Raw genomic sequence first — 288,358 nt, forward strand, 5'->3', positions numbered from 1 at the left:
GGTGCATGGGATGACACTCAACCAACTGAACCACATTGTCCAGGGCAGTGGTTAGACTTTTATAGAATTTAGACATGATTCCCTGATATGTCTTGTACACACCTGGTACCAAATGTAGTTCTTACAATATTATTGACTATTATCTTTCATTTTTGAATAAATTTTTATTTTATCTAGAATTAATAATTACCTTGTTTATTAGTAAGCTTGCTTTTCTGTTTATCTGTTACTAATTCACCCTCAAATCTCAGACAGAACTGAGATCTCTTATAATACATTTACACACACCAGATATTTCCCTCTGTGTGTTCCCCCTTGGGAGAACCTTCTCTGTCATCCTGCTGTAGTTTGAACTGGTTGCTCTCCAGGGCCACACTAGCTACTGTCTTGCAACTTCTTTTTATAATTATCCTGGAAATTTCTTTTGCTTTATTCACTCTTCAGCTGAGTCTTCAAATTCCCATTTTTGTCTTTTTTGTCTTTCTTCTTCAGTGTTCCCCTCCCCACCCCATGTAAGCCCTCTTTTCTCCACACACCATTCTTTGGTGACAATGTCTTTGTTATATCCTACTACTTGAATAATAGTTTTGATTAGTGATGAAATTTTATGTTCAAATTTATTTTCTCTTGGGGTTTTGAGGACATGTCCCATTGTCTTACAGCTTTCAGTGTTACTATGAATTGTTGCATATCATTCTGTTCCTGATCCACTGTATGTGACTTCTTTTATTCTCTATGGAAGGTTTTTGGATCTCTCTCTCTCTCTCTCTCTCTCTCTCTCTCTCTCTCTCTCTCTCATTTGAAGTTACCAGTATCCTAAAATATCTTTATTATGTGTTTGGATGGGGATCTTTAAAAAATATTAATTTTACTGGGCATCAAAATAGTTTGTTCAAATTCCTATTTAAAACTTTTTTTTGAAATTCCCATTATGTGGACATTGAACATATTACTGTTCACATATGAACAATAGAAAATATGTGTTTCTATTGAACATAGAAAAATGTTTTTTTCCCTAACACTTTCTAGCTCTCCTTTTGATCAATTTTCTGAGAGATTCCTTTACCACTATTTTCTAAACTATTTGTTGTTTTCTTTAAATTTCTCATCAATTTTTGAATTTCCCAAATAATTTTTTCTTCTTTAATTTTTAATTGAATTCAGGTCTTTTTCACAGATGTAATGTGGAAGCAATATTTCCTTTGTATATCTGAAAATTATAATTATTGTTATTATTCAGTTTTCTACTATTCCCCATATTTTCTTTAAGTTTCCTCCTACCCCATTATTTTAGTTTCTGTCTTTTAGTTTAGATAGAGCTTTTCTTCAAGTGCCTGGTGATTTTTAGTTATCTGTTTACATTTTGGAAAAAGACACTAAAATTATGGTTGGGGCTATTGGCTTTTATTCTTAAGCTGACCAGTCTCCTCAGAAAGAAATCCTATAGTCTCCAGCACTGGGAGAAATAATTATTCTGGAAATGAAGTGAGGGAAGTTGACTAGGGTAGAGGAGGAGGTCTTCCCATTCAATATACAGACTTTGACTCAATCTCTCACCTTTTGATACAATGGCTTAACTCCACTCTCCATTGAGGGTCCTTGAGTCCAGATCTTCTCAAGAGAACAAATCCCTTGTTTTCAGGTGGATACTAGACTGAACAATGCCTTAGCTGAATGGAGAAGGTGACACCAGAAGTTCTAACTGCTGCCTCTAAAAGTTTCAGCCTATAACCCCCTTGTCAGCTCCATTTTACACCATTGTCCTCTAGGATTTTTTGCACAATTGAAATCTCTGCTTATTTCTGAGATTCTATGGAACAAATAGGATTCAGGTTAAGGATTTAGCTCATCGCTGGGCCAAGTCTTCTTTAACTGCTTTCTAGCCAAAATTTTGTTAACATCTCTTATTTTTGATTTCTCTTTTCTTGTTCACTTTGTCCTTTTAAGTAATATATCTTTATTTAAGAAAATTAAGTGAGGTTGAGAAGGAAGTGGATGAAATGCTATGTTTGATGTACCGTGTTTCTCTGTTCCCTCAAACAACATGATAGCTAGAAGAGTTAATTCACATATCTTTCTTTCTTTTTTAAAAAAAATATATTTTATTGATTTTGTACAGAGAGGAAGGGAGAGAGATAGAGAGTTAGAAACATCGATGAGAGAGTCATCGATCAGCTGCCTCTTGCACACCCCCTACTGAGGATATGCCCACAACCAAGGTACATGCCCTTGACTGGAATCGAACCCGGGACCCTTCAGTCCCCAAGCCGACGCTCTATCCATTGAGCCAAACCAGTCTCAGCTCACATATCTTTCTTAATTAATTACAGTTGTTATAATTTTTGTTTGTGCCAGTGTTCTGTTTCTTTTCTAACTCCCAGCTAATTGAAACAAGTGTAATAAACAAGTGTAATTCCTCTTTCAAATAATGGTAGCCTTTAAATATTGTCCACAGTACTCATGCTTCTCTTTTCCTTCTTTTTTCCAAGCCAAATATCTTCAGTTCTTTTGACTTTTCTTATGTAGACACACATGACTGCTTAAATTTAAAATAAGGTAATTAACATGAGAAACATTTAAATTTAGTTTCTCAATTTCCAGGTGCACTAGTCATGTGGCTATTGGCTACCATTTTGTACCGCATAGATAACTTTTTATCATTGTAGAAAGTTCTATTGGATATTGTTGAAATCCAGAGCTTATGGTGCACATTGTTCATGTCATGTTGGCCCCAATGGGATTAATTTTTCATATGTTGTAAGAAAGGAGCTCAGATGCATGTAGGCATTGATGATATATGAAGATCAAACACATCAAGACACATAACTGATTCTTCTTTGATAATTTTAATAGAGAAAAGCAATGAATGAACTGATTCCTCACATCATATATGATAATCTAATCATGATTAAACTAAAAAGAATTTGTATTATGGTAGGACATATTTATATCAAAGTGGTGGTTTAGTTTCAGTCTTCTAATATTGCTATCACATAAATTAATACTATTAATTTTAATTTTATTATTTTGCAAATCATGCTCTTACTTGGGTTTTATAGCATGTATATGTATATATGCTTTGTATTATGCTTATATATGTGCTATATACTGTATATTAACTTGTTATGTTTAAGTTGGATCCTCTCCTTCAGTGATCAGATAGAATTAGTTTTTTCTATAACAGAGGTATCCCAATGATTTCTGTTGGGATTCATCAGTATAATCACAATACTGAAATGTTAGTGAGTGCCTATTATACATTAAGTGGTCTTCTAAGTGTTTTGCATGTATTATCTCATTCACTTCTCACAACCCCTCTAAATTTCCTATGAGGTTGTCACTGTTATTGTCCTAGTTCTAGAATGAGGGGACAGGGGCACAGATGGTTAAAATGACTTGTCCAGGGAATGGCTTCAGTTCCTCTGAGGGTGATTTCCTGACAGTGAGTTGAGACCTATGCAGAAACATCTTTAGGGAATGCTTACTCTATCCCCCAATGACTGTTGGCTTTGATTTTTGGGTCTGCTCTTAACTGCTGTTGTTTTAAAAGACAAAATGAAAAGGAAGGCATACCTGACCACTATCAATTGGCATGGTCAGCAAAGGCCTCTGCAGGAGGTTGGAGCATCAGCTGGGCTTTGGGGAGTGGGTTGGTTTTGTGTTGTTTACCTCAAAAGATGTAGGAGGACCTCTTAGGCTGGTAGGAGAAAATGAGTCAAAGTTCTGGGATAAGAATATACATCAGGTATGTAGGGAACAATGAGTCAACCAGTCTGATGCTAATAACTGCATGGTTTGTTTTGTAATAGTTTAGTTAATCTCTCTCTCTTCTTCCCCCTCCCCCCCCCCCCTCTCTCTCTCACACACACACACACACACACACACACACACTCACACTCACACACACACACAAGACTCTTTGGGCTTGGGGCTTCTGAGAATACATGGAGAAACAGGCAGTCAGGATTATTGCAATCCCTCATGGAGATTGGACTCCATGGAACCCTCATGGACTGTGTCACTGAGAGAATGAATGTGTCCAGCAGCTTCAGTTCCCTAGCCGGTTTTCTGATTGGGGAGTGCTCCCTCCTCTATTCAGGATGGCCCCTCCAGGTTGTGAGAGAAACTCTAGGTGTTCTCAGAATTGGTTAGTTCTTGGTCACTATTCTAGTGGTTCTCTCACCATATGGTGAAAGACTGACTACATTATCATGGCTTCTATGAATGCTCTCTACCTCCTGGCTTCTGCTTTTCCTTTGTTTTGCTGCCTTGTGGCCTCTCCTTTGACGACTTCTATCTTTGTCAACAGCTTTCTGCTTCTTCCTAAAATTCCCCAAGAGAAAGAATGTGATACCAAAGTTCAGCTAATCACTGTTGGACAAAGCACTTACCACAAGGCCTTCTCATCAATTAGTCCCATACATTGATAGATGATTACAGTTAGGTGCTCACCCACAGTCAAATTCATTCATTTAACAACATTTATTGAGCACCTGACAGGGTGGTGGGATTGGTGATAAAAGGCAGGCGGTGTATGCATCTGAATTCTCTCTTGAATATTGTGGCACCAAGAGAAACATAATCATGGCTCCAACACATGCTTGTGTGTGTTAACAAATAGAACTCTCAGGACAGAACAAAATGAATTTTAACAGATTAAAATCTGTTCTGTGGGGCTAATTCCTTCAACATTGGAATCTCATAGGTTTTAAGATTTTCCTGGTTATCTCCAGGGGATTTAAAATATCTTAGAAATGTCTCCTGCTGGGGGTCCAGGTGGGGTTGTTAGGACAGCATGAGAATACTAGATGCCTGGGCATGGGGCATGTAGGGACCCAGAATGAGGGAAAGGAGAGCTGAAAGAAAGGGGGGCCTGAGGCTGGTCTCAGGTCTGCAAAGGGTGGAATCAATGAGTGTCTTTGTGTGTGGAAAGTATTGCTCATCGACCTTTGCAGCTTCTCAGATTAGAACAAGAAAATGTTTGCGCTAGAAGGGACTTTAGATACTATCTTCCCTGACCCCTTATTTGGAGTCCCACAAAGATTAAATCACTTGTTCAAGGTTTCATGGTGAACGAGAAGCAGAGCTGTTTCAGAACCAAGGACCCGAACATTTCTAACACTCCACGTTAGTCTTTCCCTTCTCTTAACCTGCTCCCGCTCCCTCGGGACCCTTGTCCATTCTCCTCCTCCTTTTGGTGGGGCGTTTGATAGACATCTGTATGCATTTTCACCTGGAGCAAGGGAAGGAGAAGCAGCCCCTTTCATGTAACTGGAGATCTTTAGACTTTATATTATTTTCAGGATAAGGTATCCTAACATCTGAATTGATACTTCTGAAGACAAGCACCTATTTCCACTGCATTTGATGAGGTTCTCAGGGTTCCTTTCAGCAGCATGTCTATTTAAAAAACAATTACAATAGCTTCAGTCTAGGCATGATAATATTACTGCAAGTCTGTCAGACTGTCAACTTGCCATTATAATTGCCTCAAGGATTCATGCTAAAGATTCATGCTCCCTTGAGGCAATTATAATGGCCCACTGCAATATGTTATTTTCCTCATAAGGCTTCTCAGGTCTGGAAGCTCAGTTCACAGGCATTTGTAGATGACTCTTCATCTAGGCCATTGTGGTGCCCAAAGTGAGAAAAAGAAACAGAAGGTAAACAGAGCAGTCCACGATAGGTGTAGCTTTTACTGGTGGTTAATTTTTCAGGTTTTGACCCCCACAGCAAAGTTAACATGGCTTTCTCCACTTACTCTTTCCCAAGCTCAAGCTCAGATAAATTGCACGCCATCTTCCTGGCTGAGGAGGGGCAATAGCCACTAAACCAGGATAAACAAACTTGTTCTCATATCCTCTTTACTATTCTGAAATGAAGCTATAGGTAAGTAATCTACCCTCATGCAGACTTGCTTGTTTCCTCATTTGAGGGCCTGTTGCTTTGTCTTGGCAAGTTATTTTACCTGGATTTTCCTCTTTGTTTTACCACATTCAAGACTGGTCTGGTTTAGAAGTGCACTGTTCTGGATCTTATTTAAGAAAGGTGAGGTCAGTCCCCAGTAGCCGGGGTGTGAGTGCCAATGAGTGGAAGCCCTGCCTTTAGGACCATGCTCCATCACTTCCATGTTATAACTTGCTCTGCTCTCGAGGGAATCGTGTTGCTAGTCTTGTCTGGCCTGGAAGGAATGGGAAGGCAAGGTGGTCTTGATGTTTTCTCAATGCTGCAGCCTTTGAAAATAGACTGATGTGTGAAGACTACAGGTACAGAGGCTCTGAAGGAGGAGTGAGTGTAGCATTGCAGCTGGACAGTCGCCTATTGTCCTGCCTCTACCGCTGCGCAGTGATGGATAATGAAAGAAGGTGCTGGGAATAGACACTGACTGGACTCTAAGTCTCCTGAGGGAAGTGGTGATGGCTCTTCTGTGCATTGTGAAGTGGGATGGGTTGAGAAGGTGGGGTGGAGGTGCAGAAAAGGAATGTTGATGTTGTAACATGGAGGCAGAGGGGCAATATGTACAGTTTAGTTTCACAAGAGACAGAACTGGGAAAAGCATGCTGCTGAGATCAAAGTTGGAGCTTTGCATTTAGGAAGACCTGGGATCCAATCTGTGATGGCTAATTACTAGCTGTGTGACTTTCGGCTGTAAAATGTGGCAGTGAAATGGGACTATAATTATAATACCTAACTCCCGGGGTGATTGTGTGTATCTACTTTCTTTCTGGTACATATGATGCTTAATAAGTGTTCTTTTTTTTTCTTTTTTTTCTTTTTCTTCTTCTTTTTTTTTTAAGCTTCCCTTTCCTAGACCAAAGCTCTGCCATGGAATGTTTGGAATCTTATCTCACTCTAAATTGTGAGGAAACCATGGTCAGTCTAACAAATTCACTAAAATGTTGAAAACTAGTTGGAGGTCCCCTGTGGCTGATTGGCCAGCCCAGGTGGAATTACATGGTGTAGCCATATATCTTTGTTCTGCTGGGAGGAGTGGGTACTTTCTTTTTTATTTTCCTTAGTGGTGGAAGTGGGGGCCTCTTCTGGGCAGAGAAGGGTTTCTGGGCTCTCTTCAGGCAGAGTCCAGCATTGTGGTCTTCCCATCAAGGAACAGCAGAGAGCTCTTAGTGAATAGTCTGCCTGGACTATAGGGCCTCAGCTCAGACATGGGGAAGGGAGGACAAGGGATTGGGGAAGCCAAGCGCTTGAACTTCAATTTGGCTCAGATACTCTGTCACTCTATCTTCCTGGTCAATGCTTTTCTTCTTTTAGCATCTTCCATGTGTAAAAGCTGATGCCCCAGGGCATTGATGCCTAGGGAGCTATTAGTGCAAAGGGCTTAGAAGAGGCATATGCTCCTCTATTCATTAAATAGAAACACATAAAATGAGCAGCCCTATGAATAAGCATATGGCAAGTTTAATATGTATGGATTACTTACCTCATTATCTTATTATTTTAAAAAGAAAAATTTCCCAGCTTTATTGACAAAATTTTTTCCAGTTTAACTGACAAAAATGACATATATGTATGATACACAACTTGATTTTTAAAAAAAATTCTCACCCAAGGATATGTTTTTATTGATTTGAGAGAGAAAGAGAGAGAGATAGAGGGGGAAACATTGATGGGTTGCCTACTATACAGGCTCTGAGAGGGATTGAGGGGTTGAACCCACAGCCTAGGTATTTGCCCTGATTAACCTGCAACCTTTTGGTCCATGGGACGACTGAGCCACCTGACCAGGTACAACTTGATGTTTTGATCTGTGTATATACATTATGAGATTTTTACCACAATTAAACTAATGAATCTATTCCCTCACATACTTATCTTTTTCTTTGTGGTGAGAATATTTAAGATCTACTCTCAGCCAATTTCAAGTGTATAATACAGTACTGTTAATTGTAGGCACTATACTGTACATTATGTCCCCAGAACTTATTCATTTTGTATAACTGCAACTTTGTACTCTTGACCAGTATCTACTCATTTTCCTCTCCACTGAGTCACTGGCAACCAACATTCTACTGTCTTCTTATAGGAGTGTGATTATCTTAGATTCCACATATAAGTGAGATCATACAGTATTCATCTTTAGCATAATGTTGCAGGTTCATTCCATGTTGTTGCAAACACACACACACACATGCACACACACACTAGGGGTCCAGTGCACGAATTTGTGCACATTGAAAGGAACTGTGGGCTGTGAGGCTGTGGTGGGCACAGGGGCAGGTCTCGCCCATCCTCTGTGCCTCTGCCTGGCCCCTCCCACTGTCACCCCCTGTGCCCTGTCTGCTGGAAGCCCCACTCCCACTGCTGCTGCTCCTACATGCACAGGCCCTGCTTGCATGTGGTGATGGCACCAAGCCATTGGGGCTGGCGCCAGCAGTGGGTGCAAATGTGGCTGGTGCTGTCAGCATGTGCGAGCAGTGGCTGCTACCCTGATCATCCCTCAGGAGCAGGGGGAGGTGGAGAAGCCCTCAGGGGCCATCAGGGCTGGCAGCCACTGCTCGCATTTGCTGACGGCGCCTAGCTATTGGGACTGGCGCTGGGTGCTAACAGTGGGTGTGAGGAGTGGCTTTCAGCGCCGGCTGCAGGTACGAGCGGGGCCAGCACCGGCAGAAGCGTGAGCACCTGGTGCGACTGTGGTGTCCAGGAACAAAGAATTTTCAGTAACCACCAGAGGCTTGCCTTGATGACAACGACTGGTGTGCCACCTTGGTCTGGTGCCCCTGCTCACCTGCTCCACCATCCTGTTGCAGCAGATGCCCACCATGTTCTGTGCGTGTCCCCTGGTGGTCAGCACATGTCATAGTGACTGGTTGTTTGGTTGTTCCACCATTCGATCTATTTGCATATTAATATTTTCTTCATCCATTCATCCATTTATGGGCATTTAGGTTGTTTCCATATCTAAGCCATTGTAAGTAATGCTGCAGTGAGCATAAGGATGCATTTCAAATGCATTGGATTTTTTTTTGGATAAATACCCAGACTGTTTTGGATTTTTTTTGGATAAATACCCAGAAGTGGGGTTATTGGATTATATGGTAGTTCTGTTTTTAATTTTTTGAGGAACCTCCATACTGTTTTCCATAATAGCTGTATTAGTTTACTTGCCCACCAAAGTGCAAGGGTTCCTTTTTCTCAACATCCTTGCCAACACTTATTTCTTGACTTTTTGATAATAGCCATTTTAACAGGTGTGAGGTGATATCTCATTGCTAATGTCCTCCTCCTCTAATGAATAATCCTATATGTAAAAAAATCTGAAGATCTTCCCTCCAGAAAATTTGGTTACAGGTGGGCAGAAAACTTATTTTTATTATTATTATTTTTTTCATTTACACCTCTGGTGCTTAAGCTTTGAGATTTTTGTTATGATTTTTTAAAAACAAATCTTTACCTGAAACCGGTTTGGCTAAGTGGTAGAGCATTGGTCTGTGGACTGAAAGATCCCAGATTCGATTCCAGTCAAGGGCATGTACATTGGTTACAGGCATATCCCTGGTAGGGGGTATGCAAGAGGCAGCTGGTCGATGTTTCTCTCTCATCGATGTTTCTAGCTCTCTATCTCTCTCCCTTCCTCCTCTCTGTAAAAATATCAATAAAATATATAAACAAACAAACAAACAAACAAAAACCCCCCAAATCTTTATTGTTGAAATTATTACAGAGATCCCTCTTTCTCTCCCCCGCCCCCCTTGGTCCTCCTCCATCTGATTCCCACCCCACCCCAGACCCTTGACACCCTATTTTCTGTGTCCATAGGTAATGCATACATGCATATAAGATCTTTGTCTAATCTCTTCCTGCACCCTCCCCCCATCCCCTTCCCTATGAGAATTATCAATCTGCCCATTTCCATGCTCTTGATTCTATTCAATTCACTAGTTTATTTTGTTCATCAGAATTTTTATTCGTTTGATTTTTAGATTCAATTGTTGATAGATATGTATTTGTTGCCACTTTGTTGTTCATATTTTTTGTTACCTCTTCTTCTTCTTCTTCTTCTTCTTCTTCTTCTTCTTCTTCTTCTTCTTCTTCTTCTTCTTCTTCTTCTTCATCGCCTTCTTCTTCTTCTTCTTCTTCTTCTTCTTCTTCTTCTTCTTCTTCTTCATCGCCTTCTTCTTCTTCTTCTTCTTCTTCTTCTTCTTCTTCTTCTTCTTCTTCATCGCCTTCTTCTTCTTCTTCTTCTTCTTCTTCTTCTTCTTCTTCTTCTTCTTCTTCTTCTTCAAGAATACCCTTCAGCATTTCAAATGGTACTAGGTTGGTGATGATAAACTCCTTTATCTTTTTCTTGTCTGTGAAGCTCTTTATCTGACCTTCAATTCTGGATGATAGCTTTGCTGGGTAGAGTAATCTTGGTTGTAGGTTCTTGCTATTCATAACTTTGAATATTTCTTGCCACTCCCTTCTGGCCTGCACAGTTTCTGTTGAGAAATCGGCTGACAGTTGTATGAACACTCCCTTGTAGGTAACTAACTGCTTTTCTCTTGCTGTTTTTAACATTCTGTCTTTGTCTTTTGCCCTTGGCATTTTAATTATGACATGTCTTGGTGTGGTCCTCTTTGGGTTCCTCTTGTTTGGAATTCTCATTGTTGTGTTTTATTGGCATAGTTTCAGTGGCTCCATTGTAACTATGGAATGAAATTCAAACTCTTTATCCAAATATTTGCAGCACTGGAAAGCTGGCTCTAATGGACTTTTCTATTTTTTCTCTTCATAATAATTTCATAAACCAGTCTATTGGTTTGCTTACTGTCCCCTGAAGACCAAGCCCTATGTGTGCAGTGGGAGGTTGTCACTAGGACAAGACCAGTTGATACTGACTCAGACAAATTCATTACCTTGCCTTGAAGACAATAAATGGAAACAGCAAGATTAACCCTAAAGAAGTTCCAATGATATAACTTAAGAAAAAAGTTTTTGGTGTGTGTGGGAGAAATATGTGAATAAAATAATGTTTTTGTCTACTCAAAACATCAGCCAAAGTTTTGTCAAACTTTGGCTGGTGTTTTGAGTAGACTCCTCTTACGTGGACTAAGGAGGAGAGAGGAAAATTTGCAGAGTTCTTTGGGAGATCCTAAAGACAAGCCAGGTACTATAGGTACATAGCAGTAGGTGCACATTAAATATTTATTGAGTAATTTTCTTATTGGAGAGTAAAAAATTGTCTAATGAATAACAGGCTGACTGAATGGTTTTCTGGTCTCTTATTACAATGTTTTAGAAGGAAGCACAAGAGTATGGCCTTTATATAGAATATTAGAATTGTTTTTATTCAGACTATCTTTAGGATCAACTCTAACTTTATGACATCTGCACAGACTCTTTTTCCAAATAAGGTCCCATTCACAGGTGCCTGGTGGACATATATCTTGTGAGGGACTACATTTAAACACTACACAGTGTATTCATTTATTGACTTATTTTCCCTAAATTCTCTTAAACACTAATATACAGAGGAGTTGTGGGAAGTATGAAGATGGATTATACAGAGGATTATAGCTTAGGAAGAGAGGCAAAGCATACTCTTTTACAACTGGATAGAAAATGATGAGTGCCATAAGAAAAGCACAGAGAAATGCAATAAGATGGGACTTTAGAGAATTGAGAGGGAGATACACCAACTCAGGTGGGGGAACAACGAGGAGAGGGGTTGCCTCAAGACAGACCCATTAATTGAATTGGATCTCAAGAGAAAGGAAGATATTTCACGTGGGGATGAGCATTAGAGTCAGGAAAACTAACATCTTGGGGAGGCCCAGAGGTGGGAAACAATGGGTGTAGACAGGCAGTGCTAAGAAATTCAGATTGCCTGGAGCACAGGTGAGTGAAAGGGAGAAATAAGAGATAAAGTTGGAGAGGTTGTCTGGGGATGAACAGAATGGGTTATGGCCAGTGAAGATTACACAGGATTTTGAACATGAGTGTGATGGAATAAAACCTCTGATTTGTGAAGATAACATTTCTATATTTCATAAATAATGATTACTAGTATTTTAACCTAAAGACATTTAAGATTAAACATATACAGAAAAAGGACTTCTTGGGGTTTTTCTTATCAGACTACAAGCCAAAACTTTGGAGAAATGAGGACCACCATAAATTCCTTCTTTGGGTTCCTTCATTGCGGTGAGTATGTACAGGAGTGAGACCAAGAGTAAACCTACTTCCTGTAAACCCTGTCTCCGAGGGAGTGGCCCTGAGGAAGATGAAAAGACCATTCAAACATTATCAAAAACTTTATCTCCTGTTTAACCTTCTGAAATGCCATTTGTCTTTCCTAAAGAAACATATTTGTTCTTCCTATAGGAGTATTTATTTTTTCCCCTTTTTCATGCTAAGCTAGGTATTTTAGCCAATTCTAACCAGTCCGTTGAGTGACTCATCCCTGAGTACACCCACCTGTATGTGCACTGGATAAGTAAATAACATCATGCCTCTTTTGCTGATATGTCTTTTGTCAGTTTAATTTGCAAGCTCCAGGAATGTAATATAAGAGAGTAAAGGAAAAGTTACTTTAACCTTAACGTTTATAATATAAGCTGTGTATGTGAGTTAAAATGAAGAGAGAGAGAGAGACTTAAGATGGGAAGATTGATCCAGGCATGGTTAGTAGGAAAGAAAGTAGAGATGAGTAATGTACTTTGGAGAGATTGCAGAAGCAGAATCATGATAATTTCATTAAAAAAAAAAATGAGAGGGGACAGTCAACTAGTCAGTAAAGACTGAGGTTCTGAGCCTTGATGACTGGGCCTTTGATGGTGCCATTAACAGAAATAGGAAATGCATTAGGGATAAAGGTTGCAAGAACATGAAATAGTTCATGGAGCCTATTTGAAGCCTGGCAGAGAGGTTAGAGCTGGAGATGTGGATTTTAAGATTAATTGGATTGAGTGAGCCTTAAGACAGGAGGTGCAAGGAGAGAACCAAGGGAAGTGAAGGCAAGAAGGGAAGGAGGCATTGGGAGTGATTTGGGGCAGAAGGAGGAAAGGGGCTTGTCAACGAGGTAATCAAAGGTAATGGGGATGGAAGAGGAATGTGCTGTGTCAGAGTGTCCGAGGGGTTGAGATAAAAGAGAGGCTTTTTTTCTGTTGTAAAACACTGTAGAAAGGTTGAGGAGGACCTAGCACACTCCATAAGGGCTGACAAGAAGGTAATCCTTCTAGAAAGCAGTGGCAGGAGAGAGAAGTTCGAGAGAAGAGGCAACTGTGTTTACCACCCCTTCAAGGAATCTTGTGGTGAAGGGAAAAAGGATCAAAATACCAGTGGCTTAAGGGTTATCTGAGTTTCTTCCCCACTTTGGAATTTTTATTGATTCCCCAAATTTAAAATATCAACTCAATTCTAGCTATATCTTTATGATAGCCATGACAGAACCAAGTTCTTATGGGGGCACTAGAAAAACTATTAAGAGGCATCTTTCTTTCTTTCTTTCTTTCTTTCTTTCTTTCTTTCTTTCTTTCTTTCTTTCTTTCTTTCTTTCTTTCTTTTATTCCATGTTTACATATCCACTTCTTTGTCATTAAGTCACAACATTTTATCAAAATATACAAACAGCACAGATACTTAAAAATGTATAGCTAGTATTGTAATTTAACAAGACTGACTGCTACAATTAGCATGCATGTGTCTCTTGAGTGATGCCTAAAGAGAGACTTATGAATCATCAATTGGTATAAGGGACTGCTTTTTTCTCTTGGAAGAATTATATACTTCATCTCTTTACTTGTTATAATAAATGTGAGGATGGCAATGAGTGAAATCAACTAAGAATGGACGGATGGAAAGGTTTTATTGGAAGGAGTACCACGATTCTATTTTTGTTGGACTCTAAATTTAATATCTATGTTGACAAGATTACCAGAGTAGGCATTCTATTAAAACCTTCCATATCAGTGATATGAGCTCTTCCCACTTTCCATTTTCCTGTGTATTTCATGGCTAATTAGAATGATGGATTTGTAAATATCAAGTTACAAGCTATGTTTATTTTGAAGGATACCCTTAAAAACTTATTCAGGGCTTCTCCCCACCCCCTACTACTCACACTTCCACAGATGTACATAGGATAAAATGGGTTAGTGATTACTTGTCTGCAGCTGAATGAAATCCATTACTACACCAGGCAACATGCTGTTTCAGTCTTGAGACATTTGTTCTCACTCTGCTCCTTGAGTCATCAAGTATTTAATTGATCAGCAGTTTGTGCACAACGAAGAGCCATCATTTAGAGCAGAATTAAGTTTCCACATCTTTCACAGTGTGAAGAACCATCTTTCAAGTAAATAACTATGGTTAGTCATGACCTAACTTCAAGAATAGCTGTGAAAGATGAGAGGAACCAAAGGTGGTGTCATTAGTGAAGTTGGTTTGTGCTACAGATGCAAAGTCAGTGAGGAGCCCAAGTTCTCAGCCTTTATTGTTGAGTGTTTCTTTTCCTTCCCAAGTTGAAAAGGAATCCAAGAAGCGTCACTCGAACCAATTCACAGAGAAAAGGCCAATTCCTTCGTGTGACTGAAGAGGGGATTCAGGATATTAGCATCTCCATCCCTGGGTTAATGAAAGAAAAGTTTCTGAACATGTTCTGGTCCATACTGTTGATCAATGCTCTGTCGGCAAATGACAGCCTGGGTTTCTCATTTAAGAATTCCTTGTCAAAATTGCTGCAGTCATATGGTGATTTCTTGATCAGAGTTTAAGGAGGAAGAGGGGGGAAGAAAGGGAAGAAAATTAGCCACTAAATTAATTATCTTTACTTTTGTTATCAAGGCTAAAATCTGTGTATGACAGCATTGGTGTTAGCAGATAAACTAAACTGAAATAATACAGATGATCATATGTGGTTTTTGTGGAACACCTCTAATATTTTGACTCATCAATTTAATAATAGTATAATTAAATTCATATGAAGAATTTGCATAGTAAACATTCAAATAGGATCTAATGTTTCTAGCTAATAGTTTACATGAGGCAGAATTGGCCAACTTTGAAAAAAAGGTGAGCCCAAATTTGACCTCTGTCATTTTAGTCAACAGGGAATAGTGGGTAGGGGCAGGAGCTGGGGCTTGGTGAAAGGTGGGAGAAGGAAGGAATTTTTCAGATTATCTATTCCTGTTCTTTTATCAACTTCCTTCCCTGCTATTGGTTCTCCCACCTATGTTAATTTTATTATTAAACATCTTGGACTATCTTCCAAGACAACCCAGATTGGGACAGGGTCTCCTCAAGCCACCTGGTCCATTTGGTGCCCATAAAAAAGACAATGTAATAATAAACACTTATGGTGTACAATTCGGCTTTCTAAGACTATCAAAAGTCACCCTTATATACAGGAGCATAACTGAGAGTTGGGCCCCTCCCACCCTCAAGGGGACAGGCAGGCAGCTTGGGAGTAGAAGGAGAATGGCTGGTCCCATCCCCGGTGTCTCCTTACCACTTTAGGCCTGAATGGTGGGTCAATCTCCTTTCTTTCGAGCTCTTCCCAATTGATCTCCCGAAACAAAGGGTGCTGGCGGATGTCTCCCCTCACTCCCAGCCTCTGTTCAGGTTCCCTCACAAAAAGCTGAAAAGGAGCAGAAAGGGAGCAGTTACTTCTTGAGGGATGAGCCAAGTAGCCTCAGATGGAGGTAGCATTTCTTAGTGTATGAGTCACATGAATTTGACTCTATAAAGATAAAGGCCTGGCCTTTTGCCACTTGCTTTTCTAACCTTACTAGAGGATGGATGCACGAAACGAGTGCAAGAGAAGGCCTTCACAGGCCTGGCTGCCCAGCCACTGGTCGTTCCACAAGGTTGTTCCGCTGTTTGGCCTAATTAGCATATTAGCTCTTTATTATATAGGATTTTAAAAAACTTACTGTTATCAGCTGTTGACATAAAATAAACTGGTGGCAACACTTTCATTCCAACAAGCAGTCTGAATATTCTAGAGTCTGAGATTGTGCTTTCTTACTCCCTAGAAATGCAATTTTTTTAGATGTATAGACCTAGTTTGAAACAGCTTTATCGTGTGTTATTTACAGGATTTCTGGCAAGTTACAGGTGAGTTAGTTTCCTCACCTGTAAAGTGAGTGAAGTGTCTCTTCCCAGGGCTATTCTGAGGGTTAAATGAAATAGCAGCACCCCCCCAACCCCCCCCACATACATATAACACACACACACACACACACACACACACACACACACACACACACACTGATTCCTGGTCTGTAAAACCCAACAACATAAAGTAAGTGATAAGTTTATTGGATTCCTTGTAAGGTTGTCCTCTGGGGATTAAAGCCTTGCTATGCAGATATAATGTAAACTAGTCCCTGACAGGTGGTTTTGGAGAAGGCAACTGATTATTGAGACTCACTCTTGAATCCTGCAAGTTTGCTGGGCGAGTAATCATTAAAATCATCTTTCATCACCTCTGACCTGTTACATAGACATTTTCCTCTTCTGTCCCCTCTCCAGTTACTTTCCCCTCTGAGGTCGAAATGAACATTGGCCAGGACAGGAAAGAAACCTGGAAACTCTTAAAACTTAAGCAAAACATGTCAAGGGCATTAAGGAACCGGGGAGTCCAGACTTGAAACTAGAAAAGTCACATGTCTTCCTAGTGTCCGGAATAATCATCACTCTCTCTTACATCAACTAGATGTTTATTTATAAAGTAACTGCTAGTTGGAGGGTGTCATAAAGAGCATGTAGGTTTTAAACAGAATCATGGTGAAATGCAGTATTTTCCATGAGGTTCTGGTAGAACTTGACTTCCACTCACACTGAATTGCCAGGATCTCTTGTTTTTACCAATTATAAGAATAGCCAGTCCATATGTTAAAGCACAGCTTTACTTGTGTTACATTACTACTTGAAAAACTTTACAGGCTCTACTCTACCAAATAAAATAAAATAAAATAAAATAAAATAAAATAAAATAAAATAAAATGAAATGAAATTAAATAAATAACAGGCTATAAAAAAGCGGAGATTTCTTCCCCTCACCACCCCCCTCTCTCTCATGAGTAGAGTCTTTTGAGCAATCTAAGTGAAATGCCATGCAATCACCCCTGTGCATGCAGGTGGTCAGTCCTGGGCACGTTCTAGTTTCCTTTCCTCTTGCCATATGATGGCTGCTGAGGCCTCTCAATGGAAACTTGAGTTCCAAAGCATCTCAATAGAAAACCACTACACAGTGGAAATAACATAAAACTGTCATCTGAGAAGCTTACTACCCACAAGGCCTTGGGCAAGTTTTCTGAGTCTCAGTTTCCTTACTTGTAAAATAGAGAGTGAGGCAAGATGATCTATAATCTTGTGATTCCTAATGCCCTCTGAGGCCCCTGGGCAGGCATTCCAGCCTCTCTGTAGCCAAATGCCAACACATATCCTTCAATTCCCATTAGAACTCTCTCTGCTGTTCAGACATGTCTACTTATGAAATATGCAACCTGCCTTTCCAACTTCTGTCTTTTGCTAGTGACATTTCCATCTTGCAAGAAGACACCTCTCCCCACATTCTTTTCCAATTTCCCTTTCCTCATCTTTAAATCCTGACCCACCTTTCAGGGTTCAGTTTTTACCCCACCCCCATTCTTTGTGAAGCTTTTGTTGATCACCTCTACTTATAGTGAGTTCTCCCTCCTTTTCAAGTCATATCCATTGTCATGTGGTTAATTAGAGTCAGGCATTGTTCTAAGTGCCTTAGCTATATTATCCTGATCTTAAAAACAGATTCTAAAAGCAGATATTGTTATGTCAGCAGATATTGCTATGTGAGAAAACTGAGGCTCACAATAGCAAGTAACTTGCTCAAGATCACAGGTCCAGCCAGTGATAGAGCCTAATTATCAACAGCCCATTCCTACTTGTGGTGTCAGATAGTCTTCCTGTATGATCCACAGAATGTCTTCCTGCCATTAGAGGATTAGCTATGCACACACACACACACACACACACACACACACAAAACTATCTTTCCTAGTAGAGTGTAAACTCTGGAGGGCAGATACCATTTATGTTTCTATTTCTTACAGAATCAAACACAGTGCCATGCACAAAGTATATGGTCAGTAAATGCTTATTGAATAAATGAGTAAGCTGTCTTTTCACTTTATTTATTTGCAAATTATGTGTCTCCAGTCCTCATCTGTTAGACTCTTGTCTTCAACATGTCTTCAGCTTATAGAAAAGGTACAAAGTTCACTGTAAAACATATTTTTCTGTAGATTCAAACACCAGTGTGAGTCACCAGATGAAAAAGCAGATTGATTTTTTTTTAAAGCAGAGGGAATAAGTGACTTGGCTTTATATATCTTCCCTTGAAATGATCATAATAAATTATTGACCTCCACTTCTTAAGGACATTTTGATGAAACAAGATTAGAGAGAAGATGCAAGTGCCTTAAGGAAAGGACAAGCACTAGCTCATGTTGTTATAATTAAATGCTTCAGCGAATTAAGTTAGAAGTAACTGCTGGAGGCCACATGTGGACCATACTAGGTTTTCCACTCGATTTTTCTAGTAACATGTGGCATTTGTACCAAGAGGATCATGAGCCTGTTATATGTACCTATGAAATTAAAAAAAATATTTTGAAAGATAAAATGTATAATGAGAATATAATATGATCTCCAGTTTCAAGACTCAAAATTCTGCCCAGCTAGTGTGGTTCAGTGGGTAAGTGTTGACTTATGAAACAGGAGGTCATGGTTTGATCCCTGGTAAGGAGCATGCAGGAGGCAGCTAATCAACGCTTCTCTCTCATCAATGATGTTTCTCTCTCTCTCTCTCTCTCTCTCTCTCTCTCTCTCTCTCTCTCTCTCTCTCTCTCTCCCTCCCTCCCTCCCCCCTCCCTCTTCCTGCCTTTCTGAAATCAATAAAATATTTTTTTAATAACTGTAAAAAAACAACACAAAATTCTTTCTAGTTTTGCACTCAAGAATAAATTACTATCTTTTCTGCCCTCCTCCTCCTCCCTGGTCCTGAAGATGACTGGTGACCTCACGGGTAGTCACTGGGTCTGTGGAAAGGACTTGGAATTGAGGGAATAAATGTTCATGTAGCAATACTTGCTTTTGTTCATAAAAGCTGTCACATTGATAGAAGACAGCACACTGTTTACATAAATGGCCAGGATGTAGCGAGAGTTTGTTTAAATTCAGCTATTTAGGAGAGAAAGCAGTGCTGGGCTGCCAAGGATGGCCCACCCTGTGCTGAGCACCTGTCACTGAAATCTTCTCTTCCTCTTTGTCCATGCCTCAGATATATCTTTTTACAAAAGGGAGAGGCATTTCTGTTTGAGATAATTAGTTTTCCATCATTTTCCAAACAAATGGACCGGACATTCTGGATGAATAAATGGGGAAGAAAGAGGCATGTCTTTGGCAATGGTCAACTGTACTGCAGTGTCCCAGCTGTAGTTCTTTATGGAGTGCAGCTTCCCCTCCCCACTGTGTGCTGTTGCTCCCTGTGCTGCACACACCCATGTGCTATGAGGGCTAAAAGGGAGAGAGTCTGGCATTGACACTGCCAGTGTGACAGATGCCACTAGATGCTGCTTTGTTCAGCTTTTCCCGAAGACCTACTGCTCCTGGGTTTCACAACATTAGGTATAATTCCCTAGAGGAAGTTTCTCAGAAATATTTATTACCTTTGGTTTTTGCAAAAGAAAGAGCTCAAGGATGTGGTGGCTGCTGGATAAAAATTATAGAAAAACTAGAAGCCAGTCTTACTGTCAGAAAATTGCATGATGGAAATTAATTTTTATCAGTCCAATTGCTAAAAGATGGGCAAGAGCTACCTTCCCCATGGAGCAAGGGCATGGCATTTTCATTAACTCCTATGGGAAAGAATAAGCCCAAACTGTAATACATGGATTTAAATACTCTTGCAACAATAGTCCTTTTTATTTCCTTCTTTATCATTGTCTTGGTTTCTGCTCTATTAAACCACATTTACTTTCTACCCTAGCTGCAAATCTTTTTCTTGCTACTGAAACTCTGCAGATTTTTTTTGTATTTGCTGGCATTTAGTCTTAGATTTTGTTTTGCTTTTAAACTTTTTATTTTGAAATAATTATAGTGTCTTAGTATGGTTGGACTACTATAACAAAATGCCATAAACTGTGTGGCTTAAACAACAGACATTTATTTCTCATTAGAGGCTTGGGGCATGATATTCATGCACTCAGGGAGGTCCCTCAGCATGACCTGTGCTCTGTCCCAGTCTGGGAGCCCTCAGGGGATGTCTGACTGATGGCTTAGGCCTAAACAGGCAGTCGGGCCTCCTTAGCACTGCTGTGGTGGGAGAGGCTCCCACCACTGCCTCTGCGCTCGCCAGCTGTAAGCCCAGCATCTGGCTGAGTGGGGCTCCCTATGTGGGACTGCATTAACCACCAGGGGGAAACACCTGCATTGAGCATCTGCCCCCGGTGGTCAGTGAGCGTCATAGTGACTGGTCGTTCCATCATTTGGTGGTTTTGCATATAAGCTTTTTATTATTGTATATAGGATAATTCTGGGGTCTGGAAGTTCAAACTCAAGGTGCCAGCATAGTCAGTTTCTGGTAAGTGCTCTCTTCCTGACTTATAGAAGGCTACCTTCTTGCTGTGTGATAACATGACCTTTCTTTGGTGTATGCACTTGAGGGGGGAAGATCTCCTTTCCTCCTTTTATAAGGGCATTAATGCCATCATGGAGGTCCCTCCCCCATTACATAAGCTATAGGAATTTGCATTGAGGGAATAAATGTTCATGTTATTTACTTACCTCAATGTTATCACATACCTCTTATAACCATCATATTGGGGGATTAGAGCTTAAACTTATGAATTGTGGGGTCACATTAAGTCTATACATATAGATCACAGGGTGTTAAAATAAAGTTTAAAAAGATGTTCTGTGTATACTTCACCTAGTTTCCCCTGATGCTTGCATCTTACATGATTATAGCACAATATCAAGACTAGGAAACAGACATTGATGCAATATGGTACAGTATATCTAGTTCTATGTCATTTTATTACAAGTGTAGATCTTGGTAACCACCACAGCAAACAAGATACAGCACTGGCCCTGACCCATTTGACTCAGTGGATAGAGCGTCGGCCTGCAGACTGAAGGGTCCCAGATTTGATTCCAGTCAAGGGCATGTACCTTGGTTGCGGGCACATCCCCAGTAGGGGGTATGCAGGAGGCAACTGATCGATGTTTCTCTCCCATCGATGTTTCTAGCTCTCTATCCTTTCCCTTCCTCTCTGTAAAAAATCATTAAAATATGTTTTTTTTGTTTTTTTTAAATATACAGAACTGTCCTGTCAATACAAAGTTCTCCCTTGGGATATCCGTGCCTCCACTTACCCCAATACTAATCTTATTTCCATTTCTATAATGTTGCCCTTTCAAGGATGTTACATACATGGACTGATATAGTATGTAAGCTTTTGAGATTGGCTTTTTTTAGTCAGCTTAATGCCCTTGAAATCTATCCAAATTATTTTGTATCTCAATAGTAGTTCATTCTTTCCTTAAAAATATTTTTTATTGATTTCAGAGAAGAAGGAAGAGGGAGAGATAGAAACATCAATGATGAGAGAGAATCATTGATTGGCTGCTTCCTGTATGCCCCCCACTGATATTGAGCCAGATTAAGTCCTTCAAAAAGCCAAATGTAAAATAAATGTAGCAACTGTAATAACATTTAAACTTGTCTTAATGTAAAGAAAATTGTTTGCATTATAATCTTGCTCTTATTTTCACCATATATATTTTTTTAAATTAGTTAATTTTGAAATCAGTTTTCATTTTATATGTGTTTTGTTCAGTCATTAAAAGTAAATTTAATTGGTCATTTGAGGAGCTTTCTAAGTTTACTACTGTTTGGATCTCAGTCAGAAATAGTGAAAGCTGAGTTGCACTGGCTCAGACTTTTAAACACCTCAAGCCTTGGACAGGGTTGGGGATGGGGAGTATGTCATGGAACTTTTCCAGCACTTCAGATTCCACATCTTGATTCCTCAAGGAGAGCCCAGGAGTGGCCTCAACATTTCAAATACCTTAAACAAGCTGTCAGTTGTGTGAGAGAGATAGAAGTGTTGCCCTTTAAATTTAATTCCCAGTAGTTCTTCACGAGGAAAAAAGTAGACTAGTGGAAAAAGATGGGCATGGTAATCCTTTTCTAAGTTTACATTTAAAATTCATTAATAACTTCTAATGTTGAAAGATCTTGTCTTATTTCCATTTTCAATATAGGAAGAACAATGCTAAAATTATTTCCTTAAATGATTTAAAAATATGTATTTTTGTTGATTTCAGAGAGGAAGGAAGAGGGAGAGAGAGATAGAAACATCATTGATGAGAGAGAAGCATTGATTGGCTTCCTCCTGCATACCCCCTAATGGAGATTGTGTCCACAACCCAGGTATATGCCCTTGATTGGAATTGAACCCAGGACCCCTCAGTCTGCAGGCTGACACTATCCACTGAGCCAAACCAGCTAGGGCTTAAATGATTTTTAAAAAGTTAGCTAAGATCTGAGATGCTAGAAATCAAAACACTGTTTTGTTCAAAGCACCTGTATTCTTGGTCCACTTCTTTTATATTTGTTAGCCTCACACTGGAAGGTCTTTCTGATCTACATAGTTCTGAATAGCTCATTAAGTGTAGGTAGTTATTAATGTTATAAGCAATTAGCATGTTGTATTGCCATGATTTAGTTTTAGTTTTTACAACTTGTTGGTCATACACAGTAAATAGTATCTTGTTTCCTCAAAAAAGGTGAACTGGGACTCTGTGTAAAATACAAATCTTTAATGATGGCTTTCAGGTGCTTCTTCTGTTTGTGCATTGGTTTGCCCTGGGAGCTCTTGGTTTATGGCCAGTGATTCTCCAAGTTTATATCTATAGCACTGAACATTGATTCTTTTTTTTAAGTAGTTGTATTTTTTTTAAAAAAATATTTTTTATTGATTTCTTAGGAAAAGAGAGAAGGAGAGATAGAAACATCAATGATGAGAGAGAATTATTGATCGGCTGCCTCCTGCATGCCCCATACTGGGGATCCAGCCCACAACCTGGGCATGTGCCCTGACCGGGAATTGAACCGTTCCCTCCTGGTTCATAGATCGATGCTCAACTACTGAGCTATGCCAGCCGGGTTGTCCACTGATTCTTAATTGATCCTGGGCTATCACGGATGGGGGTCTAACTCCTGTGTTGATGGTGAATTCTGAAGATTGCTGCTAAGATGGTGACAGCTTGCACTCTTAAAAGTTTTAGGGTGGAAAATGCATTAATACTACAATAGTATTTCCAGTGGACACAGGTAGGGGGTGTGGCAGGGAGCTGGTCTGTCTGCTCAGCAGGCACCAGCAATGAGAGTCCCAGGGAGAGGAAGTGCTGCTGAAATAGGGTTTGGTACAAAAACTGGGCTGTGGAATGCATTGAATAGCCTGCATCTCAAAAGCTTCAGCCAGAAATGCCCCCAGTGGTAGGGATTTCCAAAAATCCACTAGAAAGCATCACTTAAGTCTTGGCTTTAACAACCCACCAAACTGGGAGAGCATCAAGCCACTCAGCCATATAAGAACAGTTCTTTCTCCTCATTATCCCTCTGCCTTCTCCCTGCTTTTAACCTGGTGTGGTCTGAAATAGAAATTCCAGAGCTGGAGAGGAAGAGAACAAAGAAACACAAGTATGACCACTCTCCATTCTCCAAAGCGGAGCTGCCAGTCAGGGCCTTGGGCAGAGGAGAGGGAGCAGAAGCCTCCGCTTTCGGGTAACAGTGACGTGAGGACTTCTGTCTTAGACAGAACAGCTTTAACAGCTTTATGCATGACTTTATCAGCTGAGATGGTGCTTTATATCTTTTACCTAAGAATGAGCAGGAAAGTCATGCATCCTGTGCAAGTTTTCCACCAGGAGCGGGGGAAGATGGACTGTACTGAATAGATTTAATAGGGGGAAAAAAGTTGAGTTTTAAGCCACAAATTGTACTTGTTCAATGGACTAATCACAGTTCCAAGTGAGGGCAACCAAGAGTCATGGAACTGGTCCCTGGTAATTTCTTTTTGTAAATTATGCCCATAAGGGTTTATTGTTGTCTAATCTCCAGCACGTTGGTGCCTCAGTTAAGATTTACATTCAGTTCAAGACAATTATTGTTTACTATCAGGTATAAATCTGAGCTTAGAAGTGAATGGGAATACTGATAAGAAAACCCAATACTAACCTTGACTTCATTTCTTACCTTCACTAGAAGGTCCTTAGCCTCCTTCTCCAGCCATCGGGGGTAGAAGGGGTTGTCCATGCGGATGGAGTGGAAGAGCTCTTCTTCATCTTGCCCATGGAAAGGTGACTGACCAATCAGCATTTCATAGAGGAGGACACCAAAGGACCACCAGTCAACAGAATGGTTGTATTTCTGACCCAGCAAGATCTGTGTAGCCAAAAATTAATAAAAGTAAGGTTGATGAGTGAATACCTTGTATTGGCTTTTTCAAGGCCACTCAGTAAATAATTGATGGTGATGACAGTAGTATGTGGTTTAAAGAAAGACCACACTGAAAATGGTATATTTTGGGAAGCTAATGATTGGATACAAATGAGTAGGCAATCTAAAACTGAGCAAACATTTTTTTGAGTTTCAATTTCTACTTTTCCTCTGGCCTTAAGTGAAATAACTAAATTATGTGTGCCATTAGCCTTCATTTCCATCTGCTGGTATCTATCCCAGCTCTAAAGTGCCCCTGAGGTGATTATCTAAACCAAACCTAAGCATTCTACTGTCCTGCATCTTTGCATAAAGTTTCTGTAGGTGACCAAGCATCGAGAGAGGTCATCTGAACAAGTCCATTCCTTAAATCCTAACTAGTCGTGGCTTACAACTAAGAGAGTAAAATTTTGTGACTATGCCAAGAAACAGACTAGGATACCAACTTATTCAAATATAAATATAGATATTGGATGTAAGCACCATGTACACCTTGATATTGGTGCTTTGAGTAGAACTGGTCTGGTCTATTCTTAAAGGTAGTGGATTTAAAGTCTGGAATCCTATCTAATTTTAAAAAAGATTTCACCAGTCCACTTTCTTGTTCAGTTTTCTTTGTACTCAGGCCTTTCAGCAGCTTCCTTTTTTTTTTTTTTAAAAAAATATATTTTATTGATATTTCACAGAGAGGAGGAAGGGAGAGAGATAGAGAGCTAGAAACGTCGACGAGAGAGAAACATCGACCAGCTGCCTTTTGCACACCCACTACCGGGGATGTGCCCACAACCAATGTACATGCCCTCGACCGGAATCGAACCCGGGACCCTTTAGTCCACAGACCGACGCTCTACCACTGAGCCAAACCAGCTTCGGCAGCAGCTTCCTTTTTAATGTTGAAACATAGAGAGTGCACATGTTACTCTACTCAGTGCTTTTCATCCCAACAAACCATGCTGTAACCTCCTCTAAAATAATACATAGGGCCCATCAGTGAGTGAATAAATAAATACAGTGTAGTCTATACACACACTAGAATATTATTCAACCTTACAAAGGAAAGAAATCCTGACACATGATACAACATGGGTGAACCTTGAGGATATTGTGCTAAATGAAATAAGTCAGTAACAAAGGGCAAATATTGTACCATTCCACTTATATGAGGTACTTAGAGTAGTCAACGTCATAGAGACAGAAAATGGAACAATGGTTTCTAAGGGCTGGGGGAAATGGGGAATTGTTGTTTAATGGGTATAGAGTTTCAGTTGTACAAGATGAAAAAGTTCTGGAGATTAGTCGCACAACAATGTGAAGGTACTCAACACTACTGATTGTACTCTTAAAAATGGTTAAGCTGGTATACTTTATGGTACGTGTATTTTACCACAATTGAAATACATAGCACTGGCCGGTGTGGCTCAGTTGGTTGGGCATTGTCCTATGCATGGTGTGTGTGTGTGTGTGTGTGTGTGTGTGTGTGTGTGTGGTGTGCTGGTTTGATTCCCCATCAGGGCACATGCCCCGGTTGCGGGCTCAATCTCTGGTAGGGGGTGTGCAGGAGGCAGTCCATCAATGTCACATTGATGTCTCTCTCTCCCTTCCTCTCTCTCTAATTTTAAATGGGGAAGAGAACATCCTATCTTTCATGACGCAAGCTGCCAGGATGGTTTGGGGGAAGCTGCTTTATTACCCAAAGCAAAATGGAGAAGGGATACTAGTACTAAAGTACTAAATTAAAAAGCAAGACTGGGACCTTCATTTCATACTGCAATGTAAGGCTTAGCTAAGTTGTGGGAGTACACACACAAACACACAGAGGTCATTTTATTATAGCATTCCTCATTTGAAATTTAATTTCCCCCTTTGAAAATGGGCCTTTGGAATGAAAGGTAGAATTGTAGCACTGATGAGCTCAGGAAAGAAAAATGACACTATAGTTCTAGTCATCGCAGTATTTTCTAGGTCAGCTTTATGTCTTGTTGCTGGTGAACTTTTGATGCAGAAAATAATGTGCATAGCACCTATCTCTGAGCCCTACCTGACCCCAGACAGCTGGGAGTGAGGCTCAGGAATACTGTGAAAGTGTCTCTAACATAAGACTTGCTAAACAAACAACAACAAGAAAATAGTTGTGAAGGCCATACTACACACTGCAGGTTCTATTTCTGCCTTAGTCCTCTAGTTTATCATTGTGTTGTTGTGAGGCTCCATGAAAAGTAGAAAAGAAAAAGTGTTTTGTCATGTGTAAATGACTAGATGCTACATGGTAAACATCTGTCTTGATGAACACTTGTGAAAATAAAGATCAAGTTGCAAACAGAAATTTGCAATCTGCTATTGACTTCCAGTATGAAAACGCTATCCACTAGCCTTAACTCAATGTTAAAATGCTAAATTTCACTTTATTTATACATTTAAAAATATACATTTTTATTGATTTCAGAGAGGAAGAGAGAGGGAGAGAGGGATATAAATACCACTGACGAGAGAGAATCATGGAGCAGCTGTCTCCTGTACACACCCCACACTGGGGATCTAGCCCACAACCCTGGTATATGCCCTGACCAGAAATTGAACCGTGACCTGCTGGTTTATAGGTCGATGCTCAACCATTGAGCAAGGATGGATGGGCCTAAATTTTAAAGTTAACTTTAAAAATAAACTTTATCTTAAGGAGAAGTTTAAAAGTAAAGTCATGAGGAATGATAAGGTAAATAAAGACACACACAATCAATTCAGTAGTTTGCCTTCAGTGGAGACCGGTTCACACGCAATTCCTAGGATGTGCCACAAGGGGGAGCCCCAAGCAATCAGAAACTGCTTGAATATCACATTTTTGTAAACAACTTCATTTGGCAGGAAAAATTAAAAGAAATTTGCAGAACAGGAGACAGGTGTGGTGGAAATTAAGTCATTTAAGGCTAGGTGATGCTAATAAAGAATTTCAGTCTTAAGTTAGGAGGAAGAAAAATGTAGATTCATACTCAATTACATACTGTTAAAACAGAATGTCTGCAAATGCTTGCTGATTTGTGTTAGGGTTTTCCACATAGAATGTGTTTTATTTTATTTATAAGAACCTCTGAGGTAGGTCCTGTTATCCCCAACAAGAGAAGTGATTGGATCGAGGGAGGTTACATGTGTTGAAAATTATGATCTGAAGTCTGATCTTTTTGTTATTTAATCCCAATATTTTAATGAAGCATAAATAGGTTTGTACTGTTAATAACTTTAATAAAATTTAGTTATTTTTAAAAATATTTTTTATTGATTTTTCACAGAGAGGAAGGGAGAGGGATAGAGAGCTAGAAACGTCGATGAGAGAGAAACATCGACCAGTTGCCTCTTGCACACCCCCTACTGGGGATGTGCCCGCAACCAAGGTACATGCCCTTGACCGGAATCGAACCTGGGACCTTTTAGTCCGCAGACCGACGCTCTATCCACTGAGCCAAACCAGTTTCGGCAAAATTTAGTTATTTAAAACTATTTCATCTCTGGTGGGTCTGAGCAGAGTGAAGATATTTTAGTACTGGGGTAGGGAGGGGCCATGACTGAAAGGATATGCTGTATCACTCAAGACTTGGAGAGATGACCTAAGAAGCATTAGTACCATCCCTCATCCTATAAAATAAAGAGGAAATATGCTAGTTGACTGCCAAACCCTCACAAAATGGTAGCACTCAAGGCCAATAATGAGGGAATATGTTAATTGACTGCTATGCCCTCAAAGATGGCAGTGCTCATAGCCACAAGATGGTGGTGCCCAGTCCCCTCAGTCCCACCAGGGCAGCAGGTGCACGGCATGGCTGGGCCCACTCCTAGGCAGGTCCAGCTGTTCTGCACTCCTGCCTCCAGAGTCTCCAGTCCCCTCAGCTCCCCAGCCTCCCAGAGCTGGCCTGAAGTGCAGGCAAGCCTTGGATGGCGGCTGCCCAGCCCAGGCCATCTGAGGCTCAAGTAACCAGGGCCAGCTGAGGTTTGTGCTGCTGGCAGTGGCAGCAGCAGAGATGTGGTGGGGACTTTGCATTCCCCTGATTGCCAGATAGCCTCCCACCCCTGAGAGCTCCTGGACTGTAAGAGGGGGCAGGACGGGCTGAGGGACACTCCCCTCCCGTGCATGAATTTTTATGTATCAGGCCTCTAGTAAAAGAATAACAGCAGCCCCTTATGTGCAGCCATAGTCATGCAATAATAAAAACAAATTCCAATCCTCAACCAGAATACTTAAAGTCTTATGATTTTCAGGGAGGAAGAAGCAGTGGTGCTCGGCCTGGTTGTGCTGGGTTGGGAAGGGGCACTGCACATCCCTACCTCTGGGGCGATGTAGTCGGGGGTCCCGCAGAAAGTGTTTGTCTTGGCATCTCCTAGCATGTTCTCCTTGCACATTCCAAAGTCCGCTATCTTGATATGCCCATCTTTGTCTAGCAGGATATTATCTAGCTTCAGGTCCCTGAAAAACAAAAGCATAGCAAAACCTCGTTTCAATTATTACAATGCTCTTAGGATAGAATTGTCCTATGAGGGTGGTCTCATTACTCTAACTAGGGCAGTCCTCTCCTGGCTGCCCCCTTTGAAGATTGTCAGCCTGCCCTATAAGCACCGTAGCTCATTACTGACCATTCCCGAGGGAGAGGGTCTGGACCGGATGACACAGAGCTGCTGTCATCAACAGTCAGTATGGGCTGTCCCTGAACCCTTACAGAGAATTCCTGATCAGGACTGTGCAATTTCCTCAGAAGAGCCCAGGAGCCCACTCTTCTGGGCCCTTTTAGTTGTCCTGCATCTTCTCTTTGTGGCAGGTTCTCAACTGCCCCTTCTCTCTGTGTGGCTGTGCTGGCCTCCAGCTTGTTGGTCGGCTTTCATCTAGCCCCTTTCTTTTTAGTTTTTACTCCCTGCTTAATTTGCAGTGAGTCAGGAAGCAGACAACTGAACTTTTGAAGATTTGTATGCTAAATAAGTGTCAATTATGTTTTGAGAAAGGAAGTAAGGGGATTGAAGTGCAGTAGCTTTAATCCAAGAAGGATGTGAAATGATGGTGTATGATGAAGAAATTTAGGACATCCATTCACAAAAGAGGGTACACGTGATGGTCTGTGCAATTCTACAAGGTGTAGGCTTACAAGTTTCCTTAGGTGTGCTTGAGTGTTCAGGGGAGAGCTCCCTGCCTCCCCCACCCAAAAGGAGGGCATTCAGTCGACATTTCTAGGTGGCCCAAAGCAAATACAGGCAAAGACAAGAGATGCAGGAGACAGAAGTGAGAAAGCAACAAGATAGCAAAGAGAAAGAAAGCAGAGTATGGGAAGGAAACGAGAAAAATGGAGGTGAGAAGAAGAATAAGAGTAAGGACTGGAATAAAGAACAAAATAAGGTCAGAACCTTATTGCTTTGGAGACTGGAATTCCTTACTTGGTTGCTGTTAAATCATCATCTGTGTTATCACCATGAGCAGGAAACTGGGGGTGAAACTTTGGGCCACAAAAACACCCTGGGCATTTCATGACACTGAAGCACATCGACCGCATTAACTGGATCATGAAATACAGATATTTCAGTGTGTCTGAACGGGTAACACTTACCTGTAGACAATGCCTTTGGAATGGAGGAACTGCAGACCAAGAATGATTTCAGCAGCATAAAACCTGAGGGGAGAAAAATCAGTTCACCACCAAGTTATTAACAGAACAAAATAAACTGCATTTTATCCCATGAGTACTCTGTGCAGCCCTCTGCCTAATGTACACACACCTTTGTAGGAACACAATTTATCTGTGTACACACATCATTTTGTTTCATCTGAACAAAAGGAAGATATCCTCCCTGAGAGAATGAAGCAGAGCTGGTTTCCTAAGTTAGCCCTACCTGCAGCTGGTGCTCATTCTTATATTTTGGATGACAATACTCAAACTGTCCCTTTTCCCCCAACAGAACATATACAAACATTAAATGCAATTGTATAGTATGATAGGAAAGTAACTTTCCCTTTTATTATAAATATATTTTTATTGATTTCAGAGAGGAAGGGAGAGGGAGAGATAGAAACATCAAGGATGAGAGAGAATCATTGATGGCTGCCTCCTGCACATCCTCCACCAGGGACATAGCCAGCATCCAGTCATATGCTGAACCGTGACCTTCTGGTTCAAAGGTCGATGCTCAATCATGCTGGATAACATGGGTAGCAGGTGTTTGATGGTTCTCAGGCCTTACAAAACTGGGAAGGGTGCTGGACTGAGTGGATCCTCTCCAGCACGAAAAATGCCTGATGGTTTCTGTGCAGTGGCTATCCCTTACAATGATCTCTGGGCAGTGTGCTGATGGCTCCTGGAGGCCATGAGATCAGTGGTGTGAATCTCAGCAAGGCTTCTGCAGGAGCCGGGAATAAGTCCATATATCAATCTGGTTCACACACCACTGCTCAAAGCACTCATTAGGAGCCAGTGAAAGATTATTGAAGAAATACGGGCAGTCTGCCTGGCCGGCATGGCTCAGTGGTTGAACATCCACCTATGAACCAGGAATTCATGGTTCGATTCCCAGTCAGGGCACATGCCCAGGTTGTGGGCTTGATCCCCAGTCAGGAGGCAGCCAATCAATGATTCTCTTTTATTATTGATATTTCTAGCTCCTTTCTTCCTCTCCCTCCCTCTCTGAAATAAATAAAAATATGTTTTTAAAAAAGAAGAGAAATAAGTCTGTATCCAGCATTTGAAAATGGGCCTGGTGACACTATTAAAAAAAAAAATGGCTCAGTGGTTTGACCATTCAGGAAAGAGGGACCATGGGGGCCGGGGGAGGGGTGGGAGTGGAAGGGGGTCCTCAGCTGCAGTCCCCATGGGTGTAGGCAACCTGTTTGACTTGCTTACATTGAGGGCTGCCCACGAAGGTGAAGGTTTATTCTCAGACTAAGGGCCCCTCCCGGTTTCTGAATTCTCATGCTCAGAGCCACATGCTTTATGGCTTCGCATTGACCTTTCCACGAAAGGCCTCAGCTGAAGCTTCATCCTGTGGTGCCTTTAAAAGCTGTGCTCCACTGGATTGCTTCCCCCCCCCCCCGCCCCCCAAAGGTCAAACGTTTTCTTTCATGCTCACATCATCTCGAAGCCTGAGGAATTGGGGCATCTCCTTAAGAAACCACACAGTTGATTTCAAAACACAGAGAAATGAAACAACACTGACAAGAATGTAAGCTTCACAAACTAGGAACATGGTTGCCTGGTATGATATATTCTTGGGGGTAACTTGTCCCGGGAGTTAAGTGTGATGGGTGAGGAAACAAAAAAGCCACAGAGAAGGAAGGGGGATTCTGTGGGTTCTGTGGGGGCATAGAACCTGCCATGAACAGTGGAAAACCCCAGACCCTTCGAAGGGCTCTTACGTTGCTCTGCAAAGGTCAAACTTGTGGCAGCTCTGGATGTGGTACATCAAGTCTCCTCCATTGAGAAATTCCATCACAAAAAAGAGGTTTTCCTGGGGAAAAACAAAAACAGTCCCAATTTTTGGCTTAAAAAGGAACACAAGCATTACTTTTTAAAGGGATGTAGGTGATTTCACAGGAGCCAATTCTGTCTTCAGATCACTTATAAAAAGATAAAATTCATTTAGATGATCAGTAGCATTTCTATACCCCCAGAAGCCTGGGACCCGTGGAACGCATGCTGGGGATCACCTATGCTGGGACTCAGCAGATGGGGCACAGTACGACTGAGGGTCCCACTGGACCTGCCTGCCCAGCGGGATGGTGTTGGGCCTGTAGTGAGTGCTGATGGTATACCTATGAAACTGACAGTGTGTAGGAGAGTAATCACACATTGCGGCTCTGCCTCCGGGGGCAGGGAGAAAGCATGCATTCATTCAACACTCAGTCAAGAGTTCTGAGCACAATTTGCAGGCGTGGCCTTGTGGGATGACTGAGTGTGAGTTGCTCATTGCTGCCTCATCCATGAGACACAGTCCTGCCTTCAGGGTGCTTACAATCAAATATAGCCTTTTTCTCTCCAGTGCAGACTTTGCTTGGGGCAAGCCCCAGCTTAAGAGTGTGTTGCCCCCAGTGGAAGACTTCATCTGTATTTTTAGAGCTGGGGGTGGGGGGTTGGGGGGAGAGCTTGAGTGGCAGCGTCGAAGGCAAGGCTGAGATCTTCAGGGTGTGGTCAGAGTTTTAGAGGAAGCCTAAGCTCCTCCTACTGCATGAGACAATGTTTTTGATAACTGTATTCATAGCACTCAGCTCACATTCTTTAGAATCTCCATGAACCACAGAATTAGTAATCCATAAAGTGTGGAGACATGTGTCATGACTGTGCATAAATTTGCACCTGAAAACCTCACTTGGTTGATTTTTTAACAGAATTAACCTTTAAGTTTTGATGTGAAACTAACTGGGGCCTCAGGGCATGCCATGTGATGGTAGAAACAGCATTATGGTCTGACAGCGACATATATTGCCTGTTATACACGCTACAGAACCGGGGAAACCCAGTATTGTGGCAATTATCTCAACAATTCAGGCAAAAGTAAGCATTATCTTCCTGTTTTGTTTTTTTCCCCCCCCAAAGTTAGATGGGAGATCCCTTGTACCCCCTCGTCCTCTTGTGGGCAGGCCAAAGTCCTCTGCTGACATAAATCCAAACACTGATACTCCAAACATTCTTGGAGATTGATCATTTGCCTCATTTGCACACACCTGCTTTCTCATTAGCACATCTTCCCTCGAGCTCTTCTTGTCATATGTACCATATGGATAGCTCCTAATCTTTACCTTTTTACCCAAAACTGTGATGGCCTGTACATATAGAGAGGGATCACCTACGTATTCAGGAGAATGGAAGGTATAAAAACTTAAAGTGAGACCATTTATTACAGTGCTCAGATGAAAGATTCCCTTTGATTGTTAGGATGTTTACAACTTTCTATAAAGTCTGAAACTTCAGGATCTACAAATTGTCAGGTAGGACTTGGAGAAAGTGGGGGAAGGCAACTCAAGGGAAAAGGTCGACACCACTTGTATACACCCCTGGCATGGCAGTCCCCTGGGTTCTCACGTCTAACTCAGACTCTCACCGTGGTGGGAGTTTGGGGGCTGAATTTTAGCATCGATAGAGAGTCAGTTTACTGTGGGGCTCAGTCAATTTAGTACCACGGGCATTCCAGGAAGCTCACGCTGATGTAGTGGTTACTAATTAAACAGTAATGGAGATTTATAGCATGCTGCATGTCACATTTAATCCCACTCAAAGACATTATGGCTCCACAATAAATCTCCCAAAAACAATCTGTTCTAATTCTATCTTTATATGAAGCTGGGGGCACCAAACAAAGCCCATTGGTTGTTTTTGGCTATTAATGATGGCATTTGGCTTCAGTTTAAGCATTTGGTTTGGGTGAATACCATTGAAAACATGGGCTGTTTAAAGGGGGATAAGGGCAGTCCATGCTTGGAAGTCCAGCTTGCATGGGCAGGATGGGGAAGCTTGTTCTTCCTGGAGAGGGTGCTGTTTTGAGGACCTTTGCCCTCTTCTAAGGGTTCTGATAGCTGTCTGGAAGTTTCAGGGAACCACTCATCAAGGGAACTGTTATGTCCACTCTGGTCCCAATGAGATAACTCTGTGATGAAATTAGCATGAATGAATGTACATACAAACCACGCAGTTATGGAATTTGGGTTTTGAGTATCACATTTTGAAGGATGGGTAAACCTTTTCAAAGTTGAATCTCAAATTCTATTCATAAAATTTAAATATAAATATAATAGACTCAAATTTTCATAAATGGCTGGAAAGGTTGTGCTCAGAGAGGAAGGTGACCTGCAGCTGACCTGGAACTCTGCAGGAGCACTATAAAAAAGAAAAGTCTGCCCACTGGAGAAACTCCAGAAGTCAACTCAGGGTAATTGTTAAGACCATAGTCTTTGCTCTCATTCAGACCCGAATTCAGAACTTGGAGAAGTTACTTAGCCTAATAGTCTTTACTTGTGAAATTTAGGGAATAATATTCCCACCTCATAGGGGTGTTGTTGAGCATTACATGAGATTATATATGTGGAAAGCTGGCTCAGGGTTGGCACTCAGCATGCACATGATAACTGGTGCTTGTTGTAATTATAGGGAACAATTTATTTATTTATTTATTTATTTAAAAAAATATTTTATTGATTTTTCACAGAAAGGAAGAGAGAGGAATAGAGAGTTAGAAACATCGATGAAAGAGAATCATTGATCAGTTGCCTCTTGCACACCCCCTACTGGGGATGTGCCAGCAACCAAGGTACATACATGCCCTTAACTGGAATCAAACCTGGGACCTTTCAGTCTGCAGGCCGATGCTCTATCCAGTGAGGCAAACGGTTTCAGCCATAGGGAACAATTTAAAAGCCAGTAAAAATAAAAAAGTAAAAAATACAGCAGCTCTTCCCAGAGGAAGGAACTGAACAGTCCTCTAGCTCTTGACACAAAGAAGAAAACGGGGCCTTGGCTCTCCTCCAGTCTGTTCTTCCTGTTCTGGTCCAGCTGAGAGAAAATGCAGACCAGGCTCGAGAGGGGAGCCTTAACTCCTGGGCTGTGACCTTATTTCACTGGTGTGCTAGTAGACCTCTCTTCTTTAGGCCTGGTAATGCTTTAACTAATGCAAATGATTCTTTGGGGCAATGAAAGTTGACATTGTGATGGTGTTGGGGGATCGGATGCTCCACATCTGCCTGAGACTTAGAATTTGTCAACAATGCTGGCACAACATTTGTGGAGTGGAACTCTCGATTCTGATCTATCACTAACTAGCCTATAGCCAGGTAGATAACTCCATCCCTGAGCCTCAGCCTCAGCCTCAGTCTCTGAAAAATGAGAAGTATCAGCTACATTTCCCTTTACTAAACACTCCCTGATTTTCACCATTTATATTTCACATTCATTTCCACTCCCTCCCCCTACTCCATTTTTCTTGGGGGAAGAGGTGAAATTAATAAACTGTGACTGTTGAGCACATTATAAGACTAATGTAACATTTTCCAAATAATACAATATATATCGGTAAAAAGATGTTATGCTTGCAAAATTATTAAGAGAAGTCTGTGTCTAGAAGCAATGCATATTTGAAGTAAAATTATAGAAATAGTGGTGAGTCTTTCCTTTGAACCTTTCTCAAAGGAGGAAAGCTTTATGGCTGGGTTGATGGCCCACCATAACACTCCAAATGAGGTAAAAAAGTAGATGTCAGAGGACTTCCTCCTATTTAAGTAGTCTTCTGGTTATGCTAATCGAGATTGGTTATTCATTGGGGAAAAATTCTTCTGTGTTCCAAGGGTCCTGACTGCTTTAACATTTGAATTAATTCCATCATAGGCCAATGGCTGGAAAGAAGATTGGTAGAACAGATTGTGGTTTAGCACTTTTTTGAATAGACAACAAGAGTAGCAGGAGACTGACTGTGTTTCTGAATCTTGTGTTTTATCCTTTTAGAAGGAATACCGGCCAAACTGCCTGAAATCTGGCTGAATGGAAGTCTTACAACTAGTACATTGAGTCTGGTAGGAGGATCAGAAGAATGGAATGAGCTAGTCTGACACCCATGTATGGCGTTGTTTTATCAGGAGGGATATCTCTGCTATTGAGGCCACTGGTGAGGAGCAAGGGATCCCAGTCCCACCTCAGACTCTCAGCTAGGGTTCTACAGCTGGGAAGAGAATTCCTCATAACTTCAGGCTGTAAAAGCCAGCAGAGATTGTAGCTGAATGAAACAGAGACCGTGGGAGTCCCAGCAGTCCCTTTTAAAGGGCCAGCACATGGACTTACTCGGATTTGATCACTCTGGACTCCAGTGATGGAGGGGGATGGGAGCTTAAAAGGAAACTGGGATATTCATGGAGGAACTGGATTGCCTGGCATCAGGGAAAGAACTCAGGGGCAGCTTTCTTGAAATGGGGATGCTTGCAGGGGTCATGTTCCTGTGCTAGGACCTCCCCTGTTGCAGAGCTGATTGGCAGCCATGTCTGAGTTTTCATCAACTTGGCTCACACTGTTCACTCTGCCCTGGTGACACCCTAAGACCCTACCCTACCCAATTTTCAGGCCCATCCAAATTATTTGCAGTGGCTTTTCTATATAAATGGCCTGTTCTGGTTCAGGCTTCAGACTTTTCTAAAATCTCTGAAACTAGCAACAGCTAGTATCAACATGCCCCCTACCTATCAATAAGAGGCCCAAGACCTGGCATTAGCATCATCTTGCCTTGATTCACAGCTTGGCCTTACCTGGGCATGTCCAAGCTCAATACAAGTAGCAGCCATCTGCAGATGGTTCTGTAGCTTCTGAAGGGTGGCCCCAGGAAGCAGCTTATTGTACCTCCTGGGAGGCCCTAGAGCCAGTGAACCTGGTGGACAGCTTCAGACTTTACCATATTACAACTCTACACATCCACAAGTGACACCAAAGAAGTAGACTTAGTGAGCAACAAAGCCCCACTGAAGCAAGTCCTGCTCCATAGGGGTGTCTCCTGTACAGCAGCTCTTCCATTGTAGACACAGCTGGTCCTCACAGCCAATTAGCCTGGAGGTCATTTCCTCCCAGTGACACCAATAGCAATAAAAGTTCGACTACAATAAGTCTGTTCACATAGCCCATACAAGGACATACCTAGAATGCCTAGTTCAGGTGATTGGGGAGGCTGAGCTACTGAGCCCTATAGGACACCTACTACACAAGGCCACACTACCAATTCCAGGAGATATAACAGCTCTACTTAATACATAGAAAGAAAGACATGGAAGCAGTCAAAATGCAGAGACAAAGAAACATATCACAAATAAAAGAACAGAAAAAGATCTAAATGAAATGGAAGTGAGCAAACTATTAGATACAGAGTTTAAAGCAATGGTTATAAGGTTGCTCAAGAATCTTAATGAGCCCTGGTCGGTTTGGCTCAGTGGATAGAGTGTTGGCCTGCAGACTCAAGGATGCCAGGTTCGATTCCAGTCAAGGGCATGTACCTTGGTTGTGGGCACATCCCCAGTAAGAGGTGTGCAGGAAGCAGCTGAATTGGTGTTTCTCTCATTGATGTTTCTAACTCTCTGTCCCCCTCCCTTCCTCTCTGTAAAAAAATCAATAAAAAATATATTAAGAAAAAAGAATCTTAATGAGAGGTTCAAGGGACTTAATGAGAGCATCAAAGGACTTAAAGAAACTTTCAAGGATCTTAGTGAGAATTTCAAAGACATGAAAAAGGACCAGTCAAAAATTAAACATACACTAACTGAAATAAAGAATAATTTATAGGGATTCAACAGTGCAGTAGAGGATTCTTAGAATCAAAGAAACAAGTTTGAATATGAGGAAGCAAAAAAATCCAATCAGAAGAGCAAAAAAAAAAAAAAAAAGAAAAAGAAAATAGTGTAAGGAGCTTCTGCGAAAACTTCAAGTTTACCAATATTTGCATTATGAGGGTACCCAAAGGAGAAGAAAGAGGGTAAGATAATAAAATCTTATTTGAAGAAATAATGATAGAAAAATTCCCTTGCCTGGTGAAAAAAATACTAGACTTAAAAGTGTAGAAAGTGCAGAGAGTCCCAAGCAAGAGGAATCCAAAGAGACCTACACCAAGACACATCAACATTAAAATGCCAAGGGTTAAAGACATAATCTTAAAAGGAGGAAGAGAAAAGTAGTTACCTACAAGAGAGCACCCATACAACTGTCGACTGATTTCTCAAAAGAAACTTTGCAGGCCAGAAGGGAGGGGCAAGAAATATTCAAAGTGATGACAAGCAAGGACCTGCAACCAAGATTACTCTACTCAGCAAAGCTATCATTTAGAATTGAAGGTCAGATAAAGAGCTTCATAGATAAGAAAAAGCTAAAGGAGTTCACTACCAAATAAGTATTACATTAAATGTTCGGTATTCTTTAAGAAGAGGAAAGGAGCCGGTTTGGCTCAGTGGTAGAGGCATCGGTCTGTGGACTGAAAGGTCCCAGGTTCGATTCCGGTCAAGGGCATGTACCTTGGTTGCGGGCACATCCCAGTAGGGGGTGTGCAAGAGGCAGCTGATTGATGATTCTCTCTCATTGACGTTTCTAGCTCTCTATCCCTCTCTCCTCCTCTCTGTAAAAAATCAATAAAATATATTTTTAAAAAAAAGAAGAGGAAAGGAGAAGAAGGAGGAGGAGGAGGAGGAGAAGAAGAAATATGAACAATAAAATGGCAATAAATACATACCTATCAAGAACCGATTCTAAAAAAAACACACAATAAAACCAAGAAATCTAATGAACAAAATAAACTCATGAATAATATAGAATCAGAGGTTTTTGATTCTTATAAGTATATTTCCAGTAGGACATGATCTCACTCATCTATGGGAAATGGTGAACAACATAGACTGATGAACAAGAACAGACCCAGAGATAAAGAGCCATGGTCAGACTGTTGGACCTCAAAGGGAGTGTGGGGATAAAAGGGAGAGATCAACCAAAGAACTTATGTGCATACATATGAGCCTAACCAGTGGTCAAGGACAATAGAAGGTTAGGGGCATGAGTGGGGAAGGGTGGGGGATTGGAATGGGGGGTTGAGGACAAATATGTGATACCTTAATCAATAAAGAAATGTAAAAAAATAGAATCAGAGGCATGAAAACATGGAACAGACTGATGGATATCAGAGAGAAGGGAAGTGGGGGGCCAGTCAGAGATTAGCCAAAGATCTTAATGCATATATGCATTACCTATAGACACAGACAATAGAGTGATGAAAGCCTGGGATAGGGCAGGAACCATGTAGAGAGGGCAATGGGGGATAAATGGGAGACATTTGAAATAATCTCAACAATAAAGATTAAAAAAGAAAGAAAGAAAGGACATCAGCAGGCCTGCTAGGAGAAGAGTATTATCCTTGATTTTGCAAAAAGAATTAAAACACTCGAGTAGAGCTCAACATTTAGGGTCCTGACCTCAGTTCAAACATTTGATGAGGTTTTTTTTTTTTTCTTTTTTTCTTTCCAGTTTGCCTATCTAGTAGCTCCTAGGAAAAGTGAATTTTAAAATAGGAAGGTTGCCTACTCAGCCAGTTTCCTGCAGGAGGAAACTCACTAGGATTCTTACAACCTCTATTGGAAATGAAAATGGACTGCTCTGTAAAGTGAGTGTTCCTTTTAGGTTTCGTCTTCATGCCATTCATGGTCTTCTGAGTGAGTTCTATGAGTGTTCTTCCTTTATCCACTGGTCTTATTAATGAAACAATAACACATTGAGCATATTTCTATTCTGTTGGTAAAGTGAGTTTTAGTTGGGGTTTGACCGTATGGTTACATTAAAGTCACTGGAGGAAGTGATTCATTAAATAATGCTGAAGAATCTTTGGTTAACAAGAAAGCATTAGGTATATCATTCAATTACCTGTATTTATCCATAAGCTCTCCAGTTTACAAATATATCTATGATACCCATGCTGCTCTCTATGCCAGGCCATAAAAACAAGAGAACTATAGCTTTGTTGTGATTTTCTGACAAGTGAAGGCAATAATCAATACTAGTATTCAGTAAACAAATGGGTATTCAAAGCTCTGTGGTAATATTTTTGAGAGCTTTAAAGTGGTATGTATTATAGTATTGCAAAATCATTTGTATATATTTATATATTATTTATATGTAAGTAAAATCATATGTATGTATATGAGAGAGAGAGAGAAGAAACTTTCAAAATAGTCTAGTGGTTTTTTAAAGAATTCAGTGTACAAAGTACAGAATTTTCCAGTTTCCACAAATATCTTTCATTAATTGGTTAAAAAAAAAAAAGCATAGCTAGTCCTCCCATGTTCTTATAAAAATATGAGATCACTTTCGGGGACTCTAAATTCCTTTGTATTCATTTTTTGTGTAAAATATCTACATCAAATTTCACTGTGGAAGTGATTTATACTGGTAAAATGAAAAAAGGGAGACAATCACTGACTACAAGAATACAAGAAGAGGATATTTAAATAGTTTGCTAATCTAAAAATTAGAAAAAAAATCATTTTTACCATATATATATATATATATATATATATATATATATATGGTGAAATCACTGAAATTAGTATATTTTCAAGGCCAAATCTTTAAAATAATTCTGGTCTAAATGTAACCAATACATTGCCTTGGATTCTCTACCTTTATACTTGCACTAGAGGCCCAATGCATGAAATTCATGCAGGAGTAGCCTTCCTTCCTCAGGCTGCCAGCATCAGCTTTCCTCTGGCACTCAGAACCTGGGTTTCTCTCTGGCCACCAGCTAGCATCTGGACCCGGGTTTCCCTCGCAGCCCCAGTTTTGTCCTGAAGTATGTCTGGTCTAATTAGCATATTACACTTTTATTATTATAAATGGTTGATGCACTGACTCTGAAATAGTGTCAAAAGTAGAGGAGGGTTCCCCTTCATCAAGGTTTACATTTTTAATTTTACTTAGTGCTCCCCCCAAAACAAACTTTTAGTTGAAAATTATAATCTGTAAGAGCTGCCTTTTTTGACATCCTCAGCAATGTGGTCATGAGGACATGGAGGGGCTTCCTGTCTCAAAATAGACCACAGAGCTGGGGTCCGGGCTACCCAAGCTGTGTATTGGAAGAAGTGCCCAGGTGGGGGTGAATTTGCATCTGGCCAGCACTCCTGGTGGGTACACTGGATGCTGGGCTCACCCAAAAGTCCCACTGGCACACTTACACACCTATGTTAGTTTGGTCATGACAGCACTCAGTTTCTTAGGTATGTTTGTAAGTTAGAAGGCTGGAGCAATTCTGGATCTGGAGGACTTTATTTCTTCTAAATTAAGCTATAAATTAGAACAGGTTTCTTGCCTTAGTCATAAGGAATGCACCACTAAAAATCTTAACAGATAGTCATATATGTACTTTTTATATCTAAATATAGTGTGTGTGTGTGTGTGTGTGTGTGTGTGAGAGAGAGAGAGAGAGAGAGAGAGAGAGAGAGAGAGAGAGAGAGAGAGAGGGAGAGAGAGAGAGAGAGAGAGAGAGAGAGAGAGAGAGAGAGAGAGAGAGAGAGAGAGAGAGAGAGGAGAGAGAGAGAGAGAGAGAGGCTCTGTAGACCAACAAACACATTCATTAGGGCCTGTTTATATTTCTACTGTAAACTCTCGTTAGTAAAATTCACTGCCTTCAAATAGATTCATTAGTATATATCAGAAATAATGTGCTCAAGCTTTTAGAAGTTGGTATCTTACAAAAGGAACTCAGAGGAACTCAGGCTCAGTTGTATTTACTGGCTTAATTGTCCCATGGCGTCTCCTTGCAGTACTTTCCTTCATAACAGAAGTACAAACAAGACTCCATTTCATGAATTTTTAAACTGTTTTCCCTGACATGATTAGGTCTCTAATGAGAGGCAATGTAATAGTTAGGCCTATGGACTTCACCACCAAGCTGCCCTAGTTTGAATCCTGACTCCCTATTCATAGCTCTTTGACCTTTGGAGTATTGCTCACCTTCTTTAGAGGGACCACCAGATTCTCCTTATCTATAAAATGGAGAGAGTAATAATAATACCTACTTCATAAGGTTGCTGTGAATATTAAATGCCCTAAAAGGTGTAATGTGCCTAGAACATGGACTGGCACATAGTACTAGTAAATTCTTTATAAATGTCAGCTGCTTTTATATTTATGACTGTAGTTGTTACATATGACATACATGCCATGCATGTTGCAAAATATAGATTCACAAGCACCGAGGGGGTCTCAGGAATAGACCAAGTTTTACAGAATATGATTGTGAGGTGAAAATGACCCTCTACTGAAGATTTCAAAGTTACTAAATTATCACTGCTACAAAGAAAAAAAGATCCTCCCCCAAAAGGAAGAATGAATTACTTAAAAATTTTGAGTGATTTTTCTACCACCTTTGATTATATGCTATATATTCTCAACATTTGTTGAAGGAGTAGGTTATTCCTGCTCAGACTTAGGCTACTGAAGAGCAAATTCATAAGTAAAAGAAATACCTAGGGCTTTGCACTTTGTCAAAACATCAAATTCAAAGAGATCTGGAATAAATCTGAGTCATTGATAGATTCAAACGAGTACTACCATTTGCAGTGTTGACAAGGAGATTTATAATAAGTGTTTGATATCAACTCAGAGGCCCTTTTTCAGCTCACCTGAGTTGAAGCTGGCAGGCTAAACATGAAAAAGTGTAACCAGGCTCAGGGTAGTAGTCATCTGGTTACATACTTTTAAAATCACTTTTAGTCTAAGTAATGCAAATAGAGTAATTATTTTAGAAAAGAACAACAACAAAAAAAAACAAAACAAAACAGAAAGATCTAAAAAGAGAGGCATCATAAAAATAAGAATCTATTTTCACAATATGACAGAAAAATGATTAAATGCAAAATTAAAGTGATAAATTAAACAGAATCTGTTGTATAGTTCTCACAGGACTGTGCACACACAGATATCATTTAGAGAAGTTGAAAGTCAGGGCTGTCAAAATATATCAATATTTAAAACATGATAGTTCTTTAAAAGAACATTTTGCAAATGAATATTCTAGAATAAGGAAAGGGGAAAATGTAATGGTGGACTCAGAAGGTAATATTTTTTTTATAAATTATGATCTAACTTCTACACTACTTTCCTCTTAGAATGATTACATTTCTTTTAAATAAGAGAATGAAAATAAAGAACTTGGAAAATCATTTAGCAATGATGACTATTCAATATAGCTAATGATTGCCAAATGTTCATGTATTATTAAATAAATGAGAACTTTATAACAGTAAAGAAATTAGCTAATAATTTTTATCAAAACAATAACAATTAATTTTGAAAATACACAGAAAACTTGGCAAATGTAATGCAAATGAGGCCAACATATATCAATATATATACTCCTTCTCCAGGAAAAATAAGGTGGGGAAGGAGGAAAAGAATAATTGTAACCATTTTTTTGTGCTATTTTTTTCTTCAATGCCTAGTAAATTAATGTGACAAATTTATACAGAAGATTTGCAATGCCTGAAGAAGAAATAAAATTATAATAAAAATATTTATTATAAATATCTAAGTATAACAGTACCCCTTTAAGTGTATCATATATTAAGCATGTATAATGAATGCTGTAGCATACAAGATTATAGTGTGACTAGTGGCCCAGCGCACAAAATTCATGCACAAGGGGGTGAGGGAGGTGGGGGGTTTGTCCCTCAGCCCAGCCTGCACCCTTTCTAATCTGGGACCTTTCAAAGGATGTCCTACTGCCAGTTTATAGGGATGGGGCCTAAACCGCCAGTCAGACATCCCTCTCGCAATCTGGGACTGCTGGCTCCTAACTGCTCTCCTGCATGCCTGATTGCCCCTAACCACTTTGCCTGCCTGATCACCTCCAATTGACTCCCATTGATGGCCTGGTTGCCCCAAACTAGCCCCCTTGGTGGTCTTCTCACCCCCAACTGCCTCCCTCCCCCACCTGCTGCCTGATCACCCACAACTGTCCTCCCCTCTTGGCTTCTAATCACCTCTCCCTTGGTCCCGCCACCATGGCTTTGTCTAGAAGAACATCTGGAAGGTCTTCCGGAAGGTCTCCTAGTCTAATTAGCATAGTACCCTTTTATTTTTATAGATACAGGCCAGGTGCACGAGTGGGGGCTGGCTGGTTTGCCCTGAAGAGTATCCTAGATCAGGGTGGGGATTCCCTTGAGGTGTGGGGCAGCCTGGACAAGGGGACTTTGGTGGTTTGCAGGCCGGCCACGTCCCCATAGGGTGAAGGTTCCCGCTGGGGTGTCTGGCCAGCCTGGGTGAGGGGCTGATGGCTGTTTGCAGATTGGCCTAGCCCCCCATGGAGGTGAGGCCAGCCTGGGTAAGAAGTGGAGAGCCATTTTCAGGCTGGCCATGCCCCCCAGCAACCCAGGCCCCCAGCCACTCCTTTTTTTTGTTCCAACCACTCCTTGAGTGGAGGCCAGGGCCGGCTGGAAGCCTGGGTCACCCTCCGTGACACAGGCTCCCAGCCACTTTTTCAGCAGCTGCCAGGGTGGGCAGGAAGCTTGGCTTACTCCATTGTCGGTGGCAACCCAAGCCTTCTGCTCACTCCAGCTCTGTGGCCACCATCATCTTTGTTGGGTTTATTTGCATACTCACTCCTGATTGGCTGATGGGCATAGTGGAGAGATGGTCAATTTGCATGTTTCTCTTTTATTAGTGTAGATAATATAAAAATTGGAGAGTAGAATTCATCTCCATTTTTGACATAATCTGTTATAGCCAAGGGAAAATGCTTCCTGAAGGAAAAAGAAGAGCTAGTCCATATCTAAAATTCCAAAATTAAATAAAATAATCCACATAATGTATTTAGTACTGTGCCTACATACAGTAAGAATTCATTAGTTCATGTTGACTTTTGTTATGTGCACTGTTATTTTATCATACAGGGAAGGAAAGCATTTAGTTGTATTATAGTCAGAACTCAAGGATGGTCCCAACATGTACAAAGCCTGAAGCAAAAATACAAATGGATGCCCCACACCATGTCTAAATTTTAGTTTCTCTCTCTCTCCTCCCTCCTCTCTCTCTCTCTCTCTCTCTCTCTCTCTCTCTCTCTCTATATATATATATATATATATATATATATATATATATATATGACCATTGCACAAAATCTGTGCATGGGTGGGGTCCCTAGGCCTGGTCAGTGATCAGGGCCAATTGGGCCAGGTTGATGAGGACCGGGCTGGAGAGGAGGCGATGGTTGCTGGGCCAGGTGTGGAAGAAATGGACACCAGATGCCACCGCTGCCATCATCAGTGCCCATCCACCATGCGGTTCCCTGCCTCCTCCTTCCTCCTTCCCTTGCTGCCATGCTGCCATTGTGGCAGGAAGGTTGTGGGCCAATTGGGGCCTGTGGGCTGGGGGTAGGTACAGGGCATAAGAGGTTGGCCACCAGCCCTGAGGAGGGAGCCAGCCCTTGGCACCTCTGGGAAAGAGGCTACATCCACTGCCACCCACCCCTGGTTCCCCGTCCCAGCCCGGTGGTTGGGGGAGGGACTGTGGAAGGTTGGCTGGACGGGAGAGGTTGGTTATGGGAGTGCACTGACTACCAGGGGGCAGCTCCTGCATTGAGCATCTGCCCCCTGGTGGTCAGTGTGCATCATAGTGACCGATTATTCCAGTTATTCTAGTCATTCTGGTTGCTTAGGCTTTTATATATAGACTAGAGGCCAGTGAACAAAATTTATGCACCAGGGGTCAGGGAGTCCCTCAGCTTGGCTTGCACCTTAGTGCAATCCAGGACGCCTCAGGAGATGTACAACTACTAGTTATCTTGATAGTTGGACATCCTTCTCGCAATCCTGGACTGCTGGCTCTTAACTGCTGGCCTGTCTGCCTGCCTGATCACCCCTAACCACTCGCTTATTTGCCTGAATGCCCCTAATTGCCTCTGCCTGCCTGTTTGATCTCCCCTAACCACTCGCCTGCCTGCCCGATTTCTCCTATGCCTCTGCCTCAGCACCTGCTGCTGATGCTTCATCCGGAAGGACATCTGGAATGACGTCCAGAAGATTGTTCAGTTGTCCAATCTAATTAGTATATTATGCTTTTATAATTATATATATATGTGTGTGTGTGTGTGTGTGTGTGTGTGTGAGTGTGTGTATATATATTAAATATATATGTATCTATATCTATATCTATATCTATATCTATATCTATATCTATATCTATCTATCTATCTATGCACACACAAACACATATACACTAGAAGCCTGATGCACAAAATTTCTGCAAGAGTAGGCCTTCCTTTCCCCACTGCCAGTACTAACTTCCCTCTGGCACCCAGGACCTGAGCTTCCCTTGTAGCCTCGGCTTTGTCCAGAAGGACATCTAGTCTAATTAGCATATTATGCTTTTATTATTATCGATACCTGTATATCTATCTATCTATCTATCTATCTATCTATCTATCTATCTATCTATCTATGTGTGTTTATATCTTGATGAATATGCCTTATCAAGAAGGCTAGTGATAAATTTATAATTCCTCCAAATTCCTATTCCTGCACACCCCTGCCCACCCCTTCCCACAACAGAACCTAGGAAGATGTCACACATGCTTCAAGCTATTTGGGTATGGAATTCTGGGGTCCTGGTTTAGGAATGGGGACAGGGGCTGAGGAGGGCATGACCTCTTGCTCCACAAGGAGATGTGTGGCTTGAGGAAGGCTAAAGGGAGGCTTCTAAAGTAAGGGGCTGGCCAGACCCCTTTTAGTTGGGTCTAAGATTTAGGACATGCAATGGATAATTTTCCAGTTAAATGAGTTGTGAGTTGGATTTTGTGTTTAGGTACCTTGATATTTCACCTTTATTAATAGGTTTATATTGATAGTATGATCTGGAAAAGAGCACTAGACTATGATGGGCTAGGTTGATCTTTGGATCTAAATTTCGTTAGCATCAAAGTGAGGGGATCTGGCCCCTTATTACATATAAAAAATTCTACATCTATTGAGTCTGTCATAAGAAAAACAAATGAGTAAACAAATCCAATTAGAAGCTATACGCAATGAAGATGTCCCCCAAAGGTGAATAGATAAACAAATGGTGGTACATCCAGATAATGGAATATTATTTGAAAAAAACAAAAAGGAAAAGGGCTCTGAAGCCATAGTAAGACTTGGAGAAAACTTAAATGTTTATTACTAAGTGACAGAAGTCATTCTGAAAAGACTACATTTCATATGCGTCCAACTAAATGACATTCTAGAAAAGGCAAAATTATAGAGATACTAAAAAGTGGTGGCCAGGGGTTTGGAGGAGGGAAGAATGAAGAGGCAGAACACAGGATTTTTAGGGCAGTGAGAAACTATTGGGTGTGATACCATAATTGTGGATACATGTCATATGTTTGTCAAAACCTATAGAATATTCAATCTAGAAAGTTAATAGTGATATAAGCTATAGGCTTTAGTGAATAATAATGTATCAATATTGACTCATCAGTTATAATAAATGGACCACACTAAAGCAAGATCTTAAAAATAGCCCTATTTTCCCCCAACTACTGGGGCTGAGGGAGGAAGGATATGTGGGAACTCTGTACTTTCCACTCAATTTTTCTATAACCTAAATCTGCTCTAAAAGTCAAGTCTATTAATTAAGAAAAACAACTAGTAGCTATAGGCTAGCCAATACATTCAAAGCAATGATGATATACATGACTGAAAAGAAAACATCTTAGATTCTTCTTCATATGTAATTTATACGAATATCAATAAAATGGGTGAAGAATATGGAAACTAATAAAGTTCTATTAGATTTTGATGTTTGTTTGCCCTATAAAGGTAGAAATTTATACAAAGAAGGTAGCATTGCAGATTCTATTTAAAATATTTCTTGAAACAATGACTTTTAAAAACATGCTTTTATTTGTGTTGGTTGACAGTGTCCACTTAAAATTTTTATAACTGCTCTTCTAGGAATAGTTTTTTTTTTTTCTTCATAGAGTTTCCTGGAGAATTGCTGCCCTCCCCCCCCCCCCCCCCTATTTTTTGTTGCTATTAAACTTCACCTGAGGATATTTTTTGCCATTGATTTTTAGAGAGAGTGGGAGGGAATAAGGAAGGGGGCAGGGAGTCAGAGACAGAGAGACAGAGACAGAGAGAGAGAGAGATTGGTTACCTTTCACACACAGCTCTACTGGGGCCAGGGTTGGAACCTGCAACCCAGGTACATGACCTTGACCAGAAATCGAACCCAAGACCTTTCGGTGGGCAGGCTAACACTCTAACCACTGAAGACACTGGCCACAGCTTTGGTTTTTTAAGGATTTACTCCCATTCTGGATAAATATAAATGATGAAATGGCTTAGAACTTACACAGTTTTATTCTTTGTCTTGAAGGCTGGTTTCACCTTGCCAGTTTCCATCCCATTCCACTCTTTCTCTTCAAATTTTGGCCCTTAGGTGGTACCTCGCAATGGCTGCTTCTGTCTCTCACTGAATCTTTGCTGGAGCCCCTGTTGCTGACATTTCAGGCCTTTCTGCCCGGGCTCTCAGCCCCATTCCTGCCCCTCTCATTTCCAGCCCGAGGCAGTGTCCTACTTTCCTGGGGCGATTGCAATCACTGCGAGTAGCCTCAGATTTCCTCTCCTTCTGACTTAGCCTCCTCTTTTCATTTCAAATGGTCAGAAGTGACTACTGTCTTTGCCGGAGTTTGCTGTAGTCTTTATCCTAACCCCTTCCTTTTCCAGAATCTTCCTCCCTATTGTCTGGTTTCTTCCTCTGTCTCAAGCATTCCCCATGACTCTTAATCTGTAAACTCTGTGATTATAGACAGCATGCTTCCACCTTCTGAAACACACTTTCTGAGAGACCTCTGCATGACCACCGAGTCTGCCCACCTGCCCCTCACTCCTACACCTCTGTCACCTGACTTATGCTTTCCATCTCCTCCTAGGTGCTCATCCTAAAGGTCAACAGTGGGCCTCCTCACCACTCTGAACATGCAATCCCTTCTTTTTGGAAATTCTTTCCTCTCTACAGACTCTACTCCTCTGGCCCCCCCTTACCTCTTGAGGGATCTCTCTATTACTTCCTTTTCCTCATCTCCCTCCTATGTTTGGAGAAGGGGCTTCTCTTTGTTTTGGTGCTTGAGCCTCTTTATTCCCAAAGTCCCACATGTGTCCCCTCCTCAGGGTGTGTGCCATGACCCTCAGATGCTGTGTGGTCGAGTTTTAACATGGAACTGCATCTCCAAGGGCCCCAATTTAGGAGAAGTTATTGCTAGGAACCATAAATATTCAACAGCTAGGTGCTATTATCACATGTTTCTCTAAGACTGCTAGCTGAGGAAAGGACATTGACCTGACAGAAGTTTTAATGTGGAGAATCGGATAAGAATGATTTGGGGCTCTAGATGGAGAGCTCAGTCGCTGCGGAGGGCACGCGAGCCGGGGTGAAGGGGAGTAACAGGACTGAAGGGCATGCCGAGGCTGGACATCCCTCCCCTGAGGTTGTCCAGGACCAGCCTTTCTGGCGCCTGGGGATTGTGGCAGGTGTGTTATAGTTAGCTAATATAGTTTGCTATGGGATGGTTTCTTTTCCTTTTATTTCTTCCTGCCCTGAACATTACCTAGCATTCTGTGGGGAAATGAAAAAAAAGGACAAGAACAAAACATGCTTCTTGGCATCAAGACAAGTATCATTTACATGGAGAAACCAAGTAAGGGCCCCTGAAAGCAGTCACGGAAACGGCCCAGCCGCGCAGGAACAAACCACCTTTCTGGGTCTTGTAAGCAGAGAAGCGTGAGGGGCAGAAAGATAATGGCCATTAAGTCGGCTTTAGTGGATCTGAAAGCTGCTGTGGAGCAGGGATCTCTGAGCCAGCTTTCAAAGGAGCAGATTCACAGATGAGAGCAGGCCTTTCCTATAATAATACTCTCAAAGCAGATGCTCATATCTTGAGGGAAGCTGGTGACAGAACTTCTGGGGCTTTGAGAGAAAAGCTGATAGAGAAATGGACTGACAGTGTGGCCTCGTACGCCCTGAAGAAACATTATAAGAGCCACATGAATGTGAGAAAATATCTGTGAGCTTACCAAGCAAGTGTGCAGAAAGGACGTGACATCTCAGACTCACCAGGCAGTGCTTATAGTCAAAGGACACCTGAATATTTTGCTCACTAATTGCTGATTATCTCCAATATCTTGGCGGAGGCATGCAACATGAGTTTACCATAATCTACAAATTTACTAATTTTTGTGAATTTACTGTAAATATGACATCTGCCCGATCACAGTTTAATTGCACAGGAAGGGCACTGGGAGTGCATGGGAGTGATGTGCAATTTCTGAAATAACCGGTTCCCAGCATCTCAGCGTCAGGAAACAGCCAGAGCACTTTAAGGGAAACAGACTTAGCCATCACTACAAACGGGGATGATACAAAAGGTTAATTCTTGTCCGAGTCCATGGATATGTGTTTTGGAGGATGTGGTTCATGTGGTTTTTCTTTTTTGTGCTAAGATAGTGTTATTGCCAGCACTCCCAACTCAACTGCAGGGTTTATGGATGAGAAAGTGTCACTGAGAGCTTCAGATGAGGCCGTTTCTGAAGAAAACGCTTGAAAGTAAAAAATTTAGGCCACCTTTGATGGCCTTTTTGCTTTCAAACCATGCAAACATCAGAATGACATTACTTCTTAAAAGACTGCTATGTTGAGGAGTTTATTTTATTTTATTTTATTTTATTTTATTTTATTTTATTTTATTTTATTTTATTTCAAATAATAAAATCTTGCAGTTACTATGGCACTTTCTCCATGAAGGATTGAAAGTCCTCTGCAAGTGCCATTTTTTGGAAACATCTTTTTGGAGGCCAAAAGAGGACAAGATTGCAAATAAATGTTAGGCGACTTGTTGAAAGTCATACAAAGTGTCAGGCATAGATTCATAATCTGAAACCTTAAGCAGATGGATGACCTCGGTGAGGTTGGCCCAAAGTCAAGCTTTGTGCATTCTATAAATGGAAAATGAAAGTCAGTTTTCTTTTTCATGGTGGAGACATTTCAAAGGAACACTAAGAAGGTTGGACCGGTTCACACGGGCCGTGTGGAAGTCCAGGGCAGCGCTGGACATGGGAATCAACACCAGCATCCTGGCTCCTGACGCGTGCTGGGGATCTGCTCACGGAGTTCTGCAAAACCACGGCGCCCCCCATGCAACCTGAGGAGGGACCCGGGTGCTCTCACACCCTCTGAAACTTCCGCTAGGTGTGGAATTGTAACACTGCTTAGATTACTTGAGGGCAGACTGGAGTACAAGACCTTTCAGAATTCAAAGCAGGCACAAAGGTAGGCCATAGTTCACTTTTAATTTTTAAGGAAAATTAGTTCAAATCAAAACAACACAGCCCTAACCAGTTTGGCTCAGTGGATAGAGTGTGGGCCTGTGGACTGAAGGGTCCCAGGTTCGATTCCAGTCAAGGACATGTATCATGGTTGCAGGCACATTCCCAGTAGGGGGTGTGCAGGAGGCAGCTGATCCATGTTTCTTTCATTGATGTTTCTAACTCTTTATCCCTCTCCCTTCCTCTCTGTAAAAAAATCAATAAAACATATTAAAAACAAAAACAACAACAACAACACAACACAAAACAGTGTTCTCACAGTGCCTGAGGTATCTTTCCTTTCCAAACTAATTTTGGAACGAAATCCTCTTATTTTCCCTCCGCTTTATCAGAGATAAATCGGAGAAACTTTGGGTACTTGAATAATATTGATCTTTCTTTTAATCTAGCATAACTAAAAAGGGAGTGTTTTGTCTTCCTGGTAGGTCAACATTTAGTTACTACATGGGTGCCATGCTACTAATATACTTACATGGTCTGAACATACAGGAGGCCAATATCTGGACACAGAGACACAGGGTTAAATTCAACACTGTTCCCAGTGACCAGGTGAATGGTCTTAGAGCAACGTACATTATTCTGGGCCTCAGTTTTCTCATGGGTAAAATAGGAATAATAATATCAGCTTCACTGGGATTAACAGAAATAAATGAGATAACAGATTTAAAGTTCCTAGGAAACTATATGGCACGAAATAGGTTCTTAATAAAGGTAGGCTTTTAAAATCATATTTTCCTGTATTTTAAAACATATTTTGGAGTAAAATGGCTGGTTGCCTACCTTTCTTTCTTAGTAAAGACACTTATTCTGGATGGCAAAGTGCCCAGCTGAAAGATAGTTTTTCAGCTTTCCCTGTAGCTGTAAAGTCAGAGATACATGAGCACAAGTTTTTTTATGGGCCTTATGGAAAAGTGATTCAATAAAGGAAAGAAACATGGCATGGGCTTGTTTTATCCTCTCCCTGTTCCTCCCACTTCCTGGCTGGAAACGGTTTTGAGAGCTGCACTCCAGCAGCTTTACTGGGCTGAGGAGTAGCCTTGAGGATGGAAGCCCAGTGCTCTGGATGATGGAACAGGGAGCAAATGGGGCCGGATCTCTGATGAATGATGCCATGGAACTGTCACACCTGCTCCGAACCGCACATGTCGCACTCCTTTTATATGAAGAGTCATTTAGGCCATTGTTATTTTCTGTCCTCATTACTACCAGCCAATGCACTTTCTAATCGACACACATTATGTCACATTTAGACAATTCTGACATTGGGAGATAGCTTCTAATATAGTTTTAAAAATAATTTTATCAAGAAAAGCAATAATACATCTAACTATTAATGGTATCTTAAAATTCAATATAAAACAGAATATTACTTTTCAAAGTTAGGTAGGATTTAAAAAATTTATTTACTAACTAGAATTAGGAAAAGGACATAGCTTTGCAATGTAATCTCCATGTAGTGTTATAGTCTTGCCTCTTTTGAGGAAACATGGAGTACATATAAACAGTAGGTGCTGAAGAAAAGTTTGTTAAATTAACTTAACAGTGACCTTCTAATTTGTGAAATATATTTTCAAGATTTTATGATTAATCAGTTTCTAGTAGTTTTTATTTTACTTGCTAGTACAGTTAAAATATTTATGACAATTATTTTTACAGAAAAAATTTACCGTAGGCTTTCTCTATTTCTACTTTTTAAAAATGTAAATAATGGAGGATAGGTACTGAACATATGGGTTGACAGTGAGTAGCTGGCATACATGCTGAATCTGATACTAAGAGGGACCACACAATTGAAGACATATGGGCTTTCACGTGACACACAGAAAATAAAATACTAAAAAATAACAAGTGCTAGTACAAAATAGAGAAAAAAATAAAATGCCATTTCCTCCTCCTGCTAAGATGACAACCTCTCACCATGGCGATTTGTACTAGACTCTGATGCCAGCGATTTATGTCACAGCCTAAAGGAAGTACCAAGTTATCTTGATCTGCCACCAAGAAAATTAATTTAAGAGTCTTCCCTTTTGAACTTCATTCAGATTCAGGTTCAGAGCCAACTGATGCTGCCTCACACACCTGAGTCCTAGCCCTGTGCTTCCACACAGCGCCTGGCTCCTACCCACAGCCCCTCTGCGGGGTGACTCCTACTCTCTCTCCAGCGCTGGGGTGGGGGAGCCCTCCGCCCTGCTGAGAGATGGTTGAGCTGGGACTCAAGTTCCTCAGAAGCCCAGTCCACAGGTATTTTCACTCTCCATAGATTCCTAAATGACTTGACTGCATTTTCACACTTCGACAGGTCACATGTCCCTCAGATATAAACCTTAAAAGCCTTTAATGGTTTAACCCACATACACAGACAGATCATAAGGGAATCCTGCCTTGAGAATCTCCTGAATAATCTGGCAACCCATAGGAGGGCTCTTTGCATGCACATGAATACATTTTCCCAAATAATAACAATTCCCTGGAAAAGTAAATAATCATTCATCTTATCTAATGTTTTCACTAGTATGCAAAAGTAACTGTCCCTTCAAAAAGGTCATTTTCAAAATGTTCCGAGAGCAATTCATCATTCATATCAATTGCAGCTTTATACACTTGCCTATGATACTTAATTGGTTATGCTGTTTGACATGCAAGATCTGAATATTAAATCAGGATATCTTAAAAGCAACTCAGAACCATTCAGAGAGTGTAATGCAAGCCCCTCATCCCCCAATTCTTATTTCTAAGAAGACTCAATGCCGTGAAATCTAAGCAGTGAGCCAGTCATGTTTGACATTTGTGCACATTCTCTGCCACTTTTTTCGTGCACTGATTTGCTCGGTCTGGTGAAGCACTACTGCGGCATGGAAGCTACAGCATGCCCCTGGCAGGGAAAGAAGTGAGCCCTGCCTGGAGCCCTGAGAGATAAGCAGAGAAGTGAATATACATGTGTTCTACCAAGTGGGATTCATAGCAGCCTTCCCCAAAGGTACAAAGACAAAACCAAAACCATGCATACAAATATCAAAAACAGAACAAAAACCAGCGGGGAAAAGGTGCCACGCTCCACTTCATCAAATAATGCCCTAGAAACCTGGTCTGAAGTGTATTTAGCATGTATGCAAGCCTCACAATGTTTGAAGAGAAAAGTGAGATTGTAAACAGCGCCAGGATGCCCAGCAAATCCAGAACGCATGCCGGAGAGTGCGGTGAAATTTCTCACTTTCAGAGACATGGCCACACCATCCCAGACCGATGGATATTTATGAACTCCAGGAGGAAATTTCTAGTGGAAAATCTCTTTCACTCAGTATCAGACATGCCAAACTCCTTCCAGCTGCAGAAAATAAGCTGTGTTTCCTTAAACAGCTTCTCATTGCCCCTTCATTCCTTCATGCTTCCTCTCCTGTAGCCCCACGCGTCTGCTGCCCCCAACCCTGCCTGCCTCTTCAAATTCCCAGTGTCTAGGTTTCCAGCTCTGGTGCTTAGAGTCTACCTTCTGCAAAGTAGCATTAGTCACACTCTTGCCTCTTTTATTAGAGTGAAACTCTCTAATTTCTTGAGGTCAGGAACTGTATTATATATTTCCATATCCTCCACAGTGCTTTGAGCACAGTATGTTTATTAAGTCCCTTTTTATGGTTTGCTCTCTCTTTACTTTAGCTAAGTGTATTTATTCATTTATTCCTTCATTAAACATCTGTTGAGTGCCCACTGGGAGCTGGGGAAGTTGCCATCCACATTTTCTGATCAAGTCCCAGTTTCCCAGCCATTACTTTCTACGGCTGGCGGCAGCTTAGATGCCCCCTGCACGCATAATTACAGTAAGATAGTACATTATCATCAAGGCTTGAAATAGAGAGAAAACTCTTCATATTCTTTGGACCTTAACCACATGGTCCCACATGAATCTGCTCACTATTCTAGGCTGGGTATGGGGGTAGGGTGAAAGAGAATAGAAAAATGAAAAGAGAAAATCATGATGCTTGTGCATGAAGATGGATCTAAAAGGATGCTCATTTGGGTGTTATTAGCATCAGAGCAAAAAGTTAGAAATGTTCTAGTTAGGTAACTCATGCTGTAGACAAATATCCACAGATGAGAGGAAATGTGTTAAAAACATGGGTTACAGAATAGTTGATATTTACAATAGGTTGCTATTTTTATTTTTAAAAATCCACCTGGGAGGACATCTAGAAGAATAAACTTCAATGTATTAATGGTGAGTATACCCAAGGGATGGGATTATAAACCATTTTCTTCTTTGAGTGTATATGCATTTTCTAATGTCGCTAAAATCATACTGGATAACTTTTGAGTCAAGAAAAAAAGCAATTAAATTTTCTAAGGGAAAAGGAGACCAGAACGAGAATCCTCCCAGAATAGAAGAGGCTTCGGATAAAATTCACCCTCGCCCTCAGTGCTCAGGTCTTCATGCGTTTATAAAGCCCACTGTACAGGCTGCTCTCCTGCTGGACTCATAAAGGAAGACAGCAGTGCATGTGCATTCTGATCCATTTGTTTCTTCAAATAGATATATGTAGATGAACAAACAGGTGTCACATATCCGCCCCCCCCACCCCCAAAGCACTGCTTTGTCAAACAAGTCACAAACTGCTACAAATTCTAGTTGTTATGTAAGTTAAACCAAATTCTAAAAAACAAACAAACAGATAATCACATACAGAAGTAAAGCCCTTTCCCAACTGACTACATTAAAAAAAAAAAAAATCTGGCTCAGCTACCCAGGAACCAAGAGGTCGCTGGTTTGGTTCCCAGTCAGTGCACATGCCCGGGTTGCGGGCTCTATCCCCAGTAGGGGTGCGTGCAGGAGGCAAACAATCAATGATGTTCCTCTCTCATAATTGATGTTTCTATCTCTCTAGCCCTCTCCCTTCCTCTTTCTCTAAAAATCAATAAAATATTAAAAAATCTAGATCTGGCTGGTATTGCTCAGTGGATAGAGTGTGAGCCCTTGCACCAAAGGGTCATGGGTTTGATTCTCAGTCAAATCAATGGAAAAATATTCTCAGGTGAGGATTAACAACAATAATAAAAAAAAAATCTAAGTAACATTTAGAGGGGAACAAATTTGTTTAGATGGATGGAAGGTGGACTGACAGGTATCAAGGAAAAGAATGGAGATGTACCACCAGGGCACCGTGTGGGCACAGGCAGATTTCCTACAGACAGGTGGACAAACGGTTGTCTGCACAGAAGCCATACCTTAGTCTGGAACGTACAGAACATGTGCGTTAGGAATGGATGCTCCCAGGCCAAGGAGAGAACTCTCTTCTCTACCATTGTACACTCAACATCGTCGTCCATCAAAACCACGTCTTTCTTTAGGGCTTTGATTGCAAAAAATTGGTTGGTGTTCTTGAACTCTGCTAGAAAGACCTAGAAGGAAGAGGTAACTTTATTTTAGAATTTGTAGTAACACTCACAAAGGGACAAGACTGAGAGATGCGTGCTGGGTGAGGAAGAAGGCTTCCTTCTCCAACCCCGTGGTCCTTTTTTGCAAACACAATAGAGCATTTCACTGGTTTAGGGTATCACCTAACAGTTTCATATGCTCTTATTTGCCTTTCAAAGGGTTTCAAAAAAAACTTCCTGCGCAACTGGATGGGTTATTCTCAGTCCCTGAAAAATTCTATTTAAAAAAGTATGCCTTGTCTGCCCAGGGACCTGAGTAAGTTTATAATTAAAAACTACACAGACAAATGGGAAGCAGCAGCAAGTATTGGAGAGGCAGACCTGATGGTACTAGAAACATTACTGCAAATGAGCATAAAACCTTCTCCAAGTTTTACCCAGTTTTTCAAGGCAAAAGAGAATCCATGAAGAGTAGAGCTCTCCTTGAGTGCTCAGAGAAGGCACATCATGTTATCTGATGGCACAGACACCAAACCCATTTTCAGGACCTACTGTGTGTCAGGCATTCTGCTTTGTGCTTTCCATGTACTCTCTCATTTTATAATCTTTTAATTCTTAGCTGAGAACACTCTGCAAGACAGATAAGAATTAAAAAAAAAAAACACCCCAAAACAACAACAAAACCCCCCCCAAAAAACGAGGTTCAAAAAGTAACTAAGTCTCTCAAATTCATGGAGCCACTCAGTGGAAAATGTAATTCCAGAGTTTACTTTTTCCACTTGATTTCATGAATTGCACATGAAAGGACACCAGATGGCACCTAATGGAGAGCTTCAACACCTCTCGCCTTTGCAAATGATGCAGCAACAGATAACTAGCAGTTGCGAGGACATGGCATTTGGAGACAGAAAATTCCAGCTCAAGTCTAATTTCACAGACATTTACTAGCTGTGGGAATGTGGGCACACCAGTTAACCTCTCTGGGCTTTAGTTTCCTAATGTGTAAAAGAGAGAACTGTCACCATATTCTCTAACTTTAGGACCACTGTGAAAATCAAATGAGATACCACATGGGAAAGTGATGTGTGAACTATAAAATCCTCTCTAAATGACAGATACTAAGAATACATGTCATTTGTTTCTTATAATGACTTTTAGGGAGTGAAGTCAATGATGCTAAACCAGTAGGAAAAATGCATTGTGTCTACGTTTAAAATACTATAGTGCAGCATATAACTATGGGATAGCTGGCTTGATAGAGGGGAAAGAGCATAGAAGATAAATCAGGCAAATGAGTAATGTGTAAAACCCTAGAAAACATGCAATTTGTTCTTCTGGGCCTAAAAGTAGATACAGACCAAGGATATAGAGGCTACCATTTTGGTGAGGAAGCATTCTTCCTATGAGAGCACAAAGAAAGAAGAACGAGTTTTGGAGTATTCTCCGTGATGCTCTGTGCTTCGTTCTCCTCTCCACAGGGGGGCCCTGCAGTGCAGTCCTCACAGATGTAGGGACCCCTGGTGCTGATGGGGCAGGGCACAGAGCAGACAGTACCTGAAGCTCTCACCTGTCCCTTGGGATATTACCTAAGGTTTGTAGGTTCAACTTAATGCCTTTTTTTAATGAACCATGTTCAAGCAAAGCAATTCATACAGGAATAAGGAAAGATAAACATTTCATTAACAATTAAAATTACCTTCTTAGTAATTGCTTCTTTCAATAAAACAGTCCAAAACCAGCCATAAAGCAAGAAGCTGGAAAGGTAACAGGTTATGATTACACATTAATTGATGCTAAATTACAGTGAGGACTGGCTGTAAAATTGCCTATTACACTCAGATTAACATCAAATGGGCCTGCTGAGGTTCATATGATTGTGGAAATGAACTAAAAAAATTAATGGATATCAGCTATAGATTTCAGGGCAGAGTAGATTTTGCCAAAGGCGAGGCACTGCTGTTTAAATCCAAACCCCAATCGCAGCACAACATCATTCAGCTGGGATAATAAATCAGTTTCATTTCAGTTTGTTTATCATTAAATAAACTGGGTAAGTCTTCCAGCCAAAGTCTGGTGAGCAGGTGCTTAGCATAATGCTGGCTTTGGATGTATAAATTTATGGGACAGAAGTCTGTGGCTAAAATGTTCATGGGCGCCAAATCTAAGACTATAAAGCAGCTAATACATTAGGTATTCTTAATATTGCAAAGAATTCCAAATTCTATATTTCATGTCATCCCTCTTTACAATCACTGGTTTGTAAATATTCTCACATCACCGATAATAAATTGTAACTTTTAAAATTATGTCTCCTTCCTCTCCTTGTCCCCTCTGACTGGCAGAGACAACCCACAACTCCAGTGTGTGGCAGGAAGAGTTCAGAGGAGGCATTTTCTCCATGAAGCTCTTCCCAGGACTCTCAAGCTACAGCTGTGTTATGGGCTGAATTGTGATTGTATCTCTTCAAAAAATCAATATATTTATTCCTAACCCCCATGACCTCAGAGTGTCCCTGCGGAGGTCATTATAGTGGTGATTAAGTTAAAAGGAGGCCATTGAGGTGGACCCTAATCCAAAGTTACTGCTGTCCTTATAAGAAAAAGGATTAGGACACAGACATGCACAGAGAAACAACCCTGAGAGGACAAAGGGAGAAGAGGCATCTACAAGCTAAGGAGAGAGGCCTTAGGAGAAACAACCCTGCCGACACCTTCATCTGGAATTGCCAGCATTGCGAAAATTGTTAAGTGGCCAGTCTGTGGCATTTTGTTACAGTAGCCCTAGCCAGCTAATATAAGGCTGAGGACATTTGATAGAGAAAATGAACCACATAAGAAGTAAAACCACACTTGAGCAAACAACAACAAAAAACAACAAACAAACAAACAAAAACCCAGTGTGAAATAGGAACTGGCTGAGGCACCTCCTTATTTCTAAGGTGTCCAGAGATGACAAATTCGTAAGCTGGGGATGTCCACCTTCAAAGCAAAATGGCTTGGATACACTCAAGGAGGCAAAGGCTGATTTCACTAGAGGCCCTAGACCCCCATTTGTTCCAACATCTCTACCTGTCACAGAATGCTCAGGAATGTACTCTCTGCATACCCACTCATAGTTCTGACCCCAAGAGCTTAGTTCTCCTAACCTGGAGCTTTACTCTTTGATTTTTGGGCATTAGTCTATGGGATTCCGTAGTATGATACCATACCTTGCCAAAACTTCCTTTCCCCAACATTTTATGCAAGACAAAATCCTCGATTTTTAACTTCATATGAAGAGATGGTCTTTCTATGTTCGGCTCAGGTTCTGGATGATGGCTCATTTTCTCCATCTCATCCAAGGGAGACTCCCAGGAGATTCCCTGAGGCTCTAAGAATGGCAACCAGTGGTTAAAAGGAAACAAAGAACATTAGAGCGTTATTCTAGCTACTTGGAGAACACACATTCTTTTCCAATTTCCCATTCTAGGATCCACCTGCAATAATGCTGAAAGGGGTTTTTGCTGTGCCTGGTGGCACCTCCTGCCTGTGAGCCTGGCTCTGGGGCATGAACTGGGTCTGTTTATCCAAGAGATTGGGAAATTTTTCAAGTTGAGAAACATTCCAATCAGCAAAAGGCCATTTATGCAACCCAAACGAGCACTTTTAGTAAATGTCAAATCATGGACAAATAGAGAGATCTTAACCAAATGCAAGGAAAAATGGTTCTCAATTGCTTTGTGGCTCACAAGAACAGTGGCATCAATTTCTATGACTTACCAGGGGAGGGAAGAGAAAATGGATAGCAGACTGAATTGCATCATTTGTCACAGTCTTCAAGTCAACACGCCACCTCTTTTGATCATCTCTAAGGCCTGGCTTACTTCTCTGCCTGATCCAAACTTTCTTTCAAAAAATTTTAAGTCGATTTATTCCTTACCCCATGCCAGAGGAGGTGTAGAAAAACATTTTTGGAATCTTTCTTCCTCTCCCAAATATAATTTTTATTTTCTTTTTTATTGAAAATATTTGATATCTCACACTGTGTTAAGATGTACAATATGTTGATTTGATACATTTTCGTATTGTGATACGATTGCTATTATAGCGGTAGTACCACTAGCACATCACATAATTATCATTTCTTTGCTTGTGGTTGGAATAATGACATTAATTTTTTAATCTATAAGTTTATCTTCCATATTCTCCCTAAATCCAGGGAAAGTAAGTATTTTGTAATGTATGTTGAAACTATTCAGGTTCAGAGTCAGGTGGTCATATGCTCACATGATTGATCTTCAAACAGAAGGCTGGATAACTTCTGTCATGTCATAAATGTGAAGGACTTTGGGCACTGCTATTCTCCTTTCTTCTCTTCAACATCACAGAATAGTCTGTGAAGGTGCAGAATAAGATGGTCTTCTGTGGTATCCCCACCACTGAGCTTTACTGTGGATCTATTTCTATAAAACCATTTAACAGTGATAGGAAGTAACTGACATTCTAAAATTCTAAGGAAAAACTTACAGTCGTTTTCTCCAGACTTACTCCATTTTCTCCCTCCTTCCCCCAAGCCTCCCACTGTCTTAAAAGGGTTTCCTAATGGGGCATGTTTTAGTTTCACTTCTAAGAAGTAGGAGCATCTTAGTTGTTGGCTATGTCTGTAATATTGAGATAGAAAAGAATCATCTATCAGACCAGGTATATGGAGCATTTATATAAAGAGGACTCAGGTTAAGGTTAATCGAGATAAATTACTGACATTGATTCTGTGGGGATCAAGATAGCTACCTCGTTTCCCTGATGCCAGTACATAGGGCAGCCTTGCTTCATCTTTTATGGAGCTTGGGGGACCAATTTCAACTGGACCTTCTCTGTAGATGTGTTCAGTATCTCTTAAGCAGCGAGCCTAGATTACAAACAAAGAGTTAAACCACACATCACTGATAGACAGCTCAGCCTGTCCTTGGGACAAAAGCCATTTAGATTCCTAAAAGCATAAGGTAATTAAAGCTCTTTCCCTAAGCACTCTTTTTTGGATTCTATATCCTGTGCGAGTCTACTGGATTTTATGCAGCAGCAGAGCATATTCACTTCCTTCATACTTTTCTGGACCTAATTAATTGGTTTCTCCCGTGCTATCCAATCGAAGGGCAAGGGGTAGAAAAACAGCATTGCCAAGTCCTAAGGAGGTTTTGTTCTTGATATGCAAATTAAGCATGCTAGTATATGGCAAGGCAAAAGTTGCCCTGGACTAGGGTTTCTGAGGGCATTCTAGGGTTGATTCTAGCATATCAGCGTTTTGCCTCAGGCTATTAATCAATCCTAATGGGTATAAAGCTGGCAATGAATCCTCAATGATTTTAATGAGTTTGTTTCTGTCCTTGCTCATTCTACACATTTAAGATCTTACAAATGCATTACATAAATATCCCAAAGTATGGGCATGAAGATGAAAGGGGAGAAACAAGTGCTCAGAAATAGATGCCATGTTGTCCCACACAGTTGCTAAAGATCAATGAGCAAAGGGGCTGGAGTAGTCCCTGCTGAGTTGAAACTGCAGGAACTTGTCACATACCTGTTGGGTGCTCTCAATCATTGCCAGTGCTTCGGCCATTAGCTTCTGGTTTATGCCACAGAGGTTGGCCACCTTTGTCTGGCATCGGTGATGCACGTTCATGCCACATGCTAGAGGGGGACAGTGACACATGAACCAGAGCAACAGAACCAACGGCCATGACCTTTGCACATGACCTTCTTTGGGTACACCTGTGGTGAAGGAACAACTGGCAGCCCCCATGCCGTCTTCACAGCAGGAGACACTGAATACAAATACATTTGGACAGTGCTTTTATGATGCCACTAGGCTCCCCTTACTGAAACAGACACACACAGACCAGATGCTCCTGTGTGATTCTGGGAAGTGAGCCCCACTAAAGATGGGACAGAGCTGTGTTGATAGGGGCAGTGGTCTGCTGTCCATATGCATTTAGACTGTGCCATTGCTGAGAGAAAAAGACTGACGTTGGCTCTCACTGGTGGAAATGTGCAATGCTGGAGTTGAAGTTTGTTCATGCTAACCCTACACCCTCTCCCTACACCACAGCCCAAGCCTCCCTTTCCCCACACAGGCTGCAAAGGGCTTCTCTGCCCACCGGGGTTCAGCCCAGTCTGCAGGGCTGAAATGGAGATGGTGGCGGGTGGTCTGTGTGTGGGCTTAGGACTGGGGATGGGAGGAGGGAAAGTGGCTGAGACCACTTTCCCAGCATATGGGAGAGTTGGGCTAAACCATTTACATAGGCTTCTAGCTCTTAAAGCCACGATTCTGCAGGAGTTTTTTTTTGATGAATAGTCCTAGAAACAGCCTGATAAAGGTCTGCCTACACTTTCTGTGGTCATGTGAGCCTCCTTGGTTTGGGGGATGTGCACGCCTGTGTGTCTTTGCGAAGACAACTATTATCTCGTGTCATTAGTTTTAGAAAATTAAAATTCTGCTTGTGAAACATCACTGCTGCAATGAAAAAAAAAAATTCACAAAGGTTTCCAAATCCCAGCTAAAAGAACTCTGATCTCAAGTTCAACTGAATTCTATAACAATATATTAATAGAGATTGTTAAAATGGAATTAGGCAGGAGGAGCTAAAAAACAAACAAACCCCAACACCCCAATTTTAATCTTATCTGCTTATTATTAGCCCATTTGGGTGCAAATCCCCCCCCCCCCCTCCACCACAAACGGCACCATGATTGGCATCAAATAGGCACTCATTAGATATAACTTTTCTTTCACCTTCATTGTATATTACAATGAAATATATATAGAAATATTTAGTTGAAATTTTAGCCACCTTCATCTTTAGTTTTAACTAGCCCCCTCTTCCTCAGATAGTTCATAATAAAACAGCATTTATTATGTAAGTGTAAAGCTGCCCCGGTATAAATGAGTAGATCTAGTCATAAAATCCACTTAAAGTGGAATGTTTACTAAAGATGCTGTTTGCAAAGGCTGGATGCCCTTCTGAATTCTGCATCCTTAGTACAGGGAGGCAGGCAATGTGGATTTAGCACCAGGGGTTGGGAGTTTTCCTTTGCTCCTTAAAATTGTGGCTAGATCTAAGCTTGTCTCTGATGTGTGGTTGTAAAGAAAGGCCTCATTCCCACTATGACAATGCCATAAATCTTTGTTACTAACCTCGTAGGTGAGGAGTCCATCTCTGTGAGTGCAAACAGTCCCTTTTGATGGCTATTTTCATGGGAAGTGTAGCGGAGCAAGAAAGCAGACAGACCAGGGTGAAGGGAGGCCCTACTTAGGAAGGTGGCTTATGAGAAAGCAAGATAAAGAGCGTGTGCAGCAAAGGACCAGGGAAAAAGGGATGTAGGGAAGAGGGTGGGAGGTGACAAAGAGGATGACATGAGGAGGTGAGGAACTTTGGGGTGTTGGTAGCAAGAATAGGGGACACATATGGGGGAGGAGAGGGAAAGGAGATATTGGGAGAGGAGAGGGGACCAGAGAAAGGAGGGAGGAGGCTGCTTGAAGTGCAGGAGATGGGAGAGTGAGGAAGAGAGTGGAATGGAAGAGAAAGAACGTTAGAAAAGGACAGAACAAAGCAGGCGTGTGAGCCGTGAAATAATGCCAAGAATCCTCGTGGGAGTTCTAAGCTCAGAGCATAACCACCCTGCCTGGCCTGGGTGGGGGTGGGGGGTGCCGGGCTCCAGGGAGAGGAAATGTCAACTGTGATACCCACATGAGAACAGGAAGACTTCGGATGGGGCTGTGATGGTTCCTGTGCTGTGTGTACATTTAGGGCAACCAATTACTTCTTGCCTGTGAGCTTGTGACGGTATTCCGTACAGTGCCAGGCCCTCCCAGGCCTCTTGGACAGGCACGGAGAAAAGAGTGTGTCACAGCACTTGTGGGCTATGGAGGGACTGTTCAGGTGAATTTTGACTATAAGCTGGTCTTGCCTTCGGTAATGATTTAAAAACCCAGCCCCTCCTGCCTCCCTTTAAAATGTCACTGCAGGCTCCCCAGACACGTGAACACAACTGTGATGAGGAAGCGGGAGGTTGCTGACAGTGATCTTTAACCACAGGTCCGCCCCTCTGTCGCTTAAGAGATCAGACAGGCATTGGTTAGTGACATAAAAGTTGGGCTGCTCAGAACAGTGGCTTCTCTATTTAATAATTCAGAGCAGAAAGGTCCCTGCTGCAGCCTGAGCCCTCCTTTTTGAATACCTGGGCCCCATCCCCACTCTCACCCCCACTCCAAAGGAAGAAGTGCTTTGTCATCTTCGGTGCAATGTTTTCCTCTCTGCCCCCTGATCTTGATGCAACAGCATCTCAGCTTCTAAAGGTTATTGCCTTGGCAACTTGGAGTTTTAGAGCAGGAAAGCCCTGTTGGCTTTTTCTCGGGATCAGTCTGAATAACTTGACCAGGGAGGCTGCTGGCTCTCTGGCTCTGCTGTACTGGCGGCCTGCGGGGAAAGGTCGGAGTCAGAGCTGCGCTTGGCCTCTCCCTGTGCATTTTGAGTGATAGACTCTCCATCCAGCTTAAGTCAGGAAATTCTTCTGTGCAGGACCTTCCATCGGCCAAGCAGACGCGCCGGGCTTGCTCCTTGACGGGGCCACAGGAAGAATCTCACTGGGTGATACTAAGGAGGGTGGCAGGGGCACGGCAGGAGCTGCCAGAGTTAGGGGCCTGGCCCAGAGAGACACCAGGCCAGGGAGAAGAAAGTGGTCAGAGAAGAAATGCTATCTTCTTCATTTCTCCCCAGGACGAGGCCTACAGAAGGCAATGGACCAGGAGCCTTGGTATTTAACCTGAGTGATTCTGTACTTACAAGCATTAGGGTGTGTGTATGTGGTATAAAAGAAAGATGAGCAGTGGCTTATGGTTTCAGGCCTTTCTAATTCATGATCACAGGCTCCTCCAGGCAGTTTGGAGAGGTCAGCGCTCCATCCCTCCTCCCTCCCTCTCATTCTTCACTGAAGTTGGGAGTCCACCTCCCAGAGGTGTTCTGTCTGGGCCCACACGCATTTCCCACAAGACTCACCGTCACACTTCAGCCCTTGCCTGGCCAGGCCCCACAGCAGGGTTCCACAGTGCTCACAGAACGTTGGGCTTTTGTAATTGTAAACTTTAAATCTATGTGGCATGTCAATTTTGAACCTCTCCTTGTGGAACTGAAAGAAGAGAGATCGCATGACAGTAGGTGACCCTGGGTTCCCAGCTTTTTATATCTTAGCAGATACTTTAGCATAACTAGCAGAATAATAAAAAACATAGGAACGATTTTTACTTGTCAAGTTTTATAGTCATATTCAAACAACTCAGCCAGCCGTTAGCTCTTTCGGGGTGAGGGGCAAGCACGCGATATACCCCTATCAAGTAACCCGCAGACAGCTGCAGTCTGAGGTATTCCACAGTCAGGCTAACATTTCAGGAAGAGGGGACTCAGGCTATTTATTTAGATAGGAGCTAAGTAAACTTTGCACTTCCCTTCCTATTTTAATATAAATATTTCCTTTTCTCTTTCAACCCAGAAGCAGGGCTTTCACCTTTGGAAGATGTTATATATAATGACCCCTCTAGAGGCAGCGCTGCCATTGGCTTATTAGTATGAGAGCCTGAAGTGTGAAGTACTTCACACCTTTTATACATAAACAGAGGAGGCCAGAGGCAGCTGATGGTTCCACTAAGTGCTGTGGACACATATCGCATGTGCATTATCTTTTACAGGTGATATCTCATGTCATCCTCAAAATATCCCATTTGAAGTAGCCTCTGTTAGTATTCTCACTTGACAGATGAGGTGATGAAGCACAGAGAGGGTAAGACACTTGTCTAGGTCACATAGCCAAGTGAGCTGGGATAGCTATAGCCTGGCCATCAATTTGAGAGCCTGTCCTCTTTCACTATTACTCTTCTCTCTTTCAAAACAAACATGATTTAGGGAACGGGGAGAGGGGAGATGAGAAAGGGATGCTGGTGGTAAAGATATTGCAGATTTCCGCCCCCCCCCCCGCCGTTTTCCAGAGTTTTAATCCTCTCCTTTAATCAAACATCCATGAACAACAACAACAACAACAACAACAACAAAATCAGGCAGTTTGAATTCTGGCAAGAATACCAATATTCTTGTACAGTATGAAAAGTTTTATGTACTTAAGACTTATAATCTCTGCCTCAGTTTTTAATTAAACAATTCATTTGGAAACATGCACAGCAACGAAGCCTTATTTATTAAAGCGATGTAGCTAATGTTCCTGTTTTGGCTGCTGGTCAGCACTGGGTCTTTATAATGGCTGTTTAGAATTGCTTAAAAGTTCCCCAGCACTTACTTTATTCATTTTCAATCAAGAAAAAACAACTTTAAAAACTGACTTTGTATAAGCATTTTCGTGTAAATATGAACAATTAACATCAAGGTCCAGGCTAGAAGCTTCCACTTTAATTCATGAGCTGCCCAAATGGCTCAAGGTTCGTTGGGGAAAGATTGTAGATTTATATTTTGCAGCATGACAGTCACTTAGCCACAAGGGCCAAGTGAATATTTGCAAGGTGGTGAAAAGATGTGCTATAAGAGTAAAATACTCTAATTTTTATACTGATTATACATTGAAATGATAATATTTGGGTTGATTGGGTTAAATAAAAATATAGTGTTAAGAGTAATTTCACCTGTTGCTTTTTACTTCATTTAATGTGGCTACTTGAAAATTTATTAAAATTATACTGTGGCTCTCATTCTATTTCTATTGTACATTAGCCTTTGAGGTGAACAGCCATGCTTACAATCTGAGATTTTTCAAGAAAGCTGAGGTATCAAGTAACGGGAGCAGGAGGGTGGGTTGGGAGGTGGCAATTTGATTTAAGCAAACAAAAACATTGTTCTGGGAGATTGAGATCTAAATTTTAGCCCCAGCTTTGTCCCTTAAAGGTGATTGACTATAGACAAATTAATCTCTTAGAGCCTTAGCAGAGTCACTTTAATATGAGATTATTCCCCCGTCTAAATTTTAAAAGTAATTCTATTCTGGAAAACCTAAATCAGGGGTCCTCAAACTTTTTAAAGTGGGGGCCAGATCACGGTCCCTCAGAGAGCTGGAGGGCCGGACTATATGAACTACTAATTCCTACTGTAACACCTTGGCTGCGCTCACTGCCCAAAAAACCTGGCGGGCAGGATCAGACTCCCCTGGGGGCTGCATGTGGCCTGCAGGCCGTAGTTTGAAGACCCCTGACCTAAATCAATTTGCTTTCTCTTTTCCTGCCCCTTTGCTGGAGAAAATCACATACCTGGGCAGGTTGACACCCTCAAATCCAAAGGGACTTTCAACTATGCTTGGCAATCCTACTGCTTTTCTCTAAACCATTGCTTTCCTATCTCAAAATAATCATTTCACAGATATTTTTTTCCTCAAAGCCAGTCATTGCCTTCCTTCTCTCAACCCTCAGACTTCTTCGAAGGTATAAATTGTCTAACAGAACTACTTGCCCTCAAATCTGCAAACCTAACTGTATCTGCAACCAACTTCTCCTCCTCTCCTACAATTGATGAAATGATCATTCATCCACCGGAGACCCATCTCCACATGTGCTTTGGACCTCTTCCCCTCTTGCCAAGACTGAGTGCTTTGGTCATCCCTCTCTCCAACTTCATTCATGTGTCATCACCTACTAGCTATGGGAGTATTTAAACCTCTTGTGTCTCACCTCCTTCTAGCTACTGCTCTACTTCAATGACCTCTTTTACAGTTAATCTTCACGATAACATTAATGCATAGGTTGTTTCCATATTATCATCTTCCAGTGCTGGCCTCTATAAATCTTCTGAATTTCTCTGATCAAGGGCTCAAAAGATCTTCACATGGCCCTCACTTTTCTCATTATCTCAACTGCACTGAATTTAACCAACCCTTTCATACACTCTTAATATACAAAGAACCTTCTCTAAACCTTTGTTCTCATCTCTATCCCAAGCTCCTTCTTTCTAGCTACAACTAATTTTAGATTCCTTTGGGGTCAGTTGAGCTTATACTCCCTTCCTCCTATCCTCTCTCACTAGGTCATCTCTTGGACAGCTTCAAATTCTATCCCAATGATAGTCATTTCCAAATTTATAGATTTATTCAATTGGCTCATATGAATTCTAAGCTTATAAAATTGTCTATTTGATAACTTCACTTGGGTGTCCTTAGGCATCTCAGATTATCTAAAATGGAAATATTAATTTTTCCCTCTAGATCTCTGCTTCCAGTCTTATTCACATTCTCATAATTCTGCTATCTACCCCACTGCTCAAGATAGAAAATCATTTATCACCCATCTCTTTCATTCTCTACATCTTGTCCATTAGCATTAGAGTCATTTGGAATATTGAAATCACCCAAAAATATGCTTATTTTGCTCCATTTCTACTGTTACCACACTTCTGTCCTGGTAGGACCCCATGCTCCCAGATTTTTACTTTCATATCTCAATCCACTGTTTCCCCTATAGCAGTCATTGCAATGGACTTTCCATTGCAAAAACAAAACAAAACAAAAACCCCACACAAACAAAACAAACAAACAAACAAAAACTCCCAAAAAACAAACCCACAAAAAACAAACAAACAAAAAAAACAAAATGAAATACTCAACCATCCCATTGGCATGGCTCAGTGGTTGAGCATCAATCTATAAACAAGGAGGTCATGGTTTGATTCCTGTCAGGGCACATGCCTGGGTTGCAAGCTTGATCCCGTGTGAGGTGTGTAGGAAGCAGCCGATCAATGATTCTCTCTCACCATTGATGTTTCTATCTCTTTCTCTCCCTGAAATCAATAGAAATATATTTTTAAAAAAATCCAACCTCTTTTCCAGGATCTGAAGATCCCTGCCTGATTGAGGAATCATATTCAATTTTTGCCCTTATTCTAGTCACATGGTCTCATTTTAGTTTCTAGAACATGCTGATTCTTTCTGCTCATGGGGCCTTTCAGTCTGTCGGGGGCTCCTTCCCCCCACTGTTCACACAGCTGCCTCCTTTCACCCTTCAGCTCTCAGGTTAAGTACCCCCTCCCTTAGGAGAGTCCCTGGCCTTCAGTCTAAGTGGGCCACTCAGTTGTTTTTCATCATTACACCTTGTTGGCTATTTTCATAGTATCTAATATAAATGAAAAATATACATAGTCATTTGTTAACGATCTCTTTCTCCAGATTTATGGTAAAGTTCAAAAAGGCAGGACTACATCTGTTTTGTGCTCTGCTGTATACTGTGCAGAGCAGTGTACCTTCCATGTACTAGACACCCAATAAATATTTGTCAAACAAAGAAGGAAAGGGTGGGAGAAGGAAGGCTGCTTGACTTTCTAGCTCAGCTTCCCTTCCCTATGGAGTAAAATCTAACTTGTCCTCAAACTATATACCTCAAAGTTCATTCAGAAAGAAATATTTGCCTCTTAATATGAGAATTATACATCTATTATCACCTCTTGTAAATGCTTATATCTGTACTTATTTTCATTTGCCTCTGCTCTTTGTCATTTCTAGCTGTAGATACCATAGGAGTTGTTCTCATATACCATAATTGTTCAAAATCATGCTTTCTGGCCATTTTCTATTATGTTTTTCTGGAAAAGGCAGAGCCTCTAAAATTCTTATTGTGCTTTTTAAAATTCATACCCTAGTCTTGGATCTCAGAAACAATTATTAAAGAGGGAAGGGTATTAGGGAGATCACCAATAAGCTTAAGGATTCAAATTCAGGCATTATTAAGAAGAATTACTGGGCTGTAAAGTTTCATGTTAGGGTAAAGTCATCATATTTCAGACAAAGAGCAAAATCTAACTACATACCATGGTTTCTCGGCTATTGATAGCTGATCCTGTGCACTTGGCTATAACTTTATCGATACACTTCTTGTGAATTGCTGCATTACATTCTGAAAAGAAATGGTTGCAGCTTAACATTTTCAGAAGTTAAGGAACAACTACAAAAGAATGATGGTAATGCAACAGAAATCCTGCTTACTTACGTCGACACTGGTAGCCCTGTTTGTTCAGACCCCTGCAATAAAGCACAAGTATGATTTATATGGGTATTCAAACCAACAGCAGCACCTCAAACATCTGAAAGGTGATGAGATCTCATTTCTCCCTACGATCACAGACCGTTTTCTCATTAGCAGCCCTGGTCTATTATTTGCTAACAGCATTAGCATGTGTTTTTTTCTTATTTTATTTTAAACTGCTTTGCTGAAAGTCTGATGATAAAATGAATGATGAGCTATTGATTGCCCTCTCATTTGTATATTTTCCAAGCAAACATGTAGAGGTTAAAATGCCTGTCTGAAAATGCACCACGGGCTCCTAGTTGCAAATTTCCATGTCTCACTAAGATAGATCAGCAAAGATAGATCTATGCTCAATATAGATCAGCAAAGACATCTGAAAATTTCATTTCATCTTTCTGGGTATCATTCCTGAATATCATTCACTAGGGAAAGGAAGGAGGTTCAGGTCAATAGATGGAAACACGTTGATAGAAATCCACCAAAAGTCTATTTGACCTTGGATACCCTGGTTAAGTTGGGGTTGTGCATGAAAAGATTCTGCAGTTGTCCAAAGAGAAGAACACCCCATTAAGAAGTGAGCAGCTTGAACCCAGAGATAGGAGTCGTTTTAAATCTCTACTCTATCATAGCCTTTACTATGTGGCTACTGAAGCTTGAGCCAATCTCTATTCAAGGGCTGTTAAAACATCAAAGGGCACTGTAAACATCTAAACACGTTAGCTCCAATGGGAAAGTTGTTGCCTTTTGTAGATAGTAGTGCCAGCACAGATGGGTTATCAAGGTGGGGTAAAGTGGTGGGAGTTCCAGCTGTGCTTACAATGCCCCACTCTTTCCCTCCCTTCTTACTACAGGAGCCTCCCATTTAACCAGAAACTAAAGTACTTGGGAGCTGGCTTTCTTGCTCTATAGGAGGAGCCAGATTATGAAATCTTTTCTAGAATCACACCCTTTAAACCTTCTCAATCCAGGTGAGGCCATTGAAAACTATCGTGTAGTATTTATTCTGGCGTGCTCCCCTAAGGAGAGGTACCCTGTTTCCCTGAAAATAAGACAGTGTCTTATATTAATTTTTTCTCCCAAAGTTGCGCTAGGTCTTATTTTCAGGGGATGTCTTATCTTTCCAGGCGCTAGGTCTTATTTTCGGAGGATGTCTTATTTTTGGGGAAACACGGTATGTTGGGCCTGGAGGGTTAAGAGGATGTGACAAAATGTATAACCTAAAGCTAAGAGTGAAAGGTCAGGACACCATACCAGACAAACTCATGGCAGACGGAGCAAAACGTGGGTTGTGGGAAAAAGGTGGCGGTGAACTCATGGCACTTGACATGATGGACTTTGGCCTGTTTGATGGCTCCTCGACGGTGATGCAAAGCAAAGAAGCCTTCAGTCTCGAATTCACTCATGTCCTTTGTGTCTGCAGAAGAGGATAGGGGACAAAGTGAAGTTCTCTGATACAGCTGACATAACTGGAGGGGAAGGATGGGGATATGGGGAAGGGACAGAGATAGACAAAGAATTAGACAAGTGTTGAGACCAATAAAATCCCCAGTACTTATTGAGATTGGTGCACTACTAAGCCTTTTTAAAAAATTGTTTAATACAGGTTTATCATAGGGTATATTATTATAGGATTTGAAACAGTGGGGTTGGATTATTGGCTTAATCCTTCACTATCCTTTGAGTGTGCTGAGTTATTAACATCTTTCAATTTTTAAAACCAGAGGTCAGAACTTTCAAGGTATTTAACAACCTTTCCTATTCATATGTCAATGATGAGTCAGCCAGAAAGACAGGAAGTGGTACTTTTCTGCCTGTAATTCTAGAGAATAATGTGGTTACTGATACCACTTGGAAATGGCTTTTTTTTTTTTTTAGGTCCCAAGATGCTTTACATCTGATTATAAAGTACAGTAGATAGGAAGGAGCTGGCCAGACTTGTGTGTAAGGGCAAACAAACTTGGGAAGTTATTTATATTGGGTTCCTGATATTTACAGTTATAAAACACACTAGCTAGAGACTACATTGGTCAATGTGGAAAGGCTGGGAATTAATGGATAACTGTAGATGTGTGTGTGTGTTTTTTTTTGTAATGTCTAGGTAGTCCTGGATGCAACCTAGTCATCCACATCAAATCATCAGATTCACATTTCTTCAGCTCACCCTGGGCTCTGGATATTGATGAAGGTACTTTAGGAAGTCACCATCTACAATGGCCAATTTCCAGATGACATTTTCTCAAAAGTTTGGTAGAATTTTGAGAATACCAATAATGCCCAGCCTGAAGCCCAGGCCCAAAGAAAACACACAACAACATGATGAAAAGTATAGCATGTAAGAGAATAATGCAGTAAACAAGAAATAACAAAAATCATCATTACTAAAATAAAGATAATGAATTTAATGATTATAACTTTTAGAATCATAATTTGAAATAATTTAAAGATTCTTGGACTACATATTATAAATACAAAAAATGGAGGTTTATGGAGAGTAAGGGGCTCCTATTTTGTAAATATGAATAATTAACCATACTTAAACTAAATTACTTCCATTCTGACTAAGCAGTGGCAGAGGCTTGACAATATAATTGGGGCAAATGTCCCTACTAAGATACTGATAGTGGCCAGCTAGAAACACATTTGAATAGACAAAGGAGGTGCTGTGTAGATGGAGCCCTCTCCTCCAGGAATCCACCAAGTACCAGAATGAATTTTAGTTTAAAGTCTTCTCCACAGTGTTTACTAGTACAGATTTGTTTTATGGCAACTCCAGACTCCCAGATAAAAAGCATCCTCAATGACCATGTAAAGAGTTCCACAGTTGGGGGCCTAATACTTTAAGGTTAGGCCTTTGAGGGCCTTGTGTTTGGAACTGAGCTGGAAATAAATTAGGCTTGAGTCAGAGGAAGATAAATATCACATGATTACACTCATTTGTAGAATATAATGAGCAACATAAACTGATGAACAAAAATAGAACCAGAGTCATAGGAGCATCAAACAGACTATCCAACCTATGAGGGAAAGGGTGGAGATGAAGGGGTAAGAGATCAACCAAAGGACTTGTATGCATGCATATGAGCATAATCAATGGACACAGACAGTATGGGTGATGGTGGTAAGGGCATGTGCTGGAGATGGGGGTGGCTGGGGAGAGGTCAATGGGGGAAAAAGGAGACTCATGTAATACTTTAAACAATAAAGAATTTAAATTAAAAAATAAATTAGGCTTGGAGAATGAGGGTTTAAATTCAGGGTCATGTGATTGTTTTCTTCCACAAGCTTTGGTATAGGTGTGGAGATCTATTTACAACTCAAGACTGGGTAGTAGGATATGTGTCAGTCAGATTTGATTCATTGCTATTTTGGTCCAGATGAAATGATATGAAGTAAAATAAAGTGTAAAATTACTTTTAAATTCATGGGATGAAATGAATTATTTTGGAAATTCTAACCATATGTGTGTGTGTGTGTGTGTGTGTGTGTGTGTGTGTGTGTGTGTATCTTAGAGGCTTGGCGCACAAATATATATATATTAGTGAGGGTGCAGAGGCTGGGCTGAGGGACATCCCCCCACACCCCCCTGCACCAATTTCATGCACCAGACCTCTAGTTTTATTATAAATATTTGAGTATGTATTTTAAAGATAAGGAGCCTTTAAAATATAACTATAATATCATCACATCTAAAAAATTAACAACGGTGTCTCAGTATCATCAAATATCTGCTGAGTGTTCCATTTTACATGGTTATCTCATAATATTTTTTTTGAATCTGGACCCAAAGGAATTGCACATGTGAAGTAAAACCCCCACAAAGCATTACAATTCTGTAAACTAAAACTTGTTTCTTGTTAGTAAACTAATTTAGAAAATAATCAAATCAGTTTATTATCAGTAAGTTCACATATACATTCTGAGGTTTAGGATTTTATGAGAATTAGCATTTAATTAGTTTAAGTAGCACTTTGACCACAGAATATAAATGTAACAGAAGGAACGGACAAGCTGTCACAGGCACCAACCACACACTCGTAAATGTAACGTAAATGTAACTTCCGTGATCAATGTTTGTGTGCTACATGGAACTGAAACTCTTTAGCCACGCATTTTCCTTTCTTGTTCCTAAAAGGATTTGAGGTGACTAACTTAAAGTCATTAAAGTTTTGCTACTAGTGTTATGGAAAGTATTTATTGGTCTCATATTTATTTTGTATTCTACTGATAGTGCAACAGCTTGTTATATCATTTACACAAAGACAGTATCATGACACATAAACAGGCTTTTGAATTTACATTAAATTCCTAAACTAAAATAAAGACAGACTAAAAGCACTGGACATATGTGTCCACACAATTAAAAAACTAATGCTGTAAATGTTTTGTATTTTTATAATTCTCTAACCCAGAGAGTGTGTTTTCAGTTAGTATCTGAGCACCCCTGGGAATTTTAAGAACATTCCTTGGGCTTCCCTTTTGTCCTGATATGCCCTCCTCACCCAACAGGAAGAAGAAATGTTACTTGCCACTCATTTCCAAGAAGTATCTTGCATTCATTAGCATTCGGCCTTGAGGTTTCAGCTCTAACTGGTTGAGAGAAGGAAAGGAATATCAGTCAAAATGTGAAACAAGTGCTGAGGTTAATGATATCATAACTGGTGAGTTTGGTGATGGCAGAATCTAATCATTACTCCCTTTCATTTTACCCATGCACATTATAATAAAGCATAGCATCTGTTCATATACTCTTTCTTTTATTAAGACACCTCAGCAACTCATTAATTTTATTTGGAGATCAAAACTTCCATAAGGAAGAAACAAAATTCCCAAGCAGATTTTATTTGATTTTCTTGGCCTGCACTGCTGCTTATCTGAAGAGCTGTAAGGGGTGATTCAGATCTTAAACATGACAAAAGAATCACAGACCCTGGGACTAGCTCACATGGGGATTGAGTAGGTCTTTGGGAAGAAAGATAAATCCTTTACTTCAGGTGCCTCCACACTGGCACAAGGCTAATCAGGATAGGAGATGGGAGTGGCCTTTTGTTCCACAAGGAAAGACTTTTTCCTTGAGAAAGTGCTGGGTAATCTAAAGGAAATTTTGATTCAATTGGTCTGAGAAGAGATAAAATAACATAGTTCAGTACCATTACTAGGTGTACCACTTAATCATGAGGATTTTTTTCCACAATAGATGGAGTTACACATATGTTGATATATATGTATGCAATTTGATATGTATGCTGTTTTGTTGTATTGCTCCTTCAGAATGCCACTTGTTCAGATAGATGACACACACTTTCTGAGCAGCATTTCAAAATGTGAAAGAAGTGGAAAATTGGGTCTCTGGATGGTCTGCCTCAAAACAGGAAAAGTTCTATTGGAACGGTACCCACAAATTATCTGAAAGATGGGGAAATGTGTAGCTAGTGATGGACATTACTTTGAATAAAGTACTTTTGATGTTTCTCTTGACATTACCGTGTTTTCTTTGATTACAAAATTCGTATTAACCGGTTAATATTGTGGGTTAAATATCAACTGGTTAAAAATGTGGATCAACTATTCATGGGTTAATAATATAGATTAACTATTAACCAGTTAATAATATGGGTTAATTACTAACTGATTAATAATGCATCTTTTGTAATCCAAAGAAAACACAATAATTTCAAGAGAAATATTAAAAGTGCTTTATTCAAAGTAATGTCCATCGCTAGCTACACATTTCCCCCATTTTCAGGTAATTTGTGGATACAGTCCCAATAGAATTTTTTTGTTTTGAGGCAGACCATTCAGAGACCCAATTTTCCACTTCTTTGTTTTGAAGTGCTGCTCAGAATGTGTGTGTGCCATCGATCGGAACAAGTGGTATTCTGAAGGTGCAAGGTCTGGTGAATATGTCAGGTGGGTTAATACTTCCTAGGCAATATCTTGATTTTGTGCATTTGGGATTCTCAAAATAAATCCACTTTTCATTGCCAGTCACAATTCAATGCAAAAAAGACTTGCTTTTGTGCCGTTGAATCAACATTTATTGATGACTTTTCGGTTTTCCATTTGTCTTTTGTTTAGTTGATGTGGCACCCATTTTCCTTCCTTTAAAATTCTTCCTATTGCTTGTAAATAATCAGAAATTGTTTGCTGAGCCACATTTAATCTTTCTGTAAGTTGTTTTTGAGTGTGATATGCATCTTCATGCAATGATGCTTGTAATTTTTTTGGTCTTCAAACTTCTCTGGTTTGTCTTTGTCTTTCACATCAAAATCATCACTTTTAAAGCATTTAAATCAGCATTTACAAGTATTTTGAGATGGAGCATGTTCACCATAAGCTTCTTGAAGTATATGATAACCTTCAGCAGCACTTTTCTTCAAAATAAACTAATGAATTAAAACTTCCCACAAATGCTCTCTTTTTGGCATATATTTGAAAATTTTAAGCATAAAAATATCTATGATGTTAACACCTTCAGAAAATGTGACATATGAAGTTCTGAAGCTTATTCTATAACTAGAATAACTGAGAATAGTTAAGAAAGGACTGGTTAAACCCAGGATTGAATTTGAATTATAGCTAAAAAATAGCATACATGTCAAATTGCATATTTATCAACATATGTTTAACTCCATCTATTGAAAAATATCCTGATTATTAAGTGGTACACCCAGTAATGGTTCTGAAATATGTCATTTTATCTCTTTTCAGATCTAGTATGTAGAAGGAATTAGAACAAAATGTCATTTTAAGAAGTGATGCAGTGATGTGACATTATGGGAAAAACGTCAAAGCCACCATAACCTGGCCATTATTGCTAATACACTAAACCATAACTCTATATTGTTAACATATCAAAAAAATATGAAGAATAATTACATTTATAAGTTAACTAGAATAACAGAATAGTTAAGAAAGGACTGGTTGAACCCAGGATTGAATTTTAATTGTAGCTAAATAATTTACTGGCTGTGTGACCTTGTGCAAGTCACTAATCCTTCAAAGATCTCTGAAAAGACAATATAGTGATACTTCTGGAACAGCATCACTATTATTAGAATTTTATGATAAAATAAGTCTGTACTGTTTGGTCAACTTTAAATTCTCTTGCAAGCTTAAATAGGTTAATGAAAAGAGAAGTGCTTTTGACATCAAGAATATACACTGCTGTTCTCTGATTTGTGGAATATATAATAAAGGTGGACACAACAGTGGAACTAGAGGAGCAGGAGACAATGAAGTGGGGGAGATTGGTAACCATAGTTATCAATAGGCAGGACTTAGTGGTGATGGGGGAAGTTAAACCTCTTAGCTGCTGGCAAAACAGTATCCGCAGAAAGTCATAATTCATCATGTTTCTGAGAGTGAATAGTAGGTATATACAAATGCTAAAAAACTTGGGAAAGCAGGAGGCAAGTTCTGTGGGGTGTTTAGAAATTGGATAATGGTGTTTGCATAACTGAAAGGCAACTGTGAGAAAATATTTTTCTAAAAATAGAGAAGTTAATTTTAAGTAGAACCTTAGGAAAATGTAAGTCCAAAACAAAGTTCCAAACAACCTGTTGGCCCTTAAACACTATAAATAAAAGTCAATAAAAAATAGCCTTTTTAAAATACTAGAAGCATCCACAGGCAGCAAAATCTCAGACGTATGCCAAAAGAACTTCTTCACTGATACTACCCCTAGGGCAATGGAAGCTAAAGAGAAAATAAACAAATGGGACTACATCAAAATAAAAAGCTTTTTTACAGCAAAAGAAACCATCAACAAAACAACAAGAAAGCCCACAGTGTGGGAGAACATATTTGCAAATGATACCACTGATAAAGGTTTAATCTCCAACATCTACAAACAGCTTATACAACTAAATAAAAGGAAGATAAATAATCCAATTAAAAAATGGGCAATGGACCTAAATAGAACATTTTCAAAAGAAGACAGAAGGAAGGCCAAAAGGCACATGAAAACATGCTCAAAGTCACTAATTGTCCAAGAGATGCAAATCAAAACAACAATGCGGTACCATCTCACACCTGTCAGAATGGCCAACATCAACAAATCAACAAAGGACAAGTGTTGGCGAGGTTGCGGAGAAAAAGGAACCCTCGTGCACTGCTGGTGGGAATGCAGACTGGTGCAACCACTGTGGAGAACAGTGTGGAGTTTCCTCAAAAAACTGAAAATGGAACTCCCATTTGACCCAGTAATCCCACTCCTAGGAATATATCCCAAGAAACTAGAAACACCAATCAGAAAGGATATATGCACCCCTATGTTCATAGCAGCACAATCTACAATAGCCAGAATTTGGAAACAGCCTAAGTGTCCGTCAGCAGATGATTGGATCCGAAAACTATGGTACATCTACACAATGGAATACTATGCTGCCATAAAAAAGAAGGAATTCTCATCATTTGCAGCAAACTGGATGGAATTGGAGAACATCATGCTGAGTGAAATAAGCCAATCAATGAAAGAGAAACACCACATGACCTCACTCATTTGTGGATAACAAAGAGCATTATAAACTGATGAACCAAAAGATAGATATAGAGACAGTATATCAACAAGTAGACTGTCAAATTACAGCGGGGAGGGGAGGAAGATCTGGGGGAGATAATAGATCAACCGAAGGACTTTTATACATGCATATAAGTATAACCAATGGACACAAAACTCTGGGGAGGGAGGGGATGTGTGGGAGGGAGGGTGGGGGGCAAAAAAAAAAAAAATCAATAAAATATATTTAAAAAAAAAAATAGCCTTTTTAAAGAAGCTGGAAAATGTAAAAAGGTTGTTAATTAAGTAAGGATCTGAAAGTCCCCAAGGGTTAGGTCTAAATAATAACAGATTGCACAAACAAACAAACAAACAAAAAAGTAAAACGTCTGATAAGAATAAAATCAGAAAAAGCTGAGGCAAGCAATGAAAGGCAACTTTGAGATATAAATAGAAAAGCAACCTGTTTATCAGTGAAGCTTAACAAAAAGATGAAAAAAGTAGTCATTCTTTCATTATTTGCGAAGGAAATGAAATAGCATGTTACTTTTAAAAATTAGGAATTTGGTGATTTTTTTTTTTTTTTTTAATGAGGTAGAAAGCAGAAAGTAAATGGGAAATGATGAAAACTGGGGAAGACTTTCTCTTGTTAATTTCTGCTTTCTCCTACCTTAGCCTAATGCTCCCCTGCTTCAGGCCCAGCTACAGTCTCTCCCCTCACTTACCTGGTTTATGTAAATCTTTCAAGACTATGGTACACATCTGTTACATTATATTACTACTTGCCTAACTAGCTACCTAGGAGGAGTTCTGTTTTCATGAGTCTTCCCCCCAGTGCTCAACAGATACCGCTGAACTAAATTATCTGAGCACATCTAAGCATAGGAGCCATTTAAAAAAAATAAAAATCTTGGCATATGCTTATCTTTAAAGATGACTTTAGTGACACTAGTAAAATATTTATATAAAAATACATTTCCCTAATAAGTACTGAATTATTTTGAGATCAAAAATATAAAACTGACACAAAAATCTAGTTTTTAGGCTTATATCATTCTTTTTCCTATTTTGAATCCTGTGACTTGAAAATCTTTTGGGTGGAATTATTAAACATCTGAGTTTTAGGAAGTAAGAAGCAGAAAGGTAAGATTCTGTCTGTGTAAATGATATAAACATTTGATAATATTTTCTGGGTTCCATCTTATTTAAAAGAAATTTTCACTGGTACTCTGTTTCCCCGAAAATAAGACAGTGTCTTATATTAATTTTTGCTCCCAAAGATGCGCTAGGTCTTATTTTCAGGGGATTCTTATTTTTCCATGAAGAAGAATACGGAACACATTTATTGTTAAATGAAAATAAAGGAAATTTATTACCTGTATACGGTACGGTAGTACGGTAGTTGTCAACACAAACCAGACAAATTGTGAATCCTACAGTATCAAGAATTTACTCATTTATTCAATGACAATCATGTCATCATCTTCTGGAACATCATCATAACAATCCAATTCCTGAATTTCCTGGTGAATTTCTTGTGACTCCATTTCTTTCAGAATCAGTGGACCAAATCTCTCATGTTTAGCCTAGGGGGACCTTATTTTCGGGGGATGCCTTATATTTCACTCAGAAGGAAACCTGTAAGTAGGTCTTATTTTCGGAGGATGTCTTATTTTCGGGGAAACACGGCATAAAAATACTTCTATTTTATGGGCCCCAGCAATTTTCATTGGGAATTTTTTATCTTTTCATATTTTACTAATGGCCCAATGCACGAAATTTGGGTAAGGAACTTGGTCCTTGCAGCCCCAGCTTTGTCCGGAGGTTGTCTGGATTTGTCGTTCTGCTGTTTGGACTAATTAGCATATTAGCTCTTTATTATATAGGATTCTTCCCTTGAACATTTCTAAACATTTGTTAACAAAACACTTAAAAAAGTTTTCAAAAATCTGATGTGGTAACATGGATTGTGTATGATGTAATTTTTAGTACAAAGTGAGTACATTATAGCTAAAACAATTTATAGGGATTGGCAAAATATGGAGAAGACACAACATTAAATAAATCTTCGCTCAATACTCTCACTTATCTATCACCTTATCTGTAAGATACTTATGTGTTATCTTGATAGACAACAGTTGTGCTCCCAAGTTAGGGGGCATTTGTGATATTTCTGAGCTTACTTTTAGTTATAAATCAATTACAGTTGTTCATAGCCTAAGAGTCATTCTTCACCTTGCACAGGAATCAAAGAGATTTGAATATGACAATATGTCCACAAGTAATGATCATTGTCATTATCAAGTCACCAATGACTAAGTGGTAGGGAGTCTGTTTACACAAGGCTACTGTGTCATAATTTTAGGATGACATTAAAATTTTGAGCTAGTCTTTAGCTAATATGGTACTTACCACTTAATAGTATATACAGTTTAAAAAAAGGCTCACAGCTCAGATATTTACCCATATTTCTGTCCTCCCGTTGTTCTTCCTGCATCTCTCAGCCAGAGAGTAGAGCTCAACAGTAGTTTCAGATATTAGGTCCACATTTTTGCCTTTCACAATGATCTGCATTACTCTTCCTTTGTTGATATGGGCATCAAAAGTGCTGTCCCAGGGCGGGTACATGGTTGGCTTTTTCTGGATGTACATCTGCCCATTCTCTAGGAACAGAAAGAGATGGTCTCGTTACTCCTTTAGCCCACTCGGGGGAAAAAAATCAATTCAACTCAGCAATGGCACTCATTCCATCTGCTCTCTAGGATTCGTAATCCTGCTGGGAAGACAAAAATGACACGTAAAACAATTAGAGGCAATGTAGGACAGAATGAGACATTTCCAAGTTTGGCAAGAAAAGTAATGTAATGAAATATAAAGTCAACCTGGATAATCCAGGCAACAAAAATCTGACAATGCCTTGGAGTGGCACTGTTCTTTTTCTATCCAACAGCTTCACTTTGAATGCGAATATCTAAGAAAATAAAAAGAATTAAAGGGCTAAGGTTAGAATATTTGGTAGGGCAGAGTGACTTAAACCCCATTCTTTATGGTAAAGGCAAAACCTGTAAAATATATGAGCCATTATTGCCTTCTCTAATTTTCAAATGTGGATACCTTTTGCCTGAACAAGCCACCATGCACCATAAGCAAAAACTGACAAGTAACTCGGAGAGGTGGTGTACTTCTCCATGGAGTGAGTCAGTGGAGCAGGCCATAGACCTGCAGTGAGGAAGAGCAGTACAGGGAATGGTTCTAATAAGAACCATGGTCAGGATGGTGAAGTTTAAGGGAAACCTCCCCAGAGCCACCAGGCGATTGGGAGAGTTCACTACTGGGAGTATAAATAGTGTTGTCCCATCTTTCATCCAGATGTAAGTAGATGTTCTTTAATCATTCCAGAAGCAGAAAACTACAGTGGTATTTGACTGTTTGATTCTTGTGATAATAAGCACAGTACCTGGCAGATTTAGCAATTTAGAGGTATTGATTAAACCAAAGGTAAAGTCCATTTAAAGCAGGGAAACAAAGCAGTTCTGACTCCCGATGGCCCTTTCTCTCCAATGTACACTGTTAGAACGGAACAGGCTAAATTATTATTTGGGAGGTATACAAGGATGTGAATAAACCGAAACTTCTCTTTTTAGGCAAACCTAGTTATTAGAGGTATGAACTCTGATAATGATAAGGGGAGAATAGGAAGGGGAAGATTTCTATTGCTTGTTTAAAAGAAATTTAACTAGTGGAGTGACATTGATCAGTATGTTACTGGGATGAACCATGGGCAAGGAAGAAGATTTAGTAAAGTGGAAGGTACTGTTTGAGGAAGCCGCTGAATTATTTATTAACTGAGGCCAAGAAGAAGGAATAGTTTGTCACACTTAGTGAAGTTTCGACCAGCACTCTGACACCCCCTTGTCTTTCAGAGAGAACATGGAGAGTTAAAGGAGTGGTGTGGTGAATATTGCTGCTCCCTCTGGTTCTGCTGCTGACAAAGCTGGGATTGAGGCCTGGCTATAGTCCTCGCGTATATGTGCCTTCTGCTCTTTCCTCACTGATTTTATCACACCTTGCTTTAAGGTTTGCTTATAAGTGAGAGAAAAATCGTGTGAGGAATTTTGAAAATATTTTTTAAAAATATTAAATCTGAGTAATAATCTTGAGAAAAAAGAAATTGAATTGGACTTAAAAACAAACAATGGCAAGATTAACAATCATAGTAACATTTTACTTCCATGGACTTTAAACCCCCTCCTTCTCATAATTCTTTTTAACCAAAACCTTTCTCCACCTGACGAAGGACAGATGTTCCCAGGGGGAGGCATTTTTCATACTCTCCATAGTCTCTCTGAAAGACAAGGGGGTGTCAGAGTGCTGGTAAAAACTTCACCAGGTTTGTAACCATCTAAAAAAGAGGACCCAGCACTCAGCATCTATCTAGTTACAGTGAGTTTCATCATTGTTTCAAAGGCTCCCAGACCCTCAGCATTGTGTTCTGTTTGTCTCTGTTCTGTGGATTCACCTGGAAAAAGGCAGCCGCACATCCACAAGGTTGAAGTGTGTTTAAATGCTGTAAAAGTAATACTTGAATGATAATGTTCAGAGAGATTTCTTTTCTGAACAAAACCAAAGCAAAATAAAAAAAACAACAACAAACGACAGGCTAACCTTTGGAAAAACAAAGTTGTCTTCTTTTTTGACAAGGTCTTGATCCACATGGCTGGTTAGACCAAGTTCAAAGGCAAGGCCAACAGGAGAAGGAAAAAAGAAAAAAAAAAAAGCTCCCAGGGAGCAAATGTCAGGGAGACCTGTGGTTGTAAAGAGAACTGGGATGCAGGAGACCCATTAAGTCCAAAGCAGCTTTGAAGAACTCAAGACATTTCACACTTCAAAGATTTCCGTGACATTTGAAAGGTTTTAGATTGGGAGCAAGTGCCATTCTCACTTCAAACTAAGCAGGAGAGAAATCTGGTCAGAGAGGAAATCAGGATGATTCGAATGGTCCCCTCAGTTTGACACACTCACTGTGGCAGGAGGGATGAAGTCAGCTGGGAGCTCAAGTCTTTTAAAGGAGAGAAAAGGCAAGAGAGGAGGACTGGGAACCCCAGGATGCTGAGCCAGCAACATCAAGCTGGAGGTTCTCACCTGCAGAATCAGGTTCCATTTTGTGTCTGTAAATGTTACCACCCCCTTAGAGGTGTTTATAGGACTACCCAGAATAAAATAACATTTCTGTGTCCCCAAACCTTCTCACTCCCTGTTCGCTGATCTATTCTTTTTCCTTCTTCACTCCACATGACTCACCATATAATATTTTTGTTTCCTGCCTATCTTCCTCTGTAAGAATAGAAGCTCTACAACAAAGGCACTTTTTCTATCCAGTGCACAGGAGGCACCCCATAAATACTTCTCATGTAAATGAACTGTAATGGCTCCGATGGTCATTGCAGACCTGCGTGGGGTAATCTTACTTCTCTACAAAGTGTCTGCTGAAACAAAAAGTGTGTGGAGGGAAACAGGGAAGGTAATGGGGCTGGGAAAACCTTGGGATATAAACTTCCTTTATCCTTTCCTTTAGAAAGTCCATAAGACTGAGGGTCCTCAGAGGGAAGGGATAAAAGAGAGGGAAGAGATCAACCAAAAAAACTTGTATGCATATATATGCATAACCCGTGGACACAGAAAATAGTGGGGTGAAGGCCTGGGGAGGGGACAGGAGTGGGGAGGAGGGGGGTCAATGAGGAAAAAAAGAGGAACATCTGTAATACTTTCAACAATAAAGACAAATTAAAAAAAAGAAAGTTCATAAGAATCTTAAAATATAGAGACAGGGAGGAGAATGGAAACCAGTGGAAGTGACTGTCGAGAGGTTCCAGTCAGAACGAGATTATCTTAATTGAATGATCTAAACCCACAAAAGGGCTTTTGGAAGCCTGTCACTCTTCCTCCCTCACCATGAACGGCTGACCTACATTTGAATTTGACATGACCTGGACTATTATTTTACTGATCCAGGGTCTTAATGCAAAAGTAAATTTTCTGAAATTTGGTTTCTAATGGCTAATTCACATGTTCTTTATAGTATTCATCAACTATGTTCAAAGAAACAAAAAGCTGTCTTTAGTAGCCAATTCTAAGCTTATGCAGACTTAACCTACAGTCATTGAAAACAATAAGTTTTAACAATATAGGTCCCATGTTCCACATTAGAGCACTAAATTCCCTCTGACCACCACAGTCCCATTAACTCCTCACCTAAAGTCCTCAAACCCATTTCTCCTTTCCTCTGTTCCCTTTGATTATGTGGGAAAATAGTCCAGTGAAATAGAACACAGGCAGGTGACCTGGGTCTAGTTCAGAGATGATCACTAAGCCCTTTACCCTTGAGGAAGTACTAGGTTTCTCTGGGCATCAGTTTCCTGGAATGGAAAATTAGTTTGAGCCAGATGACCTTGAGGACTTCGAAAGGCCTTGCTTCATAGTTCATAGCAGGATCTTCCTCTCCCGCCCCCTCTTGGAAGACCCACTCAAGCTTACCTGATTCAACATATTCCTTGACAAGCACAGCGCAGTAAGGGTTAATGGCCTCTCCTTGACAAGGCTGGCAGGACCCGCAGTCAAAATTGGACAAACCAATTCGAAGAAATGGTGACATAGTGGCTCCTGTAAAGTGACAAAAGACAAATGCTATTTGAGAGGCTGTAAAATGTATTATTTTTTGGTGACTCCTCTCCACCTAACCAGTGCTTTATTGCCAATAGCCACAGCTTCAAATGGTTTCGCTCTCCATTTGAACAAATGCTTTTACTCCCCCTTCTGCAAAATACATTATTGGGCTCATCCCAAACCACAGACGGACTTGCCAAGGAAGGAGGCTCTCTGGAAGTCTGTGTTACTCAATCTGGTCAGTTGGAATTGTAATCCACTTTTCATTTAATGCAGTTATGTCTGACTAACGTTTGCAGGTAGAGGCAAACGTTTCCCAACATTTTATTTCTTCTGTTATTCAGGTAGGTACTCAGCAAACAATTAACAATAATAGTAAAATGAGTTTATAAAGAGTGAGTCTATTTTAGTCACACCAGTTAAATATGACACCACAAAATTCTTACATGGGCTATTTGTGTGTGTGGTAGAACTGACTCTGGGTATTTAGCAGCTGAGCCCTATGTACTTTAGACATTTCAAAAAGGTTGCTCTGTTCTTGTCATATATATGTGTGAGTATGTAAATATGCATACATATAAAGTAAGTTTTGTACATCATGAAAGACTTAAAAGAAACCCTACATCATTGATTGCCATCAAACAGTGCTTTACTGTTCAAGGATAAACAAAGAACTTTATAAAAGCCGATTAACTCATAATTACGCTTGCCTAGAGATATAGGTGGAAAATCATAGTCTTGGCTACACATTTTAGGATTCTAGTCTGAATCTTCACCTGCTGTTCCTTCCTTTCTTTGTTTACTCTGGCTGCCACTTATCTCAACTAAGCACTCTTTCTCCCCCCACCCCCTTTTTTTAACCTACTTTTCTATGAGGTCACATAACTTTGAAACTATTAACTGGTATTCAGTGAAAAAAAGTTACTTCTTTTGGCTTCTTGAACTGTCTCCTGAATTTAATCAGTTTTTAAAGTAAGCCAAAGTTAAGAAGACGAAGTTAACCGTTAAAGCCTTGGCTTTCTTTTCTACCCTATATAAAGGAAGTAAACTGCTCAGACAAATGGGAATCCAGATGTGAGAATCAATGACTTCGCTAGAAATGTTGTTTCCGGAATCCTGAATCAGGCAGAGTTGTAAAAGTTCACCAGTCCTGGGGAATGCCAGTTGTCTCTGGATCTTTTGGGTTTTCTGAACCCAGCGTGAGACAAATTAGGGGCTCTTGACAACTGTGGTTAATTTCATGGATTTTTAAAAAGTCCCCATTTTTCTGCAGAGTTTAGCAGGTTTAACTAGAGGAGCTGGTTACAGAACTATGATTTGTTGGGGTGTCCTTAGTCTCTGAAACACATGCCGTGTAGGTCACTTTGTTGAATTAGCAGCAGGATAACCCGAATTTGTCTTTAGGGGCCCCTTCACCCTTTGCTTTTAGAATTCTCAGGCAGTAGGCAGGCTGGTAACAGAGAGTTCTCTGGAGAAAACTTCTTTGAGACCCCTCCCTACCTCTCCTGAGCCACATAGGTCTTTTGGAGAAATCTGGGTATCTCCAGTAATCAGGAAAAATCACCAGGAACGATTCTCATTTGAGAATATTTGCCATGTGTGAACTCTTTGAAGATTTCTTTAATACAAGTAAAGGTAAGTCATTCTTTCTTGAGTCAGGAGGGATCACTGACTCATGAAGTGTGAGTTTTAAGCACTTTGACCTTTAGAGAGGGATGTGTTATTCTGCCATTTTCAGTCTGGGGTCACAATTAGGTGACAACAGCTCAGCATGCCCCTGGGAAAATCTGTGTGGGAATAGACAGAAACCTCTAAGGTGACCAGGGTTTCTCTGTATGAAAAAGAGGAGCAGCAAAACCTCCTCGCCTCCCGCAGCGCTTCTGAGACAACGACTGACCTATTTCATTAGCAGTGCAGATTCCTTTGCCATTTCACCAGATCCTCTTGCCTTGTCCACTCACCATGGAGCATTTGACAGTTTGCCTCTTGCATATAACTGTGTGAGAGCCAAGCCACTGCCTCTCTTTCTAAATGTCTAGTCCCAGTGACAGGATCTGACGTTTTGACATCCAGAAGAGCGAATTGACATTTGTGTGTTTAACTTCACACATCTTTTAATAACGTCTCAAGCTCTGGGGTGCATTTTTTAAAGGCCAAAGGTAGCATTTTGTTCCTGAACTCCTCAGAAAAATTTCCCCTCCTCTAACAATAAAGTGGTCCGTATGGAATATGAAGAAAACACACAAAATTGAAACATCACCCCACAGTTCCAGCAATGAAATCAAATCACTATTACTCTTTTGATGTATTTTTTCTCTAGTCTTTTTAAAAAAATAAACAGGTTTTGTGTTTTTTTGTTTTGCGTGTTGTGTTCATATGTATGCATGAAATTATATTTGGCTTTTTCATTTAATATTTTACCATAAAAACAGCCTATGTTACATTGTTTTTGACAGCATCCTTTTCATTCTTGCATGACGTTTCCTGAGAGACAGCACCTGGATGTGCTCTACTAAAGTCTTATAGTTTCACATTTAGACTGTTCCATTCTAGAAATATGCTGTCATAGCATCCTTTTACAATTTAAAAAATATATATTTTATTGATTTTTTTTTTTTTTACAGAGCTTAAGGGAGAAGATAGAGAGTTAGAAACATCCATGAGAGAGAATCATCGATCAGCTGTCTCCTGCACACCCCTTACTGGGGATGTGTCTGCAACCAAGGTACATGCCCTTGACCAGAATTGAACCCTTCAGTCCGAAGGCTGACACACTATCCACTTAGCCAGACCAGTTTTGGCTCCTTTTATAATTTTTTAAAAAATTAGGAATATTGCATCAGACTAGATCACTAGAATATTACAATATTACTAGATCCGATGATATTACTATTTCTAAGGTCTTATATATTTCAAGAAAATAATGAAACATAAACCCAAGAATTTAGCAGGGGCAATATGGATGGAAATTACCACAGGCAATTAGTTAGCATCATCTATATGATGCTAACGGACCGGCCAGTAGGTATAATGAGCACTGACCACTAGGAAGCAGATGCTCAATGCAGAAGCTGCCGAGTGACAGCAACTTTGCAGAGTGCCTTTTTGCACTTCAGGACCCATCAAGGGATGTTAGACTGTTGGTTTAGGCCTGATCCCTGCAGGCCAGGCTAAGGGACCTTCTCTGCTGGAGGGAGCCCACTCACTCTGACACCCTCCAAACAGTGGCATTGCCCAGGTGCAGCCAGCTGGTGAGGGACCACAAGAGGTTGGCTCCAGGGCGTGTCTGGCCCATCTTGCCCAGTCTCACCTGCCGGCCACCTTCTAATTAATTTCCTTTTAATGTGCACGAATCTGTGCACTGGGCTTCTAGTTCTTATGTAATAAGCATAGCAAGTTTGTATAAATGCTACCTATGACCTGAATGAGTAAGTGGCAATGACACAAACTATACAAAATACAGAAAACATAGCTGCAACTAATTGCATGAATAAGTGTTTAGTCTTGTCAGCAATTAAAGAAATGCTAAATAAAACAAGATATTATATAATTGCATTAATATACTATTTTTAGTAAGACAAAGCAATATGGAGAAAAAATATCAATGGTTACCAGTGGTTGGGGAAAGGGGCAAGGTATAGCTTTATAGGGATTGATGAGCAAGTTTTGGGGGAAGATAGAATTATTCTACAGCCTGACTATGATAGAGCTCACAGAAATCTAAACTTAAATTCACAGAATTATGTACCAAAATCAAAATTCAGTTTTGCCATATGATAATTTAAAAATCTAATTTAAATATGCTTTTGGCATTTCAAGGCATGGATAATAAGTCCAGAGAGTATATAGATAAAATGCAAAAATATTCATTCAGAAACTGCGAATTCATATAATAAAATATTGATTTAAAACCCTAAAGTAATTAAGAGTAGCTTCCTCAATTTACTAGATAGAAATGAAATCTAAAAGATAAACAAAACAACTTTTACTGTGCAGTATTTAAGCTTTTTTGAAATTTTGCATTTTGGTTCAAATGGTTGAGAAAAAAGTAATATTAGAATTTGATAATACATTTTCTTTAAGGATCTATAAATATTCAATGCTTACAGATCCTGTAATAATTTTAAAAAAGTTAAAATATTTAAATAAAAAAAACAATAATTTTTTACCCTTGCGATTAGCAAATATTTTGGAAATGTTCTTACCTCACAATGGCAAGGACAACATGTATCATATACTTTTATAGAATGAGGTTTGCAGTGTAAATTTCCACCATTCTCTTGAGCACACACATGCATACACACATCTATGTGTGTGTATGTATATGTATATCTGAAGAGCCCAGAAAAAAATCTGTAATAAGCACAACAAGAAGAATTAACCTGAAGGCTTTTGTGGGCTGCCTTCTTGTGCTCAGAGCTGATGGTGAGAAAGGGGATTTCCCGAGGTGTTAAAATAGAAAGGAGAATTATTTGTGTGCAAAAATACATGCAGGATCTATTAGGTGTCCTCCCCCTGTTTCTCTATGAGTGTAAATTTCATAAATCTCCTCTTTACTTTCCATTGACAACAAACAGCACGTGTGTGAGTACAGTGCTCTACTTATACAACAAACTGCAGTTCTGGCCAGGCTGTACCAGAGCCTAAGGGCCAGTTCCATCTACAGACCTCTCCTCTGAGCAATCAAACCACACACTCAGTTCTCTCCCGGACAGCTCCTGGGGATCCTCCCATCAGAACTCACTGTCCCGCCTTTCAAATCTGCCCTTCACTTATGGTGCCAAACTTTCAGCTTAGCACTCTGCTCTGATGTCACCTTTCTCCTTATGCACCACAAGCAAATTGCTTTTTTCCTTTCCTACCTCCTCCACCCATTTCACTGTTGCCTGAGCTCCATTCTGTACCCTCTCTTGTTTGACTCATCACAGCAGTTTATCTTGAGTCTCTCTCTGTAGTCATGGCAATCTCTCATTCCCAGACAGATCTGCAGCCAGAAGAACTTTCCTTAGGATTGTGCAGAACTATTGCCATTTCTCCAACTGCCATGCTGTTTCATACATTTAGGCATCCTATCTTATCTAATAATAAAGTAATATGCAAATTAAGTATCACTCTGCGACAAAATGTCAGCTCCCAAAGACACAAGATGGCGGTGCCCAGTCCTTTCAGCCCCCTGGAGACCCCCAGTCCCAGGGAGGGCTGCCGATGAGAGCCGGCAGCGCGGCCCAGGCAGTAGGTCTGGGAGGTGCCATCTGCTACTAGCCTCGGCCAGTACAAACCTGCGCCATCTGCTCCCAGCTGTGGCCCTGGCAGTCTGCCTGGGAGGCTCCTGCCCTCCCATCCCCCTCCCGCGATCAGTTTGGGTTTACATTTTTAAAAAAATATATATTTTATTGATTTTCTACAGAGAGGAAGGGAGAGAGATAGAGAGCTAGAAACGTCAATGAGAAAGAAACACCGACCAGCTGCCTCTTGCACACCCCCTACTGGGGATGTGCCCGCAACCAACGTACATGCCCTTGACTGGAATCGAACCTGGGACCTTTCAGTCCGCAGACTGAGGCTCTACCACTGAGCCAAAATGGTTTCAGCTGGGTTTACATTTTTACTGGTTTGTCAAGACCATGGCAGGTACACTGTCCAATATGTTAAAGAAAAAATACTATCTAATAAAGAGGGAATATGCAGAGGAGGGCATTTGGAGGTGACAGGGCTGTCAGGGAAGGGAAGTTGGGGATGATCGGGCCGGCAGGGAAACAGTTAGGCATCAATCAGGCTGGCAGGTGAGTGAATAGTGCAATTAGGCAGTCAGGCAAACAGTTGGGAGCCAGCAGTCCTGAATTATGAAAGGGATTTCCAACTGCCTGTTTAGGCCCCAGGGGTGGGCAGTTGTGGGTGACCAGGCTGCAGGGGAGGGCAGTTGGGGGTTACTGGGCCAGCAGGGGAAGGCAGTTAGGGACCATCAGGCCAGCAGGGGAGAGGAATTGGGGGCAATCAGGCTGGCAGGGGAGTGGTTAGGGGGCAATTGGCAGGCAGGCAGGCAAGCAGTTAGGAGCCAGCAATTCCAGATTGTCCTGTGGGATTGGGCCTAAACCAGCAGTCAGACATCCCCCAGGGGTCCCAGATTGGAGAGGATGCAGGCAGGGCTGAGGGACCCCCTCCACACACGAATTTCGTGTGTTGGGCCTCTAGTTTTACTATATTTATTGGCTCATATTGGTCCCCCACATAAGACTGTGAACTCTGAGAGCAGGGACCATGTCTTAATCATGTATGAATCTCCAGGGCTGATCCCTCTCTCTGACAGGTAACCTAAGCTCAATGCATTTTTATTAAGGAACTTAATTTTCAAAAGTGACATTTTACATAATCTCTTAATCTTTATGCATTTCTTTTACCTGCAGGGGTACACTATGGTTCAATTAGGTGGCAGACAATTACAGAGGAAGTCAATACAAAGGAAGAGTCCCTGGTGTTGTTGTTACAGGCAGAGAATCAATGCCATTCCCAGCTCGGCTGCAGGAGCTATTTAGCCTTTAAGCCTGTTTTCTCATTTGAAAAATGGTGATAACACTATTACTCATCTCACAGGGCTTTGAGGATGAAATGAGCAAATACATGGAGGTGCTTAGAATGGGGTAGCACATCGTAAACTCTCAAAAAGTGTTTGTTGTTGTTGTTATTGTTATTATTATTATTGCAATTCTGATATATTTTCTAGTGGACTTTATCGACTTTACTAGTTGTTACAAAAAAAGGAAGGAAGAGAGGAAAATATATCTGGGCTGCATGATGTGACCACTCCGTGCTCTGCCACTGAGCTCCCATAACACCCACATGTGTCTCTCTTATTGCGCACATAACCCTCTAATAGAACCATGTCGACGCAGCACTTATCATGATGAACTATAAGTAGATCCATGCAATCTTCTGTGCTTTTGATATCCCAGCTGTGAAATATCATTACAATATGTACTTAAAATTTCTAGAGAATTTTTACTCTCACAGCTCAATGTTTTCACCTGTAAGTGTGATCTCATCCATCTTTAGCAGGTAGCTATGATGCAGATAGATGTTCAACTGGCGGCGTGCTTAAGTCATGAGAGATTAAGTACAGAACTGAGAATTCCAGTCTCTTAACTCCCTAGGTGCTGACTCACCTATTTACCTAGATTGACTCACCTGCCACAATTCAAACCTGCCGAATGTTTTCACAATGATATCAAGGATCATGGTCAAATAGCAAAAGGTGACGCCACATAAAAACAGAAAGCAATAGAACTGCTATGTAATCTCATCAGCTAAAAAAGATCCAACCATCTCTTCCTCTGCAGCAAATGAAATAAGAATGAGCATACTTTTTATTTAAAAAATATACTGAGTGGCCAGATTATTATGATCTCTAAATGCATAATAATCTGGCCACTCAGTATATAATCCTATATAATAAAAGGCTAATATGCAAGTTGCCCCCTCAACCAGCAGTTTGACCAGCAAGCAGGCCAGCCAATTGCCCATGTTCCCTCCCCCTGGCCAGCCTGGCAAGACCCCACCCATGCACGAATTCATGCACCAGGCCTCTAATATATATATATTGCATTTAGAGATCATAGTAATCTGACCACTCAGTGTATGTGGACAGCACAAGCATTGTTCTAATTTAGCTGGAGATAACTTGGTGACAAGAGGAATAGTCTCACAGAAATATCAAAACCTCTAATATGAAGCAAAGAGAACACAAATAAATCAATAATAAATTGAGAAATAAGGAAAAAAGCATTCAGTAATTAACATATGCTTCAGTTCAGCCAAAATTTGGTAAATTAAACATCAGGTAAACTTTGACAAATTAAGCTCTGTCTACAACTTTTAGTTTTCTTTATGAGATGGTAAAAGGTTTCTTAGGTAAAGAAGACTGCTGAATGAAATGACCTACTGCTGTAGAAAACAACCTATAATAATAAAAAAATAATTTGCCTTGCCATATGCACAGAATAAAGACGGTAACTCCTGAACAATCATAATACACAATTGGGAAGTGTGTTATCCTGTGGCTGAGCCTTCTACCAAGTAGTACAATAAAAAGAGTCAGCTTAAATATTAGTCTCTCGTCCACAAATATGGTCTCAAAGTGAATTAAAATAAGTATGAACTGAAGGCAGTAGTTTAAAATAATCGCTAAAGTATGTGCTGTAAAGACAAAACAAGCCTAACCTTAGAACTAGCAAGGAAGGGGGATTTATCAACAGAGGTACCTACTACCTGCAAATGCCAGCAAGACCCCTCCATTATGAACTGAAGTGTATCCCCCCAAATTCATATGCTGAGACCCTAAGGCCCTATGAGGCTATATTTGGAGACAGGGTCTTTAGGGAGGTAATTAAAGTTAAATGAAGTTGTAAGGGTGGGCTCTCATCAAAATAGGACTATTGTCCTTATATGGAGAAGAGTCCAGACAACCTCCACCTCCACTTCACAGTGTGAAGGCTCCATAAATAAGCCAGGAAGAGAGCTCTCATCAGAAACTAACTGTGAGGGAACTTGATCTTGGACTTCCCAGTCTCCAGAACAGTGAGAAAAGAAATTTCTATTGTGTAAGCCTGTTGTTTAATATCAGTTTGTGGTATTCTGTTATGACAGCCCAAGCCCACTAATATAACCCCCTCCCCTCCTCCACCAAAAACACAGCAGAGAAACAAAACAAATATTGAAATATAAAAAATAAAACACCTATACAATAATATTCTTATATTAGTTTTAATGTGACAGGATAATAGTCCTACTAAAGCATAGCTCTGATCAAAGTACCCAAATACTAAAAATAACAACAAAAAAAAAAACCTGTCCCAGTCTGCACTGAATTAAATCAGGATTTCTTAACCTGTTATTTAAAAACCTTCATGAGTTGGCTTCCTCTTGCCCTGTCCACACAACACCCCTTACTCAGCTTATTTAAACTTCTCTGTTTGCTGAATACACACAACTCTCCACCTCAGTGGCTCTGTTTTTACATCTTTCCTTCTGCTGTGAATGCTCTGTGCACCTCCACCGGGTGTGCATAACTGCCACCTTGCAGTCTTCCTCAGCCTACAAGAATCTCATTTATGTACTGCCACATTCAGAAATTCTTTCCTGCTCCCCATGGGAGGAGGAGTGATTTATCTGATGGATGAGTTTTAGAAGAATAAACTGTGCCTGCCCAGTCCAGAATCCTCTCTGTTGAGGGGACCTGCTAACTTTCAGAGAGTATGCATTTTCACTCTTCTCTGGCATGCCATAAGCATGGTGGGGCCTATCTGCTTCAGTCCTGGCCATTGTCCAGCATTGCCTAGGACTCTGGACGATGACCAACCAATTTGCTTAAAACACTTTGGACATATCCACCAATCCAGCCTTTATTATTCATCAAGTTAACATTTTTTTTTTCTCTCTCTCTCTCTCCATTCTCCTGACTCCTGATCTGTCTCTCCATTTGTTTTAAGCACAAGCACAGTCCAGAGGGGTTATTTATTGGGTCCCCTACAATTCACAAAACTTTGCAAAGAGCATTAGAAAATGTATAGTATTCAATCTTCTCATCAAAACCACAAGGTAGGTACAATTGGCTCCATCCCACAGACAAGAAACCCGAGGCTTGAGTAGGTAAGCAGCTTGCTGAAGGTCATACCACTAGTACTGGCACAACCTCAATTCCAGCCTTGGTTGCTAAGTGTCCCATCCAAACTAGTCAATGATTTTTTGCTAGAAAAGGCCTGTTAAGGTCAGGTCAGAGCGGAAGTGAAAGCCTTGAGATTTCCCCATAAATAATTTCCATCTGCTCCACCAGTCCCTCACTAGAAAGGACCTGTTACAACTGGTGGCACAGGCTTTCTCAGCACCCTCTGTGCTGACTACTTGCTTAATTACCTGAGGTACTAACTCATTGTCAATACATATGATTTAATCTCTCTATCCCATATCTGTAATCTGAAGAGTTCAAAAGTGGGTAATATAAGCAGAATTGAAGTTTCTTAGAATAACTCAACTTCTCTTCTGGAAGTGAGGTCACCACTGCTGACCTTGGTAATTTTCCCAAGATGTCACCAGTGTGGGCTATCTCACCTCTATGCTCTCTCCACTCATGCCATTGCTGGTGGCTGACTATATTAGTGAGAATTTCTGTGGCCAGACTTGAGAATAAAAATAACTGCTTCTATACAGTTGGAGCAAATCAGTCTCTTTGGAAGCATTTTCTAAGCATAGTGTGGGTAATAACTTACTGGGTTCAAAGACGCTGTCTCCTATAGGCAGCAAATTTGATTCTGACTGTTTATTGTGTCAAAATTTACTCTTAAAAGACAATCTTTACCATACATACACAAGAAAAAAAAAAGAAAAGAAATAAAGAACTGTATGTGGTGAAAGATATATTAATTAGCTTGGTTGTCATGGATATTTCACAATGTATATGTATATCAAATCATCAAGTTGTATACCTTAAGTATAATCAGTTTTTAAGTGGCAATTATCCTATATAATAAAAGCCTAATATGCAAATTGACCAAATGGTGGAACAACTGGTTATGATGTGCACTGACCACCAAGGGCAGACGCTCAACTCAGGAGTCCCCCCTGGTGGTCACTGAACTCGCACAGGGGGAGCACCACTCAGCCAGAAGCAGGTTCATGTTGGCAAGTACAAAAGCAATAGTGGAAGCCTCTCCAGCCTCTGCTGCAAGTGGGCAGTAAGGAGCAAGGGGTCCTGGACTGTGAGAGCCTGGAATTCTGAGAGAGTTCTGACTGCCGGCTTAGGCCTGATCTCCCCAGGGATCAAGCCTAAGCCAGCAGGTGGACATCCCCTGAGGGGTCCCCGACTGTGAGAGGGTGCAGGCTGGGCTGAGGGACACCCTCCTCCCCACACTGTACCAATCTCTCGCACCGGGCCTCTATTATCTCAATAAAGTCTGGGGGAAAAGGGACAGTTTTCTCTGGGACTCTACCATCTTATCAACCCAGTAGGTCAAATCAGACTCAGTGTACATTATAATCTTCCTAATACATCAGGGGGATAGTTCTTCCTGCCAGTTAGGTGCTCAGAGAGAAATACATCACCCGAACCAGGGATGTCAAACCAGAGCCAGCACCCCCCAGGTGCTCTGATTATGGAGCATACTGACTGGGAAGGTGAGGCTGACATACATGGTCCATTGTCCTCTAGCCTTTACATTGCAGTGTGCAAAGAGGCATGGGGATACAGGAGCTAGTGGGCACATGGACAAGCTCACAGGTATGTAAATGAGACTACTGTGGTAGAAAAGCCAGCTTTTACCAACTGAAAAGTCTTAGTCAAGTGACATAAGCTTTCTGTGACTATGTGTCTGCATCTGCAACCTGGGGAAAATACTAGACCCATTTCATAGAGTTATCATGAGGAGTTAATGAATTAATTCTTGAGACATGCTTACAATAGAGTTTAGTGAAAAGGTAGCTATCATTATCATATAGGACTTTTCCAATGTATCCTTAGGAATTCTCCTGGTGAAATTTAGTTACTGATGATGGTAACTTGCTTAGTGGATTATCTGGCATGGCCTAGAATTCACATAAAGCACTAACTAAGTAAATGAAGCAACATACACACCTATTTTTTTTTTTTTTTTTTTTTTTTTTTGCCAATGCTCAATAAGCATTTCTAAACCCACCTATTATGTATAAACCACTGTACTAAATACAAAAGTGTGACATGAGTCCTTTTCTCAATAAGTTTGGGGACCTGTCCTGTCAGGAGGGATCAGGCAGGAGAGTTTGAGAGCCTGGATGCCACTTTCTTGTCCTCTTATCCTATGAATAAAGGGACACGGCCAGTTAACCAGGGTGGACTTCCTGTTAGAGTCAGAGAAGACAAGACATGCAAAGGGGGCTGTCACTCCTGTATGCACCAGTAACAAACACTCTTGTCCTCCCAACGCTGCTCTAACCCCACACCCCACTTCCTCCTGAGGGTGTATGACACTTTTTCAAAGAAAATACAGTATTTAGTAGTATCACCACAGCAAGCGGAAATAGCAATGTTCAGTCGGTAGATGAGTAATGGTTTTGTACAGAATAATATACTCAGAATCCTTCCTGTGCTTGCCATGACAGCAGCACTGGTGGCACTTCCCATCACATGTAGGGTGCTATAGCTGCTGAGACAGGGTGATCAGGGATGAGGGCCAGGAGAAGGAAAAGAAAGAGGCAGAGTGAGGGTCCAACAATCTAGGGTGGATGTGTGCATGTATGTCAAGGCAAGTGGCCCACATCTTGCTGCACACAGAAATATCCCCAACTTAGAAATGAGTTGATTGTATTTGTAATTGGAGCTTAGAAGTCATGGGAATTGTGAGATTAGATACTATTTAGGTTCCTAGATTAGCCCATTAACTATTAACCTGTTAATTCAGAATGAATTTATAAAACTGACAACCATTTGTCATAGTTCTAGCTCAGTGATATTCAACTGGTGTGCTACAGAACACTGGTGTGCTGCAAGAATTTTTAAAACATGCAATATCACCACATTTAGAGGTACTGACCTCTTTTCTCTTAAGTTGTCACATAAAAGATGATAGCAGCCACCACAACAATAGTTATCCAGTGTGACTAAATCAAAACTATACCTATTTTTTTTTGTCAAATTGGCAAAAAATATAACATATTTTTGGTGTGCCTTAGAATTTTAGTAATTAGTTTATGCATGCCATAAGATGAAAAAGGTTAAAAATCACTGTTATAGCCACTGTTACAGCTTATTAGATCCTCTGTTGTTTTTTTCCTGAGACAGTTTAGATTTATTATGAGTTTAATAGCCCATTTTGGATCTAATTTCTCAATATAAAAGCCACAAATGACTATGATTGTCAGGGAACACTAGTTCTGTTTTGTTTTTTTAGAGAAGAGAGGAAGGGAGAAGGATGGAGAGTTGGAAACATAGATGAGAAACATTGATAGGCTGCCTCCCCTATACCTTCTATTGGGGATTGAGCCTGCAATCCAGGCATATGCTCTGACTGGGAATCAAACCTGGGACCTCTTGGTTCATGGGATTGATGCTCAACCACTGAGCAACACTGGCTGGGCAGGGAATACTAGTTTTACTGTGTGAGAAGAGAACATTGGTACTTTTGGCCACAGCAGCAGTGGACACCACCCCCACACAAGATGGAAACCCACTAGCTCAGCTCCTGGGACCAGCAGCACCAACAGCAGCCAGAAACTCCTTAGAAAGAAAAATCCTCTAGTTCCACCCAGACCCAATGAGTCAGAAACCAAGGGGTGGGGCTCAACAATCTGAGTATTTATTTATATTTTTCAATTAAAGTTGAAATATAATATTATTTTCAGGTGTACAGCATAGTGATTAGACATTTATATGTGTATGAAGTGATCCCCCTGATAATTGTAGTATCCATCTGACACCATACATAGTTATTACTATACTAGGGGCCCAGTGCACAAAATTCATGCACAGTGGGGGTTCCCTCAGCCAGCCTGTACCATCTCCAATAGGAGACCCTCTCCTGCAGGCCTGATTGCTCCTAACTGCCTCTGCCTCAGCCCCCACCACCATGGCTTTGTCTGGAAGGAAGTCGGACATCCAGAAGATGGCCTGTTGACCCAGTCTAATTAGCATATTACCCTTTTATTAGTATAGATAGATTATATAGAATAGCTTTGCTTAAATGTGGGGGGAAAAACCTTTTTCAGCAGGAGGAGATATTCTTAACCGACAAAAATACATAATCCCTATTTCTGGACTGATAGCCAACCATATGCACTGTATTGCCAAATCAGTCATTAAAAAATTGAACCTCTTTCTTACACCTTACACCAAATAGCCGTGGCCCTTAAAACCTCTCCTTAGCCCCCACCTTAGGTTCTGCCTTTGCAATTCACCCAGATTAGGTTCTGATTGGTCAGTTTCTATGCCAGTCAGCGTCAAAAACTCCACCTCGTAGGCAGCCATTGGCAACTCGCACTTCACCCAGATTTGGTTCTGACTGGTTGGTTTCTATGCCATCAGTGTCTCTGGGCCTATTTCTGGGCCTGATCAAAGAGGAAGGGCTGATCAGCAGCCTCCACTAGGAGGCCCAGAGAGAAACAGAGGCATGGCTGCTGGACAAGCTGGGAGAGAAAGAGAGAGGCAACAGCTGCAATGGAGGCTGGGGATCAGACCCTGTCTCTCTCTCTGGGCCTGATCCACAGCCCCCTCAGCAGTCAGTGCTGGGTCACTGAGCAGGCACAGGCTGCAGTCAGTGCTGGGTTGCCATGGCTTCTGGTGTTTGGTTGAGCCTTGGTTTAGGGACCCTGGCTCTTTATATATATAGATTACTGACTATATTCCCTATGAGTAGTCAGCAATCTCAGTTTTAACAGACCCTCGCTGTACCATAAAGTTCAAGAAGCACAGCACTGAACTTCAAGAAGCACAGAGAGAACCCATAAGACCGGGCCTTGGTATTTTTCATATTTATTGGCAACAGAGACTCCAAGGTGGGGATGGAGGCACAGGAGAGGGAGGACTGACACCCAGGGAAGGTGAACTAAGAGGGTGAGAAAAAGGAGGTTGAGGGGAAGAAGAGGGGAAGAAGAGGTCTCCAACAAAGGGCATTTGAAGGTCGGACAGTCTATGGTATAAACCTTCCCACTGGCACAGAATCTCAGAGCTGAACCCAGACCTGTTCCCTTCAGTTTCCTGGCAGCTGGATGTGGCCAACAGCAAGGGAGCCAAGCTATGTGCAACTTCCAGGTTGGGCCCCCAGCTACAATATGAAGGTGAAGGTGCTGAATAACTTTGGCAGTGACCTTGGTGATGCCCGAGCCTGGGTTCTCAGCTATCTTGTTTAGGCCACAGCAGCCAAACATAGAGTATCAAATACCACACTTCACAAGACTTTAATACGAAATAATATGACTGAAAGAGTTTTCTGACTGATAGAAAATCATCTTAATAACAATAATAGAATTTTATCATTTTACTCTAAAGATTCTCTTCTTTCTCCCTCTCCCTCTTTTCCTCCTGACCAGCCAATTCTCCCTGTCCCACTCACCAAAAAAAAAAAAAAAAAAAAAGGAGGACATGACAATGGTAACCAAATGGGCATTGGCTTCAATGTTCTGTTTCCTCCCAACAACTGACAGCACAAAACAAATCCGAACCATCTTCAAGTTTAAGAATTTGAAATTCAAATTTGTTTGCCCAGAGTAATAATTCTGGGAGAGAAAGCAGAAGGAAATACATGGAGTATCTAGCACATCTGTCCTGTGCTTGGGCTGTAGGAACAAAGAAGATGAGCTCTAGGGGCACAAACTCTTTCTCCTTGAAACAAAACAAAAACCTGTCTAGCAAATAGAAATACCCTGTCCCTAATCCTCAACGTCTGCCAACCTCCAAGCTCAGAGTGAAGTAAACATACTGGTCTGGTTGTCACCAGAACAAACTTGTCATTCTATAGGGATAGAGAGAAGCAGGCAATGAAACACATGGGGGTGGGTGGGGCTCCGGTGGTGGAGGTGGTGGTGGAATGGGGACACATAGATTGCTGGATGTGGAAGAGAAGGAATGGAGTCGTCTTGGTTCTTCACTATGGGCATTTGTGAATAGCTATAGGGAAGGCGGACATTCTTTTCCTTACTTTTGTTTGTTTTTCAAACTAACATTTCATCTTCTAAAAAGAATTGAAATCAATAACCTAGTTTCTTAGCCTATACTTCAGAGAAGTACATGAGAATGAGGAGTAACAAATCTGACATGTATTCTAAATACTTTCAAATATGTTTCCTCCAATTTAATGCTGTAGACATTCTCAAGTTGATACTTTTACCATATTGTACAGAGAGAAAAACAGGCTCTGAGAGGTGAAGACATTTGTCCAAAGTCATGCAGTTATGGCGGAGTGGGGATTGGAACTCCAGTGCGCAGATGCTGTCCTGGGGGCTCTCAACGGTAAATGTTCTCCTCCTTTCTCAGAGTTTGTTCAGAGAGCACACACAGTTCTTTGATTTCTAATAAGCTAAGTGCTATTTTGTTAGTGATTATTTTTAATTACATCTGACTGAGTGAGTTATGCTGACATCTTTGTCAAGAAACCTTTGGGTTCCCACTGAGTTCTCAGCGGCTGGTCTTGACTGCAGAGATGGGATTAAGAGGTATTATTCATCTAGGGCTCTCAAAAGACATGGTAGCCTCTGTTGCTCCCAATAATGAAGCCACACTTCTTATCTTGGCAAACTTGGTTTAGGGAGGGCAGAATCAGTGCTGCCTTTTTCTGCTTCCTCTTCCACAGTGGGTGCCACCCTTCCCCACACTTCCGCCTCTGGACCCTCTGCATGTCAGTGCTTCCTCCCTGGTGATGGAATGGGAGTAAAAAGACAAGTGACAGACACAGAACATCTAGCCTTCAGGCAAACGGGAAGGAAAAGAGGAAGGAGTGGGCTTTGCTTCCCTGTCCCATGGCTCTCTAGGGGGAATGAGAGCATGCTCTCCAGGAGTAGTGAGAACGGGACTGAGGCTCCTGACAGCTTCCCCTGCATCTGTCTGAAACACCTCTCATCTGAGCCTCTGAAGAAGGAGTAGTTGTTCTAGGTGTCCAACCACTGGGGCTGGGGTTTAGGGGTGGTTGACTCTGGGGAAGCAGGAAATGGCCTGACTGACTGCAACCAATTCCAGTTATTTGTTTTTATTTTTATTTTTTTGCTGGGCCTCTGGGAAGCTAAGGAAGCAGGGCTGGTATCTGATTGGAGGTAAAGGCATTTTAATAGGAGTGACCTCTTATCAGAGAGAGAAGAAACATCTTACAGAAGCTGTTCCATTGGGAAGTGCTAAATATAGATCTAATTGTTTAGAGACTTTTCTGTACTGAAATTTACCTCCCTGGATATCAGTTCTCTCATTGATCCTAGTTCTATCCCCAAGGTTTCCCTCCGTAAGTTGAATAAGTGTGCAGCCTCTGCCACAGATCCTTGCAGCTAGTCAAGGACAGCTGACATGCTCCTCTGCCTTTTCTTCTTGGAAGGAAATACCCTCAGATCCTTTAGATATCTTTTCTTTGTCAGAGCTTCTAGACCCTTGGTCTTGATCACCTTTACAGGGACACAGTGAAGTTTGTCAATATGCTTTGTTGTTGGCAGAATAATTAATCCATATTTAATAACATTTTTATTATGGTGAACTATATAGGTTATCCCCCCAAAATGTATATACAAACTTTGAATAATTATTAAGGCAGTGTTTTCTAAAATACATTTTATTTTCAAGATTTAGCTATCAGCTGTTACATTTAATTAAGCTATCAGCTGTTACAGCTCCAAAATGATAATTTTTTGGGGGGGGACACCCTGCATATAAAATTTACCATCTTAATCATTTTAAATTTACAGTTCAGTGACATTAAATACATTCATAATGTTGTACAATGATCACCATCATCCATCTCCAGAATTTTCTATCTTCCAAAAAAATCTGTACCCATTAACTAATAAGACTTCATCCCTTCCTCTTCCTAGATTTTGGTAGTCACCATTCAACAGTCTGTCTCTTAAGAAGTTGATCAGGATCGGAGAATCCAAGATGGCTGCTCGGGTAGGCAACTAGCCGCAGCCGCACACAACAATTTTAATAAAATACAACTAAAATATAAAATGGACATTACCCAGAACTACAGGAAAGTCGACTGACTGGAAATCCTACAACAAGAAGCAAGGAGAAAACCAGAAGGAAGCACGGAGGAGCTGTAAAAGCCTAAGGTACGGAGACACGCGGCGCACGCGAAGAGGACAGAGCCGGAGAGGAGGGAGGCCGAGTGCCTGGCGGGCGTTCCCTAGCGGAAAGGAGATAAAACTCCGACTGTGCTGGGCCCCCAACTGCTCTGAACCCCAGTTCTGGGCCAGACCCCGGGGACTCAGGCTCAGCCACAGGGAGCTGGGCTGTAAGTCGGAACCCCGGGGTAGCGGAGAAAGGAGGTCCCGGAGGCGCGCACACTGCCCCCAGAGAAGGGACGGTCGGCTGTGCCGCGGGATTGCCCTGACGGGAAGGAGACTGGGGCTCCAGACTGCTGTGAACGCCACCTCCAACTCCACTTCCAAATGAACTGAACCCCAATACCGGGCTCATTGTGGGAGAGCATAGACTGTTTGGTAGCAGGCGAAAATCGAGGGCACCTTTCTCTCAGAGGCGCCGGCAGCGAGCACTGAAGGACCCGCATAGGGCGGGGCTGACGGAAGCCAAAGCTGCAGGCTCCACCCTGAAACCCCATCCCATCTGTAACTGCGAAATGCGACAACAAAATAGATCACAAACGAAAGAAATGGAGGACAAAAAGCGTCTGGATATAGAGTTCAAATCTACGCTTATAAGGTTTTTCAAGAATTTCCTAGAAAAGATGGATAAGGCCTATGAGGATATGAAAAGAGATCAACTAGAATTAATAAGGAGTCAACAAGAAATGATAAGGGATCAACAAGAAATAAAGAATACATTGTCTGAAATAAAAAATATTCTACAGAGTCCTAAAAACAGAAGGGAAGATCGCAAGAATCAAGTCAAAGATTTGGAACATAAAGAGCCAGAAGACACTCCTCCACAGAAGCTAGAAGGCAAGAGAATCCAGAAAATTGAAGATAATGTAAGAAACCTCTGGGACAACTTCAAGCGAACCAACATCAGAATTATGGGGGTCCCAGAAGATGAGAGAGAGCAAGATATCGAAAACATACTGAAAGAAATAGTGACAGAAAACTTCCCCCACCTGGTGAAAGAATTAGACTTACAAGTCCAGGAAGCGCACAGAACTCCAAACAAAAGGAATCCAAAGAGGACCACACCGAGACACATCATTATTAAAATTCCAAGAGCAAAAGATAAAGAGAGAATATTAAAAGAAGCAAGAGCAAAGAAGGTAGTAACTTATAAAGGAGCACCTATACGATTGTCAGCTGATTTCTCAACAGAAACCATGCAGGCCAGAAGGGAATGGCAAGAAATATTCAAGGTGATGAATAGCAAGAACCTACAGCCAAAAATACTCTACCCAGCAAAGCTATCACTCAGAATCGAAGGCCAGATAAAGAGCTTCACTAATAAAAAAAAGCTAAAGGAGTTCATCACCACCAAACCAGAATTATATGAATTGCTGAAGGGGGTTCTTTCAGAAGAGAAAGTAAACAAAGATAAAAATTATGAACAACAAATACGTAATTATCAACAAGTGAATCTAAAAACCAAGGAAATTTAAAAAATCTGATGAACAATATTAACTGTTGAATATAATAGAATCAGAGGTATGGAAGGGGAGTGAACTGACGATTCTTGGGGAAAAGGGGAGAGGGGGGCGTGGGAAGAGACTGAACATAAACTGTGCACCTATGGATGAGGACAATGGGGAGAGGGGAAAGGGCAGAGGGTGGGGTGGGAACCTGGTGGAGGAGAGCAATGGTGGGGGTGGGGGGGAAAGGAACATTTGTAATAATATGAAAAATAAAAACTTATTAAAAAAAAAAAAAAAAAAAAAAGAAGTTGATCAGTCTAGATATCTCACTTCAGTGGAATAACACAATTGTTCTTTTGTGTGTTGCTTATTTTATATAACATTATCAAAGTTCATCCATACTGTAGTCAGAATTACACTCCATTTTTATGGCTGAATAATAACCCATTGCATCTATAGACCCCATTTGTTTACCATTCATCTATTGATAGATAGTTGGGCTGTTTCCATCTTTCGGCTGTTCTGAATAACACTGTCATGAACCTTGGTGTATAAGTATCTGAGTCTCTGCTTTCAATTCTTTGAGTATATGTCTAGGAGTAGAATTGCTGGATTACATGGTAATTCTATGTTTTACTTTTGGAGGAGCCATCATACTGCTTTCCACAACAATTGTACCATTTTACATTTAACCAGTAATATTTCTCCACATGCTTATTTCCTGCTTTCTGCATCCCAATGGACATCTCTTTGTACATGTTCATGTGCTTTTAAAGTATGTCTGTAATAATCCATACTCTTCAGATATTGTCAGGTTGATCCAATGAAGACCCATCAATGCAGGCTGAGAATAAAATGACTTTTTTGTGGAAGCTATGTTCTACTGTTATCTCCTACATAAGTCTTAACTTCTTCATCAGAATGTTCCCATATTTTCTCATCCTGTCCTTGACCAGTTAGGTTGCTGTATCTAAATGAAGGCTTTTACAAAGTTAGATCTCAGTTTGGTGTTGGCCTGGCTTCCCTGTCATGTGATCATTTTGGAGCTGTCTTTTCCAGACCCTTCTAGTTTTGTGTGGTCAGATGTTAGTTTGGTCTGAATTTTAAGTCTTCACTCAGGATAATTCCTACAAATGCTGATGATTAGGGCAGAATCAAATACAGCCTCCTATGACCTGCCACTAAAAACCTCTCTATCTTGAATTTGAAACGAATTATCCTTAGGCAGCAGCTAGTTATTTTTTAAGTTTAAAAAATATATATATATTTTATTGATTTTCCACAGAGAGGAAGGAAAAGGGATAGAGAACTAGAAATGTCGATGAGAGAGAAACATCAATCAGCCGCCTCCTGCACACCCCTTACTGGGAATGTGCCCACAACCAATGTACATGCCCTTGACCGGAATCGAACCTGGGACCCTTCAGTCCACAGATCGACGCTCTATCCACTGAGCCAAACCGGTTTTGGCTTATTTTTTAAGTTTTTAACAGGAATGTTATGAGACATTGTGTTAAATATCTTATTGAAATAAAATGCTTTTTCACTAGCATTTCACTAGTCTGGTAACTCCACAGAAATGGAAATTAGGTGCATTTGGTATGAGTCGTGCTGATTATAACCTTTTTCTTTTCTTTTCTTTTCTTTTACAAATATACAAAAAATTTCCTGCTATATTACGAGTCTATTTCTCTCTTTTAAGTGAAGATTGGAAAATTGCTACTTTGGCTCTTTTCAATTATCCTTCTTATATTGATACTATATAGTAAACTCATCTCCAACTTTCTCTTTTCAATACAAAGTAGTATCTGCTCTTTACTCTTTTCTCCAAAAGGTATTCATATTCAAAATTCAAATTATTTCCCCCTATTCTCTGGATGCTATCTGATTTCTATATGGACTTGTTAAAATGCCAAGCTGCTGGGCATTTCTATACTATTGGCTTCAAGGTCCAGGAAAGCAACCACACCTTTTCAACATGCTCTTTGATTCTCTGGCAGAGGCAGAAGCTGGGGCTGTGAATGGTTTTAATTGTTCTCATTAAGAATGAGGAGGCCAACTCAAAGCTCAAGGAGGAACTGAGTAAAATTGAGAAAATTATTTCATCTCTGTGGGTCTCATCATCTTTGCTTATAAAATGAGGGAGTAGAGGTTAATCTCTCCAGTCTAGTTTAATCTCAACACCCTAGTGTGTGATAGCTTCCAGACTTGCTATTTGTGCTATTTTGCTAATCATTTACAGACAGAAATCTGCCATCTTGGTGAAATATCTTTGCATTCTGATATTCTTGGAATTATATATATATATATATATATATATATATATATATATATATATATATATATGCATGCCTGACTGGCCAACTAGCTGGCCAGTAGCTATGATGCACACTGACCACTAGGGGGCAGAAGCTCAATGCGGGAAAGGAAACCACAAGCATTGAAATACAGAACAGACTGGTGAACTTCCGGGGTTCAGGGTCGGGGGGAGTGGAGGATGAGGATGAGAAGAGATTAACCAAAGATCTTATATGCATACTAGAGTCCTGGTGCATGGATTCGCCCACCAGTCGGGTCCCTTGGCTTGGCCTATGGGAATAAGGCCAAAAGCCGACTCTCTGACATCCTGAAGGGGTCCTGGATTGTGAGGCCAGGTCAAGGGACCCCACTGGTGCATGAATCCATGCCCCCGGCCTCTAGTGTGTATATCTATACTAATAAAAGGGTAATATGGAAATTGGTTGGAACGGGTCACAGTAATGACAGGCACGGGTACATGGGAGCTTGCAGTGTTGGGAATGAAATGGCAGCAGGGACAGGGGTGTGGGTGGCAGGCCTGGTGGAGGGCAGCCTGTATTCCCCACATGGCTGCGGGAGTGCTCCCAATGGCCACTGTGGCTTGCCCAAAAGGACCCAGGTTCCTTCTGCCAAGTGGCAGCAGAGCCACACTGCTGGGAAAGCTCTGTACCAGCAGTGAAGGCAGGTGCGTGAGGGACAGCCCATCAGTGAAGAGAGGTGAGGGAAAGTCCGAGCTCCATAGCTAAGAGCTCCCAACCCAGCCACGGCACACCTTGGCCTCCAGCACTGCAGGTCAGGGGTTCTGAGAAAGGCAGCCCCTTCCTATAGCTCCTCAAACTCCCAGGCCACCTCCATTACCCCTCAACACCCCTCGGGTCAGGTCAGTAATTGGTGGAGGATACCAGGTGTCTAGGTAACCAATGTAGGGAGTTTCCTCTAGTAGCCGGACCCAGTGACCCAGGGCCGGAGGGAGACCTGCACTCTCCCCCACAGCCAGGAGAACCCTGGAAGATGCGGTCTGCTCATCAATGGATGAGTGAACCCGATTAGTTAAGCACTGGAAGCTTGCGGCCGATGGCTGCTGCCGCTTGCCCAGGGCTGGCTGCTGTGAGGCTGAGGTTCAGGCAATGAGGGCCAGGTGAGGCTCAGGCAAGCTGCAGTGACTGCAATGGCTGAGACTCAAGCAGCCTCACAGTCGGCAGTGGCAGCAGCAAAAATGTGATATGGGTATTGTCTTAACCTGATTGCAGGGTCACCTCCTACAGAGGGAGGCCAGAGGCAGCAGCAGTGAGGGAGTGATGGGGGCAATACCTTCCCCTGATTGGCCGGTCACCTTCCACAGAAGGAGGCCAGTCTGTGGCTGAGTGGGCCTAAGCTGTCAGTAGGACAACCCCTGAGGGCTCCTGGGCTGTGAGAAGGAGCAGGCCAGACTGAGGGACCCCCTTCGGTGCACAAACTTTGTGCACCAGGCTTCTAGTATATATATAAACATGTACACAATGAATATTCATTGAGCATGGATCATTGAACACTTGCATTTTAGTGAAGGGAGTAAGAAGTGAATACAGCAGCATTTATGGAAGTCATGATGTGAATAACAGAACATATATAATTTCAGAGTTAACAGTTCTCATTCTAAGAGCAGAATTCAGCATCTGGATTGCAGGTGCACTTGGCCACTCATCTTGTGATGTTAGGTAGTAGCACATAGGGGAAGCCAGAAGATCAGCTTAAAGTTGAATTAGATGGTAAAGGTCACTCACCTCCTTTGTGCTTCAAATTCCTTATCTAAAAGGAATGGAGGTAATAAAGGTTACCTACATTATAGCTTCATTAGGTATTCCTAGGAATGAATATATATATATATATATATATATATATATATATATATATATATATATATATTCCTATATATACTCACTGGGAAAATATGTAATTCATAAGGTATAAGGTATTTCCAAGTCAAGTTCATATTCTTTTCATTGTTTCTGTCAAATAAAAATGAAGGTTTCCTTTTTTTTTTTTTTTTAAGTAAAGGTTTATTTTTCTGCTTGTGTTCAGAAAGTCTCAAAGCTAAAGCAAAACCCCACTGCCAATCTGTCCTTTCCCTACGCAGAGCTCCTTCTGTGAGGCTCTAAAAAAAGTCCAGGGCTAGGAAGTCAACTCCCCTTCCAATGCCCCGCAGGGAGGCAGCCAGCTCCCGCCACTGTCCTTTAAAGCTGGTTCTCAGCCAGCACTTCCCCTATTTCTATGTGCTCAGTACTTGGTGTGCGCACATCCTGCTGTGTTTACTTTTAAAAAGAAAAGAAGCAAAAGTCACACAGGTGGAGCCCACACATTTGAAATACTGTCAGTGTGGCACGTGGTTCCTAACACTTTCTGCTGAGCTTGTCTGGTTTCTTTCTCTCTCCAAATGAAGGAGAAAAACGAAAAGGGGAAGGAAAGGTGCTGGTGAGAAAAAGGTGAGAAAGGAAAAAGTAAGCGCTAGGCCTGTCATGACATGGTAAATGTACCAAGTTCATTCTCAGAATAAGAGTTCATACATCATCTTAAAGCCAACAGCGACTCTGCCACCCATATCTATTAGAGAGAAACTAACCGCCACTTTGTGGTTACATCAGAAAAGCAAACACACACCCCCAGACACCTAAACACTGTCATGGATGATGAAATAAACTCACCCCTTACAATGATCTTATTTGACTTAGGCTTTGTGTAGGCAGCTGTCAGAATGGAAACCACAAAGCCTGATGGGAAGGGAAGAAGCCTGCTTAATGCTCAAGGGTTATACATTTTTCAGATAGCTTGCATGTAGCTTCCAAGGAGAGTGCCATTTCCCCTTCAGGTAAGCAAAATTGATTATACCATTTATCTTACTACAGTAAATAAAAAAAAATCATTAATTTAATCTACCTCTCATCCCTGATTAATTTGGAATATGTGTTAAACTTCACGAGAAAGTGATAGATTAAAATTTAACTGTGGAAAACATGTTTTGGGGAAGATTTTGCTAAGTCCTTTACCAAGACTATTTTATGTCTTAAAGGGGTGTGTTTAGTGTGTAAGTTGCAGGTATTTATAATGAAAATGCAAGTTAGAAATATTATTAGCTACTGTTAACTGAGCTTTATACCCATCTTTAAAAACATGCCCATGGTAGCTCTGCAAGATAGAATTTGTCACAAATGAAGAAACTGAGCAAAGAATTCAAACATATTGTACAAAGATTTGCAGCTGAAAAGAAAAGGATTCAGCATTTGAGGCCCTTTCTATTACCCTGGCAGTCAGTTTCTTTTCGCTTTTTATCCTCACTGAGGCTATTTCATTGATCTTAGAGAAAGAGAGAGAGGGAGGGAGAGAGGAGAGGGGGAGGAGGAAGAAGAAGAGAGGAGAAAGAGGAAGAGAAGGAGGAGAAGGAGGAGGAGGAGGAGCAGGAAGAGGAGAAGGAAGAGGAGAAGAGAAACATTGATGGAAAAGAGAAACCAATTCTCACATTGAACTGTGGCCTCCCATACACACCCTGACTGGGAATGATACCTGCAACCTAGATATGTGCCCTGACCAGGAATTAAACTCACATCCTTTTAACGTATAGGATGATGATCCAACCAACTGAGTCATCCGGCCAGGGCCAGTTTCTATTTTTAAAGGTGGGTGCTACTAGACAACCTATTTTGTTTAAAAAATATTTTTTAAATTGATTTTAGAGAGGAAAGGAGAGGGAGAAAGAGATAGAAACATCAATGTTGACAAAGAATCATCCATTGGCTGCCTCCTGCACGCCCCACATTGGAGATTGAGCCTGCAACCCGGGCATGTGCCCTGATCTGGAATCAAACCATGACCTCCTGGTTCACAGGTCAATGTTTAACAACTGGGCCATGCTGGCCAGGCAGACAACCTATTTTTAACTATTTAAATTACTTTATATATCATAAAATTAATCAAACATAATTAAAACATGTTTGATTCCATTAACTTTTCTTTTAATTTATTGATATCTGAAATACAAAGAAGTCATAGTATTCTGTATATTTTGAGACAAACTCAAAGAATAAAAATATCAGTGCCACATTAATTTTTATTTTATTGTTATGTGCAGGACTAATGGAAAAATTTGAGTCATTTTTGCACCCCCACCCTGCCCCTGCCCCTGCCCAGGGGCCTAACCTGCTGTATTTGTCTCCAAAGCACTGTTGCCTAATTGCTAAGCCATTCTGCTCTTTGGGAAGGCCCTGTGTAACTCTTACAGATGAGATCCTGGCAAGAAAAGGAGGGTATGATATTTGTTTGTAAAATATTATGTTTTGCCTTTTCTTTATTTTTAGACAAACTCCCAACTCTGTAAGATATACAGATTGCTTTCTGGGTTTGGTATAACATAAATAAAGCATTTCTTTATTTTCCAAGCAATTATGGGCTTGGCCTCCCTGAGATATGTAGCATATGTTTCTAAAACATTCCTATTTTTTTTTTAAGGAATATGACACATTTACTTTCAGCAGATTAGGAAAGCTATATTATTTTCAGTGCCTGATATACACAAACTTGCACCAGTTTAATTTATCCTAAGCGATAATAAAACAAATAAACGACATTATTTTCTACATAGTAAACTTCAGCTCATTGTTTTCTCAATTTATATAGGCAAGATTCATTTAGTACAATGTAGGATTTCAAAAAGTTGGCTTTTCTCACTGAGCATGCTTCTACTACATTCTTTCATATTAAAGAAAAAAGAACTTCTCAAGGCAAACAATTTATGTATTAAATTACCACCTTTTGAGGAGCTCCAGAGAGAGAGGTTTGGGAAAAACAAATGTTTCAAGAAAAAAAGAGAGTGCGCAGTAAATTTTTTCACAGAAATTTTTCTGGTGGGGAAAACCAATCTGATGGAAGTTAAACTCTGTCACAGAGTCATTTTTGAGTTCAATTCCTGCCACTTTATATCCATTCTAGAAAGTTCATGAATGGCTTTATGTTTCCACTAACATTAACATCACTCAAGGTTCTTCATCAGATTTTCCTCTCTGAGGACCCAGGCACACTGTCAGCTGAAGTAGCAACTTGCCCATTTTAATAACACAGTGTGCATGGGAGGAGTGGGACTATTAAATCCACAGTGATCACCTCACATTGATTTAGGCGAAAGGATGATTACAAATTAAAAAAAATAAAACTGGGACTTTACTTGTGGTTTGGCTCATTTAATCTGTTCTCAATATCTGAGTTTATCGGATAGCTGTTCAACCTTCTGTCTTACCCAGTTACACAGTGAGTTATATTAACTTTGTTTTCCTGAGTGGCAGAGGTCTGAAATTTTATTATTTTATTTTAGTAAATTCTCACCTGGAGATATTTTTCCACTCATTTTTAGAGAGAGTGGAAGGGAGAGAGAGTCACACACACAGAGAGATACATTGACATGAGAAAGATACATCTATTACCCGTGCCAACAAGGGCCAGGGATTGAGATACATGCCCTTGACCAGAATCACACCTGACCCCTTCAGTCCACAAGCCAATGCTCTTTCCACTGGCTAGGGCAGAGGATCTATTTCCCCCTCTTACATTATTAATCAATGGGGGAAGGGAGAATCAGGAACTTTGAGACAAATGACTACTTTTATAATGCTTGGACCCTGGGAGTAGATCTTTAATTTACTAAATCAAGAGATTCTTTTCCATTCAATTAAACATAATAATTATTGCATACTCACTAATATGTAAATCAGGAACTAGGGAAATGAGAAAGGAATATTTATTTCACCTGGTCCTCATGAAATTTAGGATTTAGACAGGAAAGAGAAGGAAACTGAATTAGTATCTTTCATGGCATCATTTTTCATGGCCTCCTTAAGTCTTCACAGCAGAATTTGAAGAATGGGTTACACACCCCATTTTATGGAAGAGGAAACTGAGGTCTAAACGGTTAAAGTAGAGTAGTAACTAGCCCCCAAAGAAACAACATTCTGACACATGCTATAACATGGATAAACTATGAAGACATATGCTGAGTGAAAAAAGCCAGTCATGTCCTGGCTGGCGTTGCTCAGTTGGTTGGGGATTGTTCTGTGTACCCAAAGGTAGCTGGTTCAATTCCAGGTCAGGGCACATGCTAGAGTTTTGGGCTCAATCCCCATTAAGGGACATGCAGGAGGCAGCCAACCAATGTTTCTCTCTCTCATTGGTGTTTTTCTCTCTCCCTCTCCCTTCATCTCTCTATCAAATCAATTAAAATTTTTTTTCAAAAAAAGAAATGTTATCACAAAAGGACAAATACCATATGATTCCACTTATATGAGGCTCCTAGAATACTCGAATCCATAGATACAGAAAGTGGGATACATAGATGTTACTAAGGGTTGGGGGAAGGGGAGTTATTATTTAGTGGGCACAGAGTTTCTGTTTGGGAAGGTGAAAAAGTTCTGGAGATAGATGGTTGTGATTATAGCACAACAATGTGGATGTATTTAATGCCACTTCACTGTACACTAAAAAATTGTTAAAATGGTCAATTTTATGCTATGTATATTTTACACAGTTTGAAAAAGGGTTAAGATAAATTGTCAAAGGACTCAACAGTTAGTTAGTAGAGTGAGGAATTGAGCTCAGAGGTATCTAACACCAAATACCAAATGCTGTTGTTCAAGTCCTGATGCTTATTATTTTTGTTACTTGGTGTCTGTTTTTAAGTATCATTAATAGTAAACCCATTAAAACAAAAGGATGGTAAAATGGAGTGGCAGTGTGAGCAAGGCAGGGGAGTAAGGACTGCCTCACTCGGTCTCCATCCCCTCCTGGGGTAGATGTGCCTCTTCAGATAAAGCAAGATGAGGCTGTTGAGAGGAAATAGGGGGCTTGGTGCAAGAAATCGAAGTAAAGCATAGGGAAGCCAGAGGTACACTAGCTCTGAAAAGTTGTTCTATTTAATTCTTATCACATTCAGCTCAGCTACATCTTAAAGATCTTACTGATCCATCCATTTATTTATCTGTTCATTCATTCATTCACTCACACTTATAGTGTTCCAGCTATATGCAAAGCTTACTTATAGGCATGCATAAACAACTGTTATTAATCCTGCTTTCCAAAAGTCTAAATTCCATTTAGGGTGATCAAATACCTTTGAAAAATTAAGAAGTAATACATGGGACTAATGTGTATGGACAAAGGTTGTATAAAAAATAAGTGTACCAGGTCCTCAAGGCAAGAGGGATCCAAGTGGCTTAGGGTGGTTCCTGGCTGTATCAGGGAGAATGCAGAGCTTAGTAGGCATCCTCCAGTGGGAGTCATCAGAATTCCTGCATGTAGGACTTAGGTAGGTGAGAGGGAACTGAGGGCATTCTGGAAGGGCAGAATGCTCAGTATGACCAATGTCAAAGACTAGACTGAAGTAGGAGTCTGAGCAGGAGTTTCAACTAGATAAGTCAGATATAGTTAACTTATTATTTTTATGATAACTGGAGTGAAAGCAAGGAACCTGCAAATCTCTAGCTCAGAAAAAAAAATATTGTTAAAGCTATTAGTTTTTATATTGTTTTTAACTGTGGTAAAAAAACAAACAAAAACAAAAACAGAAACAAAAAAAAACACCATAAAACTTATCCTCTTAACCATTTTTAAGTGTGGAGTTCTGTGGTGTTAGGTATAGTCCACATTATTGGGCAACTGTTCTTCAACTTTTCATTTAGCAAAACTGAAACTCTATACTCATTAACAATTCCCCATTTTTTGCCTCCCTGTAGCCCCTGGTGGCCACCATTTTGTTTTCTATTTTTATGAATTTGACTACTTTGATACCTCATGTAAATGAGATCAACTTGTTTATTTATTTATTTATTTATTTAGTGTGTATGACTGGCTTATTTCACTTACCATAGCATATGTCAGAATTTATTTCCTTTTAAAAGATGAATAATATTCCATTAATTGGTTATACCACATTTTGTTTACCTATTATATTTATCTATCAATAGATATTTGGGTTGTTCTCATCTATTGGCTATTAGAAATAATGCTGCTATGAATATAGGTATGCAAATATCTCTTTGAGACAGTTTTCTTTATTTTTTTTATTGAATTTATTGGGTTTACATTTGTCAATAAAAATTACATAGGTTTAAAGTGTACCATTCTACCATACATTTTCTGCACATTGTGCAATCATCATCCAAAGTTTAGTCTTTTTCATTTACAATTTATCCCCTGTATATCCTCTTCTATCTGCCTCTTACTCTCCCTTCCTTCTGGTAATCACCATACTGTTGTGAGACTTTTTTTTCCCCAATTATTTTCAATGTATACCCACTAGTGGGACTATTGGATCATACTATAATTCTATTTTTAATTTTCTTTTGAGGAATTTCCATATTGTTTTCCATAGTTGCTGTACCATTTTACATTCCTGACAATTGTTCACAGGGTTCCAATTTCTTTATATGCTCACCAAAAATTATTTTGTTTTTTTTATAGTACCCACCTTAATGGATATCAGGTCATAGCTCATGTGGTATTAATTTGCATTTTTCTAATGCTTAGTGATGTTGAACACCATTTCATATATTTTTTGGCATCTGTATATCATCTCTGGAAACATGTCTATTTAAGTCCTTTGATTACTTTTTAAATCATTTTTTATTTCGCTTTGTTGTTGAGTTATATATAGATATTAGTTTTACAAATTAACTTGTATTAAAAACACTTCAGGTGTACAAAAATACAAAAAACAACTTAATATACACCTTTACACCAATAGTCCAACCTAAAAAAAGAACACATTACCAACATATTTGAATTTGCCAATACCCTACCACTGATTTTATTTCCTTTCATATACCCAGTACCCACCAACAGAATTACTATCCAGATTTTGAAGTATATCATTTCCACCACGTTTATACATGAAATATATACATGAAACATATATATATGAAATATATATACATATATATGAAATATATACTCAGTGTATATCCTATATAATAAAAGGCTAATATGCAAATTGTCCCCTCGACCCAGAGTTCGACCAGCAGGCAGACCGATCAATCACCTATGTTCCCTCCCCTTGGCCAGGCTGGCCAGACCCCACCCATGCATGAATTCATGCACCAGGACTCATATATATATATATATATATATATATATATATATATATATATATGAGTGCATGAATATATATACACACATGCTGAGTGGCCAGATTATTATGTGTTCAGAGATCATAATAATATGGCCACTCATTGTATACACACACACACACACACACACACACACACTCATATATATATATATAGCTATATATCTATATATGCAGTATATTTTTCTGGCTTTAAAATTCAATATAAAAATTGCTTATATTTTTCCACAACTGCATTTATCATGTTTGTGAAATTAATTCTTGTTCATACATGTAGCTTCAATTTACTCATTTTCATTGCTCTATAGTAGTGGTTCTCAAACTTTTTTGGTCTTAGGATTCCATTTTCTTCTAAAAAATTATTGAAAATGTTGAAAAGCTTTGGTTTATGTAGATTAAATCTATCAATATTTGCCATATTGGAAAAAACACTGAGAAAATTTTAAAACACTTCTTTATTAATTAAAAATAACAATAAAATCCATTGTATGTAATACTATATTTTATGATAACTAATATTTTTCTTTTTAAAAAAATATATTTTATTGATTTTTTTTACAGAGAGGAAGGGAGAAGGATAGAGAGCTAGAAACACTGATGAGAGGAAAACATCGATCAACTGCCTCCTGCACACCCCCCACCGGGGATGTGCCCACAACCAAGATACATACCCTTGACCTAATTGAACCCTGGACCTCTCAGTCCACACGCCGATGCTCTATCCACTGAGCCATACCGACTTGGGTGATAACTAATATTTTTCAAAGCAAAAGAATTAATGAGAAAAGTGTCTTTTTTTTTTTTTTTTTTTTTTTACATTTTTTGCAAATCTCTTTAATGTCTGGACTAACAGAAGACAGCTGGCTTCTCATCATCTATTCTACACTCAGTCTGTTGCTCATAATATGCGGTCTCTGGAAAACTCCACAGTACAGGATGAGAGTGAAAGGTCAAGATGGACAGAATAGTACTATCAAATTAGTTTTGATCTGAGTCCTGAGAATCTCCAGGGTTCCCTGGACCCCACTTTGAGAACTGCTCCTTAGTAGTCCATTGAAATAAATATATTACAATTTAAAAAATATCTATTCATCTGTTGTTCTCATTTTTTTTCTTTTATAAACCATGCTGTTTGAACATTCTTGTAGAGTTTTTTAGAATAGGTGCACAGTAGTTTTGGTGTATACATGTCTTCACTTTCGTACTCATTGACAAATTGCTCTCTAAAATTTAAGATCTGTAAAAGCACCAATAAATAGTTTTCCAGCACCTAAAACTTCAATGAAGATTATCTCTGGAAGGCAGGGAATGTGATTATAATTTTTAAAACAGAACTGTAATTAACAGTGTGAAATTACATCTTGTGTGGAGAAAGCTCTCCCAAATAAAAAGGTGCTGATTAGCCATGGCAATGGCAAAAACAGAGTCTCAGAGACAGACTCTGGCAGAGCTCCTTCAAGCATTTCTAGGGAAAAACACACCCATCTCCCTCCTCATCCTCTTAAATGCCAGTTCAACCAGCTATCTGCTGAATTAATCTTAGTGACCTTAAGTAGTTACTTCACTTACAGTGTGCTCATCTGTAAAATGTTAATATTTCATGATTGTATGGATTAAAACACACTATTTACAAAGATATAGTCTTGCCCTGGCTGGGTAGCTCAGTTGGCTAGAGCATCATTTGGATACACCAAGGTTGCAGGTTAGATCCCAGGACAGGACACAGGACTCACTCAAAAAGCAACAAAGCTCAGTGGGTGCTAACATCCACACTGATTTCTGAAGGAATTACAGCTCTGAAGACAGAAAACTCTGTAGCAGTTGCTTTAAGAGCAAAATGAGGTTCATGGGAATCAATGAATGGGCACTGGAATTGGATGAGGGGGATTAAGTTGGGGAAGAAAAAAACAGTATGAAAAATAGTCCCCTATTTTGATAGCTTGGTCAGTAGCATGTAGAGGTCAGTAGCTAGCTAGCTTCAGGATTCCAGAAAATACTGTGGCTGTTGACATTTCTATTAAGAGCCCTCCATTTGGAAGACACCTGGTAAGGCCACATCCACTATATATTGCTCTGAGATGAGGCAAATATCTTACTCATCTCTACGGCAGGAATTGTCAACTCTTTCCCCCAAAAATGAAAATGAAAGTTATATTTTTAAAAAAATTATTGTAATATTAGATATCTCTTCCAACAAGTCTTTTTTTATAACTTACTTTTATCTGGAAAAATTACTTCTATTCAAAATAACCGAGTCCAATCCTATGGTGACTCATTTGAATCTCCTCATGAGAAGTAAGGATTTGTTAGTGTCATCGTTAATTGATATGAAAGCAGAGTAGTTATTTGTTTGCAGAGCTTAGTAGTAAAACCTTTCATATTTCTAAATGGTGCATATACAAGCCATTTTTAGGAATTTACATTTCAGACAGTAAAAATTCAGATGAATAAAGCAATTCTTTGGAACAAACTGCTAAACAAAAATATTTGCTGAACTGTGATTCTGTGCTATCATTGGAGGTGGGGGGAAAGACATCCATTGCTGTGTATATATATTTTAAATAAGTATCAAAGTAGAATGTAAGGGGATTCAAAGGCGGCCACTAATTTGAATTACTTTAAGGATAATGAAATATACCATTTTTCTAATGTTATAGTGAGTTTTTAAAAGTGGATATCATAAGGTGGATTGAAAAATAGGAATGACCTTTTCATCTATAGACCATTATAGTAAGAACTAGAGGCCCGGTGCATGAAATTCATGCACTGGGGGTGGTTCCCTCAGCCTAGACTGCACACTCTCTCAGTCCAGGACCCCTTGTTCCTTACTGCCTGCCTGCTCACTGCTCCTTAGCACTCAGCTCACTGCTCCTTAGGGCTGCCACAGAGGCAGGAGAGGCTCCAGCCACTGCCATTGCACTCGCCAGCTGTGAGCCCTATCTTTCTTTGTAGTTGTCTGTGGGCCAACTGCTCTCTTCCTTCTCGCTTAGGGCGAGCAGCATGTGAGGGCAGAGTGCACTGTCATGGAACGCAGAAGGCTGCCCAGAACTGAGGGGACTGGCCGGGCCCACAGGGTGAGAGGTGGACACAGAGGATGCTATCTCACCCAACTGTGGGGTGGGATGGCTGGCCTTCATCTGCCTGATCCCACTCAGGAAGGGACCCAGCAAGGTGTTCGCCTCTCCATTCTCCATCTTCCATCTGTGACACCTGTCACACTTGCGAGGCCTCCCCCAAAGTGAGTTCCGCTCAATCCCTGAATATAAAAGGTGCTCCACTTCCAGTGCCCCCTGGCTCCCAGCGACAGTGGCCACAGCTGCAGAACATAGATCTGTTTCAAGAAAAGTTGGGAATGCAGACTTTCATATGAGTCCCTATTCCAAAAGGTGGCAGTTTGTTCACATTGTGGCAAAGACACCTTCAAGAGTAACACAAGTGGGTAAAGTCAGCCAAACCGGGCCATTTCCTCATCCAATCTCTGTGGGGCACGTGGACAGAACCAAGTCTCAGCTCTTCGCAGGACACCCCTGGGGTTTCTTTAAGCCTAAAGGACAGTAGTCTGTCTCCATCCTTGTTTTCTGGGATTTTTTTTCATTGTTGGATAAAAGGATACATACATTGGGGCAGTCCTCTGGAGATTCAATATTCCAGTTGCACCCACATGATAACAACCTTGCCCCTCAGAGGGAGGGAGCCGACAGATGGGGAACAGGGAATTCTGAAAACCAAAGTGATGACAGAGATGCTAAGTCTTTCCTTCATGTGTCTGACACCCTCTTCAGGCAGCCTGTAGGCCGGGCATCTGCTGGGCCTTTACCACTTGATGCCATGGAAGGCTATCCTGGGCCCTGCTGTAGGCAGTGTGCAGGGCCGCCTGGGCCAGGGAGGAGTCCCCCACCCACCCCAGTCACTCCTGGTACAGCTCCTGCACGTGGGTGCTGGTCTTTGGAGCCACACCGGATGGCAGCGTAGATGCCTTCCATCTGCTGCAGCAGTGCCCTGTCTGCACGCCTGTCCTCGCCTGGGCCTGACCCCTGCCGCTTAGGCATCCCCTTCCTGGTGCAGGTTAGGACCTCCACAAAGTGGCAGGGACACTTGTCCCTCTACAGCTGCAGGACCACTTCTGGATGTTCCGAAAGCCGAAAGCAGCCTCAAAGCATAACAGAACTGCTCCGTCCCTTTTAAGGGTGACCCCCTGGAAGTCTTTGTTCCTCAGGGTGCAGTAGTTGAGCACTCCCACATCATCGCTGAACAGCTCCTTGGCCATGTGCCTGAAGATGTGAGCCAGGTACCCGTCAGAGCTGGCACCTCATGGAGCCTCACCTCCTCCTCCTCCTTCATGTCTCCAAACAGAGTGTCCATGGCAGCATCATTCGAGGCGAGGTCACTTTGCTCCATTATCTGGACAATTTCACCTGAAGTTAACATGCAGTCAGCACCCTGGGAACTATGTAAAGCTGTGGGAACATCTTCTCAAAGGGCCTCCAGTTTCTTATCATAACATGGGGCCACAATGATGTAGAAAACCTTGTCTGGGAACAGGCTCTGATGTCTGGTGAAGTACTCCTTCACCAGAGAGCCCATGATCTGCTGGGGACACTTGGCTGTGCAGAGGTGGGGGTGATGGGGTGACCCAGCACACGCTCTGCATATCGGTCCCAGTTTGGGCAGGTGGAGGTCAGCATGGGTAGCCGGGGCTCTTCCTTACAATGCTGGCTGTACTGATGCACAAATACCTTCTGACTCTCCAGGATGCTGAATTCCACAGCTATCTACATGTCAAAGACAGTGCGCCCCAAGGCTTTTGAGAAAGCCACAGAGCCTTCTGGATGCATCAGTGACACTGAGGCTGAATTCAGCAGCAAAATAAGGCAGAGACTGAGGACACACGGACACTGCCAGCACCTTGTGCTGTGAGGTCCATTACATTTCTTATTAAGGTTCAGATCACAGAAGGAGTCCTTGGTGTTCTGTTGAGAAACTTGGACTCCTTCCTTTCTAGTTACACAACTGTCACACACCAGGCAGTCACTCAGAAATCTCTTGGCATTGGCCAGCTTATGGGATTCTCCCTGCTCTCTGTTCTCCTGAGCTGGACTCCAGACATTGACTGCAGCATTTTCTTGGTCATCGGTTTTTTTTTTTTTTTTTTACTACATTCCTTCCGTGTGCAGTGATCACACTTCATCTGGAGGGGGGCGGATGGGGGCCTGCGTGAGTGACATGGAGGAAGCACAGGGAGAGCAATTAGTCACTGCTGATTGCCCCTGGCTGCTGGCGATATCCTTGCTTCCTTGTGGAGTGTCTAGGGAGGGGAAGTGGCTGCAGTGCCTGAGGCTGAGTTCCAGGAGGTTGGCAGCACTGTCAGCATCCTGCTGGCGGCGCTGGTCCTTTGGTTCCTGGCTTGTTTTCTGGAGATTGTACCTGCAGGACTACTAAGGAAGCCAGTCCCCAGTTCTGCCCTGCCTCTGTCACCGATTGATTAGAGTCTGAGGGTGGAGAGGAGGGACCAAGAGACCTGCCTTCCAGCTGCTCGCCAGTCCCTGCCACACCATTCACTCCGGTTCCCTATTAGCCATCCCCTGATCAAAGGGAGCCTGCAAGCCAGGGGAGGGACCAAGCTGTCTACTTTCCACCCACTCACCAGTCATTGCTGCCACAGATTCATTGGAGCCTGAGGGACCTGGTTCCCCCATTAGCCATCCTCTGATTGATGGAGCCTGGCCATTATGGACCCTGGCTCTTTTTATATATAGATTATTACCTTCTCATTATTCCATTTGTTCTAACTTTATGGATCATGTTTTAAAAGCAACAAATGATAGGGGGTATCTAGAAAGGCCAAATGTACCAATGATGCCATTTTTTGTTTCTTTTCCTGAAGTTGTGGTTCCATCACCTTTCCTTCTACTTCCTCCGCCTTCTGGTGTCTGCTGCCCACCACCCCACCAATCTTGATCTCTCAGAAATCACTGGTGATGCCAATTTCCAGATCCACTGGTTCATTTTTGGTCTTTTTCCTTGATGACTCCTCTTCTCTCCTGCTGAACTTCCACATCTTTGGTCACTCTTTAGTCTTTTTGTTCAGCTTTTTAAATCTAAATGGATATGGAATATGTCTAGGTTTTAAGTTGACTCCTTTCTGGCCAATCCCATCCATACTGATTTCTTCAAGGATCCTCTACTTAGTGATAACTTTTAAAAAGTACACTGTTCTTGACTTATAGTTGCATTTCCATCAGTGCTATATTTTCAACTGCATATCAGACCTTTCCAAGTGGTATTCTACCAGCTCCTCAAGCACAACCAAAACAACTAAGAATTCTACCTTTTTCTCAATGCCCATGCCTCTCTTCTTTTTCCTGTCTTGAACAATGGGATTACCATCTACTGGGTCTTCCAAGCTACAAATATTGGAGTCAACTGAGAGTACTCCTTTATTTTTATCCCTTACATCCAATTATTCAAAAAGTTTTATGGATTTTATGTGGTTATTTCTTTTGTATTGATCTCTAATATTCAGTCTTTTGGCTTGAGAACTTAAGATATCTTCTCTAGGTTATTACAATGAATACCTAATTAGTGTAGGCCCCTTGTCTTGAATGCTGCCTATTTCTTCTCCTCATTACACATAAGAGCTGCCTTTTCATATCTCTTCCATGTTGAAAACAAATGAAACCTTCTTTTTGCCTAAAGTAGAAAGTCTTCGTTATGGACAAACTTCAAAACTTTAAGAAAACTCAATTATGGCTAAAGATATATTGTAGCTTAAACAGGCATTTAAAAAAGTATTTTGGTTTCTTAAAATGTGTTCTTTTCAGTAGTCTTTAATTTGTTTAAAAGAACTGTAAGCAAGACAAATCTCCCCTCACACAACTATAAAGATGAAAAACAGACATATAATGAAAAAAAGAAACAGCTTTATAAACACATGGAGGAGAAATATGCAGAAACCCACATCTGATTTAAACTTGCAAAACCGCAGCTTTAGCTCAAATAAAGTAAAGATGACTTAGATAAAATACAACCAGAAAACTGAGATTAAAGATATGGGGTAAATAACTTCAGCTGATGGTTTAGCAAGCAAACCATCATGAAGATGTAGGAAATTGCTTTGGACTAGGAAGCTGATGGATTGACTCCACAGAGCGGCTGGCAACATATTGTTCTTAGGAGAATCCCTGCCTGCCGGAATAGTGTCACCTATTGGACCATGTCCCATTCACTTGTAAGGATCTGTCCATCTTAATACAGGAGGAGAGATAAGACTTTTAGGTTGAAGTTGAATTTTTGAAGCTGATGTGGAAGAGTATTGGTGTTTATCAGGTTGTTTTAGAGCCAGAGTTAAATAGCAGATGCCAAGAGGCTTTCAGACTTCACTACCAAACCAGCTGTGATATCTCGCTCAGCTTCTTGAGCCCGGGATTTCTTCTACTCATGTCAACAACAGGCAATACAAAGTTAAGGATTTTTAAATAAAAGATATTGATCCTCATTACTAATAGGAATAATCATAATAATAATCAGATTCCATATATTTATCATCATGTATTTACTGACCACCTACTAAGTGCCAAGTATGTACTAGCAAAGGAACATTATGGTGATAAAGAAGCCATGGCTCTGGGCCTCATTCTCATGGAGGAATGGAGAAGACAAGGGTTATGCATTATTTGGGACCAGGGAAGGACAGAATATGCCTTTTCTCTATCACCCGGTAACTTGTCTGCATGCTCCTTTTTTTTTTTTTTTTTTTTTTGTAATTGTGATTTTGAAGCAGTGAGTACATATCAGATATTTTACCTCATCTTCACAATCCATAAAGAGAACATTTAGAAATGTAAGCACAGACTGGGTTCCAGAAATTTGACTCTTCAGTTCTTCTCTTCCATTGCTGCTATTTTATAGCTGTTGCCATGATCTAAATTATCTTATTTGTAATCTGTTTAAATTTTATTGTCTTCATCCTCTGAAAGAAAGTAGCTTCATGAGGGCCGGGACATTGCCCTCTTTTCTCCCTTGTACTTGCAATCTTCAGATCAATCACTGACCAATAATCAATGCTGTAATTGATCAATAAATATTTGTGTAATGAATCAATCCCAGCCTTTCCCTTTTCTATAAAATGTCCTATTTTCGGTAAGCTATTAATTAAGCCACTCTAACAAGTGAAGGAAATCTTAGCAGTGCTTGCATTTTTAAGAGGATCTGTGTTCCTTAAACTTCTGGTTGGCAGAGTTTCTGGTACGGGAATAAAGTGAAGTAAGAACTTTCTGGCAGCATAATGGAGGGTATTTTGAGATCAGGTGGGAAGTAGCATTCCAAAGGCGGCCACCCTTTGATTTGCTGGGAAGTCTACTCCAAGAAAAGAGACTGCCTCTGTATTGCTCTGGTTTTTCACACCTTCATTCCTTCATCTTTGGCTGAATTCAAACATCCTCTAAAGGTGCTGGCCAAGGGGCAGAAGCCATCGGCATACAAGGGACAGAAGGACAAGGTTAAAATGGAAGTGTAGATGCTTTGTTTTTGTCTCTGAGTGAGTGCATCATGGATGTTCTGTGCCTTGGTGGTTATTATTGTTTTCCAATTTATTCATTTTCAGGGCTAACATTTATATATTCAATAAATTGCTCAAACTCTGAAAATTGTCCATTTGCTCAAATGTGAAGCATCTATTGTATTTTAAATGTTATTTTGCAAACCAATAAAAAATAATAAAGTAAAGACTTCTTGAGATTTTAAAAAATAATTCTCTGGAAAATATTGGCAAAAGAAATGTTTTCTTGACTAAGAATGCCTCTTTGAATTTACTGGAATTGTGATTCAGAAAGTTGTTAAATAATAACAATGAATAAATAATAGACATAAAAATGAACAGAAATTAATGTGAACCTTGTTTGTGAGTCACAAATATAAAAACATATGGACTATTCTGCAACTTATAAAATTATATCAGACATATATATTTAAAAACAATATATCTCACAGTTTAACAATATATTACTCTTATAATTTCCAGAACAACTGCATAAAGTTGAATTTTAAACTTCAAAGTTATTGCTAAAGAATGTTAATCGGGCTGCATTTCTCACTCATTTTTAATTAAACCAACTTTCTTCTTAGTAGCTCTTTGCAACTTACAACAGTCCGTGTGTGTGTGTGTGTGTGTGTGTGTGTGTGTCCATATATGATAGAATTTCCATTTCTAATCTGTTTAGTGTATTGTTAAACATGTGAAAGAACTGATGAAAAAAGAATAAAGATATAAGAGGAAAATCCAAGTATGGTGCCATGAAAATTTGAGATTGAGATTAATAAAAGACCAGAAGAATAAATGAATAAATTAGAATTCTAAAATACATTTTTCACATTTATTAAAATGTATTGTTCCATTATAGTATTGTAGGTTTGAAGTATAGCTGGCAGGAAGGAAATACAACACAATAAATTTAGTATCTGACTTTACTGGAAAGGAAACATGCAGGCAGGGAAGAAATGGGAATCCAGGTAGATGTTCAAGGTTGAGGAAGAAAGGAGGACCAGGCACAGGAGTTTAGCTATCTGTGGGCCTCATCTATGTGCTGCTGTCTCTGTGGGAACTTGGGAGTGGCCAGGTCAGTGATGGGAGCCAAAGCAAAGCACTGGGCAGTCTCCTCCCTCACCATTTACCGAGAAGCAGAAACTGTCAGAGTTCCATGCAGCTTTTTTGACATTTTAAAACATCTCTCTAAACACATTTTAAAACATATCTCCAAAAGGAATTGCAAGCTGTGTGGGGTACAGAGATCCACCCTCCAGGGCCAGTGGCAAAAGCCTGGGAAGGATCTAGAAAAGCAGTATAGGTCTAAGCAGGGCTCGTGGTGTGACGTATGAAGCAGAACTTGAGTATTTTCTCTGTTACTAAAATGAGTAATGTATTACATAGCAAAACAAGGAAATATGCCTAAACAATAATTGAGATATAAAGAGGGAAGGAAGTGTCAAAACTCACTTCTTAGAATTAGTGCCAATGTCAGGTAGTAGTTTTGTTTTTTTTTTGGTTTTTTTTGTCAGTAGACACAGTATACTGTGAATTTCAGACTTAGGAGAGTGTTAAGAACATGAGCTACAGCATAACGCTGCTGGTGCTCAAACCCCAGCCCTGTCATTTTGTTTAGTAACTCTGTGCCTTTGAACAAGCTACATCTGTAAAATCAGGACAATAAGAGGATCTACCTGAAATGAGTTAATGGATGTGAAGTGATCAGAGCAGCACCTGGTACACAGAAAAGAAAAAAAAAAGCCCAATATCAGCTATAATAACTAGTACTTAGTTTATATACTCAGTAGAGTCAAAAGAATGATGGTCATGTTCTTCCACCTTTTAGCAGGAAAACTATTTCCTCACTATGAATACCACCTTTACAGTGCATTGTGAAAAGAAGGCTACATGTTCTTTTAAGGTGGGTGTTCCCTATTGGTGTCCAGCTACCACCCCTCGTCTCCCCAGTCGCACCATTTGCCCTGTCCCTGTCACCATAGTCAAGAGCATCACAGTCAGTTTCACTTTCGTGTTATTCAGTCAATTTGGGTCAGGAGTAAAGATAGCCAGCTAAGTGACATGAGCAACCTCTCAGATTTGGGAATGACAGTGACTTGGCATTTTCCTGAAGCATCAGGTTCCCTGCACTTGGCCCAGCTCCTCTCCTGCCCTCTTGTGTTGGGCAGTCAGTCCTCTGGTGAGAGCTGCTCAGTGTCTGGAGGAGGGAGGGTCTGTCTTGTTCAGATTCTGGGTGTCCCTCCTTGTCATTTCCAGTCAGGGGTGCCCTTAGGGTGTGCTTTTCCTGTATCTCTGTGGCTGGGTCTGATGTGAGGCAGTCATTTCTTCTCACCGATTCTTTTTCCTTAACCACGACACATACTCTCTCTCTTCTCTAATTGAATTTTCTGTTTGACTTACTCTGCTGGTTTCTTGTTGTTTGTTAATCCAGTGCCTTCCCTTTCTACACTTTTGCAGCTTTGCACCCACACCGTTGGTTCCCTCACGCAACTTACTCTCCTGAGCTCTGAGCCTTCTCTTCTTCATACCTGCCTTCTTCCTTCCCCCAGGCACTCCTCCACTCTGTCATCTGCCTTTACTAAGTTGACATTTAAGAAACATTTACGGGCACTGTGTGGGGGACTCTGTGGGGAAGGGCAGACTGGAGAGAAAGGGGCACAGATCCCTGCTCTGGAGGAGCTCCTGATGCACTGGTGATGAGAAGAGGGGTATTATTACTCCTGAGACAGTTTCCCCCAGGATGCCCTTTGGGGGTTGGAGGAATGAGCTTCACAGAGGAGGTGATTTCTGAGGGCTCAGCTAAGTGGGGACAGGAAGAGGTGGGTCTCAAGCCTGTGGTCCCACATGGAGCTGTGCTAACCAGGAGGAGATAAGAGCTACAGGTGCTCAGGGCCTCCAAAAATGAGAGGCTGGAGAGGCAGTCAGTGGACCAGCTGGGAAGTGCCCAGCAAGCCATGTAAGGGGCTGGATTTCATTTTGCAGTGGATGGAGAAAACAAAGAGTTCTCAAAGTAGAGAGTGATGGTCAGATTTTTTGTTTTAGGCAGAACCTTCTGTCAGCAGAGTGAAGAGTTGGTGAGAAGAGCGAGACTAGAGGCTCCATTTCAGAAAATAAACTTGAGATTGCCTTTATGACCTATTATCATATCAACAGCTTACATGTTTGTGCTAGACCATGTTTCCAAAGATGGCTGTCACAGCATCCGCCACTTCCTACTTTTTCTACTCTTCTGGAATACCACTCGGCCACTCCCCATGGAAGGGTGCCATCTACTGCCCTCCTCACGAGCTTAGCATGTTTTGACCAGCAGAACATGACAGAAGGGCTGCTCTGTGACTTCCTCGTTTAGGCCTTAGAGACCTGAGTTTTTGCCTTTTTGTGTTTGAAACACTCACTTTTTGGATTTAATCACCATGAAAAGAAGCCCAAGATATATAGAGAAAGAGGGGACATGAGGTGGTCTTAGTGTTCTAGCCATACCCACCAAGCAACATGCTAGTGTCTGTGAGTGATCCCATCTCAGATGTGACTGCAACGTCATGAGAGACCCCAGGTGACATCATGAGGAGCAGAATCAGCCCAAATTCCTGATCTTTAAAATAGTGTCATTTTAAGTCACTAAACTTTGGGGCAGTTTATGGCAATTCATATGCAAAGCAATACTCTGGGTCAAATTAATGCATGTAAAATAAATAATAAACTGCAGCCTTGACAATTTCAGGGCAATAGCATTGCTCTACTACCAGTATGTGTCAAGGTGTATTTCATCCTTGATTACTTATTAGCAAATTTTATTTTGAGCGTATGTCATACTTCACTGATTAGCACTTAAGTTTTTTTAAAAGGGGTTCTCAGAAAATGTAATCCTCTGATTCTGTCTTGCAAAAGGCTAAGAAAATGTGGTGTGTGGATTAAAATTCCCCAGAGTTCAGACTGAACTTTCATGTTGGTAGTTTTAAGACAAATATCCTAACAAATACATGTTTCACTTTTTGGAGCTGCAGAATGTTTGCCAATTCTCCATAATTGGCTATTTTTGCTGTATAGCTGTGTTTTGAGATAGAACAGTACTTCAATCAGTAGTGTGATCTCTGAGGTCTAGCTTTTTACATCCAGAGGTCTAGGTTATTTTTCCATGAGAAAATACCTACAATATTTTTCAGGAGAAAATTAATTTTTGCATATTTAAATAAACATATGTTCTCTCTGTTCTGAATATTTGTAATCTTTTTGCAAAGAGAAGGGATTCTTCTTCCTGTCATTTCTTTTGAAATAAATAACATTCAAATATGTGTTAGTATTTCTTTCTACCAGCTACAACTATGGAAAACTGTTAACAGATGAGTTTTGCTTCATTAATTTCTAAAAATATGTGCTAATTTATGTTTAGCAACATTGGCAAATTTATTTTGGTCAAATATGTTGTATTTATTTGATTTTAATAAGTAACAAGAAGCATTTTCCTATTGCTTATATGCCTTACTAAAGTGCCATTAGTCACAGATTTCAAGTGTACTATAAATATTAACAAACCTCAATACACAGTAACTAGGAAAGAGTTCCAGTAGAAAATCCTTCTTTTTTATTGGAATGGAGGAAAGGTTACAGAACCTTGTTCTGTGCCTTTGGCTAATACTTAAGATGTCTCTGTTTCAGAACATGGAATTATGCAAGTTATATCTGATTGGATTATTTCATCAACATTAAAAGGATTTCATCAAACTCTAGGATGAGCTCAGTTGTATAATATATAAGGGGTAGAGTAATTCAAGTTCCTTTTAAGAAAGAGTTTATTTATGGCTACTGTTACTATCACCCTTTTTGTACAGCCTGGATATGGCCTGGAAAATAAATACATGCCAATTTATTTTTATTTTTGAATGACTAATGAAAAAGAACTGAAAGAGTCCCAACCCTAGAGGAGAGAAGATCCCATCTGGCTATTATTCATCATTATCTTATCTTCCAGAAACAAAGTTCACTGAGGAAATCAAGTTGCTCTTTTGGGAGAACCAGCATTTTGATAAAACTTGGTTGTTATAATATTCTGTGTTATCACCAACAACAACACAGTAGAGGAAAATATTTTGTTATGATATGAAATTTTGTTTTTGCAAAATCAAGATAATGTAGTTAAAGCATGTCAAACTTGAGGTCTGCGGGCCACATTTGGCTTGTAATGAATATTTTTGCGGCCCAGCCCATAAAGCAGTATATAAGAAACATTTTAATAAACATTTCATAACTTAATTTTTACAATATTCTGTTATACATAATTATGAATAACGAACTACAACATTCGCTAATGACTGATTATTATAATGGTGCTGCATTCATTTCCCTTATGTGCCTTACACGCAGGTGCACCATTTATCTCCACTAATACTAGCAGCGAATATTTTAGCAACTGATTGCCATGTCATTAGTCTTGGACTGACTTGTTTGGTGCATGCAACAGGGATTACTTCACTTTTGGAGAACAAGAAAAAAAGGTTTACTTGCATTATGCTTATTAATTTGTGCAGTTATTCAGTGTCTGGTAAGTTAATGTTCAAGCAAAAATATTAATTTTCATTAAAATGTTCTATTATCTTCTGTTAACAATTACTCATTTATTTCAGCCCTTTGTATTCAGCATGCCTCTATCAAAATAAACCTGCATTTCTATGAGAATTGAAGCTTTTGTTTTTTTGCAGCCCTCATCAATTTAAACCTTGTTTATTTGGCCCATGTTAGCCTTTGGGTTTGACATGCTTGATGTAGTTGAATGACTTCAGTGACTGGGTGACTGCACTTCAGTTTATTGCTGAAGGGATACCCATTCCACTATTGATTATATTCTATAATCTATATGGGTTATTCACAAACATTTATGAAGGTGCTATTGTCTGGAATCCTTAAAATTTATCCAGTACTGTACCACCCAGGTACCCAGGAACATGTGGATACCAAAAGACTATCTGAGAAACAGCTACAAAATGATAGGATGAGGAGGAGTCTGAGAGATCCCTCATCCAACTCACTCATACTATGGTCAATAATGGCAAAAGTGGAATGAGAACCTTGGTCTCCTGGCTCCCACTTCTATGACCATTCTTCCCACCATCACTGTTGATTGGCTCTGCAAGACTGGCAGGGCCATCAAAGAGCAGGACTAAGGCAGGGGAATGATGCTATAAGATCTATAGCCTCTCTCCAGTCCCTTCTGCTGAGAGGTACTACCGTGTTTCTCCAAAAATAAAACATCCTCCGAAAATAAGACCTACTTACAGGTTTTCTTCGGAGTGATATATAAGGCATCCCCCCGAAAATAAGGCACCCCCAGGCTCTGTCTCAGAATGAAAATTAATTTACCATAAACTGGTCGCTAGGGCTGCCCCAACTGGCATCTAGCAACCAGTGACATTAGGCGGAGTCCTGATGTCACTGCTGTGTGGAGGCAGAGCAGAGGTCGGAGTGAGCAGTGAGTGCGGGGCTGGAGAGAGGAGGAGACTTTCGCAGATGCGTGTAAAAGAACAGGAGGATTAGAGCTGACGGACACTGCAAAGGTGGTGAGTGCTGGTCTGTCTCTGGTGACACTACCTGATGCTCATGGCCGCCCTCATGATGACTGAAGGTTCTCAGTCAGTGGCAGACCCTGCTCTAGCCCAGATCCAGGCCCCAGCAAGCCCAGTGACAGTCCCCAGGCAGGCCCCAGGGGGTAAATGTCTGATAAAGGGGTAGGGGGGATGTCTGGTGAAGGTGTTCAGTGGCACAGGGGTGGGGGGAGGGAAATCACTTAAAATGACACAGGAGGATCAAAAGGGGTTACTAAAATGGTAATCCCCCCTCTGATTCTCCTGTGCCATTTTGATTCCCCCCTCTGATCCCCGCTATGTCATTTTAAGTGATCCCCTCCCCCCACCTTGATACCCCAATTCTTTTTTTTTTTTTACCCCTAGAAATGAGTGCAAAAAGAAAAAGCTACTTTGTGGAGTACAAGAAAGGAGTCTTGGGGCCAAAATCTTACTGCTTTCTGCAAAGAGAAGATGTTGAGAATATGATTGGTCCGAAAATGCCAGCAGAGTATGGTAACCTCATTGAACAAGTGGACAAGGGAAATGCTAAAAAGCGCAAGTGTGGATCAGGTCGGCAATCATTATTTTCCGAGCTGGAAGACCTGATCTGTGAATGGGTTGTTGACAGGAGAGCACAGGCTTTGGTTGTGAATAGGGCTCAGATTCAAGAATTTGCCCTTGCAATGGCACCACAGTTTTACATAGCCCCCGAAGACTTCAAAGCATCACAACACTGGCTGGATAATTTCCTTCAGCAAAGTCAACTGTCTTTAAGAAGATCTACAACATTGTTTAGGTTGGAAGATATTCAAGTTATTAAGTGAGCACTTGCATTCAAGTCCTTTATTGATGATGCTGACTTCTCTAAATACAATCTCTCCAACATGATTGTTATGGATGAAACTGCAGTGTTTATGGGCCAATCATCTCAAACAACAATTGAATAGCGGGGTACCTCCTTAGTGTACATTACCTCCACTGCTTACGAAAGTGCACATGTTTCCTGTATTTTGGCAATTCATCTGGATGGCACTAAAATCCCACCTTTAATCATTTCTAAGGGCAAGAAGGAAAAGATTGAACGTGTCTTGAAACTGAAAAAGCCTGGGCCACACAAGCAGTTATAAGGAAGTGGGTCGATTTAATGCTGCCGCTTGTTATGCAAGGGAGCCAAAGAGGTCTGCTAGTCTGGGATGCAGCCAGTACTCACCGCTCTAAAGACATGAAGACATTTCTTCACAAGAGAAAAATTGATCAGATAATGATTCCCGCAGGAATGACTGCCTATCTCCACACTCTTGATATTGCAATAAACAAGCCATTCAAAGACAATTTGTGCATGGAAATTAATGACTACATTAAAAATAGAATGGAGAGAAATCAGTGTGGAAACTTTGTGAAACCTAAACTGCCAGAAGTTGTGACTTGGGTGAAGAATTCATGGGAGAAAATCACTGACAGTTGCACTGCAAATGCACCACGAGCAGGCTACCTTGATAAGAAGTACTCATTTAAAGACAGTGCTATTGCTAAATATGAGAGATTTGGTTCATTGATTCTGAAAGAAACGGAGTCACAAGAAATTCACCAGGAAATTCAGGAATTGGATTGTTATGATGATGTTCCAGAAGATGATGACATGATTATCATTGAATAAATGAGTAAATTCTTGATACTGTAGGATTCACAGTTTGTCTGGTTTGTGTTGACAGCTACTGTACTACCGTACCATATACAGGTAATAAATTTCCTTTATTTTCATTTAACAATAAATGTGTACCGTATTCTTCTTTATGGAAAAATAAGACATCCCCTGAAAATAAGACCTAGTGCATCTTTGGGAGCAAAACTTAATATAAGACACTGTCTTATTTTCGGGGAAACAGGGTATCTATTTTGCATTCTCAATTCCCTTGTGTGCCAACTCCCATAGTTCCCTGTTTACTGTAGGGAAATTGGAGAGCAGTGAGGTGGAGAAACTGGCACCTTAGAACCTGGAAGCAGTGGGTGATATAGTATAGAGACTGGCCTATCTGAAGTCAACACACCAAAGGGTAACGGTGTACATGGCCCTATAAACACTCAGTAAGACCCCTAAAATTCACCTTAAGGATGTGGACAAACATTGGAGTGCTTAGGGCTCTTATAACCAATTATAGGGTCTGACAAATGTACATCACACTCAGAATCCTTCACGTTGGTATAAATGGAGGAAAATCAAACATTTCCCTTCACTCTGAGAGGCTTCACTTCCTCAAGTCTGCAGTCTGAGCTTTGTGCCAAAAGTTAAAGGAAAGGAAGGAAATAGAAAACTTGGCACATGTCCTTAGGCTAGCTTACTCAGGAGATAATAATTGAATAAAATATCATTACTGAGCTTCAGTCATGAGCTGAATAGAAACTTCAAGTCCTTAGAGATATGAAAACATAAGAGGGAGGGTAAACACATGACAAACTACATGGAGAAGGTATAACACAGAAGAACACTTTCTCCCCCTAATTGCTAAAAGGGGCCTTGGTTGACAAGAGCTTTTCCTGAACAAAAGGGAGAAATACATTTAAGATTTAGGGGCCACCTGAGTTTCTTATTTGCTAAAGGAGAACAAGGTACCTTGGATGGAGAACCCAGCAAGGGTTGGAATGCAGAGGATGCAAGAAGTATCTCCCTTATTTGCAGGCAAAGGTGAGCATATAACTACCTGAGCCTATGCTGACACTCCCCGGGAGGGAAGTATCAGTGGAATTCACAGTTCATTTCCCTTGAAATGCAAAGCCATTCATGAAGTAAAGTGCACGCTGAAAACTCTGAAATCCCACAGGGGTTATGTGAGCTTTTGTGGTACAAGCCAGATATCCAAGCTCCTATTTTAACATAATTTTAGCTCTGGCTTTCTTGATAGGAACCCATACTGGTATCCATTTTATTTGATTATTGCTGGTATTTATTTTTAATATCAATTAAAAGATTGTGTTTTTTCCCCTTTGGTTTCATATTTTTTTGTTATTCTATCTTCAAGTGAATCTCCTAAATAATTCATTACTCTTTATTTTTAAAACATTTTTCTTTAAATACTTTCAATTATTTTATCTTTTGGTATTCTTTTATTACCCAAATTATTGAATCTAGTCTTTTCCTTTCTACCTATCCTGCTCTTTCTGCTTTAATGACTTTTAAGATAATTATAGTTTTGTTTTAAAAAAAATCCTGAACTCTGTTGTCATTTCATTAAAATTTTCTTCTTTTAATATCTAATATTTTCTTTTTATTAAAATAATTAATTTTAATAAAATTATATAATTATTTTCTCAGTATATCTACATTTAATGTATACCTTTTACCTCATTCTTTTGCTTGTGAGATATTTGAGAGTATTTGAATATTGCCTTTTATTTCCTGATCATTCGTAGGTTGGTCTTTTTTTTATTACTGGAATTATAATAGTCAGCAAAATAAAAAACTGAGGATGATAGAGGGAGAAAATCACATCATAGGCAGGGGGAGATTGAGTTTTCCCCTTATAGCAAGTTGTCTCTTAGCATTTAAAAATGTTTCCCATTTTCTTCAACTTTGACTGCCTAGTAAAATTTTTCTAGATAATTCTAGAGAACCAGAGGCAAAAACTGCCCAAGACGATAATGATTCTACTTGTATAAACATTTAAATGACTAGATTGGGATTCTTTTCTTCTACAGCACACAGTTTCTTAAAAATTACAGGTTGTAAAATTCATGGTTTATTTATTTATTCCACTAATATTTATTGAACACCTAATATAAATATGTCAGATATGGTGATAAATGTTAGGGATTCAACAGATAATAAGGAAGAATGTGGCTTCTACCCCCAAGGAATTTATAATGTTCTGGGGAAATAAAAAAGTAAACAAACAATGGCAATATATTCTAAGTGTAGTGGTAGCTAACAGTTATTGATTGATTACTATATGCCACACATGGTGCTAAGTACTTTATATAGATGATCTCATATGTATTTTAAGAACATGTGGAAGGAGATAAATTCCTAATTTGGAGGATCAGGAAAAAATTTCCAGAGGATGACATGTAAGGTTGGGACTGAAGATACGCAGAACTAGCCAAAGGAAAGAAAAGTTTAGAAGTTGGGCAGAAAGTTGATGAGGAAGGGGACCCATGGGACTGTTAAGAAGCCCAAAGAGGCTGGACTTGGAGGAGCATGATGTGTGTGAGGTGGAAGAGGACAGGGGAATGTAGATCAGCTAGCACTTATACTTCATGTCACAGAGTCTGAGTTTCATTCCAAGGGCATTGGGTAGCCACTGGAGAACTTAGAACAAGGGAATGACACACTAAGGTCTGGAATTCAGAAAGATCCTTTCAACTGTGGCATAGAGAATAATCCATAGTAACAGAGACCAGTTAGGAGGTCCTGGCAGTAATCTAAAATAAAACTAGTGGTGGCCTCTAATCAGAGCAGAGGCAGAAATGGTGGATGGAATAGGGAGATATTCAGGGGGTGGAACTAAAAAACTTGGTTTGGGGTAAGCCTGGAAGTGAGACACCAGGCAAAAACATCCAGATTTCTGGTTATACAAGAATAGATGATCCCAAAGTCAGGGACGGAAAGAATGAGAGGGAAAATTTATAGAAAGAGGAAGGAGGAAGATAATACACTCAGTTTGGGACGTTTGTGGTACTGGATGTGCCTACCAGCTATTGTGGAATAGGATCAGTAAGACTTTGCATAGGTAATGGTTGGTTAGTGGTTAATGAGGAGATGGCTCTTGAGGGCAATGAGGAATGAGGTTGCTTATGGCACAAGAAAATTGAGGAATATTATCTTCCAAGGGACAGAAAGCAGAGGAGGAGCTTGAGAAGGAAGCAAGGCAAAGTGCTAAGAGTGCAGGGATGGTGGCGACAAGAGAAAGTCTGAAATACTGCTATAGGAAGCAAAAGAGGCTGACCAGGGAAAGTCCAAGGGCCTGGCTGGAGTTGAAAATTATGGAATTATATCATCGTGAATTGGCATAGTTCCTTTTTTCCCCAGCAGAGAACTCATAAACCTCTGTATAAACACTGGAAAAAGCAGGTAGTTGGATTCAGCTCTGATCCCAGGGATTCCAGCGTTAAAAAGGATAGCACATTATCTCACATGGTACCACCGATGCTTATCTTCTCCTAGCAACAAGGGGAAAGCTTTGCAAGAGGAAAGAGAGGCCATTTTCATCTTTGTCAACTTCTGATTGAATCAGGCCTAGTCTGTATCATCAGTACTATTTCTCCTTAAACAATCATTTCTATCATGTATGTAGGGGCTACCCTGTCTAGAGGGATATTTTTAATTTATTTTATTATTATTATTATTATTATTATTATTATTTTTACCTTTTAGGAGCCCTCCTATCCATGGTTTCCTTAGTCCTTCAGGGAATGCTTGGGTAGTAATTACAATGATTCTGTACTATAGAAAGGTATATACCTAAGCACAAGGTGAGATAGGAAAAGCAAAGAATTCAGGAGTACCATAAACCCAGAGACTCCTGTTGGAATAACTTGGTAAAGAACTCATTGGTTACCCCCTCACACTTGTTAGGATGGCCACTGTCCTAAAAATACAAGTGTTGGTGAGGATGTGGAGAAACTGGAACCCTTGTGCACTGTTGGTGGGAATGTAAAATGGTGAAGCTGCTATGGAAAATAGTATGATGGTTCCTTAAAAATTAAACATTTAACCAAGCAATTCCATTTCTGGGTATATGGCCAAAAGGCTTTGAAGAGATATTTGTACACCCATGTTCATAGCAGCATTATTCATAATAGTCAAAATGTGGAAGTAATCCACGTATCCATCAACAGATGAATAAACAAAATGTGGTATATACATACAATGGATTATTATTCAGCCTTAAACAGGAAGAAAATTCTGATTCATATTCCAATGTGAACCTTGAGGAACCTTAAGGGCATTATGCTAAGTGAAATAAGACAAATACTGTATGGTTCAACTTAAATGAGATGAGGTACCAAAGTAGTCAGACTCACATAATAGTAACAGAAAGTAGAATGCCGGTTTCTAGGAGCAGGGGGAAATAAGGAATTGGAAGTTATTATGTAATGGACATAGAGTTTCAGTTTTGCAAGTCAAAAGAGTTCTGTTGGGTGGATGGTAGTGCTGGTTGGACAACATTGTGAATGACAGAGTGGAGGCAAAAGTAGGTTTATAGTTGTGAGTACACAAAACATAGTTTATTCCTGTATTATTATTTATTAATTCTTGCATTTTTCCATTAGAACAACTGTAAAACTAATTTTTTCCATCCTTTATTTAATGCCAATGATCTGTACACTTAAATGTTATGTATATTTTACCACCATTAAAAATTTAATTTGTGGGTTGTTCAGCTCTGTGGTTTATGGCAAGTGCTTGGTGGTCAGATAAACCTGACACTACTATCACTTACCAGCTATAAAAGCTGGACAAGTGATTTAACCTCCCTTAAGTCATTTCAAACACAAAAATACCCCAAAACAATAAATAACTTCAATTTCCTCATCTGTAAAATGAGGATGGTTATGGTAATAATAATAACTAATTTATGAAAACTTTGCAAAGGTTAAATGAGATAGGAATGTTTGTCAAATATAAATAAAGTTGGGAGTATAAGATCTGGTACATAAATTATAAATAATAATGACTCAATAAAACTATGTTTTACTGTTTTGTTGGCTCTGATTATTATCATCATCAATATTATCAGCTTAATTCAAAGTTAACATTACCCTATATCAACCTGTAAAGTATGTGCTGCCAAAATGAATGCCTTTAAACATCTGCTAGTTTAATCCCAGAGCAGAAATCTAAGGTTCTGGGCTTGCATTGAGCTATCCTAATTCCTGAGACCTCTGATTCTCATTTGCCCGAAGGATAATTTTAGATGAGAGGACAATATGAAATTTGTGTATGAATGTTTTACATGTTAAAATTTGTTCCCATTACTGCAAAGAAATACCTTTTAATTCACCTTTTTGCCCCAGCATTATGTTTTTCAATGGGTGTTTCATAGTTTCTGCCCTAACAGCCAGAATAGGTATGGAAAAGCAAAGTTAGATGTGTTGCTTCTTGAAAATGAGATGGTTAAGATTTCAAAGTAATGGACAGAAACAGAAAGAATGAGTTTAATGCTATGCATGCTATCACAACACTAATTTCTCCACTTTTAATGTCACATTTGACTTGGAGCAATGCAATTATATAAATATGGAATTACATGATAGACATGTATTCTCTGGGATATTTCATCACGTAACAACTTTTTATCTTACATTATTTGTGGAAATTACTTGAAAAAAATAAAAGATTGAATTCTATTAAAAGAAAATCACCTGAAATCAAATATACTCTTATTAAAAGTCACATTAGATTAATACCGCAGCAACAGTTTTAGGGAAAAACAACATAATCAATAACTCTAAAACATAAAATGCATTAAAAAGGGAAGTATTAATTCTAATTCCTATTTTAAAAGAAGGCCAGTGTCTTACCATTAAGCCGGGTTATGGAGATTTGTGGAGCTTTACTCCTGAGTGCCAGTCACAGATTGTACTGTAAACCTTCTCAAAACAAAATCCTAGACTCAACTCACAAGGAATTTTAGATGAAACACCAAATTCATTCTAGAGGAGAATCCTGTCATTTCCATAGAGAGAGAGAATATGTTACAATGGAACGAGGGACCTTTATAGAAATGATCAAAGACAAATGAAGTATTCAAGGGAGCCTCCAGTACCTGCCATGAGCAAGAGAAATAAAATACTAGTGTGGAAGGGGATCTGTGAGATCATAAGAACGACTGAGCTGTGAATAATTGAGCAATGTCCCTGCATAACTAAAAGAGAAGAGGCATATCAGCAAAAGGAATCAAAGTTCCAGTTGTCAACCCATGTGTTTTCCAAGCAGACTCAACAAAGGGAAGGGAGCGGAGCTGTGGGAGAGAAGGTAAAGAAGTCACAAAAGAGCTCCTTGCCATCCTGAGCCACCACAGTACAAGACAGTGACGGAAGTGAACATGACAAAGCAGAGGGTGGTGACAAGAGTTTCTCCTGGAAGTTTACATTTGACAAGTTTACAGAAAATCACAGGAGGCTGAAACAAAGGCTAGTGATGCGGAACTGGTTACTCTTGACATCAGAAATAAGAGTTGATGAGCCCAGGCGGGGGTGGATGGGCGGAAAGAGATCAACCAAAGAACTTGTATGCATATATGCATGACCCATGGACACAGACAATAGGGAGGTGAAGGTCTGGGGTGGGGGGTGGGGAAGGGAGGGAGAAAGCTAGAGGGGTCAGTGGGGGGAAAAGGAGTACATATGCAATACTTTTAACAATAAAGATATATATATATATAATATGTTCCTCTAAAAAACAAAACAAAACAAAAAAAAAAACACCAAACGCTCCTAAAACCAAAACCAAACCACAAACACTTAAATTACATTTCATTTATAAGTTGGGAGTTTTACAAATGACGCTTTGAAGATTTTAAAAGCTCTTCCAATGCTGTGCCTTTAAATGTATGTACATTCATTTTTATTTTTTTGGCTAAAAACAAAACACAAAAATACCCCAAAACAATAAATGACTATATGTAGTCACAATCAGCAGAAGAAAGAGATAACAAGAGCATTCGGAGGCAGACACCTGCCTCAAACAATGGCAACAATCTCAGAGGATTTTAAACAGCTGTGCATAAACTTCAAAAGTAATTGCAACCAAATTAGCAAATGTCACCCTTCTTCCCACTAGACACAGCATTTTTTAAGAGAGATCAGGCATCTGCGGGTAAGCCTGCCATTTTACGAGTGGCCTACGATAAGTTAAGGGGCGAAATGAAGATGGTGATTCAGAAGGTTGGGGTGTGTGCTGGGAGTGGGGCACCCCAGGGCCTTACAAATAGGGCTTGTCTATGCAGCATCCCAGCCAAGAAAGGGCCTTAGTGATCACAGCTCTAGAAAACAACGCGAGGGGGGCAGCAGCCGGGGCTGCCAGGCTTGTGTTCAGAAAAGGGTGCTGGCCCTCAGGACCTGCACACGCCCCAGGGATGGTGGTTCTCACCCCGGACCGACCCGGAGAAGCAGTGGGTGCTCATTCTTCCCTCCTGTCACCACCCCTCCTGTCACCCATTCCTGAATCATCTTTTATTAGCAACTCGGAGCAGGACAGCCCTCAAGGACAAGACAGCTCGGTGACATTCGCTTTGCAGACACCACCCAGAGGAGCCAGTCTTGGGCTCTTTCTCTCCTCATGCCACCGCAATGCCCGAGCCTTTAGTGTGAACAGCCCATTTCACAAGGATAACGGGGTCTCTTACACATCCAGGGACATAAAGACATTCAATTCTCTATACTTGTGACCCTCCAAGCTAAACAAAAACAAACAAACAAACAAATAAACAAACACAAACAAGGATCCCTCCAGGCTACCGAATGAAGCACCAGACATGTTTGTTGTTTTTTTTTTTTTTTTCTCTCTTTAGTTTCTTTTTGCATCTAGCAGAGACATGCCTCACCCTAACCCCATTCCAGTGAAAAGAAACTTGGTTTGTTTAGAGGAGCCCTTCCTGCTGCGCTAGCGATGGATTTCAGAAACACAAGTTGCTCTCTGTGACAGGTTGCCATCTGCATCAAAACGTATCTCCTTACAAATGTTTGCCAAGAACATAAAACTTTCCACCTTCTTCCCTTCCTCCCTCCTCCCTTCACTAGTTCAGGTGATAGTTAAAAAAAAAAAAAAAAAAAAAAAAAAGCGAGAAGGAAGGAGGAGGTGCAGCCAGCCCGGGGGCCTCCTTGCGACCCAGCCACCCAAAGTTTGCTGCGCTCCCTTCTCTCCTATGTCTCTGTCCTCCTGCACCCCCCTTCCTGGACCCTGTCACCACGGGAGCTGGGTGAGCCGCTTCCGCTGGACCGGGGTCCTGGGCCCGCGCAGACACACCCCTTGTCCCCCCTCCCCCGGCCGGCGACCAGCGGCCCCGCAGGGACCTACCTGCTGGGTGGGCAGCCGGTCCGAGCGCAGCAGTCCCCGGCGGCGCGGGCTCTAGCAGGGCCGGCGCGGAGGGTGCGCCCGCAGGCAGTGCCGGCCAGGGGGCGCTCGTCACCCCGCGCTCGGGCTGCAGAAGCGGGTCCTGGAAGCCCGTCTGCCCAGGAACCAGCCCAGAGCACAGCTGCCTGCGCCTCCCCTTCTTCTGCTGGGCCCGCCCCTCCCTCCTGCCACGCGCCTTACACATTCTCATCTCCCCGCTGTGTGAACAGAAGAAGGGGGTGGGACACGCTTGGGGTGCGATGTTCAGGGAGGAAGGGGCGCTGAGCACTGGCTGATGCGAGGAAAGGATTGGGGCGGGGGGGCACTGAAACCTCAAGATTCTATAGCTAGACAAACTGAAAAGCGAAAACGATCCTGCAGTGGGAAGGATCAAGGTCACCCTGTAAAAAAGAACTTCACCTGTTTTGTCTGTTTTTACACTAGGGAGGACTTGTGAGCATTTTTTTGTTTGTTTGTTTTATAATTACCTGTCTGGGAAGGTTTGGGTACAATTCTGTGCCTTGGATCGTCTTTCCTACGTTGTGTCTGACCTGGGATTTTGATTTTCTATCCGCACGCTGTTGTTTTATTTATAATGTCCGAAGGTGCCCTCTCTAAACTGAGCCCTTGAGGTTGAATGGAATGTCGCGACAGTGCATTTGTCAGTTTAAGACTTTTGTGCTTCGCGGACATGAATGATGATCATAATGAAGATAATTAGGGTGTTCCCCCCTATACTTAATAGAATTTTTTTTCCATTCAGGTTAGAAATGACATGTCTGGTTACCAATACTACATTACTATTACTAAATGATTAAAATGTGCTTGGTTAAGGCTTTTGTTGCTTTAACAAACTAGGACCAGTGAGCAATAAAACAGAAATAACTTTTAAAAATGAGAGAGAGAGAAGAGAGAGAGAGAGAGAGAGAGAGAGAGAGAGAGAGAGAGAGAGAGAGAGAGAGAGAGATTAAAAAGGTAGGGGGGAAAAAGGTCCAAGCCTTGGATCAGCAGACTTCTGATCATAGAAGGATAGAGTGTCAGCTGAAAAGGACCTCAGATTCTTGCTAGTTCCAAAATTTTATTTATTATTTAAAAAAAAAAACATTTAAAATATTCTCATCTGAGGATATTTTATATTGATTCTACAGAGGGGGAGAGAGACAGAGAGAGATATGTATTGATTGGTTGCCTGCCTCTCAAATATGCAAAAATGGAAACCTGAAACCTTGGTTTGCGCCCTGACCAGGAATCCAGCAGGTGACATATGGGAGGATACTCTAACCAACTGAGCCACACCAACCAGCCCTCCAACTTTTTCTTTCCCTTTCTTCCTTCCTTTCTTTCTTTCTCTTTCTTTCTTTCTTCCTTCCTTTCTTTCTTTCTTTCTTTCTTTCTTTCTTTCTTTCTTTCTTTTTTCTTTTAAATTTAAATTCTTTATTGTTGAAAGTATTACATGCGTCTTCTTCCCCCCACCCCTCCATTGACCTCTTTCTGGCCTCTCCCATCCCAAGCACATGCCTCAACCTCCTACTATCTGTGTCCATGGGTTATGCTTATATGCATGCATATAAGTCCTTTGGTTGACATCTTAAACCCCCCCCCCCCCCGCACAAAAAACAAACAAACAAAAAACAACAAAAACCGAGGCCCAGCTAAGTTTGGTGACTTGATTAATTCACATTGCTGCTTGTGCTGGGAAACCAGATATAGTGATTCTTTCTCTTAATCTATATGAACTCATCAAAGCAAACACACACCTTATAACAGTAAAATATAGTCCATTAAAATGAGCCCCTTCCCCCTATTGCTAATATCTAAAAGCATTGAACTGGCCCTCAGGCCAGGCTCATCCAACAGAGATGCTGCCACATCTTGGAAGAGTCTAGCCAGGAGTATTGAGGGTGGATGGAACTTCAGAAGTGCTGGCTCACCTTGTCATCACCACTCACACCGTAGTAGCCACTCATTGCATATTTGCTATTAAAATTTGGAGGAAAAATGTGTTTATGGCTGTGAACAAGCCGTCAGCGCTGGATCAATGACCATCCTCCTACCCATCAGCTCCTCTCTGCAGACTGCCAAAGAGAAACCTCCTGGTTCAAAATGCCTTTCTCCTGGCTCGTCTCCAGCCATTCTCACACAGCCTATCACATCGAGGAGAGATGGCAGACTGCCAACGGCTTCAGTGCCTAGGAGATAGCAAACCCATTCATTCTCCCTTGCTGGGTTTTCATTGACTTTTGAGAAGGAGGCTAAGTAGGTATTGGGGCTCAAGGGAAATTCACATGCCATTTTAATTTCATCAATACTAGTCAGTGGCTTTAAAAAGAAATTTCAAATAATGAAGATTATGTGCTGAGTACCTATATACCAGTCATTGTATGAGTACTTTGGATGCACTGTTCATTTAATCCTCATAACAATCTTAGGAGTTAGATGTTATATCATTATCCTCATCTCCTCTATTTTGGAGATGAGAATAACCAGGTTTAGAAGGATCATGCATCTTACTCAAAATGCCACAACTGATAAAGTACCGGAACTGACATTCATCTCAAGCCGGTGTGAAATAGCCCCTAAGCACTGTTGAATACTGCTTCCATTCCACAGACATGCCCTCCCTGTTCTGCTTCTCTCTCTTGGGGTAGCTGGTCTCAGAGACCATTGCTACTCTACTATTTTATAACCATGTAGTCCTGCAATTGCAAACTCATTATTGGAAGACGAGGTTTTTTAAAACAATATTCATCACGTGTCTGAAACCTTTTTTTTTTTTAATCTCATCTGAAAGAAAAAATTCCAAATCTATTCTTGATACATGCTAGGTATGAGGGATACCTCTGGGCCTTTTTGACTCCGGCATCCTGTCTAGCCAGCCTTCTCCTTTCCCACATTACAAAGCATTTTACATCAGACATTATCTCTATTTTATAAACACGGCTGCTGCTCAGAAGTTCTCCACACCTTTGTTTCCTGGAAGAGGAAATGGCATTTCCTGGAGCAGACTGCCTGTGGGTGGTGAGGTTCCACTATTACGTTAAACACACCGCACTTTCAGTCGGGTGCTTCTTTGCCTCCTTCTGTTTCTGCCCAAATTTCCTGGAATCCGGTTGAGCACAGACCATCGGGCAGCTGTGCCAGCTCACTGCTGTCAGGAAGACATGGTTCCTGCTTTGGATCCAGAGCTAAGGAATAAGGGACTCCCAGGAATCAGGTCTCTGGAGATACCAAAATCCATCTTTCTTCAACTTGGGATTTGCAAAAGGAAGCCTCAGACATCACATGGCCTTTATTTTAGACCTAATGGACGATTGTGCCCTGGCTCCCCGAGAGACCATGTGGCTCTTGCATTCTTCTATGAATTGACTTTTTATGAAGGATTTAGGATGGAAATTAAAAAGCAAATGTTCTTATTATGAGCCTCAATTTGGAGAAAGATGATACTTGGAGAGAAGTAAGATATGACAGATCATTTAAGCACTGGATTACAGTATTTATAAGGACATTTCTCTCTCTGCAGAAAGTCACCACTCGGAGGAAATCAGATTGGACTGTTTCATAAGGAGTTTGGGTCTCTGACTGTCCACTTTTCCAAAGACCAAGCAGAAATCGTTTTTAAAATGGGCCACCTGAAGCCTTAGAAGAATCGGCATGGCAAAAGAAGACAGCCATCTACCTTAACCAAATACTAGAGAAACATGGGGAGTCTGGTGTAAAATGGTTCAGAAATTGTCAAAATTAAGCTAGAAACTATGGGTCAAAGTGACAGAGGTTCAGACAAAACACAGGTATTTTAAATTCAGAGCTTGGATAAGGGAAAGGGAGTTTTTGTTTTTCCCTTCTTCAGTCCAGTTTAGGCTTTCAAGTCGGGGGGGTGGGGGGAGGGGATAATTAAAAAGTTAGAAATTGTTAATGCCAGGAGATAGCTCTAAACCTGAAGCAAAAATTGGCCCTCCCTTAGGGAGTAAATAAACCTGGATGATTATTGATAGTGTCAACTCTTCCAAGCCTTGAGAGGGGATGGTAAAAGGTGAATATAAACCTCACTCTGAGGTGAAAAAGAAAAATGTTCATAATATGGTGTTTTTAAAAGTTCTGTTGTTATTATACATGCTTAGTAATATTAAGCTAATTTAAAAATCTTAGGCAAGGTAAGGGAGGTAGACACTATATTTTCATTTAATAAAGAGATAATGAGTGAGCCTGATACTGGCTAATATTTATTGTGTATTTAGGATGTGCATCAGGGCATGGCGTTAAACACTTAACTTTGATTATCTCATTTGATCCTTAAACAAATCCCTTGAGATGGGTAATATTCTCTTCATTTTATAGATGCAATAGCTGAGTCTAGAGGTCAAACAAATAACTTCACCAGGCTCATAGAGTTAGTAAGTGGTGGACTTCCAGTCTGTTGACTCCTAGGTCTGTGACTTTTGTCATCATACACACAGACAAATGATAAGAGCTGAAATTATAGCCTGACTCTTGAAACAGTAAAATAATTTTGTGTTTGTCAATGTTCTGATTAATAAGGTATTCTAAGAAGAGTTAACCGATGTATAGAAAGCCAATTTATGAAGTATAATGTATCAAAATGTCCATTTTCTAATATAACCATAGAATATAAAACAAAATTTAATCTTTAATGATGCTGAACATTTAGAAATTATTTTTTCCTGAGTACCAATTATTATTACATTATTAAAGAATGAAATTGAGCATGAAAGTCTTACTTTTATTATTTTTTAAAGGAATTATAAAAACACAGTATTGTTACTTTGTGGTTTCTGCCATCCTAAAGATGTTGATTATTTTTTCAAGTCATGGCTAGCAATTAAAGAGATATTAATTAAAACATACGCATCTGAATCAGATAGTGAATAACATTTTCAGTGTTGTTTTAACAAAGAGACAAGTTAACATAAACATGTGGTATGTTTATAAGTTTTAAGGGTAGATAAAATCAGAACAAAAGAGGACGGCCCAATATTTCTAAGGATTGGCAGGTATAGTGCAGAATTGGGTGAGTTTGGTGATATTAGCATAATGAGTATGGCCCAACTGGATATAAAATCTTGTCTGAAATTAAAGAGATATGATTAGATAGTTACATTTTTTAGTGATTCTCTTCTACCAGTGGAAAAGCAAGAAAACCTGAAAAAGACTGAATATTTTGATGAGAAATCCTCCGAAGGATTTGATCTGAGCATCCAGGAGGAAGGAATCAAGACAAAATGTTCTTTCATATTTATAAATTTTATTATTGCAATTGCCCATGGATTTTGAAATCTACCAATGAAGGCGCATTACTTTAGAGTTAACTACTATATATCTCAATCTTTTTTTGAAATGGCAAATATCACACCTGCTCCTCATTATTCCCTTCTCCTTCAATCCATGCTCTTCAAACATATACTATTTATGATTTTTTAAAATTAAAATTATTATATGTGTACATATCTTATCATTGACCCTCCACTCCCATACATGCCCTCCTTCCCCAACTATTTATGATTTTATTCTGCCATACACACACACACACACACACACACACACACACCCAAACACACACATGGAGGGAGAGGATTTTTTTCATTTTACAAATGGATGGTGGACTACAGGGGATATTCTATCAGATTTCTTCCAGCTATAAAATTCTAAGAAGAAATGTAAATTAAAAGAAGGTCCTAACTGTCTATAATGAGGAATGTAACATAATTTGCTTCTATTTGTATTCATTGATAATTTTATATGTTCTCTGGTATGCAAATTTCAAATACTCTCAAGGAAGCCATATGCTGATGAACTAGGAAAACACTGAAAATCATTACTCTCTTCTTTGTGTACAGTTTTCCTGACTGCATCATAGTTCCAGCCATGCACTCTATTATTATTCTTTTTTGGTAATCCTCACCTGAGGATATTTTTCCATTGATTTTTTAGAGAGAATGTGGAAGGGAGTGGGAGAGACACATCGTTTGGTTGTCTCCCACATTCTCCCAACGAGGGCTGGATCAAGCTTGCAACTGAGGTTCATGCCCATGACTAGAATAAAACCTGGGACCCTTCAGTTGTGGGCTGATGCCTTATCCAATGAGCCAAAAACTGCTAGGGCCAGCTATTCATATTAAAGTAAAAAGTTTCTGGAACAAAAATATAAGGATTTCTTTTTCTCTCAGTTGTGAGAACAATGGCCTAATGAGACTCCATTAACCATACTTGGCTGGTGGGTGAATAGTTAGGGGAACTATATTGCAAATTCTGGTTTTATTCCTCATCTCAAGCATTTTACCCCTGAAATGTTAGTTTTTAGCTCCAAATGGTAATCCCTGAGACTGGATACTTCCTCAAACTTATATTGACTTATATGTTGTAAGTAGATTCAAGCTATTTTTTGTTTTGTTTTGCTTTGCTATCATTAGGCAGAGTCAAAATTAAAAGAAGTAATACTCTATATCATTTGGAGAGCAGATGTTTTATCTACATCATACACCATCACACACACACACACACACACACACACACCTGGATTATCCAGTACATGACTAAAATGTACTCTGATGATTAAAGAAAATATGTAATATTTACATAATCACATTAATAGCTTATATTTATACATTTATGCAACATTTAAAATAATGAAAAACAAGTTAATCTTTTCATACCTCATATTAGAACTCGATGGAGATGATATGCTCTAAAACATCAAAGGTATGTGGTATATTTTTCTAAATAGATTACAGATGTCATGTATTGTTTCACGAATTTTTTCCTCTTTAAAATTAATAAAAGGGGAGCTGTTCTTGTTCTTATTACATCTTGGCATCTTCATAGGGAAGACTGAGTAGATAAAACCTCTAGATTTCTTTTTTTCTATAAGCTTTATGCTGTATTTTGAATAATCAACTACCCTTTATGGAACATTTGTATCATGTTTTTTGTTGTTGTTTTACTTATATAATCTTATTTATCCTCATAACACTCCTGGCAATATGGGAGGTATTATTCACACTTTACAGATGAGAAAGTGGAGGCCCAGAATGGAAAAGTAACTTTGAGATCACATAGCATGTGAGTGGTGGAGCCAGAACCAAAAGCCAGGTGGATCTTATTTGGACGTACATAGAAGTGTATTTAGAGAATTCTGGTAACCAAATACAGAGGCTAAAAATAGGTGTCATATTCTGTATGCAGATTGTGAAAGATAATGTTTATTATTGCTTCTATGTTAAAAGTTATGCATTCACTTGTACTCATGCACTCACACATGCACAGTCACATCTAGAAATTAGAGAAAAGTAAAAAGAGAAGAAAGATTACCTATAATTCCATAACTCAAAGACAAGTAACATTTGGTATATTTCCTTACATTCTTTTATCTATACATAACTTTTGGAATTATTTTAAAAATAGATTTTTTTTGTTGCCTGATTGTAAAGTAATGAGGAGTCATCATAAAAAATTTGAAAAATATAAAAATGTGTATAAGAGAAAATTTAAATCACTCATAATCTCAAAATATAAAGAGACCTTTAATACTTTGCTTTCTTATCTTGGTCATGGCTAAGAGCACATGTCTTGAGACTGAAGCTGAAATTAACTATTCACTCAATTTGTACTTTACAGCCCTTAACATCATTAAAAATAAAAAAGTTTGACTTTTATTTGATTTCTTGATGTTCTGTTATTTTAAAGAAAATACAAATTTGATTTTTTGAATGTTCTGATTGCTCTGAATAGGACTAGTTTGCTTTTTCACAAAAACACAAAAATTACTTCTACACAAAAAACCTTAAAAATGAATAATGATATTGTTCAAGATAATTTCCCAGAATGGCTTATTTCTTCTTCTTCAAATATAACTTGTTTTAAGCAGTTACCTTTGTGCAGTGAAAGAAAACCACCAACTCTCTGTTTACACACTTTTAATGAGAGGAAAAGCCTTTGGTCAGACTGAAGCAATTGACACTGACTTGTCAGATTAAATAAATATATTTGTGTGCTCCATACATTTGGGAGGGTTGTTGAAATGCAGATTAAACTTTAACCACACTAAGAAAGTTTATTTGTGAGCAAAAGATAAGAAAGCTGTTGCTTGGGAACCTTTATGTCATGTGACCTGCCCTGCCCAGGGAACCTAACAAGACTTCAAAATGTTAAGAATTTTGAAAAGGCTTCTGGGTAGAACCTTCAAGGTGCAACAGCTTCATTACCAAGCTTCCACTTTTCCCAGGCATGTGGTGAGGAGCAGAGCTAAAGAAACTGAACAATAAATAAAAAAGTGTTCAAATGTAGGTTCTTAAGGTTATTAAGGCCTTTTACACGTTCTGTAGTGTAAAAGCATTACAAATAAATCTTTAAAAAACACATCTGTTGTATATGTATTTACTTACTTTTTACAGATTCACATTTCTCTTACCGTGTAATTTCATTTGAATAGAATGGAGATCTCTTCCATGGTTCTGAACTTAAATTTTTCCTTTTACTTCTTATTGAAGAAAGTAAGTTTCAAAAGTTTCATGATCTTCTTTGTAACACCCTGGCCATAGTGAGTCCATTATATACATTAAGGGGAGAATGTGAAGAAAGTAGAATTCTCATGCAAATCACTACAACTTTGGGAAACTGATTGGCAGTACTTACTAAAGTTGAGCAGATGAATACCTTGGCAGCCAGGTGTCCTGTGCATACATTATCCACAGACACGTATACATACGTGTGCTAAAAGACAGGTGCCACATACTCATGAGCACCCTACACTGGATACAGCTGGACTGTCTAGCCACTGTAGATGCAGAATTAAACTGTGGTCCGTCATCCATGGATATGAAGTGGAAATGAAGGTGAGCAAAGTGCAGCCACAACATGAACAAACCTCAAAATCATAATGCAGAGTGAATAAAGCAGGTCTAAAAGAATACAAACTGTGTGGTTTCATTGAGGTAAAGTTCAAAATGAATTTATGAATTTATGAAAAGTCAGGATAGTATTGATTATATCTAAGGAGGCAGGTGGCATAGTGTCTGGGTCAGGGCATTCAGAAGGTTTATGTTGAGTTGGTGATAGTCACTTGACAGATGTGGTTATATCAGGGTGTCCACTTTGTAAAAATTCATCCAGCTGCACCTTTGTGGCTTGTGTACCTTTCTGTATAGGTCATCTCCTAGAAAGAGGTTATTTGAAAGTGGAACATAGTATAATCCTATTTATGGAGCCCTTTCTGTGTAGCCAGAAACAGGGTTGGTGAACTAGGTGATAGAGACATCTTTAGTTCAGAGAGTGCAGGCTATGTCGCAGACACGTCAATTCTTTCCCTCTCTTTGTCTGTCTGCCCATATGTATCTGTCTCTGTCTCTGTTTCTCTTTCTGTGTCTGTCTCTCTCCTGTCTCTGTCTCTCTCCGTTTCTCTGCCTCTTCCTCTCTCTGTCTTTTTATGTGTTACTCAACATGTCAAAAAGTTAATCTTAATATAGTGTGGCCTCAAACAAGTCATTAGTACTTTTGGAGTTCCTTTTTCTTGTTTGGGGAATGAAGGAGTTGGACAGGTGGTGTGTCCAGGATCCAATCCTAGCACACACCCTGCTGCTCCTGCTCTGAGTGATGGCCCATTGACATCTCCTAAGACATGATTTGTGCTTGCTCTTCTTTCCTGAACTTCCCTGCTTTCTTAACACAATGCCTTGGGCAGAGTAGATAGGAGAGAATATCTGTACTATAAGGAAAGGTTTCATAAATAAGAGCTCAAATTATACATTATAGTCTGTGGTTAAATGTTGCAAAAATAAATAAATAAATAAATAAATAAATAAATAACCCAACTTTAGCAAAGTGCACTTCATGCCAATTTCTAGATAGGATCTAATGAAGAATCCACCAAGTACAAATGGAGTAGTTTTGACCCACTCAGCTGTTCTTAGTGGTAACATGTCTATGAAATTAAAGTGTCATGAAGTAATTGTTATAGGATATAAATAAAAACAATAAAGTATCAGCTGGAAAATTTAATAAGGCAATTAAAGATAAGTTTTTTAAAATTTCTTTATTGATTAAGGTATCACATATTTGTCCTTATCCCCCCATTCCCATCCTAAACCCCTCCCCACGCGTGCCCCATCCCTCTGTTGTCTGTGACCACTAGTTAGGCTCATATGCATGCATACAAGTCCTTTGGTTGATCTCTCCCCCTTTCCCCCACCCCTGTACCTGCCCTCTGAGGTCCAACAGTCTGATCCATGCTCCTTGTCTCTGGGTCTGTTCTTGTTCATCAGTCTATGTTGTTCATCATTTCCCCTAGATGAGTGAGATCATGTGATACTAGAAATACACTTATAAAAACCAAAAATGAGACAAGCAATAATAGTTATGTTGAGAGGCAAATGAATTTGTCTGTAGTGAGTTTCTTTCTGGTCCAACAGTTTTCAGTCCCAATTTCAATGTCAAACAGTTCCTTATGTGTACATGTCATCAATGATATTTCAGTTCTGGATAGTGGACAAATGGTGGTAATGCAGGTCCCACCCTCTCTGGTTTGGTCTTGGACAACCTTCAGCGACACACAGCTGCTGACTGCTAATATGCCAAGACGTCATCAGTGTCTTCCATCTCTGGACTGTTTCTCTTCTGTCTTCATGGCTGGAGCAGTCAATTCCTCTCTGTAGCAGAAATCCTCAACATGTTCTCAGAGTTGTTTTCTGAAAATATACAAACATATTTTCAACCAAAAGTTAATCTTTTCTATAAATTTGACTTTTTCATTTTTAATTTTTTGCCCAAACAATTTTCCTTTGGCTTGTTTTTACACTGTGTATGCTTTTCATGGATGTTTTGCTGTTAGCATTACAAATGAAAATTAATTTTCTACATGTAATTTACTTATAGGATATTTTTCCTTACATAATATTTTTCTACTATGCCCCCTTTTTTATTTAAATATTAGAAGGATTTTTGAATTTATGATACAGTCTTGATGACTTTTAAATTTTAATTTTTTGCACTCATATTTTAGTGCTTTAGGTTCATTACATGTCACACAATTTTACCATGAGATGAATTACCAATAAAAATTTTAGTTAACACTTTTTGGAACAGCTTTTTGTCCAATACAATTAATTTTTCTAGAATATTTGCTTATTTTAATTAGCTAATTTAAATTAGCCTCAAAACTTGACTATTATTTTACTGTCAAATTTAATACTCTAACAATAATCTTATTTTACCCTGTAAATATTAGTGGAAAGGATTATTTGCTTTCTTGAGTAGGCCTTGAGCATTACTGGTCCTAGGCTGGATTTAGATATCAAAAATTCATTTCCCCACACCATGGATACAAGACAACTCAAACAAGTCTTGTTGCAGTGAGAGGGCAGCTGCTATCAACCAAGTTTCTGTCTGTTACCTGGGTCTCGGTTTGAGCTGGGCATGGGACGCTAAACAGTGATGGGACAGTAGACCTCCCTCAGAAGGGGTGAGGGTACAGGCCCCTGCAAAGTTGGGGGGAGTGAGGTTTTGTGCCCCACCTCTGTTGACTCTTAAGTTTTCTCGTGATGGCCCCTCTGCAACTGTGCCTGTCTTAGGTTGTTCCTTCCCTGAGGAATCTTACCTGTCTCTGGCTAACCAGCCATCCTCTGGGGCCAAGCAGGGTGATGTGAGGTTTAGTTCTGTCTCCTTGGTATCCTATGTCCCCCTGGCCACCACACCTAGCATCTGCCTTCAGATCCCCTTACCTGCTGGCAGGGCCTCAGCACTGATAACATATCTTAGGGAACCCAGATTTCTTATTCAGGGAGGGCCCAGCTCGCCCCACTGGGTGAGAGACAGATCCATGGTACCAGCCATTACGAGGCTTCAACCGCAGCATGAACAGAAAGCTCAGGCAGCAGCTGTGGGCAATTGGATTGTGACAAGAGGGTCCCTCTTGGCCAAAAGGGAAAGAGGGGCCAATATAGAATGTTCAAGTGCCTTCCCAGGGGGCTCTCTATACAGTGTAAGGGATTAAATCCTTTCATGTTCTTTTTAAATTACATTTAAAGAATTAGTTTGTAAATTTGTTTGGGATAATTGTACATTATGCTGTTATCGATATAATTCTAAAATATCAAGAGATGTGTTACCTTTGTCTCCAAGCACCAAAAATATGATTTTTTATTGATTTCCAATGGTGTGAGGTACTATTATAGATAATGGGGGTAACACAAATCTGGGAAAAATTATAATGACATTGTAGAATAATATCATGTTAGGATATTCTTTGCTCTAGGCCATGGCAATTCCAATTTAAACTGGCTGTCAATTTCTTTTCATATAGACAAGGTCTTAGTTACATATTTTGCATCTCTCCCAGGAGCAAGTAGTGATAGTCCCTTCCTTTGGTATCCACACAAGCCAGAAACCTCTCTTTAATTTTACACACAAAGAAGCTGTGGTTTGATTTTGTGTCATACAAAATGGAAGCTGGGTGGAGACCGCTGTGTAATTATACTTCTTTGCCCCACCCATGGTCCTCCTGGATGACCAAGGTGTTTAGTATTATTGGTGACTACATTAGGAGGGGATCAGCCCATGTAAGGGCTCTTACCCATTAAGGGTCAGGAACATAAGTCCAACATAAGTCCATTTGCCCCAGGTAATATTACCGTACAGCTGATGACTGCTAGCTGGCAAGAAAGATGTTCTCAGGCATTCTTGGGGTTCTAGTTACCTCACACTTTCTTTTTTATTTTTTTATTTTATTATTATTTTTTTTACATATGACCTTATTCCTCCATTATCCCCTACCCACCCCTTATGTCTCACCCCCCTGTTGAAATATAAGGTTTTGATGATAGAGATTCTGAGGATTGATTGAAGAGTATTCAAAAGGAGGGCTGCAGGATAAGAATTAGCTGTCTTTGAATTGTTCAGTTGTACTTAATTGTACTTCCTTAAGGCATTGAAAATGTTTATTTCAAAAGATATATTGCTAACCTATAAAAGGATAAACATCTATTAGCTTGATATAAATATCCTTTTGAAAACATGACTTTCCTCTATTTTCATTTTTTCAAAATTTATTTTGCTCATGAAGAACTGATTTAATCTGGGGTTTGGTGTCCTGAGTGACTGAACAACACTGGTTATGTCATGGGGTGGACCGTCCATGATGAATATTGCACACTCTTCCATTGAGTGCAGATTACCCAGACAAAACTGTGTCCCTGAAACTTCCATACCAAGCTCAGTGCTGGAATTGGAACTTCAAGGAGCAGCCACCACAAGGGGCCAGCTATATTGGAAATAGAGACAGACATAGTATGAGAAAGTTGCCTGAACAGAAGGAAGGACCCTGTGGTCCACATTCAGATGGACTGTGAGCTCCTGGCTGATCTGTGTTCAGCTTTCCCTCAGCCTTCAGCCCTTATGCACACCTGGGAATGCTATATATTCTATTGCAATAAGTCAGCGCCAGTTCATACTATGATCTATTTTTTTTTCTTTCATTTTTTTCTGGCATTGTTGAGGAAGTCAGAGAAATAGAGGGAATTTCGAAGCTATGATTTTAGAAAAGTATAAATGTTAATTTATTTGGTATTTGACTTTCAGCTCAAAGAAACACTATCACCTTCTTTATCTTCAAGGGCAGTGAAATCCTGATGATGAGTCTCCCTATGGCATTTAAAGTGCCTGCTTACATAATAAGTGCTCAATGCACTTTACAACACTTTTCTGCTTCAATTTGCCTACCTTCCAGGTAAGAATGAGTTTAATAAAACGTGGAGGTTTCTAAGTAAGCACTCACTTTATCTCCCTCCACCTTTTTCTAATATTATCTGCTGTGGGAAGAGTAGAGGCACAGTGGTCTGGTGGAAGCTTACGGACTTCAGAGTATCAGAACTCCAAATTTATGACTGGACTTCCCTACTGACAAGACATGTGGGTGTGGTTGTGGGGGAGGGGCATCATCTCTCTGGGCCTCAGTTTCCTCAGTTGTAGAATGAGGTGATGACTGGACAATGCTTGTTTCAATTCTAAAAATCTGCAAGGTACAAAATAACCTAAGTCTGACATATGTTTGTACTCTTTTTTTATACTGTGGAAAATGAGAGATGATTTGTATTAGCTGAGATTGATAACTAACAGTTACATTTTCAACTTACTAGAATTTATGGCTACTGAAAGAGTGGTAAGACATTTCCATTTCCAGTGATAGGTACCTAGTATTTTAAAGTCTTCCATTTCATTTTTCACTTTAATGTTTTCACTAAAACACATGTGGTTTTCAAACACAGGAAAGAAAACAAGGTAACCTGTGGTTATAATTTCCACTAGAAAATAGAAAAAGTGTAGCTCAGAAAGAGCGTTTGTGGGGAGTTCCTTTAAACATGAAAACCCATGTTAGAAGTTTTTCTTGAGAAGAACACAGTTAATTGTTGCAAGTTTCCAAAGTTGTTGGAAAGTAGGGCCTAACTGCATCTGTTGTCACAATTCGGATAGCATTGTGGGCCCATGATTGTGAAGCCTTCAGTATCTTGGACATTTTCAACCTTCTGCTATGTTTTCAAGCCACTCTTTTCTTCTTTTAATGCAAATTCTGGAAAATTTGGAGAAAGTGTCTTTCTTGGTGACCCCTCCCATTTCCCAGGTAGTTAGCTCTAAATACCCTTTATCAGATCCCATTTTGAAGCAACTGGCCTGCTCAAAATAACTCTTCCTCTAACATTTCACTTTTAGAGTTATTTTCAAAGCTCTGTCATCCACTGTGATCATTCACTCTATATCTGAAATTAATTAATTCTTCAATAAATATTTAGAGAGTGCCATCTGATCTCATGATGTGAGCACATGTCTGAATTTTCCAGTGAATCAGAAGGAAATGCAAACAAAACAAAACAAAATCCTTTGAATTTTCTGAGATGTAACCACCTTAAACTATTAGCAAGTTTTATGTAAGTCTTCTTTTCACAAGATACTGTTATTATAACTCTGAAGGTCCTCTTTCAGATGGTTGGTTACTTAATAGTGAGGGAAAAATCACTCCTGACTAAATTTCTTACATTGGTTTGGGAAGCTATCTGCTCAAGCTGCCAAAGAAAAATGCACAAGTGGAAGAATACACAGTAGTTTAAGTTTTTTCATCCGGTTGCCTTACTAATTACCATCAAATGTGACTACAGTATGTGAAGGTCTTGAGTGCATCAAGAGGAACAGATACAAGTGCTCTTCACACGTGGGTTCTGCTTTAGAGGGAACAACAACACAGGTATAATGAGAAAGCAGGAGTGAGCTGTTCTACATCTGTCAAGCTCTTATCTGCCACAGAGATGTTATCAGTGGGTTGTGTTTATACATAAGCACAGATGCCTGGGGTAAAACTAGCATTTGTATCCTCCTCACTGGTGCTCTCGTTCTGCTCTTGGTCCTCATGTCACATGTGCCACATCCCTGTCCCAGCCATCGCTGGGCTCCTTTCTCACTGAAGATGTGTTCCAGCCCTGCTCCCCAAGATCCCCTCTGACTCTTCTTCCTCATCAGGTCCAACCACACTGACCTCCTTGTGCTCCTAAACATGCCAAACAAGCCTCAGCTAAATATCTGTACAGGACCAAGTAGGGGTCTTGGCCTGGATATTAATTTCTCATCCCTGACCCCTCTATTTAAAATTGCAGCTCCTGAGACCCTATCCATGCATGCTGTGTCCTATGTGTCTCCCTTCCTAGGGCCCCTCCCTATTCCCCTTCCCAATCTGTTTCTCCTTTCTGGAACTGAGCACCATGTGAGCAGGGATATGTTTCCTATTGGTTCTCCAACAACCTGGCACATAACAGTCCTTCAAACAATATTTGTTAAATGGATGAATTAATTAAAGGCAGCTAATCACAATATGTTTATATATATAACATACATTCACTTATATTTATGTGAGAACATTGAACAGCTATAGATGTAGTGTCTTTTCATATCATACGAAGTAATTAGTAAATTTACAAGTAAAAACAAAGGGCAAATGCTTTATTTTTATTTACTTATTTACTTCCCCCCCCCCAACTTTATTGAGGTATAGTTGACAATTAAAATTGTATATATTTAAGACATATATGATATGCATATATAATATTTTATTACTAAGTAATAAAAATATTACTAATTATAGCACGTTGTTGAACATTAGATCTTGAACAACTGAATTTAATTAGTCCCATCACATCATAAGAAGTACTTAATATATTTACAAATAAAAACAGCAAATTCTTTACTTTAAATGCAATGTCTTTCAATATACAGATCTTGTAATAGGAACCACCCATGGAGCTTATATGTTCATGTTGACCAATGTCACCCCCATCAATTTATGGAAATCAAATGATCTCCATAAAAATCAGTAATAAGTCAATGAAAATATTTATTCATTTTAACAATAGTGTTGAATTAAGGAATCATTATTTTCAAATAGGGTATCATATTTGTTTTCTGTTGCTGCTATAACAAATTACCATAAACTTAGCAGCTTCAAACAGAACAAATTCATTATCTCACAGTTTGTAGGCAGAAGTCAAGTTGACTCGGCTGTTTTTCCTGCTTGAGCTTTCATAGGCTGAGATTAGGGTGTCGACTCGCTGGGCTCCTACTGGGTGGCTCCAGTGGACTCTACTTTCAGGCTTATTCAGATTGGGGCAAGAGTCCATTTTGAAACTGTAGAACTGAAGTTACCATTTATTTCTGGCTATCAGATGGGAGCTGCCACTATTCTCAGAAGCCTTTCCTAGTTGTTGCATGTGGCCCCCACATCGAAGATCAAGCAAGGGCATGTCCAGTCCTTCCCACTTTTGGAATCTCTCTGACTCCACTTCCACCACATCTTCTATCTACATACTGAGAAAGTTCTCTGGCTCCTCCGGTCAGATTAGGCCCAGACAGATGATCCAGGATAAGATCCCTATTTTAAGACCTGCAAATTTGGTTACATGTTGGAATGGACATCATTGGGAGAGGTTATTCTGCCTGCCATAAGTGCACATTTTAATTAAGAAATAGGTTCATGCCCTAACTGGTTTAGCTCAGTGGATAGAGAGTCGGTCTAAGGACTGAAGGGTTGCAGGTTCGATTCTGGTCAAGGGCATGTACCTTGGTTGCAGGCACATCCCCGGTATGGAGTGTGCAGGAGGCAGCTGATCGATGTTTTTCTTTCATCGATGTTTCTAACTCTCTATCCCTCAATAAAATATACTTAAAAAAAGAAATAGGTTTATAAAAATGCTATCTCCTAAAATTAAAGGTTTAGTTACACAGAAAAGTAACTGTCAATGAAGGATCTTCAAAATAGATTGCTGCTGAGACTAGAGTGCTTTTCAATTTTCATCAGGTTACAGTGTGGATTGAAAGAGAATCAGAGAGACAAACTGGCCGCTTTTTAGACTAGATATTGCAATGCACCGAGGTCCCCTTGACTTCATATATTCATGGTTTTGATTGAATCAAAATCTATCAAGAAAGACCAGTTCCTGAGAGACCATTCCCCACCCCCCACCCCCATAAGTTGGTAAACATCACGCCTGTCTGGGAGGCAAAAGTACCAGGTCAGGGCATTATGTCTAGAAGCAACAGTACTTAGAGAAGTGTATAACAAAGTTGGAGTTTGAGACATGTACCAAGCTTAGGAATATGCAGATACAACTGAGGCATTTAAGACAATGTCCAAGTGAATTCCAGAAGATTGAATTCTCCTCACCTGGAGTTTCTTTTATTTTATTTTTATTTAAAAATATTTTTATTGATTTCAGAGAGGAAAGGAGAGGGAGAGAGAGATAGAAACATCGACAATGAAAGAGAATCATTGATCAGCTGCCTTCTGCATGTCCCCTACTGGGGATTGAGCCCACAATCCAGGCATATGCCCTTGACAGGAATCAAACTTTAGACCCTTCAGTCCGCAGGTTGATACTCTATCCACTGAGCCAAGCCAGCTAGGGCCTGGAGCACCTTTTAAAGGCACATGACCCAATCTTCCTGAGTGCTCACTGGCTGTCTTAAAGGTTCCACCAGACTTGTTCTACCTGGTCTCTAGTCAACTTTAGTTATGATCTACTAGTTATGAATTTCCTTTTTTAAAGGTATTTTTTATTTTCAACTAGAGGCCCAGTGCATAAAACTTGTGCACCAGTAGGATCCCTAGCAGCTGCTGGCTGCTGGCCAGGGCCTTCCTTCATTTCACACCATCCCTCTGGTGGTCAACGCACATCATAGTGAGCAATTGAACTCCCAGTCAGTTGAACTCCTGAGGGAACACTTTTCATATTTAGCTTTTATATATATTAATTATGGTTGACATTTAATATTATTTTAGTTTTAGGTGTATAGCATAGTGGTTAGATAATCACATAATTTATAAAGTGATCCTGCCAATAATTCAAGTACCCACCTGGCACTATATATAGTTATAATACTATTGACTGTATTCCCTATGCTCTATGTTACATCCCCATGACTATTTGGTTACTACCAATTTTTTTTTTTTATTAATCCTCTTCACCTTTTCCACTCATTCCCCACCCCCCTGCCTCTCTGGCAACCATCAATTTGATCCCTGTATCTATAGTCTGTTTCTGTTTTGTTTGTTCCTTTATTTTGTTCTTTAGATATCTCATATAAGTGAAATCATATGACATTTACCTTTCTATGTTTGACTTATTTCACTTAGCCTAATACCCTCTAGATTGATCCATGTTTTTGCAAATAGTCAGATTTTATTTTTTTATGATTAATATCATTGGTAATTGCCTAGAAACTGCAGTTAACTAGTGGTGCATATATATTTTCAAATTAATGTTTGGGATATATGGTGTCCCAAAACATTAATATATATATCTCCAGAAGTGGTATTGCTGGGTCATAAGGCAGTTCCATATTTAATTTTTTAATAAACTCCACCCTGTTTTCCATAGTGGTTGTACCAATATGCATCCCCACAAGCAGTGCAAGAGGGTTCCCTTTTCTCTATATCCTATCCAACACTTGTTTGTTGATTTATTGATGATAGCAATTCTGACAGGTGTGAGGTGATATCTCATTGTGATTTTAATTTGCATTTCTCTTATGATGACTGACAGTGAGCATTTTTTTTTCATATCTATTGGCCATCTGTATGTCCTCTTTGAAAAAGTGTGTATTTAGGTCCTTTACCAATTTTTAAAATTGGATTGTTTGAATCTTTTTTAGTGCAGAGTTGTATGAGTTCTTTATAAATTTTGGATATTAACTCCTTATCAGCTGTATCATTGATGAATATGTTCTCCTATTCAATAGATTGTCTTTTTGTATTTATTTTTTTATTTATTATTTAAAGCATTACATATGTCTCCTTTCCCCCCCATTAACCCCTCATTGGCCATTCCTACCCTCAGGACAAGCCCCAAAGCCCCAGTGTCCATCTCCAGTGGTTATGCTAATATGCATGCTTACAAGTCCTTTGGTTGATCTCTTACTTCTCCCCCCATCCCTACCTTCTCTTTGAGGTTTCTCTGTCTCTGGATCTATTTTTGTTCATCAGTTTATTTATTTTTTCATTATATTCCACATATGAGGGAGGTCCTTTGATATTTATCTTTCTCTGACTGGCTTATTTCACTTAACATAATGCTCTCCAGATCCATCCATGCTGTTGCAAATGGTAAAAGTTCTTTTTATAGCAGCATAGTATTCCATTGTGTAGATGTACCACAATTTTTTAATCCATCATCTGTTGATGGGCACTTAGGTTGTTTGCATATCTTAGCTATTGTAAATTGTGCTGCTAAGAACATAGGGGTGCATATATCTTTTCTGATTGGTGTTTCTGGTTTTTTTTTTTTTTTTTTTTTTTTTTTTTTCCCTGTCTTACATTTTAGTCCTTTATCCATTTTGAGTTTATTTTTGTGTATGGTGTAAGTTGGAAATCTAGTATCATTTTTTTTGCATGTATCTGACCAATTTTCCCAACACCATTTATTGAAGAGATTGTCTTGAGTCCATTATATCCTCTTGCTTCCCTTGTCAAATATTAATTAAGCATAATGGCTTGGGTCAATTTCTGTGTTCTCTGTTCTGTTCCATTGCTCTATACAGTATGTCTCTTCTTGTGCCAGTATCAGGCAGTTTTGAGAACAGTGGCTTTGTAGAATAGCTTGATATCTGGTATTGTGATCCCTCCAACTTTCTCAAGATTGTTCTTATTTCTCAAGATTGCTGTGACTACTGGTTCTATTTTTTATTCCATATGAATTTTTGGAACGTTTTTTTCCCTAAGTCTGTGAAATACAGTATATTGTATTTTAATGAGGATTGCAATAAATCTATAGATTGCTTTGGATAGTATGGACATTTTAATGATGTTGATTCCACCAATCCATGAACACAGTATATTCTTTATTTTGTTTATGTCTTCCTCTATTTCTCTCTCTCTCTTTTTCAAATGTCCTGTAGTTTTCCTAGTATAGGTCTTTAACCTCTTTAGTTAAACTTATTCCTAGGTATCTTAATTTTTTTGTGCAATGATATATGGAATTGTTTTTTTGTGAGTTCATCATTAGTGTATAAAAAAGCCAGAGGGTGTTACTTTTGTATCCTGTTACATTGCTGGATTCATTTATTAGATCTAGTAGTTTTATGATGGAGTCTTTAGAGTTTTATATGTACAATATCATGTCATCTGTGAATAATTCTTTTTCAATTTGGATTCCTTTTATTTCTTCTTCTTGTCTGATCACTATGGCTAACATTTCCAGTATTATGTGGAACAGGAATGGTGAAAGTGGGCATCCCTGTCTTGTTCCTATTCTTAGAGGAAATGTTTTTAGTTTTTTCCCATTGAGTATGATGTTGTTGTAGGTTTGTCATATATGGCTTTTATTATGGTGAGGTATGATCCTTCTATTCCCACTTTGCTGAGAGTTTCCATCAAGAAAGTGTGTTGGATTTTGTCAAATGCTTTTTCTGTATCAATTGATATGATTCTATGGTTTTTATATCTCTGTGTTTATATGATGTATCACTTTTGTTGATATTCAGATATTGTACCATTCTTGCATCCCTAGAATAAATCCCACATGAAATGGTGTCTAATCTTTCTAATGTAATGATGAATATAATTTGCTAGGATTTTGCTGAGGATTTTAGCATCTATATTCATCGGAGATATTGGGCTGTAATTCTCTTTCTTTGTAGTATCTTTATCTGGTTTTGGGATTAGGGTAATGCTGGCTTTATAGAAAGAGGTTGGAAGTGTTCCTTCCTCTTGATTTTTTGGAATAGTCAGAAGAATAGGTTTTAGTTCTTCTTTGAATGTTTGGTAAAATTCCCCATGAAGCTATCTGGCCAGGACTTTTGTTTGCTGGAAGTTTTTGATTATTGTTTCAATTTCCTCCAAAGCTATTGGCCTATTCAGATTTTTTAATTCTTCCTGGAAAGTCCTGTTTTTCTAGGAATATGTCCATTTTTTTCTAAGTTGACCAGTTTGTTGAAATAGAGTTGTTCATAGTGTGTATGTGTTTTTTATTTTATTTTTATTTTTTTTATAATCCTTTGTATTTTTGTGGAATCTGTTGTTATTTTGCCTCCTTTATTTCTGATTTTGTTTATTTGGGTCCTCTCTTTTTGTTTCTTGGTGAGCCCAGATGAAAGTTCATCATTGTTTTTTATCCTTTCAAAGAACCAGCTCTTGGATTTTTATATATATATAATTTTTTTTTGTCCCTAGTCATTTATTCCTGCTCTGATCTTCATTATTTCCCTTCTTCTGCTCACTCTGGGCTTTTATTGTTGCTCTCTTTCTAATTCTTTAACTTGTAGAATAAGATAATTTATTACCATTTTTTCTTGCTTTTTGAGGTAGGCCTATAATGCTATCAACTTCCCTCTCAGAACTGCTTTCATTGTGTCCTATAGATTTTATGTTGTTGTGTTTTCATTGTCATTTGTTGCCAAGTTGTCTTTTATTTCCTCTTTGACTTCTTTGGGTAACCCAATTATTGTTTAATAACATGCTATTTAGCCTCCACATGTTTCAATTTCTGTGATTTTTTTTATTGTAATTGATTTCTAATTTTATGCTATTGTGATTTGAGAAAATGCTTGATATGATTTCAATCTTCTTGAATTTGGACTTTGATCTATCTTTGAAAATGTCACATGTGCACTTGAGAAGAATGTATATTCTGTAGGTTTGGGGTGGAATGCTCTAAAAATGTCGACTAAGTCCATCTGATCTAGGGAGTCATTTATGATTGCTGTTTTTTGCTGATTTATTTATTTATTTATTTATTTATTTATTTATTTATCTAGAGAATTTATTCAGTGATGGCAATGGGTTATTAAAGTCTCCTATTATGATTGTATTGCCTCAGACCTCTCCCTTGATATATTTCAGAGGTTTTTAAAAAATGTATTTGGGTGCTCCTGCATTGGGTGCATATATGTTTACCAGAGTTATATCTTCTTGTTGTTTCCATCTCTTTAGAATTATGAAGTGGCTTTCTTTGGCTCTTGTTATGGCCTTCATTTTGAGGTATATTTTGTCAGATAAAATTATTGGTACTCCAGCTATTTTTTTTTCATTTCCATTTGCCTGAAAGATATTTTTTTTTTCCATCCCTTCACTTTCAGTGTGTTTGAGTCCCTTGTTCTGAGGTGGATCTCTTATAGACAGTGTATATATGGGTTATGTTTTCTTATCCATTCAGCCATTGTATGTCTTTTGATTGGAGCATTTAATCCATTATGTTTAAAGTTATGGTTAGGTACTTGTTTGCCACCATTTTTATTCTTAATGCCTGTGTTCCTTCTTTTTTTTCTATTTCTTCTTTTTGCAACAGTTCCTTTAGCATTTCTTGCATTGCTGGCCTGGTAGTGATAAACTTTCTTAGCCTTTTTTTTGTCTGTGAAACTCCTGACTTCCCCTTCAATTTTGAATGATAGCTTTGCTGGATATAGTATTCTTGCATTCAGTCTCTTGCTTTGCATTACTTTGTATATTTCATTCCATTCTCTTCTGGCCTGATGTGTTTCTGTCTCTCTTTCTTTCAGCCTTTAAGATTCTCTCTTTGTCATTAACATTTGCCCTTATAATTACAGCTTGTTTATTTATGGGTATTTTTGGGTTCATTTTGTGTGAGAATCTGCATTTGTATGACATTTTCTTCCCCAAATCAGGGAAGTTTTCTGTCATTATTTCTTTAAATAGTTTTTCTAATCCTTGCTCCTCTTCTTGTCCTTCTGGCACCCCTATGATATATAGATAGTTCAAATTAATTACATAATTTATATGTATATTACTTCATTTCATGTTGTCTCAAAGCTCCCTAAGGCTCTCCTCCTATTTTCTAATTTTTTTTCTCCTGTTGCTGTTCAGATTGGGCTCTTTGGTCTATCTTCTAACTCACTAATTTGATCCTCTGCTTCCCCTAGTCTACTGTTGAAACCTTCCATTGTGTTTTTTTTTTTTATTGTAACTATATCACTTTTTATTTTCTCTTGATTCTTACATAGGTTGTTGATTTTCTCATCCATCGGGTTTATGAACCATAAGACTATTAGTCTGAATTCTTTTTCTGACATACTGCATGCCTCCATTTCATTCAGTTTTTTTTTTTTTTTTTTTTTTTTTTTTCTCCAGGTGATTCCTCTTTTTCTTTCCTTTAGGAGTTGTTTCTTTGTCTTCCCATTTTTGGTGTCACCAAATGTCCAGAAGCCAAGTTGCACCAGTCTTATGGCTGAGGTGTAGGGCTTGGTAGGAGAGTCACAGGAGAGCCCAGGAACTAGGATGTGTGGGGCCTGTGCCACTGTAACAGATAAGCTGGAGGGGAACATTCTATTGGACTCACAGGATTCTGTGGCCAGGTTGTCTGGAGTCTTAGTGTCCGTGGGTTTGCAACTGTGATAGCAGGTCCTTTGGCCAGAGTTTCTGTATGGTCCCCGTTTGCATCTGAGGCCAGTCTATATGGTGGTGTAGCTGAGCTCCTAATAACAGCAGCTCAGCCCTTCAAGGTGGCATGGTTTCTGTGCCAGCACTGGCTGCCCAGGAGTGCTTGCAGTGGCAGCAGAAGTTCTACATCTAAGAGAGCCCGGACTGCCAGCCCCTGAAAGTCCTGTAGTATCTAACTGCCCCTCAGTCACACACACACATGCCACACATGTATACACATTCCCCTTTTGCTCCCTCACTCTCTCAAACTCTCTTCCTCACTGCCATCCTGCTGGCCACCATCTTGAATCCCAGGCACAGGAATTTTATTGTATGGATAATTCCTACTAGCCTGTAGCATGGCCTTTTTAAATATCACAAATGCCTTCTACATTTATCTAGTCCAGGAAGAACCCCTTCATCATTATGCTGAGTGGAAGATGCTGAACACAAAACAAGAGTGCATACTCTATGACTCCATTTATATGAACTATTGGAACAAGTAAACATACCAATGGGGTAGAAATTAGATTAGTGATTTCCTGGGGTAGGAGCTGGAAATGGAGATTGTCTTACATAGAGACACAAGAGACCTTTCTGAAGAGATAGAAATTCTTTATATATTGATAGTTGATAGTTATATTGGGCACAAGTCATTGACTTTTACTGCAAGTAAAATACATTTAACATTTGTATTTTAACAAGTGCATTTTATTTAATAAAATAATTTTTCTTATACCTATTTTTATATCCATTAATAAAATAATTTGTCTTATCTCTATTCTTATACCCATTCTTAACCAGAAAAAGTGGTGAGATATATTATCCCAATATATTTTAGTAGGCTAGTGCAGCTTTCTCTTTTTAAGTATTTTTATTGTGGTAAGAATACTTAATATGAACTTTATTCTTACAACACATTTTAAAAATACAAACATAGTATTGTTAATTATAGGCACAATGTTATACAACAGATTTTTAAAACTTATTTATCTTGCGTAATTGAAGTTTTAAGATGAACAGCAACATCCTGTCTTCCCCTCTCCCCATCCGCTATGCCTGGCAACCACCATTTTATTCGCTGTTTCTATGATTTTAACTATTTTAGATTCTTCATATAAGAAGGATCATGCAGTATTTGCACTTCTGTGACTGGCTTATTTATTTATTTATTTTTTTTAGCATGATGTGCTCAGGTTTCTCCATGTTGTTACATATGGCAGAATTTTCTAGTTTTTCAAGGCTAAATAATATCGCCTTATATAAATATTCCACTTTTTTTTTTATCAATTCATTTGTCAACTTTGAGAAAATATACTGAAAATTATAATGTAATTTTACTCATAGGTGCAAAGTCTCAGCAAAATATTTCAGTAATATTTTACAACTATAATCCATCGTAATTTATTTGGTTTATCTAAAACAGTGAGATTAGTTTAAAATTAGAAAGCCAATCAATGTAAATCATCAAAATAAATGATTAGGAGAGAAAAATTACCCTCATTTTAAGAAATGCAGGAAAAAACATTTGATATAATTTGACATCCATCCATGATAAAGATCTATCATATTAAAGAATACTTATTTAATATGATAAAGATATCTAGAAAAGAACAACAACAACACAAAATCTAGAGTCAATTTAATGGCCAAACAGTGAAACCTTTCTCCCTTGATATAAGGAATAAGGCAAAAATGTTTACTTTCACCCTATTTCTCCAATATGCTAGAAGTTATAGCCAGCAGAGTAAAATAAGGAAAGAAATAAACCTGTAAGGATTGGACAGGGAAAAACATCTGCCATTATTTGTAGATGAGATGATTGTGTACTTAGAAAATAAAAAATGATTTATAATTAGTGTTAAGGTTGAGACTTTAGAATCTTATTATATATAAAATTTGTATATAACAATTGATGGATTTTAATATAGCAATAAATAGCTCTAGCTAAAAGTGTTATTAAAATGGTAGATGGGGCAAAGACTGAAAATAATTTTTTTTCCAGCTTCATTGAGGTATTATTGACAAATAAAATTGTCATATATTTAAAATGTATAATATGATGCATTTATGTTCATATGCATTGTGAATTGATTCCCATAATAGTTATCTAACACATCTATAATCTTTCATAGTTGTTTTGTGTGCCTGTGAGAATGTTTAATAAATATTTACTCTCTTAGCCAATTTCAAATATAAAATAAGGTATTTTTTTAACTGTGCAGTGTATTAGATCCTCAGAACTTACTCATCTTGTAACTGAATCTATCCTTTGACCAACCTGTTGCCTTTTTCCTATCCCCAGCCCTGGGAAACAATTTTCTACTCTCTGTTTATATTAATTTGTTTTCTTCTTCTTCTTCTTCTTCTTCTTCTTCTTCTTCTTCTTCTTCTTCTTCTTCTTCTTCTTCTTCTTCTTCTTCTTCTTCTTCTTCTTCTTTGAGATTCCACTTATAAGTGGATCATACAGTGTATGTCTTTCTTTGTCTGACTTATTTCACTTAGCATGTTGCCCTCCAGGTTCATCTATGATGTCACAAATGGCAGTGTTTCCTTTTCTAAATTTGAATAATATTTCACTATGTATATACAACACATTTTTTAAAATCCACTCCCATCAACAAACTCTTAGATACAAAATAATGTTGCAGTGAGAGAACAGATATCTCTCCTAGTTAGAAATTTTGTTTCCTTTGGATATACAGAGTGGGGCAAAAGTAGTTTGTATAGAAAATAATACAATAATTAATAAATAATACAAGAATAAAGTCTGTTTCCTGTACTCACACTGTAAACCTACTTTTGCCCACCCCATATAGTTAGAAGTGGGATTATTGGGTCATATAGTAGTTCTATTTTTAATTTCTTGAGGAACCTCCATACTGTTTTTTATAATGGCTGTGCCAATTCACATTGCCACAGTGTACAAGAGTTCCCTTTCTCTACATCCTTGCCAACATTTGTTATCTCTTTTTGATAATAGATGTCTTAACAATAGATGTGAGGTGTGAGGTGATACTTCATTTTGGTTTTGATTTCTATCCCTGATGATTAGTAATGCTTAGCATCTTTTCATATGCAACTGGACATGTGTATATTTTCTTTGGAAATATGTCTATTAAGATTATTTGCCTATTTTTTGATACTGAGTTGTAAGAGATCTTTATATATTTTTTGATATTAATCCATTATTAGACACAAGACTAGCAAATATTCTCTACCATTCATTTTGTTGATTTTTTGTTGTTGTTGTGCAGGAAACTTTTAGTTTGATGTAGTCACACTTGTTTACACTTGGTTTTTTGCCTTTACTTTTGGTGTCAAGTAAAAAAAAAATATTGCCAAACCAATGTCAAGAAACTTACCCTCTATATTTTCTTTTAGGAGTTTTATGGCAGGTCTTACATTTAACTCTTTATTACATTTTTTGTACACTATCCATACAAAAAATTGATTTTTTTGTATGGATAGTGTAAACTAAGAGTCTAGTTTCATTCTTTTGCATATGGATATCCAGCTTTCCCACTGCCATTTATTGATGAAATTATAATTTCTCATTGTGTGTTCTTGGTCCCTTTGTTGAAAATTAATTTAACAGGTATACTTAGTTTTATTGCTGGCTCTCTATTCTGTCTTATAGGCTGATTTTATTTATTCTGTGTCTGTTTTTATGCCAGCACTATACTGATTTGATTACTATAGTTTTATAATACAGTTTGAATTAGGAAGTGTGTTGCCTTCAGATTTGCTCTTCTTGATCAAGATTACTTTAGCTATTTGGGGCATGAAGTAGTAAGTAGGATTCATGTCTCTGATACATTTGGAGCCCTGAGTTGCCATTTTCTCTTCCCTTCCAATCCCTCAGTTATGCAGCTCACCTCAGTATTCTGGATGGGATGAGAAAGAGGTGGGCCTCTTTGGCAGCATCCCACACAACGGGGAAGCTGGGTGGTCAATCACAGGCTATCACTTTCCCCCACGGGAGAAATCTCGAATGGTGAAGGTCTCTTGTAATTGAACTGTGGCACTTTTGGGGAAGAGGGATACAGGTAAAGTGAAACTGTTCTTACCCTTTTCAGTGTGTCCAAACTTAGATTGTTTTGCTCTAAAGGTGTTCTGGATCTTTCCACTGGACTTGCAGATTTCCACTCTTGTCAATGGGTGATTGCCAAAATTGGTGTTCTTGGGAGAAGGAGAAGGGGAAGATGATAGAAAACATCAATTATGCCATCATTTTCCAGAGGCTGACAATTATTATTCAAAATCTTCCTGTCTTTTAGAGCACATAGCAAGGCTATCTTCCCCAGGTTCTCTTAAAGTTAGGTTTGGCCACTTGGCTAAGTGACTAAAGGGGAGCAGTATCAGGAATTCAGTTTAAAGCACAAGTTTAAGTGTTTCATGTGGGTTCTTGTACCATTTATCATGAGAATGGTATTTTCTAGATGGGGGTTGTTCCTTCAACCCAGATCCTGGTATTAAAGAATAGAGCAGAGCTATAGCTCACCTACAGCCAGTATGTAATATAAAAGAGAAAGAAACCTTTGTTGATATAAGTCCCTAAAATTTGAAGATTTCTTATTACCATTGAATAACGTAGTGAAATTATTATGGAACATCAGTATTTGACACACTTAATCACTCTCTTATTACTGAAATATCTCTTCACTTAGATATCAGGACTCCAAACACACAGGCTTTCCTTACCTCTAAGGACTTGCTTTTCAGTATATTTTTTCTGACTCCACCAGCCCTAAACTGTTGGGGTGCCCAAGGCTTTCTCCTTGGAGACTTTGGATAACTCATTCATTTATGAGCGATTTCTTCTAGTCTTGTGATTTTTAAAACCATCTAGATGCTAATGAATCCTAAATTTATTTCTTCATCTAATATCTTTCCTTGAACTTCAAAGTTGAATAATCAAGTAGTCAACACATCTACTGACATGTCAACTACCTAAAATGTACCTGTCCAACACTAAGTTTTGGAATACTACTTACCCATATTTGTTTTTCTCCCTGACTTCCCTATTACTGAAACTGTCAACTCCGTTCTTGAGTTTCTCAGGCCACAATCATGGAATCATCTTTGACTCTCTTTCTTGCATCTCATATTCTTTCAAAATGTATCTCCAAACCACTGCTTCCCACATTCAGTATTGAGGCTTAGACAAAATAATTCAATATAGCAAAAGATGCATGAAGGACCCAAGAGTTAATGTAAGAAAGTACATATAATGGTTTATTGAGAAATTTAAGCATGGCAAAGAAATAAGTGAGGATGTGAGAGGAAGAGGGACAATAAAAGATGATGGTATGAGGAAAAAAAAAGATGGTGCTATGAAAGATGAAGATCCTATGTTGGAATGTTGGAGCAAGAATACTAGAAAGGGTGACCTAGAAATACAGAAGGTTATGGACAACGAATGGAAGACTTCAGTGATTTGTAATGACAAGTTCAAGAGTAGGGTTATGAGAGTGATTCTGGGAATCAGGGTGTCTTAGAGAGCCTTCCAGAGAGAGATAATGTTATGTAAAGGATCTGGAAGAATGAGTAGACTATCTCCATGGGAAGAAGTAAACAAAAGTCATTCCAGGAAGAAGTACCAGCGTGAGCAAATAAGAATCTGTGAAAGTTCTCAATGTATTTGGGAAACATGGAGATGTCATACTTGAATGGAATAGCAGATGGGCCTTTAGAAGTTTGGGACATTCAGACCTAGGTGGTGATAACAACAGTAACAATAGTTGGCACTGTATTTGAAGAACTGCAAGCTCAGTGGGAGAGCCTGAGTTATTTGATTGCATCAACCGCCAACCCCTATCCTGTAGAAAAGAGTTCTCTGTAGAGTCATTTACTTCACTTATTTGGTTGTTAAATTACTAACTGTTCCTGCTGATGGGTTTGTAAGGAAACTCACAGCTGTTGCTGATATTTTAAACCTAGCCATGTTGTTTTTGAACAATGACTGTTTTTTGTGAAAAAGAACTTGCTTGCACAGCATCCTTGGAAGGAGACATTATAAGGTCAAAACATTTCTGTTGGATGCCTCATGCAACTGATTAAAATCACGTTTTGCTAGTACCTTATTTTCTAACTGATGGAGACATGTCAACTATGGGTAAATATGGTAGATCTTTTTCTATTTCTAGACAAAAACAGCTCTTGAAAGTAAGCTATAAAGTTTCTGATGTGTTATTTTTCTGTAGGTAAAAAAATGACACCTGGCAATGTCGCTCTTAAGTATTTTTCCAACTTGCACAAAGCTTTTTACTCAGTAGAAACATCACCCCAATACTATCAAAGACAGCAGGCTTTTTAATGAATATTTTATATTTAGCTAATTTCTTGAATGTTTATCAATTGTATTATATCTGTCTAAAGAAATCTAAGTATTAATATGCTTTTTTAAATATATATATTTTTTGCCCCAGCTGGTTTGGCTCAGTGGATAGAGCATTGGTCTGCAGATTGAAGGGTCCCAGGTTTGATTCCGGGTCAGGGGCACATACCTGGGTTGCACACTTAATCTTTGGGGGCATGCAAAAGGTAGCCAATCAATGATTCTCTCATCATTGATGTTTCTATCTCTCTCTCCCTCTCCTTCCATCAATGATGAGAGAGAATCATTGATTGGCTGCCTGCTGAATACCCCCTACTGGGGACCGAGCCCTCATCTGGGCATGTACCCTTGACCAGAATCGAACCCCAGACTCTTAAGTCTGCAGGCCGACACTCTATCCACTGAGCCAAACTGACTAGGGCATGAGATTTTTTAAAAAGTGTTTATTTGTAAAAAATTTTAGGTTGAGTTGCTGATGTAATAGAATCATAATAATCAGTTACTAAAAGCTTAAATAACTGAATCTTGAACAATTAAACTCAAACAGAATGGGAAGAGCAAGAGAAAAGTTATTATATATTTCATGATTGCTTGAAGAATTTTTAAATGCTTGAGAAAATAGGAGGCATATATCCCAAATGTTTGAGTAGAATCATGTAAAACAAATAAATAGCTTTTAGCTTGTTATTTTCTTTTCAATTAGAGGAGAAGCAGTGAAAACTAAATCTTGGAAATTGACTTCACCATTCCTAAATAACAAATATAAATATAATTTATATTTCTTACAGAAATTTAAAGATTTAATGAAGACATTTAAATTCAAACCAAAGCTATTTCTATAGGCAGAGCCTATAATTAGAAAAGTAGCTAATGCCCTAACTCACAGTAGTAAATATTTTAATATTTTTTGATGATATAGAAAATGAAACTTTGAAAATGTTAAGCTTTCTGTAATTGTTGATTTATTATTGGCGTTTCATAAACCAAAATATTTTAACAGATTTTGAGATTGGTATCATTTTTTTGTAAAAAAAAAAAAGGTAACTGAGGGTCACAGATCATACACAATTTGCCAAAATTCCATGGCCAGAAAATGGCAGTGTTGACTTAGAGGCAACCATGACACCAAGTCTGTGCTCTGATAGCCTTCTGATGGCACACAGTAGCATTCAAAGAATTTTTATTGTGCAAATGAATTTTTTATAGAATTAAAAATATAAAATAAAAAGGGAGAAATAAATAAAATAAAGAAAATTAAAATGAATAGAGGCCATTCTCCTACAGCAGATTTTGAAGCCTTTTTCTGCTCTATCCCTGCTCACCCAATTATTTTTATCATTTCAACTCTTTGACATATTAGTTGGTTAAGTCTTTATTGCTTTGTAAATATCTTAGAAGCACCTTGAAAATCTTAGAATCTATGGGTCATGATTATGTCAAAATCAGTGACTTTGTTCATAAAAACCACCTGTATCTAAGCAGGAGACTTCAGGCTCAAACTATAAGGTCTGACTTTTTTTTGTGTGTTCAAGCCTTATTTTAAAGTTTCCACATCTACTTTTTTACTCTTCCTAAGATTTGGGGTCAGCAGTTGTATGGTTCAGAGCAGAGGGTGCTCTCCTCTCTATTTTCCTGCATGACCTGCCATATTTTTTAATGACTTCTGGTCCATGGGGTTCAAGGCTTATTGATAACAGTTTGAATCAATAGTCAATATGATCCTCCTGCTTGCGACATAAACATCCAGATTTCATATCCTGATCTTTACCTTTCTCCAATGTCTAGTCTCCCCTAATTTATCTACCTCTATTTCTGTAAATGTCCTCTCTTCTAAACTAGTTGACTGGTTACTTCTTGACTGAGCCATGTCCATTCTCCAGGCTGCACTTTCTTTTCCCCCTAGAAAAAGTCTGATGTCAGTCACTCAAGGCTTAAGACCCAGAGGAACAATATGATTAATTTCTGGTTGGACCAGCATAGTTGTGAGAAAAGTTGGATATTTTTTCTTTACTGAATTATCTATATTGAATTTCTATAAATGCTCAAGTTAACTTCTAAATCACACTTTATTTCTACTAGTAGATCAAGTATTTGTGGAAGAGGGGGAAGATTTCTTACCATGGATTGGTTTGGGGGTTAGAGACAGCCTATCTTTTAATATAAAAAACTTCTTATACACATCCAATAAATGAGACCAAGCCAGTCTTCCTTGGTGTGAGTGCAGAGAACAGCAAAAGGTTTCTGGTTGCAGGAAGTGTGGGAGATAGTAAAACAACCTCCCCACCTATTATTGCTGTGATTAATTAATGGTCTTCCTTTTGCTTTACTGTAAAATTCTGAGATAATTTGATGATTTCAGTGTAGAAAACAGCACACAGTTTAAAAATGCTTCTGGGAAAGTGGAAAAAGGTATAGAGAAAACAAGACCAGGCTTAGTCACTGGAGAACTGCTTGGAGGTTCTCAGGATTATTGCTCTTATATGAATCAACAGGTTCCATATGTTTGATTTGTCAGACTCACACTCATTTGCAAGCCTGTACATCCGAGTTTAAATGTTTTATTATTTGATTTCATGTTAAATGATTATTCTTTACAAGTTCTCTTAGAGATTAATGTACCATGCTAGGAGTTAAAGATAGATGTAAATGAAAGTCACATTTTTAATTTCGAGAATGCTAATTAATTCTGCATAACTAGGCTTTATCATGTGAAGATTGATGGAAACTTTATAAACCAGACAGTTTTTCATGCAGCTGTGATCAGAGAGTTTCCAGTAGCAGAGAAAAGCACAATTTGCATATGCAAACCAATACAGCTTGAACAATGGCTTAATTGTTGTTATTTAAATGAGGAGTAATTAATTAGCATTTATATAGCATCTTAGTTTTCCCTTAGTTAATTGTATAAATCCAAATTTCAAAATTCAAACTATGCATATTTAGCTCCCATTTGCCAGATTCCACATAAGCTGAGCAATCTTAAATTGAGAAGCTTGTCAGAGGGAAGTCCCCTCTGGTAGGACCCATTTCTCTTTCAGTATTGCTTCAACTATACATCTTGAATATAGTAGGGAAGTCTTTACCTTCCTGAAATAAAATTGGAGAACATAAAAACAAGAGAAAGTAGCTATAAAGATAAATTCAAAATACAAAAAGATAACAATGGAATACCATTCAGAGTTCAGATCTCGGAGCCAAGTGATAGATGTGCTGAGGTTGAATTGCCTTCTTCACTGGTAGGAGACTGGTCTTGCCTTTCTCCCCACTTGTGCTCTGATTCCCAGCTCATCTGTGGAGAAGAGATGTCTGGCAGATCCCTGACTCATCAATGCAGCTGGTTAGCTCAGGGCCTCAATGTACCTCATTTAGGAGTACTCAGGGACAGTGAGCCAACACTGTGGATTGGTTCCTATACCTGCCTGCCTAGAGGAGAAGATGCAACATTCAAGTTGTTAGGAAAATTGGACAGTTACATGCAAAATCATGAAACTAGACCACTAACTTATACCATATACAGAAATAAAATCAAAATGGAAAAAATGCTTAAATGTAAGTTGTAAAACCATAAAAATCCTAGAAGCAACTATAGGCAGCAAAATCTCAGACATCTCTTGTAGTAATACTAGTATGTTTAACAATACATCTCCTAGGGCAAAGGAAACAAAGGAGAAAATAAGCAAATGGGACTACATCTAAACAAAAAAACTTCTGCACAACAAAAGAAATCATTAACAAAATGAAAAGGGAGCCCTAAGTATGGGAGAACATATTTGGCAATAAACATCTGATAAAGGGTTAATCTCCAAAATACACAAGGAACTCATACAATTTAACAAAAGTCAGAAAATCCAATAAAAAATGGTCAAAGGACCTAAATAAACACTTATTCAAAGCAGACACACAGAAAGCCAAGAGACATGAAAAAAATGCTCAAAGTCACTGATTATCAGAGAGATACAAATTAAAAACCGGTTTGGCTCAGTAGATAGAGCATCAGCCTGTGGACTAAAAGGTCCCGGGTTCGATTCCGATCAAGGGCATGTACCTTGGTTGCGGGCACATCCCCAGTAGGGGGTGTGCAAGAGGCAGCTGGTCGATGTTTCTCTCTCATCGACGTTTCTAACTCTCTATTCCTCTCAATTCCTCTCTATGTAAAATCAATAAAATATATTTTAAAAAAAAACCAAATTAAAATGGCAATGAAGTATCACTCACACTTTGCCACCATAAACAAATCAACAAATGACACGTGCTGGCTAGGATGTGGACAAAAGGGAACCCCAGTACACTGCTGGTGGGAATGCAGACTGCTGCAGCCATTATGGAAAATAGTATGGAGTTTCCTAAAAAAATTAAATTTGAAGTTGCCATTTGACTCAGTGATCCCTCTTCTAGGAATACATCCGAAGAAACCAGAAACACCAATCAGAAAGAATGTATGTTTAAAGCAGCACAATTTACAATAGCTAATATCTGGCAATAGCCCAAGTGCCCATAAGTAGATGAATAGATAAAGAAGCTGCAGTACATTTTCACCATGGAATACTCTGCAGCAGTAAAAAAGAAGGACCTCTTACCCTTTGAGTCAGCATAGAGGAACCTGGAGAGTATTATGCTAAGAGAAATAAGCCAGTCAGAGAAAGTCAGGTTTCACATGATCTCACTTATATATGGAATCTAATGGACAAAATAGATCCAGAGACATAGAAACATAGAACAGACTATGGAATCATAGAGGGAAGGTAGGGGAGGTTGGGAACTTGTATGCACATACTAGTATGCATAACCTATGGACACAGACAAAAGGGTGGTGAGGGCATGGGGGGTGTTGGGGGGACGTTAGAGAGGTAAAAAGAGGAAAGAAGGGGACGTGGGTAATATTTTCAATAATAAATATTTAAAAAATTACATCTAGAACTCCCTTTCAGTTAGTTTTTTTGAATATGAATCAGGTTCTGCTGAACAGAAGCATTTGCTTGGGACTTGAATGTGAGGTGGGCAATGAGCCTCCTTTCTGTTTGTGTGGCTCCCAGCAGGGCCAGGGTAGTTCTGGAACCAGCAAGTGTGAAAATAGCTTTTATCCCTTGGTTGGCAGCCTCCTGATATTGGATCGCGAGGCTTTCAGGCACTGCAATGTAATTTCAAAGTTGTCCTTAGAAGCACAGCTCAGAGTTTGTTTCTGCAGCCTTCCTAATGATTCGGGAATGTGTTTAACAGTCTGTGATAAGACTCTTTTCTTAAAACAGCCAGCATGGCATCTGTTTCCAGCAACTGAACTGTTGCTCTATGGTAATCAGTATCATTATTCCCAAGAAAATGGGGGAACCTGGGGATGGTAGTCTTATCTGTTAGGATGTGAGAGCAACAAGGATACACTACCTTCAGAATATGGGTTACATGTTTTTATTAGTGCTAGAAGTCTAATGAAAAACAAACAAACAAACAAACAAAAAACACATGATAAATGCAGGGATTAAATTATATTTTTAAGAAACAGTCAGAGAAGCAAGGAATGTCTGTGTTGCCCGTAAAACATCTTTCATGTTTTGTAGAAATACAAATGAGACAGGGTCAGCCTTTGTGGGTTGCTGAATTGCAGCAGAGGTTGTGGGTTTCTAGCCTTACATTGTGTGTGTGTGTGTGTGTGTGTGTGTGTGTGTGTGTGTGTGTGTGTGTGAAGATAGGGCATTTCTGGAAAATAGGATTGGAAGGAAGATGCTGGGCAGATTCAAACCTAAACGAAGCTTCCTCCCCAGAAGGAGCAGCCCCTCCTCCCTTGTTGCTTCATGTAAAAATATCACCTGGTGACCTAACAAGGGGGTGCCTTTCTCCTCACAGGATTATTCTTTTGCCACCTTAAGATTCTCCATTTCTCTATTCCTGACAACTCCAGAGTCAGGCTCCCCAGTAAGACCCAGGAAGAAAGTACAGAGTCTTACATTGGAGGAGAAGGCTCACAGACTTAATGAATTGCAAGATTTTGCTAATTGCTACCAGCAGAAACCAGGGAAGAATAGGTGGGAGTGGATTTTAAAGGCCATACACCAGGAAGAAAAGAACATAATTTTAGATTAGGCTGAATTTATCAACTAGAGGCAGATCCTGGAGATTCTGCATTCAAACACCCATGAATGTTTTTCAACATTTGCTTGTAGGGCTGATTGAAATGTACACTCAGGAAATTGTATCGACAATCAAGGACTTTGAGTTGCCAGAAATGCCTTGGCTTAAGGCAGAAGGAATCAAAAGTCTTAAGGAGATAGAAACATTGGAATGGATTTATCCGTCCAATTTACTCACCTATAGTGGTTACATATTGCTGCTCTGACAAATTGCCAAAAACAAATAGTTGAAAACAACACAGTTATATCATGTTAGTGTTCTGGAAATCAGAAGTTCTGAAATCAAGGTGTTGGCATGGCTACATTCCTTCTGTAAGCTGTGGGCACAATCTGTTCCTTGCCTTTTACAGCTCATAGAGGCCACTGCATTCCTGGACTCCTTCCTTCATGTTAAAAGCAGTAGGGCAGCACCTTCAAATCTATCTCACACACATACCATTTCAGTCTCACATCTCCTTCTCCAACTCTGACTGTCCTGCTTTCCTCTTATAAGGACCCTCACAATTACATTGGGCCCAATTGGTAATCCAGGATAGTCTCTCATCTCAAGACCCTAATTTATTCACACCTGGAAGTCCTTTTTGCCAAACAAGGTGACATATTCACCTTCAGGGGGTCAGGATGTGAACATTTTTGGGGCAATTATTCTCTCTACACACCCCTCACTGTTCTCCGAGAGGGGCCAGAGAGTTTGCCTTTCCCCAAGACTTGAAAGGTATGCTAACTAAGGAGAGGTAAGGATCTTTAACAAGTACTGAAGGAGAGATATCTGAGCCTGAAAGGCATTGAGAAGGGGTCCCAGGAATCCTGGAACATAAGTATGTTCCAAACTACCCTTAGTTGTTGGGAGACTCAGGCAGTTCTGTCACTGCAACTTGTTTCTGGCCCAATTTCCACAAGTGCTTGGAAAAAAAGGGTTGCAAATAAACATCAACAATCAAGATGAAACACACACACACACACACACACACACAAAATAAAACAATGAGACTGAGAGAAATATCTTTTTAATTCTGGGAAATGTGCTGGGGAAGGAAGTGCATGTCACCACCTGTGGTGGTTGGAACCAGCATAGCTCCTGCTGTGGAGGTGGGCGCCTCAGTGCCCTCATGGTGACACTGCTAGTTGTAGGGACTTCATTGATAGCAGTGGTTGGCAAAATACCCTCTAAAGACTCAGAGAAATAGCTATAGGACAGACTTTTAGGAGGACTGAGATTACACAAAAGAATAGGAAAAAGTTATCACCAGAGAAATATTACTACTTACTCCCAGCTAACATCGATCACTTTTTTATGTGCCAGTCTTGCACTGAGCACTTTACATACGTCACATAATTTAATCATTATGTTCTCAGTTTGTGGGGAGAAGGTAAGCGAGATTTAGGAAAGCTCAGTGATATGCCTGATTATCTCCAGTTGGGAAGTGGGGGAGCAGAGACTATGATTGGGTCCTTCAGAGCACAATTGAACAATGTCACCACATTTGACCCAATTAGTGTGTCTCACATTTCCCTAAGACTGTGCAGCTTGTGGGAATCAAGCTACATTCTATGTGCATTCCAAGGCTTGGGAAGGTGAAAGTAACTTGGCAGAGGACATGTGGGCTCTTATTACAGAACTGGGACAAGAATCTAGGTTTCTGACTTCCAGCCTAGTATTCTTCAGCAACAAGGGACTATCTGATTATAGACTCACTCAAAGAGCAAACAAAGCTCAGGAAATGAGATCAGCTTAGTCTACATAGTAAAACAGACCACAGATACCCCCATCTCTGTGACATCCCGGATGCAGGATACACGCTTACCCCCAGATGAGAAGAGGCAAGGACGTGTGTGTGTGTGTCCTCTGCTTCCCACGCACCAGTCTCACATACCACATGTAACACACCTGGAGCTGGCGGCTGTCAAATTTGATGTCACCCAAGGGAATGCCACTACAAATATCTACATGGATAAACTTAACAATGTCATATTGAGAGGACACAGTAAGTTTAAATAAATTAAAGCTGAATGAATAATATAACATGACATAACATATGAAGTTTAGAAAATGTAAAACGATGTGATATAGCTTTAAGAATATATGCCTGTGTAGTTTGAGTATAAAGAAATGCTTATGGATGATAATCCTCAAATTGGAGGGAGTGGTTTCCCTGAGTGGAAGATGGGTGGGGAAATGGAAGCATACAGGACAGGAAGGCTATGATGAGAGAGACTCAAATTCATGGCTGCAAATCTGAAGAGTTTTTCTCTTTCCAGGCAATGTTATTCAGTTCTCAGCGGCATTTTCAGTGTTGAGATCATTAGGGGTGGAAGATCTTGGCTCTGACTCAGCTGTGTCTAGATAAACTGGAAATTTGCCATGACAGTTTTTTCTCTCTATTGTACAAGGCAGGGCCAAGTGATGTCATTGGGAGATGCAGATGTCTCTGTCCTCTTCTTTGACGAATGCCAAGAAAAACGATTTTTGTAATCAAGTGATACTCTTCAACCCAGACCCAGCAGGCTATCACTTCCATACCTGTGGCTACAGGCCAGACTCCTGGAAACTCAACAAGCCCTTTTATTTAGAGAAGTCATGTTTGGCTGCTTTTAGCTGCAAAAGGGAGTGCTGGCTTCTCTCCAGGAGAATGGCAATCCTCGTTTTCATCTCAATTTGTTACCAGGGGGCACAAACACAAAGCAAATTAAGTCATTCCTTTTTACCTTCGTTTATTCATTTGTGTGTTTACTCATTTAAGGAGTAAATATTCATTGAATCACTACCCAGGGACTGCAGAAGCAGAATAAAGACACAGTCCTACCTCACAGGTAAGTACAGACAACAAAGGACACCAACAAAGGGAATAGACAGCCATAACACAAAATTGTGCAACCAGAGCAATCAGAGAGGAGAATGGGAGCCTACTCTCCTCACAGGATGAGGAAAGGCTTTTCGGGAAAGGTTTCAGAAAAAGGGCCACATGAAATAAGTCCTAAAGGATAAGTGGGATTAGCCAGATGGAAAATGGCGGCAGTGATTTTGGAGAGAGCAGCAGATGAAAAAAAGCCAAAGAGCCATGAGGGAACATGATGCTTTCTGGGAACTACCGGGACCAGGTATCTTGACAGTGAGGATGTGGGACATGGGTTCTAATCAGGATGGTGCTTGTCCTCAACTCCCTAGAAAGGATGCCCATGACAACAAAAGCTCCTGCCTATGGAGCACCTATTACATGCTTAGCATTGTACTTGGAGTTTTATACATATTCTCATTTAATCTCTATTAAAAAATCCATTAAACACACCAGGAAGTGGTCTAGACAAGATCTGACCTTGAATTGTCTGCCTTCTGATATCTGCCCTTTATGCAATTGCCGTGCAGGATTATAAGATCCACTTTGCCTGTCGCACAGTTATTGTAGTGATCAAATGATGCAAAGTAGGTAAAAGCACTTGGAGAACTAGAAAATGCTTTTTATATAAAGCTTTGTTTTTACAAGACAAACCTTTAAGAAGAAAACTAAAATCCCAGTAATATGCACTGATAATTCCCACTGTTTTTCCAGCTGGTGTGAGGCCAGGGATGTGAGGGAGTATAGAAAGAGTAGAATAGCTTAAATTAAAGTACATGTACTTTAACATTCACCAAGAAGACAATATGCCCATGCTCTCATTCACTTATGTGCAAGATCACCGTTAGAGGATCCATGAATTGTAAGCTTTATCTGAATTCTCATCTGTGCTTATTATGTAGCAGTACTGATGTGGTAGCCAAGAGCATGGGTAGAAATTTCAGGAATTGGTACAGGCAATTGGACATAGCACCTTCTAAATTTACATTAATAAAATAGTTTTTCAAATAAAATCCAATGCTGGGCAGGACATATATATGGCTATGCTTTTAGTGTGATATGGCCCGAACTTAATAATGTAAGCAAGACTGGTTTTATAATTTGTGAAATCTAGTGCAAAATAAAAATGCAAGATCACTTGTTTAAAAGTTATTTAATTTCATGATAGTAGCAGAATATTAGAGTTGCCCTTCTGAGCATAGGGTCCTGTGCAGGTGCAGGTGGTATGTCCACGAAGCCGGCCCCAATGACAAGTTTTGTATTTCCTATGTGATCTAGTGGAAGGGTATTGGTGGAGACTAAATCTTGTAGTAAAAATGATTTGTTTTAGGCGAGTGAAAAAACTAAAAGAAAAGGACAAAGTATAAGTGGATTTGGAAGACTACATTTCCTGAGTTCTTTTATTTTCAGGTCCCACATTTTCCCTCTATTGAGTTGATATGTTACCAGCCGCTTTATTAATCTATTTCAGTGACACTTAGCTTTCAGATACTTTCCTAATGGCTAAACTAGACTAGTGCTACTGCAAAGAAAGTGAACCCTTTTTGCCAGTTTTAAGAGGAAATAGAACAGCTGTGTATCCCATGGTTAATTTGCAGTGTCCATAATCTGAATTTACCTTACTTATTTTCCAATTTTTCTAAATATCCATTTTCTATGATTTTTTCCTCCCCTCACCCCCAGATGATTAGCTCTATTTCTTAAATTCTTATAGACTGGTAATGTAAGTCTGATCTTGGTGACTGGGCTGACTTCTAGGACAAGAAAGCTGTCTTTCCAGAAGGCTTCTCACACTTACTGATCCAACACTTCCCCAGCCTAAAGTGAATTTCTTTTGGGGATGACAATGACCCTCCTGCCAACACAGTCAGTTGGTCAGTACGGCACCCATTCAGCCCATATATATTCAGCAGTATTAAATGTCAGGAGCTGTGCTAGGTGTTATATATAAAATGATAAACTAAATATGGAGCTCACATTCTATGGATGGAGACAGGCATAAAACAGATAGTCATGTCAGTAAACACAATGAATATACATCATCTGAACAAGGTTTGGTTGCTATTTTGGTTGCATGGCCAAGGAAGCCCTCTTTGTGGAAGAGATGATTTAGTTAAGACTTAAAGATGAAAATTAACCCCTTAGGTAAACAACTTGTATGGGGGTAGGGAGTGGTCCAGGCAAAGTGTGATGATCCTAAGGCAAGAGTTGCTTTTGCAGTTGTAAGGGTCTGAAAGAAAGCTAGAATGGCCAAAGCACTGTGAGTCAGGGATTGAATTTATAGCATAGACAGAGACCAGAGTGCATAGGTAGAAACAACAGGATGATTGAGTGCTGAGTAATCAGGAGTGGCCTGTGCTGGTTATTGAACTATTGTTTCTTAGCTTCAAAGCCTTCCTTCCACTCACACTGTTTTTGCAAAGTGTTATTTAAAATCACTTCTTAAGCTATATTTTTATTCATTTTGCTTTGGCTTATGATTTTGGAAGCTTTGATGTTTATTGATTATCAATATAATTTCATGCTAGAAATAACATTGATAAAAGCAAATTCATAACCTTTCTTTGAATTGACTTTATTGAGCCAAATTTAGAAATATGAAATTCTCTTTTGGTTTAATCTAGTTTATTTAGCAGAAATTCATTATATTAGCTTTATGAGTGTTTAAAAAATTTTGAAGGAAGAAAAGAGTTTAATTTTGAGAAAGGTAAACTTAGCTTAACTACCTGTTTTTACATTTTTCCAGAAAAGATTATTCTAAAAATCATTTTGTTTTTGTTTTTGTTTAAACAAGGAAATGAAATTTCCACTTGAATATAACATGCCACATTTATCATTCTTCTTTAAACTTTTGTATCCTAAAAATCATCTAAAGGGCTCCTCTAGATGAAAAACATTGAGCAAATCTGCTCTGGGGGAGCAGTCAGTTGTCACCTTAGAAATTCAGGCTTCAGGGTGTCAGAAAGACCATACTTCATAGGCAATTACTATAAAACCAATAGCTCTTTTTAATCCCTGATAAACATCAGGCTCTTTCTCTAATTAGCATAAAGATTGTTAAGAATACATTTTTATTTGTGAAATCAGAAGCTCATAAATTAATGCAGTTGTGGGAAATGGACTATCAGTGGTGGAAATTGGTATATTCAAGATATGTGAGTGGCCTAATATATTTTAGAGACATTACTAATACTTACAGGAGAGAAGTATATACCTAAATGAACCTGTGTCTAGACATTGGTCAAAGGTTTTCTGTTTATCTGATGACAAATGTAAGGGTAACAGAATCCTGTGTCTGCAGTGTCGTGTCTGCTTCAAATTAGGTTCGTGCAAGATGTGACAGGTCTCTAAAAGGTCAGAGAAGCTGGACTTACAGAACCTTTCCCACCTGCTTGCTAATAAATGATTGTATACAAAATGTCTATATCTGGGGCAGTATTTGATTTGTGACTTGATTTCATTATAACCAAATGGTGGATTTACCAAAAAACTTCAAAATTTTCACACTACTGTTATCTAAAATAACCAAGAATTTTGCATGGGCAAGAATAAGTGAATATGGATTCAGATCTACTATAACCAGGTTCATCAATGAATGGCATTTTGCAAGATAAGTGGGACCTAGGAAGGGGCAAGAGATTTGAAGTGTTAGCAATGTGAGTGATTGTGCTGTTGACCTATAGAATATAAATTCATAAGGAGGGTTGTGAAGTGCTTAAATGCTAAGAAAATATGGTAGAATCAGAGATTGATAAGGAGAAAGAATTGTCATGCTCTTTAATTTTTTTCCCCTTTACCTCCAAAAATTTTTTTTAAAAAAGGAAAGGAAAAAGGTTACAGTAGTCTGATTCCAAATTCATCTTCAAGAACCTCCTAAAAAAGAACCTCCTAAATAAAGAAATCAGACCCTTGATATAATGCTTTATTGTTAATTATAGTATGATGCTTCTTAATTCTGCAAATATGGGTTCTCTTAAGAGAAAATGTAATATGAGAACAACTTTTTCCTTCATGGTTCCTTTTCATCTATGCAGATATAGGAAATCCTAAATGAAACAAAAATATTTAGCAGCACTTTTTACAAAATGAAATTTAGAATTGATGTTTGTGGCACAGAACTATCATAAAAAAGGAAATTAATTTTAGATTGACCACTATTTCATTTTACATTGAAAATGGGAAATTCAAACAGCTTATTGTCCAAATTAGTGTTACTTTATTATTTTAATGTGTTCATTAACATAATTTTGCTATTATCTCCCTCAGGAAAATAAAAATTGCAATAACCTTATTGCTCATTTAAAGAATTTCATGAAAGACCTATTAACACTCCTTAGAAAATATAAAGCCATAGTTTATACCCCAAGACTATTCAAACTTCCTGCCTGGGAACCCTTGCATTGCTGTAATCACCATTCTTGAAATATTATATCTTTGTCTTTATCCATTCCTAATCAAATCTCATATTGAAAGACATTCCTTAAATCAGATTTCAAAATCGCAGAAATATTCTCAGTTCCTCTTTGAAGGCTACTAAAACTGCAGTAAGAATAAATAAAATTTGAAACATTTGTATTAATATTAATTTTCTACATTAGATTATTATTCTCTTCTTTGTAAAACAATAAGCTAAATTTATTGACTATTAGTAAGCAATGTGGCTGAAAACTTTATAAGCACTGAGTTCTCAAAACAGAATTATGTGATAGGTACTATTTGCTATTATATTACTAGAGGCCCAATGCACGAAATTCATGCAAGAGTAGGCCTTCCTTCCCCCAGCTGTGGGTACCAGCTTCCCTCTGGCACCCAGGACCCCAGCTTTCCTTGCAGAGGGAATTCCCACCCACTAGTCACAGTCCGCTGGTCAGTGGCCTGAGCATCCTTCTTTGGGTTGATGGTGGAGCCCTCTGATTGATCACCCCAGCAGCCGGTGGTCTGAGCTTCCCTCTGCAGGGTGATAGCTGGCCCCCGACCAATAGCATCGAACCTACCTTAGCATGGTCCCAGATGGTCGTCCCAAAAAAGCCATCTGGACAGTTGTTCTGCTGTTTTGCTATGCAGTCTAATTAGCATATTATGCTTTTATTATTATAGATATTTTACAGAATGGGAAAATGAGGCTTAATGAGATCAAATAATTTCTCTATGTTTATAACAACTAAGAAGGAGAAGGACCAGGACCTGAATCCTGGTGATTTATTCCCCGAGAGTCCACCATTTAAATAAACTATGACTCCCTTCCAATCCTTTTAGACATGAATGGTTATCAACAATGTCAGGTATATTTTGTAGTCCTTTCTTCTTATTCCTTTCCTAATCTATATGAGGAGAAGATCTAATATAATATGTAGTATCCTGACCCAGACCAAATTCTTGCTGCTTTAAAGCTGAAAACGCATAGTTTCAGAAAGTTAATTCCCAATAGTTATAAATCATCCATTCTTACTTTGGAGCCTGCACTGACTATCCAGAAAAGAGAGGCACTGGCATTTAAAGCAATCAAGCCTATCAACAAAAATGAAGTTGCTTTTATTTAAAGCAATTTACAAAGGAATTTGTACATCTCATTTCAACTGTTCCGCCAAGGTCTTGACTCATTGCTGTAGGTCACATTAATTTAGCAAATGATGGGAAAATGCTTAGTAATGATGTCTAACTGGGGCATTTCTAGGGAACCTTTTTTTTTATTGGGAAATAATGAGAGTGTAGGGAGCACAGGGGCATATAAGGCACTTGCATGTCAATGCACTTATGCCAAGTTCATAACAGTGGCCTTCTAAGCCAACTATTCAAATAATTGACATCCTTATGGTACATGAATTTAAAAGGGGTCATTATGCACTAACTAATTTTATTTTTAACATGTACTTAGTAGCAACCAATTCTTTCAGGGGATAATAAAAACTGCCTAGTGAACAAAAGTGCCCTAATACAAAGGAAGATGTTTTGGATCATTCTTAGGCCTCCACTTACTCACCACCTTCCCCTATGGAACAATAAGTTTGAAGATCTCCCTCATCTTATATATGAAGCACCAAACCATTAAATTGCAAAACACATCTTTGTTTATCATTTCTGGTCTGATTTTGTTTGTACTGTTTCTTTTGCAAAAGGTAAAATTAAAATTTACATTTAACTTTGGACTCTTTTAATTGATAAAAAGGGATAAAAAAATAAACCTAGACAATATTAAACAAAAAGGGAGATTTATTGGCTAAGGGCAGAGTAAGCTTAAATGTTTGTTCAGAGGTCTGATTCTAGTCCCAGATGTTTCTCTTTACTTTGCCTTCCTTTGTATATAAGTTTATCCTCAGATGCTTTCTCTCACTGTAGAGGGATGGCTAACTTTTATAACTGGGCCATATGACTCCTAAAAAGAGAGTGGTGACTTCTCATTGTCATGTTGCATAAATAGTGAGTTTTTCACAAATTAGCGCACATCTATGAACCCATGTGGGTGTGGGAATGATATGTGTCAACTGGCTAAGACCTGGAGCATCTGAACCAAGAGGAAGGGACAATCCTGATTAGCTCAGACCCATCAACCTCCCCACCACCCTCTGTCTGCACAAGCTGAGCACAGTATCAGACACACTCAAACTGTACGGATGCTACACACAGAGAGAGGGTAATGTGGATGTTGTGGAGACTTTAAGGGCTATCACAGTCTACACCAGTAACCTCGCTACCATACTGGCAGAAGAAATATACAATGTTGTATTGGGTCTCTGAGCTCCAGGTTGCCTGGTCAATCTTACCATTGACAAAGACCCTTTTCTTGATCAAACGCAGGCTCTTCTAAGCCCTTTTCTTGATTAAGCCCCAAACTTGGCCAATAAGGACTGAAGCTTTTAGCACAAATAATTTCATCCAAACCCTCACAGGAGACTTGAACAAACATTAGCATAGTTTTTAACAGCTCAAGGTTCCTAGAATGACTATAGCCCACCTTAAGTTCTGGGAATGCTCAAGGCTGGCAAAAGAATTTGCTGTTTGCTCTCATCAGTTTCTGAAGATAGGACCCTTGTCCCAAATTTTCCTAAAAGGGTAGGAGCCTAACTTGGATGAGCACCAGTTAACAAATCCAGACAACCTTTTCACATTGACTAACCCTTTAACCTCTTTTTCTACATTTCTACTTTCTCTGACTCTGCTTCAGTCCCCATTCTTACTCCTGCATTCTACCTTTAAAATGTCCAGTCAGCTCTGCACAGATGTTGGTTTGTGCTGAATTCTCTTCCCTATTGCAACAAAATCTGTTTTCATTGCCTTTAACTAGTGTCCAGGCACTGTTTATCTTGGACATCATGCTCTTTCAGAACAATTTCCAAACCCCATTTATTCCCTATCCATCCTTTATTGTAATTTATCTGGGTTTATCTAACACAGATTTTATAACAATACTTATTACTTTGTACTTCCAAGAACTGCTGAACCCTATGATGTATTAATACCTTGAAAGAGTAACAGGCTGCAGATCACAGATGCAATTTGAATTAGATTTTTAAAAAAATAAATGATGACACATGGTTGTGAATAAATACACAATATATGCATAATGGAGCTGGTTTTATATAATTTAAAAATGATTCATAAGGCTTTCACATCTCTCATCCCTGATTTATAGATTTATTTTTAGAAGACTAAATCCTACTGAAATAAGTCTCCTGCGGTTTTCCAGGAGATGGGATAGTGTCTCCTTTGCTGAAGAAGCAGGGAGGTAAAATTGTTTTCATTCTAATGACTTTGGGAAGTTGTAAAGTTCAAGATGTTAAGAAATCTCTAGGGAGACAATTTATAAAATGCTTGATAATTAAGTAATTTATTTGTTCTGTCAATGCTAGTCAGCCAAATGCCATGAAAAAATACAAAAGTAAAAAAGTTAAACTTATTTTTTAAATTGCATTTATTGGGGTGACATTGGTTCACAAAACCCTACAGGTTTCAAGTGTACACTCAACCAAGTATCTGCACACTGCATCCTGTGCCCATAGGCTAAAGCAAAGTCTCTCTCCCTTCCCAATTATACCCCCCTTGCCCACCTTCACCTACCCTCAACCTCTTTCCCTCTATAACCATACTGTTATTGTGTTTATGTGTTGTATACACACATTTTTTTTGCTTATTCCTTTCATTTTTTTTCACCCATTCCCCCAAACCCTCCCCACTCTGATTACTGTCAATCTGTTCCATATACCCGTGCCTCTGGTTCTATTTTGTACATTTTGTTCATTATATCCCATATATGAATGAGATCATATGGTATCTGTCTTTCTCGGACTAGCTTATTTCACTTAGCATAATAATTTCCAGGTCTATTCGTGCTCTTGCAAAGGTAAGAGATCCCTCTTTTTACAGCTGCATAGTATTCTGTTGTGTAAATTTACCACAGCTTTTTTATCCACTCATCTACTGATAGGCAGGGACCCTGGCTGTTTCCAGATCTTAGTTATTGCAAATAATGCTGCAATGAATGTAAGGGTACATATATTCTTTTGAATTGCTGTTTTGTATTTCTTTGGATATATTCCCAGAAGTGGAATCACTGGGTTGAAAGGCAGTTCCACTTTTAGCTTTTTTTTTTTTTTTAAAGGAAAGTTCATACTGTTTTCCACAGTGGCTGCATCGGTCTGCATTCCCAACAACAGTGCATGGGTTCCCTTTTCTTCACATCCTCACCAGCACTTGTTATTTGATTTATCAATGATAGCCATTATGAAGTAATATCTCATTGTGGTTTTAATTTGCATCTCCCTGATGCTTAGTGACTTTGAACATTTTTTCATGTGTCTATTGGTCATTTGTATGTCCTCTCTTTTAATGCTTCATTTGTTAAAATTTTTTATTTATTTAGAGCGAGAGAGAAGAAGGGAGAGAGAGAAACATTGATGTGAAAGAGAAACATTGATTGTTTGCCTCCCCTAATAGGATCAAACCTATGCCCTGGCCAGGAATGGAACCAATGACCTTTTGGTGCATGAGATGATACTCAACAAACTTAGTCACATTAGCCAGGGATGTATGTCCTCTTTAGATAAGTGTCTGTTCAGATCCTTTGCAAATATTTTAATTGGGTTCTTTGTTTTCTTGGTGTTGAATAGTATAAGTTTTTATATATTTTAGAAATTAACCCCTTATTAGATGTATGTTCTCCCATTTATTGGGTTCTCTTTTCATTTTGCTGATGGTTTCTTTTGCTAAGCAAAAGCTTTTTTAATAGATGCAGAAAAAGCATTTGATAAAATCAAGGATAAAAACTCTAATCAAAGTGAGAATAGAAGGATCATACCTCAACATAATAAAGGCCATATATGACAACCCCACAGCCAACATCATATTCAATGGGCAGAAACTGCAAGTGTTCTCCTTAAGATCAGGAACAAGACAGGGATGCTTCCTTTCACCACTCTTATTCGAACAAAATAGAAACAGAAGCATAGATACCTAGAATAGATTGACAGCTGTCAGAGAGGAGTGGAGTAGGGTGGCTGGGTGAAAAAGCTGAAGGGATTAAGCTAGACACAGATTACAGTATGGTGATAATAAGAGAGAGAGAAGCATTAAGGGACATGGAAATGGACAAAGGAGGGATAAATAAAGATGGAAAGAGACTTTACTTTGGGCGATGAGTGCATGATGCAGAATGCAGATATTGTTTTACTGAGTTGTACACTTGAAACCTGTATGGTTTTATTAACCAATGTCACCCTAATAAAATAATATAAAAACACATAGTACTGGAAGTACTAGCCACAGCAATCAGACATGCTATCAGTTTAATCCTTGCTTTTTTTCCTCCCATTTTTCCTCCCATTTCAGTTGTAAAGGAGCTTTCTTGGGGATAACAACTACTTGTTTTTTCCCAACTCTCTGCTGGTCGGTGCCTCTTATGTCTTTGAGATACTGCATACTTTTCGGATTTTATCACAAACAGATCTAGTCCTGGAGAAATAGTGACTGAATGAAGTCTATCTTATGTCTTCCTAACTTCAATGCTTTTCCCTGAAAAGACAGATAATCTCAGCATAAGAAGAGCCGTAAGGATCTTCTGGTTTATCTACCCTACACTTAAGATCTTCTGATCTTCTGGTTTACCCTACTCTCAAAGCCTAAAGCAGTCATGGAATTCCATGTTAAAATAGTCATGATAAAGGGAAATAAATTTCTACATTTCCCATTCTACAATTGTGTGTGTGTGTGTGTGTGTGTGTGTGTGTGTGTGTGTGTGTGTAGCTTTCACTCATTAATTATAACTCTAGCAATTGGGATCATGAAGAAAAATATATAACCATTGAAGACTCTTCTTATGTATTTCCTTATTTCTCTATCTTCAACTTCTTCCCTCCAAGATAAGCATCATTAGTTCTTACTTTTATCTTCTTATAGCATCAAAGATACTCCAGTGCTTCAGAAACTTGAGAAAATGCAGATTCCATGAAATAAAACACAATACATTATATGTTGTTGGCTTAAATCAGTTGTTATTGTTTAAACTTATGTAAATATAAATAGTACATGAAATCCTCATATTTATGGTTCTTAAGTATGCAACTTAGTAATAATAAGTAAGAGTGTAAAACTGATAAAATTAGCAACATTAATATAATGTGACATATTAAACTTGTGTTTTTTTTTAAACCAATTTGTTTTCAATTTGAAGATAATACTGGTATGATGCAAATTCTTTTTATTTCAGCATGCTGCCTTGTGATACCCAGTTCTCCTACTATTTGTTCTGTATATAAAATGAAATAATACAAAAAATGTATCTCATAGATTTATTATGAGAATTTCACAAAATCATGTATGTTAAGAACAGTCTTTGGTACAGAAAAAATAGTAAAAATGGAAGCTATTAGTATAAATGTTATTGCTGGTGCCAAGTATAAACTGGTGTGCAATAGCCACTTATATATTTGTGGCTATTAAACATTAAAAAACCTAGCTGACAAACATCTTCCAAGTTTAAGGCTAGATTCCATTCCCCAACATGGCATTTGAAATTAGCTAAAAATTTCCTGGTCATGGCATTTTTCTAAAGTAAATAGACTTGCCACTTGCATACTAGAAGTGGGTCATCCCATGCAAGCAGGGTAGAGTCACAATAACATATAAAAGATAGTCCTTGCTGCACTCCACTCAGCCAACTATGCTACTTTTATCAAGAGATGAAATATTATGTTCAGAATCAAGAGAATATTATTGACCTGTCTTCATCACAGTGTCTGCTCCTAAGATAGATTGAGTTGACATTTTCTTTGTCTTTGGATGTATTAAGTGGCAGCTCCCTGAAGGTTGAATGAATTTTTGTCTAGTGAAATTCCATAGACACTTTTTTGCACTTATAGCACCTCTAAGGGCTGACTTATAACTTCACTTTGGCTAGTAGAAAGATGTTACTTCCTACTGTCAGTCACCAAAACTTGACTTTAATCATACTATAAGTCACAATGAAAGGGCACAATGAAATGGAAAAAAGATGTTATTACTTTTAAAGATCTTATCAAAATAGAGGTCATCTCCTTGGATTCATTTGATTTTTTTGAATTATGACATTTTGAGTCCTAAATTAATATGAAACCTTATGCTTAGGTTCTTACTTATAAGGCAATTTGACTGAACACCATCCCTGAGCTGGGTCCTTGTGCTCAAAAGCACCATCAGACCTGAATAATGCAAAATTACTCAAAGTTGTATTATAAGTTCAGTTCAAGTTGCTAGTTTTCTTTCTTATTCAGAATATTTGTATAAAGACACACTGAAGAACACACACACACACACACACACACACACACACACACACACTCCATGGCTTTCTGGTGTGTAGCTAAATGAAAGTAAAAAACCTTGCTTGTTTTGAATCAAGTTCTCTCATAGTAATTTCCAGTAATTGTTTTTTTTTAATGTCTACTTCAAGTTAAGAGAACTGGAGAAGATATGTTTGCCCTGACCCACATTTTTAAAAGTTATATTTCTAGAATTTTTATTCAGGACTATTTCAATTTGCAATTTCTAAACTGAGGAATGTGGGCTACATGAAGACTTTGCAGGTGGTATATAAACCAGGTAGTTTTTTAAGAATCCATTGCCAGATTCTTGACTTCCATATATCCTTTTTTCCTAAAAGTGATCTGTCTGAAAATGGAGTTGGGTAAACATTTTGTGCTGTTTTCCTTGGCCATTTCCCCTTCAAAATTATCTCTTTCTTACTTTCTCAAAGAAAAGTAGGCTTTTCACTCATCTGGGATGTGTTGCAGTAGGGTCCAAAATCTTCCGTGTCTTCACTGACCAGAAGCAATAAAAAAATATTGGTGTCTGGAATCACCAACAAACCCATGGGAGTGACCCCTGTGGTGAAGCATGGCATTAGAATAACAGTATTTTTGACCTGAAGGATATTTTGAACCCAGGTATATCATAGATAATGGGGTTGCCACAGTGATGATACTTTTTAAACATTATTATAACTTCATCTTGCCATTTCTCGAGTGTTGTCAAATAATGCATCACTTATGGGGGAAAATAAAAAATAAAAAAAGAGAATAAAGTAGAGAATTTGATAAGTTTAAAGTAGAGAACAACCATAAAAATATCTATCTATCTATCTATCTATCTATCTATCTATCTATCTATCTATCTATCATCTTCATCTATCTCTTTACTTAGAGAGTTTTCTCCCAATATACAATGGTGGGACAGGCATAATGTAACAGTTGCAGATATTGTGGTTAAAAAAAATAGAAAAAGGGTTATGGTTATGGCTAGAAAATTTTTTAAAAAGAGAAATGGGAAGTTAAGAAACCTACCAACATAAACTGAATAGACATTTCTCCAAAGAGGATATACAGATTGCCTAATAGACATATGAAAGGATGCTGAAAGTCACTAATCGTCAGAGAAATGCAAATTAAAACCACAATGGGATATCACCTCATACCTGTTAGAATGGCTACTATCTATAAATCAACAAACAATTGTTGGCAAGGATGTGGAGAAAAGGGAAACCTCCTGCTCTGTTGATGGGAATGCAGCCTCGTGCAGTCACTGTGGAAAGCAGTATGGAGTTTCCTCAAAAAATTAAAAATGAAACTACCTTACTACACAGTGATTCTGGGAATTTATCCAAAGAAACTGAACCACTAATTTAAAAAAATGCACATGTTTATTAATTGCATTTCTATTTACAATAGCCAAGATTTGGAAACAGCTCAAGTGTCCATGAGTAGATGAGTGGATAAAAAAGCTGTAGTATATTTATATAGTGGAATATGATGCTCCTGTAAAAAGGAAGAACATTTTATCCTTTGCAACAACATGGATGGGTCTGGAGAACATTATGTTAAGTAAAATAAGCCAGTCAGAGAAAGACAAGTACCACATGATTTCACTCCTATATGGAATTTAATGAACAAACTGAGCTACCAAGCAAAATAGAGACAGACTCATGGACAGAGAGCAGGCTTGGGGTAGGGTGAGGGATTATGGGTAGTGGTGGAGGGATTGAGCAAAAAGGAAAAAAAAAGAGGACTAATGGACATGGACAACAGTGCGATAATTATGAGAGTGAAGGCATGGGTGGAAGTGGACGACGGCATAGAGGGGATAAATGGTGATGGGAAAATAAAATAAAATAAAGGCAGTTCCCAAATTCAGCTGAGGAATGGGAATTTCCTGATTGGATTTCAAGGACAGGGAATAATTCTCTCTGGCTCATAGATCTTTATCCTGGGCTCTTGGCTCTATCATCCTTTTTTTTTTTTTTTTTTTCATGAAAGGTAGCTCATGTTTACAGTTTAGTAGTTTCATTGGGTTGCTTATGCTAGAGAATTTTGGGAGTCCTTTAGTCTATTTTTATTCCCTATACCTTTGGCCCTTTTAGTCAAGTTGAGAGTGTTTTTGCTGAAACAATTTTCTTAAGAAGTTTGTGGATATTAGGGAATTTTACTGATTTCACTCCATTTGATAAAAGCCACACCTTCAAATGTTTTCAAGAAAACCATTTCCCTACCTTAGGCACTGGTCAGATGGCTGAAGGAGAATCCTCCCTCCCCCTGCTCTCACTGAGCTTCCCAGAGGCTCTCTGCTTTGATTGAAGCACATCTCTGTGTGATTGAATACTCCAACTTTTCATCTTTTTGAAGTTAATTCATTCATCAGTTGTCTCCAATTTGGGACTATCTATCTATCTATCTATCCATCTATCTATCTATCTAATCATCTATCTATCTAAAAGCCTAAGAACCAACCAACTGGCTGACCATTCTACCAGTAACTATAATGCTCATTGACCACCAGGGGGCAGATGCTCAACTCAGGAGCTGCCAAGCTGTGGTGACTTGGCAGCTGTGTTTTCCAGTGGCATTTGGAACCAGAGAGGAGGCAGCCCCTTTCTGGGGTGCATCACCTGAGAACCATCCTCTCACAATCTGGGACCCCTTGGGGAATGTTGGAGAGCCTTAGCCTGATCCCTGCAGGCCAGGCTGAGGGACCCCTTCCCCCCTCCCCCATCCCGCAGTGCACAAATCCATGCACCGGGCCTCTAGTTGTGAATAATATTCTTATAAACTCTTGTTTGCCCATGTTTTCATGTCTCTCACGTACCTACTTAGGACTGGAATTGCTAGGTAATGGGGAAAAAAAAACATGATTAAAAATCTGCTAAACTTTTTCCAAAGCAGGTGTGCCATTTACTCTCCTACCAGCAGTAGATGCAATTTCCGATTGCTCAGTATTTTGAATTTTAGCCATTTTAGTGGGTATGTAGTAATAACTCTTTGTGATTTTAATTTGTATTTCCCACTGACAATAACATACTGGGCATTTTCCTATGCTTATTGGTTATTAATGAATATTCCTTTGTGGAGTGTCCATCAAGTTGCTTTGTCCATGTTTTTAAAAGTTTGTCTTTTTATTATTGAATTGGATGGATTTCTAAAAATATGTTCTGGATACAGGTTTATTTTTTTTTCAGAAATAGGTATTACAGATCATGTGGGTACTTTGATGAACAAGATTTACCATTTATAGATCCTGGAAGATATAGGGCACATGTGAGAGATCACATAGCAAGGTCTTCGGTGGGGTGGGGAGAGAGAGAGAATGGACCTGGGGTTCTGCCTTTATTAGGGGCTGATGGTAGGGTGTCTAGGGTTTTATGGTTCACTCTTTATTGGGTAATTTAAAGCATAAAGGTGGAAATTAGGGTGCAGGAAGGGACACTAATATAAGCAGAAATGTTAAAAAAAATACACTTTCATTTTGGACGCTATAAAGAAACAACTATGTTTTGTTTTGTTTTGTGACTATGTGTTCTATAACCTTGTTCTATAACTATAACTCCCATTAGTTCTAGTTGTTGCATTGGATATTCCTTAAGATTTTTTAATTGATTTAATTTTTAGAGTAGTTTTATGTTTACAACAAAATTGAGCAGAAGGTATAGAGATTTCCCATATATTCCCTGCCCTAATACACACACAGCCTCCCCCATCCTATCTAATAAAGAAGGAATATGCAAATTGATGGTCACACCATCACAAAGATAGTGGCTCCCAGTCCCCTCAGCCCTGCCAGAGTCCCCCAGTCCCAGGAGGTGGCAGGCTGCACTGCTTGCCTGCTGCCAGAGTCCCCCGTCATCACCAGAAAGGAGATGCCAGGTGCACAGAGCAGCCAGACCCGCCCTTTCAGCCATTCCACTGGGGACTGCCGCCCAAGTCCCCAGTCCTTTCAGCCCAGCCTGGGGGTGGAAGTCCCCTAGTCCTTTCACAGAAAATGGGTTGCCTCAAAAGTTGGTTAAGCTTCTTAGGACAAAAAGCATTAAAAAATTTTGAAAAGGGAATTCCAATATTTATAAAAGTTTGAACTAGACAATTCAAGGTTATTTCCACTACAACATTCTATGATTTTATAATATTAACATTCTGAATTCACACAGTACCAGCTGTATGTAAGCAGATATTATTTAAAGAAATGGCCATCATTATTAAAACAACTCATAAAACCACTCTGTATGTCATGGATATTCTCTGTGATTTTCCTAATGGCTGGAGTTATTGCCCCTAAACCAGCATTCAGACAACCCCAAGGGGTCCCAGATTGGAGAGGGTGCAGGCTGGGCTGAGGGACACCTCCCCCCATGCACAAATTTCATGCACTGGGTCCCTAGTTAAAAACAATTACTTTAAATTGAGTGATGCATCTGTTATAATTGATGAACCTACATTGACAGATCACTATCATCCAGAGTTGATGGTTTACATTATTATTCACTCTTGGTGTTGCATATTCTGTTGGTTTGGACATATGTGTAATACAACCATTGTTATAGTATCATACTGAGTATTTTCATTGCCCTAAAAATCCTCTGTGCTCCACATATTCATATTTTCTTTTGTCCAAACCCTGACAACTGCTGATTTTTCTACTGCCTCTATTGTTTTGCCTTTCCTAGAATGTTATATATTATAGTTGGAACCAACAAAATGAGGCCTTTTCAGATAGACTGCTATTATTTAGTAATTTGCATTGTAGGGTCCTTTTATGTCTTTTTATGGCTTCATAGATGATTTCTTTCTAGCAATGGATAATATAATCATTTTCTAGATGCACCACAGTTTATTATGCTGTTGTAAATGGAATTATTTTATTATTCTTTCAGATAGATCATCATTAGAGTAAAGAAATACAACTGATTTTTTATATTGATTGTGTATCATGCAACCTTCTTGAATTTGTTTATTAGCTCTAATAGTTTTTTGGTAATCTTAGGGTTTTCTAGATATGACTGTGACATCTGCAAACAAAACTTCTTTCCAATTTGGATGACTCTTTTCCCCCTTGCTTATAGCTCTGGCTAAGACTTTCAGTACTATGTTGAATAGGAATGGTACCTTGTCTTATTCCTGCTCTTAGTGAGAAAACTTTCATCTTTTCATTGTGGAGTATGATTTTAGCTGTGAGCTTGTCATATAGGTTCTTTATTATTTTGAGGTCTATTCCTTCGATAATCAACTTGTTGATGGTTTATTTTTTACCATGAATAGATTTTGAATTTTGTCATATTCTTTTTCTGCATATATTGAGCTGACCATATGGTTTTTAGATGCATCATATTGTATTTATTGCTTTGCATACATTGAACCAATCTGGCATCTCAGGGGTAAATCCCACTTGGTCATGGTGAATCATCATTTTAATGTACTGGAATTGGTTTGCTAGTATTTCGCTGAGAATTTTTGTATCTATATTCATCAGGGATATTGGCCTGTAGTTTTCTTTTCTTATAATATACTTATTTGGCTTACATATAAACATAATGTTTGCCTTGTAAAAGGAATTTGGGGTGTTCAATCTTCAATTTATTTGGAAGAGTTTGAGAAAGATTGGTATTCATTCTTTAAATGTTTGATAGATTTTACCTGTGAAACCATCTAGTCCTGATCTGGGCTTGTCTTTGGTGGGAGATTTTTTTATTATTGATTCAATCTCCTTGCTAGTAATTGGTCTGTTTATATATTCCATTTCTTTATGACCAATCTTGGTAGGTTTTATGCTTCTAGGAATTTGTCCATTCCTTATAGATTATCTAATTTGTTGATATATAATTGTTCATAGTAGTTTTTAAAGTTTTTTTTTAAATTTTATTTCTGTGGTATCAAATGTATACTTTCCTTCAATTTATAATTTTACTTATTTTGATCTTCCCTCTTTTTTTTCTTGGTTAGTCAAACTAAATATTTGTCAGGTTTGTTAAGTTTTCTTTGAACAGTCATATATGTCTTTTTTTAAAAAGTTACTTATATTTACCCACATATTTAACATTTCTGGTGCCTTTCTTTCTTTCTTGCAGATTTGTGATGTTATATGATGTCAGCTCTTCAGTCTTTGTAACTTCCTTTAGCATTTCTTTTAGTGCAGGTCAGCTGGTGACAATTCTGTCAGATTTCTTTTATTTGCAATGTCTTTATTTTGCCTTCACTTTGAAAAACAACATTTTCTCTGGATACTATATTCTGGTTTGACAGTTTTTCCCCCCTGCAATTTTAAATATGACATTTCATTATCATTTTTTTTTTGTTTTTTTTTTGTTTTTACTGCTTCTTTTGAAAAGTTAGTCATGGTGGGGGGATAACAGGTGGAGAACAGAAGATGATTAGGATAGTAAGAATACTCTGTATCCTCCTATCTAATAAAAGAGTAATATGCAAAGTAACCATTACTCTGCTACACCCACAAGCCACACCCACCATGCAACCAGGAGTGAGTATGCAAATTAACTAAACCAAGATGGCTACCGCCACAGAGAGCAGGAGGGAGGCTTGGGTTTCCCTGGCAATGGACGAAGCCAAGCTTTCCACACATCCTGGCCAGCCCAGGCCTCCATTTAAGGCTACAAAGTTTCAATTATAGAAGATAAATAAATCTCAGATACTAGGACCTCTGCTTGGGTCACCAGGAGGCGTGGCTGGCCTGCAAAACACCACAGGCCCCTAGCCCAGGCCACCCCACACCCAAGGGAACCCTACCCTGATCTGGGACACCCTTCAGGGCGAACCAGCTGGTCCCCAACCATGCACCAGGCCTCTATCCTACCTAATAAAAGAGTAATATACAGATTGACCATCAGTCCAACACGAAGGATGGCTGCCCCATGTGTTCAAAGATCCTGCCCCCATGTGGACACAAGATGGCCACTACAAGATGGCCAGCAGGTGAGGGCAGTTGGGAGGGATCAGGCCTGCAATGGAGGGCAGTTGAGGGTGATCAAGCCTGCAGGGGAGGGCAGTTAAGGGTGACCAAGCTGGCAGAGGAGAGAAGTTGGGGGCAAACAGGCTGGAAGGGGAGCAGTTAGACATCAATCAGGATGGCAGGGGAATGGTTAAGGGGTGATTAGGCTGGCAGGCAGAAGCGGTTAAGGGCAATCAGGAGAGCAGTTGGGAGCCAGTAGTTTTGGAGCTAGTAGTCCTGGTGGGATTGGGTCTAAACGGGCAGTGGGACATCCCTTGAGGAGTCAGATTGGAAAGGGTGCAAGCTGGGCTGAGGAACACCACCCCCCCCCCCCCATGCACGAATTTTATGAACTGGGCCTCTAGTGATACTATTGTATAATGATACATATCATTATACATTTGTCCAAACTTATAGAACATAAAACACAAGAATGTACTCCAATGTAAAATATGGACTCTGGATTGTAATGATGTGTCAATGTAGATCATTAATTGTAACAAAAGACCACTCTGTGGGGAATATTGATAACTGGAAGGCTATACGTGTGTGGGGGCAGAGGGTATTTAGGAAATCTTTGTAGCTTCTCAACTTTGCTGTGAACCTAAAATTGATTTTTAAAAAATCTTTAAAAAATAAACAACAACAAAAAAGTTAGTCGTAATTCTTGTCTTCCATTTCTGGTGTGTCATTTTTCTCTGTCTGCTTTCAAGGTTTTTTTTGTTTTTGTTTTTACTATTTTTTCTATGATTTGTTTACATCCAAGTTTGTTTTGTTTTTATCATTTGGGATCACCACTAAGTCGAACCTATTTAAGAAACTATTGGCTTAGTGGTTTTTAAAATATTTTAAGGTTTTGAGCATGTTTTCATGTGTCTCTTGGCCTTCCTTCTGTCTTCTTTGAAAAGATTCTATTTAGGTATGTTGCCTATTTTTTATTGGATCATTTATCTTCCTTTTATTAAGTTGTATAAGCTGCCCGTAGATGTTGGAGATTAAACCTTTAAAGTCACTAATTATCCAAGAGATGCAAATCAAAATGATAATGCGGTATCATCTCACACCTGTCAGAATGGCTATCATCAACAAATCGACAAACGATAAGTGTTGGCGAGGATGCAGAGAAAAAGGATCCCTTGTGCACTGCTAGTGGGAATGCAGATTGGTGCAGCCACTTTGGAGAACAGTATGGAGTTTCCTCAAAAAACTGAAAATGGAACTCCCATTTGACCCAGTGATCCCACTTCTAGGAATATATCCCAAGAAACTAGAAACACCAATTAGAAAGGATATATGCACCCCTATGTTCATAGCAGCTAGTATTTGGAAATAGCCTAGGTGCCCGTCAGCAGATGACTGGATCAGAAAACTATAGTACATCTATACAATGGAATACTATGCTGCCATAAAAAAGAAGGCATTCTTACCATTTACAGCAACCTGAATGGAACTGAAGAACATTATGCTAAGTGAAATAAGCCAGTCAATGAAAAAAAAATACCACATGATCTCACTCATTTATGGATAATAAAGAACATTATAAACTGTTGAACACAAAGATAGATACAGAGACAGTAAAGCATCAAACAGAATGTCAAATTACAGTGGGAAGGTTAGGGAGAGGTGGGGGAGATAAGAGATCAACTGAAGGACGTGTATGCATGCATATAAGCATAACCAATGAACGCAAAACTCTGGGAGTTGAGGGCATGTATGGGAGTGGGGTGGGGGCAATGGTAAGATATGTACACATATAATACCTTTATAAAAAATGAAAAACTATTTTATGGGGAAAAAGTTGTAGAACTAAAACTGTGAAAGTACTAAGATATTATTGCAAGTAGGGATAAAGGTAAAAACAGAATATATTCTATCTGATACAAAGTATAATTTATAAAGTAAAAAAAAATCAATATAGAAAAGGGTAAGCCAATGACTTGAAAAGTAAAAACATCTTTGAAATGAATTATAAATGTATTCTTACTGTAGCTATTACTTACATGCATTTCACTCAATAAATTGTAAGATTATTCAGATTCTTGCTCTTACAACTTTCCCCCCTTCTCTTCTTTTCACTTCTGTTTTCTTCTTTTTCTCCTTTCTTTTCTTCATATACTAGCCTTCCAGAACCTGGAATTTCTAATATGTCATAGCTATTAATTTAGAAAGAATAAAAATGAAAGTTCTAACTCTGAACATTTAAATGAAGCTTGGGAATTGAAACTAATATATTTTAACTCCAAATTGAGTTTTATAAAACATAGAATTTATTGAAGTTATGTTTTGCATATTAAAAAACTCAAAGAGTAAGTAAATAAAATTGATTATATATCAGAGATATTGTTCATTAAAATTTGCTATAACAAATAAGAGAAAACATTGATATTAATGAGCAAAAGTTTATTATATATAAGAAAAATTATTCATATGAAATCAAGCTCTTAAAAAAATAATTCCAAGAAAATCACATTTTTTTTTAATCTTTCTTTTCTCTAGTCTGTATAAGTTACCTCAGATTAATTCATATTTCTGAAACCTGACAATCATGAGATGTTTATAAACAAAGAATGGTTTGTAATAAGGATGAAATCAATATGACTTGGTATATGCTGTATCCTTACATAATGCATTGCACTTTCCCAGTACTTTTTTAGATTTAGGAGTTTAATTTATACCAGAAGCAGAAAGTCTGATTTCTGTACCTGTGGTTCCATTTTGAACTTAATCAAAATTCTTGGAATAGGTGGGACCTATCCATTGCTGTGAAATGTAATCAAGCATTTTTTCTTGGCCTATAATTAATCATTGGTAATCTTCTTCATTTTGAATCATCTCCCCCCTCACTCCTGTCACATCCTTAATCACCAGTGTATTATCCTCACAGCATCTTTAAGTTTGCTGCTCTTCCACCTGGTGCCTGAAGATCCATTCCTCACCCTGCCCCTTCTCTGCTTAGTATTTGACCTCTGCATGATGTGTTGCTCAGACTTTCCTGTAAACTGGATTTCCATTGGGTACAGCTAATTGATGAGAGATTGAGGGTGAGGAAAGGGAGAAGACATGGCATTGCTTTTCTCCCCCACAGTTTTAGGTGACCAGTCTGGGAGCAGCAACACCTGTGACACTCCAGCTCCCAGTAGGAAGGCCTGAGGCGGTTCCAGCTTCATCAGGTGGTGCTGGTCCCAGGTCTCAAATGGCACTGCCTCTTCCTTTTGTCCCCAGCCTCAGTAGTGGCTTCCTGCTTTGGTAACCTCTGGGTTACTGGATACCTCAGTTTGGCTTCTCAGCTCTCCACCCCTACAACCAAGTCCCTGCGGTAAATTTCCATGGTTGGAAATACGTGAAGAACTTTTGTTTTCCTGGTTAAACATTAGTGGATGCAATCACTTACAAATTGCCTCATTCCCTGATTGTCTATAACAGAATCTATTGCTATAACCATGATTCTCAATAGTGGGCCGCTGACCAATACAAAAATTCAAAGTTTCCCTTTAGTTCTTACAGAAAATGAAATGCAACTCTATAGACTATATTTTATGTATAATAAGAGCTGCTTACTAGTAATCCAGTAGGTAAGTTATTAAAGATTACAATAATTTAATATCCATATATCAAAATGCTTTTAATAGCCGAAACCGGTTTGGCTCAGTGGATAGAGCGTCGGTCTGGGGCATGTACATTGGTTTGATTCCGGTCAAGGGCATGTAAATTGGTTGCGGGCACATCCCCAGCAGGGGGTGTGCAGGAGGCAGCTGGTCGATGTTTCTCTCTCATCGACGTTTCTGGCTCTCTATCCCTCTTCCTTCCTCTCTATGAAAAAATCAATAAAATATATTAAAAAATGGTTTTAATAACATTGGTGAAAATATTTCTAAATATAATAATATTATTCATAGTGGTTTACCTATCTATGTTGATTTATCAATATAATTATATATAACATGGGATAATATCTCCCTGCTTAGCTTGTAAACTTCAAATCTATAAATTAAAATTTAAATTTAACAAGTGGAATTAAACAATTTTAAAGTTTTTAAAAAAATACAGGCTCCTGGAATCGAATCCAGGCTTATTGGAGACTCATTGGAGAAGTGGGAGCAGGCCTCTGTGCTTTTAACAACCTTTCCTGGTGACTCTTCAGAGCTAGCTTCTCATTTTCATAATGGGTGTTTGGAAAGATAGCATACAAATAGAAGGCTGAGCACAAATACCATTTCCCAGAGTCCCAGTTGACTATTTGATTATTGCCTTTTGCTTCTGAGAAGATTACAGGGACTGAAAAGAAATGATGGACCTGGCATTTGAAGCATCCAAATCCACTTCAGACACTTATGGTATAATCACTTCCTTGAAGCTAGTATCTTTTGAGGTTGATTGCAAAACACTTAGTCATTCTGAGGTGTGACTATTTCTGTCTGAAGGACAGGAAAGGGGGAAATTTTTACTCATGTCAATTAATAAAGAAGTTCTGGAAAGATCTTATATTTCCAGAAAGTAAGTCAACCTAGTAACAACTCTAGTCTTCTTTGTACTTGTTTTGACTTATCTGCAACTCAGATTTAGTCTGGGTGAGAAACAAAGGTCCAAAACCAATGTTTTCTGAACATGAATCCACCTTCAAGTTCCCATAAACCCTTCCTTGGGGTTTTTCACATAAGTCACTGTGGGAGAGACCGCTAGCAGTCCTTCATTTCCATTCTCCCATTTACACTGGTGTTAGGATTTTCAGAGGGGCACATAGCTGCCAGAACAAGTTTGCATTTCCCAGTCTTGCTTTCAGCTGGGTGCAGCATGTGCTTTAGCTCTGGCCAGAGGTTAAGTGTGGGAGTGATATGTCTGGGAATATAAGGGAAAGGTCCATGCTTCCCACTCACTTTCTCCTTCCTCTTCCTTAGGGGCTGGGATGCAGATGTGGTGGTAAGGAAGCGGGGCACGGTGAGGATGAGGGTAAAAGAGCAACTGGAAAGGAGGGGTCAGGGATTTGAGATGTCCATGAAGCACAGCCACTGTGTTAGCTAGGATTTTGCAAGAAAGAGAAATAAACACTTAGTACTCAGAGGCAGTGTTACTGGTCAGTGTTGTATACCACTACACTCATCCTCTAACATGTGGGTGGAGTTATTTTAGTTTCCATTTACCATCTACTCCAGCAGTTTCTAGACCATGGAGAGTGGCATTTGAGGCAGCTTGACAGGCACTGAATGTTGGAGAGACCTATATGTTGTTGTGAAAGCAATTCCCACAGAGGCCAAAGTAGCCAAAGTCTGCTGCCCCCAAAGCTCACTAGAGGCTGCCTCTCGGTGACTTATAGGCCTTTCTGGGTCGCTGCTGCAACCACTGGAACTATCAGCAGCCTCTTGCACATGGTTAGCTACGTCACAATCCCAGGGTGAACATAGTTTAAGCTTATTTCAAGTTGCTCAATTAGCAGGTAATTATTGAACAACTATTATATTGGGATGTCTGTTAGGTTCTACTGATAGAAATATCTGAAAGAGAGCATTGTGTCAAATGAGGATCTTATTTAGATTATAGAATATGGAAGTGTTAAGTCAATGGCACATTAGAAATCTTCTAGTTCAGCCTCTCAATTTGTAAATTTAGAGCAATCAAGGCTCAGAGAAAATGTGATGGGCCCAATTGCATATCCTATTCATGTGATATTGTCTCCTAGTATTGTCTTCATCATACTATGTCATCTATCCATCTTTCAGAGTGGGGCTCCTCAAACTTTCCCATGCATATGAAGCACTGGGATCTGCTAAAACAGATTCTGATTCAGTCTGTCTGGGGTGGAGCCTGGAAGTAAGCATTTCTAAGCAGCACCTAGGAGATGCCAGTACTGCTATCCTTTGCACCTGACTTTGAGTAGCAAAGGCTCAGGGAAAGTAAAGGTAAAGGTATAGCAAGAAATGTTATAAATAGTAATCTTGGAGGAGATCCTAGTGAGCTTCCTACCTTTAGCAGGGGTGAGGAATGTCCTGCTGGAGAAATCATTTGGTCTGGCCCTGCCAAGGCATTAGGGGTGAGTTAAATATTTGACCAAAATATAACATGCTAACTTTTAAGTTGTTAATTTTATAAGGCCTGCAAATGATATTATAAACATTCAAATGGCCCTTTGGCAGAAAAATGTTCCCCAACCCTGTAGTGAGTTGGGGGATAGAGAGGCATGGAGGAGGGTCCATGTATGACCAGAGAATGGGACATTTTGAGTATAGGACAGATGGCCTGCCTGCCACTCACTAGTTGCATCCTTTGTACTGTATGATCAGTGAACGTCAGGCCCCGCCCTCCTCTATTGAGAGGAAGCTCCACCCTGGAATGACTACTTACCTAAGAAGATTGGACTTGAACCACATTACACAGAAGCTGAAGGAAAGTGTATAGGGTGGGTCCTCTGAGAATCCAAACAGCTAATAATCTTGATGAGGGGTTACATTGTTCTCATTAATTTTAATGTGTCCCAACTACTGATTTCCAAGTCTACTGGAAAGGTTTGTAAATGTTTAGACTCCAGAAATTAGCTATAACACAGGATGGGTGTGGCCACTGTGAGTTGTCATAACAAAATACCACAAAGTCCGGGGTGAGACAACAGACACTTATTTTCCCACAGTTCTGGAACCTGGAAGTGCAAGATCAAGGTTCCAACAGAGTTTGATTTCTCCTTTTGGTCTTACATGCAGCTACCTTCTCCCTGTGTCCTCACAGGGAGAGAGAGAGAGAGAGAGAGAGAGAGAGAGAGAGAGAGAGAGAGAGAGAGAGAGAGAGAGAGAGAGAGAGAGAGAGCTCTCTGGTGTCTCTTTAATAATGATATTAATCATGTCATATCTAGTAGGCTCTTATGATCTCATTTAACCTTAATTGCTTCCTTACTCCAAATACAGATACATTGGGTTATGCCTTTAGCATATAAATTTTGGGGCACAAAATTCAACTTGCAGCAACTACCCGTGTTTCTCCAAAAATAAGACATCCTCCTAAAATAAGACCTAGCACAAGGAAAGATGACATTCCCTGAAAATAAGACCTAGCGCAACTTTGGGAGAAAAATTTAATATAAGACACTGTCTTATTTTCGGGGAAACAGGTTACCTTAGTTGGAGGACAATCTTCCCCTGACCAGTTTTCCTTGTAGGGATCATTGGAAATGAAAAAAGTGAGCAGATGAGTATGAAGTAATGCTGTTTGAAAATGTGATTTTTGCGAAACCCAGTATGTGCTTGGGATTGATGTCTTCTTCACAATGACCCCTCTACCATGGAAGGACACTCCTTCTTGGTTTGTCTGTGGAGACAATCAATCTCCAGATGCTGCTTGTTAAGGTTTTGGGGCCTTTTCTTTCCTTGCTCCAGAGTCTGAAGCAAATTATACTGTGTTTTAGGTCAGCCCAATGACCAAAGAAAATGTCATCCTCAGATTTCCTTAAAGACAGTCAGGGGAACGGAAGGTGTGTGGGGAGGAGCGCTTATCCTGGGCTGTTTGGGCAGCAGAGGAGAAAGGCAACCCATGGTTACTGGATCCAGCGTCCACACAGCTGGTGTCACTTCCCTCGGTCCATCAGAGCAGAGATGTCGACTGTACTATGGGATAAAGAAGTGATCCTCGTCTTTGAAAAGGAAACAGGGGAGCTTTTACAACCTAAAAGAGAGGCCATTCTGGATGTTTAGTTAATGCATGAATAATGGATTGAATTAATGTGTATAAAAATCATCTGAATTTCAGAGATTTTAATGAAGTAACTGATTCATAGTATGACTTCCCCGACATTTTACTGGTAATGTTGAAACACATAACACATAACCACTATCCACATCACCTGGCTTGCCCATGCGGGTTTGAAATGTGGCAGTAGTGGGGCTGGTAGGAAGGACTATCACTGGTCTGAGAGCAGCCAACAGACTAAGTTGCACTAAGACTTTCTACCTCAAGTTTTATTTGCCTGTCTGCTGTTGGTTTGCAATAGGATTTCAAGTCATCATTGCCTCTAGAATCTCAGAAGCCCCTCTCCCCTGACACTTTGTCTGTGATGGGCTCTCAGCAGGAACTTTGATTACCAATAGCTGCAAATTATTGTGCCAGGATGGCTGTAGTGTTTTACATATATTAGATTAATACTTGCCAATAAGCTGTGAGACTTGATAATTATTGCTATTCTATAGAGAGGAAAACTGAGGCTTGAAGACAGACAGTAAGTCGCTGCCTGATTCCACAGCTAGTAAGTCATGCTGGCATCTGTCGGAGTCTGAGCCTCTGCTCATGACCGTGGTCTGTGTTGCAGGTGCCGCTGCTGGATGGGCTCACATGTTATTGGCAGGCCGAGTCAGAGAGGACCGCCAGCCTCCCAGAGAGTCATCTGAGGAGCAAGTCTGTGTTGACTAGTTTGTTATAGGTTTTGCTGAAGGATAACGGTGACAGCACTAGTTTAAGAACAAATGGCAGTGCCGATCCAATTCCTGTTCTTTAGACAGAGTGTCTTAAAGCTGGATGCATTTGGGGAGCTTTAAAAATCCTTCTTTTTCTGGTCTACATGGAGCAAGTCTGATTTAATCAATTTCACTGGGACTCAGTTATCTGTACCAACTCGTCAGGTGATTCTAAGGTGCATCCTTGTTCTAGGCTCTTCTGTGATTCAGAACTTTAATTGTTGAAGAAAGTACCAATGTGTCCTGTTCAAGAACATTTTGCATTATGTAAATTAATTTCACAACCTTTACAAGAATCTGAAAGGATATAGCAGTTGTTAAAGAGATAGAGGAACACTGACATTTATGTGTATCTGTTCTGAGGCCCAAGGGGCGTGGCCCAGCACTCATCTGCACCACAACTTTGTAGGGAGAAGTGGAGAAAAGTCTCTCCAGGGCTCAGGCTTCCAGCTCACCCTGGAATCTCCCTTAGCAATGACACCGACAGAGTCCAGTCTGAAATCTTGAAAGTCATGAATGAAGTCACTGCCACCTAGTGTTGCTGCTTTTTTTTTTCTTCCTTCTTTTCTTTACCTCCCTTCCCTCCCCTTCCATCTTTCCTTCCTTCTGCTCACTCTCCTTCCTTCCTTTCTTTTCTGAGATGAACTAATGTTTAACCAATGTTAGAATATTTGCTTTGGCCTTGATAGAGTGACAATGTAAGCTAATATTCTCAGATCCATTGTCAGGGCTTCTGCTGGTGAGAGTTTCCTCAGTGAGATCCCAAGCGTCTAAATTGCTATTCTTTCATTGTATAGGAGTCACTTCCAGTTTGAAATAAGGCAGTATGAAGAATTCCTATGAAGAATTTATTTTATATCATCCATTAATTTCCCTAGAAGGAAAATGTTGTTTAGCATATATTTCTAGAGATTGTCAGGTTTGGATTATTTGGGTTCTCCTTTATCTGTTGTTAACCGAACCAAACAACCTTGCAGAGAGACATGTAGAATGTATGGCATTCTGGACAATAACTAATTTGTAGCTAAAAGCTGACTCTAATACCTGGGAGTTTTGACTTATCCTCTCCACTTTCCATTCCCCATATCAAGTATACCCGCTAGTCCTTTCAACCCCAATTACAAAATATATCCCTAACCTATCACCTCTCTTAGTCCCCATTATTATCACTTTGGTTCCATCCACTATAATCTTTTGCCTGGCCTACAGAAATAGTCACTTATCTGTTCTTTTTGCATTTACTCGTGCACATCAACATACTTTTCTTTACATTATACCCAGAAATGCCATTAGAAGTAGGAATCTAGTTATGTTTCTTCCTTATAGAAACTCACCAATTGTTTTTCCTTAATTGTGACCAAGGGGTCTCTTTGTCATCTGCCCTACCTCCACCCCCGTCTTTACGTAGACCTCATCTCCTTCCAAGCAACAATGCTGGCTGCTGGCCTCCTCAAGGCTTTTGTACTTGCTGTCTCCTCTCCCCAAACCACACAGCTGTCACATAGGTGTCAGGGTAGGTCTGGATCACCCAAATTACTCCTTTTCATGTTATCCTTTTTTATTTTTTTTCAAAGTGTTTATAATTATCTGGAAATATTTTGCATATTTATTTACTTCTCTCTCTCTTTTTTTTTTCCATCACACTCCACCAGGACCTAGACTATGAAAGCAAGAGCTCTGTGCTTTACTCACACAGAGTTCTAGATGAATATTCTAGATTAATGCAATAGAAGGCGCTCAATAACCATATGTAGAATAAATAAATATATATGATAGAATGAATTTAAGCTTCTAAGTGTTTCCTAAGTGTAACTGTGTACTCTAGACTGTGATCAAGGGAAGTAAACAAGTGTGAGGCAGGGCTCTTCTCGTGAGGGGGTATATTAATGTGTGTAAAGGAAATACACAAAGCAATAGCTTTCAAAATTTATGAAACCTGTGTTTTCAGACAATATCACCAATTATGATGCTCAGATTTTCTTTGCAGAAATTTTATCTCTGCCCAGATTCCTCCCAAATTGTTCTGGGCATTTCTAGGAGGTTATCTCAGATATGTTCTATGAATTAGATTTCTTGCTACCAAATAACATTTGTCTTCTTTTTCTTTTCTTTTTTTTTCCTGTCTAACCGTGGGAACATTCCTCTAGATTGTGAGTCCCTAAAATCTGATTTATTTAATTTTGTACTTGTACAGATCTAATGTAGTGTCAGGTACACTGCAGGTGCCCAACAAATGTCTACTGAATACATGAGTGAGTGAATGAATGAGTACCAATAACAAATGTTTCCATTACACCTCTGCCACTGTGTATGACAGAGGAAACTCCAGACACCAGTGCCCTGTGTGTAAATTGAGGCCTGAGTGCCTGATAGCTCTAAAGTCATAGGCACAAGGCTGAGATACCCTATACATGAATATTGATTTTTACAACAGTCCATCCCTCACTCTAACTCCAAGTTGAGAATGAACAGAGGCTGGGCCAGAAATGATTCCCTGTTTGTCTCCAATCCCCCTCCCATCCCCTCCCACCCTGGTTCCCTGTCATTGCCCTAACTTGCTCTACCAGTGACTCTTCTCTTATATTGAGTTCTTCAGGTTTCTTTATTTTTCTTATGTTAATGAACTTCTGGTAGCCTATTTCTTGAATCCTCTAGTTTTACTAAATGCTAGGATAAAGGCTCCAATCCAGATTTACTATTGCCTCTATAATTTTGGCAGATTCAGTATCTGGTGAGGGCCAGTTTCCTGGCTGCAGAAGCCATCTTTGTACCCTCACATGGCAAAGATCAGAGAGAAAGAAAAAGCAAGCCTTCTCATCTCTTTTCTAACGAGGGCACTAATCCCATTTGAGAGAGTTCCATTACTTCTAGAGGCCCACCTCTAATAGCATCACTTTGGGATGGGGGAAGTGAGGTTTCAACATGAGTTTTTATGAGTCCAGAGCAGATATAGCAGAGAATCTGAGACTTTCCAAGCCCCTTATGTTACAAATGAAGAACCTGAGTGCCACAGCAGTAAATACATTATATAAGCAAAAGCATAGAGTGGTATGATATAATGTTTTCTTCAATGAAGGGAAAACAATTTAGTGATGCTGAATGGGAACCTGTAAGGATTGATCTAAAACAGGGTCGTAATGAGCAAAGAGGGAAAGGGGACTAGTGAGAGGGGAGATGTAAGGCAGGGTTGAGATTATGCAGTCCCTTGTATGACATACAGAATTTAGATTTTACTCTGTTATTCCTGGTATTTAATTCTGTATGCTGTATGTGCTAAGAATTCAACAAATAAGAAGAGCCTAAGAATTCACTCGATATGCAAGCTAACAAATTAGTGTGATACAATTTCACTGATGCTGGTAGAAGGCATAAGACCCATAAGTCAGCAATAACTATACACTAGTGATAACCATGTGTGAACATTTTAGATACCATTCTCCAAATCCATTCCTAAGGGTTAACTCAGAGCCAGGTGGTAGGTTCTTGGAAGTAAACTGGGTTGCATTAGAAGAAAGGAGAGCTGAGTTTAAGGAACTGAATCTTTACTTTTAAAATATTTTTATTTATTTCAAAGAGGAAGGGAGAGGGAGAGAAAGATAGAACATCAATGATAAGAGAGAATCATTGATTGGCTGCTTCTGGCATGCCTCCCACTTTGGATCAAGCTGGCAACGTGGCAATGTACTCTTGACAGGGAATTGAACAATGACCTCCTGGTTCATAGATCGATGCTCAACCACTGAGCAATGCTGTCTGGGAAAGGGAACCGAATCTTTTATAATGGGCAGTCAGCATGTCTGCTCTTTGCTTGGAGGGAAACGCTCTCTCTATCTTCCTAGTTTGTGTGCTATAAAAAGATGCTTGAAGAGAGAGAGAGAGAGAGAGAGAAAGAGAGAGAGAGAGAGAGAGAGAGAGAGAGAGAGAGAGAGAGAGAGAGAGAGAGAGAGAGAGAGACACTGGTTGCTTCTCTCATATACCCCAACCGGAGCCGGGGATTGAACCTATAATTCAGGTACATGCCCTTGATCAGAAAGCAAACCCAAGACCCTGCAGTGTGTAGATTGATTCTCTAACCACTGTAAAACACTGGTCAGGGCAAGATAACAAGGGTGATTTATTTAGCTAAAGAAAGTTGATAGGGTATGGACAATATTTTCTGCATTTTATTTTTAATAGATTTTTATATATTTTTATTTTTACCTAAGGAACATTACTGATTTTTATAAATACCATCTAAGTAAATAAATATTATTTTAAACAATATAGTTACATAAATTATATATATATTAACTTTATCATTTAGAATTTGTTTTAGGCCAAGGCCTGAAATAGTATACTGACTAGCTCTGACCTTGAACAAGACACCCAACTTAAAACATTTTTAAAAATAACATGTAACTTTTTATGTGTCTTAGTTTTTTCTTTTTTTCTTTATTGAGGTATTACATAAGTGTCCTTATCACCCCATTGCCCCTCTACCCCCGCACTCATGCCCTCAACCCCCTGTTATCTCTGTTAAATTTATAACTGGAACTAAGTAATTTAAAAAATCTATTTCTTTGTAATTTCTTAAAAATTCTAGATTTCAGGAAGAGAAACTCAGTTACCATATTAAGCATACTTTTGGGGCTATAATAATTAACAATGAACTTTCAATGTTGGGAGTTTGTTAGTTTTTTTCAAGTATTTTTAAGCAAAGGTAGCCTGCAGTCCTACAGTAGTTTAAGTATAGTTCAATGAAATGTCGGGTAATTGTGTATTGATTTTTTGGTTCTCTGTGTCTATAACACATAAAGATCTTTCTCTAAGCTAACGATCAGATTTTTAAAAAAGGGCTTAGATATGGATTTTAGGTTTTGATCTACTTCTTTCCATTTTTTTAATGCATCTACTAAAAATGGAGGGTGGGGCAGTAGCAACCCCAGCCACTTGCCAGTTACATGAGAAGAAATGTGTTTGTGTAAGTGAGAATTACATGTTAGCAAAAGCGGAGACTAGCAGTGGAGGGCTCTGCAAACTTCCAGGCTCTCACCAGGCACAGCTGCCTTCCAGTTACTTCTGTGTAGCCATAGAGGCTCTGGCAACTAGCTTTCTGAGAGAAGTCAAGGAAAGGAGATAAAAACCCCTTGGATGGACTGTGGGGTGATAAAGGGAGGGAGATAAGGGTGATTCATGTTCAATGGTGAACCTCATATGTTTTTGAATGGGTATGTATGCTTGTGCCTGAATGGATTCTACAATGATCCACTATTCAGCTTGGCGATTCTCTCAAAATTCAACTGGCTATACTTTTCATCCATTTCCCCTAATTCAGCAGGTTACATCCTCTTCGGCTCTTTGAGTAATTTTTGCTAGTTCACTAATCATCATCCCCATGTCTGTGAATTAATAACCTATTCTGCATAAATTTTAGTGGCTTGTGAGCATGGGCCATATTCTCATGTGAGTTCAAAGTGAATTATTTTCTGTTATTGATTTATATGAATAAGAATTCTGGGAAAAAGTGATAGTTTATTTATGGTATAACTATGAACATGGTATTAATTATTACTATAATTGCTAACATTTGTGATTAATCACTATGTTCATGGCACAAAACTAACCATACCACGTGTATTAATTAAAGTGCAAAATCCTCTAAGAACATACTACTGTTGTCCCTGTATTATAGACAACAAAACTAAATACTAAGTAGTTAAGTAATATTGTGAAATAGGAAATAACAAGTCCACACTGGTGATGATTCTGCAGACAACCATTACCAGTGTAGACTTGTTAAATGTGGCAAAAATGGAACAGTTTTACACTAGATCCAAGGAGAGGCAATCTCAGTAAAGGTACCTGTAGGCTGCATTACATGTCATTGGAATCCTACAGGACACCTGGGCACACCACTTAATTGCAAAAAATGGCACAAATATTTCTATTTTATATCATTGTCTCCTGCTGAAAAGGAAACAGTGCCATTTGCTGGATTTGTTAGTTGAACTTTTACTAGCAAAAAGAACTTTGCAAGAGTTCAAATCCCAAGCCAAAGTGCGTAGAATTGAATCCCAATTCTACTACCTCTTAACTTGTTAGAGGTAAATTTTTAATCTTTAGTAAATAAGTTTTTTATCATCTGTAAAATAGAGATGCTAATGGGATCTACTCCACATGTTTTCTCCTACCCTTTAAAGTGTATAGTACAGTAGTTTTTAGTATATTCTTGCAGTGTGAAATATCACCATTTTGTAGGCCAATACAGGGTCATCATCCCCAAAAGAACCCCCAGATTCATTAGTAACCATTCCATATTTCTCCCTTCTGCCCCAGCTTTTGGAAACAACTAATATACTTTGTGTATCTTTGGATTTACCTATGGACATTTCACATAAAAGGAATCAGACAATATGTGATCCTTTGTATCTGGATTTATTCACTAAGCATAAAGTTTTCAAGGTTTATCCTTGTATTGATAGTATGTTTCAGTACTTCCTTCTTATGTCTGGATCATATTCCACTGTGTGGACATATCACATTTTGTTTATGCATTCATCAATTGATGGACATTTCGGTTATTTTCACTATTTGGCTATTATTAGTTCTGCTACAAACATTGTTTTCACATTTTTATGTGAGCATACGTTTTTAATTCTCTTGGGTATATATGTAGGTGTGAAATTATGGACTGAACTCTGTGTTTAACTTCTTGAGGAACTGCAAGAATATTTTCCAAAGAAGGTGCGCCATTTTATATTTCTACTAGTAACAAATGAGAGGTCCACTTTCTCCACATCTTTGTCAATATGTGTTATTTTTTGTCTTTTTTATTATAGTTATTTTATGATTGAACTAGACACCCAGTGTGCGGGTACAGTCCCTAGGCCTCCCCTGCAATCAGGGCCATCTTTCCTAGCTTCTTGCAGCTGCCGCCCCCTCCCTCCCCCGCCATCACATACCCCTGGTTCTCCATTCGCCATCAGGCGATCAGAGCCTGATGGCTCTGGGGGAAGGGACCAAGAGGTCGGCTATTCCCACCTACTCCCCAGCCATGTCCCTGCCGTGGGTTGACCTCTGTGTGTGGGGCAACTGGTGGGGTGGGCACCTTGGCCTGGTGCTGCCCGTGTCCCCACCATCCCCCCCCTGTTTCCTGCTCACCATCTGGCGATTGGAACATGCTGGCATGGGGTAAAGAGATGATCAGCGCCTCTCACAGTGACTGGCTGAGTGGTCATTCTGGTTGTTCTGCTGTTAGGGTCAATTTGCATATTACCCTTTTATTATATAGGATGTGAAGTGGCATATCAAGGTGGTTCTGATTTGCATTTTTAAAAGACTAATTATGAGAACATATTTTCATGTGCTTATTGAACATACATATATCTTCTTTTGTGAAATCTCTATTCAGACCCTTTGTCAATTTTGTAAGGTGGGTAATATTTGTCTTTTATTGCTGAGTTGTAAAATCTTTATATATTCTGGAAGCTAAACCCTTATCAATTTATGATTTGCAATTATTTGCTCTCATTCTCTGGGCTGTCTTCACATTTTCTTGATACTGTAGTTTGAAGCCCAGTAGTTTTTTACTTTGATTAAGCCAAATTTATCTATTTATCTTTTGTTGCTTGTGCTTTCAGTGTTATACCTAGGAAACCATCACCTCATCTAAAGTCATGACAATTTTGTCTATGTTTTCTTTAAAAGTTTTTTAGCTTTAGATACTACATTTATATCTTTGATTCACTTTAAGTTGATTTTGTTTATAGTATACCTCGGTATCCAATTTCATTCTTTTGCATGTGGCTATCTAATTGTCCCAGCACAATTTGTTGAAAATACTGTTCTTTCAACCTTGAATTGTCTTAACACCTTTGTTGAAAATCAAATGGCCATAAATTCGATGGCTTATTTCTAGACTTAATTCTATTCTATATATTTATTTTTATGCCAGTATCATACTGTTATGTAGCTACATGGTAAGTTTGACATAGGGAGATATGAATAATCCAACATTGCTATTCTTTTCAAAGATTGTTTTGGCTATTCTGAGTCTCTTTTGTTAATTCTGTGAAGAAAATTGGCACCTGGGATTTTGATAGAAATTGCATTGAACCTGTAGATCAATTTGGGAGATATTGCTATTTTTATAATATTAAGTATTTTAATCCATAAATAGAGGATGTCTTTGTATTTATTTAGGTATTCTTCCATTTCTTTCATAATCCTTTTGTAGTTTTTAGTGTGGAAGTCTTTTCTTAGGATGATGACAATTATTATTTTGTTATAACAAATACAATTTTAAAACATAGAATATAAGAAATGGAAGAAATATCCTATTTTACCATTGGATATTTAAAAATCATAACTAAAAACATAGTGTTCTAATATTGCACTAAATGTGAACATTTTATCACTTTTTATATTATAAGTGAAATCATTTTCTTCATTTCATTTTTAGATTGCTCATTGTTTTTCAACCTTTCTAAACTTGTATTTTTCAACCTTGCTAAACTTGTTTATAAGTTCCAATAGGTTTACTTTTGTGCATGTTTTGAGGATTTTCTATAGTCTATTTTCTAAGATCATGCCAGCTGCCAATCTGGATATCCCTTGTTTCATTTTCTTGGTTAATTGTCCTATCTAGGACTTCAAGACAGTATTAAATAGAACTGGTGAGACTTAGCATCCAGGTTTTGTTCCTGATATATGGGAAAACATCCAGTCTTTCACCAATAAGTAATAGATTAGCTGTGAGATTTTATAATTGCCCTTTATTAGTTTGAAGGAGTTCCCTTCTATTCCAGTTAGTGTTTTTATGGTGAAGGGGTGTTTGAGTTTTTGCATCTATTGTTATGACTACATGCTTTTTATCCTTTATTCTGTTAATATGTTGAATTAACATAGGTTGCTGGTTTTTAAGATTACAGTGGAGCTGGGGAGAGGAGGATGGAAATAGGGAAAGGTAAAATGACACAAAGCTTACTGTTTGTGATTTAGGTGCTGGTCATGTTGGGGTTTATATTTGTCTAAACTTATCAAATTGTATCATTAACATCAATGCATATCATTGTCTATAAATTTTCTTCAATAATAAAACATATCTTTTACTGCACCTATTTGAAATATTTGGTACTTATAAAACCTCAGGATGCCAAAATGACTTCAGAATCATAAGTATCTTCATGTTGGATCCAGAATAGAAGTGGGGTCTTTGGACTCCTATTTCATGGATTTCATGTTTCTATTTCCCAAAATTATATACCGAACTTATTTTCCATGAAATTGAAAATAGTTCTGTGCAACTATTTACCAAATCAACTTTCATTATTATTTGAAGTAATTACCTTGCTATCTGATGAATAAGAATATTGGCAGTTTGAGAGGGGAAAGGCGAACATACTTATGAATATGTTTAGGATAAATATTAATAATAGCTAATGTTAGTGGCCCTGAGGAGCAGTAAACAAATAAATTTATTAGAGCTCTACTTATACATTATATGTCATCTTAATATTCATTTGTTTAGAGATCATTTCTTGTTTTCATTCTTAGTTCTTTCTCTTTTTTGCTTATTTTAGTTTACAATGTGCTTACATTGCCATGTTACCTTTCAATCTTCCCTACTGCTATAAATAATCATTGAAAATATCTATTATTTTGCTCTTATCAAATTGCTAGATCCTTCTTTTATTAACAAGTGATCATATTTAGAATAAAAATATAAATAGGGACACAGTGTCTATGAGTAGACAGCTAAAGTTTTGGCTAAATTAGCAATTAATGATGTAGTTAATATTTTCCTTTTCATAATGCTTAAGGCATTACATTATTTTTTAGGTGATATAAATATTATGAATCCATAATATCTTGTTTAGTATTCTAAACTATGCTTTCATAACAAAAATATATTTGAGAAGGAGATCAACTTCCATTTAATTCCATAATTCAAAATATATTCTATCCATTTGATGCTATTATCTGGATGCTTAATCAACCTAGCAACTTATGAAAAATTATAAGTGTTTTGTTAAAAAGTTAAAAAAAGGTGTTGATATAATTTAAAGTAAATACTTAAATATGAAGTTATTTTATTCCTAGTCTTCCAGGTAAATAAATAAATTCATTAGTGTTATTTTGAGATCTGACTCTAAAGACAAAATACAGACTGGGGAGAACCAAGATGGTGGCATAAGTAAGTACCTAAACTGCTGCCTCATACAACAATTTCAAAACTACAACTAAAAGACAGTATGGACATCATCCATAACCACAGGAAAGCTGGCTGAGTGGATATTCTACAACTAGAAGTAAAGAGAAAAGCTCATGAATAATCAGAGGAGCTGCAAAGGGCTGAGGTACAGAGACACACATGCAGCTGAGTGCCTGAGTGGCTTTCTCTTACGGGAGGGAGAAGGAAGCTCCTGACTGCACTGAACCCCACTTATGGGCGAAACCCTCTGGACCCAGGCTCATATAGGGAGAGTCTGGACTGTCAGGTAGAGAGAAAGGCACATAGAGACTCAGAGACTTGGGGGAGCTGTAGTGGGCAGGGGTCTGGAGGCCCATATGCAAGTGCATGCAGAGAGGACTGACTGCTGAGTGTGCCTCAAGCTTTCTCTAGCTGGAGGGAACCAGAAGCTCCCAACTGTTCCGAACTCCAGTTCCAGAAGAGAATCTGGGAATCCAGATTCATTGGGGAAAGAAACTGGACTGTCTGGCAGCTGGCGAAACTCAAGGGTGGCTTTCTCTCAGAGATGCTTGCAGAGATTACAGAGGGACACTGAGACCCAGGGGCCTCATAGGGCAGGGCTGACAAAAGCCAAGAATGTCTGCTCAGTCCTGAGACTCCATCCCATCCAAGGTGAACACAGAGGCTTTTGCAATTTTGCAAGTCTGGTCCCACAAGACTGTCTCCAGCACAGAAGTTCTCCTGGCATAGACACAGCTGATACTCACAGCCAATCGGCCTGGAGGTCAATTCCTCCCAGAGATACCAACAACAATCAAGACTTCAACTATAGCAAGTCTGTATACACAGTCCACAAAGGGGTTCACCAAGAGTGTCCACCTCAGGTAACTGGGAGGCTGACCCACTGGGCCATATAGAACACCTAGCACACAAAGCTACCCTACCAACTCAGGGAAGCAGCTAAAATATGGAAACAAAGAAACAGATCACAAACAAAAGAAAAAGAGGAAAAGAAATGACTGGATATAGAGTTCAAAACTCCAGTTATAAGGCTTTTCAAGAATTTCTGAGAAAAGGCCAATAAATTTAGTGAGACCCTTGAGGATATGAAAAAGGACTAACTAGAAATTAAGCATACACTGGCAGAAAAAAAAACTATACAGAGACCCAACAGCAAAATAGAGGAACACAAGAATCAAGTCAAAGATTTGAAATACAAAGAAGCAAAAAACACTCAACTGGAAAAGAAAAAAGAATCCAAAAATTTGAAGATAGTGTAAGATGCCTCTGGGACAACTTCAAGTGTACCAAACATCAGAATAATGGGGGTGCCAGAAGAAGAGAGAGCGAGAGCAAGATACTTAATACCTATTTGAAGAAATAATGACTGAAAACTTCCCCTACCTGGTGAAAGAAATAAACTTACAAGTCCAGGAAGCACACAGAACCCAAAACAAAAGGAATACAAAGAGGACCACACCAAGACACATCATAATTAAAATGCCAAGAGCAAAGACAAAGAGAGAATATTAAAAGCAGTAAGAGAAAACAGTTAATTACCTACAAGGGAGCATCCATACGAATGTCAGCTGATTTCTCAACAGAAACTATGCATGCCAGATGGGAATGGCAAGAAATATTCAAAGTGATGAATAGCAAGAACCTACAACCAAGATTACTCTACCCAGCAAAGTTATTATTCAGAATTGAAGGTCAGATAAAGAGCTTCACAGAAAAAAAAAAATAGAGGAGTTCATCACCACCAAACCAGTATTATATGAAATGCTAAAAGGTATTCTTTAAGAAGAGGAAGAAGAAAAAAGTAAAGATAAAAATTATGAACAACAAATACATATCTATCAACAAGTGAACCTAAAAATCAAGTGAATTAAAAATCTGATGAACAGAATAAACTGGTGAATATAATAGAATCAGAGGCATAGAAAAGGAGTGGACTGATAATTCTCAGTGGAATAAGGGTATGGGAGTTGTGGGAGGAGACAGGACAAAAATTGTACACCTATGGCTGAGGACAGTGAGGGGGAGGTAAGGGCAGAGGGTGGGGAGGGAAACTAAGGGGGGGGGGAAGGAGAAACAATTTTAATAATCTGAACAATAAAGATTTATTAAATTTAAAAAAAGACAGACTAGGAAAATCACTAGTAATAATTGCTTTAAACAAGCTTATACACCCATACCCCTCACAGTTATACACTCATTGCTGTAAATAACACAATCCTGAGTCACATCCAGAGTTGATTTGTGCCAAGATGGAATCTATTCCAAGCTGGTAAATGTATCTCTTACTTGGATATTCAGTGTGACACCGGGAGAGAATGAGCTTGTTATCTGTCTTGGGCTAAAGCTGAAAGATGGAAAACTCAAAAGATGTTGGTAGCTATATTTCCTGTTATGTGTTTCTGAAGAATGAGAGATAAAAAAATCAGATATGCAGATATGAGCCAAGAGGTTAGTCAGAAAAAGAGGTCTGACCTCATTCAGGCTCCTGGTTATAGTGTTTCCTGAGGTCCAATTGCATTTCCATGTTCAGGATCTGAAAGACATACTGACATTCTCATAATACTTTTTTCCTTAAGTCAGTTTGAGAGTTTATTTTTGTAAGACAAAAATTTTTGGAAACTTGTTAGTATGTGTTTGCACATATTTTAGTATATTCAAAATATCTGCTCCAACTGGGAAGACTTGGAAACAAATGAAAACAAATGAAATGCCAGCTCATTTAGTAGGTAGTAACTTTGGAATGGAAATATGAAATTACCCTGTTTTTTTGATAAGCCCAATAAACAGTAAAATGCATTAGAGACACTTGTCAGAGCTTGGCTTTGGAAAAAAAGACAGAAGATACACAGAGGCAGTTAAAATAGCTCTCAGATGGTTTAGGAATTTTCTAGTGTGTGGTATTTTCAAATAAAAGCAAAAGAAACCCAAACAAACATAGATACCTGACATTTGGTAGAGAAAATTCACAAAAGATGTATTTAGAAACCCTACAAATGCCCCATTCCTGAAGCTCTACTGTAAAATGCAATATTCTTAGCTTCTTCATCAGAATAATGGAGTTGGTAACATTCACTCCCTGAGTTTATTGTGTGGGCAAATGAGGCTGTAGTAAACGGGACCTCTGAAGACCCAACAGACTCCTGCCCTAACCTGAAGCTTTTGCAAAAGTGTTGCCAGTGGAAATGGGATACTTTCATGGAGTCACAAGAAAAGCATTTCTGGGGAGGTTGAAGTGTTATAGGAACATTTATTGAGATAGAAATAGAAGCCTGCCCCAGGTTTATGAGGTCTCATCACCATTTTACCCGCTGTGGGAAAAGTCCAGCCTTATCTTGATCAGCCTGGAAATAGGGCCAGTGTCCAGAAATTCTGTGTCATGCCAAGGCTTAGTCCAGTTTAATTTTTGCCTTCCTCTGGCTAGCTTAGTCTGTTTCCAGTTACACTTAGAAGGACACTCAAAATTTCCTCCACATATGGCCCACAAATAGCTGAAGCATGACTGTTAACTACATTATTTCAAATCTGCCCTATGATTTCAGAATTTAGAAGGGCTCTCAATGTTTCTAAATGTGTGGTCCTGACGCATTGGTGCTGTGTAATGCCTATCTTTAAGTGGACAATTTCCCATGTATGGGGCCTAATGCACGCAGACCACATGAGCCTGGCCCCTATTTTTCTCTGACAATAGGATGTTGGGTACATTGGAGAGGGCATTAGTCATATCAGGGCACTGGTAAACACTTAGAGAACTGCCATGCAATTTACTAAATGGAACCACTGTGGTCAGATATGTGAGTGGGAAAATCTGCTTTGTAATGGGCTTTCTACTCATACACCTGCTTTGATTATTTTTTTATTCATCATTGTGTGACTGGGTTCCCCTCTACTTTTGCATTTTGAGTTCCAGACAAGAATTCATCTTCTGAAGTACACTTTTATAATTGTAGTCCTAACTCTTTTCTATGTATTGATTGTCTGACTTTCAAACCTATCCTGTAATTTTACTTAGAGATGTTCATAACCTTGAGAACGATACAGTGTGATTTTATGGATGTTTTATGTAAAACTGTGCATAGGCTTTAAAATTAAACAGTGTGATTCTGCGTGTATTTTGCTACAAATATTCCACTGTGGGATTTCCCCCCCTTCTTAACATTCTCAGGTTAAGGATATTATCAAGAAGTTTGAGTTGTGAGACAGTCTATAGTTACAACAAAACCAGATTTCTATTTTGGTACCTTAATCCTGCCACAGCTGTGCAGGATCCCATTTCCAGTAGGGGAAAGTCAGCCTTAATTTCAAAGTATTGTAGCTCCCCCTCCTGGCATTTTTAAAAAAATCTTGCTTCTCTACCCCTCTCCCTCCCCCCCTCCCCCCACCACTTCTTTCCTTTCTAGTCCCTTTTAACCATAAGGGGAAACCCTCCATGTATTCTCAGTTTCCACTCTTTGGGCATTGATTTTGAACCCATCATAGCTAAGAAATATCATGTGAAATGCGATCATCTAGCTATATTGCCTCACAATGTTCTGTGATGACAGAAATGTCTTCTATCTGTGCTATCCAATAGAGTAACTACTGAGCATTTAACATGTGTCTAATGCAACCGAGAAACTGAATTTTTAGCATTTTACTTAATTTAATTAATCATATGTGGTAAGTGATTACCATATTAAGCAGTACAGTTTAGACATTAATGACTCCATAAATGCCTCTGATCTGCTAGAATGCTGCTCATTTAATCAAACTTACCAATTTCCCTAACAGTGGGGAAGGATAGTTGCCCCACAGAATGCAGAAGTACCATTTGTTTGTCCTTTTTGCTCTTTTACTTCATGGCACCTGCGTCTCTAGATTTCAGGCCATGCCAGGCAGCACCTACAGCAGTAATCTGTAGAAAGCTTTGGACACTGGTTTGGGAGCCACATTTAGTCCTAGAAGGGTTCAGAGCGAAGGAAAAACAGAAAACATGTAAAGGAAGACATTTTGGCTTTACTATGGTCTTAGCAAGTTTTGTAGTGGGAATGAGATATTTCATGAGAGTTTCAGCAGTTGAAATGTGACTGGAAATGGGGAAATCCTTGAGTATCCCTGCCAATAGCCTCTGTATAATGTGTGCAGGGGGTATATTTCCAACCATAGCACCCTGGAGAAATATACAATCTAAGAAAAAACAGTGGCTAAGTTTTCAGCCTCTATTTCCAACCAGACTTTTTTACCCATAAGGTCCCTTTATATGAAAAATCTAGATCTTCCTCCAAAGCAAACCTAATCTGTGTAAAAAGTGGATTTGTGAAGCAGCTTATATTGAGGAGTCATGATTTGTGTTAGAAAAATGAATCACTAAAGGTTTTCTTAAATAGGAAGTTCCTATACAGCATTTAATGATGCAATAAATAGAACGACTTTTCAGAGACATAATAACATGGATAGCAAGGCTACACTTGTATTTTATAAACCAGTATCTAATGTTCTAAAATAGACCCAAAGCCCATCATGGCATGGTATTCCTTCAGGTTCCTTAAGTGAGGTACTTACAACTTGGTAACAGCATTACTTAATATTGAAAATTGTTTTTGAGACAGTTTGTATGGAAGACAGGAGACAAAGAAGATTTATTGTATTGTGTTGTATTGATTTAATCTTATTCTAACATACACTGAAATTGTTGTTTGTAAAGAAATACATTTTACTGAGAGTTTCAAGGGAGCTGAGGAATACTTGTGAACAGATCAAATTCAACTTTTCTTCACTCAGATGGAGAAGAAATGGAATAATTTATAGATGAATGAGAGATAAAGGAGATAGAAGGCAATGTGCAGCTCTTGCAATTGTCATTACTGGTCTCAGACACAAGAGGGAAGCAAAAATTAACTGAAGATTCCTTCCTATTTGTTATCCAAGTTATCCACAAGTAGATCTTTATATTGTAAAATGGACAAACATTTAAATAAAGTGGTTTAATGCTGCCCTTATGAAACACTTTAATATTATTTTAATATTAGAAGGAGAACCCACAATACCTGTTTAAATTACCACAGGGAGGTCACAGAAGACAATGTGCACATTATATTTAAGAGATTAGGATTAGCAGTCAAACAAAATCAAAATCAAGTTATGGCTCAAATTCATACTAACTGGGTGACCTTAGACAAATTCCTTAGGCTCTCTGAAGCCCAGTATTTTTTTTTAATCTGTAAAACTGATTATATGTGTTCATATCCATGACTTGTTGCAAGAACACATGATATAATGTGTGCAGGGGGTATATTTCCAACCATAGTCAAGTCCCCAATACATGGTAGTTGCTATAATTTCTTTTAAAAATTATTGGCACAAGCTTTGTGCCATTTGTCACTCTTGTGAGAATTAAAGAAAAGGCTTTAATTTTGTGTTGTGTGCAAGATCGCATTGTTACTTCCTGTCATGGTGTGTGTGTGTGTGTGTGTGTGTGTGTGTGTGTGTGTGTGTGTGTTTGGGAGACATGTCCTGTCTGTGGGGAAATAAACTTTCAACTCTCTCACTGTATGATGCCACTGTCATTTTTTCTTTTGTCTTCTCTCCTCAAATTCTGATAAACCAGAAGAAATCTCCTTTCATTTTCAGCTATGGTTATTCATATGAAATCTGGGTAGGTAAGATTGGGGCATCTGTCTCTTAAAGATATAAGCTGTGGTTTGCATTCTCAAGGAGGGAGTTTGGAAAATATGGAGCTAGTGACTAGAGGAGTTACTTTGCATAAAAGAAAGATAATTGAATTATATATAGCTTAATCAAGTTGCAAATGCACTTAGAAATTAAATAAAATGACCAATCAATACAAATTTTAATGTGAATTTTATATGTGTAAAACTTCATGCTAAAATAAAATTTAGTCAGGCAGGCCTTTTATAATTATTAATGATAATGCTTTTTTTTAAAAGAAAATTCTCTTTTTACTATATAATATTAATGAAAAGTGCAAACAAACCTCTATAGGGGATGTTTAACATATTACCAAGTTATTTAAGAATACATTAGAGCATTAATCAAACAAAAGATTAATATGAGTAACCATTTTTCTAATCATCAGAAGAGATTCTAGAGGGAGTCTTTGTTGGCACAACATGACTGTATATGCCTGCAAAGAGGCACTATCTACTTTATATAATCACAACAAATTTTACTCAATTTCTTTAAGTTTTCTTTAAAACTCTACCAAGTCTCCTGACATTTATCAAGAATAAGTGAGATTTTATTTATTCTCATTTTTCATATTCAGTCATAAATCGTATCATTTTACCCCTTTCAAAATGCTTTGGTTTTTTTCTTTTTTTAATATATGTATATTTTTTATTGATTATGGTATCACATAATTGTCCTCATCCCCCGAATCCCATCCCAAATCCCTCCCTACATATGCCTTCACCCCCACCCCCTCGTTGTCCATGGTCACTGGCCAGGCCTATATGCATGCACACAAGTCCTTTGGTTGATTTATTCCCCTTACCCCCACCCTCCCCTACTTTCCCTCTGAGGTTTGAGTCTGATCGCTGTTTCTCTTTCTCTGGGTCTGTTTTTGTTCATCAGTTTATGTTGTTCATTATTTCCTCTAGATGTGTGAGATCATGTGATCTAAGAAATACCCTTGTAAGAACCTAAACTGAGACAAGCCATAATGGTTATGCTGAGAGGCAAATAAATCAGTCTGTAGTGAGTTCCTTTCTGGGCCAACAGTTCTTTGAGTCCCAATTTCAATGTCAAATAGTTTCTTATGTGTACATGTCAGCCATGCTATTTCAGATCTGGTTGGTGGGCAAACGGTGGTGATGCAAGTCCAACCGTCTCTGGTTTGGTCCTGGGCATCCTTCAGCAACACAGCTGCTGTCTACTGGTATGGCGAGGTGTTGTCAGCATCTTCCATCTTTGAATTGTTTCTCTTCTGTCTTTATGGCTGGAGCACTTCTGTCTATTCCTCTCTGTTACAGGATTCCAGATGGTCTCGGAGTTGTTTTCTGAAAATATACAAAAATATTCTCGACCAAAAGTTAATAAAGGGATATTTTCTATAAATTTGACTTAGGATCCTTTTTCATTTTTTTTTTTTTCTCAAATGATTTTCCTCTGGCTTGTTTTGACACCATGTGTGTATTTTCATGGGTATCTTTCTGTTAGCGTTTTGAATGAAGGTTAATTTTCTAAAGTACAAATTTTTTAGATGTAAATTATTCACAGGATATTTTTCCTTACATGATATTTTTCCACTGTCACCTTTTAATTTAAATAATAGGAGACTTTTGGAAATTTTATAATGTAGTCTTGATAGGTTTTACAAGCCACCCATTGGCTCCTAATTTTTATCACTTTTATCAGATAACTTGCAACAGCCACCTCCCTAATACATCAAGTTGCAGGCTCTTGAATATTCAAAATTCCCTTCATATTTTATCAAATTAAGCTCTTGAACTCATTTTAATTGTCTTATTTCTCTTTAAAAAAATCTTTATAACTTATTTTAATATTGCCAATTCTTGAGCTAGGTACAGTGCCTAGCTAGGATGTTTATACCTATTGTCTCTCATCTTATAATTCTTTAAAAGATTATGGACATTTTAGAGATGAAAATACTTGGGAAGTTAAGTAATAACATGTGAGTGGTATATAAATACCAGGCTTATCCAAAGCCTACTTGTGTCTCAAGGCACACTTCATCTCATGTGACACATATGTAGGTTATACTTCTGCTTGCCTTTCAATACCTACTGAAGACTAGTTCAGTGCTACCTATCTATAATTTTTCATCCTTAAAGGTCTTCTCAGCCTTTTCAGACCATTCTTATATTGCTGTTCAAATGAACCATGTCCAGTCCATGAACCATGGGTAAGCTTATAATAAATGATCTTTCATTTTTCTGAAGAATTCTTTCTTGTGCCCTTGCCAGTTTGGCTCAGTGGATAGAGTGTCAGCCTTCAGACTGAAGGGTCCCAGGTTCGATTCTGGCCAAGAGCACATGCCTGGGTTGCAAGCTTGATCTCCAGTAGGGGGTATGCAGGAAGCAACCAATCAATTATTCTTTTCTATTATTGATGTTTCTATCTCTGCTCCTCTCCTTTCCTCTCTGAAATCAATAAAAATATATATTTTAAAATTCTTCCTTGTTTTTCTCAGGTTAATTATGGTTAAATATTTTCATACTATTTATAAAACTGCTTGCCTTACTTTCCAAATTTAATGTAAAAACCGCAAGCAAGATGGAGTAGACACCTTTGTCCCTGTTACTCCTGCTGAGTGCAGCCAAAAGTCCTGAACATTATGTATAAAACAAAATAAGAGGACTGTGAGGTGGGGAGAAGGCAGACCAGTTCTGCAAACCTCAGGACACCAGGAGTGGAGTGGTAGAGACGTCCCTGTGTCTTCGTTTTGCTTCACATGTCCCAGGCTGGGCCTGGAGAAGCTGGCCACTTGGAAACATTAATGAGCACAGAGAAAACAAGCCCCAAGGAACACTTGTTCTCTCTAGTCAAAGGAACAAATAGTCAATGTGCCATGGTAGTTCATATCCTTTTGGGGTGGAGCACTCCTCCTAACAAGGCAGAAAACTCTTAGACAAGAATGACAGTTGTCAAAACAAACTCCACAGGGAGCACTGCTGTAGGTTGCTGAGCTGCCTTTCTTGTTTCTCTGCATCTATGTGAACTGTGACCTCAGCTCCATACCTGTCAGTGAAGGTTGAAAGGGGACCTTAGACTTCCATCCTGGACAGGGATAAATCCCTTAGACTTAAGTACCCTGTAGTTTCTGCTGGAGTGTTGTGAGAGAAGGCTGAGTGGGGACTGCTGTCAGTTATTCTCTTTCTTAGAAAGCAGACTGTCAGGTATCAGTGTGTCAGCATCTCAGGACACTGAAAATCTATACTTCAAACAAGTGGGAGATCAGTCTGGATCCAGAAGGCAAATAAGGTAGAATGAACCCTTGGGGGTTGTCTTTATGGGGGGATAGGGCAATGTTCCCTGAGCCTTCTTTAGCGATTTATCCTAGAGAGAGTAGAAACTGGAGCCTACTGGGCACTCCAACTCCAAGGAGTGCCTGTGCTTCTGGGTGCTTTGACTGGTAATCACGTTGCTTTTGAGGTAAACAAATGAGAGGGAGGGGAACCGAGGCCAGGCAAGAAACTTAGGAAGCTCTATATGTGAGAAGATTCTTTACTTAGACCCATTCTGTTTAGGTATTTGTACCAGAAGGGTCCAGCCTAAAATATGGAAGGTGCCCAGGGCGATGACTGTGTCTGCTGAATGGCCTGTCATAACAGCGCTATAACCTATAAGAAGGCAAGAGTTCAGAAACTTAGAGCACTGCTCTGCTCCTGAGCTTGCATTCAATCACTATCTAGGGAAACTGAGGCAGAAGCCCAATCCTATGGACTGCTTTAAAATAACAAGAAAGGAGGTACATTTTGTGGGTACTGAGTTTTTCTTGGGCCCACTGGTTATAAATCCGTGAACAGCAAGATGAGCATTTGCTTCTTCTTCTTGCCTCTGTTGGGACTGGCCCAGGAACCCACAGACAGATCCAACTGTGAGCAGTTGGGGAAAACAAATGGGGAAAATATGAAAAAGGCCAACCCATGTGCCATGGTAGTTCACACTCTCAAGAAGATTTCAGGAGGTGTGACCGGGCCTAAATTAGAACTCAAAATGTCACTCTTTAGTATCTGATGAAACAGTTAAAGAGGTCAGAATTCATAGTATAGGTTAGCATTTGTAGATTTATTCATTTATAAAGAGACCTGAGTGGTGACAATTAGTTTTAAGTGGAACAGATACAACCCATGCCCTGTTGATGTACTACCCACTATTTCTCAGTATGTAACTAAAGTCCTCTTAGTTATAGAAAATTCTGACTGAAATCTTGTGAATTATAAACCATAGTTTTCCCATTCATAGCAATATCTATAGAGTAAGGGATTTTCTGCCAATGTTATTATCTTTTCTCTGAAAGTGAGATATAGGAGAATTAATAATTTCCCTGGAGATAACCTGAGATGCTGGAGGGAAAATTGTTTTAAGAACCCAGCTTTTCAGAGCCGTTGGCTACTCTCAGAGGGCTAAACCTAGATTTAGGTACCTCATTTTGCCTATCTGTACAATATAAGAAGCACTTATTTCTCTTTGCTATTTTAAGGAATAGCTCAGCCAAATATATTTGTAGTATAGAGAAAACATACAGTAGGGTGTCAGAGGAGAAGAATTCAGATATAATTAGGCCAGCCTTGTACAAATATACGAAAATTCAATTCCTGGGGCCTCCAAGTAGATGTAATAGAGATGCTGAATCTGGTGGGATTCTCAAATTCCTCCCAGATCCTGATTCCCAGACATCTGGGCATGGACCTAAGATGAGCAGGGAATTCTCTTGCCTCTCCTCCTCACTTTAGGGCATCTTATACCAAGTTAGCAGGCTTTTGGCCTCAGCCCTGAGAAATTTAACACTTTTATCTCTTTCTTTATTATTACTTTTCTTTTCCCTCAGTTTTTCAGGTATGTTTACAAGCTAGTAGTTATAGTTGGATTTACCAATCTTAGAAATTTCTCTTTCACTATTTCTATAGTCTCCCCAACCCCAACCCTTACTATTCATTGTCTTTTGAGTAAACCCTGAGTTCTAAGGTGTATAAAACACTCAAAAGAGGAACAGGGTTTGTTAATGAAAAAAAAAAAAAGAATGAAAACCATGTTTTTTAGTGATAGTCATATTGAAACAATGGTGGATATCACCACATAATTACACTGGAAGCCTATTTGGCCTACATCAACTTTCTATTAAACCTTCTATTTTTCTTCCTAAAATAATTTGCTTCCTATTGGACCTCTCTATAAATTTATATTTTTAGTTTTGTTCCCATGTATATACCAGTTTATTGGCAGAGCAAAGACAGTGGACATGGGTGGAGTCTGAAAGACAATCAAGCCTTAACTGACTTTGGTCACCACTATCAATTACTTTGGTTCTCAGTCATGATTAAGTTTCCCTATCTTCTTTGGGAGTGGCTTTACAATATCAAATATATAGAAACATTAACAGTCAAAATTTCTATCACACATTGAGACTGATAGGAAGGGCAGAGATAAGAAAGAATTTGCCTTCCTACTATGCACCAAAATTGGAAATGAAGAATTAAAACTGTTATTATTTGCAGATGACATGATACTGTATATAGAGAACCCTAAAGATTCCACCAAAAAACTACTAGAACTGATAAATGAATCCAACAAAGCAAGAGGATACAAAATAAATATCCAGAAATAAGTTGCATTTATATACACCAATAATGAACTATAAAAATTAAAAACTAAGAAAACAATCCCATTTACAACAGGATCAATAAAATAAATTACCAGCTTAGCCAGTGTGGCTCAGTTGGTGGGAGCATCATCGTATACACCAGAAGGTAGCAAGTTCAATTCCCAGTCAAGGCACATACCCAGATTGTGGGTTCTATCCCAGATGGGAGTGCATATAGGAAGCAACCAATCTATATTTCTCATATAGATATTTTTCTCTTTCTCTCTCCCCCTTCCTTTCTCTCTTTTGAATCAATTTAAAAAAATTGTTAAAAAAATAAATTACCTAGGTAATTTTCTGTTCTTAGAAAAGTAGAAGACACTAAAGAAAGAAATTGAAGATGATACAAATAAGTTGAAGCATATACTGTATTCATGGATAGGAAAAATTAAAATAATTAAAATGTCTATATTATGCAGAGCAAGCTATAGATTCAATGCAATTCCTACCAAGATGCCAATGACAGTTCACAGAATGAGAACTAATATCCAAAAATGTTATATAGAATCACAAAATAACCTGAATATCCCCAACAATCTTGAGAAAGAAGAACAAAGTTGAAGTAATCATGCTACCTGATATCAAACTGTACTAGAAGGCCTTAGTATCAAAACAGCATGGTACTGGAGTAAAAACAGAGATAAAGATCAGTGGAACACAACTAAACCCATACCTTTATGGTCAAGTAATATTTGACAAAGAATGCAAGAATATATAATGGGGTAGAAATAATCTATTCAATAAGAGGTGTTGGGAAAATTGGACAGATATGTGCAATAACATGAAATTAGACCACATTATTACACTATCCACAAGAATATACTCAAATGGGTTAAAGATATAAATGTTAGACTTAAAACCATAAAAATCTTAGAAGAAAACATAAGCAGTAAAATTTCAGACATTTCTTAAAACAAAACAAAACTATAGTAAATTTACCCAATGGAATAATGCTCAGCCATAAAAAAAGAAGGAAACCTAACCCTTTGCAACAGCATGGATAGACCTGGAGAATATTATTCTAGGTGAAATAAGCCTGTCAGTAAAATATCAGTGCCATGTCGTTTCACTTATATGTGGTATCTAATGAACAAAATAAACAAATAAACAAAATAGAAACAGATTACTAGATACAGAGAACAGACTGACAGCTGTCAGAGGGGAGGGGATTCATAAAAAAGGTGAAGAGTGTAAATAAAAAAGGTAATAGTATAGTTATTACCAGAGGGAAGTGGGTGGGGAGAGGTAGGAGAAGGTAAAGGGAGCATAAATGGTGTTGGAAGGAGACTTGATTTGGGTGGTGAACATGCAATGCAATATACAGATAATGTATCACAGAATTGTACACCTGAAACCTATATAATTGTATTAACCAATGCCAGCCTGATAAATTCAGTCAAAAATAATTGGCATCAAAGAGACAAAATAGAGCCATTTTCCCTTCACTCAGTCAAACTCTCCATTGTCACCCATTATAAAAATTATGCTGTTCCTGCAGTTCTTGCTAATCACCTGTTACTGCTGCTGCCTCTGCTCTAAAAATGAGAAGGGAACTATTCTGGGAGCTATAATTGGATAGTAGGTTATGTCCAATTGAGTCCAGCGGTAATCATTAGTTTTAGTAACTGGTCAGTCAATAAAAACTATCTTTAACAATGCAATAGGAAGTTTTCTTTTAGTGAACACAATTATGTTTAATTCAATTACTGTTCTTCCTTTAAATAGCATGTGGATAGAAATAATAACAAAGTTCTGAAGCAAAAAAATGGTGGATATACAAAAAATTTTGTATGGAGATTTTTGTCTCAACTCATTTTGCTTAGTTGACATAAACCCTATTGAGGCAAAATGGGACGAGTGCCTCAGAGGAACAGTGGAATCAAATCTCTAATTACCTTGTGCTTGACTTGTGCACCATTTAAAGGTTCATTCCAAAAATATAGCCACTTTGAGAGAATAGATATACTTAAAACTCCCTCCTTTTCTGTGTGTGGCATCGAGACTCATGGTTATCTTAGTTTGGATGCCTGGGAATAGTCAGGAGCTCTTTTGTGCTGCAGGAGGAAAAACAGCATAGAATTAGAGGGATGGTAGGATTGGTTGTTCCTGACCTTCGAAGTAGGTTTAACAGGAAACAAAGCAAGCAAAAACTGAACATTTAGCAGGAAATGTCACCAAATTTTGAAGGGAAGGAAAATATCTAAAAGGCCATTTGCTTGAGCAGTCACAACCTTGACAACACAGCTCCACCAACCAAGCAGTCACCTGGCCAGTTCTGACAAAGAGCCTCTACCTGCCCATTCCAGCTCAGTGTCAATTGGATCCGATGTGAGTATTTTTTTACTTTCTGATTTTCAAAGGTGATTTATAAAACAAAAACAAAGAAAACTCCTGTCTTCCCTTTTTCCTACTTCTTGAACAACACCTGCTTCCTTTTCTACTTTTGTCAACTTTGCAATTCCTGGCACATACGTGCTATGTGAATAACATTTTAGGTCAGCAGATGTTGTCATGAAAAACAAGAACTAGAAAATTAGAAAATATCACTGCTTTGCAGCACTTGTTAGAACAAAAATGCAACAATAAAAAATGTATATATATATATATATATATTAAATTTATTTATTGATTAAGGTATCACATATTTGTCCTCATCCCCTCATTCTCATCCCAAACCCCTCCCCACATATGCCCCCACCCCCCTGTTGTCCATGACCACTGGTTAGGTTTATATGCATGCATACAAGTTCTTTAGTAGATCTCTCCCCCTTCCCCACCCTCCCCAACCTTCCCTCTGAGGTATGACAGTCTGATCAATGCTTCTATTAATCAGATTATGTTGTTCATTATTTCCCCTAGATAAGTGAGATCATGTGATACAAGAAATACACTTATAAGAACCGAAAATGAGACAAGCAATATTGGTTATGCTGAGAGGCAAGCAAAGAGTTCCTTGTAGGCATTTTGCTCATTGGCTTGTTGACTTATTTTTATTAAGAAATGGATCCTGCCGAAACCGGTTTGGCTCAGTGGATAGAGCGTCGGCCTGCAGCCTGAAGGGTCCCAGGTTTGATTCTGGTCAAGGGCATGTACCTTGGTTGCAGGCATATCCCCAGTAGGGGGTGCGCAAGAGGCAGCTGATCGATGATTGTCTCTCATCGATGTTTCTAACTCTCTATCCCTCTCTCTTCCTCTCTCTCTGTAAAAAATCAATTAAAGTATATATATATATATAAATAAAAATAAAAAAGAAATGGATCCTTTTGTGTAGATTGCCTAATTAATTAAGAGATGTGTTTATGTCACTTAACCAAGAAAAGGCTGAGATTCTGGGATATGATTCCTGTCAAAATGATCAGAACGTAGAGGATGGCAGGAATTGATTCACCTGGTGTGGAAATCCTTTTAGCAACATCACATTATTCCTGAGTTTTGTAGTTGAGGAGAGATGTTAGATAACAGTACAACCCTCCAGAATCTACAACTTAGTGTAGAAGTTCTCTTAAGAATATTCTAGCTAGATGGTCATGTAACAATTGCACATTAAACTTTCCAGGATGGAAATGTGGACAAGACATTTGAAATCTTAATACTAAGAAACAAATTAATTTTCAGAACCAATTTCTAGCTTCTTGAGGAATTCACATATGGGTTCTGGAGATGTCCCTTTAGCATGCTGTTTTTCAGAGCTGAATTCTACTGGTATGTCTCCTAAGAGTTTCTCTACCTCCAAGTAAAACACTTCTGTTCATTTATCCACCATGCCTGTACCAAAACAGCATAGTACTGACATACAAACAGAAATATAGATAATTGGAACAGAATAAAGAGCCCAGAACTAAATTCATACCTTGATGGTCAAGTAATATTTGACAAAGGATGCAAGAATATACAATGGGGTAGAAATAGTCTATTCAATAAGTGGTGTTGAGAAAATTGGACAGGTAATAATTATTAATTGTTCTGTTTCTTTGTTCTTTACAGATAGGACAGATTTCTGAGCCACACTTATAATCATTCTTTTTTTTCCTTATATTTCTTTCTTTTATTTATTCATGGTTTATACTCTTTATCCTATTTTTTAATTTTTTGTTTTCTTTCTTTCTGTTTTATCTATTATGGTCTCCTACTTGAAATCTTATAAAATTCGTTGTCCTTTGGATGGGATAAACACCATGAAAGTACTGGCATTCTTTAGTTTCAAAAAGAACATTATTTTTCACAGCACTAAATTATAACCAGTTCAGTGGTGAATCTGCACCATCTCCTGTTCATTTAACTAAAGTGCCATCCTAATTGGACTAGGTCACCATGCCTTCCTTCCTTCCTGCTCACCTTCACACTTATTTTACAGTTATTTTCCCTTAAAAACCTCCTCTCACAAATAGATCTGACATTTTGTGAACATTCCATTCTATTATACTTAAGGCCTGATATTTACACTACCAATGTGTTGCTTGAAGCAAAGTTTCTTGGATTTTAAAATTATTTTATTATTTACATAGTCAGATCGAGATCACACAGGGGAAAGTAGTCCAGGTAGCCCTGGGATTGGGAAACATGGACCTTTCCTCTTGCTCTCCATCCCCTTACGTCAAAGGATTATTGGGCCATTAGAATAGGTTTGCATTTCCTGAATATCTGCCTGTCTCCAGAGTCAGGAAGGTAGACATGCTGAGGGGGAAAGATAGCTTAAATGTCTTCTAGGTGACCTTGGGAAAAAGAGCTTGAGCTTAAAAAAATGTCATACTCTCTGAGTGAAAAGTTTAATAAGTAATTCTGTCAGTCTAATGGAATAGGCCATCCATCAGAAAGTAACAAACAAAGAAAAATGACTGATTCGATGACCTTTTTATTTTTGTAGTTCAATACTAAATATAGGGTCACAATATGTAGATTAATTTTTATCAGGATAAAATAGCAAGAAATTTTGATATTCAGAAAAAATCATAAAGTCTCTCCAGAATAATTTATAATTTATGTCTAAACTAGTATATCTCTCTTCCATTTATGTATACCTCATTACTGAAAGGAATTTCTCAACTAGAAATACATAGAAAAATTTCTCTGAAATACCCTTTATAGGAGTAATGATGGATGAATAGGGACAATAACAGTGAAAGTTTAATAAAAATATACTCATCTGATCTTCCTTTTAAAAAACACAGTTTTACCTTTTACCTACCAAGAAGGTATTTTTAATGCCTAGCAATAGTTACTTTTGATTTCAAATGTCAAATTGGCATATGCTCCTTGTGATTTATATCACCAGACTAGACTAGTGCCATGATCACATTGAAAAAGAAAAATGTCTTTGAAATAACACGTTTAAGATGTCCTTATGCTGTCATCCCCCCACTTCCCAAGATACTCAATATTGTTTTAGAAAGCGTAGAGGGATTCTGATTAAAAAAGAAGAAGAAGGCATAATTTTCTGGGGAGAAGTGCCACTTATATTTTAACCATGAGTACAAAGCATATTTTAAAAGTTGACATGCATATATGATATACATTTAATAGGTCCTGGAACTATTGGAAAATCTCCAAGTTGGTATTAGCCAGGGTGATTACAGAATCCCTGGTGATTTCAGGCTCCTTGAACGCACTTCAGGAGCTATTTTAACAGTGGACACTGCGGCTTGTGCTGTACTAAACTACCCTGGCAGCCATTCAGTTGTCATTCAGAAATTAAGGCTGTACTTTGTGGCTCTGAAAAACCCAGGTTTCCATGCCCCATTATCAACTGAGATCAACTGCTGCTTAAAGGTAATAACAAATGATGGAAGAGCTTTTTTTGACCAATATGTTTGTCAACTTGGGCTTCTATTCTGTCAGTGTTATACAGAACGGTTCCAGAATGTGTTGCCTGCTGGCAGGCATTTTGTGCTTGTGAATTTAGCATCATTCAGAACTATGCCCTGCATCTCCCTTCATTCTCCAAAGAAAGGTAGAATCCTGGGTCCTCCGAGTTTACAGCTTTATTGCAGTAAGAGGATAAGGGGGGTTGGCGAAGGGGAGTGTCTCTGGGGGATTCTTGTGTTATTCAATCGTGAATTGAGAGCAGTTGCCTGGGAAACAAAACCTAAAAAAAAAAAAAAAAAATCTCATTTTTGCATGCACCTTCAGATCTTCAAATGGCAGGATGTGCTTCTGTGTTGAAAGGAAGTCCTAAGTTTAAAGGCCCAATAAGGTGAGGTTTATTATTTGCCCAATTCACCTCACAATACCACAGATACTTTCTGCCACACTGCTAATCAAATAGAGTGTGAAAATGTTAAAAAAAAAAAAAAAAAAAAAAAGGTTTAACTATTCTCCTCTGCTGACCTGAGTTTTGAGGCACCTGGGAGCAGCAGAAAACATGCTGCAATGCCATCAGAAGACTCATTTTCAAACATACCTCTACTGGTAAGTTACATTTTAACTGACGGTGCAAGCATGGGTTTGTGTCACAAATAAACCTCCCAGCCTCTGCTTCCTCATAGGTAAAAGAGAGGGCTGGTCTGGTTTCCTGGATACCACCTCTCCCCACCCTAAACCTAGTTCTAATGATTTCCTGTGCCCAAGAGATTATATCTTAAGGTTGTTGGCCAGTGTCTTTCAATTAACCTTTATTGAGTACTGAGGATGTCACTAGTGTAGGGGTGGTAAAACTTTTTCTTGACACTCCTGAGATTTTATAAGTGGTAAAACTCTTTCTTGACACTCCTGTGAATTAAAGGGAGAAAGGATAGAATAATAGAAGGAAGTGTTTATTTAGTTAGTACATGAAGTTAATTAAGTAGAACTTCACAGAAAAGAATTGAAATCTGAAAGAAGCAGTTAGGTTTGAGAGATTATATACCATTTAACAAAGGGTAATAAACTATGGAGAAGTGATTTTTAGGGGTAATACATTTTGAGAAGGTAACTGTATGAAGGAAACAAATGGAAGACACATGTTATTTAGTAAAATTTGTTATGCAGATTTAAGTCGGTGTGTGTCTCCAGTGGTAAGAGCCATCTCTAGTGATTGAGAGTCATTCCCTCCTGGTACAGGAGAGAGAGACACCTTGACAAATGGAAATGTATACCCTGCTTTTAGAAAGAGAGGAGGACAGAGTGTTCCTCTTGCATCTGCTATTTCTCAGTTGCCTTCAGCTCAAAATAATCTAACACCAAAGTAAACTATTTTGGGGTGGCATATTCTGAAACCCTCATTAGTTGATTTTTTTCTGGCACTCCTTTTAATAGGTTAACTTATTTCTCCATTACTTATTAAATGAGAGCATTAATTATAATATATATATATATATATATATATATATATATATATATGCATTTAAATAATCAAAGAAAGGCACTAATTTTTCAGAGATAATGCCAGCTTAAGTATGTATATTTTTTCGGATTTTTTTTTCCTTCAGAAATTCATTCAGTAGAAATGTTGCTGTATCCATGTGTGTGTCTGCTACCAAGTAAATGAACACACACACAAAAAAATGTTTGGGATGGAAATTATGCTTTCCTTCTAAAGAGTATATTGTGTTTTATTCTTAAAAAGCATAATGTAGCAATAAGAAGCCTTGTTCTCATTCTATGTTTTATTGTTATTTGAGTTATAAAGACAAAAACCAGTTTTTCTGGGAAATGGCCTCAATAATTATTTCATTAGTAAACTAGAAGTCCAGTGCATGAATTCATACACAGGTGGGGTCCCTCGGCCTGGCTGATGATCAGGGCTGGCTAGGGGAGGGACTGTGGGATGTTGGCAGGCCACAGGAGGTTGGCTGTGGGAGCTCACTAACCACCAGGGGGTAGCTCCTGCATTGAGCATCCACCCCCTGGTGGTCATGTGTCATAATAGTGATCAGTCAACCAGTTGAGTGGTTGACTGGTTGTAATGGTTGCTTAGGCTTTTACATACAGAGATAGGTAACAATTCGCATTTTGTGAGCAACACACCTTTTCTATCATGTTCCAGAATCAGTGGCACACAAACAGGACAAATGGCAAATTAACACCTGTTATGCAGTTTCTTCAGGACCAGGTAAGTTACTTTCAAAAGAAGCCAGCTTCCTCTGCCTGGCAATTATTTACTTCTTTCAAATGCCCAAATCCAGCCCACTAGTTCGGGCCTATTTAAATCCTCCCTTGCCGCAGGCGCGGTGGCCAAGTGGTAAGGCGTCGGTCTCATAAATCCTCCCTTGCCCATAATCTCCTCTAATGCTTCTCTCCTTTCTTTGAACTGTCATGGCAGACAATTTTGTCTATGACTGTCTTACAAAACTAGCACTCTCTACCATGTGTACCTGTCACTTAGCTGCACGACTTATATCTTCTACTAAAGTGTGGGCTCCTGAAGACAGTCTCAGAGAAACCAGCACGGTGCCTTGCCCAAAGCAGTCCTCAGTAAACATTTCACCAAAAATGAAGGAAACAGTCCTGGCTGGTGTAGCTCCGTTGGTTGGGTGTTGTCCTTTCCACCAAAATGTTTCTGATTCGCTTTCCAGTGAGGGCACATGCCTGGGTTTTGAGCTTATTCCTAGTAGGGGGCAAATGGGAGGCAGGCAATGGATATTACCCTCTCACATCACTGTTTCTTTTTCCCTCTCCTTTCCTCTCTCTAAATATCAGTAAACTATTCTAAAATTAAAAAAAGGAGATGAGACAGTGAGCTCTTACAATTCTTAGATAGATTAATGACCCTGTTGGTTACATTTGGAAAATATTTTATTCACTTATTTTCAATTGGTAGATACTCAAGGAACATGATTTAATATTAATAAAAAAAACCTGAGTAAAAAAAAAAAAAACAACAAACACACACACAAACAAAAAACAAGCAGCACAGTAAATCTTAGGCAACATGACAAATGGCAAATCCAAACACATATTTTGGTCCAACATGAAATATATGTAGTTTAAGTTGGTTCGAAGGTTGTGGGTTATTGTTAAGCTGAAATATATGTAGTTTAGAGATCATTCTCTGTTTTTGGATGACTTATTGACTGATCTCTCTATTAGTATGGAAGCGTAGACATTGACTGTGACATATGAATGTGTTGGGGTGCAGAATAATCATCTTGGAACTAAGTAGATTAGACCTTTTTCAAAGAACTGCTTGCATTCAGTTGATACCAATAGTTCTGACCTACCAACATCAATAGTATAATCAGGGTTTACCCAAATGGCACATTTCCAGAGAAAGCTGGAGAAGAAAGGATATAGAAGGACAGCTGGTTGTCTAGGCATCTTCACAAGTAAACTTTGGTCTCCAAAAAATAACTGCAGGGAGCACTGCTGGCATAGAGGGAAATAAAAACTTCATATGAATTTGAGTGAAAAGAACACATTTTCTGATCATCTTATAGTCACTCAGATGGTGTACCTTGGCTTAAAGGAAAGACTGACACATTTTTAGACAATAAAGAAGATCTCCATTATGGGGATTTGAAATGAAATCTAATAAAAATAATAAAAGCTGCTAAGTGAAATAACAAGAAAAAAAATGCGCAGAGCATGAAACATATTTCTTAGATTTGCACTCAGTATTCCAATACAATGAAAATTCACTTGGCGCAGAGAGCAAAGTTTCATTGCTCCTGTCAGTCAAAGAAAGTAACCAAAATATTGACCTTTACCAGATCCCTCTAGATTAGGAAAGCTTTTTCTTGTAATAAAGAGTCTGGCCCTGAGAAGTTGAATTTACTGAAAACCTGCAAATATTCTTGTCCTGAGGCTGGAGAACTAAGTAATTAAAGAAGCTGTGCTCTTAAACCCAGTGTCCTTTCAGTTGTAAAACAGGCAAGTCAACACAATGATCTCTGCTTAGCAGTGAAAAGTAATGGGAATTTCCAACTATACCCCATGTAGGCTGCTGTGATGTAGAGGATAATAGTTTTACTTGTTGCCTTGTGTACCTCTGGTGGGTTTCATAACTCTACAATAAGTTTTGTCACTTCAAGATTTGAGCTATATTTTCAGAAGGGACTCCCTGGGGGCTTGGAAGAGCCCCACTGAGTATAAACCAGAAGTATTTACTATGACAGCATTGGCTGTGTGTGACTACTGAGCACTTGAAATGTGACCAGCCTGCATTAGGGTGTGCTATGCGTACAAAACACAAGACACCTTTGAAGACTTAATATGGGCAGAAAAGTAAAATATTTTAATCGTTTTTATATTAATTACATGTTGAAAACACAGTATGTTGGATATATTGGATTACATAAAATATATTGTTAAAATTAATTTCACCTGCTTCTTTTTCCAGAAGCATGGCTTTAATATGTGTGGCTTAATTTAATGCGGTTATTAGAAGATTTAAAGTTACATTTGTGACTGGCATTCATGGCTTCTATTGGATGACTCTGGTATAGGGAAAAAGCCTTCTTATTACTTTTTTTAAAAAGGCCGTGGCCATGTACAGGTTCCAGCCTGTGATGTTTAAAATGCCTTGGGCTAGAACCAAGAAGCTTTGGGAGATTCTATCATCTTTTGGGAATGTGTGTGAGACAGAAGCCAGTGATAAAATAGTAATAACTGGTTTGGAGAAATATGTTCCTTCTATTTCATCAAGCCTACAACTTAAACTCCTTAAAACAATACCACAGGAACATATTTATGTTTTAAACAACTCTAGTCATTTAAAACCAATTCCTTTTGGCTGGAGGCTTTTGGGCTTGAGATGTGGCTTTCCACTCATGCAGTAGATTTAATGTCTTAAGAATTAGGCTCCAATGTATATTCATTAGAATAAATTTGACACTGTTGATGTTAAATAAACCTTATACTGATGATGCTAAATATTATGAAATTATTAGTGAATCCAATGGCTATTGCCAAATCAGCAACAAGGAAAAAATTATATGTATCATTAGAGATTCTTTCATTATCTTTCTTTCATCATATTTTTCCTCTGATAAAATTCATTGTGAGAACCCAAATGTATTCATTAGGTGTTGTCTTAGTTCATTCAAGTCACTATAAAAAAGTGCTCAAATCTGGGTGGCTTATAAATAACAGCCCTTGATATCTCAGTTCTGTAGGTTAGAAGTCCAAGGTCAGGGTGGCAGCATGGTCAGGTTTTGGTGAGGGCCTTCTTCCAGATGACAGACTTCTCACTGTGTCCTCACATGCTGGAGAGAGTGAGCTAGCTCTCTGACCTCCTTTTATAAGGCCACTGATTCCTTTTCTGAGGGACCCATCCTCATATCCTCATCACCTCCCAGAGATCCCAGCTCTTAACACTATCACATTAGGGATTAGATTTCAGCATATGAATTTGGGGGTGTGTGCATAGGGGGACAAACATTTAGATCATAATGTGTCTACTCATTATTTAAAGCAATTGGTTAGCTGTAAAGTATTTTCATATAAATTATCTAATTTGAATATTGTTAAAATCCTAAGAAGTAGACATGGCAGATGTTATTGGCCATATTTTTATAGATGAGGATACTTAGGATTTGATTAATTTCCCCTAATCAAACTGAGAGGGCAGGGCGGGGCGAGGATGGGCTCCTGACTCCACTGTGGGGCAGGGCGGAGTTATCCTCCATTCTGTAATTGAACCCTAGCCCTCACCCAACCAATCAGGGTTAGCCAAGGCAGTGACATCACCGCCGATCAAAGTAAAACCCCTGGACTGGGCGAAATTCGCTCTCTCTTCCGACATGCTGCCAGCGTGAGTGGGACAAAGCCCATGCTAGCATGGAAAAGGCTCTTTTGTTTATTGCATCCGACTCGGCTCCCTGGTGGTCCTTGGGGATCACGAAGTCTGGGCGTAACACAAACATCTGGTAAAGGTGGAAGTAGGACTTTGGCCTCAGTGTTCTGACTTAAGTCCTGTTCCCCTGCTATATAATTTGAAGGGAAATGTTCCATAATGTGGCACTGCCTAGTGTGGATCCCAGCTACCACCTACTAGTCCACAGACTAAGAGGTCAACTGTACTCAGCTTCTCTGTGCACAACCTCTTTATCAGTAGAATAATAATTATTATACTTTTCTGAGAAAACCATGGGGATTAAATAATTTAACACTTATTTCATAGATGCAGAAACTGAGACTCAGAGATGATTAAATGATTGAAAATCCAGGGTTTGAAACAACAATTTTAAAAGCTGGAATCTTTTTTTTAAAGGAATTGTCAAAGTTTTGCTTTAATTTCCAAGTTTTGGAAAGCATAATTTGTTCATTGAGATGGACTCAATGGGGTATAATCATAAAGCCACCTATTTTCTTTCCCTCACTATACCATGTGTGGGCCAATTCTTGATCTGTGTTAACAGACATCTTGTATAGCTTTTTTTTTTTCTTTATTGAGGTTTAGTTGACAAAATTGTAAGAAATTTAAGGTGTATAAATACATTGTGAAAGAATTCCTCCCATCAGAATTAATTAATATACTCATCACCTCACATGTTTATATTTTGTGTGTACAAGAATGTTTAAATTCTACTCTCCCAAAATTTCAGTGATACAATAATGTGTTACCAACTATTGTTACCACATTATACATATGATCCTCAAATCTTAATTATTCATCTTATAGTTGAAAGTTTATGCCCTTTTACCAGCCTCTCCCCCTTTCCCCCAACTCCTAGCCCCTGGCAACCACTTTTCTACTCTGTTTCTATGAGTGTGACTCTTTTTAGACTCTACATATAAGTGATGTAATACAGTATTTGTCATTCTCTGTCTGAATTATCTCAATTAGCATAATGCCATCAAGGCCCATTCACATTGTCACAAATGGCAGGATTTCCTTCTTTCTCACACCTGAGCAATATTGCATTGTATGCATATCACTTCTTCTTTACCCATTCATCCATTGACAGATGCTTCAGTTGTTTCCATATCTTGGCTGTTGTGAAGAATGATGTAATGAAGATGAGGGTGCAGATATCTCTTTGAGATCCTGTTTTCATTTCATTTGGATATTTACCCAGAAGTGGGATTACTAGATTATTTGGTAGTTCTATTTTAATTTTATTTTTTAGGAACTTTCATGCTGATTTCCATTGTGTCTGCACCAATTTAGATTCCTATCTGGTCCATTTCAGTCACAAGACTGTCCCAATTTCAGTAATAAAATGTCCAGCTCAGTGTAATAACACATACTCAGCACTATTATTCCATTCAGAGCTTCTCCTTCCATCAGTGTTACTAGACCTGGAAGCCCAAGGTGGAGAGAGCATGACCTCTTTACTTTGTTAGTGCCCTCCCACCCACCCTACAATATGCCCTGTTCCTTCAGGGTAGGGAGAGAGGATTGAGAGATGAAGTGGTTGGTCCTGTCTTAACCTAGTGTCATACTCTCTGGTTTGCTGCTGTCCAAGCAGATGTTGTTCCTTGGGAGTTGTGTGGATCGTGGAGACACCTGGTTCATCTGGGATCATCCTTAGCTTCCTCCCTTCCCTTTGACTTCTGCAGTCTACTCTTTTCTGTATCACTTTCCCCAGGTCCTCTTTGACAGAGTTCACCAGCTCACAAGACCCTTGTGCTTCATATTACTTTCTCACGCATCCCTGGACATGCAGAACTCTCTGTGGGTCTTTCTAGCCTGAGTGTCTTAGACATCACCATCACCTTTATATTCTGTAGGCACACATCAGACACCATTCTCTGTGTTTCCCAACCTCCAAAAGATATATATATATATATATATATATATATATATATATATATATATATATATATAGGTGTCCCCTTAGCCCTAGCTGGTTTGGCTCAGTGGACAGAGCATCGGCCTGTGGACTAAAGGGTCATAGCTTTGATTCTGGTCAGGGGAACATACCCAGGTTGCAGGCTCAATCCCCAATAGGGGCATGCAGGAGGTAGTCTGTCAGTGATTCTCTCTCACCATTGATGTTTCCATTGATCTCTCCCTCTCCCTTCCTCTCTGAAATCAATAAAAATATTTTTTAAAATGAATAAAGGTGTCCCCTTGAAGCACCTCATAGTAGTCAGGTGAGGAAAAGTAGTTACCTTCCTTAGGAAATGCCTCTGTCCTTCTCTTTGACTTCTAATCAGTTTCCCACAAACTCTTTAAGATAGCAGATGAACAAAGCATCCTAAAATCGGTCCTTCTTTTTTTTACACACACTGGTCCTTTTTACATATTCTTATAACTGTGTCTGGCATATAATAAGTACTCAATTAATATTTGATATTGTTATTTCTCAAGGTTTAGAGTGTGCCATGGGACAGGTTGTCTAAAGTTTACTCCACTTCAGTTTATCAGGTCCTGGTCAGGTGTTTCCAGTGAGCACTCTTACTCTCGCCCAGAGTGGGCAATGACAAAGCATTCCCCTGCCTGTCCCGAGGCCATTTGAGGCCCTTTCCAGGTAGACCTGAGGGGTGCAGTCCCCTGAGGGATACACCTGGTGAAAAGGCAATTTTAATACTCCAGATGAATGCTATGGTAACTGAACTATGGAAATACTATGGCAGGACATGAAAGGATGCTCATATAGTCTTGATGGGGAGAGGATGGCCAGTAGGTGCAGGAAAGGGAAGCAGAGTCAAGGGTTTCTGCAGAGATCCTAGCCAGTGGGAAGAGCACAGACTTGGGGAAGGAGCTATACCACCTTCAGAAGACGGAAGCAGTTCTGCGACTTTGGAGTAAAGGGTGAGAAAAATGCCTTATGACAGTGGAGGAAAAATGTCACAAATTTGTACTTTCTTGAGTTTTTGTGTCATTGAGCTGATGGTGAGTTATTCCTTCATATTGGACCTTTGAAGACCATCAGATGATGTTTGCTGAGCTCTGTGAATTTCTTGGTAAAAGATACAAGAGAAACACCTTAGGCTATACTTCACATGTGCAGTAATTGGCCAGCAGGTAGGTTTCTGTCTCTGTACCAGATCATTTCCACAGGAATCTGAGAGAAGTAATATAGTTTACTTGGCAGCATTTTTGTTTTTTAACAAGCTGGTATGGAAGCCAGAGCCTAGAATATTTATACTGATCTGAGATGTATGAAAACAACAATTAGAAAGTACTTTTTTTGGTGTAGATGGAGAGGAGTCTTTATTAAAGCATCTACTTGCATCTGATTTCTATTTATACCTGTTTTATTTAATTACTCAGCCTCAGAGTAATACCACTGAAAATCTAGTAGAGATGTATATTGCTTGGTGAGCCTTCATGCTGCAATGAAGCCTCTATTCTTATAATAGAGACAGGAACTTGTTGTAGTCAGTCCAGGCCCATAACAAGAAATTACAGACAGGTAGCTTAAAAGGCAGACATTTACTTTTTTCAGAGTTCTGGAGGCTGGGAGTTCCAGACCAAGGTGCCGGCAGGGTTGGTTTCTGCTGAGATCTTTATTCCTGGCTTGGCGAGGGCAGTGCTCTCCCTGTGTCCTTACATGACCTTTCCCCTGTGTGTGTGCATAGCTGGTGTCTCTTCATGTTCTTATGAGGACATCAAGGCCCCATCCTTATGACCTTATTTAATCTTTATTACCTCTTGAAGGACTTGTGGTTTCAGATTGAGAGAGGGATGTCCGACTGCTGGTTTAGGCCTGATCCTGCAGAAATTCTTGTGGGATTAAGCCTAAACTGGCAGTTGGACACCCCCTAAGGGGTCCCAGATTGCAAGAGGGCAGGGTGGGCTTAGGGAACCTCCTCATTCCCCTGATGCACAAATTACATGCACCAGACCTCTAGTGATATATAGTTGTCTCCTTCTGAGATATTAGCAGCTATGGCTGATTATTGTCTAGGCCAGAGTCTCTCAGTCTGGAATGTGTGCAGGAATCATCTGGAGGGCTTTTTAAAATACAGACTGTTGAGCCCCAACCTGAGTTTCTGATTCCATAGGTTTGGGTTAGACCTAATAATTTGCATTATTAGCAAGCGCCCCATAATGCTGATGCTGCTAGTCCAGGGGCCATACTTTGAGAATCACTAACAGGGAGCTATTATTTCATTAACATTGTAAAATAATATATTCTATTCTATCTTTCCATCTTAATTCATTAGTTGGAATACTTACATAAAAGGGAAAATTTCCAAATTATCTATTTGGTTACCTTAAGGTAGAATTTGTATAAGAAAGGCACTATAGTTGTTTGTTTCTTTTGCTTTATTTACCAGCTTTTGTTAAAATAGTAAATTGATTAACTAATAGCCCCCAAAGATAATTAGTGGAGCCTGCGTGTGTAAGTCCACCACAGTGATTATTTTATTTTATCTTTAATGCTGAAAGTATTACATATGTCCCATTTACAGTGATTATTTTTATTGATGTTCAAATTGTGCTATCTTTAGCAATGGGAACCTTAGAGATAATGAGCCTATTTCTTCCTTGCCAACTACTGTGTCATTCATTAGGCAGGCACATACTTGTGTTCCATTCTCATCATCTTTTAGTCCCATCTTCCCAATTTCAGTTCATTTTACATACAAGTAGCTGTCCTATTAACATGAGTTTTGTGAACCTCCAGTCATCTCATTACTTATTTAAGAAATCCTTAGTGACTTACCAAATTGAATATAAACCCTTGACACTGGCATTTAAATCCTTCCCAGACATTCCAATCTGCCTTCTGATTTTATCTCTGATTCTCCTACTCCGACCCTGAAGAAACACAGTTAAGTCCTATCCTTGGTACTTTGTTTACCCCTACAGTCTGCCTAGGGTTGGCTCTCCCTATCCTCTATGCCAGTACTTCTTTCATTTCCTACCATGCATCCTAAACACTCTCCTTCTAATAAACCTCTTCCCGAGTTCTTCAGTTATGAAACCAAGCTCTTCTGCAGCCTTTCCCTGAAGTTTTCCCATTGATTTTTAGAGAGAGTAGAGGAGATATATAGAGAGAAACATCGATGTGAGAGAGACACATCAATTGGTTGTTTCCTGCATGTACCCTGACCCAGGGGCCTGGGATTGAGCCTGCAATAGGGGTATGTACCCTTGACTGAAAATCAAATTTGGGACCCTTCAGTCCATGGGCTCATGCTCTAATCACTGAGTAAAAATGACCAGAGCCTTTACCTGAAATTTACCCTTCTCTCCAAAGTATTTGTTTTTATGTTCCTTATTATGGTCACTACCATGCTTGTCTACTATTCTTTTTAGGACAAATGGTCTCCTTGGTTGTTTTATTCAACTTAATACCTTATGTTTCTAACTTGTAGGTGCTAAATACATACTGTAGAATTATATTGAAAATGAAGTATTAGCCATAACTTCATTGTTGAAATAGATATGGATTTATAGATTATATTATCTATGTACATGTATATATGTAAATAGTTATACTTATATATATCTTATGCCTATGAATTCTAAGGCACTAAAAATGTCCATGTTTTTCTGGATCATTCAAAGCAACAACATAATTTTGCAGAGAGACAGTTTACAGAGCCAGTGCCCTCTATGTTTCCACTGATTAAGCTTGGAGGACAAATTTTCTTCTTCTTGCTCTAGCTGTAGCTTCCTCTTATGTGAAGTTCTTTCTCTCACTCCACTCCATCAAGATCTGACCCTCTGTTAGCAAATCTGAGTGACATGGTACATTGACTGCTCTTTCTAGTTAGTTGTTATTCAAATATGTCTGTTCTGACTCATCCACCAGGCTACAATTTGAAAGATGGGATTTTTGAAAATCAGCTTTTAGGGGTGATAAGTGAGAAAAGTCACCTACTTTCTTTGTGAACACATTGGAGAGAAGGTTTCCCACTCCTCACCGTGCTGTACCCTGAAGAAAGAAAAATCAGGTGAATAATTTTGGTCTGTTGCTATGACAACTAGCCAGCCACTTCTGAGAGGATGTGGACAATTATACCAAAGCAGGGATTCTCAGCCTCAAGTCCCCAAACTACACTGCCAAGTAAACCCTCCAAATCCCCCTTTGACAGCATGAGAAACAAAGTCAACTGCACCAGAATCCCCATTCTGCTCTGGAGAAACACCTGTGCCAGATGCCTTGGATGGCTCACCAGATGGAAGCCAGAATACATTTTCTTGGTGCATTATGATGCAGGACCCATTGGGAGGGGCTGTAAGATTCACAAGTTGGGCTTATATCCACAAAGAAAATGACCATTTTCTCACTATCTCACAATCAAAGAGCTTTAAGTGGCATCCAATAGTTCGCTGCAATTGCTGAGTTTAATTTCAGGTGTTGAATAGATACAAGTCTCCATTTTATCCTCCATATTATAAGCTGGAAGCCTGAGCATACCTATGTTTGTGATTCTAATTGTACTGGTATCTTAAAATTATTATTGGAGTGTTCTCTCAAGATCTTGAGATTATTCATAGCTTTCTTTTGAAAATCTGTTTGTGGTTCAAATTTAATCCATCCACTGGTCCTTCATGGGTCTAAAAGAATGCCATAATTTTGTTTTATGAAAACTAGACAAATAATCTTTATCCTCTTAAGCGAGGAAAATGATATCTGTAGGAGGAACAAAAGTCAGAAAATAAATGCAAATAAATTACTTTCACTTTTATTTTGAAAATAATATTAAGTTTAAAATGAAAAGGTAAAAATATATCTAAAAATTATTTCAGAGTGTGTGTATATGAGTGTGTGTGTGTGTGTGTGTGTGTGTGTGTGTGGTGTGTAGAGAGTTAGAAGATATAGTTGGAGACCATTGATAGGTGTAGAGTACAAGAAATTTGGAATTGATTTTTTCTTCTACCTTCCCTTCCTGCCCCACCCTGGGTGTTAAATTTTAGCACAGCACTGCTGTTCCTTAATTAATGATTAAACAAATTCAATTCATGATTTAACTTAATTAAACAACTAACGAATTTGTGTATGCAGGAATCATTAATGTAGTGTCTGAGGTAAGCCTCTAGGGCATGGTTAACTCAGTTCTTAACAGCTCAGTAGATAATATCTAGAGCTATGTAATGTCTCTGCCATATATGCCACACACACCCTATGTATTACTCACTCTATTTGGGGTCAGCTATATATACATAAATGCTCTATGCATAGATCACCCTTTATCTATGGATACAATTTTTTCCTGCTGCTTTCCAAGGGATATACATTAAGAAATGTATTTCCAAGAGTGGCAATCAGTTTATGGTTCCTTTTTAAAGCTATTTAGGCCCATCATAGAAATGTTCATGGTTAACTCATTTTAGGAGGACAAAACATAATCTTGTTATATTTTTAGATATTCTCATTTTATTTTGAAAGTACAATCACATCTCACAAATCAAATGTAAAAGCCACTATGTGAAATGGAAAATTTGAAAAAGGAATAGTTTTTATCATTTTCCCCTTATATTGAGATAACTAAGTGCGAATATATCTCCTGGGTGGAGGGACAATTTTGGAATAAATGGAAGAGAGAAAAAGGGAAAGGCAATCAACATATATTGAAACAAGATTTCTCTGATGCTTTAGCTACATTAGCTCATTGAGACATTTTCACTTTGATTTTCAAGGAGGAAAGCAGGGATTGGAGAAATGAAGTAACTTGTCTAAAGTCACCCAGCTCATATGCAGTGGAGTGGAAATTACATCCTAAGTCTCAGTCTGCGCTACACCATTTGTTTAAACAGTGTCTGTTGTGCACCTAATTGATAGCTTGAGGTTCTAATGTACTTGACAACAGTTTGTCTTCTAAAGTAGGCAAACATTTCCCTAGGAATCTCATTGACACTATTAATTTGCTTAGCAAACCATTTTATCCCTGAGCAGTGCCAAGGAAAACTTGAGCGATCCCCTGTCTAATTATCACTGACTTCAAATTAGTGAAGTCCTATTTAATGAGGTCATACTGTGGATCTATACAAAACACATGGAGGCTTCATAACCAGCTTATTCTTGTAGCACAGAGCCAGACTTAGAATAAAGCAGGGAATGGGTACACAGAGCAATTGGTGATGTCTCTATAGGAAAACAAAGCTGGAAGTTATTTATACACTTGTCTTTTTAATTTGGGGAATATATTTAAACAACCAACCTGGATGCTTTAGGCCCCTTTCTATGTTTGTATATTTTGGAGGTGCCATTATTCTTTGCTCTTAGTAGAATCAGTTTGACTTCATTGAAGAGCTTAGACAATCTCTAAGAGGAAAGGTACCTGCGTTGGAGCTTCTAGAAAGTAATATTTTGGCGTGAATTAAATCTTGTTATGAGAAGGGCAGGCCAAAGTTAGGATAGAAATAGACCTCAGTTACTGTCTCTTTCTCTCCTCAACTTCCAAACTCTCTGGCCAAGGAAAATGGCTAATGTCAAGTGTTCTGAAGTAATCCAATTCTGAATTAGGACAGGAAATAAATTCTAACGAACACTGATTTGTCCTAGCTCTTCAACATGGCAAATGTTCTGTTTTGCATTCAAATATATAGTTTGTATAATTTGTTACTATTCAACCAATTTTTTCTGAGCATCTCTAGAGAACTTTCAGATCTTAGGACCCGGAAAATGTATACAGCTGAATAAAGACTGGTTTGTTTTTATTTCACGTATACCACCACTCTGAAATCTCATCACACCTTTCTCATTGCTTTGTCTTTTAAGGAGCTTAGAGAAAAATTTGTGTCCAACTCTTAGCAATGGCATATAGATTTCATACAAACTTCTACCTAGCTAAATCCTATTTTCCTATCCTCTTTCAATTTCTATGGAAATGTTTTCACCTGTATTTCAAAAATTTTGTCATAAGTACAGGACAACTGAGAAAAGAATCCTTAGACCATTTAAATTTGAATTTGTATTTAGTAAGCTACTCAAATTCCTTTTTATATGAGCAGGGTTTGCACATAAAGTCAGCCCCCCACACACATATCCTATCCTATGTAATAAAAGCCTAATATGCAAAGTGTCTGGTCATTAAGTCAGCTGTTCAACCAATCAAAGCATAATATGCTAATGATATGCTAAGGCTGCTCAACTGCTCACTATGATGAGCACTGACCACCAAGGGGAAAATGCTCTGACTGGTAGATAAGTTTGCTGCTGGGGCCCAGCCGATCAGGACTGAGTGAGAGGGGCCAGACATGCCCTGGAGCCTTTCCATGGTCCCTCCCTGGCTGGCCAATCTCCTGTGTCCCTCCTCAACCTCAATTGTGCACCAGTGGGGTTCCTTGGCCTGGCCTGCACCCTTTCTCACTCCAGGACCCCTCTTAGGTTGTCAGAAAGCTGGTTTCAGCCCTCTCCCACAGGCCAGGCCAAGGGACCCCTCAACTCCCAAAGAGAGTTCGGAAGTCGAGGAGAGAAAGAGACTGGTGCATGAATTCTTGCACCAGGCCTCTAGTAAATATGTAAAGGTCCATATGTATCATTTGGGCCTTTAACTCCATAAATGGAACATATTGTGAGTATGCTTGATGGTTCTTGTTTTTAAGACTTTTTAAAAACAGCTTTAGGTTCACAGAAAAATGGAGAATAAATTACAGATTTTCCATATGCTCCCTGCTGTTGAATATCCCATAATCAATATCTCCCATCAGAGTCATTTAGTATACTAGATGAACCTACATTGACACTTCATCATCACCCAAAATCCATAGTTTACCTGAAGGCTCACTCTTGGTGGTATGTTCTGTGTGCTTGGATATGTATCATAGAGAGTAGTTTCACTTGCCCTAAAAATCTGTGTTCTGCCTAATCCCTCTTTGCCTTCCCCATGTGTGACTCTTTGATCTGTGAATTCATAATCATTTCCTTTTGCTTCTAGATGAATATCTCAGCAGGCTTAACACAGAGGGAACATTTTCTTTGCTATCCCAGGTCTGCCTCACTCTATTGCATCCTAAGATTTCCATGGGATGACCAACTGAATACAAACAATAACAATGGCTATAATTGCTTAGCATCCACTGTGAGCCATGTGCTTGACTGATAGGAGGTTAATTCATTCCCTCATAGCACTCCTGCAAGATATAATTTAGTCATTATTTACAAATGAGAAACAAACATTTAGAGAGGTTAGATAACTCACCCAAGGCTACTTATAAGTGGTGGGCTAGGATTTCAAACTCATCATGGCATGGTTAAAAATTCCTTCATTCTCATTTTTTTCTACTCTTCACAAAATACACCCCATTTGTCCCTTTAATAAGAACTCCTGTGTGCTCAAGCCCTGTCCTGAGATTTTTAGGACATGTCCACACTGTGACTAAAGACCAGTATAACCTGTGTATCTTTTCAGGTTGTGTGCTATATAATTCTAAGAAATATCATTCATCTAGACTACAATCTGACCACAATGTGAACGGTGCCCCAGCAGAATATATGTCATATTGCCAACATCACACACATGTTGGTCCCAAAATATAATCTTGAAGTTTCTTTTAAAGTTTCCTTGTTTATTAAGCTAAAGCACGTCCCTGTCATTCATATGATCAAAAAGCATAGTGTAGTCCACACCTAATCTATCTGCTTTTATGATCCTTCTCTGTTCACAATAAGCAATCAATCCAAACCAAAACACATAGTAATAGAATATGCAGGGACAAGAGAGAATTCAGCAGCAAAATGTTGATATTGCATAGTGGCCCAAAGTGAATAAATTTGGAGTATCAGGATTTAAAAGTAGATATATAATTAGAATGCATCTTAGAGAGGGTAGTATGGTGAGTTCATGTGTATGTAGGAAATATGATGATGCTAGCTGCATTTCCCTTCTCTATCTATACAGATTTTAGGGTAGAAGATGAAAAATAGTCTCCAATTGAGCAAGGAACCAGTCTAGTTTCAGAGATGGTAGAAGTACTAGCAATACAACACAGAAAGTGAGAAGGAAGCATTAGGTTGGAGTTCAAGGTCTATGACCAAGTTTCTCCTTAGTAACATGGAGACAGCTGCCTTGCTGTGTTGTAGAGGGGCTGAAGAGAGGGAAATACATTAAATCATCATGTGGGACACTTCCTGGCAGGATGACATTCTTCTGTAACTACTGTGGGCCCTGTCATGTTGATTATAATATTGTGATAAAATGCCCATAGGGATTAAAGATGTTCAGGAAGAGTTGTTAACAATTAGTGGATTAAAAGAAATGGAATGTAAACTCTGTTTATTTTCCTTTGCAATTTACTCAAGCATAAATGAATATTGCTCTGTGGAGTGATAGTATCTATTTCCATTTCCACTTCACTAAGCAACTAGTTAAAAAGATTTCTTAAAGAAGAGAAAAGGAGAGGAAAATAAATGGAAAACTCCTAGGAGGGTGTATCTAGGAATAATCTTTGTTCTGGTCTGATTTTCTGCTCCTTTTGTGTTGACCAAGTTGTGCTGATCCTTTGGTGTCTGCCCATGCTATTCTCGGCCCTTCCTGTCTGTGCTCGGGTACAATGTGGTAATATCAATATTTCCACTCTCAACCCATGCTCAAAGTGACATCAGATATAATCTGTATCAGTTGTATTTTTAAGTAAGTTCACTTCCTCCAGCATGCTCTGCAAAACAACACCTGCTGCAAATTACTTGTTCCAAGGAAAGCCTCACTCTGAGTCACAGTGTGTTGTGATTCTGCCATTTCCCTGACTGCTCTGAACAGTCCATGTTCTGTATCCGGTTTATGAGAAGAACAGGTGCTGGCCATTACCTGTGGGTGGATAAATGTGCAGAGTGCTTACTTGGATTCTCATTCAGGTCTCACAACCACCCTCTGGAATGGCCATTATTACTCCCATCTTCAGACAGGCTCCAGAGATACAGAGAAGAAAGTGGCAGGTCCATGGCAGAGCTGGGATTGAGACTCTGGCAACCTGGTGACGACCCCAGCCTTCTATAATAGATTGCTTTCTCTCCTTGCACTTGGCTTCTCCACTATGATCACAGAGAGGGTCACATGCTAGACTTTATGTTGGACAAGTAGCTTCCTTTATAAAGTCTGAATTGAAAACAGATCCTCCATTTGGAATGAACAATGGTGCCAAGATTTGCCTGTGTAACTCCCAAGACATTTGCTGATTAAACTCCTCACAAGGTCCAAAAGCATGGATGCCTCAAAGTACCCAGCCCAGGGTCCAATTAGTGGGGATAACCGTACATGACAGTGTGTTCTCTTTCTCTCGGCTCTCTTTCAGCTGGCAGGGATAATGTCATGTTTCATGTGATGCATATCCAAGCACCTTTGTTTTTTCTAGGGCTTTTGATTCATTTCAGGAGTCTGATGAATATAATAGAAATGATGATGATGGTCCCCATAATGCTGCTGCAATCATTTCCACGTTGCCCTCCGTGAGAGCGGACCACCATGTGAGGTGTATGCTGAGACAACAAAATGTTACGAGGCTCAGCAGCCCCTAAGTGCCACAGCTGCCTGCATCCACAGGCAGACGACAGGGAGACATCTGTTCATGTGAACTTACAAATATCGAGGTTGATGCTTAACACAGATGCCTCTGAAGCTGTTTTGTACTCGTGTCAGAGGGCAGCATCCAGCAGTGAGGTCAGGCAATAAGTATTTCCAGGGAAGAACATGTATTCCTGGGAGAGCTCTGGGCACATTAGAGATCATTTTCCCTGGCAATGCAGCCATCATAGTTAAGAATATATTCAGAGAAGATGATGTCTTTCTCTGAGTGAGTTCAGCTCAGAATGAGCAAACCAGATTGAGAAGACCCAGTGAGTGCCACACACCTCCTTAAATTCTATATTCAATTCACTTTAACCTTGATATCAAAGAAATCAATTATGATTAAGAAAACCTGCATTCACACTGTGTAATAAAACTATGCAACTGGAAAAGGTTGTCTATAACTCTGTACCTTACCCTAACCTCACTGGGGCTGCTTACATTATCCGCATTTATTTTATTAAAAGGAGAGTAGGTTCAGACATCATCAGCATTGAAAGCTACAGACAGCAGCAACAGGAACCAGACAGGCAGACTTCCTTTCTCATTAAAGTGTAGTCAATTTCCCCAGGCTCAAGGAGGCAAGTCTGACAGACATGCCCTGTATCCAGCATTTAAATGTGGCCAATGTGTCTGCAAAAACAAATGTTCTGGAAACAATTCAAAATCTCTTATTTAACCTCAGAAGGTGCTTAGATATGATTCACCTCAACATGGTAGTCTAGAATGATAATGAAAACCCTGTCTTTCAAAGGGAATAGAAAAGTCTACAGATGGAGAGGATATTTTAATGGTTACCTATATTTTTTCTAAAGTTTTACATATGTCCCCTTTTTCCCTTGATTGATCATAGGCCCCCCCCCCCCCCGCCCACCTCCACTACCCCAGTGTCTGTGTGCATTGGTTATGCTAATATGCAGGCATACAAGTCCTTTGGTTGATTTCTAACCTCCCCTATCATTTGTCACTGGATTTATTTTTGTTCATCAGTTTATATTGGTAATTATATCCCAATTATGAGTGAGATCATATGATATTTATCTTTCTTCAACTGTCTTATTTCACTTAGCATAATACTTTCCAGTTCCATCCATGCTGTTGCAAATGGTAAAAGTTCCTTCTTTTTTATAGTGGCATAGTAGTCCGTTTTGTAGATATACCATAATTTGTTAATCTACTCATCTGTTGATGGGCACTTGGACTGTTTCTAAATCTAAGCTGTTATAAATTGTGCTGCTAAAAATAAGGAATGCATATATTCTTTCTGATTGGTGTTTCTGGTTTCGTGAGATAGAGTCCTAGAAGTGGTATTACTGGGTCAAATGGGAATTCTATTTTTAACTTTTTGAGGAAACTCTATGCTGTCTTCCACAGTGGCTGCACTGGCCTGCATTCCCACCAGCAGTGCACGAGGATTCTCTTTTCCTCCACATCCTCACCAGCACTCGTCATTTGTTAATTTGTTGATAATAGCCATTTTGACAGATAAAAGATGGTACCTCTTATTGTTTTAATTTGCATCTGTCAGATGATTAGTGACTTTGAACATGTTTTCTTATGTCTCTTGGCCTTCAGTATGTCTTCTTTTGAAAAGTGTCTATTTAGGTCCTTTGCCCATTTTTTTTTATTGGATTGTTTATCTTCCTTTTAAGTTATATGAATTCTCTGTAAATTTTGTAGATTAAATCCTTATCTGCAACAGCATTGGCAAATATGTTCTTCCACGCAGTGGGCTTTCTTGTTGTTTTGTTGATGATTTCTTTTGCTGTGCAGAAGGATTTTATTTTGATGTAGTCTCATTTGTTTATTTTCTCCTTAGTCTCCATTGTCCTAGGAGCTATATCAGTAAAGAAATTATTGTACTACAAAATATGTCTGATATTTTGTTACTTATGGAGTCTTATAAGATTTTTATGATTTCCCATCTTACATTTAAGTTTTTAGCCATTTTGAGTTTGTTTTTGTGTATGGTGTAACTTGGTGATCTAGTTTCATTTTTTTTGCCTTTATCTGAGCAAATTTCCCAGCACCATTTATTGAAGAGACTGTCTTGACTCCATGGTATGCTCTTGCCTCCTTTGTCAAATACTACTTGAGCATAATGACTTGGATCGATTTCTGGGTTCTCTGTTCTGTTCCCTTGGTCCATATGTCTATTCTTGTGCCAGTACCAGACTGTTTTGAGAACTGTGGCTTGGTAATATAGCTTGACAACTAGTATTGTGATCCCTCCAACTTTGTTCTGCTTTCTCAGGATTGCTGTGGTTATTCAGGGTCTTTTTTTATTCCAGATGAAATTTTGGAGAGCTTGTTCTAGGCCTTTGAAAAATGCCATTGGTATTTTAATGGGGATTGTACTGAATTTATAGATTGATTTGGGTAATATGGACATTTTAATGAGGTCGATTCTAACAATCCATGAGTATGGTATGTTCTTCCATTTGTTTATGTCTTCCTCTATCTCTTTTTTTCAATGTCCTGTAGTTTTCCTCATATATGTCTTTAACCTCCTAAGTTAAGTTTATTCCTAGGTATCTTAATTTCTTTGGTGCAATGGTAAAAGGGATTTTTTTAAAAAAAATTCTCTTTGTGAGAGTTCATTATTGGCATATAAAAAGGCCATAGATTTCTGAGTATTAATTTTGTATCCTGCTACATTGCCAAGTTCTTTTATTAAGTCTAGTAGTTTTTTGATGGAGTCTTTGGGGTTTTTCTATGTATAATATCATGTCATCTGCAAATAAGAACAGTTTTACTTCTTCTTTTCCAATTTGGATGCTTTTTATTTCTTCTTGATGATAACAATGCACTTGTTATCTTAATGATAACATAGCACTTCCTGTAATATGTCCGACAGGAGTGATGAAAGTGGGCATCCCTGTTTTGTTCCTGTTCTTAGGGGAAATGGATTTAGTGTTTGCCTGTTGAATATGATGTTGGATTTTGGTTTGCCCTATAAGGCTTTTATTATATTGAAGTATGATCCCTCTATTCCCACTTTCTGAGAGTTTTTATCAAGAAATGGTATTGGATTTTGTCCAATGTTTTTTTTTTCTGCATCAATTGATATGATTATGTGATTTTGGTCTCTCAATTTGTTTATGTGATGTATTACATTTATTGATTTGTGGGTATTGTATTATTCTTGCATCCCCAGAATAAACCTAACTTGGTCATGGTGTATGATCTTTCTAATGTAATGCTGGATCCAATTTGCTAGAATTTTGTTGAGGATTTTAGCATCTATGTTCATCAAGGTTATGGGCCTGCAGTTCTCTTTTTTTGTGGTGTCTTTATCTGATTTTGGAATTAGGGTAATGATGTCTTCATAGAAAGAGCTTGGAAGTGTGCCTTTCCCTTGAATTTTTTGGAATAGTCTGAGGAGGATAGGTTTTAGTTCTTATTTGAATGCTTGGTAGAACTCTCCTGTAAAGCCATCTGGACCAGGACTTTCGTTTGCTGGAAGATTTTTGATTACTGCTTCAATTTCTTCAGTAGTTTCTGGACTATTAGGTTTTTTGCTTCTTCTTGATTGAGATTTGGGAGGTTGTATTTTTTAAGAATATGTCCATTTTGTCTAGATTGTCTAGTTTGTTGAAATAGAGTTGTTCAAAGTATTTTTTCATAATTCTTTGTATTTCTATAGGATCTGTTGTTACTTCACTGCTTTCATTTCTGATTTTATTTGGGTCCTCTCTATTTTTTTTCTTAGTGAGCTTGCATAGAGGTTAATGAATTTTGTTTATCCTTTAAAAGAACCAGCTCTTGGTTTTGTTGCTCTTATATATTATTTTTTTTTGTCTCTATGTCATTTATTTCCATTATGACCTTTATTATTTCCTCCCTTCTGCTTCCACTAGGCTTTTATTGTTTCTCTCTTTCTAACACTTTGAGTTGTAGGGTTAGATAATTTTTTACCATTATTTCTTGTTTTTTGAGGTAAGCCCATAGCACTGGACTTCTCTCCCAAGACTGCTTTCACTGAGTCCCATAGATTTTGGATTATTGTGTTTCCATTGTTGTTTATTGCCAGGATATATTTTATTTATTTTTTGATCTTGTTGGTAACCCAATCATTGGTTAATATTGTAGCATGCTAGTTAGTCTCCAAGTATTTGTTTTTCCCCCATTATTTTTATTGTAGTTGATTTCTAATTTTATGCCATTGTGATCTGAGAAGATTCTTGATATAATTTCTACCTTCTTGAATTTGAAGAGACTTTGTCTTTTTCCCAATATGAAAATGACCTGTGTGCATTTGAGAAGAATATATTCTGTGGCTTTGGGGTGAAATGTTCTGACGATGTCAATTAATTCCATCTGATTTACTGAGTCATTTAGGATTGATGTTTCTTTGCTGATTTTTTGTTTAGAGGATTTTTTCAGTGGTGTTAGTAGGGTATTAAAGTCCTCTACTGTCATTCTCTCCCTTGATATCTTCCAGAAGCTTTTTTTTTTTTTTAATGTATTTGGATGCTCCTGTATTGGGTGCATGCATGTTTACCAGAGTTATACCTTATCTCTTATTATGGCCTTCACTTTGAAGCCTATTTTGTTAGATATACTAGTAAGTATTGCTACCTCAGCTTTTTTTAAATTTTTTATTTCCATTTGCCTGAAAAATTTTTTCATCCCTTCACTATCAGTCTGTTTGAGTCCCTTGTTCTGAGGTGGGTCTCCTTATGGTTACTATTAATAAAGTAGACCATAAGGAACCATGCTGAAGTCAGAAGTTCACACCATACACTGTTTATAAGGGTCCCATAATATTTACTCAACATTTATGTATATTACAGGAAACATATTTTCCCCTGAAATATAGCACTGGAATTCTCTGCCTGCTTAGAAGCCTAGTTTATAAATATTGGGTTTTGGTGATGCATTTTCTTTTTTAAACACTCAGCAAGGTACTCTAACCTGTGCACTGATTTTTACCAGTAGAAGAAAAGGAAATGCAATTAACTCAAAGGGAAAAACTGAACAATGCTTTAAGCGGAGCTCAACTTAAATTAAGTTGGGACAATGAAGCCATCTATATTTTGAAAAATTAAGATTTAGCAGACCAAATGCGTATGTTTTTCCTTCTCTTCATCTGATGTAGTTTCTATTCAGTGTTTGAGAACAGATGTTGACAAACAGATCAGAGTACATCCTGAAGCAAAGGTATCTGGGCCTCAGCATCCCTCCTGGAAAGCCCAGACTGTCTTAGGCATTTGATTATGTGAAATGCACCAGGACAATGTTCTTGTTAGCTTTTCAGCACCTTCTGAGAGACAACACCTATATCCACTGTTTATTTTATATTAGAAAAATGAGCGTCCCCCTGACCCATGAGAAAAACAATAAGGGCACCTCATCTGCCTGAGTTGTGTGAATTAGAGGTACAGGGAGGACATGAGCTCACTGACATCCTCCTCTTCTTTAGTATTTTTATTTTAATGAATTATTTTTTTTAATTACAGCAAAAGCCCTGTTTTTTAAACAAACCACCTAGCCCTCCCCTCTTACTTTATATTTTAAGATTAAATTTTTATTGTTAAAAGTATTACATATGTCCCCTTTTTCTCCTCATTAACCCCTTCTAACCATCCTCACCTCCTGCCCCAGGTCTTCACCACTCTATTGCATATATGCATACAAGTTCTGTGGTTGATCTCTTCCCACCCACTGACCCTCTCCTGCCTTCCCTCTGAGATTCCACAGTCTGTTCCATGCTTCTGTGTCTCTGGATCTATTTTGTTCATCAGTTTATTTTGTTAATTAAATTCTCTCTTTTTGATAAACCAGCAAGTGACCTTTTGTATGAGACGAGAGTCAACCAACTGAGCCACACTGACCAGGGCACTTTTGTTTTGATTTTCCATTTTCAAACAGTGCAAAAGGAAAGTAAAATGATTGTGAAGACTAGCTTGGTAATTGTACTGATAAAGGTCAAATGGTGGCTTCAGATCTTACCAACTCAGTAATTCAGGGCAAGGAAGATTAATATTAGCCTGCAGGATTGGGTGAAGAAGGAAAGGTGGCATGGTCAATGCATTTCTTTGGGTAGACAGTTTGTGAGCAAAAATAAAAATCTCCTTGGTCTCTTCCTTTATAGAATTTAGGCTTCCTATTTATTTTTATTTCATTGCATTGGCTATCATTCGTGGGACAATGTTGAGTAGCAATAGTTATGGCAAGCAGATAATTGCTTTTTAAAATTTTAGTGGGAATATGATTTTAAATATTTTCCTTTCAAATATTAGGTAAGGAAGATTTCCATTTATTCTTAGTTTGCTGAGCATTTTATCATTGATGGGCACCTGAATTTTATCAAATGCTTTTTCTGCATTAATTGAAAGGATCATATGAATTTTCTTTCTCCTTTAATTTGTTAATTTGCATCAATTACATTATTAATGTGGCACAGTGCTTGCATTGCTAGGAGAAACTTGACTTGATCACAAAGAGGATTGACTTGGTAATTTTTTTAATATGCCATTAGATTTAATCATTTAATAGCTTATTTGGGATTTTAGCATTTGCTAAAATTTGTTAAATAAGAGGCCCATTAAGAATACCAAAAGCAGGTTGGGTAGTAGCACATAGGTAATTGCTGCACAAAAAGGTTAATGGGTTTTAAAAAATAAATTCCTAAAGGATTTGATTGTATTAGTAGAAAATTATTTTCTCATTCTCAGAAGACGTGGACTTGATTCACTGCTTGTCTGGAATCACTAGGGGACTAGAATATCTTGGTATAAGAAACATTCTCCTTTTGACATAAATTTTCTAGGCAGGTCAGTTCCAGAGAAAATCCAGAACAATTTGTGGGTAATGAAGGAACTCTCCTATGAGGTAGACAATAGCCAAATTTCAGCTATTGAAAATTTAAAATATTAAGGAAAGACATCAAAAAACATTAATAAACAGATAAAGATCAAGTGAACATGGACTTAGATATTGTGACATTGTGGGATAGGGCAGGTATGCTGGACTTAGATCTGGAAGAACTGAGTTCAAATCCTAGGTCTTTCACTTATCCTAGGGATTCTTAAACTGGAGTTCATGAATGGGCTATGGAGGTGACTACAATTCCAGATATAAGTGGAAAGGTATGTGTCTCTGTGTTCTGGGATCAGACTCTCCATAACTTTCATCTTAAAAATGAAGTATCACTGATTTATTCATTATTGAACTTTGGGGTGTAACTTTAATTTTCTGACCCTTTTTCTGTAAATTGTGAATAATAAGCCCTAATTATTTCAAACATTAGATATGTACTTAAATTATAAAAAGTCAATTGTAAGTATAAATGGACTAAAAATGATTCTTTGAGAATAAATAAATACAGTGGCACTAAAATCTTATGAACCATGTACCTTAAAAGAAGGTTTATAAAATGTTTAATAAATATTTAGATAAATGAAGACACCCGACTGCAAAAATGTAATGTTATATACTAGGGGCTCAGTGCACGAAATCATGAGAGACCCAGGACCCAGAGTCTGTGGTTCAGTGGGACGCAGAAAGAGTCCCACAGCCACATCTGCTGTCACAGCCTTGGGAGGTGGGACCCAGAAACCTCCAGGCCTCAGGTCAGGTCCTCCAGAGTCAAGTCCCACTCACCCACAAGCACCTGCCAAACATGCAGCCTCTTGCTGATTGGTCATTATAGCATGATGGCATGATGACCACAGGCTTTTTGTATAATAAATATGCTTTCCATTGAAACCCCACTAGTACTGTCATCATAATAGAAAGAGGACTGGCTGGAGTGACCTTATCTACCAACCACCGTGTTTTTAGGCTAAAGAAAATAATTGAACAAGGCCTCCGGACTTACAAAAAGCAGAATAAACACACATTCTTCCTTTCATGGAGACAGTGTAGAGGCTACTGGAATTGTGGTAATAAGAGCCATGAGAAGATAAAAGGGGAATTTAGCCGGCAGTCTCCTTTGTTCTGTCTCCTTCAGACTCTTCACTGCATCTTCCATTTGACCCTGGTGGATTGGTTGCTTCAGGCTTTTAACTCAGAACCCCCATATTTTGAATGACCAACCTTGCTTTTTATTTGTCTAATTTCTGGATTTTCTACTGGAGCATTTAAGGACTAATCATTCCACCCTATGATTTGGGAATATCAAATAAGGCATCCCCATAATATGTTTCTTAGCTGAAATAAATTGCAAAATGCCAAATAATCAAAAGGAATTGGAGTAATGGAAACTGTTCACTAATTTTACATTGTAACTTTGCAGTTCTCTGCATGAAATTTCATCTTATGAAATAGTTTCAATACAACCCCCTAAATAAAATTTATCATAGAGCCGAAATTGGTTTGGCTCAGTGGTTAGAGTATCAGCCTGCAGACTGAAAGGTCCCAGGTTCAATTCCGGTCAAGGGCATGTACCTTGGTTGCGGGCACATCCTTAGTAGCAGGTGTGCAGGAGGCAACTGGTCTATGTTTCTCTCTCATCAATGTTTCTAACTCTCTCTCCCTCTCCCTTCCTTTCTGTAAAAAAATCAATAAAATATATTTTAAAAATTATCGTAGATTTGCTAAAAAAGTAGAATCAGATCTGTCCAATGTGTCTCAGTAGTTAGAGCATGGGCCTTCACACCAAAGGGTCAAAGTTTGCTTCCCAATCAAACCTTGGTTACAGTTCGCTCCCTGCCCCCAGTTGGGACATGGGAGAGGCAACCAATCTATGTGTCTCTCACAGCAATGTTTATCTCTCTCTCCTCCCACCACTTTTACTCTCTTTAAAAAGCAATGGAAAAAATAACCTCATGAGAGTATTAACAAAAACAATTAGAATAATTTAGAACTATTATGGATCAAAATTTTCTTTTATATATTTGTATGACTGAACAATAGCAAAATGTATACTATGAAAATTCTAAATGAAGTGAATATTGAGGCCTAGAGCAGAGGAAATCACTTATATTAAAAGAAAAGTAAATTATAGAGTAAAAAAGAATAAGCTAATTAGCTATCAAGTCAGCAGAAAACATTTTATTAGAGGGGGCACAAAAAATGTAATTGTATTTCTTTAGGATGAAAAGACAAATTTTTAAAAGTTAAATATGTGATCTTTGTATATTTGAGTTTTGTATGTGTGTGGGGGGGAGGAGGAGAAGGGAGGAATGTGAGTATAGAGGGAGACAGAGAGAGTTACAGCATTAATATTTGTTAAATGCTTTATATGTTCCAGGCGCTAGGCTGATGATTTCATATATGTATGTATTTCAATTAATCTTTTATTATTCCTCTGCTGTTTTTTAAAAAAAGGAAACTGAGACTTAAAAGAGAGATTTAACAAATTGTCTGCAGTTTCCACAATACAGGACTAACATTTGAAAGCCAAGGAAGCTTGACTCAAGATTTTAAATTCTAAGAATTTTTTATGCACATCTTGTGAATATAAAACCAGGTAGTAAGACCCTCAAGATGTCTGAGAGGCACTGAAATGGAAACTTTGGCTTAGAAACCACAGATAAGGCCTGACTAAATCCTGGTCTGTTTTCTTGAAATAGAGCTCTTTGTCTTTAGGGACTCAAGTTCTTATGTCTTTTCTTGCTCTTGCTTCTGGATGAGTGGAAATAGCCAGCAAGACTTCACTATAGTGCAATCATAAACAAACAAACAAAAAAAATATAAAAGACTAAAGAATCACCTGATCCACGGGAGTGTCCCCTCATTCAGAAACATTTATTTCTACATGAAGCCATCTAAATGCTATTGCCATGTGTATGCATTGTTCAAGTACAAAAACACGTGACCTTGTTAGGGGCAGGAATAGAATACTAGAGACTAGCTATAATTATAGGAAAACTTAATAATGCTCTGTAAACTGTGATCGTTCTGTTCTGATTAGAGAAAGCACATTTTAACCTGGCTGAGAGTTGAATGCCCAGGGACATGGGAGCTAACATTGATTGGAATGCAGTCCATTCTCCTTTTCTGAGGACTTCCTTTCATCATGAAAAGATTAACAACCCTATTGTGGAAACATTCTGGTCCCAGAAGTGTCCACCCTTTAGGACCCTAGCCCACATGGCCTGTAATCTGGTCCAGGAGGTGCCCACCCTTTGCAACTCCCACAACCCGCATTGCCTGTAACCTGTAACTATTATACCTCGCCTACTTCCCCATGCCTGTAATTCCTACTTTCCCATGTAATCTGTGTCCTTCTACATAATATAAGCAGCTGGCTTATGGGGAGGGGTAGAGAAGATTTTCATGGATGACCTGCTGCTCTTCCATACTGCTGGCATTATTGTAATAAATGCTCATATGTGTTTCAACTCTGTCTCTGCTTAATTGGTTCAAGTAGTGATAGGCAGCCAGGACCCATTGGTTGTCTGGTTTCATCATGGCCCCAGTTTTAGAAGATTTGCATTGCTATCTAAGAAAATTTTATTTGGAAAATATGTACATAAAATGTGACAGTATTAATTTCTGGCTAGTAAGATTCAGGTAATTTATTTATTTATATTTTCTATTTTTCTAAAATGTAAGTTATACCATGTAATAAAACTGGACACTTAAAAAACAATTCAACAAACAAATATTAAGTGCCTACTATGAACCAGACATTTTGCTAAGCCCTAGGCAAATGAGAAATTCAAGCCTTGGAGGGAAACTTCTTCAGGAGCCAGCTGATTTTATTCATCTCTGCTCATCCACTGGCTTAGATTGATACAGAGTAGGACCCAAAAATATGTGTTTGGTAAATGATTGGAGTCAGACTAATCAACAACTCAGAAATTAATGTCCTATAGGTGCTGTGATAGAAACATATACAGGGTAGAGGGCCTAAGTGGAACCAGGAAGGGAAAATTCAGCAGGTTGGTGGATGGTGAGGAATGTTGTGAAGTGGTGACTTTATTCAGGATTTGATGCCTGAACTGAGCTTACATTAAGAGATGAGAGGGGTAGGTCATGATGCCCAGAGAGTGAGAGAGGAAGAGGAGGGAAGACTATGGCAGACAAAGGAGCTGTGTTTGAAAGTAGCTGGTGCTGGCCTGGTCAGAGTCCTTAGAAACAGCAAAAAGGAAAAGGAGAGAGTGGCCTATTGGAGGGAAATGAAGCCTCCAGAATAATAGGAAAAGTCAAGTTGGAGTTTTTGCAGATGCAAAGACTGACTAAAAAAAATAAAATAAATAAGAATGCTGAAATAAAGTGCCATGTCAACATAGAACAGGAGAGACTCAACAAAAGAAGCAATACTGGAAGAAAGGAGTTACAGATCCAATCAGAATAAGAGGCAGTCTTTTACAAATTCTTTTTTTTCCCCACATTTGTAATCTCCATTTATTTCTTTTCTTTTTTTTTAAATATATTTTATTGATTTTTTTGCCCCCCTTCCTCCCTTCCATACATACCCTCCCTCCCCAAAGTTTTATGTCCATTGGTTGTACTTATATGCATGTACACAAGTCCTTTGGTTGATCTATTATCTCCCCCAGATCTTCCTCCCCTCCCCACTGTACTTTGACAGTCTGCCTGTTGCTTTACTGTCTCTATATCTGTCTCTTGGTTCATCAATTTATAATGTTCTTTATCATCCACAAATGAGTGAAGGTCATGTGGTGTTTTTCTTTCATTGATTGGCTTATTTCACTCAGCATGATGTTCTCCAATTCCATCCAGTTTGCTGCAAATGATGAGAATTCCTTCTTTTTTATGGCAGCATAGTATTCCATTGTGTAGATGTACCATGGTTTTTGGATCCAATCATCTGCTGACGGGCACCTAGGCTGTTTCCAAATTCTGGCTATTGTAGATTGTGCTGCTATGAACATAGGGGTGCATATATCCTTTCTGATTGGTGTTTCTAGTTTCTTGGGATATATTCCTAGAAGTGGGATTACTGGGTCAAATGGGAGTTCCATTTTCAGTTCTTTGAGGAAACTCCACACTGTTCTCCACAGTGGTTGCACCAGTCTGCATTCCCACCAGCAGTGCACCAGGGTTCCTTTTTCTCCGCAACCTCGCCAACACTTGTCATTTGTTGATTTGTTGATGTTGGCCATTCTGACAGGAGTGAGATGGTACCGCATTGTTGTTTTGATTTGCACCTCTCGGACAATTAGTGACTTTGAGAATGTTTTCATGTGCCTTTTGGCCTTCCTTCTGTCTTCTTTTGAAAACAAATTCTAATGAAGCACTATTCTATTTGTATAAAAATGGCACAAATCATTATTTTTGGAAGATGGAAGTTTTGAGTGGTTTTATTTATCTATTTATTTATTGAATGGTTTTAATGGACTTTTAGCTTATCTTTCTTTTTATCTAAAATAACTATGCACATTATCTTTGTGTCTTTAATAAGAACATACTTAAGACATATCAGAAACTCACTGAATAGATTATATAGTTATGCAAATATTTAGTAAGTATTTTTGAAAAGCCAAACTATGAATTCAATTCATTTCTCCATAAATTCTTTTAACATCTATTTAAATATTTTTTAAACACAGACAGAAAGGAAGGTAGAAAGAAAGAAAGAGAGAGGGGGAGAGGGAGGGAATTGGAGAGGGAGGGGATGAGTAGGAAGAAGAGAATAAATTTCTCCAGATCTTGCAAAGTATAGACAGTAGATCCACCGATAGGAAAAGGCAATTTTCAATTTCTTGAAAGAACTTTTCTCACAAGCATTTTTATGTCTTGGTGTTGTATCCATTATTGCCACTCATTGGGAAATAACCCAAAGTGTGTACTAAAATGAACTGAAGAGGAATAAAGGGATTGCCTCATGCCACAACTAACATGGTTTTGAAAATTTGATTGTCAGTTATGGTCTCTCAAATACCATGTAAATAGCTAATAACCCTCTCACAGAGCCCACTACTAACATGGGAAATAATGTTCTTAACCGGAACATGAATTTTAATAGCAAACATTTTTACAGACTTCCCAAGAGTCAGAACTGTCTTCTTCCCTTTGGGAAAAAAGAGAAGGTTTAAAACTATCATAATTTCACCTTAAATATTTCTACTCTAGTTTCTAACTTCAGATCTTTTTAATCTTAATTCCTTTGATCCATAAGCATGTATGTGTCAACAGTGCCGGAACCTCTTCCCACAAGTTCAGGTGCACAGTCTGGCAGATACCAAGCCTGTCATTTTCTGGATGAGTAACAGGCACATAGCTTTTGTTCATTAGATGATTTTATGCTGTGCCCCGTGTTTAATCAAATCAAAACATATATGGTTGATTACATGGACAAAAAGCTATTGAATAAACACATTTGTTCAGGAGTAACTAAACATTAGATAATATTATGTAATGTGAAAATAACTGCCTGGCTTAATGTTATGGTTTCCATGGCAACTACATCAGTGAAGGGTACAGGGGTTCAGAGATACTGGTTTCTTTCGGCGCACAAATGGAACCTCTGCATCACATGATGTTCTTTTAAAAAGTAATCCACTTCTTAGAGTTATTGATAAGTAAAAATGTTGGGACTATATTCTTAGAAAAAATGCAGGTTGGCTTTGCATTTCCTAAGTTATTTAGGAATAGAAATGATGTTCAAATTAATAGAGGGGAAGAGCGACATGAATTTTACATATGAAGTGGTGGATTCAAAGTGTGGCTGCCTTCTCTTGTGGGGTCTCTGTGCCATGGATGTTTCTTTCTCCTTTTTCAAAAACAAAGAAAGCGATGGCGATAACAAAAGGGAAAGTCTCAGCCAAAGGATGAGCGCCGCAGAGGATGGTTCCTGCGGAAAGCAGAAAAGATTAATTATGGGAGGGAGGCGGTGGGAAGCTTCGGTTTGTATTTAGCCACGCTCTGCAGCTCTCGGGTCCCTTTATCTGCTGCAGAGGCGCAATTACAGCGCCCGGAGGAGGCAGGCTGCACTGAAGGCCGTCGGAGCCCAGTTCCAGCATTGTTCTGGTTTTATTTATTTCATTTTACTCCCCTCTGGGTCAGATGAGGATGCAGTTACACATACAGATCCTTCTGAATTGCAAGTTACACCTTCCTACGACTTAGAGAAATCCAATTAGTATTTTGTTTATTCTGTGGTGGAAGAGAGAACTCGTTTCCGTGGTCAGAAGGAAGGGCTGAAAGGCAGGAGAGCTGAATTCAGCTCCTGTCTCATTTTTACCTACCCTCTTCACTTCATGGCTCAGCTGTCGTTTTTCCCATGGGCTGGAATTTTAATTATAGGAGCTTTAGAGGTTCCAGCTAATCTGAAGATTTTCGTTTACTATGGACTTTAACTTTTTGATTCATTTTCAGTTGTACTTTGCTGCCCTCTTCCAAGACAATGTAGAAGAGACTATCTTTCTAAGGTGTGCTTAGGGGATACAAAGGGGTTTTAACTGGGATTTATTCCACACTCACAGCCAATCTCTGTGTCAGTTATCCCACATATGATGTTCTTCTCACGGGTGCAGACCCTCCTCCTTTTATCCTAGATAGACAACCCCTCAGAGGGCTCTGCCTTGATTGCTGGTGGTCACACATTTATGAGGCCACCATAAAATGTGAAGGGAAGAGGCCATCTCTATTGTTCTGCCCTAAAAGTGGGCACATAGTCAGAGAGTAAGATGTCAGAGGCACCCCATGAGTTTCAAGGAGTTGAAAAATGCATGCAGGGAGGCAAATACAAGCAGTGACTTTCTTCCAACTTTATTGGAAGTTTTTCCTCATTGGGTCTATGAGAGGATCCCTGGCTCTTGAATGTATCCTTTTACACACAGAGATAATAATATGTGGGATCATTTTGCCAAGGTAGTAGCTACAGCAGGATGTTTGCCCTCTCCTTTTCCTCTTCCTTTTAACATGTAAAATTAGAATATTTACCAGGTGCTTGGTATGGATCAATACCTTCACTTATCTCTCACAACAACCTTTCAACATAGGTATCATCGTCTGCTTCAGTCAGGGTTCTCCAGAGAAACAAAGCCAATAGGATGCATATATATCAATATATGAAGAGATTTTTGACCAGAAAGGGAAAGATTTTACTGACATTTTGGTTGCAGATAATATTCCTTGGTTTCCACAATACATTTTGTTCTCACAATAGCTCTGCTGGTAGACATTACAATCTTCATTTTTCTGGTGTGAAAACTTAGGCCTGAAACAAGTTAAGTTGATAAATCCTCCCTTCCTCCAACTGATGGACAGACGTAAACTCCACCTATAGCCAGACATTTCTGAGCACTGAACTACCAATCAGCACCTGCCAAATACCCTAAGCCCCTGATTCCTAAGTCCCTAGGTCCCTAATCATAGGCCTTACATGAAACTACCAATTAGCGTGTGCTGAGTGCCCTAAGCCTTGTCCCCTATCCTCTCCTTAAAAGTACATGGACTCCTCGCTCTCTTCCACTCCTCTCTCTGGAAGCAGCCAGCAGTGGTACTCTTCTCTTCAATAAAGCCTGTGTCCTGGCATCCCGGCCTCCGGCCCCTTCTCTATTTCATCTTTCATAAGTAAATACCCACACTTAAGGAGCTAGTAAATTAAAGAGCTAAGTCTACACTTTAGTCTGGTGTTCTTCTACTGAAAACTGTGAATACTGTGAACCTCCTGGTCTGCTCTCTGATGGGCCACGGTGTGGAAACCAAGATGATACCTTCCCCCCTCTGCTTCATTAACTAGAGTAAATTTATACTCTCTTTCATGAATGAGAGAGAATAATTTTACTCTAGTTAATTGTTTCTAGCATGTTATAGGCTAAGTAAATAAATAATAGATCTAGTTTATTATTTTTTTATGAAATAGTCATTTACTAAATTCTTCTGTTAGAATTTTTCCAGAAAATTCAAAGACTTATCTGGCAACCAAAGACAAATAACCCAGATATAAGAGTTTGACTCCTGAGAATTCTGAAGCAACATCGGCTTGCTTAGCCTTTCTGTATTGCTACAGCTCCTTTGTCTAGACTGAGTGGGCAAGGATAAAGGTGTGCCATACATAATTATAGTAAGATATCAAGTTGGCCATGATGAGGCTTTCCTGACATGAGATGTTCCTTAAGTGCTTAGTCTGAAGAGAGTCTACTTGCAGAACCTGGCTGCTCCATCTTTGCTGCACGCTGATTTGTCTGATTCTGTGAGGGAACTTGTTTCTAGGGTTTTATGAACTGAAACCTGCAACTCAATTATCCTGTCTATCTCCTCCCAAAGAGTAAAAGGCATTAAGTAAGATGTAGTGTGATAAGCTGGTAATTAGTACCAATGTATTCTTTAAAGAAGCTCGGTTATTAGCATTTTCTAAAATAAGTATTGAAGTCATCTCTGCAGTTTACAAAGGCAGGCCACCAATTGCTTGCTGCTTAGGGGAAGGCAAATATACCCTACAAAAGGTTAAAAATCACAGCCTATTTTATTCTAGCTATTGAATGAAAGTTTGTTGTCTGAGCACTCAAAGTGAAAAACTTGCAATCTTCCTGCCAAAACAGCTTATTTTAATCAGGTCTCAAAAGTGAGTAAAGGCTGTGGTTTCCTTAGTATTCTATGTTTTTTTTCCAAATGGAACCTTTTGAAGAGACTAGTCATTTCAAGGATTTTTGTTTATACATGATTTTTCCTTGAGGGGTCTTGTAGTCAGAATGGGCTGCCATAATAAAATATCATAGACTGGCTGGCTGAAACTACAGGAATTGATTCCCTATAGTTTTGGAGATTGTAAGTCCAGGATCAAGGTATCAGCAGGTTTCATGTCTCCATGTTTGGTGGGAGTTTTCTCCTTGGGTTGTAGACAGTTGCCTTCTCACTATATTTACATAAAGCCTTCCCTGCGTGTGTAATTTTATTCCAAACTTTCCAAGAGGCTCCATCTCCAGGTACCATCATATTGGGGGTTAAGGATTCAACATATGAATTTTGGGGGAGGACACAATTCAGTCCATAGCAAGGGGGTTTTGAGGTATTAAGCCCAATACATTTAGGATCAGAATCTCTTCAATGTACCAACTTGTGACATTTTGTCTATCCTTGTGTCCTGTTGATTAGCTGGGACTCTTGTTGCTGATTTCCTATTGACTGACCCAGCTGATAGATTTCTGCTTTAGCTGTTCTGAGTTATGTTTGTAATAGGTTCTAGTTGATTCTTATTGGTTCCTGGAAAAATGCTGTCAGGAGGCTCTTTGAGTGGGAAATCAGTGGCTGGCCATTATAAAGAGAAATAGATGGGCAAAGGAGAGTGGAATTGCTTAAATTATTAAAGGATATATTTGAGAAAGTCAGGTTTGGAGTTTGGAGTAAGATTGACTTGGTTTTGCATCTTGGTGCCACCACTGAACAGTATAATGACTCTGAGAAAGATGCATAATTACACTAGAGTTCTGATTTTCCTACAAATAAAATAGGCATTTAAATGCCTACCTGACAGTGTTGTGAGGACTTGCCATTTTACATAAAGTATTGATCAGTGTTCATACCAAATATTTGTTAACTTTCATGGTCCTTCATCATTACCATTGATCAGGAATATGTCTTTCCAGGGACTCTCAAAGCTCTTTAGAGTTTAGTCTTCCTTCTCTAGGTGCTCAAGAAATACACTTAGTGGCTAGATTATTTTGATCTCTGAACGCATAATAATCTGGCCACTCAGTATATATATATATATTAGGTGCTCAGTGTCCTAGACTGATGAGCTTAAGACCACTAGGCACAAACCAGCAGCCTGTCAAGCGTGGGTTTACTGATTCAATGCAAGGAGGGAGAAGGTCCTCCAGAGGGTGTCTCTCCAAATGAAGAAGAAAATAGAGGCATTCTATGTCTCTGGGAGTTTAGATGAAATTTGAATGAAGCAGTGTTTTGACAAGCTCAAAGCAAAGAACCCCCAGGGTCAGGAAATGTAGCTTGATCTACAGGTCAATATCAGATCTAGACTGAAAAAATGGATCCAGGATCCTGTTCCTGTGTGTGTGTGTGGGGGGGGGGGGGGGAAGTTAAGAGAGATATGGACTATTCTGCACCAAAACTTCTCTCTAGTTTCTGCACCTGGTTGGCAAATCACAACTGCTTCTCTGTGGCCACAGTGACTAGGTCCTCCAGGCAGAAGTTGGGGGTTTCACTCTTATTGATTAAATTTCAAACAGTAGAGGTTCCTCCAGTTTATGATTTTAGAGAACAAAGCTTCTAAGTGAGTAAAAAAGCCGTTGACTCAAAGAAGGGGCTGCTATGGCACATTCCAGGTGCAGTATGTTCTTGGGAGAAATACTATTTCCTGTTAGCTTTGCAGCTTCCTGTATCTGTATTTCAGCCTGTTGAATGGCCATGCAGGATTTTACTTTCAGAATGAGAGTGAATTTTTACTTTTTAATCAGGAAGGTGATTATGGTAGGTGTGGAAAGTAAGGTAGTACAGAAAGGAGAGCAAGAGGGAGATGGGTGAAACAGAGACAGTAGAGAGATGAATTCAAGGCAGCTAATAGAAAAGTGGAATAGAGACAGTAGAGAAGTGAATTCAAGGCAGATAATGGAAGGGTGGAATAGAAACAGTAGAGAGGTAAATTCAAGAGTGAATATGAGCTTTCCTACAGCCTAATATGCCACCTGATGGACAAATAGTCCCCAACTTGATAAATATGTTCCGAATAAAGGAATGGATAGTAGCTGAGTGGTTGTGAAGAGTCTCAATCATAAAGGAGTAGTGATATTTTAATGATAATAATATTATTAGTTACACTCTCACATAGAATTTCATGATGCTCATTTTAACATTTAACAAGAAAAATGTAATGGGAGTGCTGATAGCCAACCATCAAATATGTTATGAAATTTGTCCTTAGACACTCACAGAATAATGTCAGGGTTGCTTTTCACATTAATGCTGTCATTCAGAAACCACTGTTCAGAGTAGGGAAAGTCTCTTCTTTGGTTTTAAAGAACACATGTTAGAAACTAAGAAGGATTCAATTTCTATAGGGATGATGTTTCTTTCCCAGCATGTTTGCTAAATACTGCATTAGCAATGGGCCAGGAAATGAACCCTGGAACTCCAGGGATTGAAATGTAGTAGAACTCAAACATGTATCCTCTGTGATCCTCTTACTTCCTCATGTCACCCTTGAGGAAATGTAGGAAGCAAAGCTGGGAGTGGCAGTGGCATCATCTCCAAGCTTCCAGACTGTCATTGTCTATAAGCAATGGTTGGGGTGCTCCCTGTCCCCTTTAAGCTCAGAGGGTAAGATTAGTGAAAAGAAAGAAGCTTAAAAACTTTCAGTGTTCAGAGTGCATCCATCTTTCAGTTCAGAAGATTCTTGCTACCATCACAGACTCTTTTTAGAGGATCGTCATTTCTCTGAAGCCCTGACCTTTACGTGTGCACCTTATACAATCTCTATTTTTTCCAATTTTCCTTCATTGCCCCTCCCCCCACAAGTCACTACTTAGTAAAAGTATGTTACCCTCACAATATTCTTTTCATCCTCCAACACCTTCCTTTTGTCCAGCTGCATGACCAGCCCTCCATAAAGCTTCTGGGCCAGCATGGACCCTTCTTGACAGCATCTCTAGAGCCTGAGGACTATTTACATGAATTACTTCCACTTCCAGTCTCCTTGCAACTGGCTGGGGAATAGGTATGGTAAAGGAACCCTGAGCTGGACAGTAGTTAAAGTAGTAAAAACAGATTTTACCCAGGGACTCTGACAATAGGAGAAAAGAGACCTCAGCATAGAACTGGGCTCAATTCTAAGTACAGTAAGGACAAGCGGGGACTTACTAGTACTGCCAAGTAGCAGAGTGTGGGTCAGTGGATGGAAAACTATTAAGAGGGCGCAGCTGGAGTAAAGGGGGTTCTTGCTGAAGGCAGTCCAGTGTAATTAGATATCTGACCAAGAATTTGGTCAGATTGGTCAGATGTTGACGGTCACTAAATTTGGAGGATGGTGGATTCTCTCTAAACTGACTTAGCAGGATTGGTGCCAAACCTGGGGTAGGCAGGTCTGCCAAGGATGAGGCGTATTAGAAGATCCAGAGTAAAGTTTCATTAAGGAAGGTCTTTGTCAGGTAGGGAACCGTTTCTACTCCAGAAAGTGCTGACACATAGGATATTAAGAGAGATGGGTGGATAAGATTCTGAGTTGCATGTAAAATAGGTAAATTTACTGCAGGGGGCCGGCAGTGAGCTGTGGGAAAGTGGAGGAAATGAGACTGTGCATCCCAAGCACCCTGAGTCATCTTGCTCAATGGGGAGATCCGTGCCAGCACGCAGAGTGGGGTGAAGCCTGTGGGAGGGAACTCACTTTGATTGGAAGCAGCTGGGAGCAGAGAGCAGATCTCTGAGGTCCTGAAATGTAGGAAAAGGCGATCTTGTAAAATAAGTTCAATTTCATTGTTTATATATAAGACAAATATTAAGAGGAGAGGAAAATCCTGAATGATGGAGATTAATTAGCACCAAACCAGAGGATAATGAAATCCAGGACCAATAGCAGCATGGGTTTCTTAGAGACCAACAGTACCAGACAAACTTAATAGCTTGCCTCGTGAAAAGAAACGTGCACACACATACATACACACACACACACACACGCACGCACACACACTCATGCATCACCAGAATGAATGGTTAAAAGTAACACAGCAGATGTTACTTATTTGAACTTTACTAAAGCACTTGATAAAAATGTCTCATGAAATTTTACTTGCAAAACAAGTTAAAATTGGCTGGAATAGGAGAATTCCAATGCAGATTGAAAATTGGCTCCAAAACCATAAACCAAAGGTAATGGAACTGACAAATAAATGGCAGCAAATCTAGTTGCTGGAAGGTGCTTAGCAGAATGCCCCCAAGGGTTACTGTGAGGACTGAGTTTATTAAAAATCTTTATCAATGAGTTGGAAGAATGTGTATAGATTCTGCCAGGAATAGTAAATTGGCAAATATTAGAGAAAGCACGGAAGATTAAGTCCTATGCAGAGGGGTAAATGGAGGTTAGAAGTGTATAAGGAGGAGGAAGGAAGGAACAAAATCAGATCCACCTGGGGAAATCTCAACATGCTGATCTGCAGAAGATTAGATAGTGGAATTGCTTGAAGGAGACAGCATAAATAATACCATGGTGGACAAAGGCCCAAGAGGCAAGGAAACAACTAATTAGGTATAACGTGACAAAGCCGTTCATTGGCTGATGTGGGAGAATCCAGGTTTGTGTGGTCTGGAGTTTATCGAGTTTACGGGATCCTCTTTAAGAAAAAGACAAAATTTATTAATTTGAAATTAGATACAGGACCTTGGGAGTGACCGGAGTAAGTGAGGAGCTCAGAAGCATAAGCTCAGTGAATTCTATGGTGACTCTACCTATTGGTGGCCAAGCATAGCATCAATAAAAGGAAGGAGTTTTTAGAAATGTGTATAATTGTTGCATTTGAAATTAGGACAGAGGTGCCATCTCATGAGGACTTGTTCTAAACCTCAGTTTTCTAACTAGGGGTGCTCATGGGGTTATGTGTAGGAGAAGGCAAGAGCCTTAGACACATGAAACTACCACATTTATCTTAACAGCTGAGAAGTGAAAAAAAAACAATAACAAAAAACAAACAAACAAACAAACAAAACCAGTTACAAGCTTGCTAGGAAATTGTTTTCTTTTCAGGTTTAAATATGTTTATTGAAACCATTGTCTGTCATTGGAAGGAACTAGGGGAATGCATGGATGGATGGTGATCCCTTTATGTAATGGAACACTGTGTAGACTTTAGTAAGAAGGCATACCTGCCATGAATGAATTACAATCCTGAAGTAATATAGCAAGTTGCAGAAAACAATGTAAAACATGACACAATTTTTGTTTACAAAACAAGTGATGAGCATAAAAATATCAAATAAAGTTGTTAGCAGTGGCTTCCTCTGGGTGATTGAGTAGGAGACAGAGGGAAAAGGAGAGAGCCAGTCTCCCTTTTTGACTTTATATAGATTGTCCCCCAAAATGTATACACATAACAGCTGATAGCTCAATTAATGTTTCTTTGTTTTCAGATTTACCCATTGCAATTAATAATTATTCAAAGTATAATTATTCACTGTATACAGTTTTTGGGATACCCTGTATACTTAGAGGACATTGTCTTTTAGGTGACATAATACACACACATACAAATTTACATTAAATAGCTTTAGAAAGACTGAAAAAATTAAATTTTTTTCGGTAAATAGTATATTTATTATCTTATGTTGCCAACTCTTTGGACTGTTGTTATATAAAGACAGATGGAGGTCATGTGACTTGGCTATGTTAAGGATGAGCTACAGCAAGCCAAGCCCTAGCAAAGTTTCAGTTCTGTTTTCAGAGCACAGTGGGTCGGGTGACTGCACATGTTTGACATACCCACACAAAGCCACTCTGTTATGGAGTCTTGAGCACAATTTGGCTCATTAAGAAATATTTAGGAGGGACCCTATCTGAACCAGGAGCTGGGGGTTACTTGGAAATGCAGTTTATTCTAATGAAAGGCTTGGGTTACAATTATCTTTGGTTTGGTCATTATCTTCAAATTTTCAAAATTGTCTCAGACAGTGGAGAACAGACTTTCTTCATGGGGGTGTGGTTACATTTGCTTCCATCTGAACAGGAAACACCCACAGAAATGTTTTGCCTTGCAATATTCTGTATAATTTTATTCTGTTTGGATTTCCCATCATCTGTAAAGAAAATAAATAGCTTTCTGGTGTTTGGGGCAATATAACTATAATCAGCTTCAATTTCAAGTTTCTTCTGTTCGCCTTTCATTCCAGCCAGAGGTGCTGGATTCTGACAGTGCTCTCTCTCTCTCTCTCTCTCTCTCTCTCTCTCTCTCTCTCTCTCTCTGTATATTGTTCTTGGTCCTATAGCAACTGGCTGATTAACGTGAAAATCTCATGTTTATCATCTGCCAGATTTTTGTTGTGAGGTTTAATTTTTTTTCCTTTACAAGCTGTTCAAGTGTTCTAGCTATAGAGACCAGATGGTTTTTCTATCCCCTTGATGTTTCCTTCACATGGATGATGGTTCAGAAATGTTCTTAGGTTGTACCACGAAAGAATTGTTTCTACAGTTACTCTGGTTAGCATCACTGCATTTATGCCTTTGCCAGCCTGACAGAACATTCCATCGATCAAAGTCTGGAAACCACTTAAAATAAATGGTCCTGTGTGTTTTGCAATCATGTGGGGAAACCCCAGGTTTCAAGTAACCATTAATAAATAATTACCCTTTTGTTAATGCATACTGCCAATTCCGTGATAAGAAAGAGTTGATGGATGACATAGCCGGGTTGTAGCTTCAGGTTTGTTACACTATCCTTGTCTCATATTTCTCACAGGTGTAAGCTTCCAAAGCTGTCTCCATACCAGAGACTGTATTTGGTCGGTAGTTAAAAAAATGGAGGGCAAAGCTGTTTCCTATAAGCTGTAGCCCAAGCTTAGTGTGTTAAGTGCTCAGTAAATATTTAGTCTCTGATTTGGGATTTCTGATTGGTGGTATGGGAGGTGAGTGAGTGACTGTCAGAGGCAGCAGGAGTACTGCTGAGCATTACTGCTCTGAGTTGCTCTGAATCCATATATTCTTCTAAATTCTCCCATTGGACTATGCCAAGCACAGGGCAGGTTCCTCCTAGAACCCTGCCCACTGTACTAACTATTGTGAACTTAGTCCAAGTCCCTCCTTTATCCTCTGCTCATGAGTTACAGGTGTCAGGTCCGAGCCCCTCTGGTCTTTGTTGGATACCAAGTCTTAGACCGAGAAGCCTTGAGAAGTTGTGGGTATATAAGAATGAGTCTTTATTGCAGAAGACAGTGGCCACATTGCCATCAAAAAGGATAGTCCTTCATAGCAAAGTCTCATATGCAGATAGCCATACACTGGCTCGTAAGTGCATGTCTTTCCTTTGCAGTAGTAACAGTCTCTGTACCCACAGTTATTATCTGAGCAACTGCATGCTGCCCCCTAAACTCACTGCCTCACATCGTAGCTTTCTGGATCAGCAGCTTCTCCTGTCTCCCCTGCCCAGCACACTGTCTGGATAACATGGTAGCTATATCTGAACTTCCTATGAGCTCTTAGCCTTACATCGTCGCAGTACCAGCTCTCAGCTCTCCTCTATGCTGCACCCACAGGAGCTACATTCTCTGTGCCTACTGCTTCTACATCTTTCACTAGCTCTGCCCAGCTGCTCTCTCCAGCAGACTCCTGGTCAGTAACCTGTATATTACTCCAGAGACAAAAAAGGCTAGTTGCCAACAGTGACATCAATTATATTGGCTACAGCAAGGTGCAGCATACTATCAGATCTCTGTGGCCTTGTAGCTGTTTATGTATCTTAGCCTAGGCACAGAGTGGCCTTGGACAGTCCAGTGTATTGATAATAAGGCCTTGTGCTTTAACTGGCCTCGACAATCATGTGCCTCTGGAGTGGTTCCCACAGGGTCCACAAGAGAGAGCACAATGAGAGGAGTTTCTCAGGGTACTGATTTCACCTGTGGCCTGAGATACCTAGGGGTTCTATACAATAAAAGTGTTTATAACCGAACTTTTGAGCTTTGGCATGGGGTGTTCCCATGTCACAAGGTAGTTTTATTTACTTGCAGCAAGTAAAGGAGACAATGGATTCCTATCCAAAGCTCTGCCTCCCCTAAAGGAGGCTTAGCCTTTGCTTAAATATACTATTTGGTCAATGACATGTTGATTACTTCTTTGCAGTTGGTTACATTTATCCCTTGAGTTCCTGTCAAGTTCTTTCTGCTTACAGCTGATCTGTAGAACACTGTGCTGTGTTATAACATTTAGCAAGAATAGCATTTAGTAGAGAATGGTCCAAACCTTGACAACCTGTCCTATTTAACATACTAAGTAGTCAGTAACCAAAAAATAAGTAAGGTTTCAGAACAGTGCTTAGCTCTTAGTAAGCACTCAACTTGATACTGACGAAGTGCCAATGCTTTGCAGCCAAAGGCCACTGGAAGCACACCTATAGTGGGGCAGGTGGGTTTATTACTGGCTGCAGTAAGAGAGGACACACATCATGGGGAATTGGGGTGTCTCAATATAAGAGGGTGTTCAAAAGAAACCCTTCCAGGATTTGGGGTTTGGCTGGGTGGTTTTGGGGATGATCTAAGGAATTGGAGGTTTGATCTAGATTGAATATTGTCAAAAACAAGGACAACTCTATGAATGGGCATCTCAATAAATGTCATCTACAGGGAAAGCAGACTAGAGCCTCAACCTTCCGACAGCTGTTAGACTGCTATGAATCTGTATTTTGTTTGTTAGTTTATTTTGTTCATTATGAGTGAAATCATATGGTACTTTTCTTTCAGTGACTGGCTTATTTCACTTAGCATAGTCATCTCCAGGTTTATCCATGCTGTCATAAAGAGTAATATTTGCTTATGTTTTTATTTTTTATTTTTTTATAGCCAAGTAGTATTTCATTGTGTAAATGTACCGCAGCTTTTTAGCCACTCATCTACTGGTGGACATTTGGGCTGCTTCCAAATCTTGGCTATTATAAATAACACTGCAATGAATAAGTAGATGAATATAATCTTTCAAATTAATGTTTTGGGTTTCCTTGCATTTATTCCCAGAAGTGGAATCACTGGGTCATAAGGCTCATTATTAAGTTTTTGAGGTAACTCCATACTGCTTTTCACAGTGGCTGAACCAATCTGTATTACCACCAACAGTGCACAAGGATTCTTTTTCCTCCACATCCTCGCCAATTCTTATTGGTTGATTTATTGATGATAGCCATTCTGACAGGTGTGAGAATGTATAGCATCTAATGCTTTACTATATGTATAGCATCTTTTTATATGTCTATTGACCATATGTATGTCCTCTTTGGAAAAGCCTATTCAGGTCCTTTGCCCACTTTTTAATTGGATTGGTTATATTTTTTTGTGTGTTGAGTTGTATAAGTTCTTTATAAATTTTGGATATTAACCTCTTCTCAGATGTTTCATTGATTAGTTTGTACCCCATTAAGTGGGTTATGGTTTTGAAACTAATATTTAAGTCTTTAATCCATTTTGAGTTTATTGTTATAAATGGTTTAAGAAGATAATCTAATTTGGGGTATTTTTGCACATACCTATCCAATTTTCTAATCACCATTTTTGAATTGACTATCTTTACCCCATTGTATGTTTTTGCTTGCTTTGTGAAATATTAATGGATTTATACAAGTGTGGGTGTGTTTGTAGGCTGTCTATTCTGTTCCATTCACCTATATGCTTCTCTGCCAGTACCAGGCTATTTTGATTACTGCAGCCTTGAAGTATAGTTTGATATTAGGTGGCATGATTTCTCCAACTTTGTTCTTTATTAAGGTAGCTGTGGCTATTCAGGATCTCTTGTGCTTCCATATATATTTTTGGAATGCATTTTCTAGTTCTGTGAAATATGCTATTGCTATTTTAGGGTTGGTATTATAGGAATTGCATTGAATCTATAAGTTGCTTTGGATGGTATGGATATTTTAATGATGTTGATTCTTCTTATTCATCAGCATAATATATGCTTCCACTCATTTGTATTTTATTCAATATATTTCTTTAGTGTCTTATAATTTTCCAACTACAGGTCTTTTACATCCTTTGTTAAATATATCCCTAGTTTCTTTCTTTCTTTATTTTTATGCAATTGTGAATGGGATTGTTTTCTTTGTTTCATTTTCTGATAATTAATTACTGGTGTATAAAAATGCAACTTACTTTTGGATATTTGTCTTGTACTAGTGGCCTTGTGCACAAATCAGTGCATGAGTAGCTCTCTTCCACTTGCCTCAGCTGGTTGCCCTGCCTACTGCTGTTTGTAGCTCTCCCTTGCAAGTAGCTCGCTGCCCCACCCTCCTGCTGATTGGTTGTTAGTGATGGTGTCCTGACCAATTTGCATATTACCCTATTATAAGTATAGATACTGCTACTTTACTGAATTCATGTATTAGTTCTAGTAGATTTTTGGTTAAATTTTTAGTGTTTCCTTTATATAGAATCATGTCATCTGAAAATAATGACAGTCTTATTTCTTCCTTTCCAATTTATTTTTATTTCTTCTTGTCTGTTTGCAGTGGAATTCTGGTATTATATTGAATAAAAGTAGGGAAAGCACACATTTTTTGCCTTTCCCCTATATTAAGGAAAATCCTTTTAGTTTTGGCCCTCTGAGTACAATGTTAACTGGGTTTATCTTATATGTCCTTTATTACAATGAGTTATGTTCCCTCTATTCTCACTTTGCAGAGAGCTTTTACTTATAAATGGATGCTGGATTTTATCAAATGCTTTTCCTGCATCTATTAATATGCTCATGTAGTTTTTATTCTTTATTTTGTTTATGTGGTCATCACGTTTATTGCTTTGTGAATATTGTACCTATCTGTATCCCAGGAATAAATTCCACTTGATCATGGTGTATGATCCTTTTAATGTATTTCTTGATCCAATTTGCTAATATTTTGGTGAGAATTTTAGCATGTATGTTTATTAGAGATATTGGCTTATAATTTTCTTTCTTTGTTGTGTTTTTATCAGGTTTTAGAATTAAGATAATGCTGGTCTTATTAAATAAGCTTGGGAATCTTCTCTTCTCTTGAATTTTTTGGAAGAGTTTGAGATAAAATAGTTCTTCTTTGAATCTTTGATAAAATGCACCTATGAAACCACCATGTCCTGAATTTTTGTTTGTTAGGAGTTTTTTGATTACTGCTTCAATTTTACTAGTTGTAATCTATATTTCAAATTCTCTACTTCTTCCTGATTAATTTTTTGAAGATCAGATGTTTATGACAGAATTTATCCATTTCATCCAGATTGTCTAATTTGTTGGCATAAATATTCATAATATTTTTGTACAATCCTTTGTGTTTCTTTGGTATCAGTTGTTACTGTCTTTCATTTCTGATTTTATTTATTAAGGTCCTCTTTTTTTATGAGTCTTGTTAAAGGTTTCAGTCTTGTTTATCTTTTTAAAGAAACTGATCTTGGATTCATTGACCTTTTGTATTGTTTTTTTAAAAACTCTATTTTTTTTCCTCTATCTGCTGTGATCTTTATTATTTTTTTTTTCCTGCTCTGTCACTATCTTGGATCTCCAAATTTCAAAGTACTTTAGATGGCAGACTGTTTAAATACAGCTAGATCTGTACACATAGTGCATGCAATAGGCTCTGAGCAAAAAAGTGTGTATTGATTTAATTAGTCATCATGTTTTCTTTATTTAGATCAACTATAAGAAATAAGTGGCTCAATTATTAGAAACCCTTTTTAGTCTGATTATAGAGTTAATCTATTCTTTTTGTTTTAATTTCTTTATTGATTAAGGTGTCACATATTTGTCCTCATCCCTGCCCCCCATTCCCATTCCAAACCCCACCCCATGCATTCCCCACCCCCTTGTTGGCCTTGACCACTGGTTAGGATCATATGGATGCATACAAGTCCTTTGGTTGATCTCTCCCCTTTATTCCCACCCTCTGCTACCCTCCCTCGGAGGTCCAATAGTTTGATCAATGCTCCTTGTCTCTGGGTCTGTTCTTGTTCATCAGTCTATGTTGTTTACCATTTCCCCTAGATGAGTGAGATCATGTTCTACTAGAAATACACTTATAAGAACCGAAAATGAGACAAGCAATAATGGTTATGCTGAAAGGCAAATGAATCAGTCTGTAGTGAGTTTCTTTCTGAGGCAACAGTTCTTTTGAGTCCCAATTTCAATGTCAAACAGTTCCTTATGTATATATGTCATCAATGATATTTCAGTTCTGGATGGTGGACAAATGGTGGTAATGCAGGTCTGACCCTCTTTGGTTTGGTCCTGGGCAACCTGCAGTGATGCACAGCTACTGACTGCTAGTATGACAAGGTGACGTCAGCATCTTTCATCTTGGACTGCTTCTCTTCTGTCTTAATGGTTGGAGCAGTACTGTCAATTTCTCTCTGTTATAGGAATCCACATAGTGTTGGAGTTGTTTTCTGAAAATATACAAACATATTCTCGACCAAAAGTTAATAAAGGAATCTTTTCTATAAATTTGACTTGGGATCCTTTTTCATTTTTTTCCCAAATGATTTTCCTCTGGCTTGTTTTGACACCATGTATGTTTTTCATGGGTGTCTTACTGTTATCATTACAATAAATTTTCTAAAGTAAAAATTTTCTAGATGTAATTTACTTACAGGATATTTTTCCTTACATGATATTCTTTTACTATCCCCCCTTTTTTGATTTAAATATTTGGAGGCTTTTGAAAATGTTATAATGTAGTCTTGATAGCTTTTAAATTTTAATTTTTTGCACTATAATATGACTGCTTTAGGTTCATTACATTTTACGCAATTTCACCATGAGATGAACTATCAATAAAAATTTTAGTTAACACTTTAGAAACAGCTTTTTGTCCAAAGTAATCTATTCTTAATGTAACAATGCTTAGAAGAGAAAAGGCAATGAGAAATAAATAAATCACTACCCAGAGAATACCACTGTTATGGTTTGAGTTCTTCATTCATTCAGCAAATACTTAGTTAGCAATTACCATATAGTAGCTATAGTGGCTGGGAAAACACAGATTAATAAGACACAATCTCTGGCCTCAAGAATCTCATAGCTTCATGAGCAAGACAGGTTAATTAAAGAACAATGTTAAGTGCAATGATAGATAAAAGCATAGGGCATTATTAAAATAAAGAGTAACCTCTGATGGATATATGGGTGTGATATGGCGCAGAGTAGAAGAGGAGCCATTTTCTGGGAAAGTTCTTAGTTGAAAATTTAGAAAATAAAAATCCAAAGGAGGAAAAAGAAATAGTATAGAATTCTACCTTCCTGTAGTGATCAGGGTCCACTTTTTGTGTCTGCTTTGCTTCCATTGAATAACTGTACTGTCATTTGCTCTAAGTTCAAGTATACTCTGTATTGATCAGAAGTGGGTTTCTTAGCAGTATTATTTCTCTGACCTGGTGTCCCCATCTTAAGCAGTATAGGTCAAGATGTATCTTCTCAATGGCTTCATGCCAAGCAATTCCAGAGGAATTTTAAGGCTTTGGGTATTGTAACCAAGGTGTACAAGATTCTGAATTAGCTATACTTTTTCACAGTAATAACAGTTTATTGTGTTGTTGGAGTAGGGAGAAGGGTTAGAAATATTATGAACACACACATGCTTATATGCACACACATGACTTTAGAAGTATAGTGTCTTTTTGTGGCTCGCTGTCCCTTCTGCTCACCCCCTCCAGTCCCCATTCTAATCTTGCCTTTATAATTGCCACTATTCATCTGGACTTTTCAGGGAGCCTATCCTCAACAAACATTCTTTGCTAGAGGGTATTAACCAACCTACATTTATAAACGTAAAAGGAAGATGCCACACCAGGGAGACAGTGATTATAAGAGAAACTGTGGAAAACAAGAGCACCTCTGCATAGTCATTTAGAAAATGTGGCCAGAGGAAGAAACTTCAATGAAACTATTTCAAGGTATATTTAAATATGGCTCCCTGAAGCCCATTAGTTCTTAGATGAAGCTAATTAATATACAGGAGAGGTTTTACTTCAGAGAGATTACTAATGAAAAAAAATGTGAATAAAACATCCATAGAAATGACTTATGGGCACTCAGAAGGATTCGTTTCTCATCTCTATCAAATATAGTGAACTGATAGAAATTCTCCTGGCAATGCATTTCTGTGAGGATGGGTGAGCTGCTTACAGCAATTTACAGTATGATACGGTAGTATTTGTCACAGCTGTGCTAGCACTGGTGACTAGTTCCTGGAAATTTCATTGATTACTAGTAAATTCATTGATTACTAGTAAATTCATCGATTACATGCTCACAGACAGCTGAAATCCCCCCCCCCCCATCTTCTTTCCACAACTTCAAGTCATTAACACTGGTAACTTGAAAGATAGGTAAAAAATAAACTCTGGGTGCTCAAGAGAGAAAGGAGTAGAAAATAGCCAAAGGTGAGTGGCAGTCTAGGCAAGGAGGGTTATCCTGAGATGTCTGCTGGAGGAGGGTTGTGGCCAGAGAGCTGAAGAGGAGTTGACCTGGCCAGAGGAAGCAAGGGCCATTGCATCTGTGGCCCCCAGCGTATGGTCCCTGGGCCAGCAGCAACCTCACTTGAGCACTCATTAGAAGAATAAATTCTAAGGCCCCACTTCAGACATATTAGATCAGATACCCTGGAGTTGGGGCCAGGAGTCTGTTTGAAAACACCCTAAGATGCCCCTGACCTCACTCAAGTATGAGGACTCTGCCCTGTATTCCTGATTTTTGCCCTTGAGCCACCACTGGGATCACCTGAAAATCCAGAGCCCCAGAAATCCCATTAGTGAGGCAGGTCTGGGGCCCAGGGTTTTGCCTTTTTAAGAGCTCTTCAGATGATTCTGATGGTCTTTGTGGATTGGGGACCACTTTGTAATGGTTTGAAAGTGTCCAAAAGGAGCACTTTCTCATCCACCCTTCTTTACAGTGCACCTGACATCTTACCACCATTACTTACCTCATTTAGATACACACTTGTTTGTGCCATCCTTTGTTAAAATGCAAAGTCCTTTCTGATTAATTGATTGATCCCTTTGGTCATTCATGAGGTCAATTAATAAGTATGATGTGTCTCCTACCTGCAAGGCACTCTGCTGATGTAAGGCGAGAGAGAGGTTCATTGTGCCACTATTTCTTCCCTACAGTGTGTGGCAGTCTACTTACCCTTAGAAGACACAAGCTGAAAAGGGGACATACCTTGACAAGTGTCCAATGGAAATGCTGAACAAATGACTTATATAAATGCTAAACAGGGTTCATGGAGGATCAGTAAGGGCATGCTTTTCTTTGCTCCATCAGCCCAGGGCAGTGGACACATCCTCAGAAGGAGAACTGGGAGCAGACATGATGGACAGCTTGCTGACTTCCAACTTCAGACTTCCAAGAGAGAGGGGAGACCTTGGGGCTTTTTGCAGCTGGGTCTCTGCCCCATGTTGGGCATATATTGTTTTCCTGTGTGGGGGATGCTTGTGGTTTTCTGTGATCACCAGATCAATTCTTACTTATCCTATCTAATAAAGAGATAATATGTTAAATGACTATCTCACCCTCGCAAAGATGATGACACCCACAGCCAATAAAGAGGGAATATGCTAATTGACTGCCATGCCCTCAAAGATAGCAGCACCCACAGCCACAAGGTGGCAGTGCCCAGTCCCCTCAGCCTTGCCTGGGGGTGGGCCTGGCTGTGCCACACCCCTGCCTCTGGAGTCCCCCAGTCCCCCCAGCCCCCTAGCCACCCAGGGCCAGCCCAAGTTGCAGGCAAGCCTTAGATGGCAACTTCCCAACTGCCCAGGGCCACCTGAGGCTCAGATAACCAGGGTCAGCTGAGGTTTGTGCTGCCAGCAGTGGCAGCAGTATAGGTGTGATTGGGGGCGTCACCTTCCCCTGATCACCAGATCACCAAATCGCCTCCCACCCCTGAGGGCTCCAGGACTGTCAGAGGGGGCAGGCTGGGCTGAGCCCCCCCCCCCCCCACACACACACACACATAGTGCATGAATTTTCATGCACTGGGCCTCTAATCTTTTAATAATTTCATTTTCCCCTTTCTGAAAATTACTTTTATCTGACTCCCCTGACCCTGGAAAACAAAAATGCCTTTCCCTTCATCTAGCACCCTAGAAATGAACACAGACTTTGATGCTTGACACTTCAGTTGTTTTAAAGAAAAGTATGACTTATGCTTTACAAGCTTAGATTTGTAAGAACTGTCATGCTACATAAGTTTTCTAAGTCAAATTTGTTTTTACTTAGAGCCCCCACAATGTCATTAAGAATTCAACCTTAGCCATAATTGGGGCTCCCTTCTCCACAGCCCCCCAGTAGTCCTGAGCAATTCCATTCAGCAGACTCTTGAGTCAGGCCCTTTGTCTCCCACCCACTGTGGTCATCCTCTCATTGTTCAAGCCCCTGCAGGACCAAGTCTCACAGCCATTTGCACCATATGTTTTTGCCAGTTTCCCAGGGATCTGTGAGGGTGCTGGAGGCCAGAGCATGGGAGGAAAATGTAAAGATTTGGCACACATTCCAAGCTCAATAAATCATCCTGCCACCAGTACTATTTCATTTCCTTTTTGCTTTCCTATCTCACTGTCAGTTCTTTAAAGGAGAGGGTTATGTCTGCCTTCTTTTTTTCCCACTGTCTGACCCAGCACATAATAGGCATTCAGTTAACATTTGTTGAGCTGAATTTGGTAGTTATGGGAAGGCTTGTGGGAAAGGTGGTATTGAGTAGACCCTGTAAGAATGTTGGAGGTTGATGTGGAGAAGGGAAGAGAGGATTTCAGGTAGAAACGTAAATGTTCTGACCTCACTAGATAGAAATAAAGAGTTTATGTGGTCCAGGTGAATGTTTGTGTTAGCAAAATATTAAGGGATAGAATTAGAAAGGTGGTTTTTATCCAGACTCACACAAGGATCAGTATGATTATCCAGAGAATGGAGAGCTGCAGCACACCCGTGAATCATTCTTTTAAAAGCTGTACTGTGCTAATATAGCAAC

General features: G+C 39.1%; 1 protein-coding gene and 1 pseudogene across 2 annotated transcripts; both read right to left on the reverse strand.

The window, feature by feature from the left end:
- Positions 1 to 13,980: 13,980 nt before the first annotated feature.
- On the reverse strand, positions 13,981 to 141,905 carry PRKCQ (protein kinase C theta). Its single transcript, XM_084868385.1, has 18 exons — positions 141,689 to 141,905; positions 85,789 to 85,914; positions 81,718 to 81,917; positions 75,284 to 75,344; positions 72,009 to 72,171; positions 70,719 to 70,750; positions 70,540 to 70,625; positions 65,752 to 65,881; positions 62,277 to 62,386; positions 61,490 to 61,607; positions 59,929 to 60,089; positions 56,571 to 56,744; positions 31,863 to 31,954; positions 30,064 to 30,126; positions 28,799 to 28,937; positions 24,245 to 24,433; positions 15,446 to 15,574; positions 13,981 to 14,695 (listed from the first exon to the last, which is right to left on the reverse strand). Exons 2-18 carry the CDS (start codon positions 85,904 to 85,906, stop codon positions 14,540 to 14,542), a joined length of 2,121 nt encoding a protein of 706 aa, XP_084724511.1. The 5' UTR covers positions 85,907 to 85,914; positions 141,689 to 141,905; the 3' UTR covers positions 13,981 to 14,539.
- On the reverse strand, positions 120,485 to 123,472 carry LOC311614119 (nuclear prelamin A recognition factor-like; annotated as a pseudogene). The gene has a single exon. The product of its transcript is annotated as a nuclear prelamin A recognition factor-like (transcript).
- Positions 141,906 to 288,358: the final 146,453 nt, after the last annotated feature.

Source organism: Pipistrellus hanaki (genome assembly GCF_964339955.1).
Source record: "Pipistrellus hanaki genome assembly, chromosome: 1".
NCBI classification, from domain to species: domain Eukaryota; kingdom Metazoa; phylum Chordata; class Mammalia; order Chiroptera; family Vespertilionidae; genus Pipistrellus; species Pipistrellus hanaki.

Coding starts and splice junctions, on each gene's coding strand:
- PRKCQ (XM_084868385.1), bottom strand. CDS start 85,906: ATGTCACCATTTCTTCGAATTGGTTTGTCCAATTTTGACTGCGGGTCC. Junction 24,434..28,798: donor CCGACTACATCGCCCCAGAG/GTAGGGATGTGC, acceptor TTGGCTACACAG/ATCTTGCTGGGTCAGAAATA. Junction 14,696..15,445: donor CACCATTCAGGCCTAAAGTG/GTAAGGAGACAC, acceptor ACTCTGATCAAG/AAATCACCATATGACTGCAG.